Consider the following 288358-nt stretch of genomic DNA (forward strand, 5'->3'; position numbering starts at 1 on the left):
TAGTGCGGTGTGGGGGTCTCTCGGGACCTCTGTTTGCCGTCAGTGAATAGCGGCTCTGTCACATCCCAGCCCGCGCCCACCCGAGAATCCCGCACGAAACTCCCCCCATAAAAGGCGAGAAAAATCCCATCGTGGGAAAGTCCTCGCGAGTAACCAGTGACGTCACCGAGCGGCTTCTGAAGACCGCGAGCGGCCCGGGCGCAGCTGATTGGTCAGTGTCACCAGCGGGGCGGGGCGAGAAGTGGCCGTGCACCTGAGAGCGCGACACCCCGGAATACGGCCGCCGCTCACAGCCGGGTATACAGCGGGCGGACAGACGAGGTGAGGGACAGCTGACGAGAACCCCCCCCCCCCTGTGCGTCCTGTGACCCCCCCCATATCCCCCCTGTGCGGCCTGTGACCCCCCCATATCCCCCCTGTGCGGCCTGTGACCCCCCCCATATCCCCCTGTGTGGCCTGTGACCCCCCCCATATCCCCCCTGTGCGGCCTGTGACCCCCCCATATCCCCCCTGTGCGTCCTGTGACCCCCCCCATATCCCCCCTGTGCGGCCTGTGACCCCCCCATATCCCCCCTGTGCGGCCTGTGACCCCCCCCATATCCCCCTGTGTGGCCTGTGACCCCCCCATATCCCCCCTGTGCGGCCTGTGACCCCCCCCTATATCCCCCCCTGTGCGGCCTGTGACCCCCCCCTATATCCCCCCTGTGCGGCCTGTGACCCCCCCCTATATCCCCCCTGTGCGGCCTGTGACCCCCCCTATATCCCCCCTGTGTGGCCTGTGACCCCCCCCATATCCCCCCTGTGCGGCCTGTGACCCCCCCATATCCCCTCTATGCGGCCTGTGACCCCCCCATATCCCCTCTGTGCGGCCTGTGACCCCCCCCATATTCCCCCTGTGCGGCCTGTGACCCCCCCCCCATATCCCCCCTGTGCGGCCTGTGACCCCCCCCATATCCCCTCTGTGCGGCCTGTGACCCCCCCCCCATATCCCCCTGTGTGGCCTGTGACCCCCCCATATCCCCCTGTGCGGCCTGTGACCCCCCCATATCCCCCTGTGTGGCCTGTGACCCCCCCATATCCCCCCTGTGCGGCCTGTGACCCCCCCCATATCCCCCCTGTGCGGCCTGTGACCCCCCCATATCCCCTCTGTGCGGCCTGTGACCCCCCCATATCCCCCCTGTGCGGCCTGTGACCCCCCCATATCCCCTCTGTGCGGCCTGTGACCCCCCCCCCCCCATATCCCCCTGTGTGGCCTGTGACCCCCCCCATATCCCCCCTGTGCGGCCTGTGACCCCCCCATATCCCCCTGTGTGGCCTGTGACCCCCCCCATATCCCCCTGTGTGGCCTGTGACCCCCTCCATATCCCCTCTGTGCGGCCTGTGACCCCCCCATATCCCCCCTGTGCGTCCTGTGACCCCCCCATATCCCCCCTGTGCGTCCTGTGACCCCCCCATATCCCCTCTGTGCGGCCTGTGACCCCCCCATATCCCCCTGTGTGGCCTGTGACCCCCCCCATATCCCCCCTGTGCGGCCTGTGACCCCCCCCATATCCCCCTGTGTGGCCTGTGACCCCCCCATATCCCCACTGTGCGGCCTGTGACCCCCCCATATCCCCCTGTGCGGCCTGTGACCCCCCCCATATCCCCCTGTGCGGCCTGTGACCCCCCCTATATCCCCTCTGTGCGGCCTGTGACCCCCCCATATCCCCCTGTGTGGCCTGTGACCCCCCCCATATCCCCTCTGTGCGGCCTGTGACCCCCCCATATCCCCCTGTGTGGCCTGTGACCCCCCCCATATCCCCCCTGTGCGGCCTGTGACCCCCCCCATATCCCCCCTGTGCGGCCTGTGACCCCCCCATATCCCCCCTGTGCGGCCTGTGACCCCCCCATATCCCCTCTGTGCGGCCTGTGACCCCCCCCCCCATATCCCCCCTGTGCGGCCTGTGACCCCCCCATATCCCCCTGTGTGGCCTGTGACCCCCCCCATATCCCCCCTGTGCGGCCTGTGACCCCCCCCATATCCCCTCTGTGCGGCCTGTGACCCCCCCTATATCCCCCCTGTGCGGCCTGTGACCCCCCCCATATCCCCCCTGTGCGGCCTGTGACCCCCCCATATCCCCCCTGTGTGGCCTGTGACCCCCCCCCCATATCCCCCCTGTGCGGCCTGTGACCCCCCCCATATCCCCCTGTGCGGCCTGTGACCCCCCCACCCCTGTGCGTCCTGTGACCCCCCTATATCCCCCCTGTGCGGCCTGTGACCCCCCTATATCCCCTCTGTGTGGCCTGTGACCCCCCCCTGTGCGGCCTGTGACCCCCCCCACCCCCCCTGTGCGTCCTGTGACCCCCCTATATCCCCCCTGTGCGGCCTGTGACCCCCCTATATCCCCTCTGTGTGGCCTGTGACCCCCCCCTGTGCGGCCTGTGACCCCCCCCACCCCCCCTGTGCATCCTGTGACCCTCCCCTATATCCCCCCTGTGCGGCCTGTGACCCCCCCTATATCCCCTCTGTGTGGCCTGTGACCCCCCCCCCCCCCCATCCCCCGTGTGGCCTGTGACCCCCCCATCCCCCGTGTGGCCTGTGACCTCCCTATATCCCCTCTGTGTGGCCTGTGACCCCCCCTGTGCGGCCTGTGACCCCCCCCCACCCCCCCTGTGCATCCTGTGACCCTCCCCTATATCCCCCCTGTGCGGCCTGTGACCCCCCCTATATCCCCTCTGTGTGGCCTGTGACCCCCCCCCCCTGTGCGGCCTGTGACCCCCCCCCATCCCCCGTGTGGCCTGTGACCCCCCCCCATCCCCCGTGTGGCCTGTGACCCCCCCCCCCATCCCCCGTGTGGCCTGTGACCCCCCCCCATCCCCCGTGTGGCCTGTGACCTCCCTATATCCCCTCTGTGTGTCCTGTGACCCCCCCCCCCATCCCCTCATTGGTGTTGGGGTCTCTGGGGATGTGCCATGTGTGGGGTACAGCCCGTTCCTGGCGGTGCCATCTCTCCAGCCGAGTAGCATCATGCCTACATTCCTCTGGTGTCAGTGAGGGTCTCCTCCTCCCGGGGTCGGGGGTCCCTGCTGAAGGTGCTGTGGCTGCCGGTCTGTATAGCGCCGACGCCAGCAGGAAATCACAGGAGAAAAGGACTTAATGAGAAAGTAACGAGCGGCTAATTCCATCATAAAGGAGGAAAGCGATCAGCAGCCAGTAATCCGCTCCGGGCGCCGCTGATCCCCGGCCCCTGCTGGGAAACCGGTCCTGGCCCAACTCCCCTGTAATGGCAATAATGTCTGCAGGAATTCACAGGTACAAGGGGGAGGATGCCACGAAGCCCCCCGAACACCGTATCACTCATGGAGGGGACAGAACGCCATACTATGGGGAGCAGTCACTGTGTACAATACCTCCTGTATTATACCCCATAGCTGCACTCACTATTCTGCTGGTGCAGTCACTGTGTACATACATTACATTACTGATCCTGAGTTACATCCTGTATTATACCCCATAGCTGCACTCACTATTCTGCTGGTGCAGTCACTGTGTACATACATTACATTACTGATCCTGAGTTACATCCTGTATTATACCCCATAGCTGCACTCACTATTCTGCTGGTGCAGTCACTGTGTACATACATTACATTACTGATCCTGAGTTACCTCCTGTATTATACTCCAGAGCTGCACTCACTATTCTGCTGGTGCAGTCACTGTGTACATACATTACATTACTGATCCTGAGTTACATCCTGTATTATACCCCAGAGCTGCACTCACTATTCTGCTGGTGCAGTCACTGTGTACATACATTACATTACTGATCCTGAGTTACCTCCTGTATTATACTCCAGAGCTGCACTCACTATTCTGCTGGTGCAGTCACTGTGTATATACATTACATTACTGATCCTGAGTTACATCCTGTATTATACCCCATAGCTGCACTCACTATTCTGCTGGTGCAGTCACTGTGTACATACATTACATTACTGATCCTGAGTTACCTCCTGTATTATACTCCAGAGCTGCACTCACTATTCTGCTGGTGCAGTCACTGTGTACATACATTACATTACTGATCCTGAGTTACCTCCTGTATTATACCCCAGAGCTGCACTCACTATTCTGCTGGTGCAGTCACTGTGTACATACATTACATTACTGATCCTGAGTTACATCCTGTATTATACCCCATAGCTGCACTCACTATTCTGCTGGTGCAGTCACTGTGTACATACATTACATTACTGATCCTGAGTTACCTCCTGTATTATACCCCATAGCTGCACTCACTATTCTGCTGGTGCAGTCACTGTGTACATACTTTACATTACTGATCCTGAGTTACCTCCTGTATTATACTCCAGAGCTGCACTCACTATTCTGCTGGTGCAGTCACTGTGTACATACATTACATTACTGATCCTGAGTTACCTCCTGTATTATACCCCAGAGCTGCACTCACTATTCTGCTGGTGCAGTCACTGTGTACATACATTACATTACTGATCCTGAGTTACCTCCTGTATTATACCCCATAGCTGCACTCACTATTCTGCTGGTGCAGTCACTGTGTACATGCATTACATTGCTGATCCTGAGTTACATCCTGTATTATACTCCAGAGCTGCACTCACTATTCTGCTGGTGCAGTCACTGTGTACATACATTACATTACTGATCCTGAGTTACATCCTGTATTATACTCCAGAGCTGCACTCACTATTCTGCTGGTGCAGTCACTGTGTACATACATTACATTACTGATCCTGAGTTATATCCTGTATTATACTCCAGAGCTGCACTCACTATTCTGCTGGTGCAGTCACTGTGTACATACATTACATTACTGATCCTGAGTTACCTCCTGTATTATACTCCAGAGCTGCACTCACTATTCTGCTGGTGCAGTCACTGTGTACATACATTACATTACTGATCCTGAGTTACCTCCTGTATTATACTCCAGAGCTGCACTCACTATTCTGCTTGTGCAGTCACTGTGTACATTACATTACTGATCCTGAGTTACATCCTGTATTCTACTCCAGAGCTGCACTCACTATTCTGCTGGTGCAGTCACTGTGTACATACATTACATTACTGATCCTGAGTTACCTCCTGTATTATACTCCAGAGCTGCACTCACTATTCTGCTGGTGCAGTCACTGTGTACATACATTACATTACTGATCCTGAGTTACATCCTGTATTATACCCCAGAGCTGCACTCACTATTCTGCTGGTGCAGTCACTGTGTACATACATTACATTACTGATCCTGAGTTACCTCCTGTATTATACTCCAGAGCTGCACTCACTATTCTGCTGCTGCAGTCACTGTGTACATACATTACACTACTGATCCTGAGTTACATCCTGTATTATACCCCAGAGCTGCACTCACTATTCTGCTGGTGCAGTCACTGTGTACATACATTACATTACTGATCCTGAGTTACCTCCTGTATTATACTCCAGAGCTGCACTCACTATTCTGCTGGTGCAGTCACTGTGTACATACATTACATTACTGATCCTGAGTTACATCCTGTATTATACTCCAGAGCTGCACTCACTATTCTGCTGGTGCAGTCACTGTGTACATACATTACATTACTGATCCTGAGTTACATCCTGTATTATACCCCAGAGCTGCACTCACTATTCTGCTGCTGCAGTCACTGTGTACATACATTACACTACTGATCCTGAGTTACATCCTGTATTATACCCCAGAGCTGCACTCACTATTCTGCTGGTGCAGTCACTGTGTACATACATTACATTACTGATCCTGAGTTATATCCTGTATTATACTCCAGAGCTGCACTCACTATTCTGCTTGTGCAGTCACTGTGTACATTACATTACTGATCCTGAGTTACATCCTGTATTATACTGCAGAGCTGCACTCACTATTCTGCTGGTGCAGTCACTGTGTACATACATTACATTACTGATCCTGAGTTACATCCTGTATTATACTCCAGAGCTGCACTCACTATTCTGCTGGTGCAGTCACTGTGTACATACATTACATTACTGATCCTGAGCTACATCCTGTATTATACTCCAGAGCTGCACTCACTATTCTGCTTGTGCAGTCACTGTGTACATTACATTACTGATCCTGAGTTACATCCTGTATTATACTCCAGAGCTGCACTCACTATTCTGCTGGTGCAGTCACTATGTACATACATTACATTACTGATCCTGAGTTATATCCTGTATTATACCCCAGAGCTGCACTCACTATTCTGCTGGTGCAGTCACTGTGTACATACATTACATTACTGATCCTGAGTTATATCCTGTATTATACCCCAGAGCTGCACTCACTATTCTGCTGGTGCAGTCACTGTGTACATACATTACATTACTGATCCTGAGTTACATCCTGTATTATACCCCAGAGCTGCACTCACTATTCTGCTGGTGCAGTCACTGTGTACGTACATTACATTACTGATCCTGAGTTACATCCTGTATTATACTCCAGAGCTGCACTCAATATTCTGCTGGTGCAGTCACTGTGTACATACATTACATTACTGATCCTGAGTTACCTCCTGTATTATACTCCAGAGCTGCACTCACTATTCTGCTGGTGCAGTCACTGTGTACATTACATTACTGATCCTGAGTTACATCCTGTATTATACTCCAGAGCTGCACTCACTATTCTGCTGGTGCAGTCACTGTGTACATACATTACATTACTGATCCTGAGTTACGTCCTGTATTATACTCCAGAGCTGCACTCACTATTCTGCTGGTGCAGTCACTGTGTACATACATTACATTACTGATCCTGAGTTACATCCTGTATTATACTCCAGAGCTGCACTCACTATTCTGCTGGTGCAGTCACTGTGTACATACATTACATTACTGATCCTGAGTTACATCCTGTATTATACTCCAGAGCTGCGCTCACTATTCTGCTGGTGCAGTCACTGTGTATATACATTACATTACTGATCCTGAGTTACCTCCTGTATTATACCCCAGAGCTGCACTCACTATTCTGCTGGTGCAGTCACTGTGTATATACATTACATTACTGATCCTGAGTTACCTCCTGTATTATACCCCAGAGCTGCGCTCACTATACTGCTGGTGCAGTCACTGTGTATATACATTACATTACTGATCCTGAGTTACATCCTGTATTATACCCCAGAGCTGCACTCACTATTCTGCTGGTGCAGTCACTGTGTACATACATTACTGATCCTGAGTTACCTCCTGTATTATACCCCAGAGCTGCACTCACTATTCTGCTGGTGCAGTCACTGTGTACATACATTACTGATCCTGAGTTACATCCTGTATTATACTCCAGAGCTGCACTCACTATTCTGCTTGTGCAGTCACTGTGTACATGCATTACTGCTCCTGTTGTCCTCCAGAGCTGCGCTCCCCATTCTGCCGGTGCAGTGTGCACCTGTGCTGCTGGTGGTGTCTGCGGCCCCTTCCTGTGGCTGGCGCCCCCTCCTGGTGTCCGTGGGATACTGCACCTCCCTCCCTGGCTGTGAGTGGCTGTGGAGTCAGTAGTGTCAGGAAGGGGGCGGCGCAGCGTCCAGATAATGCAGAGTTCCCTGCAGGCCGGGGCAGAGGTGACAGCGCAGAGAAGTATGTGCCCCCTGGTTGCGTCATGTGCCCCTGCAGGGGTGCAGATAGGTTACATAAGGGGCTTCCTTGCTGTGGGTGGTCCGGGCTGCAGCTGCTCTTGTTTGGCTTGTGATCTGATCCTGGGACAGTGGAGCAGCAGGAGGGTGGTCCGGGGATGTAGGTCCTGGGCGTAGGACCCTCGCTGCCCCCCGGTGCCGGCACATGGAGCTGCTCAGAGACTCTGTCGTACATTTCACCTTTCAGATGTCGTCCTACAAGAGAGCGACGCTGGATGACGAGGAGGATCTGGTGGACCCCGTCCATGAGCGCGAGGTGTACCCCGGAGGAGTGCAGGTACGGGGGTCTGTACACGGGGGTCTGCAGCGCTCTGTACACGGGGGGCCTACAGCACTGTCTGTACACGGGGGGGCCTACAGCACTGTCTGTACACGGGGGGCCTACAGCACTGTCTGTACACGGGGGGCCTACAGCACTGTCTGTACACGGGGGGCCTACAGCACTGTCTGTACACGGGGGGCCTACAGCACTGTCTGTACACGGGGGGCCTACAGCACTGTCTGTACACGGGGGGCCTACAGGACTGTCTGTACACGGGGGGCCTACAGCACTGTCTGTACACGGGGGGCCTACAGCACTGTCTGTACACGGGGGGCCTACAGCACTGTCTGTACACGGGGGGCCTACAGCACTGTCTGTACACGGGGGGCCTACAGCACTGTCTGTACACGGGGGGCCTACAGCACTGTCTGTACACGGGGGGCCTACAGCACTGTCTGTACACGGGGGGCCTACAGCACTGTCTGTACACGGGGGGCCTACAGCACTGTCTGTACACGGGGGGCCTACAGCACTGTCTGTACACGGGGGTCTGCAGCGCTCTGTATACGGGGGGCCTACAGCACTGTCTGTACACGGGGGGCCTACAGCACTGTCTGTACACGGGGGGCCTACAGCACTGTCTGTATACGGGGGGCCTACAGCACTGTCTGTACACGGGGGGCCTACAGCACTGTCTGTACACGGGGGGCCTACAGCACTGTCTGTACACGGGGGGCCTACAGCACTGTCTGTACACGGGGGGCCTACAGCACTGTCTGTACACGGGGGGCCTACAGCACTGTCTGTACACGGGGGTCCTACAGCACTGTCTGTACACGGGGGTCTGCAGCGCTCTGTATACGGGGGGCCTACAGCACTGTCTGTACACGGGGGGCCTACAGCACTGTCTGTACACGGGGGGCCTACAGCACTGTCTGTATACGGGGGGCCTACAGCACTGTCTGTATACGGGGGGCCTACAGCACTGTCTGTATACGGGGGTCCTACAGCACTGTCTGTATACGGGGGGCCTACAGCACTGTCTGTATACGGGGGGCCTACAGCACTGTCTGTATACGGGGGTCCTACAGCACTGTCTGTATACGGGGGTCCTACAGCACTGTCTGTATACGGGGGGCCTACAGCACTGTCTGTATACGGGGGGCCTACAGCACTGTCTGTACACGGGGGGCCTACAGCACTGTCTGTACACGGGGGGTCTACAGCACTGTCTGTATACGGGGGGCCTACAGCACTGTCTGTACACGGGGGTCTGCAGCGCTCTGTATACGGGGGGCCTACAGCACTGTCTGTACACGGGGGGCCTACAGCACTGTCTGTACACGGGGGGCCTACAGCACTGTCTGTACACGGGGGGCCTACAGCACTGTCTGTACACGGGGGGCCTACAGCACTGTCTGTACACGGGGGGCCTACAGCACTGTCTGTACACGGGGGGCCTACAGCACTGTCTGTACACGGGGGTCCTACAGCACTGTCTGTACACGGGGGTCCTACAGCACTGTCTGTACACGGGGGTCCTACAGCACTGTCTGTACGCGGGGGGCCTACAGGATTGTCTGTACGCGAGGTGTCTCCGGCGCGGTCTGTACGCGAGGTGTCTCCGGCGCGGTCTGTACGCGAGGTGTCTCCGGCGCGGTCTGTACGCGAGGTGTCTCCGGCGCGGTCTGTACGCGAGGTGTCTCCGGCGCGGTCTGTACGCGAGGTGTCTCCGGCCCTGTCTGTACGCGAGGTGTCTCCGGCGCGGTCTGTACGCGAGGTGTCTCCGGCGCGGTCTGTACGCGAGGTGTCTCCGGCGCGGTCTGTACGCGAGGTGTCTCCGGCCCGGTCTGTACGCGAGGTGTCTCCGGCCCTGTCTGTACTGGGGTCTGTACGCGAGGTGTCTCCGGCGCGGTCTGTACGCGAGGTGTCTCCGGCGCGGTCTGTACGCGAGGTGTCTCCGGCGCGGTCTGTACGCGAGGTGTCTCCGGCGCGGTCTGTACGCGAGGTGTCTCCGGCGCGGTCTGTACGCGAGGTGTCTCCGGCGCGGTCTGTACGCGAGGTGTCTCCGGCGCGGTCTGTACGCGAGGTGTCTCCGGCGCGGTCTGTACGCGAGGTGTCTCCGGCGCGGTCTGTACGCGAGGTGTCTCCGGCGCGGTCTGTACGCGAGGTGTCTCCGGCGCGGTCTGTACGCGAGGTGTCTCCGGCGCGGTCTGTACGCGAGGTGTCTCCGGCGCGGTCTGTACGCGAGGTGTCTCCGGCGCGGTCTGTACGCGAGGTGTCTCCGGCGCGGTCTGTACGCGAGGTGTCTCCGGCGCGGTCTGTACGCGAGGTGTCTCCGGCGCGGTCTGTACGCGAGGTGTCTCCGGCGCGGTCTGTACGCGAGGTGTCTCCGGCCCTGTCTGTACGCGAGGTGTCTCCGGCGCGGTCTGTACGCGAGGTGTCTCCGGCGCGGTCTGTACGCGAGGTGTCTCCGGCGCGGTCTGTACGCGAGGTGTCTCCGGCGCGGTCTGTACGCGAGGTGTCTCCGGCCCGGTCTGTACGCGAGGTGTCTCCGGCCCTGTCTGTACTGGGGTCTGTACGCGAGGTGTCTCCGGCGCGGTCTGTACGCGAGGTGTCTCCGGCGCGGTCTGTACGCGAGGTGTCTCCGGCGCGGTCTGTACGCGAGGTGTCTCCGGCGCGGTCTGTACGCGAGGTGTCTCCGGCCCTGTCTGTACTGGGGTCTGTACGCGAGGTGTCTCCGGCCCTGTCTGTACTGGGGTCTGTACGCGAGGTGTCTCCGGCCCGGTCTGTACGCGAGGTGTCTCCGGCGCGGTCTGTACGCGAGGTGTCTCCGGCCCTGTCTGTACTGGGGTCTGTACGCGAGGTGTCTCCGGCCCTGTCTGTACGCGAGGTGTCTCCGGCGCGGTCTGTACGCGAGGTGTCTCCGGCGCGGTCTGTACGCGAGGTGTCTCCGGCGCGGTCTGTACGCGAGGTGTCTCCGGCGCGGTCTGTACGCGAGGTGTCTCCGGCGCGGTCTGTACGCGAGGTGTCTCCGGCGCGGTCTGTACGCGAGGTGTCTCCGGCCCTGTCTGTACTGGGGTCTGTACGCGAGGTGTCTCCGGCCCTGTCTGTACTGGGGTCTGTACGCGAGGTGTCTCCGGCCCTGTATGTACTGGGGTCTGTACGCGAGGTCTGTACTGGGGTCTGTACACGAGGGGTCTGTACGCGAGGTGTCTCCGGCGCGGTCTGTACGCGAGGGGTCTCCGGCGCGGTCTGTACTGGGGTCTGTACACGAGGGGTCTGTACGCGAGGGGTCTCCAGCCCTGTCTGTACTGGGGTCTGTACGCGAGGTGTCTCCGGCCCTGTCTGTACGCGAGGTGTCTCCGGCCCTGTCTGTACGCGAGGTGTCTCCGGCGCGGTCTGTACTGGGGTCTGTACGCGAGGGGTCTCCGGCCCTGTATGTACTGGGGTCTGTACGCGAGGTGTCTCCGGCGCGGTCTGTACTGGGGTCTGTACGCGAGGTGTCTCCGGCGCGGTCTGTACTGGGGTCTGTACGCGAGGGGTCTCCGGCCCTGTATGTACTGGGGTCTGTACGCGAGGTGTCTCCGGCGCGGTCTGTACTGGGGTCTGTACGCGAGGGGTCTCCGGCCCTGTATGTACTGGGGTCTGTACGCGAGGTGTCTCCGGCCCTGTCTGTACTGGGGTCTGTACGCGAGGTCTGTACTGGGGTCTGTACACGAGGGGTCTGTACGCGAGGTGTCTCCAGCCCTGTATGTACTGGGGTCTGTACGCGAGGGGTCTCCAGCGCCGTGATCGCCCCATACGAGGCTTTGGGCTGCAGAGCTTACGATCTAATCCTCGGTTATTGGTGTGTGACAGTGAGCATCCATGACAGATGGGGGGGCTGCCTTTCTGCTGCGTCCTCGGCATCCTGGCACTTGTAGTTCTCCCCAGCTGTGCCTCTGGTGGAGCAGACCTCGGTGCGGCGCCCCCCGGCTTCTGAGGTGGTGGACTGTAAGCTCCAGGGCCCAGTGTCGGGGGAGGGGAGCGCGGCTGGTGCAGCCGGGTGTGTGCAGATGTCTTACATTCCAGATGTGTTGCCCAACCAGAAACACAATGGGGGCCGATCCGCCTGCAGGTAGAGCGGGATTAACCCCTTATCCCCAAATTAAAGGGATGGTGGCGCTGTGTACAGCTCTGGGGAGTAATAGGTGGCTGCGCTGTCACATGCCGTGCTCATACCATCCCACTCCGGATCCCCGTCAGCCCCAGGCTCTGGTACTGATGACCGGGTCATGGCTCCTCACTCCGGACCCCATCAGCCCCAGGCTCTGGTTCTGATGACTGGGTCATGGCTCCTCACTCCGGACCCCATCAGCCCCAGGCTCTGGTTCTGATGACTGGGTCATTGCTCTCCCACTCCGGACCCCTGTCAGCCCCAGGCTCTGGTACTGATGACTGGGTCATTGCTCTCCCACTCCGGACCCCCGTCAGCCGCTTGCTCTGGTTCTGATGACTGGGTCATTGCTCTCCCACTCCGGACCCCTGTCAGCCGCAGGCTCTGGTTCTGATGACTGGGTCATTGCTCTCCCACTCCGGATCCCCGTCAGCCCCAGGCTCTGGTACTGATGACTGGGTCATTGCTCTCCCACTCCGGACCCCTGTCAGCCGCAGGCTCTGGTTCTGATGACTGGGTCATTGCTCTCCCACTCCGGACCCCTGTCAGCCGCTTGCTCTGGTTCTGATGACTGGGTCATTGCTCTCCCACTCCGGACCCCTGTCAGCCGCAGGCTCTGGTTCTGATGACTGGGTCATTGCTCTCCCACTCCGGACCCCTGTCAGCCGCTTGCTCTGGTTCTGATGACTGGGTCATTGCTCTCCCACTCCGGACCCCTGTCAGCCGCAGGCTCTGGTTCTGATGACTGGGTCATTGCTCTCCCACTCCGGACCCCTGTCAGCCGCAGGCTCTGGTTCTGATGACTGGGTCATTGCTCTCCCACTCCGGACCCCTGTCAGCCGCAGGCTCTGGTTCTGATGACTGGGTCATTGCTCTCCCACTCCGGACCCCTGTCAGCCGCAGGCTCTGGTTCTGATGACTGGGTCATTGCTCTCCCACTCCGGACCCCTGTCAGCCGCAGGCTCTGGTTCTGATGACTGGGTCATTGCTCTCCCACTCCGGACCCCTGTCAGCCGCAGGCTCTGGTTCTGATGACTGGGTCATTGCTCTCCCACTCCGGACCCCTGTCAGCCGCTTGCTCTGGTTCTGATGACTGGGTCATTGCTCTCCCACTCCGGACCCCTGTCAGCCGCAGGCTCTGGTTCTGATGACTGGGTCATTGCTCTCCCACTCCGGACCCCTGTCAGCCGCTTGCTCTGGTTCTGATGACTGGGTCATTGCTCTCCCACTCCGGACCCCTGTCAGCCGCAGGCTCTGGTTCTGATGACTGGGTCATTGCTCTCCCACTCCGGATCCCCGTCAGCCCCAGGCTCTGGTACTGATGACTGGGTCATTGCTCTCCCACTCCGGACCCCTGTCAGCCGCAGGCTCTGGTTCTGATGACTGGGTCATTGCTCTCCCACTCCGGACCCCTGTCAGCCGCTTGCTCTGGTTCTGATGACTGGGTCATTGCTCTCCCACTCCGGACCCCTGTCAGCCGCTTGCTCTGGTTCTGATGACTGGGTCATTGCTCTCCCACTCCGGACCCCCGTCAGCCGCTTGCTCTGGTTCTGATGACTGGGTCATTGCTCTCCCACTCCGGACCCCTGTCAGCCGCAGGCTCTGGTTCTGATGACTGGGTCATTGCTCTCCCACTCCGGACCCCTGTCAGCCGCTTGCTCTGGTTCTGATGACTGGGTCATTGCTCTCCCACTCCGGACCCCTGTCAGCCGCAGGCTCTGGTTCTGATGACTGGGTCATTGCTCTCCCACTCCGGACCCCTGTCAGCCGCAGGCTCTGGTTCTGATGACCGGGTCATTGCTCTCCCACTCCGGACCCCTGTCAGCCGCAGGCTCTGGTTCTGATGACTGGGTCATTGCTCTCCCACTCCGGACCCCTGTCAGCCGCAGGCTCTGGTTCTGATGACCGGGTCATTGCTCTCCCACTCCGGACCCCCGTCAGCCGCTGGCTCCGCTCCCACCAGGGTGGGCTGTTTGCCTTTCTCATTGTGGTTTTCTCTGGATCGGCTCCTGATCTTCCTAATCCGTTATCCAAACAAGGTGAAGCATTCCCACATCTCGTCTTACACGTGTTGGCGCCATAATGCGGTGTGACCTCGGGGGGCGCGGTGCTCCTGTGGGGGGTGCGGGGAGACCTCAGGGGGCGCTGTGCTCCTGTGGGGGGTGCGGGGTGACTTCTGGGGGTGCTGTGCTCCTGTGCGGGGTGACCTCTAGGGGCGCTGTGCTCATGTGGGGGGTGTGGGGTCACTTCTGGGGGCGCTGTGCTCCTGTGCGGGGAGACCTCGGGGGGCGCTGTGCTCCTGTGGGGGGTGCGGGGAGACCTCAGGGGGCGCTGTGCTCCTGTGGGGGGTGCGGGGTGACTTCTGGGGGTGCTGTGCTCCTGTGCGGGGTGACCTCTAGGGGCGCTGTGCTCATGTGGGGGGTGTGGGGTCACTTCTGGGGGCGCTGTGCTCCTGTGCGGGGAGACCTCGGGGGGCGCTGTGCTCCTGTGGGGGGTGCGGGGTGACTTCTGGGGGTGCTGTGCTCCTGTGCGGGGTGACCTCTAGGGGCGCTGTGCTCATGTGGGGGGTGTGGGGTCACTTCTGGGGGCGCTGTGCTCCTGTGCGGGGAGACCTCGGGGGGCGCTGTGCTCCTGTGGGGGGTGCGGGGTGACTTCTGGGGGTGCTGTGCTCCTGTGCGGGGTGACCTCTAGGGGCGCTGTGCTCATGTGGGGGGTGTGGGGTCACTTCTGGGGGCGCTGTGCTCCTGTGCGGGGTGACCTCGGGGGGCGCGGTGCTCCTGTGGGGGGTGCGGGGAGACCTCGGGGGGCGCTGTGCTCCTGTGGGGGGTGCGGGGTGACTTCTGGGGGTGCTGTGCTCCTGTGCGGGGTGACCTCTAGGGGCACTGTGCTCATGTGGGGGGTGTGGGGTCACTTCTGGGGGCGCTGTGCTCCTGTGCGGGGTGACCTCGGGGGGCGCGGTGCTCCTGTGGGGGGTGCGGGGAGACCTCAGGGGGCGCTGTGCTCCTGTGGGGGGTGCGGGGTGACTTCTGGGGGTGCTGTGCTCCTGTGCGGGGTGACCTCTAGGGGCGCTGTGCTCATGTGGGGGGTGTGGGGTCACTTCTGGGGGCGCTGTGCTCCTGTGCGGGGTGACCTCGGGGGGTGCTGTGCTCCTGTGCGGGGTGACCTCTAGGGGCGCTGTGCTCATGTGTGGGGTCACTTCTGGGGGTGCTGTGCTCCTGTGCGGGGTGACCTCTAGGGGCGCTGTGCTCATGTGGGGGGTGTGGGGTCACTTCTGGGGGCGCTGTGCTCCTGTGCGGGGTGACCTCGGGGGGTGCTGTGCTCCTGTGCGGGGTGACCTCTAGGGGCGCTGTGCTCATGTGTGGGGTCACTTCTGGGGGTGCTGTGCTCCTGTGCGGGGTGACCTCTAGGGGCGCTGTGCTCATGTGGGGGGTGTGGGGTCACTTCTGGGGGCGCTGTGCTCCTGTGCGGGGTGACCTCGGGGGGTGCTGTGCTCCTGTGCGGGGTGACCTCTAGGGGCGCTGTGCTCATGTGTGGGGTCACTTCTGGGGGCGCTGTGCTCCTGTGCGGGGTGACCTCGGGGGGTGCTGTGCTCCTGTGCGGGGTGACCTCTAGGGGCGCTGTGCTCATGTGTGGGGTCACTTCTGGGGGTGCTGTGCTCCTGTGCGGGGTGACCTCTAGGGGCGCTGTGCTCATGTGGGGGGTGTGGGGTCACTTCTGGGGGCGCTGTGCTCCTGTGCGGGGTGACCTCGGGGGGTGCTGTGCTCCTGTGCGGGGTGACCTCTAGGGGCGCTGTGCTCATGTGTGGGGTCACTTCTGGGGGCGCTGTGCTCCTGTGCGGGGTGACCTCGGGGGGTGCTGTGCTCCTGTGCGGGGTGACCTCGGGGGGTGCTGTGCTCCTGTGGGGGGTGCGGGGAGACCTCAGGGGGCACTGTGGTGCCGGGGTTATGGTGGCGCTCTTCCTGTCTGTGATCGCCATCTCTACACGTTCTCGTCCGCAGGTGACCCTGCGCGGAGGGCGGCACCGCAGCGGCTGCTGGACGGAGCGGACGCACGTGGAGAAGAGGCTGCTGGTGCTGGTCGCCATCCTCGCCGTCAGCCTGCTGGCCTGTCTGCTGTCTCTGGCCATCCAGTATCGCAAGAGTGAGTGCTACAGGCAGTCCCATGTAAAGGACCTGACCAGCAGGGGTCTAGTGGGCGCTGTCCACACTGACAGCAGGCAGAGGGTAAAACACAGCCAGTCACTAACACGGCATCCTGCCCCAACACTGCAACAAACCCTCAGCTGTGACGTGTCCAGTGAGCTGTAATGTGGTCACAGCTGGGGGTTTGTTGCAGTGTGTACGTGCAGGTTCCGTCCTCTGGACAGACCCCAGGTCGCGGCCCCTCACTGACAGCAGTGATTGATGGATATATCTAAGTTCTGGGTGTATAAAGGGGGGGGGGGGGGGCTGCAGATGGTGGAGGGTCCTGAGCTCACTACCGTCAGTGACCCCAGAGAGTTGCCTGAGCTCTGCGCCTCCCCCACTATGGGGGCCACAGTGACTGGGGGTGGGGGCCACAGTGACTGGGGGTGGGGGCCACAGTGACTGGGGGTGGGGGCCACAGTGACTGGGGGTGGGGGCCACAGTGACTGGGGGTGGGGGCCACAGTGACTGGGGGGTGGGGGCCACAGTGACTGGGGGGTGGGGGCCACAGTGACTGGGGGTGGGGGCCACAGTGACTGGGGGTGGGGGCCACAGTGACTGGGGGTGGGGGCCACAGTGACTGGAGGGTGGGGGCCACAGTGACTGGGGGGTGGGGGCCACAGTGACTGGGGGTGGGGGCCACAGTGACTGGGGGTGGGGGCCACAGTGACTGGGGGTGGGGGCCACAGTGACTGGGGGTGGGGGCCACAGTGACTGGGGGTGGGGGCCACAGTGACTGGGGGTGGGGGCCACAGTGACTGGGGGGTGGGGGCCACAGTGACTGGGGGTGGGGGCCACAGTGACTGGGGGTGGGGGCCACAGTGACTGGGGGTGGGGGCCACAGTGACTGGGGGTGGGGGCCACAGTGACTGGGGGGTGGGGGCCACAGTGACTGGGGGGTGGGGGCCACAGTGACTGGGGGTGGGGGCCACAGTGACTGGGGGTGGGGGCCACAGTGACTGGGGGTGGGGGCCACAGTGACTGGGGGTGGGGGCCACAGTGACTGGGGGGTGGGGGCCACAGTGACTGGGGGTGGGGGCCACAGTGACTGGGGGTGGGGGCCACAGTGACTGGGGGGTGGGGGCCACAGTGACTGGGGGTGGGGGCCACAGTGACTGGGGGTGGGGGCCACAGTGACTGGGGGTGGGGGCCACAGTGACTGGGGGTGGGGGCCACAGTGACTGGGGGGTGGGGGCCACAGTGACTGGGGGTGGGGGCCACAGTGACTGGGGGGTGGGGGCCACAGTGACTGGGGGGTGGGGGCCACAGTGACTGGGGGCCCCTGATTGCTCATCCCCCGTCTTCTGCAGATCATCGCACCTGCCTGTCAGAGTCCTGCATCTCTGTGACCAGCTCCATCCTGCGCTCCCTGGACCCCACCGTGGACCCCTGCCAGGACTTCTACAGCTACGCCTGTGGGGGCTGGGTGAAGGCCAACCCCGTCCCAGACGGCCACTCCCGCTGGGGCACCTTCAATGAGCTGTGGGAGCACAACCAGGCCGTGATGAAGCAACTGCTGGGTGAGTGCCGCGGTGGGCTCGCCTGACCCAGAGACCCCCGTTCTGTGCTCCTCCCTGATGGACGGCTGGGAACTGGGACACCAACGTCCAATTAGTTCTGGGACTCTGGCAACGTGCCCCCTCCATGATGCCGCAGGTTATGTAACACCCCGAGATGTTGCCGCTCCCCTGTGCCCACCATGGACACAACACTTTACACCCCGAGGTCTAAAAGCTCCAATCACCAATAGTGTGAGGACCGGTTATTGGGGTACAGCCCAGTATTAGCTGGGGCAGAGCAGTGCCCCCACCACCCAGTAGTGGGGGCCTATTGTCTCCACCACCTTGCATGTTAACCCTTAGTTTGGTATATCCCTGATCTCTGCAGTGCAGACCTGGCTGTGACCTTCAGGGCTGGCTTCCCCTCCCCTACTCTCAGCCACCCCCCCCCCCCCTTGCTCTGGGCTTCCCCTTCCCCCTCCTCCTTGCTCTGGGCTTCCCCTCCCCTACTCTCAGCCACCCCCCCCCCCCTTGCTCTGGGCTTCCCCTTCCCCCTCCTCCTTGCTCTGGGCTTCCCCTCCCCTACTCTCAGCCACCCCCCCCCCCCCCCTTGCTCTGGGCTTCCCCTTCCCCCTCCTCCTTGCTCTGGGCTTCCCCTCCCCTACTCTCAGCCCCCCCTCCCCCTTGCTCTGGGCTTCCCCTCCCCCCTCCTCCTTGCTCTGGGCTTCCCCTCCCCTACTCTCAGCCCCCCCCTCCCCCTTGCTCTGGGCTTCCCCTCCCCCCTCCTCCTTGCTCTGGGCTTCCCCTCCCCTACTCTCAGCCCCCCTCCTCCTTGCTCTGGGCTTCCCCTCCTCCTTGCTCTGGGCTTCCCCTCCCCTACTCTCAGCCCCCCCTCCCCCTTGCTCTGGGCTTCCCCTTCCCCCTCCTCCTTGCTCTGGGCTTCCCCTCCCCCCTCCTCCTTGCTCTGGGCTTCCCCTCCCCTACTCTCAGCCCCCCTCCCCCTTGCTCTGGGCTTCCCCTCCCCTACTCTCAGCCACCCCCCCTCCTCCTTGCTCTGGGCTTCCCCTTCCCCCCCCCCCTCCTTGCTCTGGGCCCCCTCCCTCTGGGCTTCCTCTCCCTCTCTCTGGGCTTCCTGTCCCCCCGCTCTGGGCTTCCTCTCCCCCGCTCTGGGCCCCCACTCTCTGGGCTTCCTGTCCCCCCCGCTCTGGGCTTCCTGTCCCCCCCGCTCTGGGCTTCCTGTCCCCCCCGCTCTGGGCTTCCTGTCCCCCCCGCTCTGGGCTTCCTGTCCCCCCCGCTCTGGGCTTCCTGTCCCCCCCGCTCTGGGCTTCCTGTCCCCCCCGCTCTGGGCTTCCTGTCCCCCCCGCTCTGGGCTTCCTCTCCCCCCCGCTCTGGGCTTCCTCTCCCCCCCCGCTCTGGGCTCCCTGTCCCCCCCGCTCTGGGCTTCCTCTCCCCCTCTCTGGGCTTCCTCTCCCCCTCTCTGGGCTTCCTCTCCCCCTCTCTGGGCTTCCTCTCCCCCTCTCTGGGCTTCCTCTCCCCCTCTCTGGGCTTCCTCTCCCCCTCTCTGGGCTTCCTCTCCCCCTCTCTGGGCTTCCTCTCCCCCCCGCTCTGGGCTTCCTGTCCCCCCGCTCTGGGCTTCCTGTCCCCCCGCTCTGGGCTTCCTGTCCCCCCGCTCTGGGCTTCCTGTCCCCCCGCTCTGGGCTTCCTGTCCCCCCGCTCTGGGCTTCCTGTCCCCCCGCTCTGGGCTTCCTGTCCCCCCGCTCTGGGCTTCCTCTCCCCCGCTCTGGGCTTCCTCTCCCCCGCTCTGGGCTTCCTCTCCCCCGCTCTGGGCCCTCTCTCCCCCGCTCTGGGCTTCCTCTCTCTGGGCTTCCTCTCCCTCTCTCTGGGCTTCCTCTCCCTTGCTCTGGGCTTCCTCTCCCTCTCTCTGGGCCCCCGCTCTCTGGGCTTCCTCTCTCTGGGCTTCCTCTCCCCCGCTCTGGGCCCCCGCTCTCTGGGCTTCCTGTCCCCCCCTCTCTGGGCTTCCTGTCCCCCCCTCTCTGGGCTTCCTCTCCCCCTCTCTGGGCTTCCTCTCCCCCTCTCTGGGCTTCCTCTCCCCCTCTCTGGGCTTCCTCTCCCCCGCTCTGGGCTTCCTCTCCCCCGCTCTGGGCTCCCTCTCTCTGGGCTTCCTCTCCCCCGCTCTGGGCCCCCGCTCTCTGGGCTTCCTGTCCCCCCCGCTCTGGGCTTCCTCTCCCCCTCTCTGGGCTTCCTCTCCCCCGCTCTGGGCTTCCTCTCCCTCTCTCTGGGCTTCCTCTCCCTCTCTCTGGGCTTCCTCTCCCTCTCTCTGGGCTTCCTCTCCCTTGCTCTGGGCTTCCTCTCCCTCTCTCTGGGCCCCCGCTCTCTGGGCTTCCTCTCTCTGGGCTTCCTCTCCCTCTCTCTGGGCTTCCTCTCTCTGGGCTTCCTCTCCCTCTCTCTGGGCTTCCTCTCCCTCTCTCTGGGCTTCCTCTCCCTTGCTCTGGGCTTCCTCTCCCTCTCTCTGGGCCCCCGCTCTCTGGGCTTCCTCTCTCTGGGCTTCCTCTCCCCCTCTCTGGGCTTCCTCTCCCTCTCTCTGGGCTTCCTCTCCCTTGCTTTGGGCTTCCTCTCTCTGGGCTTCCTCTCCCCCCCGCTCTGGGCTTCCTCTCCCCCCCGCTCTGGGCTTCCTGTCCCCCCCGCTCTGGGCTTCCTGTCCCCCCCGCTCTGGGCTTCCTGTCCCCCCCGCTCTGGGCTTCCTCTCCCACCCGCTCTGGGCTTCCTGTCCCCCTCTCTGGGCTTCCTCTCCCCCGCTCTGGGCTTCCTCTCCCCCGCTCTGGGCTTCCTCTCCCCCGCTCTGGGCTTCCTCTCCCCCCCGCTCTGGGCTTCCTGTCCCCCCCGCTCTGGGCTTCCTGTCCCCCCCGCTCTGGGCTTCCTGTCCCCCCCGCTCTGGGCTTCCTGTCCCCCCCGCTCTGGGCTTCCTCTCCCCCCCGCTCTGGGCTTCCTCCCCCCCGCTCTGGGCTTCCTCTCCCCCCCGCTCTGGGCTTCCTCTCCCACCCGCTCTGGGCTTCCTGTCCCCCTCTCTGGGCTTCCTCTCCCCCGCTCAGGGGTGCCATAATCCTCTGCAGATAAGGGGATGTGGAGGCTCCCGTGTTTGGGGTCCGGCCCTCCGTGCACCCACCAAGCGGGTGCACACTCCTGGGTGACAGGTGTTGAGCGTTTGTATAATGGTCACCGGTGAGCAGTCACGTCATATGGTGCTGCCCTGTGTGGGGGAGGGTAATTAAAGGGACATCCGCTCCAGCAGGGGAGATGGGGAGCGGTCAGAGCACTCAGGACCCCCGAGCTCCCCTCATCTAGATTTAAGTGTGCCCTTATTGGGGATTAGTAATCTGAGGGCTGGCTTTCTGCTAGAACATAGGCCAGCGCTGTGTAGACCCCTGCCCTTACACCAGGGACCCCGGAGGCCTCTGATGGCACTGGCTGCAGATCCGCTTCTCCCCTCTTCTCGAGGGGTTGTCTGGCTGCATCAGGCAGGAATTTGAAGACCCCCTGGAAGGCAAAGGAGCGATGCCGACTGGTGGTCTGGACTCCGGGGGGCTGGGTGTAACACTGCTGTTCCACACCGCAGAGAACACCACCATGAACTTCAGCAGCGCGGCCGAGCACAAGGCGCAGAGATATTACCAGGCCTGTCTGAACGAGTCCAAGATCGAGGAGCTGGGGGCGAAACCGCTGCAGGAGCTGATCGGGAAGGTAGGACTGTGCGGGGGGCCGCTGGGTGCGGGGGGCGAAACCGCTGCAGGAGCTGATCGGGAAGGTAGGACTGTGCGGGGGGCCGCTGGGTGCGTGGGGTCAAACCGCTGCAGGAGGTGATTGGGAAGGTAGGACTGCGGGGGGCCGCTGGATTCCAAACCGCTGCAGGAGGTGATCGGGAAGGTAGGACTGCGGGGGGCCGCTGGATTCCAAACCGCTGCAGGAGGTGATTGGGAAGGTAGGACTGTGTGGGGGGCCGCTGGGTGCGGGGGCCAAACCGCTGCAGGAGCTGATCGGGAAGGTAGGACTGTGTGGGGGGCCGCTGGGTGCGGGGGCCAAACCGCTGCAGGAGCTGATCGGGAAGGTAGGACTGTGTGGGGGGCCGCTGGGTGCGGGGGCCAAACCGCTGCAGGAGCTGATCGGGAAGGTAGGACTGTGTGGGGGGCCGCTGGGTGCGGGGGCCAAACCGCTGCAGGAGCTGATCGGGAAGGTAGGACTGTGTGGGGGGCCGCTGGGTGCGGGGGCCAAACCGCTGCAGGAGGTGATTGGGAAGGTAGGACTGCGGGGGGCCGCTGGGTGCGGGGGCCAAACCGCTGCAGGAGGTGATTGGGAAGGTAGGACTGTGTGGGGGGCCGCTGGGTGCGGGGGCCAAACCGCTGCAGGAGGTGATCGGGAAGGTAGGACTGCGGGGGGCCGCTGGATTCCAAACCGCTGCAGGAGGTGATTGGGAAGGTAGGACTGCGGGGGGCCGCTGGATGCGCATCTGCTGACATCTGATGTCTCCTCACAGCTCGGAGGCTGGAACATCACTGGGCCCTGGGATAAGGAGAACTTCCAGGAAACGCTGCAGGCAGTCACCGCTTATTACCGCATCTCCCCGTTCTTCTCAGTGTTCGTCAGCGCCGACTCCAAGAACTCCAACAGCAACATCATCCAGGTGCGGAGCCGCTGCAGACACAGCATAGCATCTACACGCTGCAATCCCCGCTCTGCTGTTATATTGTCTTGTGCTGTTGTCGCCTCCAGAGCTGCGATCCCTGTTCTGCTGTTATATTGTCTTGTGCTGTTGTCGCCTCCAGAGCTGCGATCCCTGCTCTGCTGTTATATTGTCTTGTGCTGTTGTCGCCTCCAGAGCTGCGATCCCTGTTCTGCTGTTATATTGTCTAGTGCTGTTGTCGCCTCCAGAGCTGCAATCCCTGTTCTGCTGTTCTATTGTCCTGTGCGGTTGTTGCTTCCAGAGCTGCGATCCCCGCTCTGCTGTTATATTGTCTTGTTCTCTCGTCCCCTCCAGAGCTGTAATCCCTGCTGTATTGTTGTATTGTTTTGTGCTCTCGTCCCCTCCAGAGCTGTAATCCCTGCTGTATTGTTTTGTGCTCTCGTCCCCTCCAGAGCTGCAATCCCTGCTCTTGTTATATTATGTGCTTCACTCTTCTCCAGAGCTGCAATCACTGTTTATTCCAATTCTTATAAAATTTCCCCAGTGCCTCTGCAGCATTTGAAAGGACACTGGTGATTGCAGCTCTGGAGTTGATTGGAGTCTAAGAAGGGACGTAATGGAACACTGAATGCAGCTCAGGAAATGACTAGATTATGATTGGACCAGCCAATGATTGCAGCTCTGAAGGTCAATGGCACCCAGATTATGGGGCCCTTGAGTAGAAATCTCCCCCACAATAGAGGCTTCATCGTTGGCGGGTGAGTGACCAGATACCAGTAGAGTGGTACCGCAGCTCTGGAGGTGACTGGAGTGCAGTGCGTGGATGATACTGGGGGGTGGTCAGCAGTAGTGAGCCCACCCTGTACTTATGGCAGCACGTTTCTTCTCTTCCCTCAGATAGACCAGTCCGGTCTGGGGCTGCCGTCCCGGGAGTACTACCTGAATAAAACTGCCAACGAGAAGGTGAGGCTGCTGCTCCCCGCTGCTGCTGCTCCCCGCTGCTGCTGCTCCCCGCTGCTGCTGCTCCCCGCTGCTGCTGCTCCCCGCTGCTGCTGCTCCCCGCTGCTGCTGCTCCCCGCTGCTGCTGCTCCCCGCTGCTGCTGCCCCTGCTCCGCACCGGGGCCTAATCTGCCCCCGTCCTCTGCTCTTCAGGTCCTCACCGGGTACCTGAACTTCATGGTGCAGCTGGGGGTCCTGCTGGGGGGTGAGGAGAACAGCACGCGGGTGCAGATGGAGGAGATCCTGGATTTGGAAACTGCTCTGGCCAACATCACCATCCCCCAAGAGAAGCGACGAGACGAGGAGCTGATCTACCACAAGATCACCGCCGGCGAGCTCAAGGTACGCGCCAGATCTGCCGTGCGTCCATGGCTCTGGCCCAGCGTGTACATCTATGCCACGGTCTCCGGAGTCGGGGTGTCTGGTGCGAGGAGGGTGCTGTCAATCACCGCATAGCCCCACCCACTCAGCTGCTGGCAGTGTAAACGTACAACTGGGAGGCTTCGGCCCAGATGTGGGTAGTTGGGGTCCCTGAGTTGTGATGTCGGCCGCCCCTTGTCTTCTGCAGGATCTGGTGCCGGTGGTCGACTGGATCTCCTTCCTTCGAACAGTTTTCCATCCTGTAGAAATCAACGAGACTGAACCTGTGGTGGTTTACGCCAAGGAATATCTGCAAGATGTGTCCGACCTCATCAACCGCACGGACAAGAGGTAGGAAGGGCGACGTGATGCCTGCTGACAATCAGAATGGCTGCCACCGATCCTCTGGGCTCAGGGGTTGTTGCGTTATGCAGGAATGTAGAAAGCTGCATGTGAGCGGGGACTGTGGCCTTGTTGGTTGTCGGCCACATTTCCCAGTCTCCTGGATGCCAAATCCATGTTGTTGGTGATGAATGCAAACCTTCCCAGATTGTGGCAGCCATATTGGTGGTCAGCCAGCCTTTCCCAGGTGTGGGGGAGGGGGTACATCTTTGGGTTTACCTTCTGACTTAAATGAACTTCTTGAAGGATCCTGAATAACTACATGATGTGGAACCTGGTGCGGAAGACGAGTTTATTGTTGGACCTGCGCTTCCAGGACGCTGAGGAGAAGTTCATCGAAGTGATGTATGGAACCAAGAAGGTGTGGAACCAAGAAGGGAATGGGACCTTGGGGTGGAGGTGTGGAACCAAGAAGGTGCGGAACTGGGGGGGAGAAGGGTGTGGAACCAAGAAGGTGCGGGACTGGGGGGGAGAAGTGTGTGGAACCAAGAAGGTGCGGGACTGGGGGGGAGAAGTGTGTGGAATCAAGAAGGTGCGGGACGGGGGGGGGAGAAGGGTGTGGAACCAAGAAGGTGCGGGACGGGGGGGGAGAAGGATGTGGAACCAAGAAGGTGCGGGACGGGGGGGGAGAAGGGTGTGGAACCAAGAAGGTGCGGGACGGGGGGGGGGCGGTCGGGGGAGGGGAGAAGGGTGTGGAACCAAGAAGCTGCGGGACTGTGGGGGGGATGGGGGAGAAGGGTGTGGAACCAAGATGGTGCGGGACTGGGGGGGAGAAGGGTGTGGAACAAAGAAGGTGCGGGACTGGGGGGGAGAAGGGTGTGGAACAAAGAAGGTGCGGGACTGGGGGGGAGAAGGGTGTGGAACCAAGAAGGAGCGGGACTGGGGGAAGAAGGGTGTGGAACCAAGAAGGAGCGGGACTGCGGGGGAGAAGGGTGTGGAACCAAGAATGTGCGAGACTTGGGGGGAGAAGGGTGTGGAACAAAGAAGGAGCGGGACTGGTGGGGAAGAAGGGTGTGGAACCAAGAAGGAGCGGGACTGGGGGAAGAAGGGTGTGGAACCAAGAAGGAGCGGGACTGGGGGAAGAAGGGTGTGGAACCAAGAAGGAGCGGGACTGGGGGAAGAAGGGTGTGGAACCAAGAAGGAGCGGGACTGCGGGGGAGAAGGGTGTGGAACCAAGAATGTGCGAGACTGGGGGGGGGGGGAGAAGGGTGTGGAACAAAGAAGGTGCGGAACCGATGAGGGGTGGGGGGAAGGGCGTGAGAGCTGTACCAACTACCATGGAATTACATTTTTGTGTGCACTTCAGATTAATTGTGAATGAGGTGTGTGCATCCCAGGACACTACATTTCAAAAACCTGACCTGCACATCCAAACATAGACTGAGTGTGAACAGGTGCTGAACCCAGAGTCGCCAACTCGTATATAGTTAAGTAAATAGGGCAGCACACTGCAGCGCTAGAACATGCAAACATGAAAAAACGAAATTTGAACTGCATTACTGCACTAGAAATATGAAAAATGAGAGCTTTTAGCGCATAAAAATGGCCATTTTTATGTGTACCTCGTAGCCACTTTACGGCATCTCTTATATGAGGTCCTACGCTTGACCTACCTCGCTGAGAATAAACGTCTCCATCTGAATGGGTACATGTGAAACCTCTTCTTGGACTCAAATTCTCTCTCTCTGTGGAGGGGTATTGGACCTACTATAATTAAAACACCTGAAGCTAGGAGGCGGGGAGTGCACGATCAGAAGGCCAGAGAATACATTTAAAAAAATTGGCCATTTTTATGCGCTAAACGCTCTCATTTTTCATATTTCTAGTGCAGTAATGCAGTTCAAATTTCGTTTTTTCAAGTTTACATGTTTTGGCGCTGCAGTGTGCTGCCCTATTTATTTAACTATATACGAGTTGGCGACTCTGGGTTCAGCACCTGTTCACACTCAGTCTATGTTTGGATGTGCAGGTCAGGTTTTTGAAATGTATTCTCTGGCCTTCTGATCGTGCACTCCCCGCCTCCTAGCCACAGGTGTTTTAATTATAGTAGGTCCAATACCCCTCCACAGAAAGAGAGAATTTGAGTCCAGGAAGAGGTTTCACATGTACCCATTCAGATGGAGACGTTTATTCTCAGAGAGGTAGGGCAAGTGTAGGACCTCGTATAAGAGAGATGCCGTAAAGTGGCTACGAGGTACACATAAATATGGCCATTTTTATGCGCTAAAAGCTCTCATTTTTCATATTTCTAGTGCAGTAATGCAGTTCAAATTTCGTGTTTTCAAGTTTGCATGTTTTGGCGCTGCAGTGTGCCATCCCAGGACACTAGTCACATCCAGGGCTGCAGTCCTAGTTCTCCGGTGTAGCCTTATGCCGGATGTAAATGCTGCATTCCTGGAATGCATTATACGTGGCAGTGTCCAGTGTGGGTGTTGGAGTCCTGTGATGGTGACATCGGGTCAGTAACGCGCAGCTATGAGCAGGAAGTGTGGGTGCTGCTGGGACAGGACGTGAGGGAGGTGGGGTCTCGGTATCGGGGCGGACACTTCCTGAATGTGACTGATGGCATCACCGCTGGTTCCTGGCAGTGGGGCCCCGTACACGGAGGGAGGACTGGTGCCCTCTCCGGCGTACTGGTGCCCTCTCCGGCGTACTGGTGCCCGCCTCCTGCCGCTGTGACTGATCGCCCATTCTCGTCCGCAGACCTGCACCCCGCGCTGGAAGTTCTGCATCGCTGACACCGACAACAATCTGGGCTTCGCGCTCGGGGCCATGTTTGTCAAGTCCACCTTTGCCAACAGCAGCAAAATCAGAGTAAGTGGTGGTGCGGGCAACTAGGCCGACTCCCCTCCCGCCAGCTGGATGATGGGAGTATGCCTCCAGTGTCCGGTCAATGCTGGCGCTCACCCCTGACCGTGTCCGCAGGCCGTGCAGATGATCCGGGGGATAAAGAACGCCTTCGAGGAGAGTCTGCAGACGCTGAGCTGGATGGACGAGGATACCCGCAAGGCAGCCAAAGAAAAGGTGAGGGGGCCATCTACTATATCAGCCATCAGGCCAAGCAGGTGGAGTCTGGGATCAGAGCAGTTGTGACTGAAATATGTGGGGGTGGGGTAAAGTTACTGACCCCTCCTTGGTTAAACTGCTTGAGGCCTAGGCAGAATTTCAAGCCTGCCGTGTCGGTGCGCTCGCCTGGCCTGCTGGTCTGCCGTGTCGGTCCACTCGCCTGGCCTGCTGGTCTGCCGTGTCGGTGCGCTCGCCTGGCCTGCTGGTCTGCCGTGTCGGTCCACTCGCCTGGCCTGCTGGTCTGCCGTGTCGGTCCACTCGCCTGGCCTGCTGGTCTGCCATGTCGGTGCGCTCGCCTGGTCTGCCGTGTCGGTGCGCTCGCCTGGCCTGCTGGTCTGCCGTGTCGGTGCACTCGCCTGGCCTGCTGGTCTGCCATGTCGGTGCGCTCGCCTGGCCTGCTGGTCTGCCGTGTCGGTGCGCTCGCCTGGCCTGCTGGTCTGCCGTGTCGGTCCGCTCGCCTGGTCTGCTGTGTCTGTCCGCTCGCCTGGCCTTCTGGTCTACCGTGCTGGTGCGCTCGCCTGGCCTGCTGTGTCGGTGCGCTCGCCTCGCCTGCTGGTCTGCCGTGCTGGTGCGCTCGCCTGGCCTGCTGGTCTGCCGTGTCGGTGCGCTCGCCTGGCCTGCTGGTCTGCCGTGTCGGTGCGCTCGCCTGGCCTGCTGGTCTGCCGTGCTGGTCCGCTCGCCTGGCCTGCTGGTCCACTTGCCTGCCACGCTGGTCCGCTGGCCACTCATTGCTTCTCATCTCTTACCAGGCTGAGGCAATCTACGATATGATTGGGTATCCCAACTTCATCATGGACCCCAAGGAGCTGGACAAAGTGTTCAATGATGTAAGTGCTTTTGGTCGTCACGTGTGGTGCGTGGACTGGTGCCCTTCTGGCTGTAGTTCCTCTGGGTCTTTGGTCAGGAATTAACCCCCTCCCCGCCGTCTTTTCCAGTATGAAGTGACGTCGGACCTCTACTTTGAGAACGTCATGATGTTCTACAACTTCTCAGCAAGGGTGACCGCCGATCAACTGCGCAAACCGCCCAACAAAGACCAGTAAGTAATGGGGGACACTGCAGGGGATAGCGGAGCTATGGGTGTCCCCACTGCCGCTGCACTACAACCCCCAGGTGACTGCAGGACGATGCGGTCTGGTCTGAGGTGCACACCAGCTGCTGCTGCCCCGTGTGGAGGGCTGTGGTATTGCATTACTAATGACTGCTGTATTCCAGGTGGAGTATGACGCCCCCTACAGTCAACGCCTACTATTCTCCCACCAAGAATGACATTGTGTTCCCAGCGGGAATTCTGCAGGCCCCGTTCTATTCCAGCTCCTCGCCCACGTAAGACGCTTCTATCTAATAGTCTGGAGGGGAGGCCGGCGCAGTTCTGCCTCCGACTGTCTTTAATGTCTGCATTCATTCTCCACTGTAGAGCACTGAACTTCGGCGGCATTGGTGTAGTGATGGGCCATGAGCTGACTCATGCTTTCGATGACCAGGGTGCGTTGGTGTGGTCACCGGGTGCTCGGACCGCTGCCGCCAATCTCCACATAATCTCACTGTGTCTTCTTGCTCAGGCCGAGAATATGATAAGAACGGGAACCTGCGGCCCTGGTGGAAGAACTCGTCCGTGGAGGCCTTCAAGAAGCAGACGGAGTGCGTCACCGAGCAGTACAGCAGCTACAAGGTGAACGGCGAGGCAGTTAACGGGAAGCACACGCTGGGGGAGAACATCGCAGACAATGGGGGACTGAAAGCTGCATATAGGGTAAGGCTGTTCGCTGCTCCTGGGCCGCCGCGCGCTGTCTCTGTTCGCTGCTCGTGGGCCGCTGCGCGCTGTGTCTGTTCGCTGCTCCTGGGCCGCCGCGCGCTGTGTCTGTTCACTGCTCCTGGGCCACCGCGCGCTGTGTCTGTTCGCTGCTCCTGGGCCGCCGCGCGCTGTGTCTGTTCGCTGCTCCTGGGCCGCCGCGCGCTGTGTCTGTTTGCTGCTCTTGGGCCGCCGCGCGCTGTGTCTGTTCGCTGCTCCTGGGCCGCCGCGCGCTGTGTCTGTTCGCTGCTCCTGGGCCGCCGCGCGCTGTCTGTTCGCTGCTCTTGGGCCGCCGCGTGGTGCGTCCATTCCACTTAGCTGGTGTGGATCTCTTGCAGGCATACCAGAACTGGGTGAAGGAGCACGGCGAGGAGCAGGTGCTGCCGTCCCTGGGTCTCACCAATGATCAGCTCTTCTTTGTCGGCTTTGCTCAGGTATGACTCATTCTTAGCGCTAGACGTCCTGTTTCATGTGGGGTATTCCTGTGTCACCAGGGGTCCCCTCCCCTCCCCCATATAGCAGAGTAAGGCTGTGCACTGATGGATAATTCTGTTACTACTGGAAACCATCAGCAAGTCTGGGGTCTTCGTGCCGGTAGGTTTTGGTGCTGAAGCTGCCGGTTGTGGTTCCTGCTCACCTGTTATTTAACCCTTTCTGGTCATCTTGCTCCAGGTCTGGTGTTCAGTGCGGACCCCGGAGAGCTCTCATGAAGGGATCATCACGGACCCCCACAGTCCATCCCGCTATCGTGTCATTGGCTCAGTCTCCAACTCCCGAGAATTCTCCAGACACTTCCAGTGTCCGGACGGCGCCCCGATGAACCCACTGAAGAAATGTGAAGTGTGGTGATCGGCGGGGGGCACTATGAAACCACGGACAGGAGGTTGGGGGGATCGTTTACAGTAATGGCTGACCTGGGAGGTTTCTTAAAGCTGTAGCATCGCTTTCCACTTTCTGACTGTCGGCTACTTCCGTGCACTAAACACCGATGACTATGCACCTTTAATACTGTCCGTATCGCCGCCATCCCCTGGCTTCCTGTGTAGGGGCATTGCCCAGTGTATGGGGGTCTCTGAATCTGTACCCCTATACTGCGCAGCAGCTAGGGGGCGATGCTGAGATGTTGGGATTTCCACTAGACGTGCCGCCATCGCTGCACCCGGTGTATATAATGCCATGTGTATATATGTGTCTTTTGTATATATTTATACCGCTGCGGCTCCGGCCGTTATTACACACGTTCTAATCACTGTTCAGATGTCGTGGGCCACGCGCTGCTCCGCGGCTCCAACTCCTGTCATTTTGCCTATTTTTATAGAAATCTGGAATCTTCTATCACCCAGTGCCTAATAAACAAGGTTCTGCTTTGTATTTCTGCTTTTGTCGCCACCTCTTCTTCCAGCGCCGGCGCCGCTTCTTCCAGCGCCGCTGACTCTTCTTCTTCGTCCTGTGTGCCGCTGCCTCTTCTTCGTCCTGTGTGCCGCCGCCTCTTCTTCTTCGTCCTGTGTGCCGCCGCCTCTACTTCTTCGTCCTGTGTGCCGCCGCCTCCTCTTCTTCGTCCTGTGTGCCGCCGCCTCCTCTTCTTCGTCCTGTGTGCCGCCGCCTCTTCTTCTTCGTCCTGTGTGCCGCCGCCTCTTCTTCGTCCTGTGTGCCGCCTCCTCTTCTTCTTCGTCCTGTGTGCCACCTCCTCTTCTTCTTCGTCCTGTGTGCCGCCTCCTCTACTTCTTCGTCCTGTGTGCCGCCTACTCTTCTTCTTCGTCCTGTGTGCCGCCTCCTCTACTTCTTCGTCCTGTGTGCCGCCTCCTCTACTTCTTCGTCCTGTGTACCGCCTCCTCTTCTTCTTCGTCCTGTGTGCCGCCTCTTCCTCCTCTTCTTCTTCGTCCTGTGTGCCGCCTCTTCCTCTTCTTCTTCGTCCTGTGTGCCGCCTCTTCCTCTTCTTCTTCGTCCTGTGTGCCGCCTCTTCCTCTTCTTCTTCGTCCTGTGTGCCGCCTCCTCTACTTCTTCGTCCTGTGTGCCGCCTACTCTTCTTCGTCCTGTGTGCCGCCTCCTCTACTTCTTCGTCCTGTGTGCCGCCTACTCTTCTTCGTCCTGTGTGCCGCCGCCTCCTCTTCTTCGTCCTGTGTGCCGCCGCCTCCTCTTCTTCATCCTGTGTGCCGCCGCCTCCTCTTCTTCGTCCTGTGTGCCGCCGCCTCCTCTTCTTCATCCTGTGTGCCGCCTCCTCTACTTCTTCGTCCTGTGTGCCGCCTACTCTTCTTCGTCCTGTGTGCCGCCGCCTCCTCTTCTTCGTCCTGTGTGCCGCCTCTTTCTCTTCTTCTTCGTCCTGTGTGCCGCCTCTTCCTCTTCTTCTTCGTCCTGTGTGCCGCCTCCTCTACTTCTTCGTCCTGTGTGCCGCCTACTCTTCTTCGTCCTGTGTGCCGCCTCTTTCTCTTCTTCGTCCTGTGTGCCGCCTCTTCCTCTTCTTCTTCGTCCTGTGTGCCGCCTCTTCCTCTTCTTCGTCCTGTGTGCCGCCTCTTCCTCTTCTTCTTCGTCCTGTGTGCCGCCTCTTCCTCTTCTTCTTCGTCCTGTGTGCCGCCTCTTCCTCTTCTTCTTCGTCCTGTGAACACTGATTTAAAAAAAACAAACTAATGGCAGCCAGGGGGCGCTCTCACAGTGGCGTATTATAACAAACCATATGCCACAGACCACTTTCTTGGCTCGCTGCCTGTGAACGTCCAGCTTGTCCCATCGGGGGCCGCCTGCTGGACAGCGACTGTGTAGCTGCAGGTAATGACTGACATGCGCTGTCTGCAAGTCAGTAACAGCAAGCGCAGATCTTACAGCAGCCACATACCAGAAAGTAAGCAGTCACATGACCTAGTACCCAGCATGCTCTGCGGCCGGAGGACATCTGCTCCTGATTGTACCCAGGAATGTGAGCGCAGGAAATCTTATTGGAGACAGATGGCAGCGGTGCGATCTACAGCAGCCTCCGCTCTGGGATCGGCCCTAATGGTGAGAGGCGACGGAGAAGGCAACTGCCCGTCCATGTACAGAGTGCCCGGGCCGGAGGCCTGCTGCAGGCACAACAAGCAAATGGCTGCTTCCCACACCTTCTCCTCCAGTCACCTCCAGAGCTGCACTCACTATTCTGCTGTTACATCGTGCCTTATCCTCCAGTCACCTCCAGAGCTGCACTCACTATTCTGCTGTTACATCGTGCCTTCTCCTCCACTCACCTCCAGAGCTGCACTCACTATTCTGCTGTTACATCATGCCTTATCCTCCAGTCAACTCCAGAGCTGCACTCGCTATTCTGCTGTTACATCGTGCCTTCTCCTCCACTCACCTCCAGAGCTGCACTCACTATTCTGCTGTTACATCGTGCCTTATCCTCCAGTCACCTCCAGAGCTGCACTCACTATTCTGCTGTTACATCGTGTCTTATCCTCCAGTAACCTCCAGAGCTGCACTCACTATTCTGCTGTTACATCGTGTCTTATCCTCCAGTAACCTCCAGAGCTGCACTCACTATTCTGCTGTTACATCGTGTCTTATCCTCTGGAGCTGCACTCACTATTCTACTATTACATCGTGTCTTATCCTCCAGTCACCTCCAGAGCTGCACTCACTATTCTGCTGTTACATCGTGCCTTATCCTCCAGTCACCTCCAGAGCTGCACTCACTATTCTGCTGTTACATCGTGTCTTATCCTCTGGAGCTGCACTCACTATTCTACTATTACATCGTGTCTTATCCTCCAGTCACCTCCAGAGCTGCACTCACTATTCTGCTGTTACATCGTGCCTTATCCTCCAGTCACCTCCAGAGCTGCACTCACTATTCTGCTGTTACATCGTGCCTTATCCTCCAGTCACCTCCAGAGCTGCACTCACTATTCTGCTGTTACATCGTGTCTTATCCTCCAGTCACCTCCAGAGCTGCACTCGCTATTCTGCTGTTACATCGTGTCTTATCCTCCAGTAACCTCCAGAGCTGCGGTCACTGTTCTGTAATATTGTGTCCGCATTCCGCCATACAGGCTTACCTGGCTGTGACATTCTGGGACATGTAGTGCTCATGCTCCTAGTGGGTTATAGCCGTATACGGGACGCGTCACCTGACGGGCTGTAACGTGCGTTCTGCTTCCCCGGGAGTTTCCCATAGCTCTGTACAGTTTAGTGTAGGGTGGGGCGCGGTCGAGGGCCCCCCGGAGGGTGGGGCGCGGTCGAGGGCCCCCCGGAGGGTGGGGCGCGGTCGAGGGCCCCCCGGAGGGTGGGGCGCGGTCGAGGGCCCCCCGGAGGGTGGGGCGCGGTCGAGGGCCCCCCGGAGGGTGGGGCGCGGTCGAGGGCCCCCCGGAGGGTGGGGCGCGGTCGAGGGTCCCCCCGGAGGGTGGGGCGCGGTCGAGGGTCCCCCCGGAGGGTGGGGCGCGGTCGAGGGCCCCCCGGAGGGTGGGGCACTGAGGGCCCCCCGGAGGGTGGGGCGCGGTCGAGGGCCCCCCGGAGGGTGGGGCGCGGTCGAGGGCCCCCCGGAGGGTGGGACGCGGTCGAGGGCCCCCCGGAGGGTGGGGCGCGGTCGAGGGCCCCCCGGAGGGTGGGGCACTGAGGGCCCCCCGGAGGGTGGGGCGCGGTCGAGGGCCCCCCGGAGGGTGGGGCGCGGTCGAGGGTCCCCCCGGAGGGTGGGGCGCGGTCGAGGGTCCCCCCGGAGGGTGGGACACTGAGGGCCCCCTGAGGGTTCGGTACCGCGGGCCCCCGTCGCCGGCTCTGGGATAATACAGGACAATGCGGTTTACAGTAAAACACAAGTCTGAAACAACCAATCAGAGCTGAGCTTTCTTTTTACCTCAGGAGCTCGGCGCTTCCTGTCAGCTGTGCGCTTCTCTGAGGAGGACGTCGTGTGTCCACCATGTTATGACCGTGGAGGTGACACATCGCTTTCCCCAGCCGTGCGGCGTCAACACAACATGGCGACGGCTTCCTGACTTCTGATAGGAAGCTGCGGAGTGTGGGCAGTGCAGGGTCCTAGCAGAGCGAGGCCACTGACCGTGGTGGAGTGTGGTGACTGGTGAGTGCTGTGTCCCTCCATGATTCTGTACAGCGCTGCCAGGAAACGCCCCTCTGCCATGTGTACCGCGTACAGCCGAGCGCACCGCAGCGGACGGAGGAGATGCACCGCGTACAGCCGAGCGCACCGCAGGGGACGGAGGAGATGCACCGCGTACAGCCGAGCGCACCGCAGGGGACGGAGGAGATGCACCGCGTACAGCCGAGCGCACCGCAGGGGACGGAGGAGATACACCGCGTACAGCCGAGCGCACCGCAGGGGACGGAGGAGATACACCGCGTACAGCCGAGCGCACCGCAGGGGACGGAGGAGATGCACCGCGTACAGCCGAGCGCACCGCAGGGGACGGAGGAGATGCACCGCGTACAGCCGAGCGCACCGCAGGGGACGGAGGAGATGCACCGCGTACAGCCGAGCGCACCGCAGGGGACGGAGGAGATGCACCGCGTACAGCCGAGCGCACCGCAGGGGACGGAGGAGATGCACCGCGTACAGCCGAGCGCACCGCAGGGGACGGAGGAGATACACCGCGTACAGCCGAGCGCACCGCAGGGGACGGAGGAGATACACCGCGTACAGCCGAGCGCACCGCAGGGGACGGAGGAGATACACCGCGTACAGCCGAGCGCACCGCATGGGGACGGAGGAGATACACCGCGTACAGCCGAGCGCACCGCATGGGGACGGAGGAGATACACCGCGTACAGCCGAGCGCACCGCAGGGGACGGAGGAGATACACCGCGTACAGCCGAGCGCACCGCAGGGGACGGAGGAGATACACCGCGTACAGCCGAGCGCACCGCAGGGGACGGAGGAGATACACCGCGTACAGCCGAGCGCACCGCAGCGGACGGAGGAGATACACCGTGTACAGCCGAGCGCACCGCAGCGGACGGAGGAGATACACCGCGTACAGCCGAGCGCACCGCAGGGAACGGAGGAGATGCACCGCGTACAGCCGAGCGCACCGCAGCGGACGGAGGAGATGCACCGCGTACAGCCGAGCGCACCGCAGCGGACGGAGGAGATGCACCGCGTACAGCCGAGCGCACCGCAGCGGACGGAGGAGATGCACCGCGTACAGCCGAGCGCACCGCAGCGGACGGAGGAGATGCACCGCGTACAGCCGAGCGCACCGCAGCGGACGGAGGAGATGCACCGCGTACAGCCGAGCGCACCGCAGCGGACGGAGGAGATGCACCGCGTACAGCCGAGCGCACCGCAGCGGACGGAGGAGATGCACCGCGTACAGCCGAGCGCACCGCAGCGGACGGAGGAGATGCACCGCGTACAGCCGAGCGCACCGCAGGGGACGGAGGAGATGCACCGCGTACAGCCGAGCGCACCGCAGGGGACGGAGGAGATGCACCGCGTACAGCCGAGCGCACCGCAGGGGACGGAGGAGATGCACCGCGTACAGCCGAGCGCACCGCAGGGGACGGAGGAGATGCACCGCGTACAGCCGAGCGCACCGCAGGGGACGGAGGAGATGCACCGCGTACAGCCGAGCGCACCGCAGGGGACGGAGGAGATGCACCGCGTACAGCCGAGCGCACCGCAGGGGACGGAGGAGATGCACCGCGTACAGCCGAGCGCACCGCAGGGGACGGAGGAGATGCACCGCGTACAGCCGAGCGCACCGCAGGGGACGGAGGAGATGCAGCGCGTACAGCCGAGCGCACCGCAGGGGACGGAGGAGATGCACCGCGTACAGCCGAGCGCACCGCAGGGGACGGAGGAGATGCACCGCGTACAGCCGAGCGCACCGCAGGGGACGGAGGAGATGCACCGCGTACAGCCGAGCGCACCGCAGGGGACGGAGGAGATGCACCGCGTACAGCCGAGCGCACCGCAGGGGACGGAGGAGATGCACCGCGTACAGCCGAGCGCACCGCAGGGGACGGAGGAGATGCACCGCGTACAGCCGAGCGCACCGCAGGGGACGGAGGAGATGCACCGCGTACAGCCGAGCGCACCGCAGGGGACGGAGGAGATTCACCGCGTACAGCCGAGCGCACCGCAGGTGATGGAGGAGATACACCGCGTACAGCCGAGCGCACCGCAGGGGATGGAGGAGATAGGAGATACACCGCAGACGGAGGAGATACACCGCGTACAGCCGAGCGTACCGCAGGGGACGGAGGAGATACACCACGTACAGCCGAGCGCACCGCAGGGGACGGATAAGGTGCTCCGCGTACATTTTTCTGCACCCCTCACACATTAGACACCAGATTGTTGCTGTCAGTGGAGGAATAATCGAATGTCTTTTCTTTGGCTGTAATTTATGTACAGGCTCCGGCCCTGTTTCTAAGCAGTGTTTCACCTGTATCTCTTCCCATGGACGGGGGCCTCAGTTGGACGGGGGCCTCAGTTGGACGGGGGCCTCAGTTGGACGGGGTCCTCAGTTGGACGGGGGCCTCAGTTGGACGGGGGTCCTCAGTTGGACGGGGGCCTCAGTTGGACGGGGGCCTCAGTTGGACGGGGGGCCTCAGTTGGACGGGGGCCTCAGTTGGACGGGGGGCCTCAGTTGGACGGGGGGCCTCAGTTGGACGGGGGGGCCTCAGTTGGACGGGGGGCCTCAGTTGGACGGGGTCCTCAGTTGGACGGGGGTCCTCAGTTGGACGGGGGTCCTCAGTTGGACGGGGGGCCTCAGTTGGACGGGGGCCTCAGTTGGACGGGGGCCTCAGTTGGACGGGGGCCTCAGTTGGACGGGGGGCCTCAGTTGGACGGGGTCCTCAGTTGGACGGGGGTCCTCAGTTGGACGGGGGTCCTCAGTTGGACGGGGGTCCTCAGTTGGACGGGGGCCTCAGTTGGACGGGGGCCTCAGTTGGACGGGGGCCTCAGTTGGACCCTGTCCTGCTTTGCCCTTATTCACACTGATGTCATTTGACACATGGCAGGGTTTAATACTAGATGGGTTAGGGCTGCATTGATGGGTGCACCTTACCATGGTGGGCTGGCTGTTAGGCTTTTTTTTTTTAAATCAAATTTGAGTTAAAGGGAACCTGTCACCTGCAATAATGCTACTAAGCTGCAGCTATGGGGTTGATATTGTCACCAACCTGCCCAATGCCTGCACATAGCCGAGCGCTGTGGGGAGAAATTGATCTTTACCCCACCTCGACCAAAGGTATCCATGGTTACGACCATTAACAACAATATAACTAGCTGTCATTATATCAGTGGTCGTAGCCATGGATACCTAAGGTCCTGCAATGTATATGACGAAAGAGAAATGGCGAATCAGAAGAACTAGACTACATTTCGAATTGGAGGCATTTGCTAACATTAATATTATTACACCTGCTACATTTTGGGATAGGATCTTGAGGATGGGAATACCTCTTTAACTAAGTCCTATGTTATTTACATCTACTATTACTGTTCTCTTACTGTAGGGTATAAGCTCATTTTGTTTTATTCCTTTGGCTTTGTCTGTGAAATGGCCAGCGTGTGAACAGGCCGCAGACAGCGGAGGTCTCTCCACCGTGTCAGGTGTAACAGAGGATCCGAAGAAACACACATATATACAAGGAGCCAGCGTCGGACTGGAGCACCTTGGGCCCCCCAGAGAAAATCATTATTGGGGACCACTATGTAGCTGCATAGAAATAGATACAAGACCACCAATTGTGCGGTAAGACGGGCTAATATCGGGGTATAATGTAAGGTAGAACACATCTTAATTATGTAGCAGGGGTTGGGGTAGCCCCCTCATAGAAAATAAAGTAGCCCCCTTCATAGAATATAATGCAGCCCCCCTCATAGAATATAATGCAGCCCCCCATAGAATAGAATATAGCCCTCCTCATAGGGTATAATGCAGCCCCCCATAGAATATAATGTAGCCCCCCTCATAGAATATAATGCAGCCCCACCACAGAATATAATGTAGCCCCCCATAGACTATAATGTATCACCATCATAGGGTATAATGCAGCCCCCCTCATATAGTGTAATGCAGCCCACCACAATATAATGTAGCCCCCTCAGAGTATAATGCAACCTCCTCATAAGGTATAATGCAGCCCCCCATAGAGCATAATGCTGTCCACTCATATAGTATGATGTAGCCCCCAGAATATAATGTAGTCCCCTGAGAGAAGCAGCCCCCCACAAAATAAAATGTAGCCTCCTCAAAGTATAATGCAGCCCTCCTCATAGGGTATAATGCAGCCTCCCGCCACCCCCATCATTGCCTTCTCACCCACCACCCCATCATTGCCCATTCCACCACCTCAATCATTGCCTCCTCCCCCACCACCTTTGTCCTTTCCACCACTACCATCATTGTCCTTTACACCACAACCGTCATTGCTTTCTCCCCTATCATTGCCCATTTTAACACCTCCATCATTGCCTCCCCCCACAACCATCATTGCCTTCTCCCACACCACCTCATCGTTGCCCATTCCACCACCTCCATCATTGCCCATTTCACCACCTCCATCATTGCCTTCTCCCCCACCACCCCATCATTGTCCTTTTCACCACAACCATCATTGCCTTCTCCCCCACCACCCCATCATTGTCCTTTCCACCACAACCATCATTGCCTTCTCCCCCACCACCCCATCATTGTCCTTTCCACCACAACCATCATTGCCTTCTCCCCCACCACCCCATCATTGTCCATTTCAACACCTCTATCATTGCCTACCCACCACCCCATCGTCCTTTCCACAACCATCAACATTGCCTTCTCCCCCACCACTACCATCACTGCTTTCTCCATCACCCACTTCATTGCCAATCTCCAATACACACTTCTCCAATACACACACACAGCACCGCACCACTCTGTTACACACACAAAGCATCGCACTGCATACACACACACGCATGCACTCAGACAGACACAGCACCACTCACCTCTCTGAACGTTCCCTGCAGCCACAGCACATCCAGTAAGCACCATCGCTGGCAGCTTTCTGTCTGAAACAGCCGCATGCTGAATGATGACGTCATCCAGTCGCGCTGTGTCAGACCGGAAGCAGCGGGCAGGACGGCATCAAATCCCTGCAGCTCCGCTCTGCTGCCAATTGACCTAAGGTTTAGCCACCCTGCAGGGGCCCACCTCTGGGGCCCCGATGCAGCCGCACCGGCTTTACATGCGGGCAGTGTTCGCCTCAGCCTCACCGCTATTAAAGTGAAATGAATGTTCACTCCTCTCCATGCTCACGGGGGCGTGGGGAAGCGTGAATATTAATTTCTCTTTAGCAGCGGGACAGTCTCCTGTCTCCAGGTGCTGCTCCACTGGCACCGGGCGGGCCCCCTTGACTCAGGGGCCCCATAGCTGCTAGGTGTGCCGCTATTTGTGACACGCCACTGGCTGGGGGCCCCTGGAGCAGTGGGGGCCCTAGGCAGCTGGTGGCCAGTATGCCAGCAGGTGTCAGTGCCTGGGCCCACCGGAGAATCCTCCGGTTCTCTGGTGGGCCAGTCCGACCCTGCAAGGAGCAGAGACAGCAGATGTACACTGTTTACCTGTGCTACCGTTTGTAACGGGCAGGGAGGCTGTATGGGGCTCTATAGTGCAGGGAGGCTGTATGGGGCTCTATAGTGCAGGGAGGCTGTATGGGGCTCTATAGTGCAGGGAGGCTGTATGGGGCTCTATAGCGCAGGGAGGCTGTATGGGGCTCTGTAGTGCAGGGAGGCGTATGGGGCTCTATAGCGCAGGGAGGCTGTATGGGGCTCTGTAGTGCAGGGAGGCGTATGGGGCTCTATAGTGCAGGGAGGCTGTATGGGGCTCTATAGCGCAGGGAGGCTGTATGGGGCTCTATAGCGCAGGGAGGCTGTATGGGGCTCTATAGCGCAGGGAGGCTGTATGGGGCTCTGTAGTGCAGGGAGGCGTATGGGGCTCTATAGTGCAGGGAGGCTGTATGGGGCTCTATAGTGCAGGGAGGCTGTATGGGACTCTATAGTGCAGGGAGGCTGTATGGGGCTCTATAGTGCAGGGAGGCTGTATGGGGCTCTATAGTGCAGGGAGGCTGTATGGGGCTCTGTAGTGCAGGGAGGCTGTATGGGGCTCTATAGTGCAGGGAGGCTGTATGGGGCTCTATAGTGCAGGGATGCTGTATGGGGCTCTATAGTGCAGGGATGCTGTATGGGGCTCTGTAGTGCAGGGAGGCTGTATGGGGCTCTGTAGTGCAGGGAGGCTGTATGGGGCTCTGTAGTGCAGGGAGGCTGTATGGGGCTCTGTAGTGCAGGGAGACTGTATGGGGCTCTGTAGTGCAGGGAGGCTGTATGGGGGGCTCTGTAGTGCAGGGAGGCTGTATGGGGCTCTGTAGTGCAGGGAGGCTGTATGGGGCTCTGTAGTGCAGGGAGGCTGTATGGGGGGCTCTGTAGTGCAGGGAGGCTGTATGGGGGGCTCTGTAGTGCAGGGAGGCTGTATGGGGGGCTCTGTAGTGCAGGGAGGCTGTATGGGGCTCTATAGTGCAGGGAGGCTGTATGGGGCTCTATAGTGCAGGGAGGCTGTATGGGGCTCTGTAGTGCAGGGAGGCTGTATGGGGCTCTATAGTGCAGGGAGGCTGTATGGGGCTCTATAGTGCAGGGAGGCTGTATGGGGCTCTATAGTGCAGGGAGGCTGTATGGGGCTCTATAGTGCAGGGATGCTGTATGGGGCTCTATAGTGCAGGGAGGCTGTATGGGGCTCTATAGTGCAGGGAGGCTGTATGGGGCTCTATAGTGCAGGGATGCTGTATGGGGCTCTATAGTGCAGGGATGCTGTATGGGGCTCTGTAGTGCAGGGAGGCTGTATGGGGCTCTGTAGTGCAGGGAGGCTGTATGGGGCTCTGTAGTGCAGGGAGGCTGTATGGGGCTCTGTAGTGCAGGGAGACTGTATGGGGCTCTGTAGTGCAGGGAGGCTGTATGGGGGGCTCTGTAGTGCAGGGAGGCTGTATGGGGCTCTGTAGTGCAGGGAGGCTGTATGGGGCTCTGTAGTGCAGGGAGGCTGTATGGGGGGCTCTGTAGTGCAGGGAGGCTGTATGGGGGGCTCTGTAGTGCAGGGAGGCTGTATGGGGGGCTCTGTAGTGCAGGGAGGCTGTATGGGGCTCTATAGTGCAGGGAGGCTGTATGGGGCTCTATAGTGCAGGGAGGCTGTATGGGGCTCTATAGTGCAGGGAGGCTGTATGGGGCTCTGTAGTGCAGGGAGGCTGTATGGGGCTCTATAGTGCAGGGAGGCTGTATGGGGCTCTATAGTGCAGGGATGCTGTATGGGGCTCTATAGTGCAGGGAGGCTGTATGGGGCTCTATAGTGCAGGGAGGCTGTATGGGGCTCTATAGTGCAGGGATGCTGTATGGGGCTCTGTAGTGCAGGGAGGCTGTATGGGGCTCTGTAGTGCAGGGAGGCTGTATGGGGCTCTGTAGTGCAGGGAGGCTGTATGGGGCTCTAGTGCAGGGAGACTGTATGGGGCTCTGTAGTGCAGGGAGGCTGTATGGGGGGCTCTGTAGTGCAGGGAGGCTGTATGGGGCTCTGTAGTGCAGGGAGGCTGTATGGGGGGCTCTGTAGTGCAGGGAGGCTGTATGGGGGGCTCTGTAGTGCAGGGAGGCTGTATGGGGGGCTCTGTAGTGCAGGGGGACTGTATGGGGCTCTAGCGCAGGGGGACTGTATGGGGCTCTGTAGCACAGAGACTGTATGGGGGGCTCTGTAGCGCAGGGGGACTGTATGGGGCTCTGTAGCGCAGGGGGACTGTATGGGGCTCTGTAGCGCAGGGGGACTGTATGGGGGGGGGCTCTGTAGCGCAGGGAGACTGTATGGGGGGGCTCTGTAGCGCAGGGGGACTGTACGGGGCTCTGTAGCGCAGGGGGACTGTACGGGGCTCTGTAGCGCAGGGGGACTGTACGGGGCTCTGTAGCGCAGGGGGACTGTACGGGGCTCTGTAGCGCAGGGGGACTGTACGGGGCTCTGTAGCGCAGGGGGACTGTACGGGGCTCTGTAGCGCAGGGGGACTGTACGGGGCTCTGTAGCGCAGGGGGACTGTACGGGGCTCTGTAGCGCGGGAAGACTGTACGGGGCTCTGTAGCGCGGGGGGACTGTACGGGGCTCTCTAGCGCGGGGAGACTGTACGGGGCTCTGTAGTGTAGGGGGACTGTACGGGGCTCTGTAGCGCAGGGAGACTGTACGGGGCTCTGTAGTGCAAGGGGACTGTATGGGGCTCTGTAGCGCAGGGAGACTGTATGGGGCTCTGTAGCGCAGGGGGACTGTATGGGGCTCTGTAGCGCAGGGAGACTGTATGGGGCTCTGTAGCGCAGGGGGACTGAATGGGGGGCACTGTAGCGCAGGGGGACTGTATAGGGGGTTCTGTAGCGCAGGGAGGCTGTATGGGGGCTCTGTAGCGCAGGGGGACTGTATGGGGCTCTGTAGTGCAGGGAGGATGTATGGGGCATTGTATTGTAGTGTAGGGGGACTGTACGGGGCTCTGTAGCGCAGGGAGACTGTACGGGGCTCTGTAGTACAAGGGGACTGTATGGGGCTCTGTAGCGCAGGGAGACTGTATGGGGCTCTGTAGCGCAGGGGGACTGTAAGGGGCTCTGTAGCGCATGGGGACTGTACGGGGCTCTGTAGCGCGGGAAGACTGTACGGGGCTCTGTAGCGCGGGGGGACTGTACGGGACTCTCTAGCGCGGGGAGACTGTACGGGGCTCTGTAGTGTAGGGGGACTGTACGGGGCTCTGTAGCGCAGGGAGACTGTACGGGGCTCTGTAGTGCAAGGGGACTGTATGGGGCTCTGTAGCGCAGGTAGACTGTATGGGGCTCTGTAGCGCAGGGGGACTGTATGGGGCTCTGTAGCGCAGGGAGACTGTATGGGGCTCTGTAGCGCAGGGGGACTGTATGGGGGGCACTGTAGCGCAGGGGGACTGTATAGGGGGTTCTGTAGCGCAGGGAGGCTGTATGGGGGCTCTGTAGCGCAGGGGGACTGTATGGGGCTCTGTAGTGCAGGGAGGATGTATGGGGCATTGTATTGTAGTGTAGGGAGACTGTATGGGGCTCTATAGTGCAGTGAGACTGTATGGGGCTCTGTAGCGCAGGGGGACTGTATGAGGGGCTCTGTAGCGCAGGGAGGCTGTATGGGGGGGCTCTGTAGTGCAGAGGGAGGGGGACTGTATGGGGCTTTGTAGCGCAGGGGGACTGTATGGGGGGCTCTGTAGCGCAGGGGGACTGTATGGGGGGGCTCTGTAGCGCAGGGAGGCTGTATGGGGGCTCTGTAGCGCAGGGGGACTGTATGGGGCTCTGTAGTGCAGGGAGGATGTATGGGGCATTGTATTGTAGTGTAGGGAGACTGTATGGGGCTCTATAGTGCAGTGAGACTGTATGGGGCTCTGTAGCGCAGGGGGACTGTATGAGGGACTCTGTAGCGCAGGGAGGCTGTATGGGGGGGCTCTGTAGTGCAGAGGGAGGGGGACTGTATGGGGCTTTGTAGCGCAGGGGGACTATGGGGGGCTCTGTAGCGCAGGGGGACTGTATGGGGGGGCTCTGTAGCGCAGGGAGGCTGTATGGGGGCTCTGTAGCGCAGGGGGACTGTATGGGGCTCTGTAGTGCAGGGAGGCTGTATGGGGCTCTGTAGCGCAGGGGGACTGTATGGGGGGTGCTGTAGCGCAGGGGGACTGTATGGGGGGCTCTGTAGCGCAGGGGGACTGTATGGGGGGCTCTGTAGCACAGGGGGACTGTATGGGGGGCTCTGTAGCGCAGGGAGGCTGTATGGGGGGCTCTGTAGCGCAGGGGGACTGTATGGGGGGCTCTGTAGCGCAGGGGGACTGTATGGGGGGCTCTAGTGCAGGAAGGCTGTATGGGGCTCTGTAGCGCAGGGGGACTGTATGGGGGGCTCTGTAGCGCAGGGAGGCTGTATGGGGGGGCTCTGTAGTGCAGAGGAAGGGGGACTGTATGGGGCTTTGTAGCGCAGGGGGACTGTATGGGGGGCTCTGTAGCGCTGGGGGACTGTATGGGGGGGCTCTGTAGCGCTGGGGGACTGTATGGGGGGGCTCTGTAGCGCAGGGAGGCTGTATGGGGGGCTCTGTAGCGCAGGGGGACTGTATGGGGCTCTGTAGTGCAGGGAGGCTGTATGGGGCTCTGTAGCGCAGGGGGACTGTATGGGGGGTGCTGTAGCGCAGGGGGACTGTATGGGGGGCTCTGTAGCGCAGGGGGACTGTATGGGGGGCTCTGTAGCGCAGGGGGACTGTATGGGGGGCTCTGTAGCGCAGGGAGGCTGTATGGGGGGCTCTGTAGCGCAGGGGGACTGTATGGGGGGCTCTGTAGCGCAGGGGGACTGTATGGGGGGCTCTGTAGCGCAGGGGAACTGTATGGGGGGCTCTGTAGCGCAGGGGGACTGTATGGGGGGCTCTGTAGCGCAGGGGGACTGTATGGGGCTCTGTAGCGCGGGGAGACTGTATGGGGCTCTGTAGTGCAGGGAGGCTGTATGGGGCTCTGTAGTGCAGGGAGGCTGTATGGGGCTCTGTAGTGCAGGGAGGCTGTATGGGGCTCTAGTGCAGGGAGACTGTATGGGGCTCTGTAGCGCAGGGGGACTGTATGGGGCTCTGTAGCGCAGGGGGACTGTATGGGGCTCTGTAGCGCAGGGGGACTGTATGGGGCTCTGTAGCGCAGGGGGACTGTATGGGGGGCTCTGTAGCGCGGGGGGACTGTATGGGGGGCTCTGTAGCGCAGGGGGACTGTATGGGGGGCTCTGTAGTGCGGGGGGACTGTATGGGGGGCTCTGTAGCGCGGGGGGACTGTATGGGGCTCTGTAGCGCGGGGGGACTGTATGGGGCTCTGTAGTGCAGGGGGACTGTATGGGGGGCTCTGTAGTGCAGGGAGACTGTATGGGGCCGCACTACTACACTGCAGGCTCCTCTGGGCCCCTCTGCACGGGCTGCTATCTAAGGTCCTGACTAGAGATTAGATTATTGCACCCTCGGCTGTAGGGGGCGGGATCTGGTTTCCTTGGTTACACACTTTTCACACTCGCTTCCGGTGACACTGCTCTATTTCCGTTGTCATGCGCCTGCATTGCCGCGTGGGGGAGACATTCCATGACTGACACGCAGAGGCCGAACGGCAACGAATATTACCGAATTATTTCGTGCCGCCACGCCCCCTCCAATCCCTGCACCTCCTGGGACTCCGCCCTGTGGCTGTGTCCCGCCTCTGTGTCACATTGCACCGATCTTGATCACGCCTCTTTCCGAAGATTTCCGACACAGCGTTCGTGTCCTGCCTCACCTTTGCCCCGCCTCCTCTCACGATTGGTTTACGCGCACAGACCACACACAGTCCTCCGGCTGCGAACGAACCCGAGTGTTTCCGAACATTTCCGAGCTGCCTTCGTTTACTCCACCTGTTTTCCGAGCGCATCCGAACTTTGCCGGAGATTACCGAATGTCCGTCCTGCCGGACTGCTGGAGGCGGACGCAGCGCCATGTTGGATGCTCCGGTGTCTGAGTGAGGAAATTACCGGTATCTCCACGACAGACAGAGGCGCCCGTGTCTCCCTGACTGCGCTCCCATGAGGGTCCGCCCCTGAACCCGGCCCGGCCATGAGTTTACCGCACAAGCCGGCCCTGAAATCCGCCGCACCCACCGGAGCCGGGACCGGGGTGCTGGGGCCTCCCCCGTCAGCTGCCGTGCCCAGCGCCGCCGTGCCTGCTCCTCCCTCCTCTGCAGCCGCCGCACACCCCGGGATCCGGGCCCTGCAGCCTCCGACTGCCGCAGCGTATCCTTCACCGGAGAGAGTGAGAGAGAGACTGAGGGAGAGAGTGACTGAGGGAGAGAGTGACAGAGGGAGAGACTGAGGGAGAGAGTGACAGAGGGAGAGACTGAGGGAGAGAGTGACAGAGGGAGAGACTGAGGGAGAGAGTGACAGAGGGAGAGAGTGACAGAGGGAGAGACAGAAGGAGAGAGTGACTGAGGGAGAGAGTGACAGAGGGAGAGAGTGACAGAGGGAGAGACAGAAGGAGAGAGTGACTGAGGGAGAGAGTGACAGAGGGAGAGACTGAGGGAGAGAGTGACAGAGGGAGAGACTGAGGGAGAGAGTGACAGAGGGAGAGACTGAGGGAGAGAGTGACAGAGGGAGAGAGTGACAGAGGGAGAGACAGAAGGAGAGAGTGACTGAGGGAGAGAGTGACAGAGGGAGAGAGTGACAGAGGGAGAGACAGAAGGAGAGAGTGACTGAGGGAGAGAGTGACAGAGGGAGAGAGTGACAGAGGGAGAGAGTGACAGAGGGAGAGAGTGACAGAGGGAGTGACAGAGGGAGAGAGTGACAGAGGGAGAGAGTGACAGAGGGAGAGAGTGACAGAGGGAGAGAGTGACAGAGGGAGAGAGTGACAGAGGGAGAGAGTGACAGAGGGAGAGAGTGACAGAGGGAGAGAGTGACAGAGGGAGAGAGTGACAGAGGGAGAGAGTGACAGAGGGAGAGAGTGACAGAGGGAGAGAGTGACAGAGGGAGAGAGTGACAGAGGGAGAGAGTGACAGAGGGAGAGAGTGACAGAGGGAGAGAGTGACAGAGGGAGAGAGTGACAGAGGGAGAGAGTGACAGAGGGAGAGAGTGACAGAGGGAGAGAGTGACAGAGGGAGAGAGTGACAGAGGGAGAGAGTGACAGAGGGAGAGAGTGACAGAGGGAGAGAGTGACAGAGGGAGAGAGTGACAGAGGGAGAGAGTGACAGAGGGAGAGAGTGACAGAGGGAGAGAGTGACAGAGGGAGAGAGTGACAGAGGGAGAGAGTGACAGAGGGAGAGAGTGACAGAGGGAGAGAGTGACAGAGGGAGAGAGTGACAGAGGGAGAGAGTGACAGAGGGAGAGAGTGACAGAGGGAGAGAGTGACAGAGGGAGAGAGTGACAGAGGGAGAGAGTGACTGAGGGAGAGAGTGACTGAGGGAGAGAGTGACAGAGGGAGAGACTGAGGGAGAGAGTGACAGAAGGAGAGAGTGACTGAGGGAGAGACAGAGGGAGAGAGTGACAGAGGGAGAGAGTGACAGAGGGAGAGAGTGACAGAGGGAGAGAGTGACAGAGGGAGAGAGTGACAGAGGGAGAGAGTGACAGAGGGAGAGAGTGACAGAGGGAGAGAGTGACAGAGGGAGAGAGTGACAGAGGGAGAGAGTGACAGAGGGAGAGAGTGACAGAGGGAGAGAGTGACAGAGGGAGAGAGTGACAGAGGGAGAGAGTGACAGAGGGAGAGAGTGACAGAGGGAGAGAGTGACAGAGGGAGAGAGTGACAGAGGGAGAGAGTGACAGAGGGAGAGAGTGACAGAGGGAGAGAGTGACAGAGGGAGAGAGTGACAGAGGGAGAGAGTGACAGAGGGAGAGAGTGACAGAGGGAGAGAGTGACAGAGGGAGAGAGTGACAGAGGGAGAGAGTGACAGAGGGAGAGAGTGACAGAGGGAGAGAGTGACAGAGGGAGAGAGTGACTGAGGGAGAGAGTGACTGAGGGAGAGAGTGAGGGAGAGACTGAGGGAGAGACTGAGGGAGAGACTGAGGGAGAGAGTGACAGAGGGAGAGAGTGACAGAAGGAGAGACTGAGGGAGAGAGTGACAGAAGGAGAGACTGAGGGAGAGAGTGACTGAGGGAGAGAGTGACTGAGGGAGAGAGTGACTGAGGGAGAGAGTGACTGAGGGAGAGAGTGACTGAGGGAGAGTGACTGAGGGAGAGTGACTGAGGGAGAGTGACTGAGGGAGAGTGTGACTGAGGGAGAGTGACTGAGGGAGAGTGACTGAGGGAGAGTGACTGAGGGAGAGTGACTGAGGGAGAGTGACTGAGGGAGAGTGACTGAGGGAGAGTGACTGAGGGAGAGTGTGACTGAGGGAGAGTGTGACTGAGGGAGAGTGACTGAGGGAGAGTGACTGAGGGAGAGAGTGACTGAGGGAGAGAGTGACTGAGGGAGAGAGTGACTGAAGGAGAGACTGAGGGAGAGAGTGACTGAAGGAGAGACTGAGGGAGAGAGTGACTGAAGGAGAGACTGAGGGAGAGAGTGACTGAGGGAGAGACTGAGGGAGAGAGTGACTGAGGGAGAGAGTGACTGAGGGAGAGAGAGTGACTGAGGGAGAGAGTGTGACTGAGGGAGAGAGTGTGACTGAGGGAGAGAGTGTGACTGAGGGAGAGAGTGACAGAAGAGACCATATGCTTTGGCAATGCTAAAGTGTACTTAGTCCTGCCAATAAAGCTCAATTGAATTGAATTGACAGAAGAGACACTGAGGGGAGAGAATGACAAGGGGGTAGAGTGATGGAGGGGGGAGTGATGGCGAGACTGACAAGGGGGAGAGTGACAGAGGCAGAGAGTGATGGGGAGACAAGAGAATTATGCATAGAGAGACACAGGGGGAGACGTGTTTCTCTAAAATTGTGTCTGGACCTTATATTTTTCCATGGGATGTCTTATTTTCTGGGGATGTCTTATTTTCATTCCATGAACATCAGTCCACATCTTTCTTCCTCATATGTAATTTCGTCCTCACATTCTGGATCATCAAAGCTCCGAACCCTGAATTCCATCATGGATTTCTTCAGATCCTGTTTCCTTTTTCCATGTACAACATCTGATGAAAACCTATGGGGTTAGAACGATCATTGATGGCTCACACCGTCCCCATACAGATCATGCTATCATCTCCTGCTTACGGTACATACGCGTGTATATATACACTGCACATGCGTACACGTGTGTCTGTATGCACAAACACACACATATATATATATATACACGCTGTGCTTACATCCACGTGTGTTTGTATATACACACGCGCGCACATATACAGTTATGTGAAAGTCTTTGCCTCCTTGCTAATTTCCTAATCTTTTGCATGTTTGTCACACTTCAGTATTTCATATCACCAGACGTTAATATTGGACAAGGATAACACCAGTAATCACAAAATGCAGTTTTGAAACGAAAGTCTTTATTCTTAAGGGAAAAATAAATCCAAACCTACGGGGCCCTGTGGAAAAAGGTGATTCCCCCCACCCCTTAAAAAATAAACTTTGGTTTATCACATCTTTGGGAAGCTGAGTTCACATTCCCTAGCCACACACATGCCTGATCATTGCCACATTTGTTCTCAATCAAGAAATCACTTAAATAGGACCTGCCTGACAAAGTGAAATAGACCAAATGTCCTCAAAAGCTAGACATCATGCCGCCATCCAAATACCGTAAATTCTTGAATTAATGAGAAACAAAGTAATTGAGGTCTATCAGTCTAGAAAAGGTTCTAACGCAGTTTTTAAAACTTTGGGACTCCAGCGAACCATAGTGACGGCTATTCACCACAAAAGGCGAAAACCTGGAACAGTAGGGAACTCTCTCAGGAGTGGCCGGCTGATAAAAATTTCCATAAGAGCACAGTGACGACTTATCGAAGAGGTCAAAAAAAGACCCCACAGCAACATACAATGAACCACAGGCCTCACTTACCTCAGTTAAGGTCAGTTCATGACTCCACCATAAGAAACAGACTGGACAAAAATGGCCTGCATAGCAAAGTTTCAAGATGAAAACCACTAGTGAGCAATAAGAACATAAAAGCTTGTCTCAATTTTGCCAGAAAACATCTTGATAAATCCCTAAGACTTTTGGAGAATACTCTGTGGCCTGACAAGACAAAAGTGGTTCTTTTTGGAACATATGTGTCTTATTACCTCTAGTGTAGAAGTAACACAGCATTCCAGAAAAGGAACATCATACCAACAGTAAAATATGGTGGTGGTAGTGTGGTGATCAGGTTTTTTTTTGGTGCTTCAGGACCTGGAAGAATTGCTGTGGTAAATGGAACCATGAATTTTGCGGTCTACCAAAAAATCCTCATTGAGAAGGTCCGGCTTTCTGCTAATGACTAGAGTTGAGCGAATTTGATCGGGTTCCTGCTTTTTCAACAAGCTTTAGCGCTTACCAAATAAGCTGCAGAGGGAACCTGGATACATTGAGTGCGCCGGCTGATCAGATGTCCGGTGTCGCAGCTACAGTGTCCCTGTCACGGCACATGCATGGACAGTCTGTTGGGCTCTCCCTGCAGAATCGCCCGATCTGCCAACATAAATGGTATAGTGGAAAAAAGTCAAAACACCAGAATTTAGTTTTTTTGGTCGGCACAAGAATGAATTAAAATGCAATAACGGGCACGCAAAAGATCATATATGAAAAATGGAGATGCTACGGGTCTCAGAAAATGACGCCTTTTTTTTTTTCTACAAACTTTTGATTTTTCTCTTCCATTTCAATGAAAAATAACCTGTACATGTTTGGTATCTACGAACTCGTAATGACCTGCAGAATTATGGTGGCCGGTCGGTTTTAGCATTTGGTGATCATGGCAAAAAAAAAAATACCCTAACAAGTCGTGGAATTGCACTTTTTTTTTTTGCAATTTCTCCGCACTAGGAATTTTTTCCCCATTTTCAAGTACACAATATTGTAAAACCAATGGTGTCATTTAAAAGTATAACTCGTCCCGCAAAAAACAAGCCTTCACATGGCCACATTGATGGACAAATAAAAAAGATATGGCTCCGGGAAGTAGGGGAGCGAAAAACTGAAATGCAAAAATGAAAAGGGGCTTGTGGGTGAAGGGGTTAAAAGGAACCTGTGATCATGATTGTGTTCAGTGACTACAGACAGTGTCAGGTCGGTGCCGTTATGCTGATTACACTGATACCTGTGATCAGGGTTGTGCTCAGTGACTACAGACAGTGTCAGGTCGGTGCTGTTATACTGATTACACCGATACCTGTGATCAGGATTGTGCTCAGTGACTGCAGACAGTGTCAGGTCGGTGCCGTTATACTGATTACACTGATACCTGTGATCAGGATGGTGCTCAGTGACTACAGACAGTGTCAGGTCGGTGCCGTTATACTGATTACACTGATACCTGTGATCAGGATTGTGCTCAGTGACTACAGACAGTGTCAGGTCGGTGCCGTTATACTGATTACACTGATACCTGTGATCAGGATTGTGCTCAGTGACTACAGACAGTGTCAGGTCGGTGCCGTTATACTGATTACACTGATACCTGTGATCAGGATTGTGCTCAGTGACTACAGACAGTGTCAGGTCGGTGCCGTTATACTGATTACCCTGATACCTGTGATCAGGATTGTGCTCAGTGACTGCAGACAGTGTCAGGTCGGTGCCGTTATACTGATTACACTGATACCTGTGTGTTATGACCTGGTGGTTAAGAGCACACGGAATGACCTGATAGTTACTGATAATAAGGACGAGCTCTGGGACGTGGGAACTCTGCTGACCGCAATCCCTAAACCTATCAAACACACTAGAAATAGCCGTGGATTGCGCCTAACGCTCCCTATGCAACTCGGCACAGCCTAAGGAACTAGCTAGCCCTGAAGATAGAAAAATAAAGCCTACCTTGCCTCAGAGAAATTCCCCAAAGGAAAAGGCAGCCCCCCACATATAATGACTGTGAGTAAAGATGAAAATACAAACACGGAGATGAAATAGATTTAGCAAAGTGAGGCCCGACTTACTGAACAGACCGAGTATAGGAAAGGTTACTTTGCGGTCAGCACAAAAAACCTACAAAAAGACCACGCAGAGGGCGCAAAAAGACCCTCCGCTCCGACTCACGGTGCGGAGGCGCTCCCTCTGCGTCCCAGAGCTTCCAGCAAGCAAGACAACAAATTAAATAGCAAGCTGGACAGAAAAATGGCAAACCAAAGAAATACAAGCTGGAACTTAGCTTCTGATGGAAGACAGGTCACAAGAACGATCCAGGAGTGAACAGACCAATACTGGAACATTGACAGGTGGCATGGAGCAAAGATCTAAGTGGAGTTAAAAAGAGCAGCAGCTAACGAATTAACCTCGTCTCCTGTGAAACTCAGAAACACCCACCAGAGGAAGTCCATGGACAGAACCAGCCGAAGTACCATTCATGACCACAGGAGGGAGCCCGACAACAGAATTCACAACACCTGTGATCAGGATTGTGCTCAGTGACTACAGACAATGTCAGGTCGGTGCCGTTATACTGATTACACTGATACCTGTGATCAGGATTGTGCTCAGTGACTACAGACAATGTCAGGTCGGGGCCGTTATACTGATTACACTGATACCTGTGTTATGTTTGCTAATGACAGGTGTTATGAAGGCAATCCAGAAACACAGTGTGCTTAGCGATCAGAGCGCACACAGTGATCTGACAAATACCAAAAAATACAAGAACGAGCTCTGAGACGTGGAAACTCTGTAGACTGCACACCTGATCCTATCCTAAACACAACTAAAAGCGGCTGTGGATTGCGCCTAACAACTACCTAGGCAACTCGGCACAGCCTAAGAAACTAGCTAGCCTGAAGATAGAAAAATAGGCCTGACTTGCCCCAGAGAAATTCCCCAAAGGAAAAGGCAGCCCCCCACATATAATGACTGTGAGTAAGATGAAAAGACAAAACGTAGGGATGAAATAGATTCAGCAAAGTGGGGCCCGATATTCTAGGACAGAGCGAGGACAGTAAAGCGAACTTTGCAGTCTACAAAAAACCCTAAAGCAAAACCACGCAAAGGGGGCAAAAAAAACCCACCGTGCCGAACTAACGGCACGGCGGTACACCCTTTGCGTCTCAGAGCTTCCAGCAAAACAAAAGACAAGCTGGACAGAAAAAAAGCAACAAAAAAGCAAAAGGCACTTAGCTATAAAGAGCAGCAGGTCACAGGAACAATCAGGAGAAGCTCAGATCCAACACTGAAACATTGACAAGGAGCAAGGATAGCAGCATCAGGCGGAGTTAAGTAATGAAGCAGTTAACGAGCTCACCAGAACACCTGAGGGAGGAAGCTCAGAAGCTGCAGTACCACTTGTGACCACAGGAGTGAATTCAGCCACAGAATTCACAACAGTACCCCCCCCTTGAGGAGGGGTCACCGAACCCTCACCAGAGCCCCCAGGCCGACCAGGATGAGCCGCATGAAAGGCACGAACAAGATCGGAAGCATGAACATCAGAGGCAAAAACCCAGGAATTATCTTCCTGAGCATAACCCTTCCATTTAACCAGATACTGGAGTTTCCGTCTAGAAACACGAGAATCCAAAATCTTCTCCACAATATACTCCAATTCCCCCTCCACCAAAACCGGGGCAGGAGGCTCAACAGATGGAACCATAGGTGCCACGTATCTCCGCAACAACGACCTATGGAATACATTATGTATGGAAAAGGAGTCTGGGAGGGTCAAACGAAAAGACACAGGATTGAGAACCTCAGAAATCCTATACAGACCAATAAAACGAGGTTTAAATTTAGGAGAGGAAACCTTCATAGGAATATGACGAGAAGATAACCAAACCAGATCCCCAACACGAAGTCGGGGACCCACACGGCGTCTGCGATTAGCGAAAAGTTGAGCTTTCTCCTGGGACAAGATCAAATTGTCCACTACCTGAGTCCAGATCTGCTGCAACCTATCCACCACAGAATCCGCACCAGGACAGTCCGAAGACTCAACCTGTCCTGAAGAGAAACGAGGATGGAACCCAGAATTGCAAAAAAATGGAGAAACCAAGGTAGCCGAGCTGGCCCGATTATTAAGGGCGAACTCAGCCAACGGCAAAAAGGACACCCAGTCATCCTGATCAGCAGAAACAAAACATCTCAGATATGTTTCCAAGGTCTGATTGGTTCGTTCGGTCTGGCCATTAGTCTGAGGATGGAAAGCCGAGGAAAAGGATAGGTCAATGCCCATCCTACCACAAAAGGCTCGCCAAAACCTTGAAACAAACTGGGAACCTCTGTCAGAAACAATATTCTCAGGAATGCCATGTAAACGAACCACATGCTGGAAGAACAAAGGCACCAAATCAGAGGAGGAAGGCAATTTAGCCAAGGGCACCAGATGGACCATTTTAGAAAAGCGATCACAGACCACCCAAATGACTGACATCTTTTGAGAAACGGGAAGGTCAGAAATGAAATCCATCGAAATGTGTCCAAGGCCTCTTTGGGACCGGCAAGGGCAAAAGCAACCCACTGGCACGAGAACAGCAGGGCTTAGCCCTAGCACAAATCCCACAGGACTGCACAAAAGTACGTACATCCCGTGACAGAGATGGCCACCAGAAGGATCTAGCCACTAAGGGTACCGTCACACAGTGCAATTTTCATCGCTACGACGGTACGATCCGTGACGCTCCAGCGTCGTAACAATATCGCTCCAGCGTCGTAGACTGCTGTCACACTTTGCAATCTACGACGCTGGAGCGATAATTTCATGACGTATGTGCGATGTAGAAGCCGTTGGTTACTATGCGCACATCGTATACGATATAATATGTTACACCATGCAATCATGCCGCCACAGCGGGACACTAGACGACGAAAGAAAGTTTCAAACGATCTGCTACGACGTACGATTCTCAGCGGGGTCCCTGATCGCAGGAGCGTGTCAGACACTGCGATCTCGTAACTATATCGCTCGAACGTCACGAATCGTGCCGTCGTAGCGATCAAAATTGCACTGTGTGACGGTACCCTAACTCTCTGGTACCAAAGATTCCAGGATGACCAGCCAACACCGAACAATGAAGTTCAGAGATAAGTTTATTAGTCCACCTATCAGGGACGAACAGTTTCTCTGCTGGACAACGATCAGGTTTATTCGCCTGAAATTTTTGCAGCACCCGCCGCAAATCAGGGGAGATGGCAGACACAATGACTCCTTCCTTGAGGATACCCGCTGGCTCAGATAAACCCGGAGAGTCGGGCACAAAACTCCTAGACAGAGCATCCGCCTTCACATTTTTAGAGCCCGGAAGGTACGAAATCACAAAGTCGAAGCGGGCAAAAAATAACGATCAACGGGCCTGTCTAGGATTCAAGCGCTTGGCAGACTCGAGATAAGTCAAGTTCTTATGATCAGTCAATACCACCACGCGATGCTTAGCTCCTTCAAGCCAATGACGCCACTCCTCGAATGCCCACTTCATGGCCAGCAACTCTCGATTGCCCACATCATAATTACGCTCAGCGGGCGAAAACTTCCTGGAAAAGAAAGCACATGGTTTCATCACTGAGCAATCAGAACCTCTCTGTGACAAAACCGCCCCTGCTCCAATCTCAGAAGCATCAACCTCGACCTGGAACGGAAGAGAAACATCTGGCTGACACAACACAGGGGCAGAACAAAAACGACGCTTCAACTCCTGAAAAGCTTCCACAGCAGCAGAAGACCAATTAACCAAATCAGCACCCTTCTTGGTCAAATCTGGCAATGCTAGAAAAATTACAGATGAAGCGACGATAAAAATTAGCAAAGCCCAGGAACTTTTGCAGACTTTTCAGAGATGTCGGCTGAATCCAATCCTGGATGGCTTGGACCTTAACTGGATCCATCTCGATAGTAGAAGGGGTAAAGATGAACCCCAAAAATGAAACTTTCTGCACACCGAAGAGACACTTTGATCCCTTCACAAACAAAGAGTTAGCACGCAGGACCTGAAAAACCATTCTGACCTGCTTCACATGAGACTCCCAATCATCTGAGAAGATCAAAATGTCATCCAAGTAAACAATCAGGAATTTATCCAGATACTCACGGAAGATGTCATGCATAAAAGACTGAAACACAGATGGAGCATTGGCAAGTCCGAACGGCATCACTAGATACTCAAAATGACCCTCGGGCGTATTGAATGCAGTTTTCCATTCATCTCCTTGCCTGATTCTCACCAGATTATACGCACCACGAAGATCTATCTTAGTGAACCAACTAGCCCCCTTAATCCGAGCAAACAAGTCAGATAACAATGGCAAGGGATACTGAAATTTAACAGTGATCTTATTAAGAAGGCGGTAATCAATACACGGTCTCAGCGAACCATCCTTCTTGGCTACAAAAAAGAACCCTGCTCCCAGTGGTGATGACGATGGGCGAATATGTCCCTTCTCCAGGGATTCCTTCACATAACTGCGCATAGCGGCGTGTTCGGCCACGGATAAATTAAATAATCGACCTTTAGGGAATTTACTACCAGGAATCAAATTGATAGCACAATCACAATCCCTATGCGGAGGTAGAGCATCGGACTTGGGCTCTTCAAATACATCCTGATAATCAGACAAGAACTCTGGGACCTCAGAAGGGGTGGATGACGAAATCGACAAAAATGGAACATCACCATGTACCCCCTGACAACCCCAGCTGGATACCGACATGGAATTCCAATCCAATACTGGATTATGGGTTTGTAGCCATGGCAACCCCAACACGACCACATCATGCAGATTATGCAACACCAGAAAGCGAATAACTTCCTGATGTGCAGGAGCCATGCACATGGTCAGCTGGGCCCAGTATTGAGGTTTATTCTTGGCCAAAGGTGTAGCATCAATTCCTCTCAATGGAATAGGACACCGCAAAGGCTCCAAGAAAAACCCACAACGTTTAGCATAATCCAAATCCATCAGATTCAGGGCAGCGCCCGAATCCACAAACGCCATGACAGAAAACGACGACAAAGAGCATATCAAGGTAATGGACAGAAGGAATTTGGACTGTACAGTACCAATGACGGCAGACCTAGCGGACCGCTTAGTGCGATTAGGACAATCAGAAATAGCATGAGTGGAATCACCACAGTAGAAACACAGACCATTCAGACGTCTGTATTCCTGCCGTTCAACTCTAGTCATAGTCCTATCGCACTGCATAGGCTCAGGTTTAACCTCAGGCAGTACCGCCAAATGGTGCACAGATTTACGCTCGCGCAAGCGTCGACCGATCTGAATGGCCAAAGACAAAGACTCATTCAAACCAGCAGGCATAGGAAATCCCACCATGACATCCTTAAGAGCCTCAGAGAGACCCTTTCTGAACAAAGCTGCCAGCGCAGATTCATTCCACTGAGTGAGTACTGACCATTTCCTAAATTTCTGACAATATACTTCTATATCATCCTGACCCTGGCACAAAGCCAGCAAATTTTTCTCAGCCTGATCCACTGAATTAGGCTCATCGTACAGCAATCCGAGCGCCAGGAAAAACGCATCGACACTACTCAATGCAGGGTCTCCTGGCGCAAGAGAAAATGCCCAGTCTTGAGGGTCGCCGCGCAAAAAAGAAATAATAATCAAAACCTGTTGAATAGGATTACCAGAAGAATGAGGTTTCAAGGCCAGAAATAGCTTACAATTATTTTTGAAACTTAGAAACTTAGTTCTATCTCCAAAAAACAAATCAGGAATAGGAATTCTTGGTTCTAACATAGATTTCTGATCAATAGTATCTTGAATTTTTTGTACATTTATAACGAGATTATCCATTGAAGAGCACAGACCCTGAATATCCATGTCCACACCTGTGTCCAGAATCACCGAAATGTCTAGGGGGGGGGGAAAAAAAAAGTGAACACAGAGCAGAAAAAAAAAAAAAAAATGATGTCAGAACTTTTTCTTTCCCTCTATTGAGAATCATTAGTTGGGCTCCTTGTACTGTTATGTTTGCTAATGACAGGTGTTATGAAGGCAATCCAGAAACACAGTGTGCTTAGCGATCAGAGCGCACACAGTGATCTGACAAATACCAAAAAATACAAGAACGAGCTCTGAGACGTGGAAACTCTGTAGACTGCACACCTGATCCTATCCTAAACACAACTAAAAGCGGCTGTGGATTGCGCCTAACAACTACCTAGGCAACTCGGCACAGCCTAAGAAACTAGCTAGCCTGAAGATAGAAAAATAGGCCTGACTTGCCCCAGAGAAATTCCCCAAAGGAAAAGGCAGCCCCCCACATATAATGACTGTGAGTAAGATGAAAAGACAAAACGTAGGGATGAAATAGATTCAGCAAAGTGGGGCCCGATATTCTAGGACAGAGCGAGGACAGTAAAGCGAACTTTGCAGTCTACAAAAAACCCTAAAGCAAAACCACGCAAAGGGGGCAAAAAAAACCCACCGTGCCGAACTAACGGCACGGCGGTACACCCTTTGCGTCTCAGAGCTTCCAGCAAAACAAAAGACAAGCTGGACAGAAAAAAAGCAACAAAAAAGCAAAAAGCACTTAGCTATAAAGAGCAGCAGGTCACAGGAACAATCAGGAGAAGCTCAGATCCAACACTGAAACATTGACAAGGAGCAAGGATAGCAGCATCAGGCGGAGTTAAGTAATGAAGCAGTTAACGAGCTCACCAGAACACCTGAGGGAGGAAGCTCAGAAGCTGCAGTACCACTTGTGACCACAGGAGTGAATTCAGCCACAGAATTCACAACATACCTGTGATCAGGATTGTGCTCAGTGACTACAGACAGTGTCAGGTCGGTGCCGTTATACTGATTACACTGATACCTGTGATCAGGATTGTGCTCAGTGACTGCAGACAGTGTCAGGTCGGTGCCGTTATACTGATTACACTGATACATGTGATCAGGATTGTGCTCAGTGATTACAGGCAGTGTCAGGTCGGAGCCGTTATACTGATTACACTGATACCTATGATCAGGATTGTGCTAAGTGACTACAGGCAGTGTCAGGTCGGTGTCGTTATACTGATTACACTGATACCTGTGATCAGGATTGTGCTCAGTGACTACAGTGTCAGGTCAGTGCCGTTATACTGATTACACTGATACCTGTGATCCGGATTCTGCTCAGTGACTACAGGCAGTGTCAGGTCGGGGCCATTATACTGATTACACTGATACCTGTGATCCGGATTCTGCTCAGTGACTACAGGCAGTGTCAGGTCGGGGCCGTTATACTGATTACACTGATACCTGTGATCAGGATTGTGCTCAGTGTCTACACACATTGTCAGGTCGGTGCCGTTATACTGATTACACTGATACCTGGGGATGAAATCTGTCTTGTGGTTGTTGTGTTTAATCTTTCAGAGGGATCAGTGACCTGTCAGAAGCTATAGAGATGAATATGCAAGCAGAGCACCACATGAAGACCCCACACAGGCCATGTGTGTGTGTGTGTAGGGACATATGTCTAGGGTTATATGTGTGACTAGTGATAATGTAACATCTGTCCTGAAGGCAAGTCGCATCTAGGTGTTAATAGGTACTTCCTTGGGACTAGTAGAAATTGTGTCTCCATATCTCCCCAGGAGGTCTAGCTAGGGCCAAGAAGAAGCTAACATTTGGCACTTACTAGGTCTTGGAGGGGTGATGGTAAATTGCGACCTAAGGGAATCGATCCCTGAGAACCTTTCCCCAAGAGAAAATAATATATTCATTGGGGGCGCGGCCGTGGCCCAATCAAACAGGCAGCAGTTATGATATTAACCTGGGGGGCCGGTCTAGAAACCTGACCTCAGACCAAAGTTATAAATTTAGGCTGCAGACAGAGAATTGTGTTCACATGTGAGGGCAGCCTGAGAAGCTGGTGTGATCCAATCTACATTCTTCCTTCCCTCAGGGAGCAGAAAGCAACTACCAGTTAGATGATTTCTGTATTATCATATTTTTATACCTTTTTCTTATTGTAAGCATTGAACTTTTGTTATTAAAGTATAAAACTTTAACAAGTTGAACCTTGAATGTTCTAAAGAATCCATAGCCTAAAGGTGTGTGAGCTTTATGAGTGATAGACATATTTTTATTAGTATTGTTATTAGTCCGGGACTCATCGCCCGTGTATTCGGTGAGTGGTGGCAGCGTGTATGAGCGGGTGTGTGGCCTGGGTCAGTGTGTGATTTATGCTCCCACTAAAGCATAGGCCAGAGGTTGAATGCTGGACTGAGAGTGGGGAGATAGATTAACCCTTGCAGGCACAACCCCAAGTCACGTGTGAGAGCAGGCACGTGACGAATAAGTGACACCACGGAGAACGGATCTGTGACAACAATTATCAGTGTAATCAGTATAACGGCACCTACCTGACACTGCCTGTAGTTACTGAGCACAATCCTGCGGACAGGGTCAAAAACTGCATTTTGTGTTCTTTTTCCTATTTTTACACTTGTTTGGTGATCGGAAACCGATGTGCAGCGAAAAATGTGCAAAAGATTAGAAAATCAGGAATATATTTATACAGGCGCTTCTCACAAAATTAGATTATCATCAAAAAGATCATTTATTTCAGTTCTTCAATACAAAAAGTGAATCTCCTATATTCTGTAGGGTCATTACACAGAGTGATCTATTTCTCGTGTTTATTTCTGTTAATGTCGGATTATGGCTTACAGCCAATGAAAACCCAAAAGTCATTATCTCAGTAAATTAGAATACTTTATCACACCAGGTTGAAAAAATGATTGTAAAATCCGAAATGTTCCCTACTGAAATGTCTGGTCAGTAAATGCCCTCAATACTTTGTCGGGCTCCTTTTGCATCAATTACTGCATCAATGCGGCGTGGCATGGAGGCGATCAGCCTGTGGCACTGCTGAGGGGTTATGGAAGCCCAGGTAGCTTTGATAGCAGCCTTCAGCTCGTCTGCATTGTTGGCTCTGGTGTCTCATCTTCCTCTTGACAATACTCCATAAATTCTCTATAGGGTTAAGGTCAGGCGAGTTTTCTGCCAATCAAGCCCAGTGATACTGTTGTTTTTACACCAGGTGTTGGTACTTTTGGCAGTGTGGACAGGTGCCAGGTCCTGCTGGAGAATGACATTTCCATCTCCATAAAGCTTGTCGGCAGAGGGAAGCATGAAGTGCTCTAAAATGTCCTGGTAGACGGCTGCGCTGACTTTGGTCTTGATAAAACACAGTGGACCTACACCAGCAGATGACATGGCTCCCAAACATCACTGATTGTGGAGACTTCACACGAGACCTCCAGCAGCTCGGATTGTGGCCTCCACTCTTCCTCCAGACTCTGGGACCTTGGACCCCTGACAACAGTCCGGTTCTTTTTCTCCTTGGCCCAGGTAAGAGGCTTCTGACCTTGTCTATTGGTCATGAGCGGCCGGACACAAGGAATGTGACACTTGTAGCCCATGTCCTGGAGACGTCTGTGTGTGGTGAAGCAATGACTCCAGCAGCAGTCCGCTCCGTGTGAATCTCCTCCACATTACTGAATGGCCTTTTTTTAACAATCCTTTCCAGGCTGCAGTTATCCCGGTTGCTTGTGCTCCTTCTTCTACCACATTTTTTCCTTTCTCCAATTTCCATTAATATTCTTGGATACAGCACTGTGTGAACAGCGGATTCTTTACCAATGACCTTTTGTGGCTTCCCCTCCTTGTGGAGTGTGTCAGTGACGCCTTCTGGACATCTGTCAGGTCAGCAGTCTTCCCCATGATTGTGGAGCTACTGAAACAGACTAAGGGACCTTAATAAATGCTCAGGAAGCCAGTTCAGGTGTTTTGTTTTTGTAAATTATTCTAATTTACTGAGGTAATGACTTTTGGGTTTTCATTGGCTGTATGCCATAATCATCAACATTAACAGAAATAAACACGTGCAATAGATCACTGTGTGTAATGTCTATAGAATATAGAGGGTCATTTTCTGCAGTGAAGAACTGAAGTAAATTCACTGTTTATATTCTAATCTAGTGAGAAGCGGCTGCAGATACAGATATTACACGCCAGCTCACTATATACAGTGGGGCAAAAAAGTATTTAGTCAGTCAGCAATAGTGCAAGTTCCACCACTTAAAAAGATGAGAGGCGTCTGTAATTTACATCATAGGTAGACCTCAACTATGGGAGACAAACTGAGAAAAAAAAATCCAGAAAATCACATTGTCTGTTTTTTTTATCATTTTTTTTGCATATTATGGTGGAAAATAAGTATTTGGTCAGAAACAAACAATCAAGATTTCTGGCTCTCACAGACCTGTAACTTCTTCTTTAAGAGTCTCCTCTTTCCTCCACTCATTACCTGTAGTAATGGCACCTGTTTAAACTTGTTATCAGTATAAAAAGACACCTGTGCACACCCTCAAACAGTCTGACTCCAAACTCCACTATGGTGAAGACCAAAGAGCTGTCAAAGGACACCAGAAACAAAATTGTAGCCCTGCACCAGGCTGGGAAGACTGAATCTGCAATAGCCAACCAGCTTGGAGTGAAGAAATCAACAGTGGGAGCAATAATTAGAAAATGGAAGACATACAAGACCACTGATAATCTCCCTCGATCTGGGGCTCCACGCAAAATCCCACCCCGTGGGGTCAGAATGATCACAAGAACGGTGAGCAAAAATCCCAGAACCACGCGGGGGGACCTAGTGAATGAACTGCAGAGAGCTGGGACCAATGTAACAAGGCCTACCATAAGTAACACACTACGCCACCATGGACTCAGATCCTGCAGTGCCAGACGTGTCCCACTGCTTAAGCCAGTACATGTCCGGGCCCGTCTGAAGTTTGCTAGAGAGCATTTGGATGATCCAGAGGAGTTTTGGGAGAATGTCCTATGGTCTGATGAAACCAAACTGGAACTGTTTGGTAGAAACACAACTTGTCGTGTTTGGAGGAAAAAGAATACTGAGTTGCATCCATCAAACACCATACCTACTGTAAAGCATGGTGGTGGAAACATCATGCTTTGGGGCTGTTTCTCTGCAAAGGGGCTAGGACGACTGATCAGGGTACATGAAAGAATGAATGGGGCCATGTATCGTGAGATTTTGAGTGCAAACCTCCTTCTATCAGCAAGGGCATTGAAGATGAAACGTGGCTGGGTCTTTCAACATGACAATGATCCAAAGCACACCGCCAGGGCAACGAAGGAGTGGCTTCGTAAGAAGCATTTCAAGGTCCTGGAGTGGCCTAGCCAGTCTCCAGATCTCAACCCTATAGAAAACCTTTAGAGGGAGTTGAAAGTCCGTGTTGCCAAGCGAAAAGCCAAAAACATCACTGCTCTAGAGGAGATCTGCATGGAGGAATGGGCCAACATACCAACAACAGTGTGTGGCAACCTTGTGAAGACTTACAGAAAATGTTTGACCTCTGTCATTGCCAACAAAGGATATATTACAAAGTATTGAGATGAAATTTTGTTTCTGACCAAATACTTATTTTCCACCATAATATGCAAATAAAATGTTAAAAAAACAGACAATGTGATTTTCTGGATTTTTTTTTCTCAGTTTGTCTCCCATAGTTGAGGTCTACCTATGATGTAAATTACAGACGCCTCTCATCTTTTTAAGTGGTGGAACTTGCACTATTGCTGACTGACTAAATACTTTTTTGCCCCACTGTATATTCAGGTATTACACTCCACATCTATATATAGAATTGGCTAAGGGTCGCTTCTGTCTGTCTGTCGGCAACTTCCGTAACGGAAATCCCGCGTCGCTGATTGGTCTCACCAGCTGCCTGTCATGGCTGCCGCGACCAATCAGCGACGGGCACAGTCCGATTAGTCCCTCCCTACTCCCCGCAGTCAGTGCCCGGTCGCCCGCTCCATACTCCCCGCAGTCACATAGGGTTAATGCTGGCGGTAACGGACCACGTTATGCCGTGGGTACCGCACTCCGTAACCGCGGCTATTAACCCTGTGTGTCCCCAACTTTTTACAAGAGTAAAAAGATGTAATGTTAAAAATAATAAAAAAACAAAAAACCTGCTATTCTCACCCTCCGTTGTCCGCCGAGCCGCGCGTGGCCTCCGCCATCTTCCGTTCCCAGAGATGCATTGCGAAATTACCCAGAAGACTTAGCAGTCTCACGAGACCGCTAAGTCATCTGGGTAATTTCGCAATGCATCCTGGGAACAGAAGATGGCGGCAGCCGTGCGCTCTTAGCCTACGCCACAGTTTCGCTGGATTGCATCCCGGCAGGTGATTATATACGGTAACTATTTTTTATTTTAATTAATTTTTTTTAACAGGGATATAGTGCCCACACTGCTGTATACTACGTGGGCTGTATTATATACCGCGTGGGCTGCGTTATATACTACATGGGCAGTGTTAGATGCTATGTGGGCTGCGTTATATACTACATGGCTGCTATACAGGTCCTTCTCAAAAAATTAGCATATAGTGTTAAATTTCATTATTTACCATAATGTAATGATTACAATTAAACTTTCATATATTATAGATTCATTATCCACCAACTGAAATTTGTCAGGTCTTTTATTGTTTTAATACTGATGATTTTGGCATACAACTCCTGATAACCCAAAAAACCTGTCTCAATAAATTAGCATATTTCACCCATCCAATCAAATAAAAGTGTTTTTTAATAACAAACAAAAAAACCAACAAATAATAATGTTCAGTTATGCACTCAATACTTGGTCGGGAATCCTTTGGCAGAAATGACTGCTTCAATGCAGCGTGGCATGGAGGCAATCAGCCTGTGACACTGCTGAGATGTTATGGAGGTCCAGGATGCTTCAATAGCGGCCTTAAGCTCATCCAGAGTGTTGGGTCTTGCGTCTCTCAACTTTCTCTTCACAATATCCCACAGATTCTCTATGGGGTTCAGGTCAGGAGAGTTGGCAGGCCAATTGAGCACAGTAATACCATGGTCAGTAAACCATTTACCAGTGGTTTTGGCACTGTGAGCAGGTGCCAGGTCGTGCTGAAAAATGAAATCTTCATCTCCATAAAGCATTTCAGCCGATGGAAGCATGAAGTGCTCCAAAATCTCCTGATAGCTAGCTGCATTGACCCTGCCCTTGATGAAACACAGTGGACCAACACCAGCAGCTGACATGGCATCCCACACCATCACTGACCGTGGGTACTTGACACTGGACTTCAGGCATTTTGGCATTTCCTTCTCCCCAGTCTTCCTCCAGACTCTGGCACCTTGATTTCCGAATGACATGCAAAATTTGCTTTCATCAGAAAAAAGTACTTGGGACCACTTAGCAACAGTCCAGTGCTGCTTCTCTGTAGCCCAGGTCAGGCGCCTGTGCCGCTGTTTATGGTTCAAAAGTGGCTTTACCTGGGGAATGCGGCACCTGTAGCCCATTTCCTGCACACGCCTGTGCACGGTGGCTCTGGATGTTTCCACACCAGACTCAGTCCACTGCTTCCTCAGGTTCCCCAAGGTCTGGAATCGGTCCTTCTCCACAATCTTCCTCAGGGTCCGGTCTCCTCTTCTCGTTGTACAGCATTTTCTGCCACATTGTTTCCTTCCAACAGACTTACCATTGAGGTGCCTTGATACAGCACTCTGGGAACAGCCTATTTGTTGAGAAATTTCTTTCTGGGTCTTACCCTCTTGCTTGAGGGTGTCAATGATGGCCTTCTTGACATCTGTCAGGTCGCTAGTCTTACCCATGATGGGGGTTTTGAGTAATGAACCAGGCAGGGAGTTTATAAAAGCCTCAGGTATCTTTTGCATGTGTTTAGAGTAAATTAGTTGATTCAGAAGATTAGGGTAATAGGTCGTTTAGAGAACCTTTTCTTGATATGCTAATTTATTGAGACAGGTTTTTTGGGTTATCAGGAGTTGTATGCCAAAATCATCAGTATTAAAACAATAAAAGACCTGACAAATTTCAGTTGGTGGATAATGAATCTATAATATATGAAAGTTTAATTGTAATCATTACATTATGGTAAATAATGAAATTTAACACTATATGCTAATTTTTTGAGAAGGACCTGTATACTACGTGGGCTGTGTTATATACCACATGGGCAGTGTTAGATGCTATGTGGGCTGTGTTATATACCACATGGGCAGTGTTAGATGCTATGTGGGCTGTGTTATATACCACATGGGCAGTGTTAGATGCTATGTGGGCTGTGTTATATATACTGTTGTGAATTCTGTGGCTGAGTTCACTTCTGTGGTCACAAGTGGTATTGCAGTCTCTGGGCTTCCTCCCTCAGGTGTTTTGGTGAGCTCGTTGGCTGCCTTGCTATTTAGCTCCACCTGAGTCTGTCTTCCTTGCTCCTTGTCAATGTTCCAGTGTTGGATCTGAGCTACTGCATCTTTCCTTGGGCCTGCTGCTCTGCTAGATAAGTGCTTCTAGTTTGTTTTCTGTTTTTTTCTGTCCAGCTTGCTATTGTCTTTTGCTGGAAGCTCTGAGAAGTAAAGGGGTGCACCGCCGTGCTGTTAGTTCGGCACGGTGGGTCTTTTTGCCCCTTTGCGTGGTTTTCGTTTTAGGGTTTTTTGTAGACTGCATAGTTCTCTTTGCTATCCTCGCTCTGTCTAGAATATCGGGCCTCACTTTGCTGAATCTATTTCATTCCTACGTTTGTCTTTTCATCTTGCTAACAGTCATTATATGTGGGGGGCTGCCTATTCCTTTGGGGTATTTCTCTGAGGTAAGTCAGGCTTGTATTTCTATCTTCAGGCTAGTCAGCTCCTCAGGCAGTGCCGAGTTGCATAGGTAGTTGTTAGGCGCAATCCACTGCTGCTTATAGTTGTGTGAGGATAGATCAGGTACTGCAGTCTACAGAGATTCCACGTCTCAGAGCTCGTCCTATTGTTTTTGGTTATTGCCAGATCTCTGTATGTGCGCTGATTACTGCACGCTGTGTTGCCTGATTGCCAGCCATAACAGTACAAGGAGCCCACCAATGATTCCCAATAGAGGGAAAAAAGAAATCCTGACAGCATTTTTTTTTCTTAGCTCTGTCTTCAGTCTTTTTTTTCCCCTAGACATTAGAGTGCTTCAGGACACAGCTGTGGACATGGATATTCAGGCTCTGTGCTCCTCAATGGATAATCTCGTTGTAAATGTACAAAAGATTCAAGATACTATTGATCAGAAATCGATGCTAGAACCAAGAATTCCGATTCCTGATTTGTTTTTTTGGTGACAGAACTAAGTTCCTGAGCTTCAGAAATAATTGTAAGCTATTTTTGGCCTTGAAACCTCATTCTTCTGGTAATCCTATTCAACAGGTTTTGATTATTATTTCTTTTTTGCGCGGCGACCCACAGGACTGGGCGTTTTCTCTTGCACCAGGAGATTCTGCATTGAGTAATGTTGATGCATTTTTCCTGGCGCTCGGATTGCTTTACGATGAGCCTAATTCAGTGGATCAGGCTGAGAAAAATCTGCTGGCTTTATGCCAGGGTCAGGATGATGTAGAAGTATATTGTCAGAAATTTAGGAAGTGGTCAGTACTCACTCTGTGGAATGAATCTGCACTAGCGGCTTTGTTCAGAAAGGGTCTCTCTGAAGCTCTTAAGGATGTAATGGTGGGATTTCCTATGCCTGCTGGTTTGAATGAGTCTATGTCCTTGGCCATTCAGATCGGTTGTCGCTTGCGCGAGCGTAAATCTGTGCACCATCTGGCGGTACTGCCTGAGAGTAAACCTGAGCCTATGCAGTGCGACAGGACTATGACTAAAGTAGAACGGCAAGAACACAGACGTCTGAACAGACTGTGTTTCTATTGTGGTGATTCTACTCATGCTATTTCTAATTGTCCTAAACGCACTAGGCGGTTCGATAGCTCTGCCGTTATTGGTACTGTACAGTCCAAATTCCTTTTGTCCATTACCTTAATGTGCTCTTTGTCGTCGTATTCTGTCATGGCGTTTGTGGATTCAGGCGCTGCCCTGAATCTGATGGATTTGGATTATGCTAAACGTTGTGGATTTTTCTTGGAGCCTTTGCGGTGTCCTATTCCGTTGAGAGGAATTGATGCTACACCTTTGGCCAAGAATAAGCCTCAGTACTGGGCCCAGCTGACCATGTGCATGGCTCCTGCACATCAGGAAGTTATTCGCTTTCTGGTACTGCATAATTTGCATGATGTGGTCGTGTTGGGGTTGCCATGGCTACAAACCCATAATCCAGTATTGGATTGGAACTCTATGTCGGTAACCAGCTGGGGTTGTCAGGGAGTACATGGTGATGTTCCATTTTTGTCTATTTCGTCATCCATTCCTTCTGACATCCCAGAGTTCTTGTCGGACTTTCAGGATGTATTTGAAGAGTCCAAGTCTGATGCCCTACCTCCGCATAGGAATTGTGATTGTGCTATCGATTTGATTCCTGGTAGTAAATTCCCTAAGGGTCGTTTATTTAATTTGTCCGTACCTGAACACACCGCTATGCGCAGTTATGTGAAGGAGTCCCTGGAGAAGGGACATATTCGCCCATCGTCGTCACCATTGGGAGCAGGGTTCTTTTTTGTAGCCAAGATGGATGGTTCGCTAAGACCGTGTATTGATTACCGCCTTCTTAATAAGATCACTGTTAAGTTTCAGTATCCCTTGCCATTGATTTCTGACTTGTTTGCTCGGATTAAGGGGGCTAGTTGGTTTACTAAGATTGATCTTCGTGGTGCGTATAATCTGGTGAGAATCAGGCAAGGAGATGAATGGAAAACGGCATTTAATACGCCCGAGGGTCATTTTGAGTATCTGGTGATGCCGTTCGGACTTGCCAATGCTCCATCTGTTTTTCAGTCTTTTATGCATGACATTTTCCGTGAGTATCTGGATAAATTCTTGATTGTTTACTTGGATGACATTTTGATCTTCTCAGATGATTGGGAGTCTCATGTGAAGCAAGTCAGAATGGTTTTCCAGGTACTGCGTGCTAATTCCTTGTTCGTGAAGGGATCAAAGTGTCTCTTCGGTGTGCAGAAAGTTTCATTTTTGGGGTTCATCTTTTCCCCTTCTACTATCGAGATGGATCCGGTTAAGGTTCAGGCCATCCAGGATTGGACTCAGCCGACATCTCTAAAAAGTCTGCAGAAATTCCTGGGCTTTGCTAATTTTTATCGTCGCTTCATCTGTAATTTTTCTAGCATTGCCAGACCATTGACCGATTTGACCAAGAAGGGTGCTGATTTGGTTAATTGGTCTTCTGCTGCCGTGGAAGCTTTTCAGGAGTTGAAGCGTCGTTTTTGCTGTGCCCCTGTGTTGTGTCAACCTGATGTTTCTCTTCCGTTCCAGGTCGAGGTTGATGCTTCTGAGATTGGTGCAGGGGCGGTTTTGTCACAGAGAGGTTCTGGTTGCTCAGTGTTCAAACCATGTGCTTTCTTTTCCAGGAAATTTTCTGCTGCTGAGCGTAATTATGATGTGGGCAACCGAGAGTTGCTGGCCATGAAGTGGGCATTCGAGGAGTGGCGTCATTGGCTTGAGGGTGCTAAGCATCGCGTGGTGGTATTGACTGATCATAAGAACTTGACTTATCTCGAGTCTGCCAAGCGCTTGAATCCTAGACAGGCCCGTTGGTCGTTATTTTTTGCTCGTTTTGATTTTGTGATTTCATACCTTCCGGGCTCTAAAAATGTGAAGGCGGATGCTCTGTCTAGGAGTTTTGTGCCCGACTCTCCGGGGTTATCTGAGCCGGCGAGTATCCTCAAGGAAGGAGTCATTGTGTCTGCCATCTCCCCTGATTTGCGGAGAGTGTTGCAGAAATTTCAGGCTAATAAACCTGATCGTTGTCCGGCCGAGAAACTGTTCGTCCCTGATAGGTGGACTAGTAAAGTTATCTCTGAACTTCATTGTTCGGTGCTGGCCGGTCATCCAGGAATCTTTGGTACCAGGGAGTTGGTTGCTAGATCCTTCTGGTGGCCATCTCTGTCACGGGATGTGCGTGCTTTTGTGCAGTCCTGTGGAATTTGTGCTAGGGCTAAGCCCTGCTGTTCACGTGCCAGTGGGTTGCTTTTGCCCTTGCCGGTCCCGAAGAGGCCTTGGACACATATTTCGATGGATTTCATTTCTGACCTTCCCGTTTCTCAAAAAATGTCGGTCATTTGGGTGGTCTGTGATCGCTTTTCTAAAATGGTCCATCTGGTGCCCTTGGTTAAATTGCCTTCCTCCTCTGATTTGGTGCCTTTGTTCTTCCAGCATGTGGTTCGTTTACATGGCATTCCTGAGAATATTGTTTCTGACAGAGGTTCCCAGTTTGTCTCGAGGTTCTGGCGAGCCTTTTGTGGTAGGATGGGCATTGACCTATCTTTCTCCTCGGCCTTCCATCCTCAGACTAATGGCCAGACCGAACGAACCAATCAGACCTTGGAAACATATCTGAGATGTTTTGTTTCCGCTGACCAGGATGATTGGGTGTCATTTTTGCCGTTGGCTGAGTTCGCCCTTAATAATCGGGCCAGCTCGGCTACCTTGGTCTCTCCATTTTTCTGCAATTCTGGGTTCCATCCTCGTTTCTCTTCAGGACAGGTTGAGTCTTCGGACTGTCCTGGTGTGGATTCTGTGGTGGACAGGTTGCAGCAGATCTGGACTCAGGTAGTGGACAATTTGACCTTGTCCCAGGAGAAGGCTCAGCTTTTCGCTAATCGCAGACGCCGTGTGGGACCCCGACTTCGTGTTGGGGATTTGGTTTGGTTATCTTCTCGTCATATTCCTATGAAGGTTTCCTCTCCTAAATTTAAACCTCGTTTTATTGGTCCGTATAGGATTTCTGAGATTCTCAATCCGGTGTCTTTTCGTCTGACCCTCCCAGACTCCTTTTCCATACATAATGTATTCCATAGGTCGTTGTTGAGGAGATACGTGGCACCTATGGTTCCATCTGTGGAGCCTCCTGCCCCTGTTTTGGTGGAGGGGGAATTGGAGTATATTGTGGAGAAGATTTTGGATTCTCGTGTCTCTAGACGGAAACTCCAGTATCTGGTCAAATGGAAGGGTTATGCTCAGGAAGATAATTCCTGGGTTTTTGCCTCTGATGTCCATGCCCCAGATCTTGTTCGTGCCTTTCATGTGGCTCATCCTGGTCGGCCTGGGGGTTCTGGTGAGGGTTCGGTGACCCCTCCTCAAGGGGGGGGTACTGTTGTGAATTCTGTGGCTGAGTTCACTTCTGTGGTCACAAGTGGTATTGCAGTCTCTGGGCTTCCTCCCTCAGGTGTTTTGGTGAGCTCGTTGGCTGCCTTGCTATTTACCTCCACCTGAGTCTGTCTTCCTTGCTCCTTGTCAATGTTCCAGTGTTGGATCTGAGCTACTGCATCTTTCCTTGGGCCTGCTGCTCTGCTAGATAAGTGCTTCTAGTTTGTTTTCTGTTTTTTTCTGTCCAGCTTGCTATTGTCTTTTGCTGGAAGCTCTGAGAAGCAGAGGGGTGCACCGCCGTGCTGTTAGTTCGGCACGGTGGGTCTTTTTGCCCCTTTGCGTGGTTTTCGTTTTAGGGTTTTTTGTAGACTGCATAGTTCTCTTTGCTATCCTCGCTCTGTCTAGAATATCGGGCCTCACTTTGCTGAATCTATTTCATTCCTACGTTTGTCTTTTCATCTTGCTAACAGTCATTATATGTGGGGGGCTGCCTATTCCTTTGGGGTATTTCTCTGAGGTAAGTCAGGCTTGTATTTCTATCTTCAGGCTAGTCAGCTCCTCAGGCAGTGCCGAGTTGCATAGGTAGTTGTTAGGCGCAATCCACTGCTGCTTATAGTTGTGTGAGGATAGATCAGGTACTGCAGTCTACAGAGATTCCACGTCTCAGAGCTCGTCCTATTGTTTTTGGTTATTGCCAGATCTCTGTATGTGCGCTGATTACTGCACGCTGTGTTGCCTGATTGCCAGCCATAACAATATACCACATGGGCAGTGTTAGATGCTATGTGGGCTGTGTTATATACCACATGGGCAGTGTTAGATGCTATGTGGGCTGTGTTATATACCACATGGGCAGTGTTAGATGCTATGTGGGCTGTGTTATATACTGCGTGGCCACTGTTATATATTGCGTGGCCTGTATTAACGCATCGGGTATTCTACAATATGTATGTATATAGCAGCCACATAGTATATAGCACAGGCCACGTAGTATTTGTCTGCTATATGCTACATGGCTCCTATATACTATGTGGCCTGTGCTATATACTATGTGGCTGCTATATACATACATATTGTAGAATACCCGATGCGTTGGAATCGGGCCACCATCTGGTCACTATATATACTCAGGTATTACACTCCACATCTCTACAGTGTATGTAGTCAGCCCCCAATTGTGCAGGTTCTCATGCTTATCAAAGATGAGGCCTGTAATGGACATCGTAGGTAGACCACAGCTATGGGGGTACGTTCACACAGGACGCTTTTGTTTGCTTTTTGTTGCTTTTTTTTTTTCTGCAGTAAAACCTGATCTTGGCAGGAAAGAAGCTGCGTCAGAAACGCAGGTTTAGGTGAGTTTTTGTTGCGTTTTTTTTTCTCTTTGGCCATGCTTAACTTCCTTGAAATTTCAGCTGCAAAAACGCAGCAATAATGATAACTGCGTTTTTGCTGCGTTTTTGTAACACCCATTCAAGTCAATGGGTGAAAAACTCTGAAAACACGCTGACAGAAGTGACATGCTCTATGTCCAAAAAACTCAGCAAATACTGATCACACAAAAACCCAATGTGTGCAGGAGATTTCTGAAACCTCCGGCTTTGCTGGGACTGTAAAAAGCAGCTGAAAATTAGCATAAAAAACGCAGCAAAAACGCCCTGTGTGAACTTACCCAAAATGAGAAAACAAATCCAGAAAATCACCTTGTCTGATTTCGAAGATTTATTTTGCAAATTATGGTTCAAAATAAGTATTTGGTCATTAACAAAATGTCATCTCAATGATCTGTAATATGTTGTTGGCAGTGACAGAGGTCAGACGTTTTCTGTGACGCTGACACTCGAGACTGGAGAATACCTCTGGGGTGCTGCCCGCTGCTGACGTTGCGGGACTGTCCCGTGTTTCTGCCCCTCTTTGTATATTTAGCAGGGGTCTTGTGGACGCCGTTGCACAATCCCGGTGACTCTGCTGTTACTTGCTGTTTTGGTTTCCTCCTGTGGCCGAGGTCAGCAGGAGGTGGTGTCTGCTGCCGCCGTCCTCCAGGGGTCTGTGCTGATCTCAGTCACAGCTGGAGATTTGTTACTGTGTGTCACTGTAGTGACGGAGATCACTCCCTGCTTCTCATCTCCTTATTGCTTCTTGTTCAACTCAACACTGTGTCATTGTGATAGTCCTGTGCCCAGTGGTGGTCTCTACTGGTCATTCACCAACCGATCATGTGACTGGAGCACCATGTTTGTGAGTAGATCCAGAACCGCCGCTGAACGGTGTAACATGTCCCCAGAATTTCTGCTGGATCATCTGCACCAACAGATCAGGTCGCCCCGTGTCAATGAAGGTGATGGGTGGGGGGTGTAGGCCCTATCATTACCTTGAGTATTACGTTTTCATGGCTCTGAAAAAACGGACCCAGTGTACATCTTGACCCCGCTATCTGGGTGATGGCTTTCAGTCTGCTATAGTGTCCCCTTTCTCTCTTGGTAACGGCTGTCAGTCTGCTGGAGTGTCCCCCTGTTCTTTGTAAGGTCTGTCGGTCTGCAGTGTCTCTTCCGGTCCCCTCTCTCGGTCAGGGTTGACAGTCTGCAGTGTCTCTTCCGGCCCCCTGTGTCGGTCAGGGTTGACGGTCTGCAGTGTCTCTTCCGGCCCCCTGTGTCGGTGAATGTTGACGGTCTGCAGTTTCTCTTCCGGCCTCCTCTGTCGGTGAGGGTTGACGGTCTGCAGTGTCTCTTCCGGCCCCCTCTGTCGGTGAATGTTGACGGTCTGCAGTGTCTCTTCCGGCCCCTGTGTCGGTGAGGGTTGATTGTCTGCAGTGTCTCTTCCGGCCTCCTCTGTCGGTGAGGGTTGATGGTCTGCAGTGTTTCTTCAAGCCTCCTGTGTCGGTGAGGGTTGACGGTCTGCAGTGTCTCTTCCGGCCCCCTCTGTCGGTGAGCGTTGACGGTCTGCAGTGTCTCTTCCGGCCCCCTCTGTCGGTGAGGGTTGATGGTCTGCAGTGTTTCTTCAAGCCTCCTGTGTCGGTGAGGGTTGATGGTCTGCAGTGTTTCTTCAAGCCTCCTGTGTCGGTGAGGGTTGATGGTCTGCAGTGTTTCTTCAAGCCTCCTGTGTCGGTGAGGGTTGACGGTCTGCAGTGTCCCTTCCGGCCTCCTGTGTCGATGAGGGTTGACGGTCTGCAGTGTTTCTTCCGGTCCCCTCTGTCGGTGAGGATTGTGCAATGTGCTTGTGTACATTCTGTGTAGATGTGAAGCTTCTGACAAGACATGGTGTTCTGACCTGGAGTAACCCCGTTCTGTGTGTCTGGATTATGTCTCTGCTGTCATTCTTCAAAACACAGACCTGGAGAACAGAGGCCCCGAGTGTGCGGTGACCGAGGAGCCAGGGCTGCCCCGAGTGTGCGGTGACCGAGGAGCCAGGGCTGCCCCGAGTGTGCGGTGACCGAGGAGCCAGGGCTGCCCCGAGTGTGCGGTGACCGAGGAGCCAGGGCTGCCCCGAGTGTGCGGTGACCGAGGAGCCAGGGCTGCCCCGAGTGTGCGGTGACCGAGGAGCCAGGGCTGCCCCGAGTGTGCGGTGACCGAGGAGCCAGGGCTGCCCCGAGTGTGCGGTGACCGAGGAGCCAGGGCTGCCCTTTGGCCATGTGATCTTTCTGGTGGCCCCCTTCGTTGGACTGCAGAGACTTTTCAGATGGTGGAGGATGCTTTGCGCTGTTGGCTCCATGTTGTAGGGTCCGGACTCCATTTCTTACTCTTCCCTCTGGACATAAGATTAGTTATCCAGCTGTGACCGTGATGGGGAAGCCGGGGGACTACGTTCAGGTACGGGGGCCCCATCACCCTGTGTGTTGCATGTGGTGTAATTGTGCTCCATAATACATTGTGCCCCACTCTTACCAGAAAATAAGAGCCCCCAAATACAGTGCCTGAGTGTGGTGGTCTTATACCTTGCAACTACTAGTGTGGTGGTCTTATACCTTGCAACTACTATATTATCTCCTCCAGTGGTCTGTTACATTGTCTGAGGAAATATTGTAACTTGCATTGTGCCATGATTTTGCCCCTGGGTGAGGGGTGTGAAATATCTACGAGAGGTGGATTTGGCATCTTACAGTGGTCTCTGCTCTTGTCGGGGACAATGTGTTTCTTCCAGTTGGCATGGATATTTTCGGTGGGGACAGCTCTGTAACAGTCTCATGTTGACAATGTGTTGTAGAGCTGTAACCCCAAATAGTGGTGGGATACATCTGGTGCTGTAATGGTGCAGGCTGTAGCCCCCCGCTGTGTGGTGGGATACATCTGGTGCTATAATGGTTTAGGCTGTAGCCCCCTGCTGTGTGGTGGGATATATCTGGTGCTATAATGGTTTAGACTGTAGCCCCCCGCTGTGTGGTGGGATATATCTGGTGCTATAATGGTTTAGGCTGTAGCCCCCCGCTGTGTGGTGGGATATATCTGGTGCTATAATGGTTTAGGCTGTAGCCCCCCGCTGTGTGGTGGGATATATCTGGTGCTATAATGGTTTAGGCTGTAGCCCCCTGCTGTGTGGTGGGATATATCTGGTGCTATAATGGTTTAGACTGTAGCCCCCTGCTGTGTGGTGGGATATATCTGGTGCTATAATGGTTTAGGCTGTAGCCCCCCGCTGTGTGGTGGGATATATCTGGTGCTATAATGGTGCAGGCTGTAGCCCCCTGCTGTGTGGTGGGATATATCTGGTGCTATAATGGTTTAGACTGTAGCCCCCTGCTGTGTGGTGGGATATATCTGGTGCTATAATGGTTTAGGCTGTAGCCCCCCGCTGTGTGGTGGGATATATCTGGTGCTATAATGGTGCAGGCTGTAGCCCCCCGCTGTTTGGTGGGATATATCTGGTGCTATAATGGTGCAGGCTGTAGCCCCCGCTGTGTGGTGGGATATATCTGGTGCTATAATGGTGCAGGCTGTAGCCCCCTGCTGTGTGGTGGGATATATCTGGTGCTATAATGGTGCAGGCTGTAGCCCCCTGCTGTGTGGTGGGATATATCTGGTGCTATAATGGTTTAGACTGTAGCCCCCTGCTGTGTGGTGGGATATATCTGGTGCTATAATGGTTTAGACTGTAGCCCCCCGCTGTGTGGTGGGATATATCTGGTGCTATAATGGTTTAGGCTGTAGCCCCCTGCTGTGTGGTGGGATATATCTGGTGCTATAATGGTTTAGGCTGTAGCCCCCCGCTGTGTGGTGGGATATATCTGGTGCTATAATGGTTTAGGCTGTAGCCCCCCGCTGTGTGGTGGGATATATCTGGTGCTATAATGGTGCAGGCTGTAGCCCCCCGCTGTTTGGTGGGATATATCTGGTGCTATAATGGTGCAGGCTGTAGCCCCCGCTGTGTGGTGGGATATATCTGGTACTATAATGGTTTAGGCTGTAGCCCCCTGCTGTGTGGTGGGATATATCTGGTGCTATAATGGTTTAGGCTGTAGCCCCCCGCTGTGTGGTGGGATATATCTGGTGCTATAATGGTGCAGGCTGTAGCCCCCCGCTGTGTGGTGGGATAAATCTGGTACTATAATGGTTTAGGCTGTAGCCCCCCGCTGTGTGGTGGGATATATCTGGTGCTATAATGTTGCAGGCTGTAGCCCCCTGCTGTGTGGTGGGATATATCTGGTGCTATAATGTTGCAGGCTGTAGCCCCCTGCTGTGTGGTGGGATATATCTGGTGCTATAATGGTGCAGGCTGTAGCCCCCGCTGTGTGGTGGGATAAATCTGGTACTATAATGGTTTAGGCTGTAGCCCCCCGCTGTGTGGTGGGATATATCTGGTGCTATAATGGTTTAGACTGTAGCCCCCCGCTGTGTGGTGGGATATATCTGGTGCTATAATGGTGCAGGCTGTAGCCCCCCGCTGTTTGGTGGGATATATCTGGTGCTATAATGGTGCAGGCTGTAGCCCCCGCTGTGTGGTGGGATAAATCTGGTACTATAATGGTGCAACCAAAAAACCAAAACACAACAAGGATCCTTAAAATATAACTTTTAATATTTAAAGCTAAAAAAGTTTGTTCCAATATATGCAACAAAGGTATTACAAGTTATAACCCATGAAAGTCAGATACAAACTACCTTACCCTGTCTGGTAGCCTATTCTCAATCACTACCTGACAGCGGAGGTTGGCACCCTAAGTTTCTAAGTTGGGTCTATTTAGAGCTATTAGGGCCAGTCGTCGAGGAGCGGGGGCGCCTACCGCAGAAACTTAGGGTGCCAACCTCCGCTGTCAGGTAGTGATTGAGAATAGGCTACCAGACAGGGTAAGGTAGTTTGTATCTGACTTTCATGGGTTATAACTTGTAATACCTTTGTTGCATATATTGGAACAAACTTTTTTAGCTTTAAATATTAAAAGTTATATTTTAAGGATCCTTGTTGTGTTTTGGTTTTTTGGTTGTTCTCTAGGACCCTGATACTATTTGCTTTGAGTGGTTCTTTTGTTACTATAATGGTGCAGGCTGTAGCCCCCGCAGTGTGGTGAGATATAGCTGGTACTCTAATGGTGCAGGCTGTAGCCCCTACTGTGTGGTGGGATAAATCTGGGTATTATAATGGTGCAAGCTGTAGCCCCCCGCTGTGTGGTGGGATATATCTGGGTGTTATAATGGTGCAGGCTGTAGCCCCCCGCTGTGTGGTGGGATATATCTGGTACTATAATGGTGCAGGCTGTAGACCCCCCCCGCTGTGTGGTGAGATATAGCTGGTACTATAATGGTGCAGGCTGTAGCCCCTACTGTGTGGTGGGATAAATCTGGGTACGTGACGACGGGGGGTCCATGGTGTGCATGACAGGGGACTCATAGTGTGTGTGACGGGGGGCCCGTTGGTGTGCACTATGGAGGGGGCCTGTCATGAACCAGGGTGGTTTAGTTGCCCCGGTTCTTTTCTGAAGGGGATTTATCTATATCCCACTTCCCAGTTCCGGTTTGGAACTTGCAGCTCTCTGGCGCCCCCTCTTACCCTCAGGTCAGACACGGTACTGCACCTAGGATAATTAGTTGCCAGAAATGCTGCCTTACTATGTACTGGCTAGTGGGCACACTGCAGCGAGGGCGATATAACTCCTCCCACTCAGGCGGGAACAATAATTATCAACGCCATCCGTCGCTACCAGTTTTCCCAAAGGCTCAGGACACTTCCGCTGCCACCAGCTCCGCTTCCTGAATTAATAATGGGTCAGGAGCCAGCCCAAACAGCAGCGTAATTTACTTCAGAGGACATGACAGTACGTTAGAGAGCAAGGAGAAACAAAGCTAGTCATTTTATATATTTTACTCCAAAAGGTAGGCAGTGTTTACAAACTTATAAAAAGATATTCTAAAAGGTGACAAGTGTCGCATGTACAGACAATTAAAAAAATAAAAGGGATTAAAGATGAAAATAAACTTACAGTTGCTTATGTCCTTTCATAGCATGGCTGACCATGCGGCTGGGGAGAGGGGAGCATATGTCCCAATTAGTGATGAGTGAGTATACTCGTTGCTCGGGTTTTCCTGAGCATGCTCGGGTGACCTCCCGAGTATTTGTTGGTGTTCGGAGATTTAGTTTTCATTACAGCAGCTGAATGATTTACAGCTATTAGCCAGGCTGAGTACATGTGGGGGTTGCCTGGTTGCTAGGTAATCCCCACTTGTAATCAAACTGGCTAATAGCTGTAAATCATGCTGCCGAGGCGATGAAAACTTAATCTCCAAGCAGTCATAAATACTCGGAGACCACTCGAGCGTGCTCGGGAAAACCCGAGGATCGAGTACACTCGCTCATCACTAGTCCCAATGCATCACAGAGTGTCTCTCAGCTAGTTCCCTGGACAAAGACTAGTGCAAAATTAGCTCCCACTCACTTATACCCTCTGGTCGTGACATCACTGAGTGGGCAGAGCTATGGACTCCACTCCCCTTTCCAAGGAGACTCAGAACTTTATTAAAACTCATTCGTCCTAGCATACCCTGGGAACCTCGTAGAGTGACGACAAACGTATTGCATGTCTTCTCACAAGGTTAGCTTCCATTTAAGTCTACACATGGGGTAGCTGGGTGACCCGGTTAAATAGTAATCCGTTTCTGCTAGGCGCAGCACTTAGAAAACGCACTGGTGTGTAGCCCTATTGTTGTACATCCCAAATATGTAACTTCCATATCTCTGTCACCACCTGAGGTCGAATTATTCATCATTAATAACTTTCACACAAATCAAAAAGCGCATGGCTGCACACAAAAGAACTAGTTTTCTGCTACCCCCGCATTCTTGAGGGAGAAGTCACATACTGAAGTTCCACTTTACAGCTGTATTGTCAGCAGGCAGAAAGAGCTGGGAGAAGTGGGGTCGCAAAGCCCACAGTTTGTGTCTGTACTCAGCTCTAATGGATGTAGCAGAGCTCATTGTGCGTGATAATAGAGAATCAAATACATCATATTCCTGACACTTCCCCTTTTGGACTGCTACGGAGGCAGGACCTCTCGGTACTCCTTAATGCGCACCTCGGCAGGTTCGTCCCGGTGGGACAGCCCATCTGCATTGCCATGCTCGCTGCCCGTTTTGTGTTTGACTGTAAAGTCCTACTGTTGGAAGGCAAGGCTCCAGCGCAGCAACCTTCCGTTGGTACCAGATACGGATTGTAGCCAGCGCAGAGGGTTGTGGTCGGTCACCACAGTGAATTTGCGATTGTACAGGAAGGGCTGCAAACGTTGCAGGGCCCAGACCTTGGTCAGGCACTCCTTCTCGATGGTGGAATAGGCCACTTCCCTCGGCAGAAGCTTCCGGCTCAGGTACAACACGGGATGCTCTTGGTTTCCCGAGTCGACCTGGTTGAGCACAGCACCGAGGCCAAACTCGCTGGCGTCGGTCTGTACCAGGAACAGTCGACTGCTGTCGACTGCTTTTAACATGGTAGAGTTGCACAGGGCTGTTTTCAAAGCCCAGAAAGCCACCTCACAGCCGTCCGTCCAGTCGACTGTTTGGGGTAGCTTCTGCCTGGTGAGGCCCGTCAAGGGTTTTGCGAGGCTACTATAGTTCTGTACGAAGCGCCAATGGTACCCTGCAGTGCCCAGGTAGGAGATCACCGGCTTCTTGGTCCTGGGGGTGGGCCAGGAAGTCCACTTTCCCAGGCTCTGGCCTCATGGAGCTCCTGCCTAACCGGTGCCTCAGGTAGTGGACCTCTCTCATGCCCATCTGGCACTTTCCCAGCTTGATGGTCAGGCCTGCTTGGTGACTGAAGGAATGTCATCAAGGTATGCCACCACGTACTTCTCCAGTCCCTGAAGAAGGTTGTTGACCATCCGCTGGAAAGTGGCAGGGCCATTCTTCATGCCGAAGGGCATAACTGTGGACTTGTACAGTCGGAAGGGGGTGGTAAAGGCAGACTTCTGCGCCTTGGAGCTCAGGGGAATCTGCCAGTGTCCACAACTCGGATCCATTATGGTCAGATATTTCGCACCAGCTATAACCTCTCCAGCATCTCTTCGATGCGCGGCATTGGGTGCGCGTCAGAGGCTGTGATGGTGTTGAGCCCCCTGTAGTCCATGCAGAACTGGGTGGTCCGATCCTTCTGTGGCACGAGAACTACAGGTGAGGCCCATGCGCTCTTTGACCATTGAATCACCCCCAGCTGTAACATCTCATCGATCTCCTGGCGCATAACCTGCTGCACCTCGTCGGAGATCCCCGTAGTGGGGCATGATTCCCGATGTCCACCTCGTGGACCGCTAACTCAGTCCTTCCAGGTCGGGTGGAGAACATGGCCTGGAAGGATTCCAGCCTGGTTTGCAGCTGCGACAGCTGGGGTTTGGTTAAAAAGGCGCTTACCTCCACGTCCTCAATGGACCCACCGGCCTTGGCTTGGGCCAGCATGTCCAGAAGGGGGTCCTCCTCCTCGTCTTCGGGCAGGTCGCAGACAGGTAGGACGTAGGCTTCACGTTCATGATGAGCCTTCATCATATTGACGTGAAAGGCCTTTCGCCTACCCCGAGCGTGGTCAATTGTGACCATGTAGGTGACAGGGTTGAGCTGTTGGTGGATGACGTACTTGCCTTCCCAGGCTGCATGAGCAGCACCCACACCTTTTGACCTACCTGGTAGGTCCGCTCCTGGGCGTTCTGGTCGTACTTCTGATCAACCTGGGCCTGCACCATGTTGTCATGCACCAACTGCGCCAAGGTCTGCATTTTGTCACGGAAGCGCATGACATACTCCACCATGGAAAGTTCAGAAGGGTTCGGCTCCTCTTCCCAGGATTCCCCTACCAACCCAAGGGGTCCCCGGACTTGCCTGCTGTACATGAGCTCGAAGGTGGAGAACCCCGTCGAGGCCTGCGGAACCTCTCTATAAGCGATTAGCAGGTGTGGGAGGTACCGCTCCCAGTCGCGTCCTCGGGTCTCAACCAGCATGCGTAGCATCTGTTTGAGGGTACAGTTGAAGCGCTCACATGAGCAATTGGTCTATGGGTGATACGCACTCGATACCAGACGCTTCACCTGCACTCTCTTACAGAGAGCCTCCATTAGTCGAGACATGAATTGGGTCCCTTGATCGGTAAGCATCTCCCTGGGAAATCCTTCCTGTGAAAAGATGGCCAACAGTGCATCGGCCAACTTATCTGCCCTAGTTGAGGACAGACCCACTGCCTGGGTACCGGGTAGCGTAGTCTACCACAGTGAGGATATTGCTTTCCAGAGCTGCTAGGGACGGCCAGCGGGCCCACAATGTCCACCGCGATTCTCTGCAAAGGCTCCTCTATCACTGGTAAAGGGATCAGGGGAGCCTTAAGAGCAGACCCAGCCTTCCCTGTCATGATCCCAATGGCAGGGGATCACAAAAGGACAAGCACACAAAAAACAGAACAAGCTCTAGGGTGATGGAAACTGAGCTGACCGCGATCCTGAACCTAATTCACAACACTAGCAGTAGCCGGGGAACGTGCCTACGATGATTCTAGACGTCTCGCGCCAGCCGAAGGACTAGCTTCCCCTATTAGAAGAAACAAAGACCTCTCTTGCCTCCAGAGAAACACCCCACAGAAATAGCAGCCCCCCACATGTAATGACGGTGAAATGAGAGGAAAGCACATACGTAGTAATGAAAACAGATTCAGCAAAATGAGGCCCGCTAAAACTAGATAGCAGAGGATACAAAAGTGAACTGCGCGGTCAGCGAAAAACCCTACAAAAAACCATCCTGAAATTACCTGAACTCATGTGCCAACTCATGGAACATGAGGAGTAATATCAGCCCACTAGAGCAACCAGCAACAAGGAATCACATAACTGCAAGCTGGACTAAAACAAAAATAAAGCAAAACGTGGAACAGGAAAATCAAAAACTTAGCTTGTCCTGATGATTACAGAAGCGGAAAGCAGAGGTAACAAGACACACTGATTACATTGATCGCCGGCGAGGAAATGACAAGAAAGCCAGGTTAAATAGGAAACTCCCATATCCTGATAGAACAGGTGGACACCAGAGACTGCAGAGAACACAAGTCACCTAGTACCATCTGTAACCACCAGAGGGAGCCCAAAAACAGAATCCACAACAGTACTCCCCCCTTGAGGAGGGGTCACCGAACCCTCACGAGAACCACCAGGGCGACCAGGATGAGCCCTATGAAATGCACGGACCAAATCAGCAGCATGAACATCAGAGGCAACAACCCAAGAATTATCCTCCTGACCATAACCCTTCCACTTGACCAAATACTGAAGTTTCCGTCTGGAAACACGAGAATCCAAGATCTTCTCCACAACATACTCCAATTCTCCCTCCACCAGCACCGGAGCAGGAGGCTCAAGCGAAGGAACAACAGGTACCTCATACTTCCGCAACAACGACCGATGGAACACATTATGAATAGCAAACGATGCCGGGAGATCCAAACGAAACGACACAGGGTTAAGAATTTCCAAGATCCTATAGGGACCGATAAACCGAGGCTTGAACTTAGGAGAAGAGACCTTCATAGGAACAAAACGAGAAGACAACCACACCAAGTCCCCAACACGAAGTCGAGGACCCACGCGGCGACGGCGATTAGCAAACTGCTGAGCCCTCTCCTGGGACAACTTCAAATTGTCCACCACATGACTCCAAATCTGATGCAACCTATCCACCACCATGTCCACTCCAGGACAATCAGAAGGCTCCACCTGACCAGAGGAAAAACGAGGATGAAACCCCGAATTACAAAAGAAAGGAGAAACCAAGGTAGCAGAACTAGCCCGATTATTAAGGGCAAATTCGGCAAGCGGCAAAAAGGTAACCCAGTCATCTTGATCAGCAGAAACAAAACACCTTAAATAAGTTTCCAAGGTCTGATTAGTTCGTTCCGTCTGGCCATTCGTCTGAGGATGGAATGCAGACGAAAAGGACAAATCAATGCCCATCTTAGCACAGAACGTCCGCCAAAATCTAGACACAAACTGGGATCCCCTGTCAGAAACAATGTTCTCCGGAATCCCATGCAAACGAACCACGTTCTGAAAAAACAGAGGGACCAACTCAGAGGAGGAAGGTAACTTAGGCAAGGGGACCAGATGAACCATCTTAGAAAAGCGGTCACACACAACCAAGATGACGGACATTTTTTGAGAGACAGGGAGATCCGAAATAAAGTCCATGGAAATGTGCGTCCAAGGCCTCTTCGGGATAGGCAAAGGTGACAACAATCCACTGGCCCGAGAACAGCAAGGCTTAGCCCGAGCGCAAACTTCACAAGACTGCACAAAAGAACGCACATCCCTCGACAAGGAAGGCCACCAAAAAGACCTGGCCACCAAGTCTCTAGTACCAAATATTCCAGGATGACCTGCCAACGCAGAAGAATGGACCTCGGAGATGACTCTACTGGTCCAATTATCCGGAACAAACAGTCTTTCAGGCGGACAACGATCAGGTTTATCCGCCTGAAACTCCTGCAAAGCACGTTGCAAGTCTGGGAAGACAGCCGACAAAATCACCCCATCCCTAAGGATACCAGTGGGCTCAGAATTTCCAGGGGAATCAGGCACAAAACTCCTAGAAAGAGCATCCGCCTTCACATTCTTTGAACCTGGCAGGTATGAAACCACAAAATCGAAACGGGAGAAAAACAGTGACCAACGAGCCTGTCTAGGATTCAGACGCTTGGCAGACTCAAGGTAAATCAGATTTTTGTGATCAGTCAAGACCACCACACGATGTCTAGCACCCTCAAGCCAATGACGCCACTCCTCAAATGCCCACTTCATGGCCAAAAGCTCCCGATTACCAACATCATAATTCCGCTCAGTGGGCGAAAACTTTCTAGAAAAGAACGCACATGGCTTCATCACCGAGCAATTGGAGCTTCTCTGTGACAAAACCGCCCCCGCTCCAATCTCGGAAGCATCAACCTCAACCTGAAAAGGAAGCGAAACATCTGGCTGACGCAACACAGGAGCAGAAGAAAACCGGCGCTTAAGTTCCTGAAAGGCCTCCACAGCCGCAGGAGACCAATCAGCAACATCAGCACCCTTCTTAGTCAGATCCGTCAAAGGCTTAAGAACACTAGAAAAATTAGTTATGAAACGACGATAAAAATTAGCAAAGCCTAAGAACTTCTGTAGACTCTTAAGAGATGTAGGCTGCGTCCAGTCACAAATAGCTTGAACCTTGACGGGATCCATCTCAATAGTAGAAGGGGAAAAAATATACCCCAAAAAAGAAATCTTCTGGACTCCAAAGAGACACTTTGAACCTTTTACAAACAAAGAATTGGCCCGCAGGACCTGAAACACCTTCCTGACCTGCTGAACATGGGACTCCCAGTCATCCGAAAAAACCAAAACATCATCCAAATACACAATCATAAATTTATCCAGATATTCACGGAAAATATCGTGCATAAAGGACTGGAAGACAGAAGGAGCATTAGAAAGTCCAAAAGGCATCACCAAATACTCAAAATGGCCCTCAGGCGTATTAAATGCGGTTTTCCACTCATCACCCTGCTTAATCCGCACAAGATTATACGCACCCCGAAGATCAATCTTAGTGAACCATTTAGCCCCCTTAATGCGAGCGAACAAATCAGTCAACAATGGCAAAGGATACTGATATTTGACCGTAATCTTATTCAAAAGACGGTAATCTATACAAGGCCTCAAGGAACCATCTTTTTTGGCCACGAAAAAAAAAATCCTGCTCCCAAAGGAGATGAAGATGGACGGATATGTCCCTTTTCCAAGGACTCCTTAACATAATCCCGCATAGCAGTATGCTCTGGCACTGACAGATTGAACAAACGACCTTTAGGAAATTTACTGCCAGGAATCAAATCTATAGCACAATCGCAATCCCTGTGAGGAGGAAGCGAATTGAGCTTAGGCTCCTCAAAAACATCCCGATAATCAGACAAAAATACAGGAACCTCAGAAGGAGTAGATGAAGCGATAGAAATCGGAGGTGCATCATCATGAACCCCCTGACATCCCCAGCTTAACACAGACATCGCCTTCCAGTCCAAGACTGGGTTATGAGTTTGTAACCATGGCAGACCAAGCACTAAGACATCATGTAAATTATACAGTACCAGGAAGCGAATCACCTCCTGATGAACGGGAGTCATACGCATGGTCACGTGTGTCCAGTACTGAGGTTTATTCATAGCCAAAGGTGTAGAGTCAATTCCTTTCAAAGGAATAGGGACTTCCAGAGGCTCCAGACTAAACCCACAGCGGTTTGCAAATGACCAATCCATAAGACTCAGAGCAGCGCCTGAATCCACATAGGCATCGACGGAAATGGCTGATAATGAACAAATCAGAGTCACAGACAGAATGAACTTAGACTGTAAAGTACTAATGGCAACAGACTTATCAACCTTTTTTGTGCGTTTAGAGCATGCTGATATAACATGAGCTGAATCACCACAATAAAAACACAACCCATTTTTCTGCCTATAGTTTTGCCGTTCACTTCTGGACTGAATTCTATCACATTGCATTGTCTCAGGTGCCTGTTCAGAAGACACCGCCAAATGGTGCACAGGTTTGCGCTCCCGTAAACGCCGATCAATCTGAATAGCTATAGTCATAGACTCATTCAGACCTGTAGGCGCCGGGAACCCCACCATAACATATTTAATGGCCTCAGAAAGGCCATCTCTGAATTTTGCAGCCAGAGCGCACTCATTCCACTGAGTAAGCACCGACCATTTCCGAAATTTCTGACAATATATTTCTGCTTCATCTTGCCCCTGAGAGAGAGCCAATAAAGCTTTTTCAGCCTGAATCTCTAGGTTAGGTTCCTCATAGAGCAAACCCAATGCCAGAAAAAACGAATCCACATTGAGCAACGCAGGATCCCCTGGTGCCAATGCAAATGCCCAATTCTGAGGGTCACCCCGCAGGAAAGATATTACAATTTTGACTTGCTGAGCAGGGTCTCCAGAGGAGCGAGATTTCAAAGAAAGAAACAACTTGCAATTGTTCCTAAAATTCAAAAAACTAGATCTATCTCCAGAAAAAAACTCTGGGATAGGAATTCTAGGTTCAGACATAGGAGCATGTACAACAAAATCTTGTATATTTTGAACCGTAGCAGCAAGATTATTCAGGCTGGAAGCCAAACTCTGGACGTCCATGATAAACAGCTGAGGTCAGAGCCATTCAAGGATTAAGAGGAGGTAAGACGCAGCCAGGCTGCAATTAAAGGGAACCTGTCACCCCGTTTTTTGAGATTGAGCTATAAATACTGTTAAATAGGGCCTGCGCTGTGCGTTACTATAGTGTATGTAGTGTACCCTGATTCCCCATGTATGCTGAGAAATACATTACCAAAGTCGCCGTTTTCGCCTGTCAATCAGGCTGGTCTGGTCAGGTGGGCGTGTTCACAGCGCTCTTTTCTTCCCCAGCTTTCCGTTGGTGGCGTAGTGGTGTGCGCATGTCCAGAGTTCCGACTTCCCTGCGCCCACGTGAAGACACAGCGCGCGATCTGCGCTGTAATCCCTTGCATCGGTGGGGGCGGCCATCTTCCTGGGGCCGCGCGTGCGCAGATGGAGTGCTCTGCTGCACGGGGCTTCAGGAAAATGGCCGCGAGATGCCGCGCGTGCGCATTAGAGATCGCGGCGGCCATTTTCCCAAAGCCGAGTTTGCATCTCGGCTTTGGGAAAATGGCCGCCGCGATCTCTAATGCGCACGCGCGGCATCCCGCGGCCATTTTCCTAAAGCCCCGTGCAGCAGAGCACTCCATCTGCGCACGCGCGGCCCCAGGAAGATGGCCGCCCCCACCGATGCAAGGGATTACAGCGCAGATCGCGTGCTGTGTCTTCACGTGGGCGCAGGGAAGTCGGAACTCTGGACATGCGCACACCACTACGCCACCAACAGAAAGCTGGGGAAGAAAAGAGCGCTGTGAACACGCCCACCTGACCAGACCAGCCTGATTGACAGGCGAAAACGGCGACTTTGGTAATGTATTTCTCAGCATACATGGGGAATCAGGGTACACTACATACGCTATAGTAACGCACAGCGCAGGCCCTATTTAACAGTATTTATAGCTCAATCTCAAAAAACGGGGTGACAGGTTCCCTTTAAGGCCAGGCAGCAAACTCTGAGGGAAGGAAAAAAAAAAAAAAAAAACCTTCCTCAGACTACTTTTCCTCCTACTTCAGCCAATACGATTACCACTTTTTGGCCGGCGATACTGTCATGATCCCAATGGCAGGGGATCACAAAAGGACAAGCACACAAAAAACAGAACAAGCTCTAGGGTGATGGAAACTGAGCTGACCGCGATCCTGAACCTAATTCACAACACTAGCAGTAGCCGGGGAACGTGCCTACGATGATTCTAGACGTCTCGCGCCAGCCGAAGGACTAGCTTCCCCTATTAGAAGAAACAAAGACCTCTCTTGCCTCCAGAGAAACACCCCACAGAAATAGCAGCCCCCCACATGTAATGACGGTGAAATGAGAGGAAAGCACATACGTAGTAATGAAAACAGATTCAGCAAAATGAGGCCCGCTAAAACTAGATAGCAGAGAATACAAAAGTGAACTGCGCGGTCAGCGAAAAACCCTACAAAAAACCATCCTGAAATTACCTGAACTCATGTGCCAACTCATGGAACATGAGGAGTAATATCAGCCCACTAGAGCAACCAGCAACAAGGAATCACATAACTGCAAGCTGGACTAAAACAAAAATAAAGCAAAACGTGGAACAGGAAAATCAAAAACTTAGCTTGTCCTGATGATTACAGAAGCGGAAAGCAGAGGTAACAAGACACACTGATTACATTGATCGCCGGCGAGGAAATGACAAGAAAGCCAGGTTAAATAGGAAACTCCCATATCCTGATAGAACAGGTGGACACCAGAGACCGCAGAGAACACAAGTCACCCAGTACCATCTGTAACCACCAGAGGGAGCCCAAAAACAGAATCCACAACACTTCCCCACCCTTTGACAGGTGATACAGGAGCGGCAGTAGTTTGACACATCTGTCCCCATCTTGGGCCAATAGAAGTGTTGAGACAGCCGGGCCTTAGTTTTGCTGATCCCCAAGTGTCCAGCGAGCGGGACCTCATGGGCAATCCGCAACAACTCACCCCGGAATTGGTGCGGGACGACCAGCTGTCTTTCCCTCAACCACTCCTTTTGCGATTTTCCGGGTACTGTCTCCCGGTACAGCCTCCCTCGTTCCCAGAACACCCTCTCCTTATCAGTCACGGAGGTGGGTGTCTCAGCGAGGTGTCTCAAATTCTCCAGGCTCACATCTGAGTGCAGAGCGGCCTGAAACTCCTGGCTAGGGGCAGCCAGAAGCGACGTCTTGGTCCCTTCCCCACGGGAACCCTACGGTCCATCTCTGGTTCAGTCACCCCTGTGACTGAGGAGAGTCCAGAAGGCAGAACGTTATTTGCGTTCCGGGCACTCTGACTGCGGGTGACAGCAGCTACGTAGGCTGTCTCCCCAGGGATTTCCACAGATCCATCAGCCGGCGCTGCTATGGGTACTACCTCCCCATCCACCCCCAACATCGCAGGGGCAGTGCTACTTATGGGGCAGTTACCTTCCTCTGTGGCACTGGTCAGTTTCATGGCATCACCTTCCTCATGGTTCCCATGCATCTCCCCATTTCCCTGAGCACCATCGCTTGCTCCTGTTAGGGGTTCCTCAGCCATCCCACCACGCAGAGTGACGTGGCTGAGCACTCCTGCACCTGTAGACACATCATCCTTAGGAAATAAATGGTTAGCAGGTAAAACATGCACATTTTCATCCTTATCATTATCAGTATGAGATAAAGCATTATCTGGTAACGCATGCAATTCCCCAACATTTTCATCCACATTAGCATCACCCTTAGCATTAGATTGGGTAGGGGAATCAGGGACATAATATGCAAGCATTCTCCCCAAATCAGTCCCCAATAAAACATCAGTGGGAAAGTTATCCGACAGCCCCACTTTCTTCACCCCGCTCCCGCCACCCCAATCTATAAACACCCGGGCTATTGGCAGGGGGCAGCAGATGCCCCCAATCCCGGTGACTGTAAGGGTTTTCCCCGGAATAATCTCTTCAGGGGTCGCCAGTTCGGGTTGGATGAGGGTGCGTTCAGCCCCGGGGGCCTTGAGGCCTTTAGCAACATGGCCCCCCACAGTGACGTGCTGCACATTGTCACACACCCTCCCAACTGCCCCACCCACCAAAAGAACTGCTGCGTTAGGCCCTTGGGCCTTGGCTGGGCGGTTCTTCTGCTTCTCTGGACAGTTGGCTCTGATATGGCCAGTCCATTTGCAGGAAAACCACTGGCAAAGGTTGGTGGTAGGTCTGATGCTGTTGGTAACGGGGACAGGGCATCTGTTGTGTTGCCTGGCAGGGTCACTGAATTTGGTTGCAGGCTTACCCCCTCTCCAGCTGGTGGTGACTGGCTTCCGCACTTCTGATCTACGGTTGGCCTCATAGGCATCGGCAATCTGCGCTGCTTTCGTCACGTCTTTGGGTTCTCTGTCTATCACGTACTGTCGCACCTCACCTGGGCAAAGATGTAAGAACTGGTCTTTGATCATCAGGTCTCGCAGCTGCTCAAAGGTGGTCACTGACAGTCCTTGGGTCCACTGGTCAACGTGGGTCCCGAGTCCATGCGCCACATCACTGTAACTGTCGTGTGGGTCACGTTGGAGGGTCCGGAACTTTCTACGGTAAACCTCAGGTGTAAGCTGGTACTTTATCAGGACCTGCTTGATGGCCCCATAGTCACCATCTTGGTCTGGCGGGAGAGAAGCAAACGCCTCCAGAGCTTTGCCTTTTAGCCCTGGGGTCAGTTATCGGGCCCATTGGTTCTCTGGCAGCTGGTACTGTCTGCACACCTTCTCAAAGGCCCGTAGGAAATTGTCCAAGTCCCCGTCCTTTTCCATCACAGGAAAGTGCTCTGGCCGAGGTTTAGGGGTCTGAGCGCTGTTGGGCTTATGGCTGGACTGGGACGACCTCTACACCTTGAGTTGGGCTATCTCCAACTGGTACTCCCGCTCCACTTGGAGCTTGCCTCTCTCTGCCTCCCGCTTTTCCGCTTTCTCTTGGTATTGCTTGATCAGCTTCAGACGTCCATCACAGTCGTCGTCAGGGAGTTGCTACAATCTGCCCATGTTGCAAGTAGGGCTGGCATTCAGTGGTTGGACCTCGGCCGCAGCACCACCTGTGCTGGTACTTGCTTCTGCGTTCACTGGGCTCTGAGAGCGGTCTTGAGCAGCTTCCCATTGCACCAGATCCGTGACCAGTTGACTTTTGTTTTTGCCAGCAGAGTCAATCTGCCTCGTCATGCACAAGACAGTAAGAGTGCCTTTGGTCTGCTTCTTATAAAAGGATTCTCCCAGCATAACCATGGTTGCAAAATAAAAGATATAACAGAAAAACGGAGAGGGGGGGGGTAATCGCTATACACACTATTGTCTCAGGACTAGTAAACACTGAGTTCGTTATCGGGGTCCTTGCAAGAACCGTGTAAGTTTTTAGTGAGAGGAATGATTGCTCAAACCCGATCACTAATGCTCTATGATCCCACCGATGCCACCAGTATGTCATGAACTGGGGTTGTTTGGTTGCCCCGGTTCTTTTCTGAAGGGGATTCATCTATAACCCACTTCCCACTTGCTAGAAAGGCTGCCTTACTATGTACTGTATAATGGGCACGCTGCATCGAGGGCGATATAACTACTCCCACTCAGGTGGGAACAATAATTATCAACGCCGTCCATCGCTACTAGTTTTCCCAAAGGCTCAGGACACTTCCGCTGCCACCAGCTCCTATTCCTGAATTGATAATGGGTCAGGAGCCAACCCAATTAGTAGCATAATTTACTTCAGAGGAAATTACAGTATGTTATAGAGCAAAGAAAAATGAAGCTAGTAATTTTATATATTTTACTCCAAAAGGTAGGCAGTGTTTACAGAAGTATAAAAAGATATTATAAAAGGAGACAAAATAGCAGTAATATGTGATAGTGAGCCAACCAATCATATTATGTATATATCTCAAACAGATTAAGTGCATACACTGTATTATAATCCCATGCCATTAGCAGGTTGGTTGTAGTTCCAATCAATGATTTTCATATATAACCTTTATCACTAAGATTACACTTCAGATTAATTATAATACAGTGTATGCACTAAATCTGTTTGAGATATATACATAATCTGGTTGGCTCACTAGCGCATATTACTGCTATTTTTCTATACCTCTTGCCTTGACATGGCACTTTGATGTCATCTCTCATTTTTTAATTGTTTTTGTCTTTATTAATATGTATTTAGTTTTTGGTTTTAATATTTGGTAATAAACTTTAAGAAGTTTTACTTGCTCTAGTGTCCATTTTCCTTTGGGTTTCTCTATTTATATTTATGGCAGAGCTTATGTATTTAATAGGCCCCTTCTTTGGTTTATTAAAAGGAGACAAGTATCGTATGTACAGACAATTACAAAAATAAAAGGGATTAAAGGTGAAAATAAACTTACAGTTGCTTATGCCCTTTGATAGCATGGCTGACCATGCAGCTGGGTGGAGGGGAGCATATGTCCCAATGCATTAGAGTGTTTCTCAGCTAGTTCCCTGGACAAAGACTAGATAAAAATGAGCTCCCACTCACTGATACCCCCTGGTCGTGACATCACTGAGTGGACGGAGCTATGGACTCCCTTTCCAAGGAGGCTCTGAACTTTATTAAAACTCATATTCATCCTAGCATACCCTGGAAATGTCGACAAAGTGTCGACAAACATATTGTCTGTCTTCTCACGAGGTTAGCTTCCATTTAAGTCTACACATGGGGTAGCTGGGTGACCCGGTTAAGTAGTAATCCGTTTCTCCGTTTCTGCTAGGCGCTGTGCTTAGAAAACGTACTGGTGTGTAGCCCTATTGTTGCACAACCCAAATATGTAACTTTCATATCTGTCACCACCTGGAGTCAAATTATTCATCATGAATAACTTTCACACAAAGCGTATGGCTGCAAACAAAAGAACTAGTTTTCTGCTAACCCCCGCATTCTTGAGGGAGGGAGAACAGTCACACACTGAAGTTTCACGTTACAGCTGTATTGTCAGCAGGGAGAAAGCTGGGAGGCAAGGGGTCGGAAAGACCACAGCGTGTGTCTGTACTCCACTCTAATGGATGTAGCAGAGCTCAGTGTGCGTGATAATAGAGAATCAAATGCATCTTCCTGACAGGGCCCATGGTGTGCATGCCCGGGGGGCTCACAGCATAGTGGCGGTACAATGGGCGTATCATGAGTTGGGTGGTCTCCTGTCATGTGAGGAGGATGAACACTCAGGTTGCTTTGTCCTCTTACATGAGGGCTGGTAGTGGCCATTGTGGCCGAAACCCTGCAGCTTCTCTGCGGCGGCATAAACAAGGTGCAGAAGGTGGTCCTGTCAGTGGTGGGCGTCCTGGGACAGGGTCTCGTTTGCATTGCTGCCAGTGGTGTGATATGAATGGTGAGGAGCGGAGCCCGGGCAGACAAGGCCGTCATTGTGCCCATCCAGAGGTTGGCACCCGGCTCTCCCATTGTGCGCTGGCAGTGGGCAATGTTTCCTTAACCTCCGCTTTTAGCCTTTCTCGGGGAGCGCTGCCGCAGAGCCTGGATGATCGCATCTTCTCCCCCTCCGCAGTCTCTGCCGTGTACAGCACAGTAAGTATATCCTCCGAGAGCGCAGCCTGGGCCAATGCCTCCTGTGTCGCGGATATTACCCTCTGCCCTGCTCTGTCTCCAGTTATGGGGTCTCCTGTGTCCCGGATATTACCCTCTGCCCTGCTCTGTCTCAAGTTATGGGGTCTCCTGTGTCCCGGATATTACCCTCTGCCCTGCTCTGTCTCCAGTTATGGGGTCTCCTGTGTCCCGGATATTACCCTCTGCCCTGCTCTGTCTCCAGTTATGGGGTCTCCTGTGTCCCGGATATTACCCTCTGCCCTGCTCTGTCTCCAGTTATGGGGTCTCCTGTGTCCCGGATATTACCCTCTGCCCTGCTCTGTCTCCAGTTATGGGGTCTCCTGTGTCCCGGATATTACCCTCTGCCCTGCTCTGTCTCCAGTTATGGGGTCTCCTGTGTCCCGGATATTACCCTCTGCCCTGCTCTGTCTCAAGTTATGGGGTCTCCTGTGTCCCGGATATTACCCTCTGCCCTGCTCTGTCTCCAGTTATGGGGTCTCCTGTGTCGCGGATATTACCCTCTGCCCTGCTCTGTCTCCAGTTATGGGGTCTCCTGTGTCCCGGATATTACCCTCTGCCCTGCTCTGTCTCAAGTTATGGGGTCTCCTGTGTCCCGGATATTACCCTCTGCCCTGCTCTGTCTCCAGTTATGGGGTCTCCTGTGTCCCGGATATTACCCTCTGCCCTGCTCTGTCTCCAGTTATGGGGTCTCCTGTGTCCCGGATATTACCCTCTGCCCTGCTCTGTCTCCAGTTATGGGGTCTCCTGTGTCCCGGATATTACCCTCTGCCCTGCTCTGTCTCCAGTTATGGGGTCTCCTGTGTCCCGGATATTACCCTCTGCCCTGCTCTGTCTCCAGTTATGGGGTCTCCTGTGTCCCGGATATTACCCTCTGCCCTGCTCTGTCTCCAGTTATGGGGTCTCCTGTGTCCCGGATATTACCCTCTGCCCTGCTCTGTCTCCAGTTATGGGGTCTCCTGTGTCGCGGATATTACCCTCTGCCCTGCTCTGTCTCCAGTTATGGGGTCTCCTGTGTCCCGGATATTACCCTCTGCCCTGCTCTGTCTCAAGTTATGGGGTCTCCTGTGTCCCGGATATTACCCTCTGCCCTGCTCTGTCTCCAGTTATGGGGTCTCCTGTGTCCCGGATATTACCCTCTGCCCTGCTGTCTCCAGTTATGGGGTCTCCTGTGTCCCGGATATTACCCTCTGCCCTGCTCTGTCTCCAGTTATGGGGTCTCCTGTGTCCCGGATATTACCCTCTGCCCTGCTGTCTCCAGTTATGGGGTCTCCTGTGTCCCGGATATTACCCTCTGCCCTGCTCTGTCTCCAGTTATGGGGTCTCCTGTGTCCCGGATATTACCCTCTGCCCTGCTCTGTCTCCAGTTATGGGGTCTCCTGTGTCCCGGATATTACCCTCTGCCCTGCTCTGTCTCCAGTTATGGGGTCTCCTGTGTCGCGGATATTACCCTCTGCCCTGCTCTGTCTCCAGTTATGGGGTCTCCTGTGTCCCGGATATTACCCTCTGCCCTGCTCTGTCTCCAGTTATGGGGTCTCCTGTGTCCCGGATATTACCCTCTGCCCTGCTCTGTCTCCAGTTATGGGGTCTCCTGTGTCCCGGATATTACCCTCTGCCCTGCTCTGTCTCCAGTTATGGGGTCTCCTGTGTCCCGGATATTACCCTCTGCCCTGCTCTGTCTCCAGTTATGGGGTCTCCTGTGTCCCGGATATTACCCTCTGCCCTGCTCTGTCTCCAGTTATGGGGTCTCCTGTGTCCCGGATATTACCCTCTGCCCTGCTCTGTCTCCAGTTATGGGGTCTCCTGTGTCCCGGATATTACCCTCTGCCCTGCTCTGTCTCCAGTTATGGGGTCTCCTGTGTCCCGGATATTACCCTCTGCCCTGCTCTGTCTCCAGTTATGGGGTCTCCTGTGTCGCGGATATTACCCTCTGCCCTGCTCTGTCTCCAGTTATGGGGTCTCCTGTGTCACGGATATTACCCTCTGCCCTGCTCTGTCTCCAGTTATGGGGTCTCCTGTGTCCCGGATATTACCCTCTGCCCTGCTCTGTCTCAAGTTATGGGGTCTCCTGTGTCCCGGATATTACCCTCTGCCCTGCTCTGTCTCCAGTTATGGGGTCTCCTGTGTCCCGGATATTACTCTCTGCCCTGCTCTGTCTCCAGTTATGGGGTCTCCTGTGTCCCGGATATTACCCTCTGCCCTGCTCTGTCTCCAGTTATGGGGTCTCCTGTGTCCCGGATATTACCCTCTGCCCTGCTCTGTCTCCAGTTATGGGGTCTCCTGTGTCACGGATATTACCCTCTGCCCTGCTGTCTCCAGTTATGGGGTCTCCTGTGTCCCGGATATTACCCTCTGCCCTGGTCTGTCTCCAGTTATGGGGTCTCCTGTGTCCCGGATATTACCCTCTGCCCTGCTCTGTCTCAAGTTATGGGGTCTCCTGTGTCCCGGATATTACCCTCTGCCCTGCTCTGTCTCCAGTTATGGGGTCTCCTGTGTCCCGGATATTACCCTCTGCCCTGCTCTGTCTCCAGTTATGGGGTCTCCTGTGTCCCGGATATTACCCTCTGCCCTGCTCTGTCTCCAGTTATGGGGTCTCCTGTGTCCCGGATATTACCCTCTGCCCTGCTCTGTCTCCAGTTATGGGGTCTCCTGTGTCCCGGATATTACCCTCTGCCCTGCTCTGTCTCCAGTTATGGGGTCTCCTGTGTCCCGGATATTACCCTCTGCCCTGCTCTGTCTCCAGTTATGGGGTCTCCTGTGTCCCGGATATTACCCTCTGCCCTGCTCTGTCTCCAGTTATGGGGTCTCCTGTGTCCCGGATATTACCCTCTGCCCTGCTCTGTCTCCAGTTATGGAGTCTCCTGTGTCCCGGATATTACCCTCTGCCCTGCTCTGTCTCCAGTTATGGGGTCTCCTGTGTCCCGGATATTACCCTCTGCCCTGCTCTGTCTCCAGTTATGGAGTCTCCTGTGTCCCGGATATTACCCTCTGCCCTGCTCTGTCTCCAGTTATGGAGTCTCCTGTGTCCCGGATATTACCCTCTGCCCTGCTCTGTCTCCAGTTATGGGGTCTCCTGTGTCCCGGATATTACCCTCTGCCCTGCTCTGTCTCCAGTTATGGGGTCTCCTGTGTCCCGGATATTACCCTCTGCCCTGCTCTGTCTCCAGTTATGGGGTCTCCTGTGTCCCGGATATTACCCTCTGCCCTGCTCTGTCTCCAGTTATGGGGTCTCCTGTGTCCCGGATATTACCCTCTGCCCTGCTCTGTCTCCAGTTATGGGGTCTCCTGTGTCCCGGATATTACCCTCTGCCCTGCTCTGTCTCCAGTTATGGGGTCTCCTGTGTCCCGGATATTACCCTCTGCCCTGCTCTGTCTCCAGTTATGGGGTCTCCTGTGTCCCGGATATTACCCTCTGCCCTGCTCTGTCTCCAGTTATGGGGTCTCCTGTGTCCCGGATATTACCCTCTGCCCTGCTCTGTCTCCAGTTATGGGGTCTCCTGTGTCCCGGATATTACCTTCTGCCCTGCTCTGTCTCCAGTTATGGGGTCTCCTGTGTCCCGGATATTACCCTCTGCCCTGCTCTGTCTCCAGTTATGGGGTCTCCTGTGTCCCGGATATTACCCTCTGCCCTGCTGTCTCCAGTTATGGGGTCTCCTGTGTCCCGGATATTACCCTCTGCCCTGCTCTGTCTCCAGTTATGGGGTCTCCTGTGTCCCGGATATTACCCTCTGCCCTGCTCTGTCTCCAGTTATGGGGTCTCCTGTGTCCCGGATATTACCCTCTGCCCTGCTCTGTCTCCAGTTATGGGGTCTCCTGTGTCCCGGATATTACCCTCTGCCCTGCTCTGTCTCCAGTTATGGGGTCTCCTGTGTCCCGGATATTACCCTCTGCCCTGCTCTGTCTCCAGTTATGGGGTCTCCTGTGTCCCGGATATTACCCTCTGCCCTGCTCTGTCTCAAGTTATGGGGTCTCCTGTGTCCCGGATATTACCCTCTGCCCTGCTCTGTCTCAAGTTATGGGGTCTCCTGTGTCCCGGATATTACCCTCTGCCCTGCTCTGTCTCAAGTTATGGGGTCTCCTGTGTCCCGGATATTACCCTCTGCCCTGCTCTGTCTCCAGTTATGGGGTCTCCTGTGTCCCGGATATTACCCTCTGCCCTGCTCTGTCTCCAGTTATGGGGTCACCTGTGTCCCGGATATTACCCTCTGCCCTGCTCTGTCTCCAGTTATGGGGTCTCCTGTGTCCCGGATATTACCCTCTGCCCTGCTCTGTCTCCAGTTATGGGGTCTCCTGTGTCCCGGATATTACCCTCTGCCCTGCTCTGTCTCCAGTTATGGAGTCTCCTGTGTCCCGGATATTACCCTCTGCCCTGCTCTGTCTCCAGTTATGGGGTCTCCTGTGTCGCGGATATTACCCTCTGCCCTGCTCTGTCTCAAGTTATGGGGTCTCCTGTGTCCCGGATATTACCCTCTGCCCTGCTCTGTCTCCAGTTATGGGGTCTCCTGTGTCCCGGATATTACCCTCTGCCCTGCTCTGTCTCCAGTTATGGGGTCTCCTGTGTCCCGGATATTACCCTCTGCCCTGCTCTGTCTCAAGTTATGGGGTCTCCTGTGTCCCGGATATTACCCTCTGCCCTGCTCTGTCTCCAGTTATGGGGTCTCCTGTGTCCCGGATATTACCCTCTGCCCTGCTTTGTCTCCAGTTATGGGGTCTCCTGTGTCCCGGATATTACCCTCTGCCCTGCTGTCTCCAGTTATGGGGTCTCCTGTGTCCCGGATATTACCCTCTGCCCTGCTCTGTCTCCAGTTATGGGGTCTCCTGTGTCCCGGATATTACCCTCTGCCCTGCTCTGTCTCCAGTTATGGGGTCTCCTGTGTCCCGGATATTACCCTCTGCCCTGCTCTGTCTCCAGTTATGGGGTCTCCTGTGTCCCGGATATTACCCTCTGCCCTGCTCTGTCTCCAGTTATGGGGTCTCCTGTGTCCCGGATATTACCCTCTGCCCTGCTCTGTCTCCAGTTATGGGGTCTCCTGTGTCCCGGATATTACCCTCTGCCCTGCTTTGTCTCCAGTTATGGGGTCTCCTGTGTCCCGGATATTACCCTCTGCCCTGCTCTGTCTCCAGTTATGGGGTCTCCTGTGTCCCGGATATTACCCTCTGCCCTGCTTTGTCTCCAGTTATGGGGTCTCCTGTGTCCCGGATATTACCCTCTGCCCTGCTCTGTCTCCAGTTATGGGGTCTCCTGTGTCCCGGATATTACCCTCTGCCCTGCTCTGTCTCAAGTTATGGGGTCTCCTGTGTCCCGGATATTACCCTCTGCCCTGCTCTGTCTCCAGTTATGGGGTCTCCTGTGTCACGGATATTACCCTCTGCCCTGCTGTCTCCAGTTATGGGGTCTCCTGTGTCCCGGATATTACCCTCTGCCCTGCTCTGTCTCCAGTTATGGGGTCTCCTGTGTCCCGGATATTACCCTCTGCCCTGCTCTGTCTCCAGTTATGGGGTCTCCTGTGTCCCGGATATTACCCTCTGCCCTGCTCTGTCTCCAGTTATGGGGTCTCCTGTGTCCCGGATATTACCCTCTGCCCTGCTCTGTCTCCAGTTATGGGGTCTCCTGTGTCCCGGATATTACCCTCTGCCCTGCTCTGTCTCCAGTTATGGGGTCTCCTGTGTCCCGGATATTACCCTCTGCCCTGCTCTGTCTCCAGTTATGGGGTCTCCTGTGTCGCGGATATTACCCTCTGCCCTGCTCTGTCTCCAGTTATGGGGTCTCCTGTGTCCCGGATATTACCCTCTGCCCTGCTCTGTCTCCAGTTATGGGGTCTCCTGTGTCCCGGATATTACCCTCTGCCCTGCTCTGTCTCCAGTTATGGGTTCTCCTGTGTCACGGATATTACCCTCTGCCCTGCTCTGTCTCCAGTTATGGGGTCTCCTGTGTCCCGGATATTACCCTCTGCCCTGCTCTGTCTCCAGTTATGGGGTCTCCTGTGTCCCGGATATTACCCTCTGCCCTGCTCTGTCTCCAGTTATGGGGTCTCCTGTGTCCCGGATATTACCCTCTGCCCTGCTCTGTCTCCAGTTATGGGGTCTCCTGTGTCCCGGATATTACCCTCTGCCCTGCTTTGTCTCCAGTTATGGGGTCTCCTGTGTCCCGGATATTACCCTCTGCCCTGCTCTGTCTCCAGTTATGGGGTCTCCTGTGTCCCGGATATTACCCTCTGCCCTGCTCTGTCTCAAGTTATGGGGTCTCCTGTGTCCCGGATATTACCCTCTGCCCTGCTTTGTCTCCAGTTATGGGGTCTCCTGTGTCCCGGATATTACCCTCTGCCCTGCTCTGTCTCAAGTTATGGGGTCTCCTGTGTCCCGGATATTACCCTCTGCCCTGCTTTGTCTCCAGTTATGGGGTCTCCTGTGTCCCGGATATTACCCTCTGCCCTGCTTTGTCTCCAGTTATGGGGTCTCCTGTGTCCCGGATATTACCCTCTGCCCTGCTCTGTCTCCAGTTATGGGGTCTCCTGTGTCCCGGATATTACCCTCTGCCCTGCTCTGTCTCAAGTTATGGGGTCTCCTGTGTCCCGGATATTACCCTCTGCCCTGCTCTGTCTCCAGTTATGGGGTCTCCTGTGTCCCGGATATTACCCTCTGCCCTGCTTTGTCTCCAGTTATGGGGTCTCCTGTGTCCCGGATATTACCCTCTGCCCTGCTCTGTCTCCAGTTATGGGGTCTCCTGTGTCCCGGATATTACCCTCTGCCCTGCTCTGTCTCCAGTTATGGGGTCTCCTGTGTCCCGGATATTACCCTCTGCCCTGCTCTGTCTCCAGTTATGGGGTCTCCTGTGTCCCGGATATTACCCTCTGCCCTGCTGTCTCCAGTTATGGGGTCTCCTGTGTCCCGGATATTACCCTCTGCCCTGCTCTGTCTCCAGTTATGGGGTCTCCTGTGTCCCGGATATTACCCTCTGCCCTGCTCTGTCTCCAGTTATGGAGTCTCCTGTGTCCCGGATATTACCCTCTGCCCTGCTCTGTCTCAAGTTATGGGGTCTCCTGTGTCCCGGATATTACCCTCTGCCCTGCTCTGTCTCCAGTTATGGGGTCTCCTGTGTCCCGGATATTACCCTCTGCCCTGCTCTGTCTCCAGTTATGGGGTCTCCTGTGTCCCGGATATTACCCTCTGCCCTGCTCTGTCTCCAGTTATGGGGTCTCCTGTGTCCCGGATATTACCCTCTGCCCTGCTCTGTCTCCAGTTATGGGGTCTCCTGTGTCCCGGATATTACCCTCTGCCCTGCTCTGTCTCCAGTTATGGGGTCACCTGTGTCCCGGATATTACCCTCTGCCCTGCTCTGTCTCCAGTTATGGGGTCTCCTGTGTCCCGGATATTACCCTCTGCCCTGCTCTGTCTCCAGTTATGGGGTCTCCTGTGTCCCGGATATTACCCTTTGCCCTGCTCTGTCTCCAGTTATGGGGTCTCCTGTGTCCCGGATATTACCCTCTGCCCTGCTCTGTCTCCAGTTATGGGGTCTCCTGTGTCCCGGATATTACCCTCTGCCCTGCTCTGTCTCCAGTTATGGGGTCTCCTGTGTCGCGGATATTACCCTCTGCCCTGCTTTGTCTCCAGTTATGGAGTCTCCTGTGTCCCGGATATTACCCTCTGCCCTGCTCTGTCTCCAGTTATGGGGTCTCCTGTGTCACGGATATTACCCTCTGCCCTGCTCTGTCTCCAGTTATGGGGTCTCCTGTGTCCCGGATATTACCCTCTGCCCTGCTCTGTCTCCAGTTATGGGGTCTCCTGTGTCCCGGATATTACCCTCTGCCCTGCTCTGTCTCCAGTTATGGGGTCTCCTGTGTCCCGGATATTACCCTCTGCCCTGCTCTGTCTCCAGTTATGGGGTCTCCTGTGTCCCGGATATTACCCTCTGCCCTGCTCTGTCTCCAGTTATGGGGTCTCCTGTGTCCCGGATATTACCCTCTGCCCTGCTCTGTCTCCAGTTATGGGGTCTCCTGTGTCACGGATATTACCCTCTGCCCTGCTTTGTCTCCAGTTATGGGGTCTCCTGTGTCCCGGATATTACCCTCTGCCCTGCTCTGTCTCCAGTTATGGGGTCTCCTGTGTCCCGGATATTACCCTCTGCCCTGCTCTGTCTCCAGTTATGGGGTCTCCTGTGTCCCGGATATTACCCTCTGCCCTGCTCTGTCTCCAGTTATGGGGTCTCCTGTGTCCCGGATATTACCCTCTGCCCTGCTCTGTCTCCAGTTATGGGGTCTCCTGTGTCCCGGATATTACCCTCTGCCCTGCTCTGTCTCCAGTTATGGGGTCTCCTGTGTCCCGGATATTACCCTCTGCCCTGCTTTGTCTCCAGTTATGGGGTCTCCTGTGTCCCGGATATTACCCTCTGCCCTGCTCTGTCTCCAGTTATGGGGTCTCCTGTGTCCCGGATATTACCCTCTGCCCTGCTCTGTCTCAAGTTATGGGGTCTCCTGTGTCACGGATATTACCCTCTGCCCTGCTCTGTCTCCAGTTATGGGGTCTCCTGTGTCCCGGATATTACCCTCTGCCCTGCTCTGTCTCCAGTTATGGGGTCTCCTGTGTCCCGGATATTACCCTCTGCCCTGCTCTGTCTCAAGTTATGGGGTCTCCTGTGTCCCGGATATTACCCTCTGCCCTGCTTTGTCTCCAGTTATGGGGTCTCCTGTGTCCCGGATATTACCCTCTGCCCTGCTCTGTCTCCAGTTATGGGGTCTCCTGTGTCCCGGATATTACCCTCTGCCCTGCTCTGTCTCCAGTTATGGGGTCTCCTGTGTCCCGGATATTACCCTCTGCCCTGCTCTGTCTCCAGTTATGGGGTCTCCTGTGTCCCGGATATTACCCTCTGCCCTGCTCTGTCTCCAGTTATGGGGTCTCCTGTGTCCCGGATATTACCCTCTGCCCTGCTCTGTCTCCAGTTATGGGGTCTCTGGAGAAGTGTAGCATTAAACGGCAGTGCAGGATCCCAGGGGTCCGGGCCCTTTTACCAGTGACTGTCCTGGTGATAGACTCCACAATAGTTGTTTGTTTGAGATGCCACCATTTTCCAGATCTCTACTTGCTGTTATTGGAGATTCTTCTGGCCTTGCCTTGCTGACACAGCTAAGGATTTGTTACAGTGTATCAGTGAACCCTGGCCTGTTCCGATACATTGTAGCAAGTGATCAGCTGTGTGAGTGTCATGATTCCCACCGTGCTGCCAATAATATGTCATGGATCGGGAGTGACATTTGGCCAGCACACGGCTATCACATGTGCAGGGGGCTTATCTTAGTTATCCCTTCACTGCTACAATGTGATGAAAACACAAACAAGGCTATTGACCTATCAGTTTACAACAGGGGCTTGTTTTAGTTATCCCACTGCTGCTAGAATATCACGAACTGCAGGGATTTATGTATATCCGGCTTTTCAGTTCCGCTTTGGAACTTGCAGCTCTCCGGCGCCCCCCTTACCCTCAGGTCAGTCAGGGAACTACACCTCGGATAATTAGTCGCCGGATGGGCTGCTTCACTGTGGACTGGCTAACAGGCACGCTGCAGCGAGGGAATAATAAATGCTCAGGCCGCAGCCAGGCAATAGCTTATAAAACCCCTTTCCGTCGCTGCCAGCGGTACCCACCTAGCCCAGAACACACTTTGCTGCCACCAGCTCAGATTTCTCACAGAGAGGGGGTTCAAGCCACCCCAAATTAATAGAGTAATTAACTTTAGAAGACTTAGGGTACGTTTTAGAGCAAGGGAGCGAAACTAGTAAATATTATAACTTTTACTCCATAAAAAGATTAGGCAGTGTTTATAAAGGGAATATCAAGATTTTACAATATGAGACAATTTAAAGTGTGTACAGCAATTATAAAAAAAAATGGAATAAAGAATGATAAAACTCACATTTGCATAGATCATTTCAGCTAGCCATGCTGGTAGGCGGAGCCCAAATATCCCGATGCATCAGGGGGTCTTTCTGTAGTCAAATCCCAGGCAAGAATGAAGGCTGGACTCACTGGCAGTAACTTATACTGGTAGGCTGTGACATCACTAAAGGGGCTGGTTTGCCTGCACCCTCCCCTCTCTTCAAAGTTACAGATTGTACCAGCAATACTTATACTTCTTATATCTTGGCTTCAGAACATGGCAGAGTCACATCACACCCATCATTCATCTTATATTAAAATTTGCTTTCTAATGATACCGCACTCGGACTAGTTGGTCCACACAGTTCAGGAGAAATCCGCACGTTGTACTCGTGTTTAACTGCTAGCGCTTACAGTGATTGACAGATTTACCTATGGGAATTTGCAATATGTATTCCTTATACTCCTTATTTTCCTAGCCCAAATCAGTGGCCCAATATCACACTTTAATAGAACAAAGAACCTCATGTCTTTTGAGAGAGACTATTCCAGTTTTAGCTGGTACTAGATGGGAGGAGGGAGAAATGAGCAATTTAGGGAGATCGGCTTGCAGCTAGCAGTCATAAACATTCTTTTGGTGGGAGGGAATGAGATGTTTGGGATTCACACACACATATCAGCAGGCAGAAGGGGGGATCAGAGCCCACAGCATGCGTGATAACAGAGAAAATGAAAAATCCTACTCCGTTTTATACATTATCGTGACAGTGAGCTTGAAGAAGTCTGAGCCCATTGTTGGCCAAGAAAGTTTACATTCACTGCCACAAGCAGATACATTGATATTCAGGAATTGCTGAACGTTTTATTACTGAGGGTCTCCTTATTTCTAACCAACGTCATACAAGGGCAAGACTTTAGCTTCAGTCTTGTGATTATTGGGGTATCACCTCTGAACCCTCACAGATGAGTAACCAAAGAGGTGCTGCCATTTGTGTGGCCCCGGGGTCACCCCTGTCACTTGTTTTTTTTTCTGCAGGTTGCTGCGCAGGTAGCAAGACAGCCCGGACCCCCAGCCCCGTCCCCGTATTCAACACATGACCTAACCAAGGGCCACCCCAACCTGGCCGCAACCCCCCCGGGACATGCTGCTTCTCCAGGACTGTCACAGGTAAGGGGGCGAGGGAGTATCACTATTACCTGGAAATAAAGGAGGCATGCCAGCTGAAACGCGCGTGGAGGTGGTGGCGCAGGTCGGAGGAACGACTTAACATCTGTGTTCTTCTTAGCCATTAGATCTGTTCACGGTTTCTTGGTATTATCTACCACTTGCCTTATCTCTTATTCCCACTGATCTAACACCCACTATATAATGTATTCATGGGATCATAAATAGGCAACATGAACTTACCTCTTTCTTTCCTCTGACCTGTGGTTCCTCTCACTGTCAAATTACCTTTCGTTTTGGATTATAATATTTGTATTTTTAATATAATTTTGTTAATAAAACATGATTTTGATTATTCTTGGTTCTTTTATGTGCATTTGTTTATATGTTCCAAGTGTGTATATATACAGGACAGGATGAGAGGTACTGTGCATTGTATATATACAGGACAGGAGGAGTGGTACTGTGCAGTGTATATATACAGGACAGGAGGAGCGGTACTGTGCATTGTATATATACAGGACAGGAGGAGTGGTACTGTGCATTGTATATATACAGGACAGGAGGAGTGGTACTGTGCGGTGTATATATACAGGACTGGAGAAGAGGTACTGTGCAGTGTATATATACAGGAGGAGTGGTACTGTGCAGTGTATATATACAGGACAGGATGAGAGGTACTGTGCGGTGTATATATACAGGACAGGAGGAGGGGTACTGTGCATTGTATATATACAGGACAGGAGGAGTGGTACTGTGCGGTGTATATATACAGGACAGGAGGAGTGGTACTGTGCAGTGTATATATACAGGACTGGAGAAGAGGTACTGTGCAGTGTATATATACAGGAGGAGTGGTACTGTGCAGTGTATATATACAGGACAGGATGAGAGGTACTGTGCGGTGTATATATACAGGACAGGAGGAGTGGTACTGTGCAGTGTATATATACAGGACAGGAGGAGTGGTACTGTGCAGTGTATATATACAGGACAGGATGAGAGGTACTGTGCAGTGTATATATACAGGACAGGAGGAGTGGTACTGTGCAGTGTATATATACAGGACTGGAGAAGAGGTACTGTGCAGTGTATATATACAGGAGGAGTGGTACTGTGCAGTGTATATATACAGGACAGGAGGAGCGGTACTGTGCATTGTATATATACAGGACAGGAGGAGTGGTACTGTGCGGTGTATATATACAGGACAGGAGGAGTGGTACTGTGCAGTGTATATATACAGGACTGGAGAAGAGGTACTGTGCAGTGTATATATACAGGACAGGAGGAGTGGTACTGTGCAGTGTATATATACAGGACAGGAGGAGTGGTACTGTGCAGTGTATATATACAGAACTGGAGAAGAGGTACTGTGCAGTGTATATATACAGGACAGGAGGAGAGGTACTGTGCAGTGTATATATACAGGAGGAGTGGTACTGTGCAGTGTATATATACAGGACAGGATGAGAGGTACTGTGCGGTGTATATATACAGGACAGGAGGAGTGGTACTGTGCAGTGTATATATACAGGACAGGAGGAGCGGTACTGTACAGTGTATATATACAGGACAGGAGGAGTGGTACTGTGCAGTGTATATATACAGGACAGGATGAGAGGTACTGTGCAGTGTATATATACAGGACAGGAGGAGCGGTACTGTGCAGTGTATATATACAGGACAGGAGGAGCGGTACTGTGCAGTGTATATATACAGGACAGGAGGAGTGGTACTGTGCAGTGTATATATACAGGAGGAGTGGTACTGTACAGTGTATATATACAGGACAGGAGGAGTGGTACTGTGCAGTGTATATATACAGGACAGGATGAGAGGTACTGTGCAGTGTATATATACAGGACAGGAGGAGCGGTACTGTGCAGTGTATATATACAGGACAGGAGGAGCGGTACTGTACAGTGTATATATACAGGACAGGAGGAGTGGTACTGTGCAGTGTATATATACAGGACAGGATGAGAGGTACTGTGCAGTGTATATATACAGGACAGGAGGAGCGGTACTGTACAGTGTATATATACAGGACAGGAGGAGTGGTACTGTGCAGTGTATATATACAGGACAGGATGAGAGGTACTGTGCAGTGTATATATACAGGACGGGAGGAGCGGTACTGTGCAGTGTATATATACAGGACGGGAGGAGCGGTACTGTGCGGTGTATATATACAGGACAGGAGGAGTGGTACTGTGCAGTGTTTATATATAGGACAGGTAGAGCGGTACTGTGCAGTGTATATATACAGGACAGGAGGAGCGGTACTGTGCAGTGTATATATACAGGACAGGAGGAGTGGTACTGTGCAGTGTATATATACAGGACAGGAGGAGCGGTACTGTGCGGTGTATATATACAGGACAGGAGGAGTGGTACTGTGCAGTGTATATATACAGGACAGGAGGAGAGGTACTGTGCAGTGTATATATACAGGAGGAGCGATACAGTGCAGTGTATATATACAGGACAGGAGGAGTGGTACTGTGCAGTGTATATATACAGGACAGGAGGAGCGGTACTGTGCAGTGTATATATACAGGACAGGAGGAGTGGTACTGTGCAGTGTATATATACAGGACAGGAGGAGTGGTACTGTGCAGTGTATATATACAGGACAGGAGGAGTGGTACTGTGCAGTGTATATATACAGGACAGGAGGAGTGGTACTGTGCAGTGTATATATACAGGACAGGAGGAGCGGTACTGTGCAGTGTATATATACAGGACAGGAGAAGAGGTACTGTGCAGTGTATATATACATGACAGGAGGAGCGGTACTGTGCAGTGTATATATATATAGGACAAGAGGAGCGGTACTGTGCAGTGTATATATACAGGACAGGAGGAGAGGTACTGTGCGGTGTATATATACAGGACAGGAGGAGTGGTACTGTGCAGTGTATATATATAGGACAGGAGGAGCGGTACTGTGCAGTGTATATATACAGGTGGAGCGGTACTGTGCAGTGTATATGTACAGGACAGGAGGAGAGGTACTGTGCAGTGTATATATACAGGACAGGAGGAGCGGTACTGTGCAGTGTATATATATATATATATATATATATATATATATGACAAGAGGAGCGTGTCACGATTCCCACCGTGCTGACACCAATAGGTCATGGATCGGGGTGACCTTTGGCCTGCCCACGGCTATCACATGTGCAGGGGGGCTTATATTAGTTATCCCTCCACTGCTCCAATGTGATGAAAACACAAACAAGGCTATTGACCTATCAATTTACGGCAGGGGCTTATTTTAGTTATCCCACTGTTGCTACAATATCATGAACTGCAGGGATTTATGTATATCCCACTTTCCAGTTCTGCTTCGGAGATTGCAGCTCTCCGGCGCCCCCCTTACCCGCAGGTCAATCAGGGAACTACACCTGGGATAATTAGTCGCCAGACGGGCCGCTTCACTGTGGACTTGCTAGCAGGCACGCTGCAGCGAGGGAATTATAAATGCTCAGTCCGCAGCCACACAATAGCTTATAAAACCCTCTTCCGTCACTGCCAGCAGCACCCACCTAGCCCAGAACACATTTCGCTGCCACCAGCTCAGATTTCTCACAGAGAGGGGTTCAGAGCCAACCCAATTTAGTAGCGTAATCAACTTCAGAAGACTTAGGGTACGTTTTAAAGCAAGGTATCGAAGCTAGTACATATTATAACGTTTACTCCATAAAAAGATTAGGCAGTGTTTATAAAAGGTTGTGGTGAAATTATATATATATATATCTGTATGTGTGTAGGGACATATGTCTAGGGTTATATGTTAGAAATTCTGTCTCCATATCTCACCAGGGGGTCTAGCTAGGGTCCGAGAAGAAATGCAACTTTTGGCACCTTCTAGGTCTTGGAGGGGAGACGCTAATTGCGGCCTGAGGGAATGTATCCCTGAGAACCTTTTCACAAGAGAAAATAATATATTCATTGGGGCGCGGCCGTGGCCCAATCAAACAGGCAGCAGTTATGATATTGGCCTGAGGGGCCGGTCTAGAAACCTGACCTCAGACCAAAGCTATAAATTTAGGCTGCAGACAGAGAATGGTGTTCACATGTGAGGACAGCCTGAGAAGCTGATGTGTTCCACCAACTCCATTCACCCCCCCCTTCCTCAGGGAGCAAAAAGCAAACTACCAGTTAGATGATTTCTGTAAGTTTTCTCCTGTTTATTTTGACACTGTTTTGCATAAGTTGTATTTCTTTTTATTATCATATTTTTATACCTTTTTCTTATTGTAAGCATTGAACTCTTTGCTATTAAAGTATAAAACTTTAACAAGTTAAACCTTGAATGTTCTAAAAGAATCCATAGCCTAAAGGTGTGTGAGCCTTATGAGTGATAGATATATTTTTATTAGTATTATTATTAGTCCGGGACTCATCACCCGTGTATTCGATTAGTGGTGGCAGTGCGTATGAGCGGGTGTGTGGCCTGGGTCTGTGTGTGATTTATGCTCCCATTACAGCATGGGACAGTTGTTGAATGCTGGGACTGAGAGTGGGGAGAGAGATTAACCCTTGCAGGCACAACCCCAAGTCACGTGTGAAAGCAGGCACGTGACGAATAAATGACGCCACGGTGTAGGGTTCCGTGACAAAGGTATATCAAGATTTTACAATATGAGACAATTTAAAGTATGTACAGCAATTATAAATAAAAAGCATGGATTAAAGAAAGATAAAACTCACATTTGCTTAGATCATTTCAGCTAACCATGCTGGTAGGCGGAGCCAAATATCCCAGTGCATCAGGGGGGTTTTCTGTAGTGAAATCCCAGGCAAGAATGAAGGCTGGGTTGAGTGCAGTCACTTATACCTGCAGGCTTGTGACATCACTAAAGGGGCTGGTTTGCTTTCACCCTCCCCTCTCCTCAAAGTTACAGATTGTACCAGCAATACTTATAATTCTCATGTCTTGGCTTCAGAACGTGGCAGAGTCACAGCACACCCATCATTCATCTTATATTGAAATTTGCTTTCTAATGATACCGCACTTGGACGAGTTGGTCCACACAGTTCAGGAGAAATCCGCACTTTGTACTTGTTGTGTTTAGCTGCTAGCGCTTAGTGATTGACAGATCTACCGATGGGAATCCGCAATATGTACCCCTTATTTTCCTAGCCCAAATAGAACAAAGAACCTCATGTCTTTTAGGAGAGACTAGACCAGTTTCAGCTGGTACTAGATGGGAAAATTGTCTATTGCAGCTACAGAGGTCGTAAACATTCTTGTGGTGAGAGGACATGAGAGGTTTAGGATTCACACCCACACACAGCAGCAGAAGCAAAGAGAGAAGGGGTGGTCAGAGCCCACAGCGTGCTTGATAACAGGGAAAATGAAAAATCCTACTCCATTTTATACATTATCGTGACATCTCCCCCTTTTGGTGTGTGCTACGGAGGCAGAACACCTTGGTATGCCTCCATGCGCACCTCAGCAGGTTCACCCCGGCAGAAGTTTCCAGCTCAGGTATAACACGAGGTGCTCTTAGTCCTTCGAGTCAATCTGGTTGAGCACAGCATCGAGGCCAAACTTGCTGGCGTCGGTCTGCACCCTGAACGGTCGATTGCTGTCAACACGGGCATTTCACAGTCCTGTTGTCAATGCCTGGAAGGCCCCCTCACAGCCGTCATTCCAGTTGACGATGTGGGGTGGCTTCTTCCTGGTGAGGTTCGTCAAGGGTTTTGTCAGGCTACTATAGTGCTGTACGAAGCGCCTATAGTACCCTGCAGTGCCCAGGAAGGACATCACCTGTTTCTTGGTCCTGGGGGTGGGCCAGTTCACGATCGCTCCCACTTTCTCAGACTCTGGCTTTAGGGTGCCTCCGCCTACCCGGTGCCCCAGGTAGAGGACCTCACTCGTGCCCATCTGCCACTTTCCTGGCTTGACAGTCAGTCCGGCTCAGTGAATTCGCCTGAGCACCTCCTCGAGATGCTGCAATTGTTCATCCCAGGAGGCACTGAAGATGGCAATGTCATCCAAGTACACCATCGCGTACTTCTCCACTCCCTGAAGCAGGTGGTTGACCATCCGCTGGAAAGTGGCAGGGGCATTCTTCATGCCAAATGGCATGACCTAGGACTTATACAGTCCACAGGGTGTGATAAAGACGGACTTCTCCTTCCACTCGGGGCTCAGGGGAATCTGCCAGTATCCTTGACTTAGATCCATTATGGTCACATATTTTGCGCTAGCTAACCTCTCAAGCAGCTCCTCGCGGCATTGGGTGCGTGTCAGTGGCTGTGATGGCGTTGAGCCCCCTGTAGTCCACACAGAACCGGGTGGTCCGATTCTCCTTTGGCACAAGAACTACACGTGAGGCCCACGCACTCTTTGACCAATGAATCACCCCCAGCTGTAACATCTCATCGATCTCCGGGCACATAATCTGCTGCACCTGGTGTGGTGAAATATGTGTATATATATCTATATGTGTGTAGTGACATCTGTCTAGGGTTATATGTGTGACTAGTGATAATGTAACATCTGTCCTGGAGGCAAGTCGCACCTAAGTGTTAATAGGTACTTCCTTGGGACTAGTAGAAATTGTGTCTCCATATCTCACCAGGAGGTCTAGCTAGAGCCAAGAAGAAAGGGAACATTTTGCACCTCCTAGGTCTTAGAGGGGAGATGCTAATTGCGGCCTGAGGGTATCTATTCCTGAGAACCTTTTCACAAGAGAAAATAATATATTCATTAGTAGTGCGACCGTGGACAATCAAAAAGCCAGCAATTATGATATTAACCTGAGGGTCTGGTCTAGAAACCTGACCTCCAGACCAAAGTTATAAATTTAGGCTGCAGACAGAGAATTGTGTTCACATTTCTCAATTATTATCTCAATGAGAATAACTGTTTAACTCCATATCAGCATGGGTTTATGAGAAATCGCTCCTGTCAAACCAATCTAATCAGTTTTTATGAAGAGGTAAGCTATAGGCTGGACCACGGTGAGTCATTGGACGTGGTATATCTCGATTTTTCCAAAGCGTTTGATACCGTGCCGCACAAGAGGTTGGTACACAAAATGAGAATGCTTGGTCTGGGGGAAAATGTGTGTAAATGGGTTAGTAACTGGCTTAGTGATAGAAAGCAGAGGGTGGTTATAAATGGTATAGTCTCTAACTGGGTCGCTGTGACCAGTGGGGTACCGCAGGGGTCAGTATTGGGACCTGTTCTCTTCAACATATTCATTAATGATCTGGTAGAAGGTTTACACAGTAAAATATCAATATTTGCAGATGATACAAAACTATGTAAAGCAGTTAATACAAGAGAAGATAGTATTCTGCTACAGATGGATCTGGATAAGTTGGAAACTTGGGCTGAAAGGTGGCAGATGAGGTTTAACAATGATAAATGTAAGGTTATACACATGGGAAGAAGGAATCAATATCACCATTACACACTGAATGGGAAACCACTGGGTAAATCTGACAGGGAGAAGGACTTGGGGATCCTAGTTAATGATAAACTTACCTGGAGCAGCCAGTGCCAGGCAGCAGCTGCCAAGGCAAACAGGATCATGGGGTGCATTAAAAGAGGTCTGGATACACATGATGAGAGCATTATACTGCCTCTGTACAAATCCCTAGTTAGACCGCACATGGAGTACTGTGTCCAGTTTTGGGCACCGGTGCTCATGAAGGATATAATGGAACTAGAGAGAGTACAAAGGAGGGCAACAAAATTAATAAAGGGGATGGGAGAACTACAATACCCAGATAGATTAGCGAAATTAGGATTATTTAGTCTAGAAAAAAGACGACTGAGGGGCGATCTAATAACCATGTATAAGTATATAAGGGGACAATACAAATATCTCGCTGAGGATCTGTTTATACCAAGGAAGGTGACGGGCACAAGGGGGCATTCTTTGCGTCTGGAGGAGAGAAGGTTTTTCCACCAACATAGAAGAGGATTCTTTACTGTTAGGGCAGTGAGAATCTGGAATTGCTTGCCTGAGGAGGTGGTGATGGCGAACTCAGTCGAGGGGTTCAAGAGAGGCCTGGATGTCTTCCTGGAGCAGAACAATATTGTATCATACAATTATTAGGTTCTGTAGAAGGACGTAGATCTGGGGATTTATTATGATGGAATATAGGCTGAACTGGATGGACAAATGTCTTTTTTCGGCCTTACTAACTATGTTACTATGTTACTATGTTACTATGATGGGGGCAGCCTGAGAAGCTGGTGTGATCCAATGTACATTCTTCCTACCCTCAGGGAGCAGAAGCAACTACCAGTTAGATAATTTCTGTAAGTTCTCCTCTTTATTTGATACTGTTTTCCATATGTTGTTTGTCTTTTTATTATCATATTTTTATACCTTTTTCTTATTGTAAGCATTGAACCTTTTGTTATTAAAGTATAAAACTTTAACAAGTTGAACCTTGAATGTTCTAAAATAATCCATAGTCTAAGGTGTGTGAGCCTTATGAGTGATAGACATATTTTTATTAGTATTGTTAGTTCCGGGACTCATCGCCCGTGTATTCGATGAGTGGTGGCAGCGTGTATGAGCGGGTGTGTGGCCTGGGTCGGTGTGTGATTTATGTTCCCGTTACAGCATAGGACAGAGGTTGAATGCTGGACTGAGAGTGGGTAGATAGATTAACCCTTGCAGGCACAACCCCAAGTCACGTGTGAGAGCAGGCACGTGATGAATAAGTGACACCACGGAGAAGGGATCCGTGACACCTGGTCGGAGATTCGATAGGGTGTTCGCCGTAGTGGACCGCTAACTCAATCCTTCCAGGTCAGTTGGAGAACACGGCCCGGAAAGGGTTCCAGCTTGGTCCGCAACTGCAACCGCTGGGGTTCGGTTAGTGAGACGCTTACCTCCACGTCCTCAATGGACCCACTGGCCTTGGCTTGGGCCAGCATTTCCAGGAGGGGGTCTTCATCTCTCTCTTCGGGCAGGCTGCAGACCGGTAGGATGTAAGGTTCACATTTGTGATGAGCCTGCTTCATGTTGTCATGCACCAACTGCTTCAAGATCTGCATCTTGTCACGGAAGCGCATGACATAATCCACTATGGACACTTCAGAAGGGTTCGGCTCCTCTTCCTAGAATTTTCTTACCAACCCAAGGGGTTCCCGGACTCACCTGCCGTACAGGAGCTCTAAAGGGGAGAACCCCATTGAGGCCTGCGGAACCTCTCTATGACGGAATAGCAGGTGTGGGAGGTACCGCTCCCAGTCGCGTCCTTGGGTCTCAACCAGCATGTGGAGCATCAGTTTGATTGTACCATTGAAGTGTTCACACAAGCCATTGGTCTGTGGGTGATGCATACTTGCAGACGCTTCACCTGCATTCTCTTAGGGTACCGTCACACTATACGATTTAACTACGATCACGACCAGCGATATGACCTGGCCGTGATCGTAGGTAAATCGTAGTGTGGTCGCTGGGGAGCTGTCACACAGACAGCTCTCCAGCGACCAACGATGCCGAGGTCCCTGGGTAACCAGGGTAAACATCGGGTAACTAAGCGCAGGACCGCGCTTAGTTACCCGATGTTTACCCTGGTTACAAGCGTTAAACTAAAAAAAAACAAACAGCACATACTTACATTCTGGTGTCCGTCAGGTCCCTTGCCGTCTGCTTCCCGCACTGTGACTGCCGGCCGTAAAGTGAAAGTGAAAGCACAGCCGCTGTGCTCTGCTTTCACTTTACGGCCGGCAGTCACAGTGCGGGAAGCAGACGGCAAGGGACCTGACGGACACCAGAATGTAAGTATGTGCTGTTTGTTTTTTTTTAGTTTAACGCTTGTAACCAGGGTAAACATCGGGTAACTAAGCGCGGTCCTGCGCTTAGTTACCCGATGTTTACCCTGGTTACAAGCGAACGCATCGCTGGATCGCATCGCTAGATCGCTAGATCGGTGTCACACACACCGATCTAGCGATGACAGCGGGAGATCCAGCGATGAAAGAAAGTTCTAAACGATCTGCTACGACGTACGATTCTCAGCAGGATCCCTGATCGCTGCTGCGTGTCAGACACAGCGATATCGTAACGATATCGCTGGAACGTCACGAATCGTACCGTCGTAGCGATCGAAATGTTATAGTGTGACGGTACCCTTACAGAGAGCCTCCATTAGGCGAGACATAAATTGGGTCCCTTGATCAGTAAGCATCTCCCTGGGAAACCCTACACGTGAAAAGATGGCCAACAGGGCATCCGCCACCTTATCTGCCCTAGTTGAGGACAGAGCTACTGCCTCTGGGTACCTGGTAGCGTAGTCTACTACAGTAAGGATGTATTGCTTTCCAGAGCTGCTGGGGACGGCCAGCGGGCCCACAATGTCCACCGCGATCCTCTGGAAAGGCTCCTCTATCACTGGCAAAGGGATCAGGGGAGCCTTAAGAGCAGGCCCCGCCTTCCCCACTCTTTGACAGGTGACACAGGAGCGGCAGTAGTTTGACACATCTGTCCCCATCTTGGGCCAATAGAAGTGTTGAGACAGCCGGGCCTTAGTTTTGCTGATCCCCAAGTGTCCAGCGAGCGGAATCTCATGGGCAATCCGCAGCAACTCACTCTAGAATTGATGCGGGACGACCAGCTGTCTTTCCCTCAACCGCTCCTTTTGCTATTTTCCGGGTACTGTCTCCCGGTACAACCTCCATCGTTCCCAGTCAATGTCATCGTATCAGTCACGGAGGTAGGCGTCTCGGTGAAGTACCTCAAACTCTCTAGGCTCGCATCTGAGTGCAGAGCGGCCTAAAACTCCTGGCTAGGGGAAGCCAGAAACGATGTCAGAGTCCCTTCCCCATGGGAAGCCTCTGGGTCCATCTCTGGTTCAGTCACAGTGATGACTGAGGAGGGTCCGGAAGGCTGACAGTTATCTGCGTTCCGGGCACTCTGACTGCGGGTGACAGCAGCTACGTAGGCTGTCTCCCCGGGGATTTCCACAGACCCATCAGCTTGTGCTGCTATTGGCTCTACCTCCCCATCCACCCCCATTACCTCAGGAGCGGTGCTACTTATGGGGCAGTTACCTTCCTCAGTGGCACTGATCAGTTGCATGGCATCACCTTCCTCACGGTCCCCATGCATCTCCCCATTTCCCTGAGCACCATCGCTTGCTCCTGTTAGGAGTTCCTCAGCCATCCCACCCCGCGGAGTGACGTGGCTGAGCACTCCTACACCTGTGTACACATCAACCTTGGAAGAAAAATGGTTTGTCAGGTTCAGTTGGCACATTTACATCATTTTCAGCAACATCCCTAGGGAAAAAATGGTTATCAGATGCATCATTACTAGATAATGCATGGTCAGGTAACACATGCGATTTCCCATTATCATCATTCAATTGGGGAGGAGAGTCAGGGACATAGTATGCAACCATTCTCCACAAATTAGTCCCCAGTAAAATATGAGTGAGCGAGTTATCAGACAGCCCCACTTCCTTCACCCCGCTCCCGGCACCCCAATGTATATAAACCCGGGCCATTGGCAGTAAACAGCAAATGCCCCAATCCCAGTGACAGGGTTTCCCCCGGAATTATCTCTTTCAGGGGCCACCAGTTCGGGTCGGATGAGGGTTCGATCATCCCCGGTGTCCTTGTGGCCTGTAGCGACAAAGCCCCACACGGTCACGTGCTGTACGTTGTCACCCACCCTCCCAACCACCCCACCCACCAAAAGAACTGCTGCGTTAGGACCTGGGGCCTTGGCTGGTTTCTTTGCTTGTCTGGACAGTAGGGACGGATATGACCAGTCCGTTTGCAAACAAAACACTGGCGGTCGGTGATAGGTCTGTGGCCATTGGCAACATGGACAGGGCCTCTGTTGTGTTGGCTGGCAGGGGCACTGGCATTGGTTGCAGGCTTACCCCCTCTCCAGCTGGCGGTGACGGCCTTCCGCACTTCCGATCTACGGTTGGCCTCGTAGGCATTGGCAATCTGTGCTGCTTTCATCATTTCTTTGAGTTCTCGGTCCATCACGAACTGTCGCACTTCAGCTGGGCAAAGATGTAAGAACTGGTCTTTGATCATCATGTCTCGCAGCTGTGCAAAGGTGGTCACTGACGGTCCACTGGTCAAAGTGGGTCCCGAGTCCATGTGCCACACCGCTGTAACTGTCGTGTGGGCCACGTTGGAGGTTCCGGAACTTTTTATGGTAAACCTCAGGTGTAAGCTGGTACTTGACCATCAGGGCCTGCTTGATGGCCTCATAGTTGTCATCCTGGTCTTGAGGGAGAGCAGCAAACGCCTCCAGAGCTTTGCCTATAGCCGTGGGGTCAGGTATCGGGCCCATTGGTCCCCAGGCAGCCGGTACTGTCTGCAGGCTTTCTCAAAGGCCTGCAGGAAAGTGTCCAAGTCCCTGTCCTTTTCCATCACAGGAAAGTGCTCGGGCCAGGGCTTCGGTATCTGAGCGCGGTTGGGCTCATGGCATTCGGGCGGTGGAGGGCATCCCCCCTGCCGGACCATCTCCAGTTCATAGTCTCGCTGGGCTTGGCGCTCGGCTCTCTCAGCCTCCTGCTCGGCTCTCTCTGCCTCTCGCTCGGCTTGGGCCTCCTGCCGGTACTGCTGGATCAGCTGCAGACGTCCATCATGGTCGTCAGGGGGGAGTTGTCCCAAGGCCGTCACCAGGTGGGGGTTCATTTCGCCCTGGTTGCTAGTAGGGCCGGCATTCCGTGGTTGGACCTCTGCTGCAGCACCCCCTCTGCTTGTGCTAGCTTCTGCAGCCTCTGGACTCTGGCCGGTTTCCCGTTGCACCAGAGCCGCGACCAGTTGGCCTTTGTTTTTGTTTGTGGCGTCGATCCGCCACACCCCACACAGGGCAATAAGAGCGTCTTTCTTAAGCTGCTCATACCACTCTTCTCCCATCGCAGCCATGGTTGCCAAATGAAAGATAGGAAAGAAAAACGAAGAGAAGGGAAGGGATAATTATCAGTACACACAATTGTCTCAGTACTAATAAACACCAAGTTCGTTCTCCAAACTTATTTGAGCAGAGTCCTCGCAAGAACTTTGCACGTTTTAGTGAGAGGAATGATTGCTCAAACCAAATCACTAATGCTCTAAGATCCCACCGATGCCACCAATATGTCACGATTCCCACCGTGCTGCCACCAATAGGTCACAGATCGGGGTGACCTTTGGCCAGCACATGGCTAAAGCAGGGGGCTTATCTTAGTTATTCCACCACTGCTTCAATGTGATGAAAACACAAACAAGGCTATTGACCTATCAATTTACCGCAGGGACTTATTATAGTTATTGCACTGCTGCTACAATATCACGAACTGCAGGGACTTATGTATATCCCGCTTTCCTGTTCCGCTTCGGAACTTGCAGTTCTCCGGCGCCCCCCTTACCCTCAGGTCAGTCAGGGAACTACACCTGGGATAATTAGTCGCCAGATGGGTTGCTTCACTGTGGACTGGCTAGCAGGCACACTGCAGCGAGGGAATTATAAATGCTCAGGCCGCAGCCAGACAATAGCTTATATAACAAGAAATGGAAAATCCAGCTTCCAAAAAATTCCAAATTTATTGTGAATATAACATGAAGTCCAGTAGGATGAATTCACATGATAATGAGTAACAGGTTACGCGTTTCGAACAATAGCTTGTTCTTTCTCAAAACTTAGATTTCTCACAGAGAGGGGTTCAGAGCCATCCCAATTTAGTAGCGTAATTAACTTCAGAAGACTTAAGGAACCTTTGAGAGCAAGGTAACGAAACTAGTAAATATTATAACTTTTACTCCATAAAAAGATTAGGCAGTGTTTATAAAAGGTATATCAAGATTTTACAATATGAAACAATTTATAGTATGTGCAGCAATTATAAAAAAACATGGATTTGAGAAAGATAAAACTCACATTTGCTTAGATCATTTCAGCTAACTATGCTGGTAGGCAGAGCCAAATATCCCAGTGCATCAGGAGGTCTTTCTTAGTGAAATCCCAGGCAAGAATGAAGGCTGGGTTGAGTGCAGTAACTTATACCTGCAGGCTTGTGACATCACTAAAGGGGCTGGTTTGCTTTCACCCTCCCCTCTCCTCAAAGTTACAGATTGTACCAGCAATACTTATAATTCTCAAATCTTGGCTTCAGAACATGGCAGAGTCACAGCACACCCATCATTCATCTTATATTAAAATTTGCTTTCTAATGATACTGCACTTGGACTAGTTGGTCCACCGGTTCAGGAGAAATCCGCACTTTTAACTTGTGTTTAGCTGCTAGCGCTTACAGTGATTGACAGATCTACCGATGGGAATTTGCAATATGTACTCCTTATTTTCCTAGCCCAAATCGGTGGCCCAATATCTTACTACAATAGAACAAAGAACCTCATGTCCTTTGAGAGAGAATAGACCAGTTTCAGCTGGTACTAGATGGGAGAATTGTCTATTGCAGCTACAGAGGTCGTAAACATTCTTGTGGTGGGAGGACATGAGAGGTTTAGAATTCACACACACACACCAGCAGAAGCAAAGAGAGAAGGGGGGTCAGAGCCCACAGCGTATGTGATAACAGGGAAAAGGAAAAAATCCTACTCCCATTTTATACATTATCGTGACAGAGCGATAGTGTACAGTGTATATATACAGGACAGAAGGAGTGATACTGTGCAGGGTATATATACAGGCGGAGTGGTACTGTGCAGTGTATATCTAAAGGACAGGAGGAGTGGCACTGTGTAGTGTATATATACAGGAGGAGTGGTACTGTGTAGTGTATATATACAGGCGGAGTGGTACTGTGCAGTGTATATATACAGGAGGAGTGGTACTGTGCAGTGTATATATACAGGACAGGAGGAGTGGTACTGTGTAGTGTATATATACAGGCGGAGTGGTACTGTGCAGTGTATATATACAGGACAGGAGGAGTGGTACTGTGCAGTGTATATATACAGGAGGAGTGGTACTGTGCAGTGTATATCTAAAGGACAGGAGGAGTGGCACTGTGTAGTGTATATATACAGGAGGAGTGGTACTGTGCAGTGTATATATACAGGAGGAGTGGTACTGTGCAGTGTATATATACAGGAGGAGTGGTACTGTGCAGTGTATATATACAGGACAGGAGGAGCGGTACTGTGCAGTGTATATATACAGGAGGAGTGGTACTGTGCAGTGTATATATACAGGACAGGCGGAGTGGTACTGTGCAGTGTATATATACAGGACAGGAGGAGTGGTACTGTGTAGTGTATATATACAGGAGGAGTGGTACTGTGCAGTGTATATATACAGGAGGAGTGGTACTGTGCAGTGTATATATACAGGAGGAGTGGTACTGTGCAGTGTATATATACAGGACAGGAGGAGTGATACTGTGCAGTGTATATATACAGGAGGAGCGGTACTGTGCAGTGTATATATACAGGAGGAGTGGTACTGTGCAGTGTATATATACAGGACAGGAGGAGAGGTACTGTGCAGTGTATATATACAGGACAGGAGGAATGGTACTGTGTAGTGTATATATACAGGACAGGAGGAGTGATACTGTGCAGTGTATATATACAGGAGGAGTGGTACTGTGCAGTGTATATCTAAAGGACAGGAGGAGTGGTACTGTGCAGTGTATATATACAGGACAGGAGGAGTGATACTGTGCAGTGTATATATACAGGAGGAGTGGTACTGTGCAGTGTATATATACAGGACAGGAGGAGTGGTACTGTGCAGTGTATATATACAGGAGGAGCGGTACTGTGCAGTGTATATATACAGGAGGAGTGGTACTGTGTAGTGTATATATACAGGACAGGAGGAATGGTACTGTGTAGTGTATATATACAGGAGGAGTGGTACAGTGCAGTGTATATATACAGGAGGAGTGGTACTGTGCAGTGTATATATACAGGACAGGAGGAATGGTACTGTGTAGTGTATATATACAGGACAGGAGGAGTGGTACTGTGCAGTGTATATCTAAAGGACAGGAGGAGTGGTACTGTGCAGTGTATATATACAGGACAGGAGGAGTGGTACTGTGCAGTGTATATATACAGGACAGGAGGAGTGATACTGTGCAGTGTATATATACAGGAGGAGTGGTACTGTGCAGTGTATATATACAGGACAGGAGGAGTGGTACTGTGCAGTGTATATATACAGGAGGAGCGGTACTGTGCAGTGTATATATACAGGAGGAGTGGTACTGTGTAGTGTATATATACAGGACAGGAGGAATGGTACTGTGTAGTGTATATATACAGGAGGAGTGGTACTGTGCAGTGTATATATACAGGAGGAGTGGTACTGTGCAGTGTATATATACAGGACAGGAGGAATGGTACTGTGTAGTGTATATATACAGGACAGGAGGAGTGGTGCTGTGCAGTGTATATATACAGGACAGGAGGAGCGGTGCTGTGCAGTGTATATATACAGGACAGGAGGAGTGGTACTGTACAGTGTATATATACAGGAGGAGTGGTGCTGTGCAGTGTATATATACAGGAGGAGTGGCACTGTGCAGTGTATATATACAGGAGGAGTGGTACTGTGCAGTGTATATATACAGGAGGAGCGGTACTGTGCAGTGTATATATACAGGAGGAGTGGTACTGTGCAGTGTATATATACAGGACAGGAGGAGCGGTACTGTGCAGTGTATATATACAGGAGGAGTGGTACTGTGCAGTGTATATATACAGGACAGGAGGAGTGGTACTGTGCAGTGTATATATACAGGAGGAGTGGTACTGTGCAGTGTATATATACAGGACAGGAGGAGCGGTATTGTGCAGTGTATATATACAGGACAGGAGGAGTGGTACTGTGCAGTGTATATATACAGGAGGAGTGGTACTGTGCAGTGTATATATACAGGACAGGAGGAGTGGTACTGTGCAGTGTATATATACAGGAGGAGTGGTACTGTGCAGTGTATATATACAGGACAGGAGGAGTGGTACTGTGCAGTGTATATATACAGGAGGAGTGGTACTGTGCAGTGTATATATACAGGAGGAGTGGTACTGTGTAGTGTATATATACAGGACAGGAGGAATGGTACTGTGCAGTGTATATATACAGGAGGAGCGGTACTGTGCAGTGTATATATACAGGAGGAGTGGTACTGTGCAGTGTATATATACAGGAGGAGCGGTACTGTGCAGTGTATATATACAGGAGGAGTGGTACTGTGCAGTGTATATATACAGGAGGAGGGTACTGTGTAGTGTATATATACAGGACAGGAGGAGTGGTACTGTGCAGTGTATATATACAGGAGGAGGAGCGGTACTGTGCAGTGTATATATACAGGAGGAGTGGTACTGTGCAGTGTATATATACAGGAGGAGCGGTACTGTGCAGTGTATATATACAGGAGGAGCGGTACTGTGCAGTGTATATATACAGGAGGAGCGGTACTGTGCAGTGTATATATACAGGAGGAGTGGTACTGTGCAGTGTATATATACAGGAGGAGTGGTACTGTGCAGTGTATATATACAGGAGGAGTGGTACTGTGCAGTGTATATATACAGGACAGGAGGAGTGGTACTGTGCAGTGTATATATACAGGAGGAGTGGTACTGTGCAGTGTATATATACAGGAGGAGTGGTACTGTGCAGTGTATATATACAGGACAGGAGGAGTGGTACTGTGCAGTGTATATATACAGGAGGAGTGGTACTGTGCAGTGTATATATACAGGAGGAGTGGTACTGTGCAGTGTATATATACAGGAGGAGTGGTACTGTGCAGTGTATATATACAGGAGGAGTGGTACTGTGCAGTGTATATATATACAGGAGGAGTGGTACTGTGCAGTGTATATATACAGGAGGAGTGGTACTGTGCAGTGTATATATACAGGAGGAGTGGTACTGTGCAGTGTATATATACAGGAGGAGTGGTACTGTGCAGTGTATATATACAGGACAGGAGGAGTGGTACTGTGCAGTGTATATATACAGGAGGAGTGGTACTGTGCAGTGTATATATACAGGAGGAGTGGTACTGTGCAGTGTATATATACAGGAGGAGAGGTACTGTGCAGTGTATATATATACAGGAGGAGTGGTACTGTGCAGTGTATATATACAGGAGGAGTGGTACTGTGCAGTGTATATATACAGGAGGAGTGGTACTGTGCAGTGTATATATACAGGAGGAGAGGTACTGTGCAGTGTATATATATACAGGAGGAGCGGTACTGTGCAGTGTATATATACAGGAGGAGTGGTACTGTGCAGTGTATATATATACAGGAGGAGCGGTACTGTGCAGTGTATATATACAGGAGGAGTGGTACTGTGCAGTGTATATATACAGGAGGAGTGGTACTGTGCAGTGTATATATATACAGGAGGAGCGGTACTGTGCAGTGTATATATACAGGAGGAGTGGTACTGTGCAGTGTATATATACAGGAGGAGCGGTACTGTGCAGTGTATATATACAGGAGGAGTGGTACTGTGCAGTGTATATATACAGGAGGAGGGTACTGTGTAGTGTATATATACAGGACAGGAGGAGTGGTACTGTGCAGTGTATATATACAGGAGGAGTGGTACTGTGCAGTGTATATATACAGGAGGAGTGGTACTGTGCAGTGTATATATACAGGAGGAGTGGTACTGTGCAGTGTATATATACAGGAGGAGTGGTACTGTGCAGTGTATATATACAGGAGGAGCGGTACTGTGCAGTGTATATATACAGGAGGAGTGGTACTGTGCAGTGTATATATACAGGAGGAGTGGTACTGTGCAGTGTATATATACAGGAGGAGCGGTACTGTGCAGTGTATATATACAGGACAGGAGGAGTGGTACTGTGCAGTGTATATATACAGGAGGAGTGGTACTGTGCAGTGTATATATACAGGAGGAGCGGTACTGTGCAGTGTATATATACAGGAGGAGCGGTACTGTGCAGTGTATATATACAGGAGGAGTGGTACTGTGCAGTGTATATATACAGGAGGAGTGGTACTGTGCAGTGTATATATACAGGAGGAGCGGTACTGTGCAGTGTATATATACAGGACAGGAGGAGTGGTACTGTGCAGTGTATATATACAGGAGGAGTGGTACTGTGCAGTGTATATATACAGGAGGAGCGGTACTGTGCAGTGTATATATACAGGAGGAGTGGTACTGTGCAGTGTATATATACAGGAGGAGTGGTACTGTGCAGTGTATATATACAGGAGGAGCGGTACTGTGCAGTGTATATATACAGGAGGAGTGGTACTGTGCAGTGTATATATACAGGAGGAGTGGTACTGTGCAGTGTATATATACAGGAGGAGTGGTACTGTGCAGTGTATATATACAGGAGGAGCGGTACTGTGCAGTGTATATATACAGGACAGGAGGAGTGGTACTGTGCAGTGTATATATACAGGAGGAGTGGTACTGTGCAGTGTATATATACAGGAGGAGCGGTACTGTGCAGTGTATATATACAGGAGGAGTGGTACTGTGCAGTGTATATATACAGGAGGAGTGGTACTGTGCAGTGTATATATACAGTGGGGCAAAAAAGTATTTAGTCAGTCAGCAATAGTGCAAGCTCCACCACTTAAAAAGATGAGAGGCGTCTGTAATTTACATCATAGTTAGACCTCAACTATGGGAGACAAACTGAGAAAAAAAAATCCAGAAAATCACATTGTCTGTTTTTTTATCATTTTATTTGCATATTATGGTGGAAAATAAGTATTTGGTCAGAAACAAACAATCAAGATTTCTGGCTCTCACAGACCTGTAACTTCTTCTTTAAGAGTCTCCTCTTTCCTCCACTCATTACCTGTAGTAATGGCACCTGTTTAAACTTGTTATCAGTATAAAAAGACACCTGTGCACACCCTCAAACAGTCTGACTCCAAACTCCACTATGGTGAAGACCAAAGAGCTGTCAAAGGACACCAGAAACAAAATTGTAGCCCTGCACCAGGCTGGGAAGACTGAATCTGCAATAGCCAACCAGCTTGGAGTGAAGAAATCAACAGTGGGAGCAATAATTAGAAAATGGAAGACATACAAGACCACTGATAATCTCCCTCGATCTGGGGCTCCACGCAAAATCCCACCCCGTGGGGTCAGAATGATCACAAGAACGGTGAGCAAAAATCCCAGAACCACGCGGGGGGACCTAGTGAATGAACTGCAGAGAGCTGGGACCAATGTAACAAGGCTTACCATAAGTAACACACTACGCCACCATGGACTCAGATCCTGCAGTGCCAGACGTGTCCCACTGCTTAAGCCAGTACATGTCCGGGCCCGTCTGAAGTTTGCTAGAGAGCATTTGGATGATCCAGAGGAGTTTTGGGAGAATGTCCTATGGTCTGATGAAACCAAACTGGAACTGTTTGGTAGAAACACAACTTGTCGTGTTTGGAGGAAAAATAATACTGAGTTGCATCCATCAAACACCATACCTACTGTAAAGCATGGTGGTGGAAACATCATGCTTTGGGGCTGTTTCTCTGCAAAGGGGCCAGGACGACTGATCCGGGTACATGAAAGAATGAATGGGGCCATGTATCGTGAGATTTTGAGTGCAAACCTCCTTCCATCAGCAAGGGCATTGAAGATGAAACGTGGCTGGGTCTTTCAACATGACAATGATCCAAAGCACACCGCCAGGGCAACGAAGGAGTGGCTTCGTAAGAAGCATCTCAAGGTCCTGGAGTGGCCTAGCCAGTCTCCAGATCTCAACCCTATAGAAAACCTTTGGAGGGAGTTGAAAGTCCATGTTGCCAAGCGAAAAGCCAAAAACATCACTGCTCTAGAGGAGATCTGCATGGAGGAATGGGCCAACATACCAACAACAGTGTGTGGCAACCTTGTGAAGACTTACAGAAAACGTTTGACCTCTGTCATTGCCAACAAAGGATATATTACAAAGTATTGAGATGAAATTTTGTTTCTGACCAAATACTTATTTTCCACCATAATATGCAAATAAAATGTTAAAAAAACAGACAATGTGATTTTCTGGATTTTTTTTTCTCAGTTTGTCTCCCATAGTTGAGGTCTACCTATGATGTAAATTACAGACGCCTCTCATCTATTTAAGTGGTGGAACTTGCACTATTGCTGACTGACTAAATACTTTTTTGCCCCACTGTATATACAGGACAGGAGGAGTGGTACTGTGCAGTGTATATATACAGGAGGAGTGGTGCTGTGCAATGTATATATACAGGACAGGAGGAGTGGTACTGTGCAGTGTATATATACAGGAGGAGTGGTACTGTGCAGTGTATATATACAGGACAGGAGGAGTGGTACTGTGCAGTGTATATATACAGGACAGGAGGAGTGGTACTGTACAGTGTATATATACAGGAGGAGTGGTACTGTGCTGTGTATATATACAGGACAGGAGGAGTGGTACTGTGCAGTGTATATATACAGGACAGGAGGAGTGGTACTGTGCAGTGTATATATACAGGACAGGAGGAGTGGTACTGTGCAGTGTATATATACAGGAGGAGTGGTACTGTGCAGTGTATATATACAGGAGGAGTGGTGCTGTGCAGTGTATATATACAGGACAGGAGGAGTGGTACTGTGCAGTGTATATATACAGGAGGAGTGGTACTGTGCAGTGTATATATACAGGAGGAGTGGTGCTGTGCAATGTATATATACAGGAGGAGTGGTGCTGTGCAATGTATATATACAGGACAGGAGGAGTGGTACTGTGCAGTGTATATATACAGGACAGGAGGAGTGGTACTGTGCAGTGTATATATACAGGACAGGAGGAGTGGTACTGTGCAGTGTATATATACAGGAGGAGTGGTACTGTGCAGTGTATATATACAGGACAGGAGGAGTGGTACTGTGCAGTGTATATATACAGGAGGAGTGGTACTGTGCAGTGTATATATACAGGACAGGAGGAGTGGTACTGTGCAGTGTATATATACAGGAGGAGTGGTACTGTGCAGTGTATATATACAGGAGGAGTGGTACTGTGCAATGTATATATACAGGAGGAGTGGTGCTGTGCAGTGTATATATACAGGACAGGAGGAGTGGTACTGTGCAGTGTATATATACAGGACAGGAGGAGTGGTACTGTGCAGTGTATATATACAGGAGGAGTGGTACTGTGCAGTGTATATATACAGGAGGAGTGGTACTGTGCAGTGTATATATACTGGAGGAGTGGTACTGTGCAGTGTATATATACAGGAGGAGCGGTACTGTGCAGTGTATATATACTGGAGGAGTGGTACTGTGCAGTGTATATATACAGGACAGGAGGAGTGGTACTGTGCAGTGTATATATACAGGACAGGAGGAGTGGTACTGTGCAGTGTATATATACAGGAGGAGTGGTACTGTGCAGTGTATATATACAGGAGGAGTGGTACTGTGCAGTGTATATATACTGGAGGAGTGGTACTGTGCAGTGTATATATACAGGACAGGAGGAGTGGTACTGTGCAGTGTATATATACAGGACAGGAGGAGTGGTACTGTGCAGTGTATATATACAGGAGGAGTGGTACTGTGCAGTGTATATATACAGGAGGAGTGGTACTGTGCAGTGTATATATACAGGACAGGAGGAGTGGTACTGTGCAGTGTATATATACAGGAGGAGTGGTACTGTGCAGTGTATATATACAGGACAGGAGGAGTGGTACTGTGCAGTGTATATATACAGGAGGAGCGGTACTGTGCAGTGTATATATACAGGAGGAGTGGTACTGTGCTGTGTATATATACAGGACAGGAGGAGTGGTACTGTGCAGTGTATATATACAGGACAGGAGGAGTGGTACTGTGCAGTGTATATATACAGGACAGGAGGAGTGGTACTGTGCAGTGTATATATACAGGAGGAGTGGTACTGTGCAGTGTATATATACAGGAGGAGTGGTGCTGTGCAGTGTATATATACAGGACAGGAGGAGTGGTACTGTGCAGTGTATATATACAGGAGGAGTGGTACTGTACAGTGTATATATACAGGACAGGAGGAGTGGTATTGTGCAGTGTATATATACAGGAGGAGTGGTACTGTGCAGTGTATATATACAGGAGGAGTGGTGCTGTGCAGTGTATATATACAGGAGGAGTGGTGCTGTGCAATGTATATATACAGGACAGGAGGAGTGGTACTGTGCAGTGTATATATACAGGACGAGTGGTACTGTGCAGTGTATATATACAGGAGGAGTGGTACTGTGCAGTGTATATATACAGGAGGAGTGGTACTGTGCAGTGTATATATACAGGAGGAGTGGTGCTGTGCAATGTATATATACAGGAGGAGTGGTGCTGTGCAGTGTATATATACAGGAGGAGTGGTACTGTGCAGTGTATATATACAGGACAGGAGGAGTGGTACTGTGCAGTGTATATATACAGGACAGGAGGAGTGGTACTGTGCAGTGTATATATACAGGACAGGAGGAGTGGTACTGTGCAGTGTATATATACAGGACGAGTGGTACTGTGCAGTGTATATATACAGGAGGAGTGGTACTGTGCAGTGTATATATACAGGAGGAGTGGTACTGTGCAGTGTATATATACAGGAGGAGTGGTGCTGTGCAATGTATATATACAGGAGGAGTGGTACTGTGCAGTGTATATATACAGGAGGAGTGGTGCTGTGCAGTGTATATATACAGGAGGAGTGGTACTGTGCAGTGTATATATACAGGACAGGAGGAGTGGTACTGTGCAGTGTATATATACAGGACAGGAGGAGTGGTACTGTGCAGTGTATATATACAGGACAGGAGGAGTGGTACTGTGCAGTGTATATATACAGGAGGAGTGGTACTGTGCAGTGTATATATACAGGACAGGAGGAGTGGTACTGTGCAGTGTATATATACAGGAGGAGTGGTACTGTGCAGTGTATATATACAGGAGGAGTGGTACTGTGCAGTGTATATATACAGGACAGGAGGAGTGGTACTGTGCAGTGTATATATACAGGACAGGAGGAGTGGTACTGTGCAGTGTATATATACAGGAGGAGTGGTACTGTGCAATGTATATATACAGGAGGAGTGGTACTGTGCAGTGTATATATACAGGAGGAGTGGTACTGTGCAGTGTATATATATACAGGAGGAGCAGTACTGTGCAGTGTATATATACAGGACAGGAGGAGGGTACTGTGCAGTGTATATATACAGGAGGAGTGGTACTGTGCAGTGTATATATACAGGAGGAGTGGTACTGTGCTGTGTATATATACAGGACAGGAGGAGTGGTACTGTACAGTGTATATATACAGGAGGAGTGGTACTGTGCAGTGTATATATACAGGAGGAGTGGTACTGTGCTGTGTATATATACAGGACAGGAGGAGTGGTACTGTGCAGTGTATATATACAGGACAGGAGGAGTGGTACTGTGCAGTGTATATATACAGGACAGGAGGAGTGGTACTGTGCAGTGTATATATACAGGACAGGAGGAGTGGTACTGTGCAGTGTATATATATACAGGAGGAGTGGTGCTGTGCAGTGTATATATACAGGAGGAGTGGTACTGTGCAGTGTATATATACAGGAGGAGGAGCGGTACTGTGCAGTGTATATATACAGGAGGAGTGGTACTGTGCAGTGTATATATACAGGAGGAGTGGTGCTGTGCAGTGTATATATACAGGACAGGAGGAGTGGTACTGTGCAGTGTATATATACAGGAGGAGTGGTGCTGTGCAATGTATATATACAGGAGGAGTGGTGCTGTGCAATGTATATATACAGGACAGGAGGAGTGGTACTGTGCAGTGTATATATACAGGACAGGAGGAGTGGTACTGTGTAGTGTATATATACAGGAGGAGTGGTACTGTGCAGTGTATATATACAGGACAGGAGGAGTGGTACTGTGCAGTGTATATATACAGGAGGAGTGGTACTGTGCAGTGTATATATACAGGACAGGAGGAGTGGTACTGTGCAGTGTATATATACAGGAGGAGTGGTACTGTGCAGTGTATATATACAGGACAGGAGGAGTGGTACTGTGCAGTGTATATATACAGGAGGAGTGGTACTGTGCAATGTATATATACAGGAGGAGTGGTGCTGTGCAGTGTATATATACAGGACAGGAGGAGTGGTACTGTGCAGTGTATATATACAGGACAGGAGGAGTGGTACTGTGCAGTGTATATATACAGGACAGGAGGAGTGGTACTGTGCAGTGTATATATACAGGAGGAGTGGTACTGTGCAGTGTATATATACAGGACAGGAGGAGTGGTACTGTGCAGTGTATATATACAGGAGGAGTGGTACTGTGCAGTGTATATATACAGGACAGGAGGAGTGGTACTGTACAGTGTATATATACAGGAGGAGTGGTACTGTGCTGTGTATATATACATGACAGGAGGTGTGGTACTGTGCAGTGTATATATACAGGACAGGAGGAGTGGTACTGTGCAGTGTATATATACAGGACAGGAGGAGTGGTACTGTGCAGTGTATATATACAGGAGGAGTGGTACTGTGCAGTGTATATATACAGGACAGGAGGAGCGGTACTGTGCAGTGTATATATACAGGACAGGAGGAGTGGTACTGTGTAGTGTATATATACAGGACAGGAGGAGTGGTACTGTGCAGTGTATATATATATATATACAGGAGGAGTGGTACTGTGCAGTGTATATATACAGGACAGGAGGAGTGGTACTGTGCAGTGTATATATACAGGAGGAGTGGTACTGTGCAGTGTATATATACAGGACAGGAGGAGTGGTACTGTGCAGTGTATATATACAGGACAGGAGGAGTGGTACTGTGCAGTGTATATATACAGGACAGGAGGAGTGGTACTGTGCAGTGTATATATACAGGACAGGAGGAGTGGTACTGTGCAGTGTATATATACAGGACAGGAGGAGCGGTACTGTGCAGTGTATATATACAGGAGGAGTGGTACTGTGCAGTGTATATATACAGGAGGAGTGGTACTGTGCAGTGTATATATACAGGACAGGAGGAGCGGTACTGTGCAGTGTATATATACAGGACAGGAGGAGCGGTACTGTGCAGTGTATATACAGGAGGAGTGGTACTGTGCAGTGTATATATACAGGACAGGAGGAGTGGTACTGTGCAGTGTATATATACAGGACAGGAGGAGTGGTACTGTGCAGTGTATATATACAGGAGGAGTGGTACTGTGCAGTGTATATATACAGGACAGGAGGAGTGGTACTGTACAGTGTATATATACAGGAGGAGTGGTACTGTGCTGTGTATATATACAGGACAGGAGGAGTGGTACTGTGCAGTGTATATATACAGGACAGGAGGAGTGGTACTGTGCAGTGTATATATACAGGACAGGAGGAGTGGTACTGTGCAGTGTATATATACAGGAGGAGTGGTACTGTGCAGTGTATATATACAGGAGGAGTGGTACTGTGCAGTATATATACAGGACAGGAGGAGTGGTACTGTGCAGTGTATATATACAGGAGGAGTGGTACTGTGCAGTATATATACAGGACAGGAGGAGTGGTACTGTGCAGTGTATATATACAGGAGGAGTGGTACTGTGCAGTATATATACAGGACAGGAGGAGCGGTACTGTGCAGTGTATATATACAGGACATGAGGAGCGGTACTGTGCAGTGTATATATACAGGACAGGAGGAGTGGTACTGTGCAGTGTATATATACAGGAGGAGTGGTACTGTGCAGTGTATATATACAGGAGGAGTGGTACTGTGCAGTGTATATATACAGGAGGAGTGGTACTGTGCAATGTATATATACAGGAGGAGCGGTGCTGTGCAGTGTATATATACAGGATGAGAGGTACTGTGCTGTGTATATATACAGGACAGGAGGAGTGGTACTGTGCAGTGTATATATACAGGAGGAGTGGTACTGTGCAGTATATATACAGGACAGGAGGAGCGGTACTGTGCAGTGTATATATACAGGACATGAGGAGCGGTACTGTGCAGTGTATATATACAGGACAGGAGGAGTGGTACTGTGCAGTGTATATATACAGGAGGAGTGGTACTGTGCAGTGTATATATACAGGAGGAGTGGTACTGTGCAGTGTATATATACAGGAGGAGTGGTACTGTGCAGTGTATATATACAGGAGGAGTGGTACTGTGCAGTGTATATATACAGGAGGAGTGGTACTGTGCAATGTATATATACAGGAGGAGCGGTGCTGTGCAGTGTATATATACAGGATGAGAGGTACTGTGCTGTGTATATATACAGGACAGGAGGAGTGGTACTGTGCAGTGTATATATACAGGACAGGAGGAGTGGTACTGTGCAGTGTATATATACAGGAGGAGTGGTACTGTGCTGTGTATATATACAGGACAGGAGGAGTGGTACTGTGTAGTGTATATATACAGGACAGGAGGAGTGGTACTGTGCAGTGTTTATATACAGGAGGAGTGGTACTGTGCAGTGTATATATACAGGAGGAGTGGTACTGTGCAGTGTATATATACAGGACAGGAGGAGTGGTACTGTGCAGTGTATATATACAGGACAGGAGGAGTGGTACTGTGCAGTGTATATATACAGGACAGGAGGAGCGGTACTGTGCAGTGTATATATACAGGAGGAGTGGTACTGTGCAGTGTATATATACAGGACAGGAGGAGCGGTACTGTGCAGTGTATATATACAGGACAGGAGGAGCGGTACTGTGCAGTGTATATATACAGGAGGAGTGGTACTGTGCAGTGTATATATACAGGAGGAGTGGTACTGTGCAGTGTATATATACAGGAGGAGTGGTACTGTGCAGTGTATATATACAGGAGGAGCGGTACTGTGCAGTGTATATATACAGGAGGAGTGGTACTGTGCAGTGTATATATACAGGACAGGAGGAGCGGTACTGTGCAGTGTATATATACAGGAGGAGTGGTACTGTGCAGTGTGTATATACAGGAGGAGTGGTACTGTGCAGTGTATATATATACAGGAGGAGTGGTACTGTGCAGTGTATATATACAGGAGGAGCGGTGCTGTGCAGTGTATATATACAGGAGGAGAGGTACTGTGCAGTGTATATATACAGGAGGAGTGGTACTGTGCAGTGTATATATACAGGACAGGAGGAGTGGTACTGTGCAGTGTATATATACAGGACAGGAGGAGTGGTACTGTGCAGTGTATATATACAGGAGGAGTGGTACTGTGCAGTGTGTATATACAGGAGGAGCGGTACTGTGCAGTGTATATATACAGGAGGAGTGGTACTGTGCAGTGTATATATACAGGAGGAGTGGTACTGTGCAGTGTATATATACAGGAGGAGTGGTACTGTGCAGTGTATATATACAGGAGGAGTGGTACTGTGCAGTGTATATACAGGAGGAGAGGTACTGTGCAGTGTATATATACAGGAGGAGTGGTACTGTGCAGTGTATATACAGGAGGAGAGGTACTGTGCAGTGTATATATACAGGAGGAGTGGTACTGTGCAGTGTGTATATACAGGAGGAGCGGTGCTGTGCAGTGTATATATACAGGAGGAGTGGTACTGTGCAGTGTATATACAGGAGGAGAGGTACTGTGCAGTCTATATATACAGGAGGAGTGGTACTGTGCAGTGTGTATATACAGGAGGAGTGGTACTGTGCAGTGTATATATACAGGAGGAGTGGTACTGTGCAGTGTATATATACAGGAGGAATGGTACTGTGTAGTGTATATATACAGGAGGAGCGGTACTGTGCAGTGTATATATACAGGAGGAGCGGTGCTGTGCAGTGTATATATACAGGAGGAGTGGTACTGTGCAGTGTATATACAGGAGGAGAGGTACTGTGCAGTGTATATATACAGGAGGAGTGGTACTGTGCAGTGTGTATATACAGGAGGAGTGGTACTGTGCAGTGTATATATACAGGAGGAGTGGTACTGTGCAGTGTATATATACAGGAGGAATGGTACTGTGTAGTGTATATATACAGGAGGAGCGGTACTGTGCAGTGTATATATACAGGAGGAGCGGTGCTGTGCAGTGTATATATACAGGAGGAGTGGTGCTGTGCAGTGTATATATACAGGAGGAGCGGTACTGTGTAGTGTATATATACAGGAGGAGCGGTACTGTGTAGTGTATATATACAGGAGGAGCGGTACTGTGCAGTGTATATATACAGGAGGAGCGGTGCTGTGCAGTGTATATATACAGGAGGAGCGGTACTGTGCAGTGTATATATACAGGACAGGAGGAGTGGTACTGTGCAGTGTATATACAGGAGGAGAGGTACTGTGCAGTGTATATATACAGGAGGAGTGGTACTGTGCAGTGTGTATATACAGGAGGAGTGGTACTGTGCAGTGTATATATACAGGAGGAGTGGTACTGTGCAGTGTATATATACAGGAGGAATGGTACTGTGCAGTATATATATACAGGAGGAGCGGTACTGTGCAGTGTATATATACAGGAGGAGCGGTACTGTGCAGTGTATATATACAGGAGGAGCGGTACTGTGCAGTGTATATATACAGGAGGAGTGGTACTGTGCAGTGTATATATACAGGAGGAGTGGTGCTGTGCAGTATATATATATACAGGAGGAGTGGTACTGTGCAGTGTATATATACAGGAGGAGAGGTACTGTGCAGTGTATATATACAGGAGGAGTGGTACTGTGCAGTGTATATATACAGGAGGAGTGGTACTGTGCAGTGTATATATACAGGAGGAGTGGTACTGTGCAGTGTATATATACAGGAGGAGTGGTACTGTGCAGTGTATATATACAGGAGGAGTGGTACTGTGCAGTGTATATATACAGGAGGAGTGGTGCTGTGCAGTGTATATATACAGGAGGAGCGGTGCTGTGCTGTGTATATATACAGGAGGAGTGGTACTGTGCAGTGTATATATACAGGAGGAGTGGTACTGTGCAGTGTATATATACAGGAGGAGTGGTACTGTGCAGTGTATATATACAGGAGGAATGGTACTGTGTAGTGTATATATACAGGAGGAGCAGTACTGTGCAGTGTATATATACAGGAGGAGTGGTACTGTGCAGTGTATATATACAGGAGGAGGGGTACTGTGCAGTGTATATATACAGGAGGAGTGGTACTGTGCAGTGTATATATACAGGAGGAGTGGTACTGTGCAGTGTATATATACAGGAGGAGTGGTACTGTGCAGTGTATATATACAGGAGGAGGGGTACTGTGCAGTGTATATATACAGGAGGAGTGGTACTGTGTAGTGTATATATACAGGAGGAGTGGTACTGTGCAGTGTATATATACAGGAGGAGTGGTACTGTGCAGTGTATATATACAGGAGGAATGGTACTGTGTAGTGTATATATACAGGAGGAGTGGTACTGTGCAGTGTATATATACAGGACAGGAGGAGTGATACTGTGCAGTGTATATATATATACAGGACAGGAGGAGCGGTACTGTGCAGTGTATATATACAGGACAGGAGGAGTGGTACTGTGCAGTGTATATATACAGGAGGAGCGGTGCTGTGCAGTGTATATATACAGGAGGAGTGGTACTGTGCAGTGTATATACAGGAGGAGAGGTACTGTGCAGTGTATATATACAGGAGGAGTGGTACTGTGCAGTGTATATATACACAGGAGGAGCGGTGCTGTGCAGTGTATATATACAGGACAGGAGGAGTGGTACTGTGCAGTGTATATATACAGGAGGAGCGGTGCTGTGCAGTGTATATATACAGGAGGAGTGGTACTGTGCAGTGTATATACAGGAGGAGTGGTACTGTGCAGTGTATATATACAGGAGGAGTGGTACTGTGCAGTGTATATATACAGGAGGAATGGTACTGTGCAGTGTGTATATACAGGAGGAGTGGTACTGTGCAGTGTATATATACAGGAGGAGTGGTACTGTGCAGTGTATATATACAGGAGGAGTGGTACTGTGCAGTGTATATATACAGGAGGAATGGTACTGTGTAGTGTATATATACAGGAGGAGTGATACTGTGCAGTGTATATATACAGGAGGAGTGGTACTGTGCAGTGTATATATACAGGAGGAGTGGTGCTGTGTAGTGTATATATACAGGAGGAGTGATACTGTGCAGTGTATATATACAGGAGGAGTGGTACTGTGCAGTGTATATAAACAGGAGGAGCGGTACTGTGCAGTGTATATATACACAGGAGGAGTGGTACTGTGCAGTGTATATATACAGGAGGAGTGGTACTGTGCAGTGTATATATACAGGAGGAGTGGTACTGTGCAGTGTATATATACAGGAGGAGTGGTACTGTGCAGTGTATATATACAGGAGGAGTGGTACTGTGCAGTGTATATATACAGGACAGGAGGAATGGTACTGTGCAGTGTATATATACAGGAGGAGCGGTACTGTGCAGTGTATATATACAGGACAGGAGGAATGGTACTGTGTAGTGTATATATACAGGAGGAGTGGTACTGTGCAGTGTATATATACAGGACAGGAGGAATGGTACTGTGTAGTGTATATATACAGGAGGAGTGGTACTGTGCAGTGTATATATACAGGAGGAGCGGTACTGTGCAGTGTATATATACAGGAGGAGTGGTACTGTGCAGTGTATATATACAGGAGGAGTGGTACTGTACAGTGTATATATACAGGACAGGAGGAGTGGTACTGTGCAGTGTATATATACAGGAGGAGCGGTACTGTGCAGTGTATATATACAGGAGGAGTGGTACTGTACAGTGTATATATACAGGAGGAGTGGTACTGTGCAGTGTATATATACAGGAGGAGTGGTACTGTGCAGTGTATATATACAGGAGGAGTGGTACTGTGCAGTGTATATATACAGGACAGGAGGAGTGGTACTGTGCAGTGTGTATATACAGGAGGAGTGGTACTGTGCAGTGTATATATACAGGAGGAGCGGTACTGTGCAGTGTATATATACAGGAGGAGTGGTACTGTGCAGTGTATATATACAGGAGGAGTGGTGCTGTGCAGTGTATATATACAGGAGGAGTGGTACTGTGCAGTGTATATATACAGGAGGAGTGGTACTGTGCAGTGTATATATACAGGAGGAGTGGTACTGTGCAGTGTATATATACAGGAGGAGTGGTGCTGTGCAGTGTATATATACAGGAGGAGTGGTACTGTGCAGTGTATATATACAGGAGGAGTGGCACTGTGCAGTGTATACAGGACAGGAGGAGTGGTACTGTGCAGTGTATATATACAGGAGGAGCGGTACTGTGCAGTGTATATATACAGGACAGGAGGAGGGGTACTGTGCAGTGTATATATACAGGAGGAGTGGTACTGTGCAGTGTATATATACAGGAGGAGTGGTACTGTGCAGTGTATATATACAGGAGGAGTGGTACTGTGCAGTGTATATATATACAGGAGGAGTGGTACTGTGCAGTGTATATATACAGGAGGAGTGGTACTGTGCAGTGTATATATACAGGAGGAGTGGTACTGTGCAGTGTATATATACAGGAGGAGTGGTACTGTGCAGTGTATATATACAGGACAGGAGGAGTGGTACTGTGCAGTGTATATATACAGGAGGAGTGGTACTGTGCAGTGTATACAGGACAGGAGGAGTGGTACTGTGCAGTGTATACAGGACAGGAGGAGCGGTACTGTGCAGTGTATATATACAGGAGGAGTGGTGCTGTGCAGTGTATATATACAGGACAGGAGGAATGGTACTGTGTAGTGTATATATACAGGAAGAGTGGTACTGTGTAGTGTATATATACAGGAGGAGTGGTACTGTGCAGTGTATATATACAGGAGGAGTGGTACTGTGCAGTGTATATATACAGGAGGAGTGGTACTGTGCAGTGTATATATACAGGAGGAGTGGTACTGTGCAGTGTATATATACAGGAGGAGTGGTACTGTGCAGTGTATATATACAGGAGGAGTGGTACTGTGCAGTGTATATATACAGGAGGAGTGGTACTGTGCAGTGTATATATACAGGAGGAGTGGTACTGTGCAGTGTATATATACAGGAGGAGTGGTACTGTGCAGTGTATATATACAGGAGGAGTGGTACTGTGCAGTGTATATATACAGGAGGAGTGGTACTGTGCAGTGTATATATACAGGAGGAGTGGTACTGTGCAGTGTATATATACAGGAGGAGTGGTACTGTGCAGTGTATATATACAGGAGGAGTGGTACTGTGCAGTGTATATATACAGGAGGAGTGGTACTGTGCAGTGTATACAGGACAGGAGGAGCGGTACTGTGCAGTGTATATATACAGGAGGAGTGGTACTGTGCAGTGTATATATACAGGAGGAGTGGTACTGTGCAGTGTATATATACAGGAGGAGCGGTGCTGTGCAGTTTATATATACAGGACAGGAGGAATGGTACTGTGTAGTGTATATATACAGGAGGAGTGGTACTGTGCAGTATATATACAGGACAGGAGGAGTGGTACTGTGTAGTGTATATATACAGGAGGAGTGGTACTGTGCAGTGTATATATACAGGAGGAGCGGTGCTGTGCAGTGTATATATACAGGACAGGAGGAATGGTACTGTGTAGTGTATATATACAGGAGGAGTGGTACTGTGCAGTGTATATATACAGGAGGAGCGGTGCTGTGCAGTGTATATATACAGGACAGGAGGAATGGTACTGTGTAGTGTATATATACAGGAGGAGTGGTACTGTGCAGTGTATATATACAGGACAGGAGGAGCGGTGCTGTGCAGTGTATATATACAGGACAGGAGGAATGGTACTGTGCAGTGTATATATACAGGAGGAGTGGTGCTGTGCAGTGTATATATACAGGAGGAGTGGTACTGTGCAGTGTATATATACAGGAGGAGTGGCACTGTGCAGTGTATACAGGACAGGAGGAGTGGTACTGTGCAGTGTATATATACAGGAGGAGCGGTACTGTGCAGTGTATATATACAGGACAGGAGGAGGGGTACTGTGCAGTGTATATATACAGGAGGAGTGGTACTGTGCAGTGTATATATACAGGAGGAGTGGTACTGTGCAGTGTATATATACAGGAGGAGTGGTACTGTGCAGTGTATATATATACAGGAGGAGTGGTACTGTGCAGTGTATATATACAGGAGGAGTGGTACTGTGCAGTGTATATATACAGGAGGAGTGGTACTGTGCAGTGTATATATACAGGAGGAGTGGTACTGTGCAGTGTATATATACAGGACAGGAGGAGTGGTACTGTGCAGTGTATATATACAGGAGGAGTGGTACTGTGCAGTGTATACAGGACAGGAGGAGTGGTACTGTGCAGTGTATACAGGACAGGAGGAGCGGTACTGTGCAGTGTATATATACAGGAGGAGTGGTGCTGTGCAGTGTATATATACAGGACAGGAGGAATGGTACTGTGTAGTGTATATATACAGGAAGAGTGGTACTGTGTAGTGTATATATACAGGAGGAGTGGTACTGTGCAGTGTATATATACAGGAGGAGTGGTACTGTGCAGTGTATATATACAGGAGGAGTGGTACTGTGCAGTGTATATATACAGGAGGAGTGGTACTGTGCAGTGTATATATACAGGAGGAGTGGTACTGTGCAGTGTATATATACAGGAGGAGTGGTACTGTGCAGTGTATATATACAGGAGGAGTGGTACTGTGCAGTGTATATATACAGGAGGAGTGGTACTGTGCAGTGTATATATACAGGAGGAGTGGTACTGTGCAGTGTATATATACAGGAGGAGTGGTACTGTGCAGTGTATATATACAGGAGGAGTGGTACTGTGCAGTGTATATATACAGGAGGAGTGGTACTGTGCAGTGTATATATACAGGAGGAGTGGTACTGTGCAGTGTATATATACAGGAGGAGTGGTACTGTGCAGTGTATATATACAGGAGGAGTGGTACTGTGCAGTGTATACAGGACAGGAGGAGCGGTACTGTGCAGTGTATATATACAGGAGGAGTGGTACTGTGCAGTGTATATATACAGGAGGAGTGGTACTGTGCAGTGTATATATACAGGAGGAGCGGTGCTGTGCAGTGTATATATACAGGACAGGAGGAATGGTACTGTGTAGTGTATATATACAGGAGGAGTGGTACTGTGCAGTATATATACAGGACAGGAGGAGTGGTACTGTGTAGTGTATATATACAGGAGGAGTGGTACTGTGCAGTGTATATATACAGGACAGGAGGAGTGGTACTGTGCAGTGTATATATACAGGAGGAGCGGTGCTGTGCAGTGTATATATACAGGACAGGAGGAATGGTACTGTGTAGTGTATATATACAGGAGGAGTGGTACTGTGCAGTGTATATATACAGGAGGAGCGGTGCTGTGCAGTGTATATATACAGGACAGGAGGAATGGTACTGTGTAGTGTATATATACAGGAGGAGTGGTACTGTGCAGTGTATATATACAGGACAGGAGGAGCGGTGCTGTGCAGTGTATATATACAGGACAGGAGGAATGGTACTGTGCTGTGTAGTGTATATATACAGGAGGAGTGGTACTGTGCAGTGTATATATACAGGACAGGAGGAGTGGTACTGTGCAGTGTATATATACAGGACAGGAGGAGTGGTACTGTGCAGTGTATATATACAGTACAGGAGGAGTGGTACTGTGCAGTGTATATATACAGGAGGAACGGTACTGTGCAGTGTATATATACAGGAGGAGCGGTACTGTGCAGTGTATATATACAGGACAGGAGGAATGGTACTGTGCAGTGTATATATACAGGAGGAGTGGTACTGTGGGTACTGTGTATCGTGTTCATTTTTCCATGCTTTTTGCCAGTGTCTCATGGTGTCTTTCTCTCTTTTAGGCCTCTTATGCCACCGGGCAGAGTGCATCTGCGGCCACTCTGGTGTACCCTCAGGCTCCGCAGACGATGAGTACACAGCCACAGTCCCGTACCCCAGTGAGTACTTGTCCTCTCTCCTGAGATCTTGCTGTGATCAGTGCCCCTTGTAGATGAGTAGGTCTGTGCGCCTGCTGGCATATTGTGCCCTTACTCAGTCACTCCTACACCCCATCTGCTCATTGCTGTGGGTGAGGAGCGCCCCCTGCAGTCTCTTGCTGTCTAAGCTTAGGATTCCTCTGTGCAGGAAATTCTGGCTTTTATGTAATTCTCGTAGGGCTTGTGGGGTCTGCGGCAGCGGTAATTCCTCATGGGTTTCCTGATTATGTGACCTGAGCACTAATCCACAGGACTAGTAAATCGGGCAATCTGCCGTCTCGCTGGGTGAATATAGAGATGATCCGGTGGCTGGCACGGTGTGGTCCGGATGGTGCTAGGTCACTGAGCATGTCGTCTGAACTGTTGGGTGTGTAGGTTGTGACACCATGGTTCCTGTCCCATGGGCCTTGGCTTTTCCTCTGCATCTTTAGCCTGTGTGTCTGTCCCTCCACTTTGTGATTGTCTTTTCGCTCCTTTCTATAGTTTGCAGCTGGACCTCGACCAACACATCACCAGGTACCGTAACTTTCACCACCCTTGTCAGACCCCACTTGTCGCCCGTCACTGACAAACCTCTTAATGTGCATTGTGGTTAATGGGACTCTGCCAAAGGTTTAACCGTTTAGAAACCACCCATCAGCTTAGGAGAAATACCAGCACTGGAGTCGTCAGGTGAAGGCTGTAGGGCGTCGGAGGTGTCAGGTGGGGGCTGAGGTGTAGCGGATGCGACAGATGGGGTCTGTAGGGTAGCAGAGGCAGCAGGTGTGAGCTGTAGGGTAGTGGAGGCAACAGGTGTGGGCTGTAGGGTAGCGGAGGCATCAAGTGGGGTTTGTAGGGTAGCAGAGGTATCGAGTGGGGTTTGAAGGGTAGCAGAGGCATCGGGTGGGGTCTGTAGGGTAGAGGAGGCATTGGGTGGGGTCTGTAGGGTAGCGGAGGCATCGGGTGGGGTCTGTAGGGTAGCAGAGGCATCGGGTGGGGGCTGTAGGGTAGCAGAGTCATCGGGTGGGGGCTGTAGGGTAGTGCAGGCATCGGGTGGGGTCTGTAGGGTAGCAGGCTTGAGCTGTAGGGTAGCGTAGGCGTTGGGTGGGGTCTGTAGGGTAGCGGAGGCATCGAGTGGGGTCTGTGGGGTGGCGGAGGCCTCGGATGGGGTCTGTAGGGTAGTGGAGGCATAGAGTGGGCTCTGTAGGGTAGAGGATGCACTAGGTGGGGGCTGTAGGATAGCACTGGCGTCAGATGTGAACTGCAGGGTAGCAGAGGTGTCGGTTGAGGTCTGTAGGGTAGCGGAGGCATCGAGTGGGGTCTGTAAGGTAGTAGATGCATCGAGTGGGGTCTATAGGGTAGCGAAGACGTCTGGTGTGAGCTGTAGGGTAGCAAAGGCTTCGGATGGGGGCTGTTGGGTAGCAGAGGCGTTAGGCGTGAGCTGTAGGGTAGCGGAGGCATCGGGTGGGGACTGTAGAGTAGCGGAGGTGTCGGGTGAGGTCTGTAGGGTAGCAAATGCATCGGATGGGGGCTGTTGGGTAGCTGAGGCGGTGGGTAGGGGTTGTAGGGTAGCGGAGGCATTGGATGGGGGCTGTAGGATAGCGAAGCCGTCGGGTGTGAGCTGTAGGGTAGCGGAGGTGTCAGATGAGGTCTGTAGGGTAGCGAAGGCGTCGAGTGGGGTCTGTAGGGTAGTGGAGGCGTCGGGTGGGGTCTGTAGGGTAGCAGAGGTGTCGTGTAAGCTGTAGGGTAGCAGAGGCATCTGGTGAGGTCTGTAGGGTAGCGGAGGCATCGAGTGGGGTCTGTAGGGTAGCGGAGGTGTCAGGTGTGATCTGTAGGGTAGCGGAGTCATCGGGTGGCTGTAGGGTAGCTGCAGGTGACTGGAGCACTGCTCGGGAGGGGAGTTCTGCGGGTGACACCAGAGCGCTGGTCGGGAGGGGAGTTCTGCGGGTGACACCAGAGCGCTGGTCGGGAGGGGAGTCCTGCGGGTGACACCAGAGCGCTGGTCGGGAGGGGAGTCCTGCGGGTGACACCAGAGCGCTGGTCGGGAGGGGAGTTCTGCGGGTGACACCAGAGCGCTGGTCGGGAGGGGAGTCCTGCGGGTGACACCAGAGCGCTGGTCGGGAGGGGAGTCCTGCGGGTGACACCAGAGCGCTGCTCAGGAGGGGGGAGCCTGTGTGATCACATGTTACTGACCTCTCTGTCCTGTCTCATTGGTTTCTGCTGCTTTCATTTATTCAAGGGAGGATTCAGGCCCATTCAGGTAATTGTCTAATATCCTGTATGTGTGCACAGCGTGCGGAGAGCGGTCCTCACAGGCGTTGCAGCTGTGCACACATGACTTAATCTTCTCTCCATAGAGCGCCTCCATAGAGCACCTCCATATAACACCTCCATAGAGCGCCTCCACATGACACTTCCATAGTGCGCCTCCATATGACACCTCCATAGAGCGCCTCCATATAACACCTCCATAGGGCGCCTCCACATGACACCTCCATAGAGCGCCTCCACATGACACTTCCATAGTGCGCCTCCATATGACGCCTCCATAGAGCACCTCCATAGAGCACCTCCATAGAGCGCCTCCATATAACACCTCCATAGAGCGCCTCCGTATGACACTTCCATAGAGCACCTCCATATAACACCTCCATAGAGCGCCTCCGTATGACACTTCCATAGAGCGCCTCCATATAACACCTCCATAGAGCGCCTCCGTATGACACTTCCATAGAGCGCCTCCATATGACACCTCCATAGAGCGCCTCCATATGGCACCTCCATAGAGCGCCTCTGTACACCGCCTCCATACAACACCATCATTATCGCCTCCATCGTGTCTTTTCTTCTCCTCTTCTCACACCAGAGCTGCAGCACTTCAAACAGCCAGCACAATGGACGGCTCAGCATATGTTGTGCAGGACCTCAAATGGAGACCCCGTTGCAGTCTATGTTCTTATTGTTCTACTCCCCTGGAGACGTCCCCCTATCTCGCAACAGTGTGTGTGTGTGCGGCTCTGGATGTGTGTGTATCATGGTTCACGGGGAGGATGCCTTTATCATCCCCACCACCATTTGTCATGAACCAGGGTTGTTTGGTTGCCCCTGGTTCTTTCTGAAGGGGATTTGTCTATATCCCACTTCCCAGTTCCGGTTTGGACCTTGCAGTTCTCTGGCGCCCCCTTAACCTCAGGTCAGACCGGGTACTGCACCTAGGATAATTAGTCGCCAGAAAGGCTGCCTTACTTTGTACTGGCTAATGGGCACACTGCAGCGAGGGCGATAAAACTACTCCCACTCAGGCGGGAACAAATTCAGGTGCCACCCACTCCGATTTAATTATTAACGGGTCCGGAGCCAACCCAGATTAGTAGCGTAATTCACTTCAGAGGACGTGACCGTACATTATAGAGCAGGGAGAGACAAGCTAATAATTTTATATTTTACTCCAAAAAAGGTAGTCAGTGTTTACAGTTGTATAAAAAGATATTATAAAGTAGACAAGTATCGTATGTACAGTACAATTACAAATAAAATGGGATTAAAGTTGAAAGAACACTTACATTTCGTTCAGATCATTTCATCTCCTGGCTGCCCATGTGCTCAGGGGGACACATCAAGATGCATCACACATCTGTATAGCAGCTAGACGCCGGACAAAAGACACGTGAAGACTGCTGCTTCACTCACTTATTTCCCAGTCTAAAACCAAAGCACTCCCTCGGTGGTGACCTCACTCAGGGGCTGAATCCTCCCCTTTCTTAGAGCTGTGACCGACCATTTTTATACATAGCTCGCTGTATGAACCTCGTATTCGAACGTCACCATGATCAGGATGTGCACCACGTTGGGGGGAATATTTTAAGTGTAAACATGGTGCAGATACATGACCCGCTTACAGAGAAACTCACTCCTTGCAATCGTTGGGTTTAGCTCCTAGCGATTTCCGTGAGCTATAGATCTATCGTTGGACATCCATAATATATAATCCTTATATCTTTTATATCTCTAGCCTGGATCGGTGCCAATATACATAACCTTAAAAGAACAAGAGTCCCATGCTTGCTGTACCAGTTTTGGCCAGTATCAGGTGGGAGGGGGGAGTGAGGAGTTTTATACAGAGTCTGGTTTTCGCAGCACCAAGCCATAAACATTCCGCTGGGAGGGGGGAAATGAGGGGTTTAAGATTACACAGGCAGGCAGAGGCTGAAGGAGAAAAGCAGTTTCTTCCTCAGGCGAAGGGGGCTGTCGTCACCCATAGGCATGCGTCTGAAAAGCCATGGACCTTTTTGGTATGTACTCAAATATGGCATATTCATAATATCGTGACAGTGTGTGTGTGCGGCTCTGGGTGGGTGTGTGTGTGTGTCTGTGTGTGTGGCTCAGGATTATGTATGTGTGTGTGTGTGCGGCTCTGGGTGGGTGAGTGTGTCTGTGTGTGGCTCTGCATGTGTGTGTGGCACTGGGTGTGTATGTGTGTGCGGCTCTGGGTGTGCATGTGTGTGCGGCTCTGGGTGTGTGTGTGTCTCTGGAGGTGTGTGCTGCTCTGGATGTGTGTGTGTGTCTCTGTGTGGGTGTGTGTGCATGCGTGGGGCTCTGGGGGTGTGTGGGTGGCTCTGGGTGTGTATGTGTGTGCGGTTCTGGGTGTGTGCGGCTCTAGATGTGTGTGTGTGTGTCTCCGGGTGTGTGTGCATGCGTGGGGGTGTGTGGGTGGCTCTGTGTGGGTGGCTCTGGGTGTGTGTGTGCGGCTCTGGGTGTGTATGTGTGTGCGGCTCTGGGTGTGTGAGGCTCTGGATGTGTGTGTGTCTGTGTGTGTGCATGCATTGGGCTCTGGGGGGGTGTGTCTGTGTGTGTGGCACTGGGTGTGTATGTGTGTGCGGCTCTGGGTGTGTGTGTGTCTCTCTGGAGGTGTGTGCGGCTCTGGATATGTGTGTGTGCGGCTCTGGGTGTGTGTTTCTGGAGGTGTGTGCGGCTCTGGATGTGTGTGTCGGTGTGTGTGTGTGCATGCGTGGGGCTCTGGAGGGGGGTGTGTCTGTGTGTGGCTCTGGATGTGTGTGTCTCTGTATGTGGGTGTGTGTGTGCATGCGTGGGGTTCTGGGGTGTGTGTGTGTGTCTCTGGAGGTGTGTGCGGCTCTGGGTGTGTGTGTCTCTGTATGGGTGTGTGTGTGCATGCGTGGGGCTCTGGAGGGGGGTGTGTATGTGTGTGCGGCTCTGGGTGTGTGAGGCTCTGGATGTGTGTGTGTCTGTGTGTGTGCATGCATTGGGTTCTGGGGGGGTGTGTCTGTGTGTGCGGCTCTGGGTGTGTCTCTCTGGAGGTGTGTGCGGCTCTGGATATGTGTGTGTGCGGCTCTGGGTGTGTGTTTCTGGAGGTGTGTGCGGCTCTGGATGTGTGTGTCGGTGTGTGTGTGTGCATGCGTGGGGCTCTGGAGGGGGGTGTGTCTGTGTATGGCTCTGGATGTGTGTGTCTCTGCATGTGGGTGTGTGTGTGCATGCGTGGGGTTCTGGGGTGTGTGTGTGTGTCTCTGGAGGTGTGTGCGGCTCTGGGTGTGTGTGTATCTGTGTGTGTGCATATCTGTGTGTCTGTGTGTTTGGCTCTGGATGTGTGTGTGTTTCTGCGTGCGCAGCGCTTGCTCGGACAGCTGCTGTGTGGTATTTTCCTTTATGGCAGTTGCCCCTCATTTTCTCACTCTCAGTCCTGTATACATAGTGGGTACGGAAAGTATTCAGAACCCTTTACATTTTTCACTTTGTTTGATTGCAGCCATTTGGTAAATTCAGGAAAGTTCATTTTTCTCATTAATGTTCACTCTGCCCCCCATCTTCACTGAAAAAAACAGAAATGTAGAGATTTTTGCAAGTTTAATAAAAAAGAAAAACTGAAATATCCCATGGTCATAAGTCTTCAGCCCCTTTGCTCAGACACTCATATGTAAGTCCCATGCTGTCCATTTCCTTGTGATCCTCCTTGAGATGGTTCTTCTCCTTCATTGGAGTCCAGCTGTGTGTAATTACACTGATAGGACTTGATTTGGAGCGGCGCACACCTGTCTATATAAGACCTCACAGCTCACAGTGCATGTCAGACCAAAGGAGGATCATGAGGCCAAAGGAACCGACCAAGGAGCTCAGAGACAGAATTGTGGCAAGGCACAGACCTGGCCAAGGTTACAACAGAATTTCTACAGTACTCAAGGTTCCTAAGAGCACAGTGGCCTCCATAATCCTTACATGGAAGAAGTTTGGGACCACCAGAAGTCTTCCTAGACCTGGCCGTCCAGCCAAACTGAGCAATCGTGGGAGAAGAGCCTTGGTGAGAGGTAAAGAAGATCCCCAAGATCACTGTGGCTGAGCCCCAGAGATGCAGTAGGGAGATGGGAGAAAGTTCCACAAAGTCAACTATCACTGCAGCCTCCACCAGTCGGGCCTTTATGGCAGAGTGGCGCGATGGAAGCCTCTCCTCAGTGCAAGACATATGAAAGCCCCCATAGAGTTTACTAAAAACCACATGAAGGACTCCCAGACTATGAGAAATAAGATTCTCTGGTCTGATGAGATGAAGATAGACCTTTTTGGTGATATTTCTAAGCGGTATGTGTGGAGAAAACCAGGCACTGCTCATCACCTGCCTAATACAATCCCCACAGTGAAGCATGGTGGTGGCAGCATCATGCTATGGGGTGTTTTTCAGCTGCAGGGACAGGACGACTGGTTGCCATTGAAGGAAACATGAATGCGGCCAAGTACAGAGATATCCTGGATGAAAACCTCTTCCAGAGTGCTCTGGGCCTCAGACTTGGCCAAAGGTTCACCTTCCAACAAGACAATGACCCTAAGCACACAGCTAAAATAACAAAGGAGCGGCTTCAGAACAACTCTGTGACCATTCCTGACCGGCCTGGCCAGAGCCCTGACCTAAACCCAATGGAGCATCTCTGGAGAGACCTGAAAATGGCGTCCACCAACGTTCACCATCCAACCTGACGGAACTGGAGAGGATCTGCAAGGAAGAATGGCCGAGGATCCCCAAATCCAGGGGGGAAAAACTTGTCTCATCATTCCCAAGAAGACTCCTGGCTGTACTAGCTCAAAAGGGGCTTCTACTCAATACTGAGCAAAGGGGCTGAAGACTTATGAGCATGGGATATTTCAGCTTTTCTTTTTTAATAAATTTGCAAAAATGTTCTACATTTCTGTCTTTTTCAGTGAAGATGGGGTGCAGAGTGCACATTAATGAGAAAAAATGAACGTTATTGAATTTACCAAATGGCTACAATGAAACAGTGAAAAATTTAAAGGGGTCTGAAGACTTTCTGCACCCACTGTATGAGGTGCCGTGTACTCGGGGGTCTCGCCATCACTCACCTCTTGCTGCTCGCAGTACTCCCGTGGTGGCTCCTCAGTGTCGGCGGTGTCTCCTCCGGTCTGGTGGTCTCTGTGGGTTGTGTGTGCAGCTGATTATGGCCTTATTATTACCCTCCGGTCTTCTTGCCCGCTCCTCCATGCTGGCTCTCGCTCACTTCTTGCCCGCTCCTCCATGCTGGCTCTCGCTCACTTCTTCTCCGCTCCTCCATGCTGGCTCTCGCTCACTTCTTGCCCGCTCCTCCATGTTGGCTCTCGCTCACTTCTTGCCCGCTCCTCCATGCTGGCTCTCGCTCACTTCTTGTCCGCTCCTCCATGCTGGCTCTCGCTCACTTCTTGTCCGCTCCTCCATGCTGGCTCTCGCTCACTTCTTGTCTGCTCCTCCATGTTGGCTCTCGCTCACTTCTTGCCCGCTCCTCCATGCTGGCTCTCGCTCACTTCTTGCCCGCTCCTCCATGCTGGCTCTCGCTCACTTCTTGTCCGCTCCTCCATGCTGGCTCTCGCTCACTTCTTGTCCGCTCCTCCATGCTGGCTCTCGCTCACTTCTTGTCTGCTCCTCCATGTTGGCTCTCGCTCACTTCTTGCCCGCTCCTCCATGCTGGCTCTCGCTCACTTCTTGCCCGCTCCTCCATGTTGGCTCTCGCTCACTTCTTGCCCGCTCCTCCATGCTGGCTCTCGCTCACTTCTTGTCCGCTCCCCATGCTGGCTCTCGCTCACTTCTTGCCCGCTCCTCCATGCTGGCTCTCGCTCACTTCTTGTCCGCTCCTCCATGCTGGCTCTCGCTCACTTCTTGTCCGCTCCTCCATGTTGGCTCTCGCTCACTTCTTGTCCGCTCCTCCATGCTGGCTCTCGCTCACTTCTTGCCCGCTCCTCCATGCTGGCTCTCGCTCACTTCTTGCCCGCTCCTCCATGCTGGCTCTCGCTCACTTCTTGTCCGCTCCCCATGCTGGCTCTCGCTCACTTCTTGCCCGCTCCTCCATGCTGGCTCTCGCTCACTTCTTGTCCGCTCCTCCATGCTGGCTCTCGCTCACTTCTTGTCCGCTCCTCCATGTTGGCTCTCGCTCACTTATTGTCCGCTCCTCCATGCTGGCTCTCGCTCACTTCTTGTCCGCTCCTCCATGCTGGCTCTCGCTCACTTCTTGTCCGCTCCTCCATGCTGGCTCTCGCTCACTTCTTGTCCGCTCCTCCATGCTGGCTCTCGCTCACTTCTTGTCTGCTCCTCCATGCTGGCTCTCGCTCACTTCTTGCCTGCTCCTCCATGCTGGCTCTCGCTCACTTCTTGTCCGCTTCTCCATGTTGGCTCTCGCTCACTTCTTGCCTGCTCCTCCATGCTGGCTCTCGCTCACTTCTTGTCTGCTCCTCCATGCTGGCTCTCGCTCACTTCTTGCCCGCTCCTCCATGCTGGCTCTCGCTCACTTCTTGTCCGCTCCTCCATGCTGGCTCTCGCTCACTTCTTGTCTGCTCCTCCATGCTGGCTCTCGCTCACTTCTTGCCCGCTCCTCCATGCTGGCTCTCGCTCACTTCTTGTTCGCTCCTCCATGTTGGCTCTCGCTCACTTCTTCTCCGCTCCTCCATGCTGGCTCTCGCTCACTTCTTGTCCGCTCCTCCATGCTGGCTCTCGCTCACTTGTTGTCTGCTCCTCCATGCTGGCTCTCGCTCACTTCTTGCCCGCTCCTCCATGCTGGCTCTCGCTCACTTCTTGCCTGCTCCTCCATGCTGGCTCTCGCTCACTTCTTGTCCGCTCCTCCATGTTGGCTCTCGCTCACTTCTTGTCCGCTCCTCCATGCTGGCTCTCGCTCACTTCTTGCCCGCTCCTCCATGCTGGCTCTCGGTCACTTCTTGTCCGCTCCTCCATGCTGGCTCTCGCTCACTTCTTGCCCGCTCCTCCATGCTGGCTCTCGCTCACTTCTTGTCCGCTCCTCCATGTTGGCTCTCGCTCACTTCTTGTCCGCTCCTCCATGCTGGCTCTCGCTCACTTCTTGTCCGCTCCTCCATGTTGGCTCTCGCTCACTTCTTGTCCGCTCCTCCATGTTGGCTCTCGCTCACTTCTTGCCTGCTCCTCCATGCTGGCTCTCGCTCACTTCTTGTCCGCTCCTCCATGTTGGCTCTCGCTCACTTCTTGCCCGCTCCTCCATGTTGGCTCTCGCTCACTTCTTGTCCGCTCCTCCATGCTGGCTCTCGCTCACTTCTTGTCCGCTCCTCCATGTTGGCTCTCGCTCACTTCTTGCCTGCTCCTCCATGCTGGCTCTCGCTCACTTCTTGTCTGCTCCTCCATGCTGGCTCTCGCTCACTTCTTGTCCGCTCCTCCATGTTGGCTCTCGCTCACTTCTTGCCTGCTCCTCCATGCTGGCTCTCGCTCACTTCTTGTCTGCTCCTCCATGCTGGCTCTCGCTCACTTCTTGTCCGCTCCTCCATGTTGGCTCTCGCTCACTTCTTGTCTGCTCCTCCATGCTGGCTCTCGCTCACTTCTTGTCCGCTCCTCCATGTTGGCTCTCGCTCACTTCTTGTCTGCTCCTCCATGCTGGCTCTCGCTCACTTCTTGTCTGCTCCTCCATGCTGGCTCTCGCTCACTTCTTGTCCGCTCCTCCATGTTGGCTCTCGCTCACTTCTTGTCTGCTCCTCCATGTTGGCTCTCGCTCACTTCTTGTCCGCTCCTCCATGTTGGCTCTCGCTCACTTCTTGTCTGCTCCTCCATGCTGGCTCTCGCTCACTTCTTGCCTGCTCCTCCATGCTGGCTCTCGCTCACTTCTTGTCTGCTCCTCCATGCTGGCTCTCGCTCACTTCTTGTCCGCTCCTCCATGTTGGCTCTCGCTCACTTCTTGCCTGCTCCTCCATGCTGGCTCTCGCTCACTTCTTGCCCGCTCCTCCACTTCTTGCCCCGTGTTTGAGCTGTTTTTCTCTTTTCTGTGTCAGTTTTTCCAGAGGCCACAGATTCAGCCGCCACGTGCCACCATACAGAACAGCAGCCCCTCCATCCGAACGAGCGCACAGACCCCCGCTGCCGCCGTCTACCAGACCAACCAGCACATCATGATGGTGAATCATCTGCCCATGCCGTACGCGATGCCCCAGGGTCCGCAGTACTGCATCCCCCAGGTACCGCCGCTGCTCAGCAGTGCCTCCTCACCCTCCGCAGTGGACATCATGTTCTGCTCTGTCTCTGCAGTATCGTCACAGCACTCCTCCGTATTTGGGACCCCCTCAGCAGTACCCTGTGCAGCCCCCCGGTCCAAACCCGTTTTATCCAGGCCCGGGACCTGGGGAGTTCCCAGCGCCGTACGGTAAGGACGCCATGGGCTCTCGCCCTGTGTGGACAAGTGAGGCTGGGTTTGCTGAGCTTTTGCTGTCACGTTCCAGGGGCCCCATTTTACCCCAGTCAGCCGGTGTACCAGTCTGCGCCGATCATAGTGCCTACCCAGCAGCCGCAGCAGCCGCCACCGCCCACCAAGAGGGAGAAGAAGACGGTGAGTGTCCGGAAGTGTCTGACCGTGGAGCTTCTGCCAGGGGTCAGTGGGTCACCAGGAATGTTCCTTCACTTCCAGATCCGAATCCGAGACCCCAATCAGGGCGGCAAAGACATCACTGAGGAGATCATGTCAGGGGGAGGAAGTCGGAATCCCACCCCGCCGATCCTGCGGCCCAGCTCCACGCCCACCCCACCTCAGGTAAGGGACGCCCCACCCACGCCGTGCTTACCAATGTCTGCACACGTTATGGGGACAACGTATCTTACAAAGAAAGAGTACGGGCTCATCTGTCTGCAGGACCTGCACTGATCACGGAGGCAGGGGGTCCCGTGTCCCCCATATTAGTGGCGCATGTGCATTGCTCTGCAGAATCTGTGACCTCAGTGCAGCTCCTTGTTACTCCACCAGAACAGTATGCAGAACACCCTGCCACGACTGTGGTGGGCACCGGGCAGCTTAGCATGGAGGGAGGCTGCAGGCCGAGTGCTGCGGGGGGCTGCAGGCCGAGTGCTGCGGGGGGCTGCAGGCCGAGTGCTGCGGGGGGCTGCAGGCCGAGTGCTGCGGGGGGCTGCATCTTGTGGTTCTGTTAACCAGTGGCCCCAATATGTGGACTTGGCCCATGTAGAGTGCAGTGCATTGTGGGAGCTGGTGCCATACACCTGGACGGATAGACAGGATCCAAAGAGCGTACATATCAGAATCAGCCACACGTCTGATGTGTGTGGGGTCCTGATCAGCCGCATGTCTGATGTGTGTGGGGGTCCTGATCAGCCGCGTGTCTGATGTGTGTGGGGTCCTGATCAGCCACACGTCTGATGTGTGTGGGGGTCCTGATCAGCCACACGTCTGATGTGTGTGGGGGTCCTGATCAGCCGCGTGTCTGATGTGTGTGGGGGTCCTGATCAGCCGCGTGTCTGATGTGTGTGGGGGTCCTGATCAGCCACACGTCTGATGTGTGTGGGGTCCTGATCAGCCACACGTCTGATGTGTGTGGGGTCCTGATCAGCCACACGTCTGATGTGTGTGGGGTCCTGATCAGCCACACGTCTGATGTGTGTGGGGTCCTGATCAGCCACACGTCTGATGTGTGTGGGGTCCTGATCAGCCACACGTCTGATATGTGTGGGGGTCCTGATCAGCCGCATGTCTGATGTGTGTGGGGGTCCTGATCAGCCGCATGTCTGATGTGTGTGGGGTCCTGATCAGCCGCATGTCTGATGTGTGTGGGGGTCCTGATCAGCCACACGTCTGATGTGTGTGGGGGTCCTGATCAGCCACACGTCTGATGTGTGTGGGGGTCCTGATCAGCCACACGTCTGATGTGTGTGGGGTCCTGATCAGCCACACGTCTGATGTGTGTGGGGTCCTGATCAGCCACACGTCTGATGTGTGTGGGGGTCCTGATCAGCCGCATGTCTGATGTGTGTGGGGTCCTGATCAGCCGCGTGTCTGATGTGTGTGGGGGTCCTGATCAGCCACACGTCTGATGTGTGTGGGGGTCCTGATCAGCCACACGTCTGATGTGTGTGGGGGTCCTGATCAGCCGCGTGTCTGATGTGTGTGGGGGTCCTGATCAGCCACACGTCTGATGTGTGTGGGGGTCCTGATCAGCCACACGTCTGATGTGTGTGGGGGTCCTGATCAGCCACACGTCTGATGTGTGTGGGGGTCCTGATCAGCCACACGTCTGATGTGTGTGGGGTCCTGATCAGCCACACGTCTGATGTGTGTGGGGTCCTGATCAGCCACACGTCTGATGTGTGTGGGGGTCCTGATCAGCCGCATGTCTGATGTGTGTGGGGTCCTGATCAGCCGCGTGTCTGATGTGTGTGGGGGTCCTGATCAGCCACACGTCTGATGTGTGTGGGGGTCCTGATCAGCCACACGTCTGATGTGTGTGGGGGTCCTGATCAGCCGCGTGTCTGATGTGTGTGGGGGTCCTGATCAGCCACACGTCTGATGTGTGTGGGGGTCCTGATCAGCCACACGTCTGATGTGTGTGGGGTCCTGATCAGCCACACGTCTGATGTGTGTGGGGTCCTGATCAGCCACACGTCTGATATGTGTGGGGGTCCTGATCAGCCGCATGTCTGATGTGTGTGGGGTCCTGATCAGCCGCATGTCTGATGTGTGTGGGGTCCTGATCAGCCGCATGTCTGATGTGTGTGGGGGTCCTGATCAGCCACACGTCTGATGTGTGTGGGGGTCCTGATCAGCCACACGTCTGATGTGTGTGGGGGTCCTGATCAGCCACACGTCTGATGTGTGTGGGGGTCCTGGAGCATGGCAGTAGGGCTGATGATCTGATGTGGGGCTTAGGGCAGAAATATCCACAGGGTTCATGTCACGTTGTAGATGTTCATGATAGATAGTCAATGATGGAGAGCTTGTGGGAACCAGTCCGGTCTCATCATAGTGTCAGCTCTTGTGTCACACAATGTTCTTAAGTCTTTGTCAGACTCCTCTAATTGTAACGTCTTTCTCTTTCCTTCTTTTTATCTGTTTCCTTTTTTTCTCACCTTAAATTTACTTGAATTGACACCTTTTTTTCTTTCTGATTTGTGCTTGGTTTTTGCTTCACCCTCTTCCCATCCCCTCCTCCCTCCATCTTCTCTCCCCGTCCCGTCCTCCCTCCATCTTCTCTCCCCATCCCCTCCTCCCTCTGTCTTCTCTTCCCGTCTCGTCCTCCCTCTGTCTTCTCTCTCCGTCCCGTCCTCCCTCCGTCTCGTCCTCCCTCTGTCTTCTCTCTCCGTCCCGTCCTCCCTCCGTCTTCTCTCTCCGTCCCGTCCTCCCTCCGTCTTCTCTCTCCGTCCCGTCCTCCCTCCGTCTTCGCTCTCCGTCCCGTCCTCCCTCCGTCTTCTCTCTCCGTCCCGTCTTCTCTCTCCGTCCCGTCCTCCCTCCGTCTTCTCTCTCCGTCTCGTCCTCCCTCCGTCTTCTCTCTCCGTCCCGTCCTCCCTCCGTCTTCTCTCTCCGTCTCGTCCTCCCTCTGTCTTCTCTCTCCGTCCCGTCCTCCCTCCGTCTTCTCTCTCCGTCCCGTCCTCCCTCCGTCTTCGCTCTCCGTCCCGTCCTCCCTCCGTCTTCTCTCTCTGTCCCGTCCTCCCTCCGTCTTCTCTCCCCATCCCGTCCTCCCTCCGTCTTCTCTCTCCGTCCCGTCCTCCCTCCGTCTTCTCTCTCCGTCCCGTCCTCCCTCCGTCTTCTCTCTCCGTCCCGTCCTCCCTCCGTCTTCTCTCTCCGTCCCGTCCTCCCTCCGTCTTCTCTCTCCGTCCCGTCCTCCCTCCGTCTTCTCTCTCCGTCCCGTCCTCCCTCTGTCTTCTCTCTCCGTCCCATCCTCCCTCTGTCTTCTCTTCCCGTCCTGTCCTCCCTCCGTCTACTCTGCCCCGTTCCGTCTACTCTGCCCCGTTCCGTCTACTCTGCCCCGCTCCGTCTACTCTGCCCCGCTCCGTCTACTCTGCCCCGCTCCGTCTACTCTGCCCCGCTCCGTCTCCTCTGCCCCGTTCCGTCTCTTCTGCCCCGTTCCGTCTCCTCTGCCCCGTTCCGTCTCCTCTGCCCCGTTCCGTCTCCTCTGCCCCCGTTCCGTCTCCTCTGCCCCCGTTCCGTCTCCTCTGCCCCCGTTCCGTCTCCTCTGCCCCCGTTCCGTCTCCTCTGCCCCCGTTCCGTCTCCTCTGCCCCCGTTCCGTCTCCTCTGCCCCCGTTCGGTCTCCTCTGCCCCCGTTCGGTCTCCTCTGCCCCCGTTCCGTCTACTCTGCCCCCGTTCCGTCTACTCTGCCCCCGCTCCGTCTACTCTGCCCCCGCTCCGTCTACTCTGCCCCCGCTCCGTCTACTCTGCCCCGCTCCGTCTACTCTGCCCCGCTCCGTCTACTCTGCCCCGCTCCGTCTCCTCTGCCCCGTTCCGTCTCCTCTGCCCCGTTCCGTCTCCTCTGCCCCGTTCCGTCTCCTCTGCCCCGTTCCGTCTCCTCTGCCCTGTTCCGTCTCCTCTGCCCCCGTTCCGTCTCCTCTGCCCCCGTTCCGTCTCCTCTGCCCCCGTTCCGTCTACTCTGCCCCCGCTCCGTCTACTCTGCCCCCGCTCCGTCTACTCTGCCCCCGCTCCGTCTACTCTGCCCCGCTCCGTCTACTCTGCCCCGCTCCGTCTACTCTGCCCCGCTCCGTCTACTCTGCCCCCGTTCCGTCTACTCTGCCCCGCTCCGTCTCCTCTGCCCCGTTCCGTCTCCTCTGCCCCTTTCCGTCTCCTCTGCCCCCGCTCCGTCTACTCTGCCCCGCTCCGTCTACTCTGCCCCGCTCCGTCTACTCTGCCCCGCTCCGTCTCCTCTGCCCCGTTCCGTCTCCTCTGCCCCGTTCCGTCTCCTCTGCCCCGTTCCGTCTCCTCTGCCCCGTTCCGTCTCCTCTGCCCCGTTCCGTCTCCTCTGCCCCCGTTCCGTCTCCTCTGCCCCCGTTCCGTCTCCTCTGCCCCCGTTCCGTCTCCTCTGCCCCCGTTCCGTCTACTCTGCCCCCGCTCCGTCTACTCTGCCCCCGCTCCGTCTACTCTGCCCCCGCTCCGTCTACTCTGCCCCCGCTCCGTCTACTCTGCCCCGCTCCGTCTACTCTGCCCCGCTCCGTCTACTCTGCCCCGCTCCGTCTCCTCTGCCCCGCTCCGTCTCCTCTGCCCCGTTCCGTCTCCTCTGCCCCGTTCCGTCTCCTCTGCCCCGTTCCGTCTCCTCTGCCCCCGTTCCGTCTACTCTGCCCCCGTTCCATCTACTCTGCCCCGTTCCGTCTTTTCTTCCCGTCCTGTCCTCCCTCCATCTTCTCTCCCCGTCCCATCTTCCCTCCGTCTACTCTGCCCCGTTCCGTCTCCTCTGCCCCCGTTCCGTCTCCTCTGCCCCCGTTCCGTCTCCTCTGCCCCCGTTCCGTCTCCTCTGCCCCCGTTCCGTCTCCTCTGCCCCCGTTCCGTCTCCTCTGCCCCCGTTCCGTCTACTCTGCCCCGTTCCGTCTACTCTGCCCCGTTCCGTCTACTCTGCTGCATCCCGTCCTCCATGATCTGCTGTCACCTTCTGACCCTTTTCATAATTGGGTTTTTCCGTTGTGCTATCTGGCTCACTGTTTCTCCCCGTTTTGCTAGTTTTTTTGTTCACGCGCTCATTATCACCCTCTTTTGTACTTCAAATCCCAGCAGCTTCACAACCCGGCTCCTGAGCACAGTCCAGTGGTGTATGGGACTGTGGAGAGCCCCCATCTCACTGCCGCCCGGGAGCACAAAGCAGGTAGGATCCCCCCGACCTTCATAACATGCACCTAATGTGTAATGCCAGGAGGATCTAACACAGGACAGACGGTGGCTAACTCAGGATCACTAAAGTATGTACACAGCAGAATAGTGAGTGCAGCTCTGGGGTATAATACAGGAGGTAACTCAGGATCAGCAGAATAGTGAGTGCAGCTCTGGAGTATAATACAGGAGGTAACTCAGGATCAGTAATGTAATGTATGTACACAGTGACTGCACCAGCAGAATAGTGAGTGCAGCTCTGGAGTATAATACAGGAGGTAACTCAGGATCAGTAATGTAATGTATGTACACAGTGACTGCACCAGCAGAATAGTGAGTGCAGCTCTGGAGTATAATACAGGATGTAACTGAGGATCAGTAATGTAATGTATGTACACAGTGACTGCACCAGCAGAATAGTGAGTGCAGCTCTGGAGTATAATACAGGATGTAACTCAGGATCAGTAATGTAATGTATGTACACAGTGACTGCACCAGCAGAATAGTGAGTGCAGCTCTGGGGTATAATACAGGGGGTAACTCAGGATCAGTAATGTAATGTATGTACACAGTGACTGCACCAGCAGAATAGTGAGTGCAGCTCTGGCGTATAATACAGGAGGTAACTCAGGATCAGTAATGTAATGTATGTACACAGTGACTGCACCAGCAGAATAGTGAGTGCAGCTCTGGCGTATAATACAGGAGGTAACTCAGGATCAGTAATGTATGCACACAGTGACTGCACCAGCAGAATAGTGAGTGCAGCTCTGGCGTATAATACAGGATGTAACTCAGGATCAGTAATGTAATGTATGTACACAGTGACTGCACCAGCAGAATAGTGAGTGCAGCTCTGGAGTATAATACAGGAGGTAACTCAGGATCAGTAATGTAATGTATGTACACAGTGACTGCACCAGCAGAATAGTGAGTGCAGCTCTGGGGTATAATACAGGATGTAACTCAGGATCAGTAATGTAATGTATGTACACAGTGACTGCTCCAGCAGAATATTGAGTGCAGCTCTGGAGTATAATACAGGATGTAACTCAGGATCAGTAATGTAATGTGCACAGTGACTGCACCAGCAGAATAGTGAGTGCAGCTCTGGAGTATAATACAGGATGTAATTCAGGATCAGTAATGTAATGTATGTACACAGTGACTGCACCAGCAGAATAGTGAGTGCAGCTCTGGGGTATAATACAGGATGTAACTCAGGATCAGTCATGTAATGTATGTACACAGTGACTGCACCAGCAGAATAGTGAGTGCAGCTCTGGAGTATAATACAGGATGTAACTCAGGATCAGTAATGTAATGTATGTACACAGTGACTGCACCAGCAGAATAGTGAGTGCAGCTCTGGAGTATAATACAGGATGTAACTCAGGATCAGTAATGTATGTACACAGTGACTGCACCAGCAGAATAGTGAGTGCAGCTCTGGAGTATAATACAGGATGTAACTCAGGATCAGTAATGTAATGTATGTACACAGTGACTGCACCAGCAGAATAGTGAGTGCAGCTCTGGGGTATAATACAGGATGTAACTCAGGATCAGTAATGTATGTACACAGTGACTGCACCAGCAGAATAGTGAGTGCAGCTCTGGAGTATAATACAGGATGTAACTCAGGATCAGTAATGTATGTACACAGTGACTGCACCAGCAGAATAGTGAGTGCAGCTCTGGAGTATAATACAGGATGTAACTCAGGGTCAGTCATGTAATGTATGTACACAGTGACTGCACCAGCAGAATAGTGAGTGCAGCTCTGGAGTATAATACAGGATGTAACTCAGGATCAGTAATGTAATGTATGTACACAGTGACTGCACCAGCAGAATAGTGAGTGCAGCTCTGGGGTATAATACAGGATGTAACTCAGGATCAGTAATGTATGTACACAGTGACTGCACCAGCAGAATAGTGAGTGCAGCTCTGGAGTATAATACAGGATGTAACTCAGGATCAGTAATGTATGTACACAGTGACTGCTCCAGCAGAATAGTGAGTGCAGCTCTGGGGTATAATACAGGATGTAACTCAGGATCAGTAATGTAATGTATGTACACAGTGACTGCACCAGCAGAATAGTGAGTGAAGCTCTGGAGTATAATACAGAAGGTAACTCAGGATCAGTAATGTAATGTATGTACACAGTGACTGCACCAGCAGAATAGTGAGTGCAGCTCTGAGGTATAATACAGGAGGTAACTCAGGATCAGTAATGTAATGTATGTACACAGTGACTGCACCAGCAGAATAGTGAGTGCAGCTCTGGAGTATAATACAGGATGTAACTCAGGATCAGTAATGTAATGTATACAGTGACTGCACCAGCAGAATAGTGAGTGCAGCTCTGGAGTATAATACAGGATGTAACTCAGGATCAGTAATGTATGTACACAGTGACTGCACCAGCAGAATAGTGAGTGCAGCTCTGGAGTATAATACAGGAGGTAACTCAGGATCAGTAATGTAATGTATGTACACAGTGACTGCACCAGCAGAATAGTGAGTGCAGCTCTGAGGTATAATACAGGAGGTAACTCAGGATCAGTAATGTAATGTATGTACACAGTGACTGCACCAGCAGAATAGTGAGTGCAGCTCTGGAGTATAATACAGGATGTAACTCAGGATCAGTAAGGTTTTGTATGTAGACAGTGACTGCACCAGCAGAATAGTGAGTGCAGCTCTGGAGTATAATACAGGATGTAACTCAGGATCAGTAATGTAATGTATACAGTGACTGCACCAGCAGAATAGTGAGTGCAGCTCTGGAGTATAATACAGGAGGTAACTCAGGATCAGTAAGGTTTTGTATGTAGACAGTGACTGCGCCAGCAGAATAGTGAGTGCAGCTCTGGGGTATAATACAGGATGTAACTCAGGATCAGTAATGTAATGTATGTACACAGTGACTGCACCAGCAGAATAGTGAGTGCAGCTCTGGAGTATAATACAGGATGTAACTCAGGATCAGTAATGTAATGTATACAGTGACTGCACCAGCAGAATAGTGAGTGCAGCTCTGGAGTATAATACAGGATGTAACTCAGGATCAGTAATGTAATGTAGACAGTGACTGCACCAGCAGAATAGTGAGTGCAGCTCTGGAGCATAGTACAGGATCAGTCAGGCTTTGTATGCAGACAGTGATGTTTGGTGATGGGACGCCCGGCTGGAGCTGTAGTTTTGTCTCCATATTGTCAGTCCCCAGTTGATAACTTTTGACTCTTGTGTTTTCTGTAGAAGAGAATCCCATACCGGAGCCCACCCTGAAAGCTTCTCCTCCTGCCCTCCTCCGCCTGAAGCCCACCGACCATGGCAGTTGTGCAGTGCTGGAGGCGATGCCAGACCCCGTACCGTCAGACTCCAGGCCAGAGCCCCTGCAGACGTCGGGCCCATTACCTGCCCCGGTGGTGGTGGCCCCCGCAGTGGCCCCAGCTTTTCCCGGCCTCCTGGAGGACGGTGATGTTGCGTCGCTGGAGTCTGCCCTTCTTGGTGAAGCCGCCGCTGTCTCCGATGATGAGGAGGATCTATGCAAGGATCCGCGGGCGCTTCCCGCAGCTGCTGACCCCCCGGCGACTGCTCTGGAAATGAACGGCATAAGCTATGGACTTCTGACAACTGACAACTCTGTGGGCGAGGAAGGAACAGATGCCCCCGAGCTGGCGCCCCCCACAGACCTGAGCATAGAATGCACCTCTCCAAACGTGCCTGTGTCATCACTACAGTCAGACTCGCCCCCTCCCCCGCTCATTGCCGCTGCTCAGTGCACCACTAAAACCTCCCCCCCCGCTGCCGTTCTGCCAGCCGCGGGCCCCGAGCACATGGAGGGGCAGGAGGGCCCCCGGACGGCCCTTGTGGACGGGGCCACAGACTCTGCAGACATTGGACTGGTGGAGGACGACTCTGAGCTGGAAACCAGCGTCACACTTCTCAGCTTCAGCTCCAGGAGGAGTCCTGTGGAAGGTGAGCGGCCGCCCGGAGCTGTACTCGTCGCCTCCCCGTATTATGGAGCGCAGCTCCGGGCGCATTGCTCTGCAGCGTGCTGCGTACACCAAACAGTCCGGGAGGTAGGACGATGCAGAGCAGAATTGTGATTGCAGCTTTGGAAGTAAAGGTACCTTCACACTGAGCAACTTTTGAACGATAACGATAGCGATCCGTGACGTTGCAGCGTCCTGGCTAGCGATCTCGTTGTGTTTGATACGCAGCAGCGATCAGGATCCTGCTGTGCCATCGTTGGTCGGAGCTAGAAGTCCAGAACTTTATTTCGTCGCTGGATCTCCCGCTGACATCGCTGGATCGGCGTGTGTGACGCTGATCCAGCGATGTGTTCACCTGTAACCAGGGTAAATATCAGGTTACTAAGTGCAGGGCCGCGCTTAGTAACCCGATATTTACCCTGGTTACCATCGTAAAAGTAAAAAAAAACAAACCCACTACATACTTACATTCTGGTGTCTGTCACGTCCCCCGCCGTCAGCTTCCCACACTGACTGTGAGCGCCGGCCGTAAAGCAGAGCACAGCGGTGACGTCACTGCTGTGCTGTGCTTTACGGCCGGCGCTGACACAGTGCAGGGAAGGTGACGCCGGGGGACGTGACAGACACCAGAATGTTTGTTTTTTTAACATTTACAATTGTAACCAAGGTAAACATCGGGTTACTAAGCGCGGCCCTGCACTTAGTAACCCAATCTTTACCCTGGTTACCCAGGGACTTCGGGTCGTATCAGGTCGTATCGCTGGTCGTGATCGTTGGTAAATCGTTTAGTGTAACGGTACCTTTACAGGAGTAAGATAAAGATCAATAGATGGTTCTCCTATTGACTCTATGGTGATGGGGCATGTTGTCCTGAGACTACCTGCTGGGGGTTGTAGTCTGGACTGCCGCGACATGAAGATGGTTCAGCGTCTGATGGTGACTCGGGGCGACTCGACCTCGATGAGACATTCTCAGTGTCATCACTTACCCGTGTGCTCTCTGAGATTGCAGCTCTGGGGGAGAGCGGATCCTGCGCTCTGCGGATGGCGCCCAGAGATCTGCCCATAGCGCGAGGCGGCGCCGAGCTCAGGCTCTACCCAGTGCTGCCCCGCTTGTCTCCTGGATTCAGTGCTCCTCCACTTGTCTCCTGGGTTCAGTGCTTCTCCGCTTGTCTCCTGGGTTCAGTGCTTCTCCACTTGTCTCCTGGGTTCAGTGCTTCTCCGCTTGTCTCCTGGGTTCAGTGCTTCTCCGCTTGTCTCCTGGGTTCAGTGCTTCTCCACTTGTCTCCTGGGTTCAGTGCTTCTCCGCTTGTCTCCTGGGTTCAGTGCTTCTCCACTTGTCTCCTGGGTTCAGTGCTTCTCCACTTGTCTCCTGGGTTCAGTGCTTCTCCGCTTGTCTCCTGGGTTCAGTGCTTCTCCGCTTGTCTCCTGGAGGCTGACGCTCCCTCTCTTGTCTCCTGGGTGCAGTGCTCCCCCTCTTGTCTCCTGGGGGCTGACGCTCCCCCTCTTGTCTCCTGGGGGCTGACGCTCCTCCTCTTGTCTCCTGGGGGCTGACGCTCCCCCTCTTGTCTCCTGGGGGCTGACGCTCCCCCTCTTGTCTCCTGGGGGCTGACGCTCCCTCTCTTGTCTCCTGGGTGCAGTGCTCCCCCTCTTGTCTCCTGGGGGCTGACGCTCCCCCTCTTGTCTCCTGGGGGCTGACGCTCCCCCTCTTGTCTCCTGGGGGCTGACGCTCCCCCTCTTGTCTCCTGGAGGCTGACGCTCCCCCTCTTGTCTCCTGGAGGCTGACGCTCCCCCTCTTGTCTCCTGGGGGCTGACGCTCCCCCTCTTGTCTCCTGGGGGCTGACGCTCCCCCTCTTGTCTCCTGGGGGCTGACGCTCCCCCTCTTGTCTCCTGGGGGCTGACGCTCCCCCTCTTGTCTCCTGGAGGCTGACGCTCCTCCTCTTGTCTCCTGGGGGCTGACGCTCCTCCTCTTGTCTCCTGGGGGCTGACGCTCCCCCTCTTGTCTCCTGGAGGCTGACGCTCCTCCTCTTGTCTCCTGGGGGCTGACGCTCCTCCTCTTGTCTCCTGGGGGCTGACGCTCCCCCTCTTGTCTCCTGGGGGCTGACGCTCCCCCTCTTGTCTCCTGGGGGCTGATGCTCCCCCTCTTGTCTCCTGGAGGCTGACGCTCCTCCTCTTGTCTCCTGGGGGCTGACGCTCCCCCTCTTGTCTCCTGGGGGCAGTGCTCCCCCTCTTGTCTCCTGGAGGCTGACGCTCCTCCTCTTGTCTCCTGGAGGCTGACGCTCCTCCTCTTGTCTCCTGGGGGCTGACGCTCCTCCTCTTGTCTCCTGGGGGCTGACGCTCCTCCTCTTGTCTCCTGGAGGCTGACGCTCCTCCTCTTGTCTCCTGGAGGCTGACGCTCCCCCTCTTGTCTCCTGGAGGCTGACGCTCCTCCTCTTGTCTCCTGGAGGCTGACGCTCCTCCTCTTGTCTCCTGGAGGCTGACGCTCCTCCTCTTGTCTCCTGGGGGCTGACGCTCCTCCTCTTGTCTCCTGGGGGCTGACGCTCCTCCTCTTGTCTCCTGGGGGCAGTGCTCCCCCTCTTGTCTCCTGGAGGCTGACGCTCCTCCTCTTGTCTCCTGGAGGCTGACGCTCCTCCTCTTGTCTCCTGGAGGCTGACGCTCCTCCTCTTGTCTCCTGGGGGCTGACGCTCCTCCTCTTGTCTCCTGGGGGCTGACGCTCCCCCTCTTGTCTCCTGGGGGCTGACGCTCCCTCTCTTGTCTCCTGGAGGCTGACGCTCCCCCTCTTGTCTCCTGGAGGCTGACGCTCCTCCTCTTGTCTCCTGGAGGCTGACGCTCCTCCTCTTGTCTCCTGGGGGCTGACGCTCCTCCTCTTGTCTCCTGGGGGCTGACGCTCCCCCTCTTGTCTCCTGGGGGCTGACGCTCCCCCTCTTGTCTCCTGGAGGCTGACGCTCCCCCTCTTGTCTCCTGGGGGCTGACGCTCCCCCTCTTGTCTCCTGGAGGCTGACGCTCCCCCTCTTGTCTCCTGGGGGCTGACGCTCCCCCTCTTGTCTCCTGGGGGCTGACGCTCCTCCTCTTGTCTCCTGGGGGCTGACGCTCCCCCTCTTGTCTCCTGGAGGCTGACGCTCCTCCTCTTGTCTCCTGGGGGCTGACGCTCCTCCTCTTGTCTCCTGGGGGCTGACGCTCCCCCTCTTGTCTCCTGGGGGCAGTGCTCCCCCTCTTGTCTCCTGGAGGCTGACGCTCCTCCTCTTGTCTCCTGGAGGCTGACGCTCCTCCTCTTGTCTCCTGGAGGCTGACGCTCCTCCTCTTGTCTCCTGGGGGCTGACGCTCCTCCTCTTGTCTCCTGGGGGCTGACGCTCCCCCTCTTGTCTCCTGGGGGCTGACGCTCCCCCTCTTGTCTCCTGGAGGCTGACGCTCCCCCTCTTGTCTCCTGGGGGCTGACGCTCCCCCTCTTGTCTCCTGGAGGCTGACGCTCCTCCTCTTGTCTCCTGGAGGCTGACGCTCCCCCTCTTGTCTCCTGGGGGCTGACGCTCCCCCTCTTGTCTCCTGGGGGCTGACGCTCCCTCTCTTGTCTCCTGGAGGCTGACGCTCCCCCTCTTGTCTCCTGGAGGCTGACGCTCCTCCTCTTGTCTCCTGGAGGCTGACGCTCCTCCTCTTGTCTCCTGGAGGCTGACGCTCCCCCTCTTGTCTCCTGGGGGCTGACGCTCCCCCTCTTGTCTCCTGGGGGCTGACGCTCCCTCTCTTGTCTCCTGGAGGCTGACGCTCCCCCTCTTGTCTCCTGGAGGCTGACGCTCCTCCTCTTGTCTCCTGGAGGCTGACGCTCCTCCTCTTGTCTCCTGGAGGCTGACGCTCCTCCTCTTGTTTCCTGGGGGCTGACGCTCCCCCTCTTGTCTCCTGGGGGCTGACGCTCCTCCTCTTGTCTCCTGGGGGCTGACGCTCCTCCTCTTGTCTCCTGGGGGCTGACGCTCCCCCTCTTGTCTCCTGGGGGCTGACGCTCCCCTGACTGTGACGCCTGCCGTGCTCCAGGATACACAGGATGGACCTCTTCATGATGTGGGGGTCTCTGTAAGATCCTGCTGTGCAGGTGGCCCCTTGGAGTCTTATCTGGGGGGCAGGTAATCAGATGATATAGAGCCGCTCATGATGAGATGTTTTGGAGGGTCGTGTGCTCGTCCCGTACTTTCTGCCTGTGATGCGGTTGCTTTTCTAAGGCCGGTTTCACACTAGCGTCTGTCTGCAGCGTGGGCCTGTGTTCTTCTTTCCTTAAGATGCGCATGCGTCTTGCTTACCAATATTTAACATTGTGTACGCCGGGACACGTGCTGTATGCAGATGCGTCCCCGTGCGTCGTGCCCGCCAAAAGCAACCTGTTCCTGTCCCTGCGTACACCGGCGTACACAGTGTTAAATACAGGTACGTAAGACGCATGCGGATCTTAAGGAAAGAAGTACGCAGGCCGACGCTGCGCACAGAAATACTAGTGTGAAACCGTCCTAATACACTTTGTAATTGTGTGATTTCACAACCTCTGTTTTCTGTCAGTGAATAGACATCTGGTGAAGGCTTGATACAATGTATCCACTGTGGAGAAACCTTGTAGCAAGCGATGAGAACAGGCAGTGTGCACTGACACATGGTCACAAGCCTCCAGCTGTGAGAAGTAGACATTCAGGACCGCTTGTCAGAGGGGTATCCCGGCCTCGCGTGGCCGGATCGCGGCTCCCCCCTGCCTCGCGTGGCCGGATCGCGGCTCCCCCCTGCCTCGCGTGGCCGGATCGCGGCTCCCCCCTGCCTCGCGTGGCTGGATCGCGGCTCCCCCCTGCCTCGCGTGGCCGGATCGCGGCTCCCCCCTGCCTCGCGTGATCCCATGATAGACATGCCGGTGATTTAGCCCCAGTCTGAGGCCCGTCTGACGCTCTCATTGTGATCTTCCAGCCCTCACAGTCGCAGCTTCACCAAAGATGTGGCAGACGCCAAAAAACGAGAGTCCAGAGGCTGAGGAGGCCGAGCCAGCAGAGGCTGAGGTGAGCTCCTGTACGGTGGGGGTGGTAGTTGTGGATGGAGTGCTACGCTCCTCTCGAGCACATGCCTAGGCCAAGAGACTTTCTGTTCTGCCTCCGGAGAACGCTGATGGGGTAACGGCGCTTCACAACTAGCGAGTCTGACATCACAGTGTCTGTTCTCAGGAGCAGAGCGAGGCCACGGGGGAGAAGGGCGCAGAGGAAGAGGGAAAGGGTGCAGAGGCCAAACAGCTGGATCTGACTGATGGACCGCCGGAGGAGAACGGCGACCCAGAACCTCTGCGGAACTGCGAGGACATAGTCTCCGAAGGGGAAGGAATGGAGCCCGCCACTCCAGAGGAGACATACCCCTATAAGTCAGGTAGTGTGCTTACATAGCATGCCACACACCACACGGGCATCCAGAATAGTGAGTGCAGCTCTGGAGTATAATACAGGAGGTAACTCAGGATCAGTAATGTAATGTATGTACACAGTGACTGCACCAGCAGAATAGTGAGTGCATCTCTGGAGTATAATACAGGAGGTAACTCAGGATCAGTAATGTAATGTATGTACACAGTGACTGCACCAGCAGAATAGTGAGTGCAGCTCTGGGGTATAATACAGGATGTATCTCAGGATCAGTAATGTAATGTATGTACACAGTGACTGCACTAGCAGAATAGTGAGTGCAGCTCTGGGGAATAATACAGGAGGTAACTCAGGATCAGTAATGTAATGTATGTACACAGTGACTGCACCAGCAGAATAGTGAGTGCAGCTCTGGAGTATAATACAGGATGTAACTCAGGATCAGTAATGTAATGTATGTACACAGTGACTGCACCAGCAGAATAGTGAGTGCAGCTCTGGAGTATAATACAGGATGTAACTCAGGATCAGTAATGTAATGTATGTACACAGTGACTGCACAAGCAGAATAGTGAGTGCAGCTCTGGAGTATAATACAGGATGTAACTCAGGATCAGTAATGTAATGTATGTACACAGTGACTGCACCAGCAGAATAGTGAGTGCAGCTCTGGAGTATAATACAGGAGGTAACTCAGGATCAGTAATGTAATGTATGTACACAGTGACTGCACCAGCACAATAGTGAGCTCAGTTGTAGTGAAATATGTATAGGTTTAGGCTGCAGGTCTCACCCAGGTGTTAATATGTATTTTCCTGAGACAAGCACACTTCTGTCTCCAATCTCACCAGAGGGTCCTGCTGGGAATCAGAAACATTTGACACCTCCTAGCTCTTTGAAGAGAGATGTCAATTACAGCCTGACATTATCTATCTGTGGGAAGCTTTACACAAAGAATCTCAGAGAAAATAATATATTTATTGGGGGCGCGGCCATGGTCCAATCAAAAACAAGCAATTAGACTATCAACTTGAGGGGCTGGTCTAGAAATCTGACCTCCAGGGTAACTCTATAAATTAGGCTTGTATACATTCAAAATTGTTCACATGTGAGGGCAGCCTGGGAAGATGATGTGATCCAGTCTATATTCATCCTACCCTCAGAGAGCAGAAGCAGACTACAAGTCATCTATTTCTGTAAGTTTTCTCCTGTTTATTTTATACGGTTTTGCATAGTTGTGTCTATTTATTATCATATCTTTATACCTTTTTCTTCACTGTAAGCGCTGAACCTTTTTTTATTAAAGCATAAAACTTTTAACAGTTGAACCTTGTATGTTCTAAAGAATCCATAGCCTAAGGTGTGTGACCCTTATGAGTAGTAAACAGTAGTAGTAATATTTCCGGGACTCATCGCCTGTGTATTCGGTGAGTGGTGGCAGTGTGTATGAGCGGGTGTGTGGCCTGGGTCGGTGTGTGATTTATGCTCCCATTACAGCATAGGACAGAGGTTGAATGCTGGACTGAGAGTGGGGAGATAGATTAACGCTTGGAGGCGCAACCCCCAGTCACGTGCTGAGAGTGGATACGTGACAAATTAGTGACACCACGGAGAAGGGATCAGTAATTTATGTACACAGTGTGCAGTGTCTTTGGAGTATACCTTTGTGGACGCTTTATCCCTTGGGGTTTTGCGGAGATGCTTGGGTTCCATCCTGTACTCATTGATCTCCTAGGACCTGGAGCAGCAGATCCGTCCCCCCAGGACACGTCCCCCGATGTCCCTTCACCACCAGCCTCTATTGTGCCGAGTGAAGGAAAGCGACAGTACGATCGGGATTTTCTCCTGGGCTTCCAGTTCATGCCGGCCTGTGTACAGAAGCCAGAAGGGTTGCCGCCCATCAGTGACGTGGTCTTGGACAAGGTGAGGAGAGCGAGGTCTGTGCTGCTTCTTAGGTCTCTGTTGTGGGGGGTGTGACTGTGGAGGAGGTCCCGGGGGTCCTGCTCGCTGGCCCGGACATCTGCGCTGATGAATGTGATGGGCGCTGTATTACTGTGAAGATGTTGGGGTCGTCGTTGATGTGTTTGTGTAGGGCAGGCAGTTTCCAGGAGATTGTTCTGTCTTATTGCCTCGTTACTCTTCGGTCATATGTTACTGTCCATTCACAGATCAATCAGCCAAAGCTTGCGATGAGGACCCTGGACCCTCGCATGCTGCAGAAGGGGCCCGACTTCACCCCTGCCTATGCAGACTTTGGCCGGTTGGCCCCTGGCGGGCGCGGAGTGCCTGTAAGTCTACACATACTGTGTTCTGTCGTGAGAGTGCTCCCCCGTGCGATAGCGAGAGGTCTGAGCTCTGATTTGAAAGCTTGTAAAGTTTTTGCTGTTGTGTCCCCCAGTTGCTGAATGTTGGGGGTCCCAGACGTTCACAACCAGGGCAGAGGCGGGAGCCCAGAAAAATAATCATGAACATTTCAGTAACAGATGACGTGCACCTGAAGAAAGCCGAGAACGCGTGGAAGCCGAGCGTAAAGAGGGAGTCCCAGGCGGAGGACCCGGAGAGCATCCGGACACAGGCGAGTGCACACAGGGAGGCGCCGGGCCGCAGGGGGTCTCTGCCCGGGTCTCTGCGCCTCTCTATCATGGACCCTCTTCTTGCAGGCTCTTTTCCGTAAGGTTCGGAGCATTTTGAACAAGCTGACACCTCAGATGTTCAACCAGCTGATAAAGCAGGTGATGGATCTGACTGTGGACACTGAGGAGCGACTGAAAGGTGTGATAGACCTGGTGTTTGAGAAGGCCATCGATGAGCCCAGCTTCTCCGTGGCGTATGCCAACATGTGCCGATGCCTCGCCACGGTGAGTAAAAAGACAGCGTGGACTGTATTTGTGAATAGTGCAGTAATTCAGTGTCTGTCCGTGGCAGCCACGTGCCAACCGTGACCTTGCTCATCATGTAAGATATCTAACGATGATGGCGTCCAGGGATTGTCCATCTCAACAGTGCCCCGGATCCTGGTCTGCGGCCGTGGAGACGTAGTTGGTGGTAATTACGTTCCTTTTAGAAGAATTTGGAGACATACACTAAGTCCACCCTCGGCATTGTGTTCCCGGCCATGACACAAAGCGCCCATCAGTGGGGGAGCGAGTGTTACCTCCATCCATCAATTCTAGGAGCAAACATGAACTCTTACAGAGTCACCAGAACCAGGGGCAAAACCTGACCAAAGCCGAGCCGCGATCCCTGGCCCCGATTCTTCAGGACCGGCGACGTTCACAGAGGCTGTGATCAGGGTGGTCCTGGAGTGAGCCCCCCCGATTCACTGACAGGAACATGTTATGTGTCGTGCACTGGGTTCACCTCGCCACAAGTCTTACTCCGGTCAGAGACTGGAGTCAGGCGTCTGCTGTACGGAGCAGCTCTCATGAGTCCGTCTCTGAGGTCTGTTCACCCCGCTTGGTGCGGCGCAGTGGACCCTCATGGCCGCCCTCATCCTTACAGAAGGGTCACTGGTGTTTAGGTGATTTTTACTGTTGTTGTAGTTGAAAGTACCAATGGCCGACAAGCCCGGCAGCACTGTGAACTTCCGCAAGTTACTGCTCAACCGATGTCAGAAGGAGTTCGAAAAGGACAAAGCGGATGACGATGTCTTCGAGAAGAAGCAGAAAGACCTGGAGTTGGCTACAACAGTAAGAGGAGATGTGTGCGGGAGGTTCCTGCTGCTCGGCCGCTGTTGTGGGTGAGGGGATAGTCTAATATTGGGGGCTCCAGCCGCCATGTTGGACTTCATCTTGCTGAGGGTAGAGGGGCGCTGCAGCTTCGTGTTGGATTCTCTCCATGTATATCTGCTTGGCCACGTGTCCTCTGGAGATTAGTGGCAGCTCGTCGAGGTGTTCACCTCCACATGCCTCTGTATGTTTCTAGTTCCCCTTTATTACCAGGGAGGTGTCTGTGCCCCCCATATGATCGGCGACATCTCTCTGTGTCAGCAGCCGGAGGAGAAGACCCGTCTTCAGGAGGAACTGGAGGAAGCTAGAGACAAGGCGCGGCGGAGATCCATAGGGAACATAAAGTTCATTGGAGAACTGTTCAAGCTGAAGATGTTGACGGAGGCCATCATGCACGACTGTGTGGTGAAACTGCTGAAAAACCATGACGAGGAGTCTCTGGAGTGTCTGTGCCGCCTGCTCACCACCATTGGCAAAGACCTGGATTTCGAGAAGGCAAAGGTGACCATTGAGCGGTAGCCGTAGGCTTGTAGAAGCGTGTGGCCACCCGGCCCCTGATCACCCACGTATGCTCTGATTGTTCCAGCCCCGGATGGATCAGTATTTCCACCAGATGGAGAAGATAGTGAAGGAGCGGAAAACGTCGTCCAGGATCCGCTTCATGCTGCAGGACGTCATAGACCTCAGACTGGTACCTGCTGCCATCATCATCATCTTCTCCTCCATATTTTGCTTTAAAATCTACAACTATCTAATTTCTATCCTTTACACAGTGCAACTGGGTGTCGCGGAGAGCAGACCAGGGCCCCAAAACCATCGAGCAGATCCACAAAGAGGCCAAAATAGAGGAGCAGGAGGAGCAGAGGAAAGTGCAGCAACTGATGACCAAAGAGAAGCGCCGGCCAGGTAAGATGCAGCCTGGCCAGGTAAGATCCGGCACGTCAGGGGCCACCGCTCATACTGTACCCGTTGTCTCTTGGCAGCCGTGCAGCGAGCGGAGGAGGGTGGATGGAACATGGTCCAAGGCACAAAGAATAACCGAGTCCTGGACCCCACCAAGTTCCTGAAGATCACCAAGGTAAGAAGTGGGGGCCGTGGGGTTGAGTGCATGGTCTCTAGCGTCCATGCTTGTGGGGTGACTCTTTATTCTCTCACAGCCCACCATTGATGACAAGATCCAGCTGGTGCCCAAGGCTCAGCTCGGCAGCTGGGGGAAAGGGAGCAGTGGCGGGGCCAAGACTAGTGAGATAGGTGAGTCTGGAGGCTGCCCGGGGCGGGTGAGTCTGGAGGCTGCCCGGGGCGGGTGAGTCTGGAGGCTGCCCGGGGCGGGTGAGTCTGGACGCTGCCCGGGGCGGGTGAGTCTGGATGCTGCCCGGGGCGGGTGAGTCTGGATGCTGCCGGGGGCGGGTGAGTCTGGATGCTGCCGGGGGCGGGTGAGTCTGGATGCTGCCGTGGGCGGGTGAGTCTGGAAGCTGCCCGGGGCGGGTGAGTCTGGAAGCTGCCCGGGGCGGGTGAGTCTGGAAGCTGCCCGGGGCGGGTGAGTCTGGACGCTGCCCGGGGCGGGTGAGTGGATGCTGCCCGGGGCGGGTGAGTCTGGATGCTGCCCGGGGCGGGTGAGTCTGGGCGCTGCCCGGGGCGGGTGAGTCTGGAGGCTGCCCGGGGTGGGTGAGTCTGGGCGCTGCCCGGGGTGGGTGAGTCTGGGCGCTGGGTCACGTCATCTCTGCCCTCCTGGACTGTGGCTTACGTTCAGTCTCCATTTCTGCAGAGTCCTCACGTCCAGGGGCCCCCGGTCTGAATCGATTCTCTGCCCTGCAGCCTGCAGTCTCCTCCTCAGCGTCCTCCACCATGTCAGACCTGGAAAGCCGCAGGATATTGACAAGGTATCCAGCCGTGGCGTGAGCAGAGGCCGTGCCGTACATGGAGGCTGTAACCTCCTCATGTGTTTGTATGCTGATTCTCCAGCCATGCCAACGTCGGTCGTGAGAGGAACGACAAGCCCGTGCCGCCCTCCACCCTGGCCTCTCGCCCCAGCAGCTTCCTGAGAGGCAGCGGAGCCAAGGACCTAATAGACAATCAAGAAGAACCGCGGCGAGAGACTCTGCACATGCCAAAACCGCCGCCCGCCTCCGCCGAGCAGGAGAAGGCCCCCAGCCTAGAGCGGACGCTCCGTGAACCTGGTGAGAGACGGCTCTGCGGCCTCCTGCACGTTGGCTCCTGTGCCCGCTGCTGACGTGGCGCTGACCCTGCACGGTGGCTCCTGTGCCCCATGCTGACGTGGTGCTGACCCTGCACGTTGGCTCCTGTGCCCGCAGCTGACGCGGCGCTGACCCTGCACGGTGGCTCCTGTGCCCACTGCGCTGACCCTGCACGGTGGCTCCTGTGCCCGCTGCGCTGACCCTGCATGGTGGCTCCTGTGCCCGCTGCGCTGACCCTGCTCGGTGGCTCCTGTGCCCGCTGCGCTGACCCTGCACGGTGGCTCCTGTGCCCGCTGTGCTGACCCTGCACGTTGGCTCCTGTGCCCGCTGCGCTGACCCTGCACGTTGGCTCCTGTGCCCGCTGCGCTGACCCTGCACGTTGGCTCCTGTGCCCGCTGCGCTGACCCTGCACGATGGCTCCTGTGCCCGCTGCGCTGACCCTGCTCGGTGGCTCCTGTGCCCGCTGCGCTGACCCTGCACGGTGGCTCCTGTGCCCGCTGCGCTGACCCTGCACGGTGGCTCCTGTGCCCGCTGCGCTGACCCTGCTCGGTGGCTCCTGTGCCCGCTGCGCTGACCCTGCACGGTGGCTCCTGTGCCCGCTGCGCTGACCCTGCATGTTGGCTCCTGTGCCCGCTGCGCTGACCCTGCACGTTGGCTCCTGTGCCCGCTGCGCTGACCCTGCACGTTGGCTCCTGTGCCCGCTGCGCTGACCCTGCACGATGGCTCCTGTGCCCGCTGCGCTGACCCTGCTCGGTGGCTCCTGTGCCCGCTGCGCTGACCCTGCACGGTGGCTCCTGTGCCCGCTGCTGACGTGGCGCTGACCCTGCACGGTGGCTCCTGTGCCCCATGCTGACGTGGTGCTGACCCTGCACGTTGGCTCCTGTGCCAGCAGCTGACGCGGCGCTGACCCTGCACGGTGGCTCCTGTGCCCACTGCGCTGACCCTGCACGGTGGCTCCTGTGCCCGCTGCGCTGACCCTGCTCGTTGGCTCCTGTGCCCGCTGCGCTGACCCTGCACGGTGGCTCCTGTGCCCGCTGCGCTGACCCTGCACGGTGGCTCCTGTGCCCGCTGCGCTGACCCTGCACGGTGGCTCCTGTGCCCGCTGCGCTGACCCTGCTCGGTGGCTCCTGTGCCCGCTGCGCTGACCCTGCACGGTGGCTCCTGTGCCCGCTGCGCTGACCCTGCACGGTGGCTCCTGTGCCCGCTGCGCTGACCCTGCTCGGTGGCTCCTGTGCCCGCTGCGCTGACCCTGCTCGTTGGCTCCTGTGCCCGCTGCGCTGACCCTGCACGGTGGCTCCTGTGCCCGCTGCGCTGACCCTGCACGGTGGCTCCTGTGCCCGCTGCGCTGACCCTGCTCGGTGGCTCCTGTGCCCGCTGCGCTGACCCTGCTCGTTGGCTCCTGTGCCCGCTGCGCTGACCCTGCACGGTGGCTCCTGTGCCCGCTGCGCTGACCCTGCACGGTGGCTCCTGTGCCCGCTGCGCTGACCCTGCTCGGTGGCTCCTGTGCCCGCTGCGCTGACCCTGCTCGTTGGCTCCTGTGCCCGCTGCGCTGACCCTGCACGGTGGCTCCTGTGCCCGCTGCGCTGACCCTGCACGGTGGCTCCTGTGCCCGCTGCGCTGACCCTGCATGTTGGCTCCTGTGCCCGCTGCGCTGACCCTGCACGTTGGCTCCTGTGCCCGCTGCGCTGACCCTGCACGTTGGCTCCTGTGCCCGCTGCGCTGACCCTGCACGTTGGCTCCTGTGCCCGCTGCGCTGACCCTGCACGTTGGCTCCTGTGCCCGCTGCGCTGACCCTGCACGGTGGCTCCTGTGCCCGCTGCGCTGACCCTGCACTTCTGTGTTTCTCGGTAGTGAAGTGTGAGACTCCAGAGTCCGACAAATCCCCGGTGTCAGAAGAGGAGCTGGAGCGGAAATCTAAGGCCATCATAGACGAGTTCCTGCACATCAACGACTATAAGGTCAGCCGCCGTCCTGCGGTGGGGTCCTGCGGTGGGTACAGCTGTGGGGTCCGGCGTTGGGTACAGCGATGGGGTCCGGCGGAGACCACCCAGGTGTGACCCCAGTCTCTTGTCTCCAGGAGGCCATGCAGTGTGTGGAGGAGCTCTCCGTACTGGGCTCGCTCTCTGTCTTTGTTCGTGTGGGGGTCGAGTCCACGCTGGAAAGGAGTCAGATCACCCGGGATCACATGGGACAACTGCTGTATCAGCTGGTGCAGGCGGGGAAGCTCAGCAAGCAGAGCTACTACAGCGGGTGAGGAGCGAGCGGCCCTGTGGGGTCCGCGGCCTTAGTGACCTGAGCTGCCCCTGAGCGTCAGTCATGGATGGAGGACTCGGACTAGAGGGCAATGGCGGAGGGGCCAGCGGGGCGCGTGCAGGGCACTGGCGGGCCGCTCGCTGACACTTGTCTCCTGCAGATTGTCGGAGACGCTGGAGCTGGCTGACGACATGGCGATTGATATCCCGCACATCTGGCTGTACCTGGCCGAGTTAGTGACCCCCATGTTAAAGGAAGGGGGCATTTGTCTAAAAGACTTAATCACGTAAGTCGCCCCCTGCGACAGTCACACAGGGCAGAGCGGCCTGATTGGTGGAGGGGCCGCAGGGAGGGCGGCGATGGGCTGCCGAAAATCACTGTCTTCTGTCTTACAGGGAGTTTAACAAGGCGCTGCTCCCTGTGGGACGTACCGGAGTCTTGTTGTCGGAAATATTGCACCTTCTATGCAAACAAATGGTAGGTAGCACCCCGCTGTGCAGCTCCGGACCCCCGTACACGGCGTATATACCCCGCTGTGCAGCTCCGGACCCCCGTACACGCCGTATATACCCCGCTGTGCAGCTCCGGACCCCTGTACACACCGTATATACCCCGCTGTGCAGCTCCGGACCCCCGTACACACCGTATATACCCCGCTGTGCAGCTCCGGACCCCCGTACACACCGTATATACCCCGCTGTGCAGCTCCGGACCCCCGTACACACCGTATATACCCCGCTGTGCAGCTCCGGACCCCCGTACACGGCGTATATACCCCGCTGTGCAGCTCCGGACCCCCGTACACGCCGTATATACCCCGCTGTGCAGCTCCGGACCCCCGTACACGGCGTATGTACCCCGCTGTGCAGCTCCGGACCCCCGTACACGCCGTATATACCCCGCTGTGCAGCTCCGGACCCCCGTACACGCCGTATATACCCCGCTGTGCAGCTCCGGACCCCCGTACACGCCGTATATACCCCGCTGTGCAGCTCCGGACCCCCGTACACGCCGTATATACCCCGCTGTGCAGCTCCGGACCCCCGTACACGCCGTATATACCCCGCTGTGCAGCTCCGGACCCCCGTACACGCCGTATATACCCCGCTGTGCAGCTCCGGACCTCCGTACACGCCGTATATACCCCGCTGTGCAGCTCCGGACCCCCGTACACGCCGTATATACCCCGCTGTGCAGCTCCGGACCCCCGTACACACCGTATATACCCCGCTGTGCAGCTCCGGACCCCCGTACACGCCGTATATACCCCGCTGTGCAGCTCCGGACCCCCGTACACGCCGTATATACCCCGCTGTGCAGCTCCGGACCCCCGTACACACCGTATATACCCCGCTGTGCAGCTCCGGACCCCCGTACACACCGTATATACCCCGCTGTGCAGCTCCGGACCCCCGTACACACCGTATATACCCCGCTGTGCAGCTCCGGACCCCCGTACACGCCGTATATACCCCGCTGTGCAGCTCCGGACCCCCGTACACACCGTATATACCCCGCTGTGCAGCTCCGGACCCCCGTACACACCGTATATACCCCGCTGTGCAGCTCCGGACCTCCGTACACGCCGTATATACCCCGCTGTGCAGCTCCGGACCCCCGTACACGCCGTATATACCCCGCTGTGCAGCTCCGGACCCCCGTACACGCCGTATATACCCCGCTGTGCAGCTCCGGACCTCCGTACACGCCGTATATACCCCGCTGTGCAGCTCCGGACCTCATCTTCTGATTGTTTTGGATTTTCAGTTTTTAACTCCTAGTCTTCTGAAAGTGATGGTGGATTAGGGAAGGCGTTCAGCGCCCCCTGCCGTCCACAGGTCATGTGTGATATTACAGCTCACCTGCAGCACCAGACATGGGGGGCGCTGCTGGAGGGCGACAGCCATGTGTTCTCATCCTGTTAAGATCACTGCTTGCTGTTAGTGAATGCACATGCTTTGGTACTTGTGTATATTTAGAGGCCATAAATCCGTTTTGATAACGTCCAATCAGCAGAGCTGCAGCGCTCGGTGCAGTGTGTCAGTGCAGTGCACCCGCACAACAGAAACCTTCCTTTGGTTTCCATTCAGTGACTGACAGCAAAGATTGAAAGCCGCTGTGCTAGAAGTGTAAGGAGCGCACGCATTTCCTGCAGCCCCCACACATCTTGCAGGAGACCACCTGTAAACTTTCTGTTTCAGAGCCATAAGAAAGTGGCCGCTTTGTGGAGAGAAACTTCTCTGAGGTGGAAAGACGTACTGCCGGAAGGGGAGGACGTGCAGAGCTTCGTAAGCGAGAAGGTGGGCGAGACCTGTGCTCCGCGCCTGCCGCCATCCACGTGCCATCACTGCACGGTATTGTTACACCTCTCAGCCCCGCGCACGGTATTGTTACACCTCTCGGCTCCGCGCACGGTATTGTTACACCTCTCGGCTCCGCGCGCGGTATTGTTACACCTCTCGGCCCCACGCACGGTATTGTTACACCTCTCAGCCCCGCGCACGGTATTGTTACACCTCTCGGCCCCGCGCACGGTATTGTTACACCTCTCGGCCCCGCGCACGGTATTGTTACACCTCTCAGCCCCGCGCACGGTATTGTTACACCTCTCGGCTCCGCGCACGGTATTGTTACACCTCTCGGCTCCGCGCGCGGTATTGTTACACCTCTCGGCCCCACGCACGGTATTGTTACACCTCTCAGCCCCGCGCACGGTATTGTTACACCTCTCGGCCCCGCGCACGGTATTGTTACACCTCTCGGCCCCACGCACGGTATTGTTACACCTCTCAGCCCCGCGCACGGTATTGTTACACCTCTCGGCCCCGCGCACGGTATTGTTACACCTCTCGGCCCCACGCACGGTATTGTTACACCTCTCAGCCCCGCGCACGGTATTATTACACCTCTCAGCCCCGCGCACGGTATTGTTACACCTCTCGGCCCCACGCACGGTATTGTTACACCTCTCGGCCCCACGCACGGTATTGTTACACCTCTCGGCCCCGCGCACGGTATTGTTACACCTCTCGGCCCCACGCACGGTATTGTTACACCTCTCGGCCCCGCGCACGGTATTGTTACACCTCTCGGCCCCGCGCACGGTATTGTTACACCTCTCAGCCCCGCGCACGGTATTGTTACACCTCTCGGCCCCGCGCACGGTATTGTTACACCTCTCGGCCCCGCGCACGGTATTGTTACACCTCTCGGCCCCACGCACGGTATTGTTACACCTCTCGGCCCCACGCACGGTATTGTTACACCTCTCGGCCCCGCGCACGGTATTGTTACACCTCTCGGCCCCGCGCACGGTATTGTTACACCTCTCAGCCCCGCGCACGGTATTGTTACACCTCTCGGCCCCGCGCACGGTATTGTTACACCTCTCGGCCCCGCGCACGGTATTGTTACACCTCTCGGCTCCGCGCGCGGTATTGTTACACCTCTCGGCCCCGCGCACGGTATTGTTACACCTCTCGGCTCCGCGCGCGGTATTGTTACACCTCTCGGCCCCGCGCACGGTATTATTACACCTCTCGGCCCCGCGCACGGTATTGTTACACCTGTCGGCCCCACGCGGTATTGTTACACCTCTCGGCCCCGCGCACGGTATTGTTACACCTCTCGGCTCCGCGCACGGTATTGTTACACCTCTCGGCCCCACGCGGTATTGTTACACCTCTCGGCCCCGCGCGCGGTATTGTTACACCTCTCGGCCCCGCACACGGTATTGTTACACCTCTCGGCCCCACGCGGTATTGTTACACCTCTCGGCCCTGCGCGCGGTATTGTTACACCTCTCGGCCCCGCACACGGTATTGTTACACCTCTCGGCCTTGCGCGGGGTTTTGTTACACCTCTCGCACCCTCGGTGGCACGGTCACTCCCCTCGGCCCCCCCATGTGGCACGGTTACTCCCGTCGGCCCCCTCCCCCCACGTAGCACGGTTATTCCCCTCGGACCCCCCCACGTGGCACGGTTAGTCACCCTCTTGCTCCACAGAACCTGGACTTCACGCTGTCGGACTGCTGTAGCCCATCAGAAAGTCTTTCTAGGAAGGAGATGACAGCAGAGGAGCTGCACCGGCGGCTGGAGCAGCTGATCATGGAGGAGAACGCTAGCGACGAGCACATATTTGACTGGGTAGAGGTGAGTGCAGCTGGCGCTCTGACCACTCTGTCTGATAGCCTCCATCTTGTTGCTTTCTTGTGATTTCTGCTTCATCCTTTTTCAGGCGAATCTGGATGAAGGTCAGATGAGTTCTGCTGCGTTCCTGAGAGCTTTAATGACGGCGGTGTGCAAGGCGGCAATACTAGGTGAGTCCGTGCCCGACTGCTGCCGGGTGTCCGCTGGCAGTCACTGGCCGCTGGCTGGTAGTCTGTGGCCGCTGGTTGGTAGTCTGTGGCCGCTGGTTGACAGTCTGTGGCCGCTGGCTGGCAGTCTGTGGCCGCTGGTTGGCAGTCTGTGGCCGCTGGCTGGGAGTCTGTGGCCGCTGGCTGGCAGTCTGTGGCCGCTGGTTGACAGTCTGTGGCCGCTGGTTGACAGTCTGTGGCCGCTGGCTGGCAGTCTGTGGCCGCTGGCTGGCAGTCTGTGGCCGCTGGCTGGCAGTCTGTGGCCGCTGGCTGGCAGTCTGTGGCCGCTGGTTGGTAGTCTGTGGCCGCTGGTTGACAGTCTGTGGCCGCTGGCTGGCAGTCTGTGGCCGCTGGTTGGCAGTCTGTGGCCGCTGGTTGGCAGTCTGTGGCCGCTGGCTGGCAGTCTGTGGCCGCTGGTTGGGAGTCTGTGGCCGCTGGTTGACAGTCTGTGGCCGCTGGCTGGTAGTCTGTGGCCGCTGGCTGGCAGTCTGTGGCTGCTGGTTGACAGTCTGTGGCCGCTGGTTGGCAGTCTGTGGCCGCTGGTTGGCAGTCTGTGGCCGCTGGTTGGCAGTCTGTGGCCGCTGGCTGGCAGTCTGTGGCCGCTGGCTGGCAGTCTGTGGCCGCTGGCTGGCAGTCTGTGGCCGCTGGCTGGCAGTCTGTGGCCGCTGGCTGGCAGTCTGTGGCCGCTGGCTGGCAGTCTGTGGCCGCTGGCTGGCAGTCTGTGGCCGCTGGCTGGCAGTCTGTGGCCGCTGGCTGGCAGTCTGTGGCCGCTGGTTGGCAGTCTGTGGCCGCTGGCTGGCAGTCACAGGCCGCTGGCTGGCAGTCACAGGCCGCTGGCAGTCTGTGGCCGCTCACAGTTGCTGGCAGTCACTGGCCGCTGTCTCTCCACAGGGGACTGTTCTTCCTGCCGCGTGGACACCTCCTTCCTCAAACAGAAGGTTCCCGTCTTACTAAAGTACATGGACTCCAATGTGGAGCGAGAACTACAAGCACTTTATGCACTGCAAGCATTGATAGTAAAACTTGATCAACCCCCCAGTGAGTATGTGGCGGGGCCCGGGCTGCCCATGTGGCCCGGCCGTAGCGTCCGTCTTCCTCTTGTCAGACTGCGACTGCTGACGCGCTTCTTTTTTTCCCTTGGCAGACTTGCTCCGGATGTTTTTTGACTGTCTCTATGACGAGGAGGTCATATCTGAGGACGCTTTCTACATGTGGGAGTCCAGTAAAGACCCCGCAGAGCAGAACGGAAAAGGTGTAGCACTAAAGTCAGTCACGGCCTTTTTCACGTGGTTGCAAGAGGCTGAGGAGGAGTCCGAGGACAACTAGAAACCTAATTCAGTGCCGATCTCGTGACCCGGCGGCCGGAGGAGGCGGCAGTGGCCAGAGGTGGCGGCGCAGGGTCACTACGGCAACTTCATACTGTTTCTTTTTTCGCCCTCTTGTTCCTCTTTGCCATTCAGGGTACAGGACAATGGATGACAGCGCGACGGGAGCCGCCATAAACCCGCGGCGGCAGCGTGTGGAGGAGCCCCCCGTCCCAGCATTGATCTGAACCATTAGGGGTGGTCACCGCTGAGCGTTGTGGGAAGAAGGGACCGCCACACTATTTATAGAAGTAAATATTTTTGTTTTAACGCCCTCCCACGTCATTTTTTTTCTTTTTTTCTTTTATACAAAAAAAACAAAAAACAAAAAAAATAGAGAAGAGACTTCAAGTAAAGAAATCATTTCAGAAAAAGAGAAATAATTTATTATCCAAGAACTCGAGGAGCCGGCGTCCCCGGAGCAGCCGCTGTTTATATTTTAAAGGATATAAAGATGTTTTATGGAGAGCGGCATCGGCCGAGGTTCAGACGTCATCGCTCCAGTTTGGGGGGTGTAGAAGTCTTCGGTACGCGCTCCCATGTGTCAATGCAATGATGCACCATCTTTGTTTACCAGCGAAGCCCCCCATCCTGGAGCCGCGGCGTGGTGCGCTCTGCTGAGGGATCAGACACATACGCAATGGCCCAGTCCTACGATGTAGGACCCCAGATCAACCAGTTCAGACGCCGCCCTCTACCGCCAGGTCAACCAGTACGGACGCTGCCCTCTACCGCCAGGTTAACCAGTACGGACGCCGCCTTCTACCGCCAGGTCAACCAGTAAGGACACCGCCCTCTACCACCAGCTCAACCAGTACAGACGCCGCCCTCTACCGCCAGGTCAACCAGTACAGACGCCGCTCTCTACCGCCAGGTCAACCAGTACAGATGCCGCCCTCTACCGCCAGGTCAACCAGTACAGACACCGCCCTCTACTGCCAGGTCAACCAGTACAGACACCGCCCTCTACCAGGTCCGCGTCTCTGAAGACAGAAAAAAAGTTTTGTTGAATTTCAGTATTTTATGTGATGCGGCAGAAACAAACAAGTAATAGAAAACCTCCGGGACGCAGCGGTGCGAAGGAAGGGAGCAGTTTCCGGGAGCAGCCGTGGCTTTCCACAGTAATGGCACATGCCACGTGCCACGCTTTCTCTTTTGTTGTATTTCTATTCATTTTAGCCTGGTTTCCTATGGAAAAAAAGGCTAATAAAAGATCTGTACCCTGCGTGCTGTCCTGTCATATGCGCACACTCCTTACTGCTAGGCTCGCTCTCTCCTCTCTGCTGGGCTCGCTCTCTCCTCTCTGCTGGGCTCGCTCTCTCCTCTCTGCTGGGCTCGCTCTCTCCTCTCTACTGGGCTCGCGCTCTCCTCTCTGCTGGGCTCGCGCTCTCCTCTCTGCTGGGCTCGCGCTCTCCTCTCTGCTGGGCTCGCGCTCTCCTCTCTGCTGGGCTCGCTCTCTCCTCTCTGCTGGGCTCGCTCTCTCCTCTCTGCTGGGCTCGCTCTCTCCTCTCTGCTGGGCTCGCTCTCTCCTCTCTGCTGGGCTCGCTCTCTCCTCTCTGCTGGGCTCGCTCTCTGCTGGGCTTGCTCTCTCCTCTCTGCTGGGCTCTCTCCTCTCTGCTGGGCTCGCTCTCTCTGCTGGGCTCGCTCTCCTCTCTGCTGGGCTCGCCATCGCCTCTCTGCTGGGCTCGCTCTCCTCTTTGCTGGGCTCGCTCTCTCCTCTCTGCTGGGCTCGCTCTCTCTGCTGGGCTCGCTCTGTCCTCTCTGCTGGGCTCGCTCTGTCCTCTCTGCTGGGCTCACTCTCTCCCCTCTGCTGGGCTCGCTCTCTCCCCTCTGCTGGGCTCGCTCTCTCCCCTCTGCTGGGCTCGCTCTCTCCCCTCTGCTGGGCTCGCTCTCCCCTCTGCTGGGCTCGCCCTCTCTTTGCTGGGCTCGCCCTCTCCTGTCTGCTGGTTTCGCTCTCCCCTCTCTGCTGGTCTCGCTCTCCCCTCTGCTGGGCTCGCCCTCCCCTCTCTGCTGGGCTCGCCCTCTCCTCTCTGCTGGGCTCTCCCTCTCCTGTCTGCTAGGCTCGCCATCTCCTCTCTGCTGGGCTCTTTCTCCCTTCTCTGCTGGGCTGGCTCTCTCCTCTCTGCTGGGCTCGCTCTCTCCTCTCTGCTGGGCTCGCTCTCTGCTGAGCTCGCTCTCTCCTCTCTGCTGGGCTCGCTCTCTCCTCTCTGCTGGGCTCGCTCTCTCCTCTCTGCTGGGCTCGCTCTCTCCTCTCTGCTGGGCTCGCGCTCTCCTCTCTGCTGGGCTCGCGCTCTCCTCTCTGCTGGGCTCGCGCTCTCCTCTCTGCTGGGCTCGCGCTCTCCTCTCTGCTGGGCTCGCTCTCTCCTCTCTGCTGGGCTCGCTCTCTCCTCTCTGCTGGGCTCGCTCTCTCCTCTCTGCTGGGCTCGCTCTCTCCTCTCTGCTGGGCTCGCTCTCTGCTGGGCTCGCTCTCTCCTCTCTGCTGGGCTCGCTCTCACCTCTCTGCTGGGCTCGCTCTCTCTGCTGGGCTCGCTCTCCTCTCTGCTGGGCTCGCCATCGCCTCTCTGCTGGGCTCGCTCTCCTCTTTGCTGGGCTCTCTCTCTCCTCTCTGCTGGGCTCGCTCTCTCTGCTGGGCTCGCTCTGTCCTCTCTGCTGGGCTCGCTCTGTCCTCTCTGCTGGGCTCGCTCTCTCCTCTCTGCTGGGCTCGCTCTCTCCCCTCTGCTGGGCTCGCTCTCTCCCCTCTGCTGGGCTCGCTCTCCCCTCTGCTGGGCTCGCTCTCCCCTCTGCTGGGCTCGCCCTCTCTTTGCTGGGCTCGCCCTCTCCTGTCTGCTGGTTTCGCTCTCCCCTCTCTGCTGGTCTCGCTCTCTCCTCTGCTGGGCTCGCCCTCTCCTCTCTGCTGGGCTCGCCCTCTCCTCTCTGCTGGGCTCGCCCTCTCTGCTGGGCTCTCCCTCTCCTGTCTGCTAGGCTCGCCATCTCCTCTCTGCTGGACTCTTTCTCCCTTCTCTGCTGGGCTGGCTCTCTCCTCTCTGCTGGGCTCGCCATCGCCTCTCTGCTGGGCTCGCCATCGCCTCTGCTGGGCTCGCCATCGCCTCTCTGCTGGGCTCGCCATCGCCTCTCTGCTGGGCTCGCTCTCCTCTTTGCTGGGCTCGCTCTCTGCTGGGCTCGCTCTCTCCTCTCTGCTGGGCTCGCTCTCTCCTCTCTGCTGGGCTCGCTCTCTCCTCTCTGCTGGGCTTGCGCTCTCCTCTCTGCTGGGCTTGCCCTCTCTCTGCTGGGCTTGCCCTCTCTCTGCTGGGCTTGCCCTCTCTCTGCTGGGCTTGCCCTCTCCTCTCTGCTGGGCTTGCCCTCTCCTGTCTGCTAGGCTTGCTCTCTGCTGGGCTCGCTCTCTCCTATGCTGAGCTCGCTCTTTCCTTTCTGCTGGGCTCGCTTTCTCTCTGCTGGGCTTGCCCTCTCCTCTCTGCTGGGCTTGCCCTCTCCTCTCTGCTGGGCTTGCCCTCTCCTGTCTGCTAGGCTCGCCATCTCCTCTCTGCTGGGCTCGCTCTCTCCTCTCTGCTGGGCTCGCTCTCTCCTCTCTGCTGGGCTCGCTCTCTCCTCTCTGCTGGGCTCGCTCTCTGCTGAGCTCGCTCTCTCCTCTCTGCTGGGCTCGCTCTCTCCTCTCTGCTGGGCTCGCTCTCTCCTCTCTGCTGGGCTCGCTCTCTCCTCTCTGCTGGGCTCGCTCTCTCCTCTCTGCTGGGCTCGCGCTCTCCTCTCTGCTGGGCTCGCGCTCTCCTCTCTGCTGGGCTCGCTCTCTCCTCTCTGCTGGGCTCGCTCTCTCCTCTCTGCTGGGCTCGCTCTCTGCTGGGCTCGCTCTCTCCTCTCTGCTGGGCTCGCTCTCTCCTCTCTGCTGGGCTCGCTCTCTCTGCTGGGCTCGCTCTCCTCTCTGCTGGGCTCGCTCTCCTCTCTGCTGGGCTCGCCATCGCCTCTCTGCTGGGCTCGCTCTCCTCTTTGCTGGGCTCGCTCTCTCCTCTCTGCTGGGCTTGCCCTCTCCTGTCTGCTAGGCTCGCCATCTCCTCTCTACTGGGCTCGCTCTCCCCTCTCTGCTGGTCTTGCTCTCCCCACTCTGCTGGGCTCGCTCTCTCCTCTCTGCTGGGCTCGCTCTCTCCTCTCTGCTGGGCTCGCGCTCTCCTCTCTGCTGGGCTCGCGCTCTCCTCTCTGCTGGGCTCGCTCTCTCCTCTCTGCTGGGCTCGCTCTCTCCTCTCTGCTGGGCTCGCTCTCTGCTGGGCTCGCTCTCTCCTCTCTGCTGGGCTCGCTCTCTCCTCTCTGCTGGGCTCGCTCTCTCTGCTGGGCTCGCTCTCCTCTCTGCTGGGCTCGCTCTCCTCTCTGCTGGGCTCGCCATCGCCTCTCTGCTGGGCTCGCTCTCCTCTTTGCTGGGCTCGCTCTCTCCTCTCTGCTGGGCTCGCTCTCTGCTGGGCTCGCTCTCTCCTCTCTGCTGGGCTCGCTCTCTCCTCTCTGCTGGGCTCGCTCTCTCTGCTGGGCTCGCTCTCTCCTCTCTGCTGGGCTCGCTCTCTCCTTTGCTGGGCTCGCTCTCTCCTCTGCTGGGCTCGCTCTCCTCTTTGCTGGGCTTGCTCTCTCCTCTCTGCTGGGCTCGCTCTCTCTCTGCTGGGCTCGCTCTCTCCTCTCTGCTGGGCTCGCTCGCTCTCTGCTGGGCTCACTCTCTCCTCTCTGCTGGGCTCGCTCTCTCTGCTGGGCTCGCTCTCTCCTCTGCTGGGCTCGCTCTCTCCTCTGCTGGGCTCGCTCTCTCCTCTGCTGGGCTCGCTCTCCTCTTTGCTGGGCTCGCTCTCTTTTCTCTGCTGGGCTCGCTCTCTTTTCTCTGCTGGGCTCGGTCTCTTTTCTCTGCTGGGCTCGCTCTCTTTTCTCTGCTGGGCTCGCTCTCTTTTCTCTGCTGGGCTCGCTCTCTCCTCTCTGCTGGGCTCGCTCTCTCCTCTCTGCTGGGCTCGCTCTCTGCTGGGCTCGCTCTCTCCTCTCTGCTGGGCTCGCTCTCTCCTCTCTGCTGGGCTCGCTCTCTCCTCTCTGCTGGTCTCGCCATCGCCTCTCTGCTGGGCTCGCTCTCCTCTTTGCTGGGCTCGCTCTCTCCTCTCTGCTGGGCTCGCTCTCTCTCTGCTGGGCTCGCTCTCTCCTCTGCTGGGCTCGCTCTCTCCTCTGCTGGGCTCGCTCTCTGCTGGGCTCGCTCTCTCCTCTCTGCTGGGCTCGCTCTCTCTGCTGGGCTCGCTCTCCTCTCTGCTGGGCTCGCTCTCCTCTCTGCTGGGCTCGCTCTCTTTTCTCTGCTGGGCTCGCTCTCTTTTCTCTGCTGGGCTCGCTCTCTTTTCTCTGCTGGGCTCGCTCTCTTTTCTCTGCTGGGCTCGCTCTCTTTTCTCTGCTGGGCTCGCTCTTTTCTCTGCTGGGCTCGCTCTCTCCTCTCTGCTGGGCTCGCTCTCTTTTGTCTGCTGGGCTCGCTCTCCTCTCTGCTGGGCTCGCTCTCTGCTGGGCTCGCTCTCTCCTCTCTGCTGGGCTCGCTCTCTCTGCTGGGCTCGCTCTCTCCTCTCTGCTGGGCTCGCTCTCTCCTTTGCTGGGCTCGCTCTCTCCTCTGCTGGGCTCGCTCTCCTCTTTGCTGGGCTTGCTCTCTCCTCTCTGCTGGGCTCGCTCTCTCTCTGCTGGGCTCGCTCTCTCCTCTCTGCTGGGCTCGCTCTCTCTGCTGGGCTCGCTCTCTCCTCTCTGCTGGGCTCGCTCTCTCCTTTGCTGGGCTCGCTCTCTCCTCTGCTGGGCTCGCTCTCTCCTCTGCTGGGCTCGCTCTCTCCTCTGCTGGGCTCGCTCTCTCCTCTGCTGGGCTCGCTCTCTCCTCTGCTGGGCTCGCTCTCCTCTTTGCTGGGCTCGCTCTCTTTTCTCTGCTGGGCTCGCTCTCTTTTCTCTGCTGGGCTTGCTCTCTTTTCTCTGCTGGGCTCGCTCTCTCCTCTCTGCTGGGCTCGCTCTCTCCTCTCTGCTGGGCTCGCTCTCTGCTGGGCTCGCTCTCTCCTCTCTGCTGGGCTCGCTCTCTCCTCTCTGCTGGTCTCGCCATCGCCTCTCTGCTGGGCTCGCTCTCCTCTTTGCTGGGCTCGCTCTCTCCTCTCTGCTGGGCTCGCTCTCTCTCTGCTGGGCTCGCTCTCTCCTCTGCTGGGCTCTCTCTCTCTGCTGGGCTCTCTCCTCTCTGCTGGGCTCGCTCTCTGCTGGGCTCGCTCTCTGCTGGGCTCGCTCTCCTCTCTGCTGGGCTCGCTCTCCTCTCTGCTGGGCTCGCTCTCTTTTCTCTGCTGGGCTCGCTCTCTTTTCTCTGCTGGGCTCGCTCTCTTTTCTCTGCTGGGCTCGCTCTCTTTTCTCTGCTGGGCTCGCTCTCTCCTCTGCTGGGCTCGCTCTCTCCTCTGCTGGGCTTGCTCTCTTTTGTCTGCTGGGCTCGCTCTCTCCTCTCTGCTGGGCTCGCGCTCTCCTCTCTGCTGGGCTCGCTCTCTGCTGGGCTCGCTCTCTCCTCTCTGCTGGGCTCGCTCTCTCTGCTGGGCTCGCTCTCTCCTCTCTGCTGGGCTCGCTCTCTCCTTTGCTGGGCTCGCTCTCTCCTCTGCTGGGCTCGCTCTCCTTTGCTGGGCTTGCTCTCTCCTCTCTGCTGGGCTCGCTCTCTCTCTGCTGGGCTCGCTCTCTCCTCTCTGCTGGGCTCGCTCGCTCTCTGCTGGGCTCACTCTCTCCTCTCTGCTGGGCTCGCTCTCTCTGCTGGGCTCGCTCTCTCCTCTGCTGGGCTCGCTCTCTCCTCTGCTGGGCTCGCTCTCTCCTCTGCTGGGCTCGCTCTCCTCTTTGCTGGGCTCGCTCTCTTTTCTCTGCTGGGCTCGCTCTCTTTTCTCTGCTGGGCTCGGTCTCTTTTCTCTGCTGGGCTCGCTCTCTTTTCTCTGCTGGGCTCGCTCTCTTTTCTCTGCTGGGCTCGCTCTCTCCTCTCTGCTGGGCTCGCTCTCTCCTCTCTGCTGGGCTCGCTCTCTGCTGGGCTCGCTCTCTCCTCTCTGCTGGGCTCGCTCTCTCCTCTCTGCTGGGCTCGCTCTCTCCTCTCTGCTGGTCTCGCCATCGCCTCTCTGCTGGGCTCGCTCTCCTCTTTGCTGGGCTCGCTCTCTCCTCTCTGCTGGGCTCGCTCTCTCTCTGCTGGGCTCGCTCTCTCCTCTGCTGGGCTCGCTCTCTCCTCTGCTGGGCTCGCTCTCTGCTGGGCTCGCTCTCTCCTCTCTGCTGGGCTCGCTCTCTCTGCTGGGCTCGCTCTCCTCTCTGCTGGGCTCGCTCTCCTCTCTGCTGGGCTCGCTCTCTTTTCTCTGCTGGGCTCGCTCTCTTTTCTCTGCTGGGCTCGCTCTCTTTTCTCTGCTGGGCTCGCTCTCTTTTCTCTGCTGGGCTCGCTCTCTTTTCTCTGCTGGGCTCGCTCTTTTCTCTGCTGGGCTCGCTCTCTCCTCTCTGCTGGGCTCGCTCTCTTTTGTCTGCTGGGCTCGCTCTCCTCTCTGCTGGGCTCGCTCTCTGCTGGGCTCGCTCTCTCCTCTCTGCTGGGCTCGCTCTCTCTGCTGGGCTCGCTCTCTCCTCTCTGCTGGGCTCGCTCTCTCCTTTGCTGGGCTCGCTCTCTCCTCTGCTGGGCTCGCTCTCCTCTTTGCTGGGCTTGCTCTCTCCTCTCTGCTGGGCTCGCTCTCTCTCTGCTGGGCTCGCTCTCTCCTCTCTGCTGGGCTCGCTCTCTCTGCTGGGCTCGCTCTCTCCTCTCTGCTGGGCTCGCTCTCTCCTTTGCTGGGCTCGCTCTCTCCTCTGCTGGGCTCGCTCTCTCCTCTGCTGGGCTCGCTCTCTCCTCTGCTGGGCTCGCTCTCTCCTCTGCTGGGCTCGCTCTCTCCTCTGCTGGGCTCGCTCTCCTCTTTGCTGGGCTCGCTCTCTTTTCTCTGCTGGGCTCGCTCTCTTTTCTCTGCTGGGCTTGCTCTCTTTTCTCTGCTGGGCTCGCTCTCTCCTCTCTGCTGGGCTCGCTCTCTCCTCTCTGCTGGGCTCGCTCTCTGCTGGGCTCGCTCTCTCCTCTCTGCTGGGCTCGCTCTCTCCTCTCTGCTGGTCTCGCCATCGCCTCTCTGCTGGGCTCGCTCTCCTCTTTGCTGGGCTCGCTCTCTCCTCTCTGCTGGGCTCGCTCTCTCTCTGCTGGGCTCGCTCTCTCCTCTGCTGGGCTCGCTCTCTCTGCTGGGCTCTCTCCTCTCTGCTGGGCTCGCTCTCTGCTGGGCTCGCTCTCTGCTGGGCTCGCTCTCCTCTCTGCTGGGCTCGCTCTCCTCTCTGCTGGGCTCGCTCTCTTTTCTCTGCTGGGCTCGCTCTCTTTTCTCTGCTGGGCTCGCTCTCTTTTCTCTGCTGGGCTCGCTCTCTTTTCTCTGCTGGGCTCGCTCTCTCCTCTGCTGGGCTCGCTCTCTCCTCTGCTGGGCTTGCTCTCTTTTGTCTGCTGGGCTCGCTCTCTCCTCTCTGCTGGGCTCGCGCTCTCCTCTCTGCTGGGCTCGCTCTCTGCTGGGCTCGCTCTCTCCTCTCTGCTGGGCTCGCTCTCTCTGCTGGGCTCGCTCTCTCCTCTCTGCTGGGCTCGCTCTCTCCTTTGCTGGGCTCGCTCTCTCCTCTGCTGGGCTCGCTCTCCTTTGCTGGGCTTGCTCTCTCCTCTCTGCTGGGCTCGCTCTCTCTCTGCTGGGCTCGCTCTCTCCTCTCTGCTGGGCTCGCTCTCTCTGCTGGGCTCCCTCTCTCCTCTCTGCTGGGCTCGCTCTCTCCTTTGCTGGGCTCGCTCTCTCCTCTGCTGGGCTCGCTCTCCTCTTTGCTGGGCTCGCTCTCTCTGCTGGGCTCGCTCTCTCCTCTCTACTGGGCTCCCTCTCTCTGCTGGGCTCGCTCTCTCCTCTCTGCTGGGCTCGCTCTCCTCTCTGCTGGGCTCGCTCTCTTTTCTCTGCTGGGCTCGCTCTCTTTTCTCTGCTGGGCTCGCTCTCTCCTCTCTGCTGGGCTCGCTCTCTCCTCTCTGCTGGGCTCGCTCTCTTTTGTCTGCTGGGCTCGCTCTCTCCTCTCTGCTGGGCTCGCGCTCTCCTCTCTGCTGGGCTCGCTCTCTGCTGGGCTCGCTCTCTCCTCTCTGCTGGGCTCGCTCTCTCTGCTGGGCTCGCTCTCTCCTCTCTGCTGGGCTCGCTCTCTCCTTTGCTGGGCTCGCTCTCTCCTCTGCTGGGCTCGCTCTCCTCTTTGCTGGGCTTGCTCTCTCCTCTCTGCTGGGCTTGCTCTCTCCTCTCTGCTGGGCTCGCTCTCTCCTCTCTGCTGGGCTCGCTCTCTCCTCTCTGCTGGGCTCGCTCTCTTTTCTCTGCTGGGCTCGCTCTCTTTTCTCTGCTGGGCTCGCTCTCTTTTCTCTGCTGGGCTCGCTCTCTTTTCTCTGCTGGGCTCGCTCTCTCCTCTCTGCTGGGCTCGCTCTCTTTTGTCTGCTGGGCTCGCTCTCTCCTCTCTGCTGGGCTCGCTCTCTCCTCTCTGCTGGGCTCGCTCTCTTTTCTCTGCTGGGCTCGCTCTCTTTTCTCTGCCGGGCTCGCTCTCTTTTCTCTGCTGGGCTCGCTCTCTCCTCTCTGCTGGGCTCGCTCTCTTTTGTCTGCTGGGCTCGCTCTCTCCTCTCTGCTGGGCTCGCTCTCTCCTCTCTGCTGGGCTCGCTCTCTTTTCTCTGCTGGGCTCGCTCTCTCCTCTCTGCTGGGCTCGCTCTCTCCTCTCTGCTGGGCTCGCTCTCTCCTGTCTGCTGGGCGCTCTTTCTCTTGTCTGCTGGGCTTGCTCTCCCCTGTCTGCTTGGCGTGCTCTCCTCTCTGCTGGGCTCGCTGTCTGCTGGACACGCTATGTATACTGTGTGTAAAGCCTTGCTGGTGACAATGCTTTTCCTAGGGTTCTCTGGGTGGGACAATCTGTCAGCACCCAAGGCAAAAGGCTTCAAAATGCGTCCGCACCAACCATGTTTCAGTGTGAGAATGGGTCTGGATAGTTCTAACCCCATGCAACATTCCCTCCTTTAACTCCTCTGGTCAGACAAAAGGTAAACTGTGCACACCCCTATATACACACCTGTGGATACACGGGGGGGGGGGGGGAAAGGGTCAGTGGGTGTTTTCAACCGCATGGACCAGGGAGCGTCCTGCTGTACGTCCGCTCTCCATTTAACATGGGCATAACGCTGCTCAGACAACGCAGGGTAATGCAGTCTGGCAATGTTTTCTTGAACCACAAAACAGGCAAATGACAGGTAGGACAGTCCCAGCAAAATACCCAAGATGGTGCACATTACAGATTCTCACCCTTCCGCAGACTTGCCAGGATAATGGCGGCTGTGATATCAGAGCTTCCAGGGCCGACTCCCCCACCTGTGGCACGTAGGGCTTCTGGCTCATCCGGGGGCGGCAGCGTCTCTTCCTCAGTGTGGAGCCGGCATCTGGCGGTCATAAAGCATCTCCTCACTGCGGAGCCGATATCTAGCGGTCATAAGGTGTCTGCTTAGTGCGGAGCCGATATCTAGCGGTCATAAGGTGTCTGCTTAGTGCGGAGCCGATATCTAGCGGTCATAAGGCCTAGGGGCAGCAGCGTCTCCTCGGAGCCGCAGCTTATGGCCCCTTTCAATACTTCGGGGATTTATTTATTTTGAAGTCACTTTTCCTTTTTTGTTTTCGTTGCTGTTCCTTTGCACCAAATTCTGGAAAAAAAAAACATCTTAAACGGGCTGCTGAATTTCACACTGTCACGTACCCGCTCTCAGCATGTGACTGGGGGTTGTGCCTGCAAGGGTTAATCTATCTCCCCTCTCAGTCCAGCATTCGACCTTTGTCCTATGCTGTAATGGGAGCATAAATCACACACGGACCCAGGCCACACACCCGCTCATACACGCTGCCACCACTCACTGAATACACGGGCGATGAGTCCCGGAAATAATACTAATACTGTCTGCCAATCAGCAGTATCATACACTCTAAGGGCTCCTTTTCACTTGCGTAAAATACGTCCGAGTCTCGCAAGTTAAAACCCGACTCTGCCGCCGACACTCCAGAGCGGAGCGTGCGGCCGCACAGCAATACATGGAGCTGTACGCTCCGCTCTGGAGTGCTGGCAGCAGAGTCGGGTTTTAACCTGCGAGACTCGGCCGTATTTCACGCAAGTGAAAAGGAGCCCTTTGGCTGTGGATTCATTAGAGCATACAAGGTTCAAACTTTATTAAAGTTTTGAGCTTTAATAGAAAAGGTACAGTGCTTACAATAAAAGATATAAAAATATGGGAATAAAAAGTGACCTACAAATATGCAAAACAGTTATAAATATAAAGGGAGAAAACTAACAGAAATATCTAAACTTTGCAGTCCGGCATTCTGCTCCCTGAGGGGTGATGAATATGGACTGGATCACATCAGTGTGGCTGCCCCTCAATATGTGAACAGGTTTCTAAGTGTAAAGGCCTAATTAATAGAGTTAGCCTGGGCGTTAGATTTCTAGACCAGCCTCTCGGGTTAATATTGTAATCCTTGGTCTGTGACTGGATCCCGGCTATTTTACCAATGAATACATTATTTTCTTTGAACCCATTTGTGTGACCTTTCTCATAGTAAATAGTGTTATGCTGCAATTAGCCTGTCTGTTCAAAAGAGTCAGAAGGGGTGAAATGTTTCCAAAGTGTGTGTTCAGGAAATCCCCCCTGGGGTGACTGGAGACCAGGAGCCTGCCTGCTCAGGATAGTATAGGTCATGATGTTACGTTACTGCTGGTCATACATCCATACATGTACATATTTCACTACACACGCTAAATTAAATCTGCAGAGAGAGAGAGCTGGGTACAGACTTGTTCGCTCAGTGTGTGGAGGAGTAATCTCCAGTGACTCCTTACTGGGCCCCTCACAGTCCTGCTGAGATGGTGCCCACCCTGGTTTGATGTCCCTCGGTAACTCTGAAGGAGAGAATCGGGGCACTTCCCAACACTCATCGGTAGATTTGCTGTGCAGTATTTCTGCCCCGTCGGTGTGCAATCATTTGTAAAGTGCTGTAGCGCCACCTGCAGACTGAATTGAGAAATACTTAATGGTGGATCCTGGTAACTGCCCAGTCTGGAGTAGGGTGGGTGCCGGTCCTGTGATGTCATTTGTCTGCTCTATGACATCATAACTTCCTGCTGGTGGGATTGGTGCATGTGACATTCTCCAGCCACAGTTGGCAGGCTCCGATTCAGGAAGACGCTCACGAGTAGTGTTTTATGGCGGCTCAGCTCCGCATTGATCCTCAGAACTTTCTGATTTTTCAGTTTGACATCCGATATTCTGCCCACCGGCCACAAGCGGCCCATGTCGTCTCAGCCCTCGGCTCAGGACTCTTCTTCCAGATGTCTTGGACGGTCCGCGCTGGGGCTGGAGATTTGGGCCCGGATTCATCATTTGCCTTTTTTTTCGTCATTTCTCTTTTTTGTCTCGTGTTCATTGATGTTTTTTCACCAACTTCTTCAAAATGGCGCTCACAAGTGGATGCATTTTTGGCAAAGAGAAATGCTCTTTTTTTTGTTTATTACTTTATTGCCATCTTTTGAAAGCAAAAAGTTTCCCTGTCTGCATAGATATCATCAAACTGCACATCAATGTCAGGCGAAATCATCACTGACGGGAGCAGAGGACGTCGTAAATAAGAAGGCGCAAATCCTCGGCCATCTGTGTTTTTAGTGTGAATTCACAGCTGCAGTTTTGTTACAGAATTTCTCTCTTCACCATTTATCTGAATGCGTCTTAAGCTACGTTCACATTTGCGTTGTTGGGTGCAGCGACGCAACCAACAACGCATGTACACAACGCAGCATTTTGCGACGCATGCGTTGTCATTAGATCCTACAGATCAGGAATTTCGGCACAGGGAAAACGCTACAAGTAGCGTCCTCTGTGCCCTGTCTTGTGCATCTATATGACGCATGCGTCGTAAAACGCAGTACAACGCATACCGGCGCATGTCCATGCGTCCCCCATGTTAAAGATTGGGGCGCATGATGCATGCGTCGGTATGCGTCTCCGACGCTGCGCCCAACAATGCAAATGTGAACGTAGCCTTACAGAAATCCTTGTGATGGAGTAAAAAGCTCCTCAGATGATGGGAAAGGAGAGATGATGGGTCGTGTCGGTGCCATACGCCTGTGAGGCCTTTTGCTGAACTGTGAAAACCTGTTTCCATATAACCAGAATTCAAATAAACGGAGAGGGGGCTCTGCTGAGGACCCTCATCTCGGTGAAGCGTCTCTCTTGGGGGGATCAATTTATGGGGGTGCTGAATGGAAGTTCTGAGGCAGCACTCAGAGGGTTAATGCCCATACTCAGGGCGACTATTGTGTGCTCTAAAAACCTTTCCGTGTCTTTCTTCTCCCACGCCCCTCTTGTTCCACGCCTTTTTTCTTATGTGCCTTTTTTTCTCCCGCTATTTTCTTTTGTGCCTTTCTTAGTGCCTTTTTTTCTTTTGTGCCTTTTTTCTCCTGCACCTTTTTTCTTCTGCGCCTTTCTTCTCCGCCTTTTTTCTGTGCCTTTCTCCCCCCCACACCTTTCTCCTGCGCCTTTTCTTCTCCCGCATCTTTTTCTGCTGCGCCTTTTATTTCTCCCGCTCCTTTTTCTCCTGCGCCTTTCTCTTCCCGTGCCTTTCTTCTATGCTTTTTTTCTTCTCCCACTCCTTTCTTCCATGCCTTTCTTTTGTGCCTTTTTTCTTTTGTGCTTTTCTTCTCCTGCACCTTATTTTCTTCTCCCGTGCCTTTTTTCTCACGCGCCTTTCTTCTTTTGTGCTTTTCTTATTTTGTGCTTTTCTTATTTTGTGCTTTTCTTATTTTGTGCTTTTCTTATTTTGTGCTTCTCTTATTTTGTGCTTTTCTTCTTTTGTGCTTTTCTTCTTTTGTGCTTTTCTTCTTTTGTGCTTTTCTTCTTTTGTACCTTTTTTCTCCTGCACCTTATTTTCTTCTCCCGCACCTTTATTCTTTTGTGCTTTTCTTCTTTTGTGCCTTTCTTCTTTTGTGCTTTTCTTCTCCTGCACCTTATTTTCTCCTTCCGTCCCTTTATTCTTTTGTGCTTTTCTTCTTTTGTGCCTTTCTTTTGTGCTTTTCTTCTCCTGCACCTTATTTTCTCCTCCCGTGCCTTTTTTCTCCTGCACCTTTTTTCTCCAGCACCTTCATCCATTATTTAGGAAGACGACTCCAATCAAGGATCATGTGATTTATTTGGAAGAATTTAGACATGTGGGAGGGGCCTGAGCACTTTTAATTGGCAATACTAAGTTACTGCCTTTTGGGGGAATTATTCAGGGAAGGAACTGACAATTTTTTTGTTTCTCTTGGCTTATGTCTGTAATAATAGCACCTTCTCTTACACTCTGGCGTTTGATGTCAGTTTTCCTTCCTACACCTTGCAAGTAGAGTCTGGTGTGTGAACAGGCGCCTGCCAGCACATTCTTGCAGCACGTTTCCTGCCTAGACACTGGCAGGCGCCTGCGCACATCAGTCCCAGCTCAGGTCCTCGTGCGGCTGACGCTGTGACTTGCTGCGATGGGTAGGTGTCCGCTGCGGTCAGTGGTCGGGGCTGATGCACTCTTCTCAGTTTGTCCCGCAGGCCTGTCATGTTTTGCTGTCGGTACGGTTATCTTTGCCGTAGTGCAGCCGACGGTGCCTTGCGGCATTTCTACTTGTTCATTCTTCGGGGTTTTCAGGCTGAATTATCAAAGATGTAAAAGATCCAGGGTGTCTCACAGATGTCGCCACCTCTCCAAATTCATAGTAGAAAAATAAGTCACGATGGAAACAATAAATCTGTCATATTAAAAACAAGTCTTTATGGCTACGATTGACGGGAATAAGTCCACCCCAGTGCATAAATGGCAGAAGTCTGCTCAGGCTCTTGTCGTGCTCCGTCCTGTAGTTTTTCTGGCCCCGGATGAGTCTTTGTAGCCATGATCCTGCTACATGTGTGGTGAGATGCTTCCGTCGTCAGCGCACAAGTCGGGCACAAGCTGCTCCTTACTGCTCGGCGGTGTCAGACACTTCGATGAGCTGACGCAGAACTGACGCCAAATAACGTGTGTGCACCGGATCTGTACTTACGTATGAGGCATTTAACACAGGATGCAAATTATTAGATTGTGCACATGGCGCCAACGGAAGATACGCGCGTTCATCGATAGACCTGAGGAAAGTGACGTGAGCGCCACATAGGAGAACACAGGGAGCGTGGTTGGAGAAGCCAAATAGTGCATGGCAGATGTAGTTCCCACAAGCAAACAGCGGTTATGTGACCAACAATGAAGGCCGCCCACATCGTACTGCACAATCCAAGTTACGGAGGACCTGGAGGATTAGAAGATCAGTTGGGATCGGATCGCATGTTTATAGCTGCTTAATGTAATCCAAGAGGCCACAGGCTGCTTTTTTTTTTTTTTTAAACCGTGGTTGAGAAACTATCCCTTTAAAGCAGACCTATCACTTGCTCAAAACAATTAAATATTTTGTAAACATCCCTGACCCCCGCCCCTCCAATTCTGCCACTGTTTTCCATTTTATAGTGTGTTGCTCCGTTGCAAAGGTATTCGCATTATTGCTTTTAGAACGTAGTATGTGTGTCACGGATCCCTTCTCCGTGGTGTCACTAATTCGTCACGTGCCTGCTCTTACACGTGACTTGGGGTTGTGCCTGCAAGGGTTAATCTACCCACTCTCAGTCCAGCATTCAACCTCTGTCCTATGCTGTAATGGAAGCATAAATCACACACTGACCCAGGCCACACACCCGCTCATACACGCTGCCACCACTAATCGAATACACGGAGTCCCGGAACTAACAATTCTAATAAAAATATGTCTATCACTCAAAAGGCTCACACACCTTAGGCTATGGATTCTTTTAGAACATTCAAGGTTCAACTTGTTAAAGTTTTATACTTTAATAACAAAAGGTTCAATGCTTACAATAAGAAAAAGGTATAAAAATATGATAATAAAAACATACAACTTATGCAAAACAGTATCAAAATAAACAGGAGAAACCTACAGAAATTATCTAACTGGCAGTTGCTTTCTGCTCCCTGAGGGTAGGAAGAATGTAGAATGGATCACACCAGCTTCTCAGGCTGCCCCCATCATGTGAACACAATTCTCTGTCTGCAGCCTAAATTTATAACTTTGGTCTGATGTCAGGTTTCTAGACCGGACCCCCAGGTTAATATCATTGCGGTCTGTTTGATTGGGCACAGCCGCTCTACTAATTAATATATATTATTTTCCTCTGGAGACACTTGTGAGATGGTTCCCAGGAATAGCTAACCCTCAGGCCGCAATTAGAACCTCCCCTCCAAGACCTAGGAGGTGCCAAATGTTAGCTTTCTTCTTGGCCCTAGCTAGACCGCCTGGTGAGATATGGAGACACAATTTCTACTAGTCCCAAGGAAGTGTATAGAAAAGGAGGACATAGAGTTAGCACAAAATACAAACTTTATTAGAATCAAAAAGATATACAAGAATAAAAATGGATATCATAGGTCAAAAATTGTAATATGTGAACCATACCCAGGTGAAGTTACTTGACCAGTGATTCACACTCTAAACCAGGAAGATAGGCTGAAATTCTATCTGGGTAATTATATAAAGTGTGGGTATAATATAAAATACCTTCCCAGGGAACTATGTTCCCAAATTTCCAAACACCCACTACTCATATAACTAAACCCACATGGGACACATATAGCCGGTAAATCAATTACAAATCAAAATCAATAATTACCCATGTCCAGTTAAGGTGTGAGTCCCGGTTACCCCAACGCGCGTTTCGCGTGCTAATTGTAGCCTCGCTTCCTCCTGAGGATGTATTTCTTACATATGACAATCACAGCTCAGCAGCTGATTTAGCAGATCTCCGATGCTGCCAACCTGTGATGGACAGCCCAGGAGGGACGAATGACCGCGCTCGCTCCCAGAGAAGACTGAAGAAATTAGCAGTTGGTCTGCAAGCGGAGACTTCCCATACTGCGTTCTGAATGCATCAATGTGAATATTTGAAGCGACAGAATTGGGGGAGCTCAGGCAGTAACAGGTGCTCTATAAAGGCTTCTTGTCTCCATATACCCATTTTACAATCTCATTGCAAATATCTAAGTTGCATCAAAAATATCTTGTAGTTTACGTGCCTCCTTTTAAGTCTCTCCCCCGCCCCAAGGCGGTTCACAAAATTAGCAGTGGTCATGGTGGCAGCTCTAAAGCTACAAGGCATAGATGAACAATTAGTTGCTGAAAATGGAATCCGAACATCTCGCAAAAATATCTCTGGTCCAGATGTCTCAAATACTGAGAAAATGGATTCATAGTCAATGTGGAAAAATAACATTCTAAAAAAAATGAGAGTTCCTGGATACAAAAAATCTCCGATTGTCAACACAAGTGAAGATTGTCAATAAAGGACCCTGTGGTTTCTACCTCCAAATCCCCACCATTTAGAGCTTTTGGCATGATGTACAATCAATGATTATATTGTGGTACCCAGAGAAATCGATGTAAATACTTTTATGCCCAGAAATGAGAAAAGGATTCTAGGAGCGAAACCTGCGTTGGCGAACCAGAAGAACTATGTTACAGCTTTCAGACCTCAGCAGCGCCTTCTTCAGGCAGAATCACAAAGAATGAGACAAGAGCTCAACATTTAAGAGAGATTGCATCAGGGCATTGGTGCAGGGGTGGATGGTGTGAGGCCTTCTAAAGATAAGCCCAGGAAATAAAATGAAGCTCTTTGTTACAAATGCAGAGGTAATGGGAGTGACCCTCCTCGGGGGTCATTGGTGGCCTCCGGATTTTCTTCCATTCAAAGTTATGGCAAACTTAAAATACTTCTGTGACAGAAGTTAAAACTAACATCTTCTACCTCCGTCTTCCCGCTCTCCTCTACTTCTCCATCAAGGCCTTAAATACTGGAGATGGGACATGGAGATCTCATTTCTTGGGGGCTTGCAATTCCTAGGAAAGTTTTCTGGTTAGGCTTATTCATGGCCCAGATCTCTCATGGAGTTTACGCTTCGTATTGACTTCCTTAATTCAACATCCCCTTCGAACCATTGGAAGAAGTTGACCTAAAATTTTAATCTTGGGAAACGTCCTTTTTAATGGCCAAAGCTTCAGCCCATCTTCTCAGTGAAGTCCAAGCTCAGTCATGAAGTCCTCCATGTTTCAGAGAAGTAACGGATCCTCAGGTTCTGTAAACTCCACCATCTTCGTACCCAAAGTTTCTTCTTTTATTCAAGAAATTTGCTTCTTAAGGTTGAGACCTCCCCAGGACGGGCAAGGTTCCTCTCTGCTGGATGCAGACGTGCAGTTTTAATATACAACCCCAATTCCAAAAAACAAGAATGCAGTGATCAGGAAATCTCTTATCTCCATAGTTCATCACACAAGACACCGAGCAGATCAGACGAGGAACGTTGGACATTTCTCCATTTCATTTGTTTGCAAAAATTAAGAATTAGTAACAGACTATGGGCACAATAGGAGGGTGCTGGAGAGGAAATGGTCGAGTAGATCTGGTTTGGTTTTGTTTTCTAATGGAGGAAGCCAATGTCTTTAAAAGAAAATAATAAATTCCTTATAACCCCTTTAAGACAGATTACTTAGGTCTAAACCAAGAGCGATTTATCTTATAGGCCGGAACACAGAACTCATTTAATCTGCCTAGGAGCTGTACCTTTCCTAAAAACAGGTCTTCTCAGTGCACTTCCCTCATTCACTGCTAGCAAGCAGAGGTCAGCAGGAAAACGTCCAAAGATGTAGGATTCCTGACTGGCACATTGAACTGTGTGGAGTCGTCGTCCTGTGTGGAGCCACCGCTCTGCCCCAGAATTCATTGTACTGGTAAAATCCAACCACTTCAGACCAACGTCTATTATCCAGTGAGACTGGCCTTTGTCTTTCACTTGCTCTCTCACTGAGCATGGAGGATGATAGATGTCATGTATCCGCTCTCAGCACGTGACTGGGGGTTGCACCTGCAAGGGTTAATCTATCTCCTCTCACTCAGTCCAGCATCCAACCTCTGTCCTATGCTGTAATGGGAGCATAAATCACACACCGACCCAGGCCACACACCCGCTCATACGCGCTGCCACCACTCACCGAATACACGGGCGATGAGTCCCGGAAATACTACTACTATGTGCCAATCACCAGGAGCACACATTTTAAGGCTATGGATTCTTTAGAACATACAAGGTTTGGACTTACTAAAGTTTTAAGCCTTAATAGAAATGGTACAGTGCTTACAATAAAAATGGAAATAAAAAGGGGCGTGGCCTGAGAGTCCATGTGAGCGGACGTGCGGCTGTGAGCTCCCGCCGCTGTATATTGTAAAATCCTGCAGAGCCGCTGCTGTTTGGTCCCTGCGGGGGCTTACTGGCTGCGGGGAGACTTGGAGAGGCCGGCGGTGCTGTTCGGTAGCGCTGGAACCGACGAACATGACCAGGAGACGGCAGAAGGACGCGGGAGCCGGGGATGCAGGCGCAATCCAAGATGGCGCCGACTTGAGGGAAAAGGCAGACAAGGAGAACGCCGCATGCAGAAAGCGCATGGAGGTAGCGGCAAAGCTCCAGCAGTTTGCGAGAGCGGAGGCCGCAGAGGAGGGAGCCGGAGCTGATACCGAAGAGGAGGAGGAGGAGGAGAGCCCAGCAGGAGAACATGAGGTACAACAGGGGAGAAAGGAGAGTAAAATAGCGGTGGCAGAAGGGGGACCCGAGGAAATGGCGCCAGAAGCTGAGCCTACCCTAAGAGACGTTTTTGCGCTAGTCTCTTCATGTAAACTATCTCTGACCATACAGATACAGGAGGTTAAGGGGGACACAGCCCAGATAAACGCAGCCATGCAGAAGATTGACAAACGTGTGGGGGAGGTAGAGGAGAGAGTGAGCACTGCAGAAGACCATATAGTGCAGCTGCAAAAAGCAGAGAAGAAGTTCACTCAAGCAATAGCTGAATTGGCTGCGAAAAATGAGGACCTTGAGAACAGGTCCAGAAGAAACAATATTCGCATAGTGGGCATCCCTGAAAAAGCTGAAGGGAGGAATCCAACGAAATATATTGAAAAATGGCTGTTAGAGACATTTGGAGATATGGCGCTAACAAAAGTGTTCGCGGTAGAAAGAGCGCATAGGGTCCCGCCGAAACCACCTGTCCCTGGAGCGAATCCCCGTACCATGCTCGCCAAAATTCTAAACTATAGAGACAGAGACATTATCCTGAGGAAGGCCAGAGACATGACGGATCTGACAGTTGAAGGTCAAAAGATTGCTATCTACCCCGACTATTCTACTCTGGTGCAGAAACAACGGATGATGTTCACGGGTATCAAGAGACGGCTGAGGGAATTGGGAGTGCAATACTCCATGATGTTCCCAGCAAGACTGAGGGTGGTGGCGTTTGATAAAATTCATTTTTTCCAGAAGCCGGAGGACGCTACCCAGTGGATCGATATTAATGCTAAAAAGCTTAAAGGAAAAGGAGACTGAAACTGTGGGAAGAGTCTGAAGTTGTTTACTTATCTGTCAGTTGGAAAAGAGTCATGTGATTGACAAGCCAAGGGGTATGGGGGGGGAAGAAGGGAAAGGGATGGTGTAATGGCTGCTGGGAAAGGGGGAGGAAGGGTTTGCGACATATTTTAAGTTTATGCAGACTTCTTGTGTGTGCAAATAATTCTAAGTTAAAATGTTTTAAGAACGTTATTTTTCAAAATGTCTGAAATCCTGTTATGTACAGTGGTGGGAGGAGGGTTGGGAAGGTAATGCCAAACGGAGTGTTCGCTATGGGCGATGATGCCCCACTCTTGGAAAGAGGTGGAATGGTTAGATGTGAGGGGGGAAGGGTGGGAGGGGGAGTTGGGGGGGGGGGGGAGGGAGGGTAGTTAGACAGCCTGAGCTCAAAATTGATGATACTTATAGTGAAGATGAGCCAAGTGATGGGGACCCGTTTTAAGATTTTGTGCTGGAATGTGAGAGGCCTAGGGGAGAAATCCAGACGTGCAGCGTGTTTGCAATATGCAAGAGACCAAAGGGCCTCAATGATATGCTTGCTGGAGACGCATTTGGTAAGGGAAAAAGTGGATGTTTTGAATAGACGATGGATCCAGAGGGGATATCATTCTACCTTCTCCACGTATGCAAGAGGAGTCTCAATCTTGGTTCCAGCGGGAGTTCAGTATGAGGAGGTGAAGGTATATGTGGACGTGGAGGGACAGTATGTACTAATACGGTGTATACTGTATGGAGTGATGCTGTGTGTTGCCGCGATGTATATTCCGCCTCCCTACTCTAGCAGGAAGATTAGAGAAGTAATGGAGCGAGTGGAAAAATGGGGGCCGGCACCGTTAATAATTATCGGGGATCTAAATAACATCTGTGATGAATATTGGGATAAAAATAAAAATACTCAGAATAGGTCGGAGGGACACATAACAACATTTGGCACCTATATACAGGAGATAGGTTTGATTGATCTGTGGAGGGTTAGACATGTGGGGGAGAGAGGGTACTCATGTTATTCACCGGCACATGCCACACTCTCTAGAATCGATATGGCTCTGGGTAACAGGATCTTGGACACACTGGTTGGGGAGGTGAGATATCTGCCAAGGGCCTTGTCGGACCATAGTCCAATTGAAGTAGAGGTTAGATTGGAGGGGGCTCGCTCGCTAAGTGGGAGAGAATGGAAGATTCATCCCAATTGGTTACAGAGTATTGAGTTGGAAAGTATAGGACGGGAGGTGGCGGAATTCTTTCTCTTAAATGATGGAAGCGCCGACGCTCTTACAATTTGGGATGCAATGAAGGCGTACCTGAGGGGACTACTGTTTAGGGACATTAGTAGGTGTAAGCGGAGGACGAGAGAGGTAGAAAAGGCGGCAGTTGAGGAGTTGAAGGAAGCAGAGGATGGGATGGCCACACTGGGAACCCCTGAGGCAGAGAGAAGAATGAAAAACGCACAAAATCATTTGGAAAAATTCTGCTAGGCAAAGCTGAGAGGAAACGAGATTTCCAAAGGGTATTGTTCTATCAGGAGGGAGAAACAGTGGGACATATGCTGTCGGTAGTGGCTGCTGCTCAGAGAGGTTCTTCATATATACACTCTTTGGATTCTGCTAGTGGAGGTAAAATAACGGAAACACCTGAAATTTTGAGAGCCTTTGCGGACTTCTATGCAGATTTGTATTCCTCTCGGGTTGGTGAATCGGTCGAGGATGCACTGACTTTCTTGGAAGGTCTGGATTTGCCGAGACTGAGTGAGGCAGATAGGGAGAGCCTTGAGGCCCCTATCACTGAGGAGGAATTGAGTCGGGCATTGATGTCTATGGCCAATGGGAAGGCGCCTGGGGTCGATGGGTTACCCGCTGAGATCTATAAAGGGTTGGCAGAAGTGTTGATTCCTAGATTAAAAATGGTATTGGAGGAAGCTAGGTCTTGTGGGCGCTTGCCAGCCTCTATGAGAGAGGCCATAATAGTGGTCATTCCAAAGGAGGATAAGGACTTGGGGAAACCGGAGTCGTACCGCCCAATTTCTTTACTAACAATTGATGTCAAGCTTCTGGCCAAGGTGTTGGCTCTCCGCCTCTCTAGTGTTATTGCGAGTCTGGTGCATTCGGACCAATCTGGCTTTATGCCGGATAGATCAACGGCGATCAATTTGCGGAGGTTATATGTAAATTTGCAGGTAGAGTCTGATAACTGTGGTCGAAGAGTGATTGTATCGCTAGATGCACACAAGGCGTTTGACAGCGTCGAATGGGGGTACCTCTGGCAGGTGCTGGAATGTATGGGGTTTGGCCCGCAGTTTGTGGCCTGGATACAGCTGTTGTACTCATTACCATCCGCCAGAATTAGAGTAAATGGGGAGCTATCTCGTCCTATAGGGCTGGCTAGGGGTACTAGGCAGGGATGCCCGCTTTCACCCCTCCTGTTCGCGTTGGCTGTAGAACCTCTTGCTGCTAAGATTCGGCAGTCGGATGGGGTCCCTGGGTTTAGGTATGGCAAAGTAGAGGAAAAAATAGCGTTATATGCGGATGATGTTTTGCTGTTCCTGGAGGATCCAGACAATTCACTAAGAGGGGCCGTTGAAATTGTTGAGAGATTTGGTACTGTGTCGGGACTAACAATTAATTGGGATAAGACGGTTCTTTTTAGAGTGGATGACGTAGGAGAGAATGTGAGTGAGGATGTTGGGGATGAGAGGCTGAAGGTGGTTTCCCAATTTAAATATCTTGGAATATGGATTTCGGTGCCGGTGGCGGAGTTTCTGCAAAGAAATTTGACTCCTGTTATGGGGGTACTCAAGGCAAAGGTAGACGCCTGGAATAAGCTACATCTATCGGTCGTCGGTAGGGTAAACCTTATTAAAATGGTCCTTATGCCCAAAATTCTTTATGTTCTGCATAACGCACCAATTTGGATCCCTCGGGGGAAGTTCAGGCAGATTAATGCCCTCTTTAGAAGTTTGATATGGGGTAGACAATATCCACGTATTAGCTTGGAGACGCTTCAGCGACCCAAGGAAGATGGTGGTTTGGCTTTGCCCAACCCGGAAATATACTTCCTTGCGGCCCAGAGCCAGCATTTGAAGGGCTGGGCGCGAGGGGCGTCATCCAGTGCAGTACAACAGCTATTGGAAGAGGTGACGGACCGACGACCGATGGCCAGGTGTTTGGAGGATGGCTCATTGGGCGCGCTGGGGAAAATATACCCAACCCTGTTCCTGATTCGTAAATTATGGAATAGATTAAGGCAGATTCGTGGGGTTACAGGGTTGACTAAATTCACACCGATATGGTCTAACCACAATTTAAAGGATTTTGAGGCCCTGGGAGGATTGATGGAATGGCAGAATAAGGGAATTTGCTTTGTTCACCAGATAATCCAGCAGCAGGAGCTGAAGTCCTTTTCCCAATTGCAGGAAGAATTTGGTTTGCGATCCACAGGGGAATATCAGTATGCGCAGATGAGACATGCCTTTAGAGCTCAGAATAAGAAGGCTGATATCAGGGTTCAAGATGATATAGTGTTGGAGTATGTGTGTGGTGAGGGTACTACAAGGGGAGTTATTTCCACTCTGTATAAGGACCTTATGCACACATTTCTGCTAGATTTCCCTATAAAGGCGAGAGCTAAGTGGGAGAGAGAAGTGGGGCCGATGGAAAATGAAACCTGGGAATCGGTGATGGAGTGGGTTCCGCGACTGTCCTTGAGTGAACCATATAGACTCTCGCAGCTATACATTTTGCATAGGGTATATAAATCTCCGGAAGTGTTATACAAAGCGGGATTGCGTGCCAATTCTGGGTGTCCGAGGTGTGCGAGTGAGAAGGCAGGAATATATCACATGATGTGGACGTGTCCGAGACTGGCTGCCTTTTGGGTGGTGGTTTTGAGCCGAGTTGAAGCAGCGTATAAGTGCAGAGTTGTTAGAGACCCGATAGTATGTGTGCTGGGATATGTGGAAGAAATTGGAGTTGACAATACTTGGAAGATTGCAATCGCTAGGCTACTCTACATGGCCAGGAAAGTAATAGCACGAAACTGGATAAACGCGGAACCACCTGTGAGAAGGGAATTTCTCCAATATGTTCAACATGGTCTAAAATTGGAAAAGGGGGTGTACAGTAAAAGGGGGAAAATAGAACTCTTTAATAAAATATGGTCTCCTTGGCTTGATTTGGATTGAGGAGTATAGGCGTCGTGTTTCCTAAGACCTGGAAGAGGATAAATTACAAGAGGCAGATAATGCCTCGGTGCGGTGGAGATTGAGACTGAGCTGTCTTATGGGGGAGGGGGGTAGTTGGGGTAATGTTGGGGTTTATTAAAAGTAAGAAAATGTGTATCTGATATAATGCAATGTAAATGGCATTCTGTTGTTCTCCTTTTTTTTTATATTGTTAATAAAAATCTATTTAAATTAAAAAAAAAAAATGGAAATAAAAAGAGACATACAAATATGCAAAAACAGAGATAAAATAGACTGGAGAAAACTTACAGAAATAACAAACTTTGCAGTCTGGTACTCTGTCCCTGAGGGAGGGAGAAACGTGGGATGGCTCACATCAGGTTGCCAGGCTTCCCCACATGCGAACATCTTTCTTTCTGTGTATGCCTAATTTATAGAGTCAACCTGGAGGTCAGATTTCTAGACCAGCCTCTCAGGTTAACATTCCAATTGCTGGTTTGTGACTGGACCACGGCCACTCCACCAAGGAATACATTATTTTTGTCTGAAATGCTTTGTGTAACCTTCCTTTCTCATAATAAATAAAAATTGTCAGGCTGCACTAGGACCCATTTGGCATCTGCCTTGGAGGCATCAGAGGTGTGAAATGTTTCCAACTCTGTCTTCCCAGGAAGGCCCCCTGTGGTCTGAGAACACGAGAACTGCCTTTTCTCAGGATAACATATATTATCACCTTGGTGAGACCTGCACCCTGAGGACAGATGATAGTTATCCGCCGGCCACACATATACATATTTCACTATAATAAACGTGTCCTATGTGGGGGTGTTTTGGAACAGATTCAAGGATTGTGATGAATAATAAATGCTCACACGAAAATTGAGTAAACAAAAATTAATTTACTTAATGACTGACGAAGGCCAACAGCCCGAAACACCGTGACTGCGGATTGAGATACTGATTTGGCTCATATCCTAAGTCATTGCAAGACTCGTTAAAGGGAATCTGTCAGCCCATTTATAGCCTACAAGCTGCGGCCACCGCCATCAGGAGCTATCTACAGCATTCTGTAATGCTGTAGATAAGCCGATGTAACCTGAAAGATAAGAAAAGCAAGTTAGATTATACTCACCCATTGGTGGTCGCTCTGCGGTCTGGTCTGATGGGCGTCATGGTCCGGGGCCTCCCATCTTCTTATGATAACGCCCTCTTCTTGTTTTCACGCCGCGGTTCCGGCTTCGGCGTACTGATTTGCCCTGTTTAGGGCAGAACAAAGTACTGCAGTGCGCAGGCGCTGGGAAAGGTCAGTGAGGTCCGGCGCCTGCGCACTGCAGTACTTTGCTCTACCCTCAACAGGACAAATCCGTACACCTGCGCAGGAGCCGAGACAGGAAGCAAAGAAGAGGACGACATCGTATGAAGATGGGAGGCGCACCGGACTGCCCCTGGGTGAGGATAATATAACTTGTTTTCTTATTTTCAGGTAACATTGGGGGCTTATCTACAGCATTACAGAATGCGTTACAGAATGCTGTAGATAAGCCCCTGATGGCGGTGGCCGCAGCTTATAGGCCAAAAATAGGGTGACAGATTCCCTTTAAAGGGTTGATTGGGACTTGTAGGATCGCTACTTCCAACAGTTGGCGCTGTGGAGTTCAAGTCCTCTTTTTCTCTGAAGAGGCAATTTGCACAAGAAATAAACAGTCTATGAAAAAAAAAAAAAAAGAAAAAAACAGTCAATAACAGCAATAAAATAACATTATTCATACATTACATTATTATGGTAGAAGTCATCAGGCTGTCTCTGTCTATCGATGTCACATCTCTGCTCTCTCTGTGTCCTCTCCCTAAGGTTCCCGTCATCTTTTATATACTAAACTCTTCTGCCAGGGAGAAACCCCCTTAGGCCAAATCGTTAAGATTTTACCCCATTTCATCCCTTGAGACTTAACAACCTCCAATTAGCATATATAGGATAAACATCTCCTGGGAAAGGTCTAATGAGGTAACTCCTATTTGATCAAAAGACTTCTTTAGAAGATAAGTGTAAATGTTGTTAGGTGTGTCATCTGACAAACTTCAACTACCTTCTGCGAAGTCCTTTAAAGATATACTGTATATATTATATATTAAACTGATTCAAACCATATCAATATATCAATAATTAGTATTAATTAGAATGTTGAAAGTATTTAAAAATAACTTACTACTGCAGGATCCACTGCAGCACACTGCCCCCCCAAAGCTGCTGTTGCCCACGGCCCCATCACCGTCTCCTTGGGATGTGACACAATCCATCTACCAGATGATGTCTTCTACCTACAGTCAGGAAAGTATTTGATTCGCTACCAATTTTGCTAGTTTTACCACTAACAAAGAATAGAGGTCTGTAATTTTTATCATAGGTACACTTCACCTGTGAGAGACAGGATCTAACAAAAACAGAAAATCAAATTGTAGGATTTTTACATAATTAATTTGAATTTTAGTGCAATAAATATGTATTTGATCCCCTACCAACCAGCGAGAATTCTAGTTCTCACAGACCTGTTAGTTTTCTGTAAGAAGCCTCATACCCTGCATTCAGTACCTGGATTAATTGCTCCTGTTTGACCTCGTTAACTGTATAAAAGACACCTGTTTTCAAACTCTTGTCACGGATCCCAGGGACCATACCTTAATCATCCCCACCGCTCACACTAACATGTCATGAACCGGGGTTGTTTGGTTGCCCAGTTCTTTTCTGAAGGGGATTTAGCTATATCCCACTTCCGGTTTGGAACTTGCAGCTCTCTGGCGCCCCCCTCACCCTCAGGTCAGAGTACTGCACCTAGGATTAGTCTCCAGAAAGGCTGCCTTACTTTGCACTGGCTAATGGGCACACTGCAGCGAGGGCGATATAACCACTCCCACTCAGGCGGGAACAATAACAAAGACGCCATGTGGTGAAATATGTATATATATATATATGTGTGTAGTGACATATGTCTAGGGTTATATGTGTGACTAATGATAATGTAACACCTGTCCTGAAGGCAAGTCGCACCTAGGTGTTAATAGGTACTTCCTTGGGACTAGTAGAAATTGTGTCTCCATATCACACCAGGAGGTCTAGCTACAGCCAAGAAGAAGGTAACATTTGGCACCTCTGAGGTCTTGGAGAGGAGATGCTAAATTGCGGCCTGAGGTGATCTATTCCTGGGAACCTGGTCACAAGTGTCTCAAGAGGAAATAATATATATTCATTAGTAGAGCAGCCGTGGCCAATCAACAAGCCAGCAATTATGATATTAGTTATAAATTTAGGCTGCAGACAGAGAATTGTGTTCACATGTGAGGGCAGCCTGAGAAGCTGATGTGTTCCACCAACTCCATTCACCCCCCCTCAGGGAGCAGAACGCAAACTACCAATTAGATGATTTCTGTAAGTTTTCTCCTGTTTATTTTGATACTGTTTTGCATAAGTTTTATGTCTTTTTATTATCATATTTTTATACCTTTTCATATTGTAAGTACTGACCCTTTTGCTATTAAAGTATAAAACTTTAACAAGTTGAACCTTGAATGTTCTAAAAGAATCCATAGCCTAAGGTGTGTGAGCCTTATGAGTGATAGACATATTTTTATTAGTATTATTATTTCTGGGACTCATCGCCTGTGTATTTAATGAGTGGTGGCAGCGTGTATGAGCGGGTGTGTGGCCTGGGTCGGTGTGTGATTTATGCTCCCATTACAGCATAGGACAGAGGTTTAATGCTGGACTGAGAGTGGGGAGATAGATTAACCCTTGCAGGCACAACCCCAAGTCACGTGTGAGAGCAGGCATGTGATCAATTAGTGACACCACGGAGTAGGGATCCTTGACATGCCATCACTACAAAGCCTCCCAAACGCCCAGGACAAATCCGCTGCAACCAGCTCTGATTTCTTAATAACGGGTCCGGAGCCAACCCAAATTAGTAGCGTAATTCACTGCAGAGGACGTGACAGTACGTTATAGAGCAAGGAGAGACAAGCCAGTAATTTTATATATTTTACTCCATAAAGGTAGGTAGTGTTTACGGAAGTATAAAAAGATATAAAATTAGACAAATATCGTATGTACTGTCACGGATCCCACTCCGTGAAGTCACTAATTTGTCACGTACTCACTCTCAGCACATAACTTGGGGGTTGTGCCTACAAGGGTTAATCTATCTCCCCACTCTCAGTCCAGCATTCAACCTCTGTCCTATGCTGTAATAGGAGCATAAATCACACACCGACCCAGGCCACACACCCGCTCATAGACACTGCCACTACTCAACAAATACACGGGCGATGAGTCCTGGAAATTACTAATACTGTCTACCACTGATACGGATCATACAGTTTAAGGCTATGGATTCTTTTAGAACATTCAAGGTTCAACTTGTTAAAGTTTTATGCTTTCATACAAAAAGGTTCAGTGCTTACAGTAAGAAAAAGGTATAAAAATATAATAAAAGGACATACAGGTATGCAAAACAGTATAAAATAAACAGGAGAAAACTTACAGAAGCATCTAACTTTGTAGTCTGCTTTCTGCTCCCTGAGGGTAGGATGAATACAGACTGCTCTCACATGTGAACACTAATTTATAGCTTTACTCTGGAGCTCAGATTTCTAGACCAGACCCTCAGGTTAATATCATAATTGCTTGTTTTTGATTGGACCACAGCCACTACTGCCAATGAACATATTATTTGCTCTGAGATTCCCTGTGTAAAAGTTCTCACAAATATAGTGTCAGGCTGTAATTGACATCTCTCTTCAAAGAGCTAGGAGGTGTCAAATGTTTCCCTTTTTTCTTTATTTCCAGCACGACCCCCTGGCGAGATTGGAGACGGTAGTCTGCCTTCTCAAGATGTTTGCTGTGACCTTTGTGAGGCCTGCAGTTTCAAGACAGATGTTCAACTACTGCTAGTTACACATATAACCCTAGACATATCACTACACACATATAGATATATACATATTTCACCACAAGTACAACTACAAATAAAATAGGATTAAAGTTGAAGAAAACACAGTTGGTTCATATCGTGGCTGACCATGGGGCTTGGGGGAGGGGTGATACATCCAGATGCATTACAGATCTGTCTCGCAGCTAGACCCGGGACAAAAGACTAGGGAAGACTGATGTCTCACTTATCTCTGTGCCCAAAACCAAGGCACTCCCCCTTTGGTGACCTCCCTCAGAGGCTGAGTACTCCCCTTTCCTAGAGTTATGACAAGCCATTTCTATACATAACTCGCTGTATGAACCTCGTAGAAGAACGACACAATGATCATGATGCTCACCACGTCAGGGGGGTTCTTTTAAGTAAAAACACGGCGTAGACATATGGCCCGCTTACAGAGAAATCAGTTCCTTGCATTTTGTTGGGTTTAGATCCTAGTGATTTTAGTGAGTTATAGATTTCTCGGTGGACATTCTGAATATGTAACCTTTATATCTCTATTCCTGATCGGTGATATTATACATTACTTTTCAAGAACAAAGGAGTCCCATGCAAGTTGTCATACCAGTTATAGCTGGTATCAGGCGGGAGGGGGATGAGGGGTTTAGACAGAAGACTGGCTTTCCCAGCACAAAGCCATATCAATTCCTTAGTGGATGTTGCTGGCAAGCTGGTCTCACATTACATCTCGATAGCAAGGGGGAGGAAGAGTCGCTTAGAATTACAGCCTGTGCTGGCAGGCAGAGGAAACTGCAGCTGAGAGCCCTGTATGTGTAATTGAAGTAATCAGAACTTCTTCTTGGCCAAGACCAAAGAGCTGTCCAAGGACACCAGGGACAAAATTGTAGACTTGCACGTGGCTGGGAAGGGCTACAGGACAATGGGCAAGTAGCTTAGTGAGAAAGCGATAACTGTTGGCACAATTATTAGTAAATGGAAGAAACACAAGATGACTGTCAATCTTCCTCGGTCTTCATTCAAGATCTTGCCTCATGGTGTAAAGATGATTCTGAGAATCAGCCCAGAACTACATGGGAGAACCTGGTCAATGACCTGAAAGGGGTGGGACCAAAGTCTCGAACATTACCGTAACACACTACGCAGCTCACACCAGCGCATGTCCAGGCCAGTTTGAAGTTCACCAATGACTATCTGGATGATCCATAGGAGACATGGAAGGTCATGTGGTCAGATGAGACCAAAACAGAACTTTTTGGTACTGATTCTGCTCGCCGTGTTTGGAGGAAGGATGAGTACAACCCCAAGAACACCATCTCAACCATCAAGCATGGTGGGGGAACATCATATTTTGCAGTTCTTTTCTGCAAAGGGGACAGGACGACTGCATCATATCGAAGGGAGGATGGCCAAGTAAGATTTTTAGCCATCTACCTTCCCTCAGTAAGAGCACTGAAGATGGGTCATCGCTGGGTATCCCAGCATGACAATGACTCGAAACACACAGCCAGGGCAACTAAGGAGCTGCTCCGGAAAAAGAAGCATTTCATGGTCCTGGAGTAGCCAAGCCAGTCTCCAGACCTCAACCCTATAGAAAATCTTTGACAGGAGCTGAAACGCTCCGTGATATGTATGGATAGCAGAGGTCTGCAGCAATTGTTCACGCTGCTGATCATTGAAAAGACAAGTGTTCTGTGTGAATTTATCAGGTTCAATTGTGATAAGTAGATGTCATGACACTGTTGTCGGGTATCCCGGGACCAGGGGCTCCTACCCTGTCCCTAACGATAGGGGTGCCCTAGCTCACCGTTCCCCAGATTACTTCTGATGGTGAAGATGCCAGGGCCACGTACCTTGCCTTAGCTCCTGAACCTTCCTTAGTCTGTATCCTTCCCCCACCCAGGATAGAGGGGAATAGTAGTGTACCGTAATACAACAACCAAACTAACAAGGTAATACGAACAGGGGTAAAGGAAAATACCAAACACACAACTATTCTGACACATATAACAGAGGAATGCACTAGGGAGTCAAGGATGGGGTTAAACCAAAGTAGAACAAAGGGATTATCACACACTCAAAACAAGGCAACAGTCACAGATAAATCCACGGCCGGGGTCTTCTGGAGATTCTTCAGTGGTTGGGGTCCTCGTGTGCGGCCAGGGCTCTTCTGGAGATTCTTCAGTGTGCGGAGTCCTCTTGTGCGGCCGGGGACTTCAGTGGGTGGGGTCCTCATGTGCGGCCAGGAGTCTTCTTGAGATTCTTCAGTGTGTGGAGTCCTTGTGTGCGGCCAGGGTCTTCTGGAGATTCTTCAGTGTGCGGCCGGGGGTCTTCTGGAAATTCTTCAGTGTGCGGCCGGGGGTCTTCTGGAGATTCTTCAGTGTGCGGAGTCATCTTGTGCGGCCGGGGACTTCAGTGGGTGGGGTCCTCATGTGCGGCCAGGAGTCTTCTTGAGATTCTTCAGTGTGTGGAGTCCTTGTGTGCGGCCGGGGTCTTCTGGAGATTCTTCAGTGTGCGGCCGGGGGTCTTCCGGAGATTCTTCAGTGTGCGGCCGGGGGTCTTCCGGAGATTCTTCAGTGTGCGGCCGGGGGTCTTCTGGAGATTCTTGAGTGTGCGGCCGGGGGTCTTCTGGAGATTCTTCAGTGTGCGGCCGGGGGTCTTCTGGAGATTCTTCAGTGTGCGGCCGGGGGTCTTCTGGAGATTCTTCAGTGTGCGGCCGGGGGTCTTCTGGAGATTCTTCAGTGTGCGGCCGGGGGTCTTCTGGAGATTCTTCAGTGTGCGGCCGGGGGTCTTCTGGAGATTCTTCAGTGTGCGGCCGGGGGTCTTTCGGAGATTCTTCAGTGTGCGGCCGGGGGTCTTCTGGAGATTCTTCAGTGTGCGGCCGGGGGTCTTCTGGAGATTCTTCAGTGTGCGGCCGGGGGTCTTCTGGAGATTCTTCAGTGTGCGGCCGGGGGTCTTCTGGAGATTCTTCAGTGTGCGGCCGGGAGTCTTCTGGAGATTCTTCAGTGTGCGGCCGGGGGTCTTTCGGAGATTCTTCAGTGTGCGGCCGGGGGTCTTCTGGAGATTCTTCAGTGTGCGGCCGGGGGTCTTCTGGAGATTCTTCAGTGTGCGGCCGGGGTCCTTGCTGAGCCAGAGGGGATGCCACGCCGGTCCAGGCTGTAGGTTTTAATGTTTTGGTTGGCTGAGTACAGGGAGACAGGGGTGCACTATATGGGGGGTTAACAGCAGCTATTTGCAGCACACAGAAGGCGCACTGTACGGCTACTCAGCTTCCGCTCCGTGTTGCCATGGAGATGACGTCGCGCACGTCGGCGGGCGCGGTCACGTGGAGGGGCGTGTCTTGCATTGGAGACAGCGCGCGCTGCGGAGCGTTCAGTGTTCTCCGGTGTCCGAGGTGAGCGCTGCGGCCGCTGTGCGCTGCGGGGAGACGGGGCCCGAGTGCCGGGGATGAGGAGGAGGGAGACGCTGAGCAGCCGCCGCCATTGTGTTTCTGGGGGGAGGGGGCAGACGCCATGTTCTGTATCCAGACGACGGCGATGTCGGGAGCTGTTTGGCCCCGGGCCTGACGTGGATCCCCGGGGTCGCGGTGCCCGCAGCCGTCCGTCCTTCCTCCGGGCCCCAAGCCCTCACTGTGGCCCTATTATCGCGGCCCCCGCGTCTCCCTCCTCTTCGCGCAGGCGCAGATCCCGCCCATCACTCTGGTCGGTTTAAAAGATGCAGCAGCTGCTGATTGGCTGCCCGAGGCTCCGCCCACCGAATGCTGCCTCTTTGTTTTGTGTTTTCTTGTCCCGCTTTTCGCTGCGCGCTGATTGGCTGCCGCGTCCCCGCTCGGGCTGTGATTGGCTGCAGGTAATGTGAGTGAGTGCGCGGCGCTTCCTTTCCTTCCGTGCGGCGTCTGCTCTGTGTTACCGACTCTGAGCCCGGGACCGAGCGGCCGCACCCGGAGCGAGGGCAGAGCGACCCCCGGTGAGTGCAGGAGAGAGAGCGACCCCCGGTGAGTGCAGGAGAGAGAGCGACCCTCCCCCAAAGGCCCGTGCAGGAGAGAGTGACCCCCCCAGGGGAGAGCGACCCCCGGTGAGTGCAGGAGAGAGCGACCCCCCCAGGAGAGAGCGACACCCCCCCCCCCCCCGGCCCGTGCAGGAGAGAGAGCGACCCCCCCAAAGGCCCGTGCAGGAGAGAGTGACCCCCCCAGGGGAGAGCGACCCCCGGTGAGTGCAGGAGAGAGCGACCCCCCCAGGAGAGAGCGACACCCCCCCCCCCCCCCCCGGCCCGTGCAGGAGAGAGAGCGACCCCCCCAAAGGCCCGTGCAGGAGAGAGTGACCCCCCCCCCCCAGGAGAGAGCGACCCCCGGTGAGTGCAGGAGAGAGTGACCCCCCCCCAGGAGAGAGCGACCCCCCCCAGGAGAGAGCGACCCCCGGTGAGTGCAGGAGAGAGAGTGACCCCCCCCCCCCCCAGGAGAGAGCGACCCCCGGTGAGTGCAGGAGAGAGTGACCCCCCCCCCAGGAGAGAGCGACCCCCCCCAGGAGAGAGCGACCCCCGGTGAGTGCAGGAGAGAGAGCGACCCTCCCCCCCAGGAGAGAGCGACCCCCGGTGAGTGCAGGAGAGAGAGCGACCCTCCCCCCCAGGAGAGAGCGACCCCCGGCGAGTGCAGGAGAGAGCGACCCCCCCAGGAGAGAGCGACCCCCGGCGAGTGCAGGAGAGAGCGACCCCCCCCAGGAGAGAGCGACCCCCGGTGAGTGCAGGAGAGAGCGACCCCCCCAGGAGAGAGCGACCCCCGGCGAGTGCAGGAGAGAGCGACCCCCCCAGGAGAGAGCGACCCCCGGCGAGTGCAGGAGAGAGCGACCCCCCCAGGAGAGAGCGACCCCCGGTGAGTGCAGGAGAGAGCGACCCCCCCAGGAGAGAGCGACCCCCGGTGAGTGCAGGAGAGAGCGACCCCCCCAGGAGAGAGCGACCCCCGGCGAGTGCAGGAGAGAGCGACCCCCCCAGGAGAGAGCGACCCCCGGTGAGTGCAGGAGAGAGCGACCCCCCCAGGAGAGAGCGACCCCCGGTGAGTGCAGGAGAGAGAGCGACCCTCCCCCCCAGGAGAGAGCGACCCCCGGCGAGTGCAGGAGAGAGCGACCCCCCCCAGGAGAGAGCGACCCCCGGTGAGTGCAGGAGAGAGCGACCCCCCCAGGAGAGAGCGACCCCCGGCGAGTGCAGGAGAGAGCGACCCCCCCAGGAGAGAGCGACCCCCGGTGAGTGCAGGAGAGAGCGACCCCCCCAGGAGAGAGCGACACCCCCCCCCCCCGGCCCGTGCAGGAGAGAGAGCGACCCCCCCAAAGGCCCGTGCAGGAGAGAGTGACCCCCCCCCCCAGGAGAGAGCGACCCCCGGTGAGTGCAGGAGAGAGCGACCCCCCCCCCCAGGAGAGAGCGACCCCCCCCCAGGAGAGAGCGACCCCCCCCCCCCCCCAAAGGCCCGTGCAGGAGAGAGTGACCCCCCCAGGAGAGAGCGACCCCCCCCAAAGGCCCGTGCAGGAGAGAGTGACCCCCCCAGGAGAGAGCGACCCCCCCCAAAGGCCCGTGCAGGAGAGAGCGACCCCCCCTCCCGACCCGTGCAGGAGAGAGAGCGACCCCCCCAAAGGCCCGTGCAGGAGAGAGTGACCCCCCCAGGAGAGAGCGGCCCCCGCCCCCCCCAAAGGCCCGTGCAGGAGAGAGCGACCCCCCCCCCCTCCCGACCCGTGCAGGAGAGAGAGCGACCCCCCCCCAAAGGCCCGTGCAGGAGAGAGTGACCCCCCCCAGGAGAGAGCGACCCCCCCAAAGGCCCGTGCAGGAGAGAGTGACCCCCCCAGGAGAGAGCGACCCCCCCCCCCCCCAAAGGCCCGTGCAGGAGAGAGCGACCCCCCCCCAAAGGCCCGTGCAGGAGAGAGCGACCCCCCCAAAAGGCCCGTGCAGGAGAGAGAGCGACCCCCCCCCCCCCCCCCAAAGGCCCGTGCAGGAGAGAGTGACCCCCCCCCCCCCCAAAGGCCCGTGCAGGAGAGAGTGACCCGTGCAGGAGAGAGCGACCCCCCCTCCTCCCGACCCGTGCAGGAGAGAGAGCGAACCCCCCCCAAAGGCCCGTGCAGGAGAGAGTGACCCCCCCCAGGAGAGAGCGACCCCCCCCCCCCCAAAGGCCCGTGCAGGAGAGAGTGACCCCCCCAGGAGAGAGCGACCCCCCCCCCCCCAAAGGCCCGTGCAGGAGAGAGAGCGACCCCCCCCAAAGGCCCGTGCAGGAGAGAGTGACCCCCCCAGGAGAGAGCGACCCCCCCCCCCCCAAAGGCCCGTGCAGGAGAGAGAGCGACCCCCCCCCAAAGGCCCGTGCAGGAGAGAGTGACCCGTGCAGGAGAGAGCGACCCCCCCCTCCTCCCGACCCGTGCAGGAGAGAGAGCGAACCCCCCCCCCCCCAAAGGCCCGTGCAGGAGAGAGTGACCCCCCCCCAGGAGAGAGCGACCCCCCCCCCCAAAGGCCCGTGCAGGAGAGAGTGACCCCCCCCAAAGGCCCGTGCAGGAGAGAGTGACCCCCCCAGGAGAGAGCGACCCCCCCCCAAAGGCCCGTGCAGGAGAGAGAGCGACCCCCCCCCCCCCCAAAGGCCCGTGCAGGAGAGAGAGCGACCCCCCCCAAAGGCCCGTGCAGGAGAGAGTGACCCCCCCAGGAGAGAGCGAAAACCCCCCTCCCCCCCCCCCCCCCCCCCCCGTCCGTCTCTGACCCGTCCTCCTCCTCTGTGCAGCAGGTAGCAGAGGTCCCGCCATGCCGATCCGACGCTCCGTCAATTCCTCCAGCCAGGAGTCCGCTCCAAAGAGCCGTGCTGCCGCTGCTGCTGCCGCCGCGGAGAGTGAGGACAAGAAGGCAGGTAATGTTTGGGGCAGGGTCCTCCCTCCTCCGCGGGGCCGGTGTCCTCCCTCCTCCGCGGCGCTCACCTCTCTCCTCCCTCAGAGGCCGATGCCAGCTCCGAGGAGTCCGCGTCCACCGGAGAGGAGCAGGAGACTCCCCCGGCCACGTCCAGCGAGGCCGAGCAGCCCAAGGAGGCCACGGAGGAGAAGGCGGCCGAGGGGGCGGTGAGCGAGGACGCCAAGAAAGAGTGAGTACGGCTAGAGGCGGCCGAGGGGGTCCGGGGGGCCACACACTGACCCCCACCTTGTGTCTCAGTGGCGACAAGGAGCCGGCCAAGGAGAAGAAGGTGAAGAAGACCATCCCCACGTGGGCCACCCTGTCTGCCAGCCAGCTGGCCCGGGCACAGAAGCAGACGCACATGGCCTCCTCGTCCCGCCCCAAGATGGACGAAATCCTGACCGAAGCCATTAAGGTAAGAGGCGCCGGGATATACCTGCAATGTGCCCCCCCAGAGCTGTGATGTGGGGGGACTCCTTTATGGCGCCAGCAGAGGCCCCTGTCACGCGCTCTCTCCCGTCAGGCCTGTTTCCAGAAGACGGGGGCGTCTGTTGTGTCCATTCGAAAGTACATCATCAGCAAGTACCCGTCTCTGGAGCTGGAGAAGAGGGGCTACCTGCTGAAGCAGTCCCTGAAGAGGGCGCTGCAGCGAGGGAACATCCGGCAGGTGAGACTGCGCGCCGGGGGTGAGGGCCTCTGCTGAGACCTCGGCCTCAATCCTCCGTGTCTTCTCTCCAGGTGAAGGGGAAGGGGGCGTCCGGTAGCTTTGTGGTCGTGTCCAACTCCTCCAAATCTGCCTCCAAGTCCCGGGACAAGAAGGTGGGCAGAGCGGCGGGTGGTCGGAGCGGGCCGGTGCCGGGGGCTCCTCATCACATCCTTGTTATTTCTGACAGAAGAGCAGCTCCACAGCCGGGGAGCAGCCCAACGTGAAGCTGGAGGACATCCTGCCGCTGGCCTTCACCAGACTGTGCGAGCCCAAGGAGGCGTCCTACAGCCTGATCAAGAAATACGTGGCCCAGTATTACCCCAAGCTCAAGGTGGAAGTGAGGTGAGAGCGGCCGGAAGGGATGGATGGAGGGATGACAGACTGGTGAAGAGTGCGCAGAGTATAAACCTTATTATTAACAGCTAGGGGGGGGGGGTGTACAGAATGCATCACACAATGTACTGTTAGGTGGGCTGAGCAAGTGACAGTGGGGAATGTACAGCGTCCTCCCGTGCCGACCCGTATAAAGCAGACGTGGTATACGAGCATTGTCACTTGGAAGCAATATTAAGGTGGTCATTACCTATACAGGGCACAGAGCAGTGTGCGGCCACCGTCCCGATGCGCGTTTCGGTCCTGCTTTCGTCTCAACCACCTGACAAAGGTAGGACCGAAACGTGTGTTGTCCATTTTGTTGCAGTACATTATGTGACATATTCATGTTCTCCAGAGACACACACACACACATCTTCTATAATTCAGAGTGCTTCCACCATGTGTGATTGTCACATAAGGTACTTTTGAGTGTTATGTCTGCAGAGCGTTGCACTGATGTGACTCTCTATTGCAGGCCTCAGCTCCTGAAGAACGCTCTGCAGAGAGCCGTGGAGAAGGGCCAGCTGGAGCAGATCACGGGGAAAGGAGCTTCTGGCACATTCCAGGTCAGTCTGCGTAACCCAACTGATGAGTCTGGAGCGCCGACACACGTCTGACGGCTCACGTGTCTTGTGCACCAGGTGTTCGGTAGAGCCCTACCGAACAAATCGCAGAGTTCACGCATTTTGTGCATCGGCACGTGTCATATCGCCCCTGCGTCTTGCACGCTGGTATCTGGCAGAGGGCTCTCGACTCCCTGGGCCCCAGCACGTGACAGGGGGGGCTCCCGTGGTTCCCGGCGTGTTGCTCGCTCTTAGTCTCGGATCGGCCACCAATGACCCGGCGCTATATCGCTGATGTCCTGCACGGTCACATCAGTCAGGTCGGGCGCCTCACAGGCAGAGACACAAGGTGTTGACTGAGACTTTCCTCTGTCTTACAGCTGAAGCGAGCAGGAGATAAGCCCCTTCTGAGCGGAGGAGGATTTGAGGATGCCATCCTATCTGCCATCACCGCCATGAATGAGCCCAAGACCTGCTCCACCACGGCCATTAAGAAATATGTGCTGGAGAACCACCCCGGGGTGAACTCCAGCTTCCAAGGTGAGCTAGGGTCCGCAGCGCTGCCCCCCGTGTGTCTGATCCAGATCACCTTCATGTCTTTCCTCCCCCAGTTCATCTGCTGAAGAGAACCCTGCAGAAGTGTGAGAAGAACGGCTGGATGGAGCAGATCTCCGGGAAGGGCTTCAGTGGCACATACCAGCTCAGCTTTCCATATTACCCCAGGTAGGAGCACTACACACTGCAGGCCGTGCGTCTGGTGCCCGCAGCTGTACAGTACACCACGTCTCTTCCCACAGTCCCATCATACTGTTCCCAGACAAGGCAAGTGAGGAAGAGGAGGAGGAAGAGTCTGACAACGAGTCCGAAGAGTCTGAAGAAGAGGAGTCTGAGGAGGAATCTGAGGATGAGGAGCCCCCTCCCAAGAGGAGGTGAGTGGACGCCGTGCTGTGATGGGTGATCAGTGGGCGTCCGCCGGGTGGTTAATGGGACCTTGTTCCTTGTATTCAGGATGCAGAAGAAGGCAGCGCCATCTAAATCCAGGTCCAGAGCGCCCCCACCTAAAGCCAAGAAGAGGGCTCCAGCCCCGCGAGGCAAAGCAAGAAGTGCCCCCAAAAAGGCTCCAGCCCCACCTCCTTCTAAAGCTAAGAAGGGAAAAGCCGCTCCCCCACCTCCTCCCCCTGCCAAAAAACCAGCCAGCCGGGCCTCCAAGAAGCCTTCCCCTGCAAAGAAAGCTGTAAAGCCTGCGGCAAAAGGCAAATCCAGCGCCAGGAAATCGCTGCGGTCCCGGAAGTGAGGCGGGAGCAGAAACGGGGCCACGACACCAGCCAGGAGACAGAGGCCGCTCCGTGCTGGAATTCCAGGCAGAGCCACTTTTCTAAAGTTGTTTCTTCATTTCCCCTCTGATTTGAGATGGTGCCGCCGCGTTCACACATCTTTTTGGTATAGCCGTAGCCGTCGTGCGCCTCCTCCACCGTTGTCCTCTGACTGAAGCCGGCAATGGTCCATTGCAGTTTTCTTCCCCCCCACGGTCTCTGGTTGTGTCGCTGTTGAGCATTATTTAACTGACCGTCGAGTCCCTTTTTTCTGCAGGAAATCGCGTGTTTTTATTCCTTGGGTAGAGCTGATCGCGGCCGCTCCTTCCGGATCCGTTAGTAGGACGCAGAGCCGTGATGTGGCCGGTGCTGACTTGGGGCGGCCACTAGTGAGACTGTGCTGGGCCTCTGACCCGTCTTCCTGACCCGAGGGGCGGCGCGCGCTGTGCCCTCGCGCAATCCATGGCTTCCAGCACTCACGGCCGTCCGTCGTCCTCACGCGCTCAGCTCCTGGCCCCTGTAGATCACACATCAGTGAGTAGACGTAGCATGTTGTACAGGATCCAACCTTTTTTTATTTTAAAGCCGATTGTGTCTTTATTTTAATGTTTGCCATTTTGTAAAGACTTGGGTGCGGATAGACGACGTGAATCCCGGGAATTCTGCTGTTTGCTACAATAAAGACTAGATTCTGCTAGGACGCGGTGTCCGTGTCGTTCTTCTGGTCGCTCGCCATGATGGCGCCGCGGGAACACGTACTCGGATATGAGCATTTGTCTGTGGCTTTATTTCCATGCAGATTGGGGGGTCTGGTCCTAAGCCCCCATCTGCACTGGGGGGAGTTCTGTGCTCTCCGGCCTTGTAAGGGATCTCTGGGGGTCTTCAGGCTTCCATTAACCCTATGGTGCTCTGTCAGATGAGGTCTGTACCACATCTAATTACTGCTCCGGTTCAGAGACCCCAAAGGAGGCGAGAAATGGGAAATCGATTCACAAATGTAGAAGAAATAACCAGGCAAAAGTCAGTGCACCCAGCATGGAGATAACCCGAGGGTCTGGGGAGGTGGTCCGGCCTTGTGTCGTAGGCAGCGATGATGGAGGCGAGGTCAGGGCAGTAACATTGCTGTACAGGGGTCTCTCAGTGGTAAGGATCGGCGCTCCGCAGTGTGACAGGCTGACCACCATGACTAGGGACCCGCTACTTACACGGTGTCACGGATCCCTTCTCCGTGGCGTCACTTATTCATTACATACCCGCTCTCACACGTGACTTGGGGTTGTGCCGGCAAGGGTTAATATATCTCCCCACTCTCAGTACAACATTCAACCTCTGTCCTATGCTGTAATGGGAGCATAAATCACACACCGACCCAGGCCACACACCCGCTCATACACGCTGCCGCCACTCACCGAATACACGGGCAATGAGTCCCGGAAAAATTACTATTATTGTCTGCGAATCATAAGGCTCACACACCTTAGGCTTTGGATTCTTTAGAGGTTCAACTGTTAGTTTTATGCTTTAATACAAAAAGGTTCAGTGCTTACAGTAATAAAAAGGTATAAAAATATGGTAATAAAAATACATATAGCTATGCAAAACAGTATAAAATAAACAGGAGAAAACTTATAGAACTAGCTAACTTGTAGTCTGCTTCTGCTCCCTGAGGGTAGGATGAATATAGACTGGATCACATCAGCTTCCCAGGCTGCCCTCACATGTGAACAATTTTGAAGGTATACAAGCCAAATCTATAGAGTCACCCTGGAGGTCAGATTTCTAGACCAGCCCCTCAAGTTGATATTCTATTAGCTTGTTTTTTATTGCACCACGGCCGCGCCCCCAATGAATATATTATTTTTCTGAGATTCTTTGTGTAAAGCTTCCCACAGATAGTGTCAGGATGTAATTCACATCTCTTCCAAAGAGCTAGGAGGTGTCAAACATTCCCTTTCTTCTTGGTTCCCAGCACGACCCACTGGTGAGATTGGAGACAGAAGTCTGCTGTCTCAGGAAAATATATAACATATTAACACCTGGGTGAGACCTGCAGCCTTCAGGACAGATGTTCAATTATTACTAGTCACACAATCAACCTATACATAGTTCACTGCACAAATATTTTTATACATATTTCACTACACATACATATATAGTTATATGAAAAAGTTTGGGCACCCCTATTAATCTTAAGGTTTTAATGTTTTATACAAAATTGGTTTTTTTTGCAACAGCTATTTCTGTTTCATATATCTAATAACTGTTGCACACAGTAATGTTTCTGCCTTGACATGAGGTTTATTGTACTAACAGAAAATGTGCAATCTGCATTCAAACAAAATTTGACAGGTGCATAAGTATGGGCACCCCACCAGAAAAGTGACATTAATATTTAGTAGATCCTCCTTTTGCAAAAATCACAGCCTCTAGTCGCTTCCTGTAGCTTTTAACCCCTTCACCCCAAAGCCTGTTTTCACCTAAGTGACGGGGCCAATCTTTACAATTCTGACCACTGTCATTTTATGAGGTCATAACTCTGGAACGCGGATCCCGGTGATTCTGACACGGTTTTCTCGTGACATATTGTACTTCACGATAGTGGTAAAACTTCTTCGATATGACTTGCATTTATTTGTGAAAAAACAAAAATTTGTCGGAAATTATGAAAATTTAGCAATTTTCAAACTCTTAGTTTTTATGCCCTTGAATTAGAGAGTTATATCACATAATATAGTTAATAAACAACATTTCCCACATGTCTGCTTTACATCAGCACAATTTTGGAAACATAATTTTTTTTTGTTAGGACGTTATAAGGGTTAAAATTTGACCAGCGATTTCTCATTTTTGCAACAAAATTTGCAAAACCATTTTTTACGGACCACCTCACACTTGAAGTGACTTTGAGGGGTCTATATGACAGAAAATGCCCAAAAGAGACACCATTCTAAAAACTGCACCCCTCAAGGTGCTCAAAACCACATTCAAAAAGTTTATTAACCCTTCAGGTGCTTCACAGGAATTTTTTGAATGTTTAAAAAAATTGAACATTTAACTTTTTTTTCACAAAATTTTTACTTCAGGTCCAATTTGTTTCATTTTACCAAGGGTAACAGGAGAAATTGGACCACAAAAGTCGTTGTACAATTTGGCCTGAGTACGCCGATACCCCATATGTGGGGGTAAACCACTGTTTGGGCGCACGGCAGAGCTCGGAAGGGAAGGAGCGCCGTTTGACTTTTCAATGCAAGATTTGCTGGAATTGAGATCGGAGCCCATGTCACGATTGCAGAGCCCCTGACGTGCCTAAACAGTGGAAACCCCCACAAGTGACACCATTTTGGAAAGTAGACCCCCTAAGGAACTAATCTAGATGTGTGGTGAGCACTTTGAACCTCCAAGTGCTTCACAGAAGTTTATAATGTAGAGCCGTAAAAAAAATTTCATATTAATTTTCACAAAAAATGATCTTTTTGCCCCAAATTTTTTATTTTCCCAAGGGTAAAAGGATAAATTGGACCCCAAAAGTTGTTGTGCAATTTGGCCTGAGTACGCCGATACTTCATATATGGGGATAAACCACTGTTTGAGCCCATGGCAGAGCTCGGAAGGGAAGGAGTGCCATTTGACTTTTCAATGCAAAATTGGCTGGAATTGAGATCGGACGCCATGTCGCATTTGGAGAGCCCCTGATGTGCCTTAACAGTGGAAACCCCCCACAAATGACACCATTTTGGAAAGAAGACCCCCTAAGGAACTTATCTAGATGTGTGGTGAGCACTTTTAACCCCCAATTGTTTCACTAAAGTTTACAATGTAGCATTGTGAAAATTAAAAAATCATTTTTTCTTTCCACAAAATGTTTTAGCCCGCAATTTTTTTTTCTCCCAAGGGTAACAGGAGAAATTGGACCACAAATGTTATTGTCCAATTTGTCCTGAGTACGCTGATACCCCACATGTGGGGGGGAACCACCGTTTGAGTGCATGGCAGAGCTCGGAAGGGAAGGAGCACTGTTTGAAATGCAGACTTAGATGGAATGGTCTGCAGGTGTCATGTTGCATTTGCAGAGCCCCTGATGTACCTAAACAGTAGAAACCCCCCACAGGTGACCCCATATTGGAAACTAGACCCCCCAAGGAACTTATCTAGATGTGTTGTGATAGCTTTGAACCAACAAGTGTTTCACTACAGTTTATAACGCAGAGCTGTGAAAATAAATTTTTTTCCACGAAAATGATATTTTATCCCCTATGTTTTTTTTTTCCCAAGGGTAACAGGAGAAATTGGACCCCAAAAGTTGTTGTCCAACTTGTCCTGAGAACGCTGATACCCCATATGTTGGGGTAAACCCCTGTTTGGGCACATGGGAGAGCTCGGAAGGGAAGGATCCCTGTTTTACTTTTTCAAAGCAGAATTGGCTGGAATTGAGATCGGACGCCATGTCGCGTTTGGAGAGCCCCTGATGTGCCTAAACAGTGGAAACCCCCCAATTATAACTGAAGCCCTAACCCTAGCCCTAACCCTAATCCCAACAGTAACCCTAACCACACCTCTAACCCAGACACACCCCTAACCCCAACCCTAACCCTAGCCCTAATGGGAAAATGGAAACACATTTTTTTACATTTTATTATTTTTCCCTAACTAAGGGGGTGATGAAGGGGGGTTTGATTTACTTTTATAACGTTTTTTTGGCGGATTTTTATGATTGGCAGCCGTCACACACTAAAAGACGCTTTTTATTGCAAAAAATAGTTTTTGCATCACCACATTTTGAGAGCTATAATTTATCCATATTTTGGCCCACAGAGTCATGTGAGGTCTTGTTTTTTGCGGGACGAGTTGACGTTTTTATCGGTTACATTTTCGGGCAGATGACATTTTTTGATCGCTTTTTATTCCGATTTTTGGGAGGCGGAATGAACAAAAACCAGCTATTCATGAATTTCTTTTGGGGGAGGCGTTTATACCGTTCCACGTGTGGTAAAATGGATAAAGCAGTTTTATTCTTCAGGTCAGTACGATTACAGCGATACCTCATTTATGTAATTTTTTTTATGTTTTGGTGCTTTTACACAATAAAAACTATTTTATATAAAAAAATAATTGTTTTTGCATCGCATTATTCTGAGAGCTATAACTTTTTTATTTATGCGCTGATGATGATGTATGGCGGCTTTTTTTTTGCGGGACAAGATGACGTTTTCAGCGGTACCATGGTTATTTATATCCGTCATTTTGATCGCGTGTTATTCCACTTTTTGTTTGCCTGTATGATAATAAAGCGTTGTTTTTTGCCTTTTTTTTTTTTTTTTGCGGTGTTCACTGAAGGGGTTAACTAGTGGGATAGTTTTATAGAGCGGGTCGTTACGGACGCGGCGATACCAAATATGTGTACATTTATTGTTTTTTTTTTATTTACATAAATAAATGGATTTATTGGGAAATGTTTTTTTTTTTTTTTTTTTTTTATTTGGGGATTTTTTTTTTTTTCTTACACATTCTATTTTTTTTTTTTAACTTTCTACCATTGTCCCAGGGTGGGACATCTCTGTATTAGATCAGATCGTTGATCTGACACTGTGCATAGCACACTGTGCTATCAACGATCTGACAGGCAGTTTAGGTGGCTTTCTGGCGCCTGCTCTCAGCAGGCGCCGGCTAGCCAGGTCATTTCATGACCCGGAAGGAGTCCGGCGGCCATCTTGGATCCGGGGACTCCTTCCGGGTCACCGGAGCAACGCGATCTCATTACTGATAGCAGCATCAGAGGGGTTAAATGCCCGCGATCGGCGATAGCGCCGATCGTGGGCATTGCTGCGGGGTGTCAGCTGTCATATACAGCTGACACCCGCACCCGATCACCGCGGCGCTCAGCGCGAGACCGCGGTGATCGGTGCGCCGTACTAGTACTGCTGCTGGCACAAATGCAGTGTCGGCAGCGCAGTACTAGTACGGCGCGTGGCACGAAGGGGTTAATGAGATCCTGGATGAAGGTATTTTTGACCATTCCTCTTTACAAAACAATTCCAGTTCAGTTAAGTTTGATGGTCACCGAGCATGGACAGCTCTCTTCAAATGATCCCACAGATGTTCAATGATATTCAGGTCTGGGGACTGGGATGGCCGTTCCAGAACAGTGTAATTGTTCCTCTGCATGAATGCCTGAGTAGATTTGGAGCAGTGTTTTGGATCATTGTCTTGCTGAAAGATCCATCCCCTGCGTAACTTCAACTTTGTCACTGATTCATGAACATTATTGTCAAGAATCTGCTGATACTGAGAGGAATCCATGTGTCCCTCAACTTTAACAAGGTTCCCGGTGCCGGCATTGGCCACACAGCCCCAAAGCATGATGGAACCTCCACCAAATTTTACTGTGGTAGCAAGTGTTTTTCTTGGAATGCTGTGTTTTTTGGCCGCCATGCATAACGCCTTTTTGTATGACCAAACAACTCAATCTTGGTTTCATCAGTCCACACGACCTTCTTCCAAGAAATAGGCTTCTCCAAATGTGCTTTTGCATCCTCAGCCGACTCTGTTTGTGGCGTGCTTACAGAAACGGCTTCTTTCGCATCACTCTCCCATACAGCTTCTCCTTGTGCAAAGTGCGTTGTATAGTTGACCGATGCACAGTGACACCATCTGCAGCAAGTTGATGCTGCCGCTCTCTGGAGGTGGTCTGAGGATTGTCCTTGACTGATCTCACCATTCTTCTTCTCTGCCTTTCTGATGTTTTTCTTGGCCTGCCACTTCTGGCCTTAACAAGAACTGTACCTGTGTTCTTCCATTTCCTTACTATGTTCCTCACAGTGGAAATTGACAGGTTAAATCTCTGAGACAGCTTTTTGTATCCTTCCCCTGAACAACTATGTTGGATAATCTTTGTTTTCAGATCATTAGACAGTTGTTTCGAGGAGCCCATGATGCCACTCTTCAGAGGAGATTCAAACAGGAGAACAACTTGCAAGTGGCCACTTTAAGTAGCTTTTCTCATGATTGCAAACACCTGGCTATGAAGTTCAAAGCTCAATGAGGTTAGAAAACCAAAAAAAGTGCTTTAGTAAGTCAGTAAAAAGTAGGTAGGAGTATTTAAAACAAGAAAATGATAAGGGTGCCCATACTTATGCACCTGTCAAAGTTTGTTTGAATGCAGATTGCACATTTTCTGTTAGTACAATAAACCTCATTTCAAGGCAGAAACATTACTGTGTCCAACAGTTATTACATATATGAAACTGAAATAGCTGTAGCAAAAAAAAAACAATTTTTATAAAACATTAAGGTTAAGATTAATAGGGGTGCCCAAACTTTTTCATATAACTGTACATACACCGTGTTCCAAATTTTTTATGCAAATTGGATTTAAGTGTCATAAAGATTTAATTGTTTTGTTTCTCAAATAAACTCGTGGATGTTATTGTGTCTCAGGGATCAATGGATCACTGAAATCTTAAACACGTGATAATTAGTTTTACAGGTGATTGTAAATAAAGGAAAACTACTTAAAAATTATGTTGCACATTATTAAGCAGGCCACAGGTTTCAAGCAATATGGGAAATAAAAAGGATCTCACTGCTGCTGAAAAGCATTAAATAGTGCAATGCCTTGGACAAGGTATGAAAACATTAGATATTTCCCGAAAACTTAAGAGTGGTCATCGTACTGTGAAGAGATTTGTTACTGAAACAGAGCACAGACAGTTCATGCAGATAAAGGTATAATGAGGAAGGTTTCTGCCAGACAAATTCATTGAATTAAGAGAGCAGCTGCCAAAATACCATTATAAACCAGCAAACAGTTATTTGAAGCTGCTGGTGCCTCTGGAGCCCCTTGAACCTCAGGGTGTAGGATCCTTCAAAGGCTTGCTGTGGTGCATAAACCTACTATTCGGCCACCCCTAAACAGTATTCACAAGCAGAAACGGTTGCAGTGGGCCCAGACATACATGAACACTAATCTCCAAACAGTCTTGTTTACTGATGAGTGTCGAGCAACCCTGGATGGTCCAGATGGATGGAGTAGTGGATGGTTGGTGGATGACCACCATGTCCCAACAAGGCTGCGACGTCAGCAAGGAGGTGGAGGAGCCATGTTTTGGGCCGGAATCACGGGGAAACAGCTAGTAGGGCCCTTTAAGGTTCCTGAAGGTGTGAAAATGACCCCTGCAAAGTATGTAGACTTTCTGACTGACAACTTTCTTCCATGGTCTAAAAAGCAGAAACCAGGAGCAAAATCATCTTCATGCTGACAATGCCCCATCTCATGCTGCAAAGAATAGTGAGTGATTGGCTGCTATGGGCATAAAAGGAGATAAACTCATGGTGCGGCCGCCATCTTCCCCTGACCTCAACCCTATAGAGAACCTTTTCTTTGACATTTTTTGTTTCCTGTCTGGACGGCCATTGATGCTGCTCAGTGAACGGTGTAAGGTAGCTTTTCCGCTGCTGTTCCTCTGTTTCTACATATATTATAGCTTTGTCGCCCAGACACATTTCCTGCGCAGGGGCCCTGGGCTGTGTCCGCTCCTGCAGCGACACTACGGATTCTTTACGGTAAGAGCAGAGACTGTGGATTCAGCCGTGTCATCCACCACGCAGGCCACGATTACCGGAAACCACTGAAAGCGACAAAACATCTGACAGCAGTAACGGGCTACAAGTGGCCATGGTTTTTTTGCTGGGGGGTGATGGGGGCGGGGCAGGGGTGTATGGGGGGTATTCCTGGAGGATTGCTGGGGGGGTGATTTATTAGGGGGGTATTGCTGGGGGGTGTGTGATAGGGGCAGGGTAGGGGGGTATTTCTGGGGGGTGAAGGATTTATTAGGGGGGGTATTCCTGGGGGGTGATGGATTTATTAGGGGGTGTATTCCTGGGGGATTGCTGGGGGGGGTGATTTATTAGGGGGGATTGCTGGAGGGGTGATGGGGGGTTGCTGGTTATTACACAGGCAAAGTAAACGCCCCCCGAGTCCGCCTCAGCCCCAGGGAGCAGAGCAGCCAGTCACGTGCTGACAGCAGAGACCAGACTTGGCCTGCTGGGATGTGTAGTCCACCCTGTCCTGGTCCTCAGCATCTGGAGGGCCCCGAGCACATGATGGGGGTTGTAGTAGAAAGGGAACTGCAGGCTCCGCCCCCCGCTCGTGACGTCATGCAGCGGCGGCGCCGGTTGCTAGGTGACGGGAATGCGGTCGAGAGGTGGAGGGGATTCTCAGGATTCGGGGGCCGCCGCGCTATCGGGGAGGACGGAGCAAGTGGCTGCGGGGGCGACATCCGGCGAGAGAGACAGCCGGGGAGAGAAAGAGAGAGAGACCACCGGGGAGAGACATCCGGGAGAGACCCCAGCAGAGAGAGACCACCGGGGACAGAGACAGCCTGAGAGAGACCCCCGGGGAGACATCCAGGTAGAGACCCCCGGGGAGAGAGACATCTGGGCAGAGACCCCCGGGGAGGGAGACATCCGGGCAGAGACCCCCGGGGAGAGAGACATCCGGGCAGAGACCCCCGGGGAGAGAGACATCTGGGCAGAGACCCCCGGGGAGAGAGACATCTGGGCAGAGACCCCCGGGGAGAGAGACATCTGGGCAGAGACCCCCGGGGAGGGAGACATCCGGGTAGAGACCCCCGGGGAGGGAGACATCTGGGCAGAGACCCCCGGGGAGAGAGACATCCAGGAGATACAGAGAGACAGCCTGAGAGACCACCGGGGACAGAGACCCCCAGGGAGGGAGACATCCGGGTAGAGACCCCCGGGGAGAGAGACATCCAGGAGATACAGAGAGACAGCCTGAGAGACCACCGGGGACAGAGACCCCCGGGGAGGGAGACATCCGGGTAGAGACCCCCGGGGAGAGAGACATCCGGGCAGAGACCCCCGGGGAGAGAGACATCCAGGAGATACAGAGAGACAGCCTGAGAGACCACCGGGGACAGAGACCCCCAGGGAGAGAGACATCCGGGTAGAGAGACGGCCGGGGCTGAGAGAGAACCCAGATAATGGAGTAGAGCGCTGTGCTGGAGACCGCCCAGTACTGGGGTCAGTCACCTTGGGGCCCCCTGGGGCGGGACATGGGGGGGCTGGCCAGGAGCAGAGCGCACTGACACTACCAGGGGTCATGGCGGCAGAGTGTGTGAAGGTGGTGGTCCGCTGCCGGCCCATGAACAGCAGAGAGCGAGAGCTGAAGTGCCGAGCCGTGGTCACCATGGACAACACCCGGGGCCAGTGCTTCATCAGGAGGCCGGAGGGCGCGGAGGAGACCCCCAAACAGTTCACCTTTGATGGGGCGTACTACGTGGAGCACTGCACTGAGCAGATCTACAATGAAATCGCCTTCCCGCTGGTGGAGGTAAGTGCCCGAGACCCCCCACTGTGGGGCACCAGCTGCACTCAGACCCCCGGGTCAGTACTGGACGGAGGAGCGCACAGGACCCCAGTAAGGCTGCAGGCCCGGGGCTGCGCACTGCCCCCTGTACCCCCCACACAGTGAGGTGCAGAAACATTCGGATGGTGACAAATTTAGGCATTTTAGCCGTTCACAGGATCCAGTAATCCATCTGGGCCGGCGCTCAGCTTTGGGGCCTGTTCACACTGGCGTATAACACAGCGGACTGCAGGGTCTTCACAGGCCGACGTACACAATGGGGGAGAGGGAGAAGTGAAGCGATTCTCTCATGTGAGACAATCGGATCCGACTGTCAGAGCGTCAGCAGCACAACCGAACCGACCCTCTGACACAGAGATCACACGCCAGTGTGAGCGGACCCTCATCTGAGGGGTGCACACCCTAACTGGAGGAAGGGCTTCGGAATTACAGCTCTTTAATATGGAGCTGCCTCTTTTTCAAGGGGCCAAAAGTGATTGGACAATTATCTCAGAAGCTCATTAATGAGCTGCATGGGATTTTCCCCTCGTTAATCCATGAACTATTAAACAGGTAAAAGGTCTGGAGCTGATTTCCGGTGTGGCATTTGCATTTGGGAGCTGTTGCTGTGAACCCACAACATACAGTCAGAGGAGCGCTCAGTGGAAGAGAAACAAACCATGATTAGGCTGAAAAAGAAAGCTAAGGATCCACCCAAGTGAAGACTCTCTGGGTAGGTCAGAGCCTCAGTGTCCAAAGCCACCATAAAGAGAAGATGTCATAATAATAATAATAATCATCATCTTTATATAGCGTCAACATATTCCGCAGCGCTTTACAGTTTAACAGTTTCAAACACAACAGGCATAAGTAACAACATTAACAATACAATAATTAAAGCACAATAATCCGCCCCTGCTGGTGAGAGCTTACAATCTACAATGAGGTGGGGAGATACAGAGTACAGGTTTGTATTTACAATGATGTATTTACAATGAGGGTCCGGCCATCTTCAGGGGGTGGGGGATAGATGGAGATAGTGAATGGGCTACACACACACAAACATAAAATGACTTTGATTAGTGAACGTGATAGGCCGCTCTGAACAAATGTGTTTTCAGCGAGCGCCTAAAACTATGCAAATTGTGGATGGTCCTAATATCTTGGGGTAGAGCATTCCAGAGGATTGGCGCAGCACGGGAGAAGTCTTGGAGTCGGGAGTGGGAGGTACGGATTAGTGCAGAGGTTAGTCGGAAGTCATTTGTAGAGCGCAGTGGTCTGTTAGGCTGATAGACAGAAATGAGGGAGGAGATGTAAGGGGGCCGCACTGTGGAGAGCTTTGTGGGTGAGAACAAGTACTATGAATTGTATCCTGTAATGAATGGGCAGCCAGTGTAACGACTGGCGAAGAGCGGACGCGTCCGAGTAATGATTAGCGAGATGGACGACCCTGGCTGCCGCATTAAGGATGGACTGGAGAGGGGAAAGTCGAGTGAGGGGGAGGCCAATTAATAGAGCGTTACAGTAGTCCAGGCGGGAGTGGATCAGGGCGACAGTGAGGGTTTTTGTTGTTTCCATGGTGAGAGAAGGGCGGATTCTAGAGATGTTCTTTAGGTGTAAGCGGCACGAGCGGGCAAGAGATTGTATATGGGAGGTGAAGGAGAGATCGGAGTCAAACATAACACCAGACAGCGCGCCTGCTGCCGGGGTGTTATTATGGTGCCACCCACGGAGAGGGAAATGTCAGATTTAGGGAGGTTAGTAGATGGTGGGAGCAGAAGAAGTTCAGTTTTGGAGAGGTTGAGTTTCAGATAGAGAGCGGACATGATGTTGGAGACTGTGGACAGACAGTCAGTGGCGTTCTGTAGTACAGCGGGGGTAAGGTCAGGGGATGACGTGTATAGTTGTGTGTCGTCGCCATAAAGATGGTACTGAAAGCCAAATCTGCTGATGGTCTGTCCAATTGGGGCCGTGTAGAGAGAGAAGAGAAGGGGACCAAGGACTGAGCCCTGAGGTACCCCGACAGCGAGAGGAAGAGGAGATGAAGTGGAGCCAGAGAACAGAACACTGAAGGAGCGGTCAGCGGGTTTCTTTAGTAATGGAGTAATGATAGAGTGTTTGAAGGAGGAGGGGAAGATGCCTGAGGAGAGGGAGAGATTAAAGATTGTAGTTAGGTGAGTTGTGACGACAGGAGAAAGAGACTGGAGGAGATGAGAGGGACTGGGGTCGGTGGTGCATGTAGTCGGACGAGAAGAAGAGAGGAGCCTGGAGACTTCTTCTTCTGTGATGGGATCGAATGTGGAGAGTGAGTCGGGGGAGATGCAGGGAGGGATGGGAGTCACTGCCCTTAGTGGTTGGGAGCGGATTTCCTGACGGATATTGTCTATTTTCTCTATAAAGTGGGAGGCCAGGCCATCAGCACAAATGTCTGTGATAGGGGCTTGTGCTTATGTTACGAGAGTAAATACCGAGGGGTCACAACAAGGTGCAAACCATTAAATTAGCCTAAAAGTAGAAAGGCCAGAGTAGACTTTACCAAAACATTTAAAGAAGCCGCCCAGGAAAGGCAAATCAACCTGCACCAGAACGATGTGAAAAAGACAGTCTGGTGAAGGCAGGAGTGGCTCCCGATCCTTGGCACACCCGTGCAGCACATGGTGGAGGCGGTGTAGTGGTGCGGACAGGCATGGCTTCCAATGGCACCAGGTCACTAGTGGTTATTGATGATGTGACTGAAGACAGGAGCAGTCGGATGAATCCTGTGTGTGCAGGGCGAGACTCTCTGCTCACATCCAACCAAATGCAGCAAGGATGATCAGACGGTGCTCCACAGGACAGACGGACAATGATCCAAAACATCCTGTAAAAGCAAAAGTGGCAGATTCTGCAATGGCCGAGTCCTCACCAGATCTCAGCCCATCGAGGGGCGATCTAATAACCATGTATAAGTATATAAGGGGACAATACAAATATCTCGCTGAGGATCTGTTTATACCAAGGAAGGTGACGGGCACAAGGGGGCATTCTTTGCGTCTGGAGGAGAGAAGGTTTTTCCACCAACATAGAAGAGGATTCTTTACTGTTAGGGCAGTGAGAATCTGGAATTGCTTGCCTGAGGAGGTGGTGATGGCGAACTCAGTCGAGGGGTTCAAGAGAGGCCTGGATGTCTTCCTGGAGCAGAACAATATTGTATCATACAATTATTAGGTTCTGTAGAAGGACGTAGATCTGGGTATTTATTATGATGGAATATAGGCTGAACTGGATGGACAAATGTCTTTTTTCGGCCTTACTAACTATGTTACTATGTTACTATGAGCCGCACGTCACCGGCTGAAGGCAGAAAGTGCCACAAACAAGCGAGAACTAAAGTCACTGCACTGAAAGCCTCAGACCAGAGGAGACCAGCGATGGTGACATCCATGGCCTCCAGACCTCAGGCCATCATTGCTGTAAAGCCTCACACCGGAGATCAGCCATGGTGACGTCCATGGCCTCCAGACCTCAGGCCATCATTAGTGTAAAGCCTCACACCGGAGGAGACCAGCGATGGTGACATCCATGGCCTCCAGAACTCCCACTTTCATTGCTGCAAAGCCTCACACCGGAAGAGACCAGCGATGGTGACATGCATGGCCTCCAGTCTGTCATTGCTGCAAAGCCTCACACCGGAGACCAGCAATGGAGACGTGCATGGCCTCCAGACTTCAGGCAGCTATTGCTGCAAAGCCTCACACCGGAGGACATCATTGATGGGGACATCCATGGCCTCCAGACTTCAGGCCATTATTTCTGTAAAGCCTCACACAGGAGGAGATCAACAATGGTGACTGCCACAGCCTCCAGGCCGTCATTGCTGCAAAGCCTCACACCAGAGGACCCCAGTGATGGTGATGTCCACGGCTCTAGACTTCAGGCAGCTATTGCTGCAAAGCCACACACAGGAGGACCACCAGTGATGGTGACATGCATGGCCTCCAGACTACAGGTCATCATTGCTGTAAAGTCTCACACAGGAGGAGACCAGCAATAGTGACTGTCACAGCCTCCAGGCCGTCATTGCTGCAAAGCCTCACACCGGAGAAGACCAGCGATGGTGACGTCCATGGTCTTCAGGCATCAGGCCATCATTGCTGTAAAGCCTCACACCGGAGAAGACCAGCGATGGTGACGTCCATGGCTCCAGATTTCAGGCCATCATTGCTGTAAAGCCTCACACTGGAGGAAACCAGTGATGGTGACGTCCATGGCTCCAGACTTCAGGCAGCTATTGCTGCAAAGCCTCACACAGGAGGAAACCAGTGATGGTGACGTCCATGGTCTTCAGGCATCAGGCCATCATTGCTGTAAAGTCACACACAGGAGGAAACCAGTGATGGTGACGTCAATTGCTCCAGACTTCAGGCCGTCATTGCTGCAAAGCCTCACACTGGAGAAGACCAGTGATGGTGACGTCCATGGTCTTCAGGCATCAGGCCATCATTGCTGTAAATCCTCACACCGGAGGAAACCAGTGATGGTGACGTCCATGGCTCCAGAATTCAGGCCATCATTGCTGCAAAGCCTCACACTGGAGGAAACCAGTGATGGTGACGTCCATGGCTCCAGACTTCAGGCCATCATTGCTGTAAAGCCTCACACAGGAGGACCCCAGTGATGGTGATGTCCATGGCTCCAGACTTCAGGCCATCATTGCTGTAAAGCCTCACACTGGAGGAAACCAGCGATGGTGACGTCCATGGCTCCAGACTTCAGGCCATCATTGCTGTAAAGCCTCACACTGGAGGAAACCAGCGATGGTGACGTCCATGGCCTCCAGGCCATCATTGCTGTAAAGCCACACACAGGAGGAAACCAGCGATGGTGACGTCCATGGCTCCAGACTTCAGGCCGTCATTGCTGTAAAGCCTCACACTGGAGGAAACCAGCGATGGTGACGTCCATGGCTCCAGACTTCAGGCCATCATTGCTGTAAAGCCTCACACCGGAGGACCCCAGTGATGGTGATGTCCATGGCCTCCAGGCCATCATTGCTGTAGAGCCACACACAGGAGGAACCCAGTGATGGTGACGTCCATGGCTCCAGACTTCAGGCCGTCATTGCTGCAAAGCCTCACACCGGAGAAGACCAGCAATGGTGACGTCCATGGTCTTCAGGCATCAGGCCATCATTGCTGTAAAGCCTCACACTGGAGGAAACCAGCGATGGTGACGTCCATGGCTCCAGACTTCAGGCCATCATTGCTGTAATGCCACACACAGGAGGAACCCAGTGATGGTGACGTCCATGGCTCCAGGCTTCAGGCCATCATTGCTGTAAAGCCTCACACTGGAGGAAACCAGTGATGGTGACGTCCATGGCTCCAGACTTCAGGCCATCATTGCTGTAATGCCACACACAGGAGGAACCCAGTGATGGTGACGTCCATGGCTCCACACTTCAGGCCATCATTGCTGTAAAGCCACACACAGGAGGAACCCAGTGATGGTGACGTCCATGGCTCCAGGCTTCAGGCCATCATTGCTGTAAAGCCACACACAGGAGGAACCCAGTGATGGTGACGTCCATGGCTCCAGACTTCAGGCCATCATTGCTGTAAAGCCACACACAGGAGGAACCCAGTGATGGTGACGTCCCTGGCTCCAGACTTCAGGCCATCATTGCTGTAGAGCCACACACAGGAGGAACCCAGTGATGGTGACGTCCATGGCTCCAGACTTCAGGCCATCATTGCTGTAGAGCCACACACAGGAGGAACCCAGTGATGGTGACGTCCATGGCTCCAGACTTCAGGCCATCATTGCTGTAAAGCCTCACACTGGAGGAAACCAGTGATGGTGACGTCCATGGCTCCAGACTTCAGGCCATCATTGCTGTAAAGCCACACACAGGAGGAACCCAGTGATGGTGACGTCCATGGCTCCAGACTTCAGGCCATCATTGCTGTAAAGCCACACACAGGAGGACCCCAGTGATGGTGACGTCCATGGCTCCAGACTTCAGGCCATCATTGCTGTAAAGCCTCAAACAGGAGGAAACCAGCGATGGTGACCTCCATGGCCTCCAGCCATCACTGCTACAAAGCCTCATAGATTTTATTTATGGGAAAGTAAATTTGTCCAATTACTTCTGAGCCCCTGAAATGGGGAATATTTGTAGGAAAATGGCTGCAATTCCTAAACAATTTACAGGAGATTTCTGTTCAACTCCTTTACTTAAACCTTAAAGTCTCCACTTTAGTTGTTTCATTTTACATCCAAAATAGCGGCCTGCAGAGCTGAAATCACAAGGATCTGGTCACTGGCCAAATATTTCTGAACCTCACTGTATACAGGTGGAGGACGAATGCTGCAATGTACGGTATACAGGGGCTCAGTGTATAATGTACGGTATATAGGGGGTCAGAGTGTATAATGGACGGTATACAGGGGGTCAGAGTGTATAATGTACGGTATATAGGGGGTCAGCGTGTATAATGTACGGTATATAGGGGGTCAGAGTGTATAATGTACGGTATATAGGGGGTCAGAGAGTATAATGTACGGTATACAGGGGGTCAGAGTGTATAATGTACGGTGTACAGGGGGTCAGAGTGTATAATGTACGGTGTACAGGGGGCAGAGTGTATAATGTACGGTATATAGGGGGTCAGCGTGTATAATGTACGGTATATAGGGGGTCAGCGTGTATAATGTACGGTATACAGGGGGTCAGCGTGTATAATGTACGGTATACAGGGGGTCAGCGTGTATAATGTACGGTGTACAGGGGGTCAGCGTGTATAATGTACGGTGTACAGGGGGTCAGCGTGTATAATGTACGGTGTACAGGGGGTCAGGGTGTATAATGTACGGTATATAGGGGGTCAGAGTGTATAATGTACGGTATATAGGGGGTCAGAGTGTATAATGTACGGTATATAGGGGGTCAGAGTGTATAATGTACGGTATATAGGGGGTCAGCGTGTATAATGTACGGTATATAGGGGGTCAGAGTGTATAATGTACGGTATACAGGGGGTCAGAGTGTATAATGTACGGTATACAGGGGGTCAGAGTGTATAATGTACGGTATATAGGGGGTCAGAGTGTATAATGTACGGTATATAGGGGGTCAGCGTGTATAATGTACGGTGTACAGGGGGTCAGAGTGTATAATGTACGGTATATAGGGGGTCAGAGTGTATAATGTACGGTATATAGGGGGTCAGAGTGTATAATGTACGGTATATAGGGGGTCAGAGTGTATAATGTACGGTATATAGGGGGTCAGAGTGTATAATGTACGGTATACAGGAGGTCAGGGTGTATAATGTACGGTATACAGGGGGTCAGAGAGTATAATGTACGGTATACAGGGGGTCAGAGTGTATAATGTACGGTATACAGGGGGTCAGCGTGTATAATGTACGGTATACAGGGGGTCAGCGTGTATAATGTACGGTGTACAGGGGGTCAGGGTGTATAATGTACGGTATACAGGGGGTCAGCGTGTATAATGTACGGTATACAGGGGGTCAGGGTGTATAATGTACGGTATACAGGGGGTCAGCGTGTATAATGTACGGTATACAGGGGGTCAGCGTGTATAATGTACGGTGTACAGGGGGTCAGGGTGTATAATGTACGGTATACAGGGGGTCAGGGTGTATAATGTACGGTATACAGGAGGTCAGCGTGTATAATGTACGGTATACAGGGGGTCAGCGTGTATAATGTTCGGTGTACAGGGGGTCAGCGTGTATAATGTACGGTATATAGGGGGTCAGCGTGTATAATGTACGGTGTACAGGGGGTCAGGGTGTATAATGTACGGTATACAGGGGGTCAGCGTGTATAATGTACGGTATACAGGGGGTCAGCGTGTATAATGTACGGTATACAGGGGGTCAGCGTGTATAATGTACGGTATACAGGGGGTCAGGGTGTATAATGTACGGTATACAGGGGGTCAGGGTGTATAATGTACGGTATACAGGGGGTCAGGGTGTATAATGTACGGTATACAGGGGGTCAGCGTGTATAATGTACGGTATACAGGGGGTCAGGGTGTATAATGTACGGTATACAGGGGGTCAGCGTGTATAATGTACGGTGTACAGGGGGTCAGGGTGTATAATGTACGGTATACAGGGGGTCAGGGTGTATAATGTACGGTATACAGGGGGTCAGCGTGTATAATGTACGGTGTACAGGGGGTCAGGGTGTATAATGTACGGTATACAGGGGGTCAGGGTGTATAATGTACGGTGTACAGGGGGTCAGGGTGTATAATGTACGGTATACAGGGGGTCAGCGTGTATAATGTACGGTATACAGGGGGTCAGGGTGTATAATGTACGGTATACAGGGGGTCAGGGTGTATAATGTACGGTGTACAGGGGGTCAGGGTGTATAATGTACGGTATACAGGGGGTCAGGGTGTATAATGTACGGTGTACAGGGGGTCAGGGTGTATAATGTACGGTATACAGGGGGTCAGGGTGTATAATGTACGGTGTACAGGGGGTCAGGGTGTATAATGTACGGTATACAGGGGGTCAGGGTGTATAATGTACGGTATACAGGGGGTCAGGGTGTATAATGTACGGTATACAGGAGGTCAGCGTGTATAATGTACGGTATACAGGGGGTCAGCGTGTATAATGTACGGTATACAGGAGGTCAGCGTGTATAATGTACGGTATACAGGGGGTCAGCGTGTATAATGTACGGTATACAGGGGGTCAGAGTGTATAATGTACGGTATACAGGGGGTCAGGGTGTATAATGTACGGTATACAGGAGGTCAGCGTGTATAATGTACGGTATACAGGGGGTCAGCGTGTATAATGTACGGTATACAGGGGGTCAGGGTGTATAATGTACGGTATACAGGGGGTCAGCGTGTATAATGTACGGTATACAGGAGGTCAGAGTGTATAATGTACGGTATACAGGGGGTCAGCGTGTATAATGTACGGTGTACAGGAGGTCAGAGTGTATAATGTACGGTATACAGGGGGTCAGCGTGTATAATGTTCGGTGTACAGGGGGTCAGCGTGTATAATGTACGGTATACAGGAGGTCAGCGTGTATAATGTACGGTATACAGGGGGTCAGCGTGTATAATGTACGGTATACAGGGGGTCAGGGTGTATAATGTACGGTATACAGGGGGTCAGGGTGTATAATGTACGGTATACAGGGGGTCAGGGTGTATAATGTACGGTATACAGGGGGTCAGCGTGTATAATGTACGGTGTACAGGGGGTCAGGGTGTATAATGTACGGTATACAGGAGGTCAGCGTGTATAATGTACGGTATACAGGGGGTCAGCGTGTATAATGTACGGTATACAGGGGGTCAGCGTGTATAATGTACGGTATACAGGGGGTCAGGGTGTATAATGTACGGTATACAGGGGGTCAGCGTGTATAATGTACGGTATACAGGGGGTCAGGGTGTATAATGTACGGTATACAGGGGGTCAGCGTGTATAATGTACGGTATACAGGGGGTCAGGGTGTATAATGTACGGTATACAGGGGGTCAGGGTGTATAATGTACGGTATACAGGGGGTCAGCGTGTATAATCTACGGTATACAGGGGGTCAGGGTGTATAATGTACGGTATACAGGAGGTCAGCGTGTATAATGTACGGTATACAGGGGGTCAGCGTGTATAATGTACGGTGTACAGGGGGTCAGGGTGTATAATGTACGGTATACAGGGGGTCAGGGTGTATAATGTACGGTATACAGGGGGTCAGCGTGTATAATGTACGGTATACAGGAGGTCAGCGTGTATAATGTACGGTATACAGGGGGTCAGGGTGTATAATGTACGGTATACAGGGGGTCAGCGTGTATAATGTACGGTATACAGGAGGTCAGCGTGTATAATGTACGGTATACAGGGGGTCAGCGTGTATAATGTACGGTATACAGGGGGTCAGGGTGTATAATGTACGGTATACAGGGGGTCAGCGTGTATAATGTACGGTATACAGGGGGTCAGCGTGTATAATGTACGGTGTACAGGGGGTCAGGGTGTATAATGTACGGTATACAGGAGGTCAGCGTGTATAATGTACGGTATACAGGGGGTCAGCGTGTATAATGTACGGTATACAGGAGGTCAGCGTGTATAATGTACGGTATACAGGGGGTCAGGGTGTATAATGTACGGTATACAGGGGGTCAGGGTGTATAATGTACGGTATACAGGAGGTCAGCGTGTATAATGTACGGTATACAGGGGGTCAGGGTGTATAATGTACGGTATACAGGGGGTCAGGGTGTATAATGTACGGTATACAGGAGGTCAGCGTGTATAATGTACGGTATACAGGAGGTCAGCGTGTATAATGTACGGTATACAGGGGGTCAGCGTGTATAATGTACGGTATACAGGGGGTCAGCGTGTATAATGTACGGTATACAGGGGGTCAGCGTGTATAATGTACGGTGTACAGGGGGTCAGGGTGTATAATGTACGGTATACAGGGGGTCAGCGTGTATAATGTACGGTATACAGGGGGTCAGGGTGTATAATGTACGGTATACAGGGGGTCAGGGTGTATAATGTACGGTATACAGGAGGTCAGCGTGTATAATGTACGGTATACAGGGGGTCAGGGTGTATAATGTACGGTATACAGGGGGTCAGCGTGTATAATGTACGGTATACAGGGGGTCAGCGTGTATAATGTACGGTGTACAGGGGGTCAGGGTGTATAATGTACGGTATACAGGAGGTCAGCGTGTATAATGTACGGTATACAGGGGGTCAGGGTGTATAATGTACGGTATACAGGGGGTCAGGGTGTATAATGTACGGTATACAGGAGGTCAGCGTGTATAATGTACGGTATACAGGGGGTCAGGGTGTATAATGTACGGTATACAGGGGGTCAGCGTGTATAATGTACGGTATACAGGGGGTCAGGGTGTATAATGTACGGTATACAGGGGGTCAGGGTGTATAATGTACGGTATACAGGAGGTCAGCGTGTATAATGTACGGTATACAGGAGGTCAGCGTGTATAATGTACGGTATACAGGGGGTCAGCGTGTATAATGTACGGTATACAGGGGGTCAGCGTGTATAATGTACGGTATACAGGGGGTCAGCGTGTATAATGTACGGTATACAGGGGGTCAGTAACCTTTTCGTATTCTGCGTCCTGTTTGCAGGGGGTGACGGAAGGATATAATGGCACCATATTCGCCTATGGTCAGACTGGCAGCGGGAAGTCGTTCAGCATGCAGGGGGTCTCGGATCCAGCGGCTCAGCGAGGCATCATTCCTCGGGCCTTCGAGCACGTCTTTGAGAGTATTCAGGTGAGACCTGAGATCCTGGAGATCGTCTGCAGTCACCCTCAGCTCCGTGTATAGAGGGAGCAGATCTCATCCGGGATGGCCGGAGAATTACCAGCCCTCCACAAGGAGCCTTTCTGCCTTCCACCGATGATGATGGTGATGAAGATGAATAACGCCATGTCTGCTTCTGTCCGCAGTGCGCAGAGAACACCAAGTTCTTGGTCCGCGCGTCTTATCTGGAGATCTACAATGAAGAGATTCGGGATCTGTTGGGAGAGGACACGAAGCAGAAGCTGGAGGTATTTGATGGTAACCGAGGAGGACGGGCAAAAGTACAACCACTGCAGCCCCCATGGCCGGCACCATCTGCGTGGAGCCCCCCAGTCACCTACTGACTAGCAGCTTACACATCGCTCCAGTGACTATATGATGTGCCACTGATGGGGGTCCGGCAGGAAGACAGGCCCCGCGTACCCCCGGCAGGAAGACAGGCCCCGCGTACCCCCGCCAGGAAGACAGGCCCCGCGCACCCCCCCGGCAGGAAGACAGGCCCCGCGCACCCCCCCCCCCGGCAGGAAGACAGGCCCCACGCACCCCCCCGGCAGGAAGACAGGCCCCGTGCACCCCCCCGGCAGGAAGACAGGCCCCGCGCACCCCCGGCAGGAATACAGGCCCGGCGTAACCCCGGCAGGAAGACAGGCCCCGCGCACCTCCCCGGCAGGAAGACAGGCCCCGCGCACCCCCCCGGCAGGAAGACAGGCCCCGCGTAACCCCCGGCAGGAGGACAGGCCCCGCGTACCCCCCGGCAGGAAGACAGGCCCCGCGCACCCCCCCCCCCCCCCCCCCCCCCCCCCGCAGGAAGACAGGCCCCGCGTACCCCCCGGCAGGAAGACAGGCCCCGCGGACCCCCCCCCCCCCCCCCCCCCCCGCAGGAAGACAGGCCCCGCGCACCCCCGGCAGACAGGCAGGCCCCGCTCCCCTGGCAAACAGGCAGGAAAGAGGCAGCCAGTGCCTGCAAGAATCTCGGTGATGGGATGATTTGCCATCATGTAATAATAATCTAATAATCTCTTTATTTTTATATAGCGCTAACATATTCCGCAGCGCTTTACAGTCTGCACACATTATCATCACTGTGCCCGTTGGGGCTCACAATATAAATTCCCTATCAGTGTCTCTGGAATGTGGGAGGAAACCGGAGAACCCGGAGGAAACCCACGCAAACACGGGGAGAACATACAAACTGCTGTATAATCCTGTATAGTGACACATATGCCGCATCCTCCATCCTTTGTATTCTGGGGTCTCGTCCTCTGTAGTGGCCATCATCTCTGCTAATACCTTTGGTTTGTAGCTGTCAACCCAGCGATGGCGGCAGCCATAGGAATGCGAGTGCAGCGCCGGCCTGTGCAATGTTCAACCATAGACCCCATTCATATGGCTGAAGTCAACATGGTCTTTTTTCAGTCCTGGGGTTCAGCAGACAGCCAGGTGTTGCCCAGGGGGCCGGGGGCAGGCGGGTGTAACCCAGGGGGGACCCTGTACAGGCTGGTGTAGCCCAGGGGCTGCTTCAGAATCTGCAGACCTGGAGGGTCCAGATGAAGCCCAGAACCACACCTGATCACCTGGAAGCTGCACAGTCTTCAGCTCTGGAGGATCGTCCCGGCACTCGCCCCTCACACACCGCAGCCGTGCCGCCATGGTCCAGCAGGGCTTCTAGTGAGATTGGTTAGATCCTGGGATGAAACTTCTCCTACATGATATCTTACAAAATTATGATTGTCCTCAGCTTAAGGAGCACCCTGACCGGGGGGTGTACGTGAAAGCCCTGTCCCAGCATACTGTGCACAGCGTGGCCGAGTGTGAGAAGATCATGGACACGGGCTGGAGGAATCGTTCTGTAGGGTACACACTGATGAATAAGGACTCGTCCCGGTCACACTCCATATTCACCATCACTATAGAGATCTGTACCACAGGTAAGAGGGCGACACGTGGGCACCGGTGACCCGTTATGGGAGGGGTGTCGTACATATTGGGGTGGTGGTGTCACTGACACACGACTTGGCTCTTTTGGCAGATGAGAGCGGAGAAGATCATCTCCGTGCAGGGAAACTCAATCTGGTGGATCTTGCTGGCAGTGAGAGACAATCCAAAACTGGGGCCACTGGGGAGAGGCTGAAGGAGGCCACAAAGATAAACCTGTCCCTCTCAGCTTTGGGCAACGTCATCTCGGCTCTAGTGGATGGAAAGTCCAAGCACATTCCCTACAGGGACTCCAAACTCACGCGCCTTCTGCAGGACTCACTGGGAGGAAACACCAAGACCCTGATGGTGGCGTGCCTGTCCCCCGCCGACAACAACTACGACGAGACCCTCAGCACCCTGCGGTATGCTAACCGGGCCAAAAACATCAAGAACAAGCCACGTATTAATGAAGACCCCAAGGACGCCCTGCTCAGAGAGTACCAGGATGAGATTAAGAAGTTAAAAGCAATGCTTTCCGAGCAGGCCGACATCCAGGAGCTCCCAGGTGAGGCTCGCACAGTATGGAGGATTTCCTGCATGTCGGCCTCCCCCCATTCACTGAACGATCGGATGAGAGATGGAAACCTCACCATGTGCATTATCGCCAGGGATATGGGGGATCATGAGTCTCCCCACCTATGGTCAGACAGGAGGTAGTACTGACCATGTCACATTCTCTCGGCAGCACCGCAGAGACCTCCGGAGAAGCCCACACAGACCCAAGTAAATGGACATGAAGGGGACATGGAGTCCGAAAAACAGATGATCCGACAGGTAAATCCATGGAGGGCATGTTTACACAGGGCGGATTATTGGATGGAAACTATGCAGTGTAGGACAGGAGATAAGTGCAGGAGATTTCCACAGCAGAAGCCGGTGCTGCAGTCGCTGTGCGCTCCAGTGTTCACGTCCCTGCAGGGCCGGATACAAGCGTTCTGTACTGAACATTTGCAGATTTTACTGCAGTGGATTTCACCACATTGAAAATCTGCAGCTTTCCTGCCACATGTGAACATGTCCTGAGGCTGCAGTCAGTTAATAAATGGTCCAAACCCCAAATCTAATAGTAATTTATGAGATTTTATGTGGAATTTGGAGCAGATCTGCCTCAAAATCCACACTGAATAACTGAATGTGAACATAACCTACGGTGGGCCCAATCCTCCTGCAGTCTGTGTGTCGGCCAGTAGAGGGGCTATATCCAGTGTAATCTCGGGGTGTGTGAAGCCTCACAGGGCGAGTGCTGCAGAGATGACAGTGGCAGCGGCACAGGAATCCGGAGACAGACACCGGCAGTTCAGGAATCCACATCCAGAGACGGCGAGTAACGGAGACAGCGAGTAACGGAGACGGCGAGTAACGGAGACGGCGAATAACGGAGACGGCGAGTAACGGAGACGGCGAGTAACAGAGACGGCGAGTAACAGAGGCCGCGAGTAACAGAGGCCGCGAGTAACAGAGGCGGCGAGTAACAGAGACGGCGAGTAACGGAGACGGCGAGTAACGGAGACGGCGAGTAACAGAGGCCGCGAGTAACAGAGGCGGCGAGTAACAGAGACGGCGAGTAACGGAGACGGCGAGTAACGGAGACGGCGAGTAACGGAGACGGCGAGTAACGGAGACGGCGAGTAACGGAGACGGCGAGTAACGGAGACGGCGAGTAACAGAGGCCGCGAGTAACAGAGGCCGCGAGTAACAGAGGCGGCGAGTAACAGAGACGGCGAGTAACGGAGACGGCGAGTAACGGAGACGGCGAGTAACGGAGACGGCGAGTAACGGAGACGGCGAGTAACGGAGACGGCGAGTAACAGAGAGTAACAGACGGCGAGTAACAGAGACGGCGAGTAACGGAGACGGCGAGTAACAGAGGCCGCGAGTAACAGAGGCGGCGAGTAACAGAGACGGCGAGTAACGGAGACGGCGAGTAACGGAGACGGCGAGTAACGGAGACGGCGAATAACGGAGACGGCGAGTAACGGAGACGGCGAGTAACGGAGACGGCGAGTAACGGAGACGGCGAATAACGGAGACGGCGAGTAACGGAGACGGCGAGTAACGGAGGCCGCGAGTAACGGAGGCCGCGAGTAACGGAGACGGCGAGTAACGGAGACGGCGAGTAACGGAGACGGCGAGTAACGGAGACGGCGAGTAACGGAGACGGCGAATAACAGACGGCGAGTAACGGAGACGGCGAGTAACGGAGACGGCGAGTAACGGAGACGGCGAATAACGGAGACGGCGAGTAACGGAGACGGCGAGTAACGGAGACGGCGAGTAACGGAGACGGCGAGTAACGGAGGCCGCGAGTAACGGAGACGGCGAGTAACGGAGACGGCGAGTAACGGAGACGGCGAGTAACGGAGACGGCGAATAACGGAGACGGCGAGTAACGGAGACGGCGAATAACAGACGGCGAGTAACGGAGACGGCGAGTAACGGAGACGGCGAGTAACGGAGACGGCGAATAACGGAGACGGCGAGTAACGGAGACGGCGAGTAACGGAGACGGCGAGTAACGGAGACGGCGAATAACGGAGACGGCGAGTAACGGAGACGGCGAGTAACGGAGACGGCGAGTAACGGAGACGGCGAGTAACGGAGACGGCGAGTAACGGAGGCGGCGAGTAACGGAGACGGCGAGTAACGGAGACGGCGAGTAACGGAGACGGCGAGTAACAGACGGCGAGTAACGGAGACGGCGAGTAACGGAGACGGCGAGTAACGGAGACGGCGAGTAACGGAGACGGCGAATAACAGACGGCGAGTAACGGAGACGGCGAGTAACGGAGACGGCGAGTAACGGAGACGGCGAGTAACGGAGACGGCGAGTAACGGAGACGGCGAGTAACGGAGACGGCGAATAACGGAGACGGCGAGTAACGGAGACGGCGAGTAACGGAGACGGCGAGTAACGGAGACGGCGAGTAACGGAGGCGGCGAGTAACGGAGACGGCGAGTAACGGAGACGGCGAGTAACGGAGACGGCGAGTAACGGAGACGGCGAGTAACAGACGGCGAGTAACGGAGACGGCGAGTAACGGAGACGGCGAGTAACAAAGACGGCGAATAACAGACGGCGAGTAACGGAGACGGCGAGTAACGGAGACGGCGAGTAACGGAGACGGCGAGTAACGGAGACGGCGAGTAACGGAGACGGCGAGTAACGGAGGCCGCGAGTAACGGAGACGGCGAGTAACGGAGACGGCGAGTAACGGAGACGGCGAGTAACGGAGACGGCGAGTAACGGAGACGGCGAATAACGGAGACGGCGAGTAACGGAGACGGCGAATAACAGACGGCGAGTAACGGAGACGGCGAGTAACGGAGACGGCGAGTAACGGAGACGGCGAGTAACGGAGACGGCGAATAACGGAGACGGCGAGTAACGGAGACGGCGAGTAACGGAGGCGGCGAGTAACGGAGACGGCGAGTAACGGAGACGGCGAGTAACGGAGACGGCGAGTAACGGAGACGGCGAGTAACGGAGACGGCGAGTAACGGAGGCCGCGAGTAACGGAGGCCGCGAGTAACGGAGACGGCGAGTAACGGAGACGGCGAGTAACGGAGACGGCGAGTAACGGAGACGGCGAGTAACAGACGGCGAGTAACGGAGACGGCGAGTAACGGAGACGGCGAGTAACGGAGACGGCGAGTAACAGACGGCGAGTAACAGAGACGGCGAGTAACAGAGACGGCGAGTAACAGAGACGGCGAGTAACGGAGACGGCGAGTAACGGAGACGGCGAGTAACGGAGACGGCGAGTAACGGAGGCCGCGAGTAACGGAGACGGCGAGTAACGGAGACGGCGAGTAACGGAGACGGCGAGTAACGGAGGCCGCGAGTAACGGAGACGGCGAGTAACGGAGACGGCGAGTAACGGAGACGGCGAGTAACAGAGACGGCGAGTAACAGACGGCGAGTAACGGAGACGGCGAGTAACGGAGACGGCGAGTAACGGAGACGGCGAGTAACGGAGACGGCGAGTAACGGAGACGGCGAGTAACAGACGGCGAGTAACAGACGGCGAGTAACTGAGACGGCGAGTAACAGAGACGGCGAGTAACAGACGGCGAGTAACGGAGACGGCGAGTAACGGAGACGGCGAGTAACGGAGACGGCGAGTAACGGAGACGGCGAGTAACGGAGACGGCGAGTAACAGACGGCGAGTAACAGACGGCGAGTAACTGAGACGGCGAGTAACAGAGACGGCGAGTAACAGAGACGGCGAGTAACAGAGACGGCGAGTAACGGAGACGGCGAGTAACGGAGACGGCGAGTAACGGAGACGGCGAGTAACGGAGGCCGCGAGTAACGGAGACGGCGAGTAACGGAGACGGCGAGTAACGGAGACGGCGAGAAACGGAGACGGCGAGAAACAGACGGCGAGAAACAGAGACGGCGAGTAACAGAGGCCGCGAGAAACAGAGGCCGCGAGTAACAGAGGCCGCGAGTAACAGAGGCCGCGAGTAACAGAGGCCGCGAGTAACAGAGGCCGCGAGTAACAGAGGCCGCGAGTAACAGAGGCCGCGAGTAACAGAGACCGCGAGTAACAGAGACCGCGCTTTATGGCACAGTCTGGTGACACCACCTGCTTTTAGGTCTTTTCAATTATAAGGCATGTCATTTTTTGGTGGATTTTCATTATGAAATCCTAGCAAGAGAAAATGCACCAAAACCGTGCGATTTCCCTTGATTTACACACAAGAAAGGGTCAGGAGCTGACATCCCGCCGTGTCTAAGCGACTTGCACTATTGGCGCGTTCCCCCAGTCAGAAGAATGGGAGAAGATTGTTAGAGGGCATGTAGATGCAGAATGTGTGCCATAAAGCGGTGAACGTATGTACAGAACTGCATGTAGTACCTGCTCTGCCGACACGACGCGCTCTGCCGACACGACGCGTTCTGCCGACATTATGTGCTCCGCCGACACGACGCGCTCTGCCGACATTATGTGCTCCGCCGACACGACGCGTTCTGCCGACATTATGTGCTCCGCCGACACGACGCGCTCTGCCGACATTATGTGCTCCGCCGACACGACGCGCTCTGCCGACATTATGTGCTCCGCCGACACGACGCGCTCTGCCGACATTATGTGCTCCGCCGACACGACGCGCTCTGCCGACATTATGTGCTCCGCCGACACGACGCGTTCTGCCGACATTATGTGCTCCGCCGACACGACGCGTTCTGTCGACATTATGTGCTCCGCCGACACGACGCGTTCTGCCGACATTATGTGCTCCGCCGACACGACGCGCTCTGCCGACATTATGTGCTCCGCCGACACGACGCGTTCTGCCGACATTATGTGCTCCGCCGACACGACGCGCTCTGCCGACATTATGTGCTCCGCCGACACGACGCGCTCTGCCGACATTATGTGCTCCGCCGACACGACGCGCTCTGCCGACATTATGTGCTCCGCCGACACGACGCGCTCTGCCGACATTATGTGCTCCGCCGACACGACGCGTTCTGCCGACATTATGTGCTCCGCCGACACGACGCGTTCTGCCGACATTATGTGCTCCGCCGACACGACGCGCTCTGCCGACATTATGTGCTCCGCCGACACGACGCGCTCTGCCGACATTATGTGCTCCGCCGACACGACGCGTTCTGCCGACATTATGTGCTCCGCCGACACGACGCGTTCTGTCGACATTATGTGCTCCGCCGACACGACGCGTTCTGCCGACATTATGTGCTCCGCCGACACGACGCGCTCTGCCGACATTATGTGCTCCGCCGACACGACGCGTTCTGCCGACATTATGTGCTCCGCCGACACGACGCGCTCTGCCGACATTATGTGCTCCGCCGACACGACGCGCTCTGCCGACATTATGTGCTCCGCCGACACGACGCGCTCCGCCGACACGACGCGCTCTGCCGACATTATGTGCTCCGCCGACACGACGCGTTCTGCCGACATTATGTGCTCCGCCGACACGACGCGTTCTGCCGACATTATGTGCTCCGCCGACACGACGCGCTCTGCCGACATTATGTGCTCCGCCGACACGACGCGCTCTGCCGACATTATGTGCTCCGCCGACACGACGCGCTCTGCCGACATTATGTGCTCCGCCGACACGACGCGCTCTGCCGACATTATGTGCTCCGCCGACACGACGCGTTCTGCCGACATTCTGTGCTCCGCGGACACGACGCGCTCTACCGACATTATGTGCTCCGCCGACACGACGCGCTCTGCCGACATTATGTGCTCCGCCGACACGACGCGCTCTGCCGACATTATGTGCTCCGCCGACACGACGCGCTCTGCCGACATTATGTGCTCCGCCGACACGACGCGTTCTGCCGACATTATGTGCTCCGCAGACACGACGCGCTCTGCCGACATTATGTGCTCCGCCGACATTATGTGCTCCGCCGACACAACGCGTTCTGCCGACATTGTGCTCCGCCGACACGACGCGCTCTGTCGACATTATGTTCTCTGCGGACACGACGCGCTCTGCCGACATTATGTGCTCCGCCGACACGACGCGCTGTCGACATTATGTGCTCCGCCGACACGACGCGCTCTACCGACATTATGTGCTCCGCGGACACGACGCGCTCTGCCGACATTATGTGCTCCGCCGACACGACGCGCTCTGTCGACATTATGTTCTCTGCGGACACGACGCGCTCTGCCGACATTATGTGCTGCGCCGACACGACGCGCTCTGCCGACATTATGTGCTCCGCGGACACGACGCGCTCTGCCGACATTATGTTCTCTGCGGACACGACGCGCTCTACCGACATTATGTGCTCCGCCGACACGACGCGCTCTACCGACATTATGTGCTCCGCCGACACGACGCGCTCTGCCGACATTATGTGCTCCGCCGACACGACGCGCTCTACCGACATTATGTGCTCCGCGGACACGACGCGCTCTGCCGACATTATGTGCTCCGCGGACACGACGCGCTCTGCCGACATTATGTGCTCCGCGGACACGACGCGCTCTGCCGACATTATGTGCTCCGCGGACATGACGCGCTCTGCTAACCTGATGTGCTCCGCAGGAATACGAGGAAAGGTTCGCCCGTCTGAAGGCCGAATATGAGGCGGAGCAGAAGTCTCGGGTGCGGCTGGAAGAGGACATTAACAACCTGAGGAACTCGTACAATCAGCAGCTGGCCGACATGGAGCAGGACCTGAAAAAGAAAGCAGGTGACATTACAGGGACGTACCCCCATACTCTGTCCCTGCCACCCGGGGGTCCCACTGCTGAACCCCGAGGATGTAACATCCCTCAATGCTGCAGAATCTGGAACATGTACATCCGTAGATTAGATACGCAGATTAGATACCCACGGCGAGGAGCTTGTATGTTCTCTTATAGGGAGTGTAGATTGTGAGCCCCAATGGGAACAGCGATAATGATGTCTGTACAGCGCGGTGGTATAAGATGGTGACATATAAGGAATATAATAAACTACAACGTGGTGAAATGTAGTCAATAATATTGTGCAGCGCAACATCAGACGTCATATACATGACCGGAGCCTGTGCTTTGTCCACAGATGCCAGTATCAATGGTGCAGCCGAGGGCCCCGGGGCCACAACACCCGGCTCACAAAACCAGGTACGTAGAGCGACAACCTGAGGAGTGAAGACCACCATGTCTGCAGAGGCACAGCGGGAACAGGCAGAGCGCCGCCGTCCTAGTGCAAAGTGTAGTGAGGAGCCGTCCGTGTGTGACCACAGACATGTTATACAGATATACAGTGTATATACACACATATCCTATACACATGTAATATACACACATCCTATACACATGTAATATACACACATACTATACACATGTAATATACACACATATCCTATACACATGTAATATACACACATCCTATACACATGTAATATACACACATACTATACACATGTAATATACACACATATCCTATACACATGTAATATACACACATACTATACACATGTAATATACACACATACTATACACATGTAATATACACACATCCTATACTCATGTAATATACACACATATCCTATACACATGTAATATACACACATACTATACACATGTAATATACACATATCATATACACATGTAATATACACACATACTATACACATGTAATATACACACATATCCTATACACATGTAATATACACACATACTATACACATGTAATATACACACATCCTATACACATGTAATATACACACATCCTATACTCATGTAATATACACACATATCCTATACACATGTAATATACACACATACTATACACATGTAATATACACACATACTATACACATGTAATATACACACATATCCTATACACATGTAATATACACACATCCTATACACATGTAATATACACACATACTATACACATGTAATATACACACATATCCTATACACATGTAATATACACACATCCTATACACATGTAATATACACACATACTATACACATGTAATATACACACATATCCTATACACATGTAATATACACACATACTATACACATGTAATATACACACATCCTATACACATGTAATATACACACATCCTATACTCATGTAATATACACACATATCCTATACACATGTAATATACACACATACTATACACATGTAATATACACATATCATATACACATGTAATATACACACATACTATACACATGTAATATACACACATATCCTATACACATGTAATATACACACATACTATACACATGTAATATACACACATCCTATACACATGTAATATACACACATCCTATACTCATGTAATATACACACATATCCTATACACATGTAATATACACACATACTATACACATGTAATATACACATATCATATACACATGTAATATACACACATCCTATACACATGTAATATACACACATCCTATACACATGTAATATACACACACATCATATACTCATGTAATATACACACATATCCTATACACATGTAATATACACACATCCTATACACATGTAATATACACACATCCTATACTCATGTAATATACACACACATCATATACTCATGTAATATACACACATATCCTATACACATGTAATATACACACGTCCTTATACACATGTAATATACACACACATCCTATACACATGTAATATACACACATCCTATACACATGTAATATACACACATATCCTATACACATGTAATATACACACACATCCTATACTCATGTAATATACACACACATCCTATACACATGTAATATACACACATCCTATACTCATGTAATATACACACACATCATATACTCATGTAATATACACACATATCCTATACACATGTAATATACACACGTCCTTATACACACATCCTATACACATGTAATATACACACACACATCATATACACACGTAATATACACACATCCTATACACATGTAATATACACACACACATCATATACACACGTAATATACACACATCCTATACACATGTAATATACACACATCCTATACACATGTAATATACACACATCCTATACACATGTAATATACACACATCCTATACACATGTAATATACACACATCCTATACACATGTAATATACACACATCCTATACACATGTAATATACACACATCATATACACATGTAATATACACACATCCTATACACATGTAATATACACATCGTATACACATGTAATATACACACATCCTATACACATGTAATATACACACATCCTATACACATGTAATATACACACATCCTATACACATGTAATATACACACATCCTATACACATGTAATATACACACATCCTATACACATGTAATATACACACATCCTATACACATGTAATATACACACATCCTATACACATGTAATATACACACATCCTATACACATGTAATATACACACATCCTATACACATGTAATATACACACATCCTATACACATGTAATATACACACATCCTATACACATGTAATACACACACATCCTATACACATGTAATATACACACATCCTATACACATGTAATATACACACATATCCTATACACATGTAATATACACACATATCCTATACACATGTAATATACACACATCCTATACACATGTAATATACACATATCATATACACATGTAATATACACACATCCTATACACATGTAATACACACACACATATCATATACACATGTAATATACACACATCCTATACTCATGTAATATACACACACATCATATACTCATGTAATATACACACATATCCTATACACATGTAATATACACACGTCCTTATACACATGTAATATACACACACATCCTATACACATGTAATATACACACATCCTATACACATGTAATATACACACATATCCTATACACATGTAATATACACACACATCCTATACTCATGTAATATACACACACATCCTATACACATGTAATATACACACATCCTATACTCATGTAATATACACACACATCATATACTCATGTAATATACACACATATCCTATACACATGTAATATACACACGTCCTTATACACACATCCTATACACATGTAATATACACACACACATCATATACACACGTAATATACACACATCCTATACACATGTAATATACACACACACATCATATACACATGTAATATACACACATCCTATACACATGTAATATACACACATCCTATACACATGTAATATACACACATCCTATACACATGTAATATACACACATCCTATACACATGTAATATACACACATCATATACACATGTAATATACACACATCCTATACACATGTAATATACACATCGTATACACATGTAATATACACACATCCTATACACATGTAATATACACACATCCTATACACATGTAATATACACACATCCTATACACATGTAATATACACACATCCTATACACATGTAATATACACACATCCTATACACATGTAATATACACACATCCTATACACATGTAATATACACACATCCTATACACATGTAATATACACACATCCTATACACATGTAATATACACACATCCTATACACATGTAATATACACACATCCTATACACATGTAATATACACACATCCTATACACATGTAATATACACACATCCTATACACATGTAATATACACACATCCTATACACATATCCTATACACATGTAATATACACACATCCTATACACATGTAATATACACACATCCTATACACATGTAATATACACACATATCCTATACATATGTAATATACACATCCTATACACATGTAATATACACACATCCTATACACATGTAATACACACACATCCTATACACATGTAATATACACACATCCTATACACATGTAATATACACACATATCCTATACACATGTAATATACACACATATCCTATACACATGTAATATACACACATCCTATACACATGTAATATACACATATCATATACACATGTAATATACACACATCCTATACACATGTAATACACACACACATATCATATACACATGTAATATACACACATCCTATACACATGTAATATACACACATCCTATACACATGTAATATACACACATCCTATACACATGTAATATACACACATCCTATACACATGTAATATACACACATCCTATACACATGTAATATACACACATCCTATACACATGTAATATACACACATCCTATACACATGTAATATACACACATCCTATACACATGTAATATACACACATCCTATACACATGTAATATACACACATCCTATACACATGTAATATACACACATCCTATACACATGTAATATACACACATCCTATACACATGTAATATACACACATCCTATACACATGTAATATACACACATCCTATACACATGTAATATACACACACCATATACTCATGTAATATACACACATCCTATACACATGTAATATACACACATACTATACACATGTAATATACACACATCCTATACACATGTAATATACACACATCCTATACACATGTAATATACACACACATCATATACACATGTAATATACACACATCCTATACACATGTAATATACACACATCCTATACACATGTAATATACACACATCCTATACACATGTAATATACACACATCCTATACACATGTAATATACACACATCCTATACACATGTAATATACACACACCATATACTCATGTAATATACACACATCCTATACACATGTAATATACACACATACTATACACATGTAATATACACACACATCATATACTCATGTAATATACACACATCCTATACACATGTAATATACACACACATCCTATACACATGTAATATACACACATACTATACACACGTAATATACACACACACATCATATACACACGTAATATACACACATCCTATACACACGTAATACACACACATCCTATACACATGTAATATACACACATCATATACACATGTAATATACACACATCCTATACACATGTAATATACACACATCCTATACACATGTAATATACACACATCCTATACACATGTAATATACACACACATCCTATACACATGTAATATACACACATCCTATATACATGTAATATACACACATCCTATACACATGTAATATACACACATCCTATACACATGTAATATACACACATCCTATACACATGTAATATACACACATCCTATACACATGTAATATACACACATCCTATACACATGTAATATACACACATCCTATACACATGTAATATACACACATCCTATACACATGTAATATACACACATCCTATACACATGTAATATACACACACCATATACTCATGTAATATACACACATCCTATACACATGTAATATACACACATCCTATACACATGTAATATACACACACATCATATACTCATGTAATATACACACATCCTATACACATGTAATATACACACATCCTATACACATGTAATATACACACATCCTATACACATGTAATATACACACATCCTATACACATGTAATATACACACATACTATACACATGTAATATACACACACACATCATATACACACGTAATATACACACATCCTATACACATGTAATATACACACATACTATACACATGTAATATACACACACACATCATATACACACGTAATATACACACATCCTATACACATGTAATATACACACATCCTATACACATGTAATATACACATACATCATATACACATGTAATATACACACATCCTATACACATGTAATATACACACATCCTATACACATGTAATATACACACATCCTATACACATGTAATATACACACATCCTATACACATGTAATATACACACATCCTATACACATGTAATATACACACATCCTATACACATGTAATATACACACATCCTATACACATGTAATATACACACATCCTATACACATGTAATATACACACATCCTATACACATGTAATATACACACATCCTATACACATGTAATATACACACATCCTATACACATGTAATATACACACATCCTATACACATGTAATATACACACACATCCTATACACATGTAATATACACACACATCCTATACACATGTAATATACACACATCCTATACACATGTAATATACACACATCCTATACACATGTAATATACACACATCCTATACACATGTAATATACACACATCCTATACACATGTAATATACACACATATCCTATACACATGTAATATACACACATATCCTATACACATGTAATATACACACATATCCTATACACATGTAATATACACACATATCCTATACACATGTAATATACACACATCCTATACACATGTAATACACACACACACATCATATACACATGTAATATACACACATATCCTATACACATGTAATATACACACATATCCTATACACATGTAATATACACACATCCTATACACATGTAATACACACACACACATCATATACACATGTAATATACACACATCCTATACACATGTAATATACACACATCCTATACACATGTAATATACACACATATCCTATACACATGTAATATACACACATATCCTATACACATGTAATATACACACATATCCTATACACATGTAATATACACACATCCTATACACATGTAATATACACACATATCCTATACATATGTAATATACACACATCCTATACACATGTAATATACACACATATCCTATACACATGTAATATACACACATCCTATACACATGTAATATACACACATCCTATACACATGTAATATACACACACATCCTATACACATGTAATATACACACATCATATACTCATGTAATATACACACATCCTATACACATGTAATATACACACATATCCTATACACATGTAATATACACACACATCCTATACACATGTAATATACACACATCCTATACACATGTAATATACACACATATCCTATACACATGTAATATACACACATATCCTATACACATGTAATATACACACATCCTATACACACATCCTATACACATGTAATATACACACATATCCTATACATATGTAATACACACACATCCTATACACATGTAATATACACACACATCCTATACACGTAATATACACACATATCCTATACACATGTAATATACACACACATCCTATACACGTAATATACACACATATCCTATACACATGTAATATACACACACATCCTATACACGTAATATACACACATATCCTATACACATGTAATATATAGATGTAATACACACACGTGCACTGTGGACAGAGTGGCTCCACCACTGACTACTCGCCATCAATGTTCAGTCATTCCCACCATTTTTGGGAGAACTTGTGATTTAGTTTTCACCTTCCCCTCGGCCGTTCTTCTTAGTCGGAGGCACAAGTGGCTGAACATGTCCGCAGCATCAGAAGAGAAGACCTGGCGGTGGATCCTGCGTCCAGCACCCTCGTCCCCCCACAGGAGAGCCCGCGGTCCGTCAGCCCCCAGCAGGTGCTCGCCAGGTACCCGCTTCATTCCTCTAAGTAGCATGTGTGCCCCAGCGGCCCCCCGAACTGCAGGAGCTCCGGGTGGGATTCCATACAACGCCAGATTCGCACCACGGTTATGATCGTCACACAGATCCAGAACAAGGGCATATAGCAGCCACATAGTGCCCGGTGACAGGCTGTGGCGGCCCCCGGATGACACCCCTATAGTACAGGCGTAAGCCCCCAGTATTCGCACAGCGCAGATACAGCCGAGGTGCCAAGATCTCCACCAGTTCATAAAATAATGTTGACATGGCAAAAATTTGGATTGAAGTCCGGAGACCCCGTTATCACTAAGATGAGTACAATAATGAGTGGAGAGACGATCACAGCTCACTGCTCCGGCCCATTTATTCCCGTGATCGTGGGGGTCTCGGCACAGGAAGCCCACCCATTCAGAAACCTCATGATGACATGTCAAAGATGTTTGGAAGCGGCAGGCACTTTTATCCTAATTGTGAGCGGGGCTGTGATTTTTAGGTTGCAGATGCTGGAGCAGCAGGTGGTCGGAGGCGAACAGGCCAAAAACAAGGACCTGAAGGAAAAACAGAAGCGCAGGAAGAAGTATGCGGACGAGCGCAAAAAGGAACTGATTGAGGCGCTGCAAAACGTAGACGAGGACGGCGGCGACCGAATGCTGCTGAACGTCTATGAGTCCATTCAGGAGGAGCTGCAGGCCAAGAGCAAACATCTAGAGAAGATCCAGAAGAAGGTAAGCCGTCCACGTACCCTGTGGCTGCCGGTGTCCGTGTGCTGCAGACGAGCCGCGTCCCCTAAACTTCCTCTCACCTCTCCTCGTTTCTGCGCCACAGCTCAAGGCAGCAGACATCGAAATTGAAGACCTGCACTCAGAGTTTGAGCGAGACAGAGACGATTACCTGGTGACGATCAGACGGCAGGAAAGGGACCTGCTCCTCTTCCAGCAGATGCTGGACCAGATCCAGCCGCTAATCCGGAGAGACTGTAATTACAGCAACCTGGACAAGATCAGGAGGGAGGCGTCGTGGGACGAGGACAGCAGCAGCTGGAGGATCCCCGAAATCACCGTCCAGAAAACCAGCCTCCCCTCAGGTAACCGCCTCTCATCCCAGGTCCCGACCGACGGGGGTCCCTGCAGAGTGCAGAATACAGACGCGTCTGCTCCCTCCTGAGACAGGCAGACGCCACTGGGGAAGGAGCGTGGGCAGTGGTGATCGACAGGGGTCCCTGCAGAGTGCAGAATACAGACGTGTCTGCTCCCTCCTGAGACAGGCAGACGCCACAGGGGAAGGAGCGTGGGCAGTGGTGACCGACGAGGGTCCCTGCAGAGTGCAGAATACAGACGTGTCTGCTCCCTCCTGAGACAGGCAGACGCCACGGGGGGAGCGTGGGCAGTGGTGACCGACGGGGGTCCCTGCAGAGTGCAGAATACAGACGCATCTGCTCCCTCCTGAGACAGGGAGACGCCACTGAGGAAGGCGCGTGGGCAGTGGTGACCGACGAGGGTCCCTGCAGAGTGCAGAATACAGACGTGTCTGCTCCCTCCTGAGACAGGCAGATGCCACTGGGGAAGAAGCGTGGGCAGTGGTGACCAACGCTGGTCCCTGCAGAGTGCAGAATACAGACATGTCTGCTCCCTCCTGAGACAGGCAGACGCCACTGGGGAAGATGCGTGGGCAGTGGTGACCGACGAGGGTCCCTGCAGAGTGCAGAATACAGACGTGTCTGCTCCCTCCTGAGACAGGCAGACGCCACTGGGGAAGAAGCGTGGGCCGTAGTGACCGACGAGGGTCCCTGCAGAGTGCAGATTACAGACGCGTCTGCTCCCTCCTGAGACAGGCAGACGCCACTGGGGAAGAAGCGTGGGCAGTGGAGACCGACACTGGTCCCTGCAGAGTGCAGAATACAGACATGTCTGCTCCCTCCTGAGACAGGCAGACGCCACTGGGGAAGGAGCGTGGGCAGTGGTGACCGACACTGGTCCCTGCAGAGTGCACAATACAGACGCGTCTGCTCCCTCCTGAGACAGGCAGACGCCACTGGGGAAGAAGCATGGGCAGTGGTGACCGACGCTGGTCCCTGCAGAGTGCAGAATACAGACGTGTCTGCTCCCTCCTGAGACAGGCAGACGCCACGGGGGAAGGAGCGTGGGCAGTGGTGACCAACGGGGGTCCCTGCAGAGTGCAGAATACAGACGTGTCTGCTCCCTCCTGAGACAGGCAGACGCCACAGGGGAAGGAGCGTGGGCAGTGGTGACCGACGCTGGTCCCTGCAGAGTGCAGAATACAGACGCGTCTGCTCCCTCCTGAGACAGGCAGACGCCACGAGGGAAGGAGCGTGGGCAGTGGTGACCGACGGGGGTCCCTGCAGAGTGCAGAATACAGACGTGTCTGCTCCCTCCTGAGACAGGCAGACGCCACAGGGGAAGGAGCGTGGGCAGTGGTGACCGACGCTGGTCCCTGCAGAGTGCAGAATACAGACGTGTCTGCTCCCTCCTGAGACAGGCAGACGCCACGGGGGAAGGAGCGTGGGCAGTGGTGACCGCCGGGGGTCCCTGCAGAGTGCAGAATACAGACATGTCTGCTCCCTCCTGAGACAGGCAGACGCCACTGGGGAAGGAGCGTGGGCAGTGGTGACCGACACTGGTCCCTGCAGAGTGCACAATACAGACGCGTCTGCTCCCTCCTGAGACAGGCAGACGCCACTGGGGAAGAAGCGTGGGCAGTGGTGACCGACGAGGGTCCCTGCAGAGTGCAGAATACAGACGTGTCTGCTCCCTCCTGAGACAGGCAGACGCCACTGGGGAAGAAGTGTGGGCAGTGGTGACCGACGCTGGTCCCTGCAGAGTGCAGAATACAGACGCGTCTGCTCCCTCCAGAGACAGGCAGACGCCAATGGGAAAGGAGTGTGGGCCGTGGTGACCGACGAGGGTCTCTGCAGAGTGCAGAATACAGACGCGTCTGCTCCCTCCTGAGACAGGCAGACCTCACTGGGGAATGCGCGTGGGCAGTGGTGACCGACTATCACATGGGTCCAGGTAAAGGACCAGGTCTCACAACGGCAGCCCCCAACAACGTCCACATGTGACACTTGCCAGGTTTGGGGCGTCTTTTGGAGCAGATCTCACGCTCTGCATTGTGATCGGTGACTGCAGGTCCGTTCACGTGTGGAGGAGATTCTGGCCGTCTCGTCACTTAGCGGGAGCTGTCCTATACTGGGGATGGTCCGCACCAGATCCACAATGACCCCGAAGTGATGACTGCTGGAACAGGGGATCTTGTTCCATCGAGCCGCAGCCAGATGGGGTCACTGAGTGGACTACTACTCATAGTCATCCTACACGGCAGGCAGTACAACAGCCCCCTCTGCCCCAAGGAACTTACCATCTTATCTGGTAAGCGAACGGGCGCCGGATGTAATGTCACACTAATGTCTTCTTCCTGCTCCTTGTACAGCCCCCGGCCTTCCATCAGCCAAACCCAAGCGGACGTCATCACGTGAGAACGGCGAGCACCATCTGGTAGGTGGTCTGACGAGTGTACGTCGCTTCGTCACACGGGGTGATGAGGTGCAGACTCCCGGGGAGAGCAAGCGTGAGTTACACGTTAGTGGTGGGGTGACATCAGCGTGAGCCCCCGATGCAGCAGCCGACTCCTCACATCCATGGTTAGATGGGTCGTCACCGGGCCGAACCCGGTCCATGTGCTGTTAAGGCACGAGGACGGCACAGCGGCAGACTCCAGCGTTCCTTACATCACTGACAGCCACATATGTGAATGGCGGCCACGTGACGGTACACCAGACCTGACAGCCACATATGTGAATGGCGGCCACGTGACCGTGCACCGGACCTGACAGCCGCATATGTGAATGGCGGCCACGTGTCGGTACACCCGACCTGACAGCCGCATATGTGAATGGCGGCCACGTGACCGTGCACCGGACCTGACAGCCGCATATGTGAATGGCGGCCACGTGACGGTACACTCAACCTGACAGCCGCATATGTGAATGGCGGCCACGTGACGGTACACCCGACCTGACAGCCGCATATGTGAATGGCGGCCACGTGACGGTACACCGGACCTGACAGCCGCATATGTGAATGGCGGCCACGTGACGCTACACCGGACCTGACAGCCGCATATGTGAATGGCGGCCACGTGACGGTACACTCGACCTGACAGCCGCATATGTGAATGGCGGCCACGTGACGGTACACCCGACCTGACAGCCGCATATGTGAATGGCGGCCACGTGACGGTACACCGGACCTGACAGCCGCATATGTGAATGGCGGCCACGTGACGGTACACCGGACCTGACAGCCGCATATGTGAATGGCGGCCACGTGACGGTACACTCGACCTGACAGCCGCATATGTGAATGGCGGCCACGTGACGGTACACCCGACCTGACAGCCGCATATGTGAATGGCGGCCACGTGACGGTACACTCGACCTGACAGCCGCATATGTGAATGGCGGCCACGTGACGGTACACCGGACCTGACAGCCGCATATGTGAATGGCGGCCACGTGACGGTACACTCGACCTGACAGCCGCATATGTGAATGGCGGCCACGTGACGGTACACCCGACCTGACAGCCGCATATGTGAATGGCGGCCACGTGACGGTGCACCGGACCTGACAGCCGCGTATGTGAATGGCGGCCACGTGACGGTACACCAGACCTGACAGCCGCATGTGTGAATGGCGGCCACGTGACGGTACACCCGACCTGACAGCCGCATATGTGAATGGCGGCCACGTGACGGTACACCGGACCTGACAGCCGCATATGTGAATGGCGGCCACGTGACGGTACACCCGACCTGACAGCCGCATATGTGAATGGCGGCCACGTGACGGTACACCAGACCTGACAGCAGCATATGTGAATGGTGGCCATCATGCCAGTGTGCGAGAATCATGAGTGGCAGCGGCAGCGCAGTCAGAATATAGGGCCCACTGTCTGCTGTGCAGGGTCCGGCATGCAGCAATGCTATATGGACTCTGTTTTCAGTGGTTCGAATTAGCTAGAACAGAAAACATCGCCACTGCACACATCACCGATATCTACTGCAGCCTTACTAAAGCCCAAAAATAATTCTCTCATCAGGGGGAAGACCGGTACAAGGCCATGCTCTGCAAGAGCGACAGCGAAAACCTCGCCAGCAACTACTTCAGGTTTAAGCGAGCCAGCCAAATCCTCAGCAGCGATCCGATGAAGAGCCTGGGTGAGCACTCATATCTGCGGTGGTCTGCCCCCAACACAGGACATCGGGGGTAGCACGGGGGGGTGTCACAGCGGCGGCAGCACATCGGTGATAGCACAGGGGGGTCACAGCGAGGGAAGCACATCGGTGATAGCCCGGGGGGGGGGTCACAGCGGGGGCAGCACATCGGTGATAGCACAGGGAGGGTCACAGTGAGGGAAGCACATCGGTGATAGCCCGGGGGGGGGGGGTCACAGCGGGGGCAGCACATCGGTGATAGCCCGGGGGGGGGGGTCACAGCGGGGGCAGCACTTCGGTGATAGCACAGGGAGGGTCACAGCGAGGGCAGCACATCGGTGATAGCACAGGGAGGGTCACAGCGGGGGCAGCACATCGGTGATAGCCCGGGGGGGGGGGGGGGGTCACAGCGGGGGCAGCACATCGGTGATAGCACAGGGAGGGTCACAGCGGGGGCAGCACATCGGTGATAGCCCGGGGGGGTCACAGCGGGGGCAGCACATCGGTGATAGCACAGGGAGGGTCACAGCGAGGGAAGCACATCGGTGATAGCACAGGGAGGGTCACAGCGGGGGCAGCACATCGGTGATAGCACAGGGAGGGTCACAGCGAGGGCAGCACATCGGTGATAGCACAGGGAGGGTCACAGCGGGGGCAGCACATCGGTGATAGCCCGGGGGGGGGGGGGGTCACAGCGGGGGCAGCACATCGGTGATAGCACAGGGAGGGTCACAGCGGGGGCAGCACATCGGTGATAGCCCGGGGGGGTCACAGCGGGGGCAGCACATCGGTGATAGCACAGGGAGGGTCACAGCGAGGGAAGCACATCGGTGATAGCACAGGGAGGGTCACAGCGGGGGCAGCACATCGGTGATAGCACAGTGGGGTCACAGCGGTGGTAGCACAGGGGGGTCACAGCGAGGGAAGCACATCGGTGATAGCCCGGGGGGGGGGTCACAGTGGGGGCAGCACATCGGTGATAGCACGGGGGGGGTCACAGCGGGGGCAGCACATCGGTGATAGCACAGGGGGGGGTCACAGCGGGGCAGCACATCGGTGATAGCACGGGGGGGGGTCACAGCGGTGATAGCACAGGGGGGTCACAGCGGGGGCAGCACATCGGTGATAGCACGGGGGGGGGTCACAGCGGTGATAGCACGGGGGGGTCACAGCGGGGGAAGCACATCGGTGATAGCACAGGGGGGGTCACAGCAGGGGCAGCACATCGGTGATAGCACAGGGGGGTCACAGCGGGGGAAGCACATCGGTGATAGCACAGGGGGGTCACAGCGGGGGCAGCACATCGGTGATAGCACAGGGAGGGTCACAGCGGGGGCAGCACATCAGTGATAGCACGGGGGGGGTCACAGCGGGGGCAGCACATCGGTGATAGCACAGGGGGGGGTCACAGCGGGGCAGCACATCGGTGATAGCACGGGGGGGGTCACAGCGGTGATAGCACAGGGGGGTCACAGCGGGGGCAGCACATCGGTGATAGCACGGGGGGGGTCACAGCGGTGATAGCACGGGGGGGTCACAGCGGGGGAAGCACATCGGTGATAGCACAGGGGGGGTCACAGCAGGGGCAGCACATCGGTGATAGCACAGGGGGGTCACAGCGGGGGAAGCACATCGGTGATAGCACAGGGGGGTCACAGCGGGGGCAGCACATCGGTGATAGCACAGGGAGGGTCACAGCGGGGGCAGCACATCGGTGATAGCACGGGGGGGTCACAGCGGTGATAGCACAGGGGGGTCACAGCGGGGGCAGCACATCGGTGATAGCACGGGGGGGGGTCACAGCGGTGATAGCACAGGGGGGGTCACAGCGGGGGCAGCACATCGGTGATAGCACAGGGGGGTCACAGCGGGGGCAGCACATCGGTGATAGCACGGGGGGGGATCACAGCGGGGGCAGCACATCGGAGCAGACGCTGTGACAGTCGTACAGCACCTGCAGTATGGCAGCCATAGGACCTGTTGTAGTGTAGGCAGTGATCCCACCTGACATAAGATACAGAAACTGAAGCATATTACTCAGAAAATGTACTAAAAGGGTGTACTTTATTAATAGTAGAAATATATTATAAAGTACAGTCAACTGCAATTCAAACAAATATCACAAACAGCTATCAATGTACTGCCCCAATGGAAGGTGTCACTATAGGAACAAGGTGTGGGCAAAGAGGCACCAAAAGGGTCAATATAACCCCTTATTACCAGATAAAGTGCCGGAGCATAAATCAGCATGAAGGCGGCTACACTGCCCTGCTATTACATAGGTATAAGACCAGACTCCCCTGCTATTACATAGGTATAAGACCAGACTCCCCTGCTATTACAGAGGTATAAGACCAGACTCCCCTGCTATTACATAGGTATAAGACCAGACTCCCCTGCTATTACATAGGTATAAGACCAGACTCCCCTGCTATTACATAGGTATAAGACCAGACTCCCCTGCTATTACATAGGTATAAGACCAGACTCCCCTGCTATTACATAGGTATAAGACCAGACTCCCCTGCTATTACATAGGTATAAGACCAGACTCCCCTGCTATTACAGAGGTATAAGACCAGACTCCCCTGCTATTACATAGGTATAAGACCAGACTCCCCTGCTATTACATAGGTATAAGACCAGACTCCCCTGCTATTACATAGGTATAAGACCAGACTCCCCTGCTATTACATAGGTATAAGACCAGACTCCCCTGCTATTACATAGGTATAAGACCAGACTCCCCTGCTATTACATAAGTATAAGGCCAGACTCCCCTGCTATTACATAGGTATAAGGCCAGACTCCCCTACTATTACATAGGTATGAGACCAGACTCCCCTACTATTACATAAGTATAAGGCCAGACTCCCCTACTATTACATAAGTATAAGGCCAGACTCCCCTACTATTACATAGGTATAAGACCAGACTCCCCTACTATTACATAGGTAGAAGACCAGACTCCCCTACTATTACATAGGTAGAAGACCAGACTCCCCTACTATTGCATAGGTAGAAGACCAGACTCCCCTACTATTGCATAGGTAGAAGACCAGACTCCCCTACTATTACATAGGTAGAAGACCAGACTCCCCTACTATTACATAGGTAGAAGACTAGACTCCCCTACTATTACATAGGTATAAGACTAGACTCCCCTACTATTACATAGGTAGAAGACCAGACTCCCCAACTATTACATAGGTAGAAGACCAGACTCCCCTACTATTACATAGGTAGAAGACCAGACTCCCCTACTGTTATGATCAGGCAATTCAGTACCACAATGGACATAGAAGTCAGAGCACATACAGTGACCTGACAATAACCCAAAAATATAGAACGAGCTCTGAGACGTGGGAACTCTGCTGACCGCAATCCCTAATCCTCTCCAACCACACTAGAGGCAGCCGTGGATTGCGCCTAACGCTCCCTATGCAACTCGGCACAGCCTGAGAAACTAGCTAGCCTGAAGATAGAAAATAAGCCTACCTTGCCTCAGAGAAATACCCCAAAGGAAAAGGCAGCCTCCCACATATAATGACTGTGAGTTAAGATGAAAAGACAAACGTAGAGATGAAATAGATTTAGCAAAATGAGGCCCGACTTTCTGAACAGAGCGAGGATAGGAAAGGTGACTTTGCGGTCAACACAAAACCCTACAAACAACCACGCAAAGGGGGCAAAAAGACCCTCCGTACCGACTAACGGCACGGAGGTACACCCTCTGCGTCCCAGAGCTTCCAGCAAGCAAGAAAAACCAAATAAACAAGCTGGACAGAAAAAACAGCAAACAAAAATAACACAAGAGCAACTTAGCTATGCAGAGCAGCAGGCCACAGGAACGATCCAGGAGGAAGCAAGTTCAATACTAGAACATTGACTGGAGGCCAGGATCAAAGCACTAGGTGGAGTTAAATAGAGCAGCACCTAACGACTTCACCACATCACCTGAGGAAGGAAACTCAGAAGCCGCAGTACCACTTTCCTCCACCAACGGAAGCTCATAGAGAGAATCAGCCGAAGTACCACTTGTGACCACAGGAGGGAACTCTGCCACAGAATTCACAACACCCTACTATTACATAGGTAGAAGACCAGACTCCCCTACTATTACATAGGTATAAGACTAGACTCCCCTACTATTACATAGGTAGAAGACCAGACTCCCCAACTATTACATAGGTAGAAGACCAGACTCCCCTACTATTACATAGGTAGAAGACCAGACTCCCCTACTATTACATAGGTAGAAGACCAGACTCCCCTACTATTACATAGGTAGAAGACCAGACTCCCCTACTATTACATAGGTATAAGACTAGACTCCCCTACTATTACATAGGTAGAAGACCAGACTCCCCAACTATTATATAGGTAGAAGACCAGACTCCCATACTATTACATAGGTAGACTAGACTCCCCTGCTATTACATAGGTATAAGACTCATGTCCCCAATGTCAAAACAGTCAATGAGCACATAGTGAAAACCTATGTCAGGAAAGCAGTGTTCCGATGATCCGCTCTTACCACATCACTGTCCATGGAGCAGCACATTCACATAGAGGTTTGTGAGATTTGTTTGAATTGCAGTTGACTGTACTTTATAATATATTTCTATTGTAATAAAGTACACCCTTTTAGTACATTTTCTGGGAGTAATATGGTTCAGTTTCCGTATCTTATGTCATTGGGAGGCTTCACAGGGTATTATCCCAAGTAGTTTTGGGTGGTCTCCGCAGGACTGCTATATGATTATGGTATCTGAGATTTTGTATCTGAGTGATCCCACCGGAGCATGGCTGCTTACTGGGGGCTTGTGACCAGACACATCCATTAGAGAGCATTGCACTCCCCATAGGTTCTGAAACAAGGATATTCAATGAGATTTCTGATGATGACGTGATGACGGAGCACTCTGCACTTTCAGAGGAGGGTGATGACAGAGCACTCTGCACTTTCAGAGGAGGGTGATGACAGAGCACTCTGCACTTTCAGAGGAGGGTGATGACAGAGCACTCTGCACTTTCAGAGGAGGGTGATGACGGAGCACTCTGCACTTTCAGAGGAGGGTGATGACAGAGCACTCTGCACTTTCAGAGGAGGGTGATGACGGAGCACTCTGCACTTTCATAGGAGGGTGATGACAGAGCACTCTGCACTTTCAGAGGAGGGTGATGACGGAGCACTCTGCACTTTCAGGGGAGGGTGATGACGGAGCACTCTGCACTTTCAGGGGAGGGTGATGACGGAGCACTCTGCACTTTCAGGGGAGGGTGATGACGGAGCACTCTGCACTTTCAGGGGAGGGTGATGACGGAGCACTCTGCACTTTCAGGGGAGGGTGATGACGGAGCACTCTGCACTTTCAGGGGAGGGTGATGACGGAGCACTCTGCACTTTCAGGGGAGGGTGATGACGGAGCACTCTGCACTTTCAGGGGAGGGTGATGACGGAGCACTCTGCACTTTCAGGGGAGGGTGATGACGGAGCACTCTGCACTTTGTCAGGATTATGTCAGACTGGTTTTACTCCATGATGACCACAACAGCCGGAGATTTCCCGGACTTTCCTTTCCAGAAAGCGCAGAAATCCGTGGGGTTTTAGTGAAAGTTGTGGCTGTTTTATTGGACTTGACTAATGATGGAAGAGTGGCTCCCGTGCAGCTGAGGGGCCCCGCGTCACCGGTATAGTCACCCACAGCCCCTCAGTGTGTCTGGCGCACCCACCATGGCTGTATTTCACATTTCCGGCATTTCTTTGTCCCCTGCAGCTCTGCACAGCAGCGTCCAGGCGTACAGCTCTCCGCTCACCACGCCGCCTTCCATCATGTCTGCCAGTCTCAACGCCGTGTCCCCGGTTCAATCCCTGGACGTTCCCCTTCCCCGACCATTTAGACTCGAGTCCCTGGAGGTCCCATCCTCATCTGCCAAAGCCAAGCGCAAAAAAAGCAAAGGCCACATGAATACTGAGGCTTTCTGAACACTTGTGGAAACCAGGGACCCCCAGAATGATGGAAGAGACTTCTGCACTGCCCGGACACAAGCCGTGTGACGCCCCGTGTATAACGCCCCGTGTATAACACATGGGGAGGGTACAACGTCACCGAAGACAATGTGAATTAGGACACATTATTTCTGGCCCCAAGAGGTGGAGCGTCGCATCTACTACCAGGCTGCAGCGGCACGAGGAGACCGCGCTGCATGTGATGTGTGCATTACCATATTATGTGCAAATACATCTCTAAAGAGAGAGCGCCATCTTATGTCACCACATTGTAATACCATGCATCCAGTCTGCACAAAAATATAAAATGTGCCCCTACAGACGTCCATTATAGCCGATGCTGCACCGCAAGTACAGCTGTGACCTGCCGGCCCCAACCACCCCTGCGCAAGTCCCAACCTCAGTGTCCCCTGAGCAAGTCCCAGCCCCAGCCGCCCCTGCGCAAGTCCCAGCCCCAGCCGCCCCTGCGCAAGTCACAACCCCAGCCTCCCCTGCGCAAGTCCCAGCCCCAGCCGCCCCTGCGCAAGTCCCAGCCCCAGCCGCCCCTGCGCAAGTCACAACCCCAGCCTCCCCTGCGCAAGTCCCAGCCCCAGCCGCCCCTGCGCAAGTCCCAGCCCCAGCCGCCCCTGCGCAAGTCCCAGCCCCAGCCGCCCCTTCGCTAGACCCAACCCCAGCCGCCCCTGCACAAGTCCCAGCCCCAGCCGCCCCTGCTAAGTCCCGGCCCCAGCTCAAGTCCCAGCCCCAGCCGCCCCTGCGCAAGTCACAACCCCAGCCTCCCCTGCGCAAGTCCCAGCCGCCCCTGCGCAAGTCCCAGCCCCAGCCGCCCCTGCGCAAGCCCCAGCCCCAGCCGCCCCTGCTAAGTCCCGGCCCCAGCTCAAGTCCCAGCCCCAGCCGCCCCTTCGCTAGACCCAACCCCAGCCGCCCCTGCACAAGTCCCAACCCCAGCAGCCCATGCGCAAGTCCCGGCCCCAGCCGCCCCTGCGCAAGTCCCGGCCCCAGCCGCACCTGCACAAGTCCCAACCCCAGCAGCCCCTGCGCAAGTCCCAGCCCCAGCCGCCCCTGCGCAAGTCCCGGCCCCAGCCGCCCCTGCGCAAGTCCCGGCCCCAGCTGCCCCTGCGCAAGTCCCAACCCCAGCCGCCCCTGCGCAAGTCCTAAACCCAGCCACCCCTGCGCAAGTCCCAACCCCAGCAGCCCCTGCACAAGTCCCGGCCCCAGCCTCCCCGCGCAAGTCCCAGCCCCAGCCACCCCTGCGCAAGTCCCAGCCTCAGCCGCCCCTGCGCAAGTCCCAGCCCCAGCTCAAGTTCCAGCCCCAGCAGCCCTTGCGCAAGTCCCGGCTCCAGCCGCCCCTGTGCAAGTCCCAACCCCAGCCGCCCCTGCGCAAGTCCCAACCCCAGCCGCCCCTGCGCAAGTCCCGGCCCCAGCCGCCCCTGCGCAAGTCCCAGCCCCAGCCACCCCTGCGCAAGTCCCAGCCTCAGCCACCCCTGTGCAAGTCCCAGCCTCAGCCGCCCCTGCGCAAGTCCCAGCCCCAGCTCAAGTTCCAGCCCCAGCAGCCCCTGCGCAAGTCCCGGCCCCAGCCGCCCCTGTGCAAGTCCCAACCCCAGCCGCCCCTGCGCAAGTCCAAACCCCAGCCGCCCCTGCGCAAGTCCCAACCCCAGCCGCCCCTGCGCAAGTCCCAGCACCAGCCACCCCTGCGCAAGTCCCAGCCTCAGCCGCCCCTGCGCAAGTCCCAGCCCCAGCCACCCCTGCGCAAGTCCCAGCCACCCCTGAGCAAGTCCCAGCCTCAGCCGCCCCTGCGCAAGTCCCGGCCCCAGCCACCCCTGCGCAAGTCCCAGCCCCAGCCACCCCTGCGCAAGTCCCAGCCTCAGCCGCACCTGCGCAAGTCCCAGCCCCAGCTCAAGTTCCAGCCCCAGCGCAAGTCCAGGCCCCAGCCGCCCCTGCGCAAGTCCCAACCCCAGCCGCCCCTGCGCAAGTCCCGGCCCCAGCCGCCCCTGCGCAAGTCCCAGCCACCCCTGCGCAAGTCCCAGCCTCAGCTGCCCCTGCGCAAGTCCCAGCCCCAGTTCCAGCCCCAGCAGCCCCTGCGCAAGTCCCGGCCCCAGCCGCCCCTGCGCAAGTCCCAGCCCCAGCCACCCCTACGCAAGTCCCGGCCCCAGCCGCCCCTGCGCAAGTCCCAGCCTCAGCCGCCCTTGCGCAAGTCCCAGCCCCAGCCCCAGCCGCCCCTGCGCAAGTCCCAGCCCCAGCAGCCCCTGCACAAGTCCCAGCCACCCCTGCGCAAGTCCCAGCCTCAGCCTCCCCTGCGCAAGTCCCAACCCCAGCCGCCCCTGCCCAAGTCCCAACCCCAGCAGCCCCTGCACAAATCCCAACCCCAGCAGCCCCTGCGCAAGTCCTAAACCCAGCCACCCCTGCGCAAGTCCCAACCCCAGCCGCCCCTGCGCAAGTCCCAACCCCAGCCACCCCTGCGCAAGTCCCGGCCCCAGCCGCCCCTGCGCAAGTCGCAACCGCCCCTGCACAAGTCCCGGCACCAGCCTCCTCTGCGAAAGTCCCGGCCCCAGCCTCCCCTGCACAAGTCCCAACCCCAGCCGCCCCTGCGGAAGTCCCGGCCCCAGCCGCCCCTGCGCAAGTCCCAACCCCAGCCGCCCCTGCGCAAGTCCCGGCCCCAGCCGCCCCTGCGCAAGTCCCGGCCCCTGCGCAAGTTCCAACCCCAGCCGCCCCTGCGCAAGTCCCAACCCCAGCCGCCCCTGCGCAAGTCCCGGCCCCAGCCGCCCCTGCGCAAGTCCCGGCCCCTGCGCAAGTTCCAACCCCAGCCGCCCCTGCGGAAGTCCCGACCCCAGCCGCCCCTGCGCAAGTCCCAACCCCAGCCGCCCCGCGCAAGACCCAGCCCCTCTTGCGCAAGACCCGGCCCCAGTCACCCCTGCGCAAGTCCCAACCCAAGCCGCCCCTGCGCAAGTCCCAACCCCAGCCACCCCTGCTCAAGTCCCGGCCCCAGCCGCCCCTGCGCAAGTCGCAACCGCAGCCGCCCCTGCACAAGTCCCGGCCCCAGCCTCCCCTGCACAAGTCCCGGCCCCAGCCTCCCCTGCACAAGTCCCAGGCCCCTTTTTTTTCCTGTTCTAGTCTCTTTTCTGGGTTTCTTTTATGGTATTCATTTGGAAACGCTTAGTATCCACAGTTAGTCATTGCACCCCCATGTCTGCTTCATTTAACCTGTTCTACTGCTAGGATTCCTATAGGCTAATATGACTGCGGTGGTCATCTGAACAAGACGCAACATCATCGGAGGCCACAGCGACAACAAACACCAGAGAAATAACAGTCTGCAGAAAGAACCCAGACACCCCGTCCCCAGTATACAGACGCCGGGCCAGATCTCCACCCCCTCCCGCGGAATTGACACAGACACGTGCCCCCTCATCAGGAGTGGGGAATGAGCGGCCCCTCACAGACACGTGCCCCCTCATCAGGAGCGGGGAATGAGCGGCCCCTCACAGACACGTGCCCCCTCATCAGGAGCGGGGAATGAGCGTTCCCTCACAGACACGTGCCCCTCATCAGGAGTGGGGAATGAGCGGCCTCTCACAGACACGTGCCCCCTCATCAGGAGCGGGGAATGAGCAGCCCCTCACAGACACGTGCCCCTCATCAGGAGCGGAGAATGAGCGGCCCCTCACAGACACGTGCCCCCTCATCAGGAGCGAGGAATGAGCGGCCCCTCACAGACACGTGCCCACTCATCAGGAGCGGGGAATGAGCGGCCCCTCACAGACACGTGCCCCCTCATCAGGAGCAGGCAATGAGCGGCCCCTCACAGACACGTGCCCCCTTATCAGGAGCGGGGAATGAGCGGCCCCTCACAGACACGTGCCCCCTCATCAGGAGCGAGGAATGAGCGGCCCCTCACAGACACGTGCCCCCTCATCAGGAGCGAGGAATGAGCGGCCCCTCACAGACACGTGCCCCCTCATCAGGAGCGAGGAATGAGCGGCCCCTCACAGACACGTGCCCCCTCATCAGGAGCGAGGAATGAGCGGCCCCTCACAGACACGTGCCCCCTCATCAGGAGCGGGGAATGAGCGGCCCCCATTGCTGGGGGGTTGCAGTGTCTGCCGTGCTGGGGGCTGTAGTGTCCGCCATGCTGGGGGTTGTAGTGCACACCACGGCTGTGTGACAGCAGCTTTGCTTCCATCACACACTATGGCGGTCCGTACACTGACAGCAGATATCACCATCCCCGTGTCCCCGTCTCCTCACAGATTGTATCTGGTGACTAGCGGAGCCCTCACTCCTCCTGTATCTGGTGATCGGGGTCCTCACTCCTCCTGTATCTGGTGATCGGGGTCCTCACTCCTCCTGTATCTGGTGAGCAGGACCCTCACTCCTCCTGTATCTGGTGATCGGGGCCCTCGCTCCTCCTGTATCTGGTGATCGGGGTCCTCGCTCCTCCTGTATCTGGTGATCGGGGCCCTCACTCCTCCTGTATCTGGTGATCGGGGCCCTCGCTCCTCCTGTATCTGGTGATCGGGGCCCTCACTCCTCCTGTATCTGGTGATCGGGGCCCTCATTCCTCCTGTATCTGGTGATCGGGGCCCTCACTCCTCCTGTATCTGGTGATCGGGGCCCTCACTGCTCCTGTATCTGGTGATCGGGGCCCTCACTGCTCCTGTATCTGGTGATCGGGGCCCTCACTCCTCCTGTATCTGGTGATCGGGGCCCTCACTCCTCCTGTATCTGGTGATCGGAGCCCTCATTCCTCCTGTATCTGGTGATCGGGGCCCTCACTCCTCCTGTATCTGGTGATCGGGGCCCTCATTCCTCCTGTATCTGGTGATCGGGGCCCTCATTCCTCCTGTATCTGGTGATCGGGACCCTCACTCCTCCTGTATCTGGTGATCGGGGCCCTCACTCCTCCTGTATCTGGTGATCAGGGCCCTCACTCCTCCTGTATCTGGTGATCGGGGCCCTCATTCCTCCTGTATCTAGTGATCGGGGCCCTCACTGCTCCTGTATCTGGTGATCGGGGACCTCACTCCTCCTGTATCTGGTGATCGGGGCCCTCATTCCTCCTGTATCTGGTGATCGGGACCCTCACTCCTCCTGTATCTGGTGATCGGGGCCCTCACTCCTCCTGTATCTGGTGATCAGGGCCCTCACTCCTCCTGTATCTGGTGATCGGGGCCCTCATTCCTCCTGTATCTAGTGATCGGGGCCCTCACTGCTCCTGTATCTGGTGATCGGGGTCCTCACTCCTCCTGTATCTGGTGATTGGGGCCCTCATTCCTCCTGTATCTAGTGATCGGGGCCCTCACTCCTCCTGTATCTGGTGATCGGGGCCCTCACTCCTCCTGTATCTGGTGAGCGGGGCCCTCACTCCTTGTAACGGGGTCTACTAAGCTGGGGTACCATGTTCCCACGTACAGCCTGGGTCAGCTCCTGTAGGCGGTCCCGGAATTCCAGCACATAGGGTACAATAGGTACCCCTTCTATGAGGCCCTCCCCTTCCCAGTGTTCTAGCACTAAGTCTAGGGGTCCCCTTACCCGTCTCCCAGCTCGAATGGGGAGAACCCCGTGGATTCTTGGAGCACCTCTCGATAGGCAAACAGGAGGTGAGGCAAGAATTTCTCCCAGACGCTGTAGGTCCTGGTAAAAGTCCCAATGAGTTGTTCTAACGTCCCGTTAAAGCGTTCACACAACCCATTGGTTGGCGGGTGGTACGGGGCGCTTCTAATGGACTTTACGCCGCACAGCTTCCACAGTTGGTTGGTCACCTCTGCTGTAAACTGGGTACCCTGGTCTGAGATAATCTCCCGGGGAAATCCAGCCCATGAGAAAACCTGGAGCAGGGCTGCCGCCACCGTCTCTGCCAGTATGTGAGGTAACGCAACCGCCTCTGGATACCGTGTGGCATAATCTACCACTGTCAATATATACCTTTTCCCTGATGGACTGGGTTTGGCTAACGGCCCTATCAGATCGACCGCTACTCGGCTAAATGGTTCCTCCACAATGGGGAGGGGGCGTAATTTGGCCTTGCATTGATCTCCCCTCTTGCCAATGCGCTGGCAACTGTCACAGGTCTGGCAGTATTGACAAACATCATAGGTTACCCCCGGCCAAAAGAAGTTTTGTGTCAGACGATGCCTGGTGCGACTGACACTGAAGTGCCCGGCCAAGGGTATGTCATGAGAGATTCGCAGTAACTCCTGCCTATACTTCTTGGGAACTACCAGCTGTCGTTTTATAGTGGGGCTCGTCCCTGTGTGGTGCTGCTCTGTGATCCGGTAGAGGAGTCCCTGCTTCCATACAAACTGTTCCCCTTCCAGTACCCCTCTCCCCTCCTGTGCCTTCCCACGATATCCCTCCAAAGAAGGATCCTCAAGTAACTCCCTCTTAAATTCATCTGGGGTGGCCCAAGAAATGTGTCTGGCTATGGGAATACGTGTAAGGCTGGGATGTCTTACCTGGGCCTCCTCTGAGTGTGATTCCGCCTCCACAGCTCGAGTTTGTCTACGGGTGGTCACAGGATATGTCTCAGCCAGAGGGGCAACCGAGAAGGCAGACAACATGGGTCATTTCCCAGCAAAACGTCTGCAGGCAAATCCTCCTTCAAGCCGACCTCAACAAGGCCATCCCCAACTCCCCAGTTCAGGTGAATCCTGGCAGTGGGCAGTCGATGTATGGCTCCCCCTGCTACACGGACTGCCACTGTCCGGTCCGTCTTCTCTTGGTCCCGGACGAGATGAGGCTTCACAAGGGTTAAAGTTGCTCTGGAATCTCTTAGTCCCTGCATGCGTTTCCCATTAACCCACACGACCTGTCGATGCTGTTGTCGATTATCTGCCCGGGCTGCCTGCACGGGGTCTACTTCATGCAGCACTTCCTCCATGTCTTCCACCCCTTGGTTAGTTGTAGCCCCCAATGCCGGGTCAGCTTCGCCTTGGTAGCAGTGTACAGCGGCCCGGCGGAAGGTAGCTGTTCCCACCTTTGGCCACTGGGTAAGCTAAGTCCAGATGGGACATTGTCTTTGCAGGTGGCCCAGCTGACGGCAGGTGTGGCATTGCGCCCCAGGGAGACTGTGGTAGGCCGGGTTTCTAGCTGGTCCCCCTACAATCTTCGGTGGTTTGGGGCCCTCCAGGTCCATGGGCGGACCCCTAGTGACCATCTTTGATCCGGACAACTGAGGCCTCCTGGCGTCATGATGTTCATCGGCCAGACGAGCAGCTTCCTCAAGAGTCGTTGGCCGCCTGTCCCGAAGCCATTCCTGTGTCTCGGGGTTTAGTCCATTAAAGAATCGTTCTAACAAGAAGAGCTGGAGGACGTCCTCCTTAGTGGTTGCTTGGCTCCCTTGTACCCACTGTAGCAGTGACCGCCGTAATTTACAGGCCCATTTTGCGTGGGTATCGGTTACTCGTTTTATAAGTCCGCGGAACTTTTGGCGGTATGCCTCTGGTGTCAGCGCATACCGGGCCAAGATCACTTCTTTGATCCGCTCATAGTCCATACAGTCCTCATCAGGTACCGTGCGATAGGCGTCCGCTGCCCGGCTTGTCAGCTTGCTGGCCAGAATCTGAACCCGTTCCTCCGGCTTCACTTGATGAAGGGCACACTGCGTATCCCATGCCGCGTGTGGACGAGTTGTTAGACCGGCTGGCAGGGGCAAAGTATTTGATCACCATCGATCTATGCAAAGGCTACTGGCAGATTCCCCTTAGTCCTGATGCTATTCCCAAGTCGGCATTTGTCACCCCGTTTGGCTTATTCCAGTTTCGAGTTATGCCATTCGGGATGAAGAATGCCCCGGCGACCTTCCAGAGGCTGGCTGACCGGCTTCTGGATGGTCTCCAGGACTATGCGTGTGCCTACCTGGATGACATCGCCATCTACAGCGCGACATGGGAAGAGCATCTAAATCACCTAGAGACAGTATTAGACAGGATCCACAAGGCCGGAATCACCCTGAACCCAAACAAGTGTCACGTGGGCAAAGCAGAGGTTCAGTATTTAGGGCATTGGGTGGGAAGTGGGAAACAGAGACCAGAACCAGCCAAGATTGAGGCCATAGCCAAATGGCCCACCCCACGCACTAAAACCCAGGTCATGGCGTTTCTAGGGACAGCGGGGTATTACAGGAAATTCGTTCCCAATTACAGCAGCGTGGCCAAGCCCCTCACTGATCTGACCCGTAAGAACCATCCCCGCCAGGTAACCTGAACCCCAGAGTGTGAGGAAGCCTTCCACCAACTAAAGGACGCCCTCACCAATACCCCTGTATTGGCCGTACCCGATCCAACTAAACGTTTCCTTGTTCACACAGACGGTTCTATGTTTGGATTGGGGGCAGTACTGAGCCAAGTCGGACCGGACGGCCAAGAACACCCGGTAGCTTACCTGAGTCGGAAACTACTGCCCCGTGAAGTAAGCTATGCGGCCATCGAGAAGGAGTGCCTGGCGGTAGTATGGGCACTCAAAAAGTTACAACCATATTTGTATGGACGACAGTTTTTCCTCCTAACGGACCATAATCCCCTAGTCTGGCTTAATCGGGTCTCCGGAGACAACGCCAGATTACTGCGGTGGAGTTTAGCCCTACAACCTCTGGACTTCACCATCCACTACCGACCCGGCAAACAAAACGGTAACGCCGATGGACTAAGTCGACAAATGGAACTTGTACCAACCCCATAAACTTCGGTCATCCCCAAACCGATCCGTTAAGGACCAGACTGTGTATGCCGATCGCGTCGCTGGAAAGGGGAGCCGTGTTACAGAACCCCCAGCACCAAGAATATGTTATGCTATATATATTATGTATAATAGGTTCCATGTGAAATGCATCAGTCCACAGGCTGCGCCCCTGGTCAGAGGGGACAAGATATTCTCCTTCTGACCTCCCCCACCTTTGTAATTCCCACAGTAAATATCAGCAGGCTCCGGCCCACTGCGGCTATTGTAATGTATGTCTGGCCTGCTTTTTCTATTGGCCTGCCCTGTGTATCTGTGTTATATATTCTGTGTGCTGAAAATAAAGTGTGTTCTTTTAGACTGGAAATACGTGGAGTAGCAGTCACCTTTTATATGCTCTCACGTAATCAAGGAATTCCAGCCAGCATCCTTCATTCAGAATCCAGCAAAAGCAGACTGGACCTCCTGAAACACGGGGTGGTACTGAAAGAGGTACCCCAGCTTGGTAGACCACCCCGTTACAGGGAGTAGTTATATTGCCTTGCTAATACTGACCTACAAAGCCATCCACAACCTGTCTCCTCCATATATCTCTGAACTAATCTCTCGATATCTTCCCTCACGTGATCTCCGGTCCTCCCAAGACCTCCTTCTCTCCTCCACACTTATTCGCTCCTCATCCAATCGCCTCCAAGACTTCTCCCGAATATCCCCCATCCTCTGGAACTCTCTGCCCCAACACGTCCGACTATCAACCACAGTCGGATCCTTCAGACGGAACCTGAAAACTCATCTCTTCAGGAAAGCCTACAGCCTGCACTGACACCGCTGCTGCCTCATCACTATCGAAGCTACCGCCTCACCAACACCGGAGCTACCGCCTCACCAACACCGGAGCTACCGCCTCACCAACACCGGAGCTCCTGCAACCCTCAACCTACTGTCTCCTTCCCCATAATCCTGTAGAATGTAAGCCCGCAAGGGCAGGGTCCTCGCCCCTCTGTATCAGTCCGTCATTGTTAGTTTGTTTACTGTATGTGACATTTGTAACTTGTATGTAACCCTGTTGTGAATTCTGTGGCAGAGCTCCCTCCTGTGGTCACAAGTGGTACTTCGGCTGATTCTCTCTGTGAGCTTCCGTTGGTGGAGGAAAGTGGTACTGCGGCTTCTGAGTTTCCTTCCTCAGGTGATGTGGTGAAGTCGTTAGGTGCTGCTCTATTTAACTCCACCTAGTGCTTTGATCCTGGCCTCCAGTCAATGTTCTAGTATTGGACCTGTTTCCTCCTGGATCGTTCCTGTGGCCTGCTGCTCTGCATAGCTAAGTTCCTCTTTGCTATTTGTTTGCTGTTTTTTTCTGTCCAGCTTGTCAATTTGTTTTTTTCTGCTTGCTGGAAGCTCTGGGACGCAGAGGGTGTACCTCCGTGCCGTTAGTTCGGTACGGAGGGTCTTTTTGCCCCCTTTGCGTGGTTTTTGTAGGGTTTTGTGTTGACCGCAAAGTTACCTTTCCTATCCTCGCTCTGTTCAGAAAGTTGGGCCTCACTTTGCTAAATCTATTTCCTCTCTACGTTTGTCTTTTCATCTTAACTCACAGTCATTATATGTGGGGGCTGCCTTTTCCTTTGGGGTATTTCTCTGAGGCAAGGTAGGCTTATTTTCTATCTTCAGGCTAGCTAGTTTCTCAGGCCGTGCCGAGTTGCATAGGGAGCGTTAGGCGCGATCCACGGCTGCCTTTAGTGTGGTTGGAGAGGATTAGGGATTGCGGTCAACAGAGTTCCCACGTCTCAGAGCTCGTTCTTGTTTTTTGGGTTATTGCCAGGTCACTGTATGTGCGCTAACCTCTATGTCCATTGTGGTACTGAATTACCTTTCATAACATAACCCCTTCTCATGTACAGCACCATGGAATCAATGGTGCCATATAAATAAATAATAATAATATTGCCTCACTGCAACGTGCCCAATAGCCAGTACATAGCAGGCAGCCTTTCTGGCGACTAATTACCCAGGGTGCAGTACCTAGTCTGACCTGAGGGTAAGGGGGGCACCAGAGAGCTGCAAGTTCAAGCAGAACTGTAAAGCGGGATATACATAAATCTCTGCAGTTCGTGGTATATTGAAGAGCAGTGGGATACCTAAAATAAGCCTCTGCTGTAAACTAAGAGGTCAATAGCCTTGTGTGTGTTTTTTCATCACATTGTCGCAGTAGAGGGATAACTAAGATAAGCCCCCTGCACATGTGATAGCCGTCTGTTGGCCTAAAGGTACCCCGATCCGTGACGTAGGGGTGACGGTCACGGTGTGAATCGTGACATATTGGTGGCAAGGCGGTGGGATCTTAGAGCATTAGTGATTTGGTTTGAGCAATCATTCCTCTCACTAAAGACTTGCAAAGTTCTTGCGAGGACTCTGCGCAAATAAGTTTGGAGAACGAACTCAGTGTTTATTAGTCCTGAGACAATTGCGTACTGGTAATTATCGCTTCCCTTTCTCTTTGTTTTTCTATCCTATCTTTTATTTTGCAACCATGGCTGCGAAAGGAGAAGCCTGGTACGCACAGCAGAAGAAGGACGCTTTGGCTGGGATATGCACGTACCATGGTCTGAACTCTCATGGCAAGTCCAAGGCTCAAATGGTTGCTGAACTGGTGCAATTTGAAGCAGACCAAGCCAGGCCACAGAGCCCAGAGACCGCAGAAGCCAGCAGAGGTGGTGCTGCCGCAGATGTTCAACCACTGAATACGGGCCCTACTTGCAACCAGGGGAGCGCAGTTCTCTGCCTGCAGCTGGCTCTGCAACAACCAGGGTGGATAAAAATCAATGTTTTTTTTTTTAAATAATAATAATAATAAAAAAAATAAAAAAAAATCTGATTTTTTTTAATTTAAATTGGATTTTTTTTATTTAAAATCGGATTTTTTTCAATAAACTGCTTTTTGAGGAAAATATTTTACCATCCAAAGGTTCTTCCATCATGAGATAAAGCTGAGTTGTTTAACTCAGTAGAATAAAGGCTGTATATGTGTAACATTCACAATGCTATGCTCTTCCAGAGGTTTCTGTAGGATTAGTGGGCAGTTTCTCTCCTATATTATCACAGACGCTCGCTTTACTTACGCAGTTCTCAATACTGAATTTGACTCCGCAGAGGTCCTAGCCTCTTCTTCACGGCAAAAATGTTACAACATGAACAGAGTTGAGAAAAAGACCTTAATCCTATTGTTCTACAAACCTATGAATACAGAATCAACCCCTTCAGTGCCAAGTCCAAGAAGTTAGACAGTATGTTTCTGATTGTTTGCAGTGGAATAGATCTGCACAACACAAGAAGAATGTGAATCTAAGTGTGAGGAGGAGGAAGGGCAAGCAGACAAGAAAATGAAAGTGAAACTTTGAGCACAATACTGCAGCATAGCCACAGACAGACAAGTCTGGATCTGTTTGAGTGTACAATCTGAGGTTTATTACATTCTTTCCTTATAATGGCAGCAGGCCGTAAAAGAGACCCAGTTTGGGAATATTTTAATGAAGCTCCTTCGCCTATCGGTAAGGCAGGCATGCGTGCAAAATGCAAACGATGCAACAAAGAGATGCAAGGACTGGTGGCGCGAATGAGGCAACATCATGAGAAGATGAGTCATCTTCTGTTATGACCTGGTGGTTAGGAGCACCCGACCTGATAGTTAAACTCATACAGGACAAGTTCTGGGATGTGGGAGCTCTGCTGACCGCAAGCCCTAATCCTATCACACACACTAAAAATAGCCGTGGAGCGCTCCTGATGCTCCCTAGGCACCTAAGTCACAGCCTAAGGACTAGCTAGCCCTAGAGATAGAAAATAAAGCCTACCTTGCCTCAGAGAAATTCCCCAAAGGCAAAGGAAGCCCCCCACATATAATGACTGTGAGTAAAGATGAAAGTCACAAACGCAGAAATGAAACAGGTTTCAGCAAAGGGAGGCCAGACTTACTAAATAGACAGAGGAAAGGAAAGGTAACTGTTATGTCTGCTAATGAAAGGTGTAATGAAGGCAATCCAGAGACACAGTGTGCCAAGCGATCAGAGCGCACACAGTGATCTGACAAATACCCAAAAACAAAAGAACGAGCTCTGAGACGTGGAAACTCTGTAGACTGCACACCTGATCCTATCCTAAACACAACTAAAAGTGGCTGTGGATTGCGCCTAACCACTACCTATGCAACTCGGCACAGCCTAAGAAACTAGCTAGCCTGAAGATAGAAAAATAGGCCTGACTTGCCCCCAGAGAAATACCCCAAAGGAAAAGGCAGCCCCCCACATATAATGACTGTGAGTAAGATGAAAAGACAAAACGTAGGGATGAAATAGATTCAGCAAAGTGGGGCCCGATATTCTTAGACAGAGCGAGGACAGTAAAGCGAACTTTGCAGTCTACAAAAAACCCTAAAGCAAAACCCATGCAAAGGGGGCAGAAAAGACCCACCGTGCCGGACTAACGGCACGGCGGTACACCCTTTGCGTCTCAGAGCTTCCAGCAAAACAAAAGACAAGCTGGACAGAAAAAAGGCAACAAAATAGCAAAAAAGCACTTAGCTATACAGAGCAGCAGGTCACAGGAACAATCAGGAGAAGCTCAGATCCAACACTGGAACATTGACTAGGAGCAAGGATAGCAGCATCAGGCGGAGTTAAGTAATGAAGCAGTTAACGAGCTCACCAGAACACCTGAGGAAGGAAGCTCAGAAGCTGCAGTACCACTTGTGACCACAGGAGTGAATTCAGCCACAGAATTCACAACAGTACCCCCCCCTTGAGGAGGGGTCACCGAACCCTCACCAGAGCCCCCAGGCCTACCAGGATGAGCCGCATGAAAGGCACGAACAAGATCTGGGGCATGGACATCAGAGGCAAAAACCCAGGAATTATCTTCCTGAGCATAACCCTTCCATTTAACCAGATACTGGAGTTTCCGTCTAGAAACACGAGAATCCAAAATCTTCTCCACAATATACTCCAATTCCCCCTCCACCAAAACCGGGGCAGGAGGCTCAACAGATGGAACCATAGGTGCCACGTATCTCCGCAACAATGACCTATGGAATACATTATGTATGGAAAAGGAGTCTGGGAGGGTCAGACGAAAAGACACAGGATTGAGAACCTCAGAAATCCTATACGGACCAATAAAACGAGGTTTAAATTTAGGAGAGGAAACCTTCATAGGAATATGACGAGAAGATAACCAAACCAGATCCCCAACACGAAGTCGGGGACCCACACGGCGTCTGCGATTAGCGAAAAGTTGAGCCTTCTCCTGGGACAAGGTCAAATTGTCCACTACCTGAGTCCAGATCTGCCGCAACCTATCCACCACAGAATCCACACCAGGACAGTCCGAAGACTCAACCTGTCCTGAAGAGAAACGAGGATGGAACCCAGAATTGCAGAAAAATGGAGAAACCAAGGTAGCCGAGCTGGCCCGATTATTAAGGGCGAACTCAGCCAACGGCAAAAAGGACACCCAATCATCCTGGTCTGCAGAAACAAAACATCTCAGATATGTTTCCAAGGTCTGATTGGTTCGTTCGGTCTGGCCATTAGTCTGAGGATGGAAAGCCGAGGAAAAGGATAGGTCAATGCCCATCCTACCACAAAAGGCTCGCCAGAACCTTGAAACAAACTGGGAACCTCTGTCAGAAACAATATTCTCAGGAATGCCATGCAACCGAACCACATGCTGAAAGAACAAAGGTACCAAATCAGAGGAGGAAGGCAATTTAGCCAAGGGCACCAGATGGACCATTTTAGAAAAGCGATCACAGACCACCCAAATGACTGACATCTTTTGAGAAACGGGAAGGTCAGAAATGAAATCCATCAAAATATGTGTCCAAGGCCTCTTTGGGACCGGCAAGGGCAAAAGCAACCCACTGGCACGAGAACAGGAGGGCTTAGCCCTAGCACAAATCCCACAGGACTGCACAAAAGTACGTACATCCCGTGACAGAGATGGCCACCAGAAGGATCTAGCCACTAACTCTCTGGTACCAAAGATTCCAGGATGACCAGCCAACACCGAACAATGAAGTTCAGAGATAAGTTTATTAGTCCACCTATCAGGGACGAACAGTTTCTCTGCTGGACAACGATCAGGTTTATTCGCCTGAAATTTTTGCAGCACCCGCCGCAAATCAGGGGAGATGGCAGACACAATGACTCCTTCCTTGAGGATACCCGCTGGCTCAGATAAACCCGGAGAGTCGGGCACAAAACTCCTAGACAGAGCATCCGCCTTCACATTTTTAGAGCCCGGAAGGTACGAAATCACAAAGTCGAAGCGGGCAAAAAATAACGACCAACGGGCCTGTCTAGGATTCAAGCGCTTGGCAGACTCGAGATAAGTCAAGTTCTTATGATCAGTCAATACCACCACGCGATGCTTAGCTCCTTCAAGCCAATGACGCCACTCCTCGAATGCCCACTTCATGGCCAGCAACTCTCGATTGCCCACATCATAATTACGCTCAGCGGGCGAAAACTTCCTGGAAAAGAAAGCACATGGTTTCATCACTGAGCAATCAGAACCTCTCTGTGACAAAACCGCCCCTGCTCCAATCTCAGAAGCATCAACCTCGACCTGGAACGGAAGAGAAACATCTGGCTGACACAACACAGGGGCAGAACAAAAACGACGCTTCAACTCCTGAAAAGCTTCCACAGCAGCAGAAGACCAATTGACCAAATCAGCACCCTTCTTGGTCAAATCGGTCAATGGTTTGGCAATGCTAGAAAAATTACAGATGAAGCGACGATAAAAATTAGCAAAGCCCAGGAACTTTTGCAGACTTTTCAGAGATGTCAGCTGAATCCAATCCTGGATGGCTTGGACCTTAACTGGATCCATCTCGATAGTAGAAGAGGAAAAGATGAATCCCAAAAATGAAACTTTCTGCACACCGAAGAGACACTTTGATCCCTTCACAAACAAAGAGTTAGCACGCAGGACCTGAAAAACCATTCTGACCTGCTTCACATGAGACTCCCAATCATCTGAGAAGATCAAAATGTCATCCAAGTAAACAATCAGGAATTTATCCAGGTACTCACGGAAGAAGTCATGCATAAAAGACTGAAATACTGATGGAGCATTGGCAAGTCCGAACGGCATCACTAGATACTCAAAATGACCCTCGGGCGTATTGAATGCAGTTTTCCATTCATCTCCTTGCCTGATTCTCACCAGATTATACGCACCACGAAGATCTATCTTAGTGAACCAACTAGCCCCCTTAATCCGAGCAAACAAGTCAGATAACAATGGCAAGGGATACTGAAATTTAACAGTGATCTTATTAAGAAGGCGGTAATCAATACACGGTCTCAGCGAACCATCCTTCTTGGCTACAAAAAAGAACCCTGCTCCCAGTGGTGACGACGATGGGCGAATATGTCCCTTCTCCAGGGATTCCTTCACATAACTGCGCATAGCGGCGTGTTCAGGCATGGACAAATTAAATAAACGACCCTTAGGGAATTTACTACCAGGAATCAAATCGATAGCACAATCACAATTCCTATGCGGAGGTAGAGCATCAGACTTGGACTCTTCAAATACATCCTGATAATCAGACAAGAACTCTGGGACCTCAGAAGGGGTGGATGACGAAATCGACAAAAATGGAACATCACCATGTACCCCCTGACAACCCCAGCTGGATACCGACATGGAATTCCAATCCAATACTGGATTATGGGTTTGTAGCCATGGCAACCCCAACACGACCACATCATGCAGATTATGTAGCACCAGAAAGCGAATAACTTCCTGATGTGCAGGAGCCATGCACATGGTCAGCTGGGCCCAGTATTGAGGTTTATTCTTGGCCAAAGGTGTAGCATCAATTCCTCTCAACGGAATAGGACACCGCAAAGGCTCCAAGAAAAACCCACAACGTTTAGCATAATCCAAATCCATCAGATTCAGGGCAGCGCCCGAATCCACAAACGCCATGACAGAAAACGACGACAAAGAGCATATCAAGGTAATGGACAGAAGGAATTTGGACTGTACAGTACCAATGACGGCAGACCTAGCGGACCGCTTAGTGCGCTTAGGACAATCAGAAATAGCATGAGTGGAATCACCACAGTAGAAACACAGAACATTCAGACGTCTGTATTCCTGCCGTTCAACTCTAGTCATAGTCCTATCGCACTGCATAGGCTCAGGTTTAACCTCAGGCAGTACCGCCAAATGGTGCACAGATTTACGCTCGCGCAAGCGTCGACCGATCTGAATGGCCAAAGACAAAGACTCATTCAAACCAGCAGGCATAGGAAATCCCACCATGACATCCTTAAAGGGAACCTGTCACCCCGTTTTTTGAGATTGAGCTATAAATACTGTTAAATAGGGCCTGCGCTGTGTGTTCCTATAGTGTATGTAGTGTACCCCGATTCCCTATGTATGCTGAGAAATAACTTACCAAAGTCGCCGTTTTCGCCTGTCAATCAGGCTGGTCAGGTCGGGAGGGCGTGGTGACATCGGTGGTTCTTCCTCAGCTTTACGTTGGTGGCGTAGTGGTGTAGTGGTGAAGACACAGCGCGCGATCTGCGCTGTAATCCCTTGCATCGGTGGGGGCGGCCATCTTCCTGGGGCCGCGCGTGCGCAGATCGAGTGCTCTGCTGCACGGGGCTTCAGGAAAATGGCCGCGGGATGCCGCGCGTGCGCATTAGAGATCGCGGCGGCCATTTTCCCAAAGCCGAGATGCAAACTCGGCTTTGGGAAAATGGCCGCCGCGATCTCTAATGCGCACGCGCGGCATCCCGCGGCCATTTTCCTGAAGCCCCGTGCAGCAGAGCACTCGATCTGCGCACGCGCGGCCCCAGGAAGATGGCCGCCCCCACCGATGCAAGGGATTACAGCGCAGATCGCGCGCTGTGTCTTCACCACTACACCACTACGCCACCAACGTAAAGCTGAGGAAGAACCACCGATGTCACCACGCCCTCCCGACCTGACCAGCCTGATTGACAGGCGAAAACGGCGACTTTGGTAAGTTATTTCTCAGCATACATAGGGAATCGGGGTACACTACATACACTATAGGAACACACAGCGCAGGCCCTATTTAACAGTATTTATAGCTCAATCTCAAAAAACGGGGTGACAGGTTCCCTTTAAGAGCCTCAGAGAGACCCTTTCTGAACAAAGCTGCCAGCGCAGATTCATTCCACTGAGTGAGTACTGACCATTTCCTAAATTTCTGACAATATACTTCTATATCATCCTGACCCTGGCACAAAGCCAGCAAATTTTTCTCAGCCTGATCCACTGAATTAGGCTCATCGTACAGCAATCCGAGCGCCAGGAAAAACGCATCGACACTACTCAATGCAGGGTCTCCTGGCGCAAGAGAAAATGCCCAGTCTTGAGGGTCGCCGCGCAAAAAAGAAATAATAATCAAAACCTGTTGAATAGGATTACCAGAAGAATGAGGTTTCAAGGCCAGAAATAGCTTACAATTATTTTTGAAACTTGGAAACTTAGTTCTATCTCCAAAAAACAAATCAGGAATAGGAATTCTTGGTTCTAACATAGATTTCTGATCAATAGTATCTTGAATTTTTTGTACATTTATAACGAGATTATCCATTGAAGAGCACAGACCCTGAATATCCATGTCCACACCTGTGTCCAGAATCACCCAAATGTCTAGGGGAAAAAAAAAAAGTGAACACAGAGCAGAAAAAAAAAAAAAATGATGTCAGAACTTTTTCTTTCCCTCTATTGAGAATCATTAGTTAGGCTCCTTGTACTGTTATGTTTGCTAATGACAGGTGTTATGAAGGCAATCCAGAAACACAGTGTGCTTAGCGATCAGAGCGCACACAGTGATCTGACAAATACCCAAAAACAAAAGAACGAGCTCTGAGACGTGGAAACTCTGTAGACTGCACACCTGATCCTATCCTAAACACAACTAAAAGCGGCTGTGGATTGCGCCTAACAACTACCTAGGCAACTCGGCACAGCCTAAGAAACTAGCTAGCCTGAAGATAGAAAAATAGGCCTGACTTGCCCCCAGAGAAATACCCCAAAGGAAAAGGCAGCCCCCCACATATAATGACTGTGAGTAAGATGAAAAGACAAAACGTAGGGATGAAATAGATTCAGCAAAGTGGGGCCCGATATTCTAGGACAGAGCGAGGACAGTAAAGCGAACTTTGCAGTCTACAAAAAACCCTAAAGCAAAACCCACGCAAAGGGGGCAGAAAAGACCCACCGTGCCGGACTAACGGCACGGCGGTACACCCTTTGCGTCTCAGAGCTTCCAGCAAAACAAAAGACAAGCTGGACAGAAAAAAGGCAACAAAATAGCAAAAAAGCACTTAGCTATACAGAGCAGCAGGTCACAGGAACAATCAGGAGAAGCTCAGATCCAACACTGGAACATTGACTAGGAGCAAGGATAGCAGCATCAGGCGGAGTTAAGTAACGAAGCAGCTAACGAGCTCACCAGAACACCTGAGGAAGGAAGCTCAGAAGCTGCAGTAACACTTGTGACCACAGGAGTGAATTCAGCCACAGAATTCACAACAGGTAACTTTGCGATCAGCACAAAAACCTACAAAAGACCACACAGAGTGTGCAAAAAAGACCTCCGCACCGACTCACGGTGCGGAGGGGCCACTCTGCATCCCAGAGCTTCCAGCTAGCAAGACAAAATCATGATAACCAGCTAGACAAGAAAACAGAACAAAATAAGACTATAAGGAACTTAGCTTCTGCAGGAGAAGGCAGGTCACCAGAGATCCAGGAGCGAACTGAACCAATGCAAAAACATTGACAGCTGGCATGGAGTAACGATCTGAGAGGAGTTAAATAGAGCAGCCAACCAAAGGATAAACCACGTCACCTGTGTAAGGAACCTCAGAAGCAGCAGCTTCACTCATAGCCACCAGAGGAAGCCCATAGACAGACCTCGCCGAAGTACCATTCACGACCACAGGAGGGAGTTCGACA

At 52.5% G+C, this 288358-nt stretch overlaps 4 protein-coding genes and 2 long non-coding RNA genes across 17 annotated transcripts in view; 4 read left to right on the forward strand and 2 right to left on the reverse strand.

The window, feature by feature from the left end:
- The first annotated feature begins 200 nt into the window (after window positions 1-200).
- On the forward strand, window positions 201-30454 carry ECE1 (endothelin converting enzyme 1). 4 transcript variants are annotated; one of them, XM_069741982.1, is made up of 19 exons: window positions 201-321; window positions 7873-7962; window positions 16105-16246; window positions 17601-17810; window positions 21403-21527; window positions 22318-22464; window positions 23362-23427; window positions 23617-23805; window positions 24032-24174; window positions 24472-24586; window positions 26929-27039; window positions 27151-27249; window positions 28041-28118; window positions 28227-28330; window positions 28507-28617; window positions 28709-28776; window positions 28854-29044; window positions 29422-29517; window positions 29756-30454. In XM_069741982.1, exons 2-19 carry the CDS (start codon window positions 7873-7875, stop codon window positions 29930-29932), a joined length of 2262 nt encoding a protein of 753 aa, XP_069598083.1. In that variant the 5' UTR covers window positions 201-321; the 3' UTR covers window positions 29933-30454. The 4 variants fall into 4 exon arrangements, with proteins under 4 accessions (XP_069598083.1, XP_069598085.1, XP_069598084.1 ...); XM_069741984.1 differs by having other exon boundaries at window positions 256-297; XM_069741983.1 differs by lacking the exon at window positions 201-321 and adding an exon at window positions 7580-7629.
- A 15029-nt stretch (window positions 30455-45483) lies between these two features.
- On the forward strand, window positions 45484-180402 carry EIF4G3 (eukaryotic translation initiation factor 4 gamma 3). Of its 4 annotated transcripts, none has more exons than XM_069741980.1 (34): window positions 45484-45829; window positions 92771-92849; window positions 103793-103924; window positions 139729-139824; window positions 140347-140379; window positions 150115-150297; window positions 150368-150482; window positions 150559-150665; window positions 150744-150866; window positions 155812-155902; window positions 159175-159897; window positions 164843-164931; window positions 165094-165289; window positions 167018-167205; window positions 167451-167570; window positions 167681-167857; window positions 167943-168140; window positions 168825-168971; window positions 169275-169511; window positions 169597-169701; window positions 169784-169916; window positions 169994-170088; window positions 170168-170261; window positions 170776-170890; window positions 170973-171187; window positions 173057-173163; window positions 173283-173455; window positions 173619-173744; window positions 173854-173935; window positions 175660-175758; window positions 177464-177610; window positions 177696-177777; window positions 178705-178851; window positions 178958-180402. In XM_069741980.1, the coding sequence occupies exons 1-34, from the start codon at window positions 45654-45656 to the stop codon at window positions 179137-179139; spliced, it is 5112 nt and encodes a 1703-aa protein (XP_069598081.1). In that variant the 5' UTR covers window positions 45484-45653; the 3' UTR covers window positions 179140-180402. The 4 variants fall into 4 exon arrangements, with proteins under 4 accessions (XP_069598081.1, XP_069598080.1, XP_069598078.1 ...); XM_069741979.1 differs by having other exon boundaries at window positions 155815-155902; XM_069741977.1 differs by lacking the exons at window positions 45484-45829; window positions 92771-92849; window positions 103793-103924; window positions 139729-139824; window positions 140347-140379 and having other exon boundaries at window positions 169272-169511.
- An 8673-nt stretch (window positions 180403-189075) lies between these two features.
- On the reverse strand, window positions 189076-205718 carry LOC138650874 (uncharacterized). Its single transcript, XR_011315412.1, has 3 exons — window positions 205666-205718; window positions 189470-189603; window positions 189076-189239 (listed from the first exon to the last, which is right to left on the reverse strand). It is a non-coding gene; the product is annotated as an uncharacterized lncRNA (long non-coding RNA).
- A 6400-nt stretch (window positions 205719-212118) lies between these two features.
- On the forward strand, window positions 212119-219391 carry HP1BP3 (heterochromatin protein 1 binding protein 3). Of its 6 annotated transcripts, XM_069742036.1 has the most exons (13): window positions 212667-212784; window positions 213847-213878; window positions 215574-215696; window positions 215780-215924; window positions 215993-216149; window positions 216258-216401; window positions 216473-216553; window positions 216628-216782; window positions 217291-217381; window positions 217759-217918; window positions 217990-218101; window positions 218176-218307; window positions 218387-219391. In XM_069742036.1, exons 3-13 carry the CDS (start codon window positions 215594-215596, stop codon window positions 218670-218672), a joined length of 1566 nt encoding a protein of 521 aa, XP_069598137.1. In that variant the 5' UTR covers window positions 212667-212784; window positions 213847-213878; window positions 215574-215593; the 3' UTR covers window positions 218673-219391. The 6 variants fall into 6 exon arrangements, with proteins under 6 accessions (XP_069598135.1, XP_069598138.1, XP_069598139.1 ...); XM_069742034.1 differs by lacking the exons at window positions 212667-212784; window positions 213847-213878 and adding an exon at window positions 212119-212225; XM_069742037.1 differs by lacking the exons at window positions 212667-212784; window positions 213847-213878 and adding an exon at window positions 212144-212225 and having other exon boundaries at window positions 215577-215696.
- An 8625-nt stretch (window positions 219392-228016) lies between these two features.
- On the forward strand, window positions 228017-269004 carry KIF17 (kinesin family member 17). The gene is made up of 14 exons (XM_069742629.1): window positions 228017-229039; window positions 240235-240381; window positions 240558-240659; window positions 242150-242339; window positions 242441-242893; window positions 243074-243162; window positions 249437-249584; window positions 249938-249999; window positions 257295-257425; window positions 257933-258164; window positions 258265-258523; window positions 260887-260951; window positions 262557-262674; window positions 268452-269004. The coding sequence occupies exons 1-14, from the start codon at window positions 228809-228811 to the stop codon at window positions 268658-268660; spliced, it is 2436 nt and encodes an 811-aa protein (XP_069598730.1). The 5' UTR covers window positions 228017-228808; the 3' UTR covers window positions 268661-269004.
- LOC138651975 (uncharacterized) overlaps window positions 240412-288358 on the reverse strand; it is a 51088-nt gene continuing 3141 nt past the window's right edge. The window contains exons 3-4 of the long non-coding RNA XR_011315552.1: window positions 249421-249568; window positions 240412-240626 (exon numbers count right to left, since the gene is read on the reverse strand). This is a non-coding gene — a long non-coding RNA (uncharacterized lncRNA). The remainder of the gene's footprint in view (window positions 240627-249420; window positions 249569-288358) is intronic.

The sequence above is a fragment of the Ranitomeya imitator genome, chromosome 10 (genome assembly GCF_032444005.1).
Source record: "Ranitomeya imitator isolate aRanImi1 chromosome 10, aRanImi1.pri, whole genome shotgun sequence".
Lineage (NCBI taxonomy): Eukaryota > Metazoa > Chordata > Amphibia > Anura > Dendrobatidae > Ranitomeya > Ranitomeya imitator.

Bases quoted from the DNA above. Each gene is read 5' to 3' on its own strand.
- HP1BP3 (XM_069742034.1), top strand. From the start codon at position 215,594: ATGCCGATCCGACGCTCCGTCAATTCCTCCAGCCAGGAGTCCGCTCCA. The intron at 215,697-215,779 runs GTAATGTTTGGG...CTCCTCCCTCAG, and splicing joins GAGTGAGGACAAGAAGGCAG to AGGCCGATGCCAGCTCCGAG. The intron at 216,554-216,627 runs GTGGGCAGAGCG...TATTTCTGACAG, and splicing joins CCAAGTCCCGGGACAAGAAG to AAGAGCAGCTCCACAGCCGG.
- KIF17 (XM_069742629.1), top strand. From the start codon at position 228,809: ATGGCGGCAGAGTGTGTGAAGGTGGTGGTCCGCTGCCGGCCCATGAAC. The intron at 242,340-242,440 runs GTAAGAGGGCGA...CTCTTTTGGCAG, and splicing joins TATAGAGATCTGTACCACAG to ATGAGAGCGGAGAAGATCAT. The intron at 258,524-260,886 runs GTAACCGCCTCT...CTCCTTGTACAG, and splicing joins GAAAACCAGCCTCCCCTCAG to CCCCCGGCCTTCCATCAGCC.
- EIF4G3 (XM_069741980.1), top strand. From the start codon at position 45,654: ATGAGTTTACCGCACAAGCCGGCCCTGAAATCCGCCGCACCCACCGGA. The intron at 155,903-159,174 runs GTAGGATCCCCC...TGTTTTCTGTAG, and splicing joins CGCCCGGGAGCACAAAGCAG to AAGAGAATCCCATACCGGAG. The intron at 173,936-175,659 runs GTAGGTAGCACC...TTTCTGTTTCAG, and splicing joins ACCTTCTATGCAAACAAATG to AGCCATAAGAAAGTGGCCGC.
- ECE1 (XM_069741981.1), top strand. From the start codon at position 7,831: ATGGAGCTGCTCAGAGACTCTGTCGTACATTTCACCTTTCAGATGTCG. The intron at 7,963-16,104 runs GTACGGGGGTCT...TCTCGTCCGCAG, and splicing joins TGTACCCCGGAGGAGTGCAG to GTGACCCTGCGCGGAGGGCG. The intron at 28,618-28,708 runs GTAAGACGCTTC...TCTCCACTGTAG, and splicing joins TATTCCAGCTCCTCGCCCAC to AGCACTGAACTTCGGCGGCA.